Source organism: Oncorhynchus mykiss, chromosome 7 (genome assembly GCF_057628025.1).
Source record: "Oncorhynchus mykiss isolate SJ-2025 chromosome 7, ASM5762802v1, whole genome shotgun sequence".
Lineage (NCBI taxonomy): Eukaryota > Metazoa > Chordata > Actinopteri > Salmoniformes > Salmonidae > Oncorhynchus > Oncorhynchus mykiss.
In genome coordinates, this window is record NC_143028.1 from 454,437 (window position 1) to 700,229 (window position 245,793).

Genomic DNA, 245,793 nt, shown 5'->3' on the forward strand with positions numbered 1-245,793 from the left:
GACCCCCCAGCTACAGCAGACTGACCCCCCCCAGCCACAGCATACTGACCCCCCAGCCACAGCAGACTGACCCCCCAGCTACAGCAGACTGACCCCCCAGCTACAGCAGACTGACCCCCCAGCCACAGCAGCCTGACCCCCCAGCTACAGCAGACTGACCCTCCAGCCACAGCAGACTGACCCCCCAGCCACAGAAGACTGACCCCACAGCCACAGCAGACTGACCCCCCAGCCACAGAAGACTGACCCCCCAGCCACAGCAGACTGACCCCCCAGCCACAGCAGACTGACCCCCCAGCTACAGCAGACTGACCCCCCAGCCACAGCAGACTGACCCCCCAGCCACAGCAGACTGACCCCCCAGCCACAGCAGACGGACCACCCAGCAACAGGAGACTGACCCCCAGCCACAGCAGACTGACCCCCCAGACACAGCAGACTGACCCCCCAGCCACAGCAGACTGACCCCCCAGCCACAGAAGACTGACCCCACAGCCACAGCAGACTGACCCCCCAGCCACAGAAGACTGACCCCCCAGCCACAGCAGACTGACCCCCCAGCCACAGCAGACTGACCCCCCAGCTACAGCAGACTGACCCCCCAGCCACAGCAGACTGACCCCCCAGCCACAGCAGACTGACCCCCCAGCCACAGCAGACGGACCACCCAGCAACAGGAGACTGACCCCCAGCCACAGCAGACTGACCCCCCAGACACAGCAGACTGACCCCCCAGCCACAGCAGACTGACCCCCCAGCTACAGCAGACTGACCCCCCAGCTACAGCAGACTGACCCCCCAGCCACAGCAGACTGACCCCCCAGCTACAGCAGACTGACCCTCCAGCCACAGCAGACTGACCCCCCAGCCACAGAAGACTGACCCCACAGCCACAGCAGACTGACCCCCCAGCCACAGAAGACTGACCCCCCAGCCACAGCAGACTGACCCCCCAGCCACAGCAGACTGACCCCCCAGCTACAGCAGACTGACCCCCCAGCCACAGCAGACTGACCCCCCAGCCACAGCAGACTGACCCCCCAGCCACAGCAGACGGACCACCCAGCAACAGGAGACTTACCCCCAGCCACAGCAGACTGACCCCCCAGCCACAGCAGACTGACCCCCCAGCCACAGCAGACGGACCCCCCAGCCACAGCAGACTGACCCCCCAGCCACAGCAGACTGACCCTCCAGCCACAGCAGACTGACCCCCCAGCCACAGCAGACTGACCCTCCAGCTACAGCAGACTGACCCTCCAGCCACAGCAGACTGACCCCCCAGCTACAGCAGACTGACCCCCCAGCTACAGCAGACTGACCCCCCAGCTACAGCAGACTGACCCCCCAGCCACAGCAGACTGACCCTCCAGCCACAGCAGACTGACCCCCCAGCTACAGCAGACTGACCCCCCCAGCCACAGCAGACTGACCCTCCAGCTACAGCAGACTGACCCTCCAGCCACAGCAGACTGACTCCCCAGCTACAGCAGACTGACCCCCCAGCTACAGCAGACTGACCCCCCAGCTACAGCAGACTGACCCCCCAGCTACAGCAGACTGACCCCCCCAGCCACAGCAGACTGACCCTCCAGCCACAGCAGACTGACCCCCCAGCTACAGCAGACTGACCCCCCAGCCACAGCAGACTGACCCTCCAGCCACAGCAGACTGACCCCCCAGCCACAGCAGACTGACCCCCCAGCCACAGCAGACGGACCCCCCAGCCACAGCAGACTGACCCCCCAGCCACAGCAGACTGACCCTCCAGCCACAGCAGACTGACCCCCCAGCCACAGCAGACTGACCCTCCAGCTACAGCAGACTGACCCTCCAGCCACAGCAGACTGACCCCCCAGCTACAGCAGACTGACCCCCCAGCTACAGCAGACTGACCCCCCAGCTACAGCAGACTGACCCCCCAGCCACAGCAGACTGACCCTCCAGCCACAGCAGACTGACCCCCCAGCTACAGCAGACTGACCCCCCCAGCCACAGCAGACTGACCCTCCAGCTACAGCAGACTGACCCTCCAGCCACAGCAGACTGACCCCCCAGCTACAGCAGACTGACCCCCCAGCTACAGCAGACTGACCCCCCAGCTACAGCAGACTGACCCCCCAGCTACAGCAGACTGACCCCCCCAGCCACAGCAGACTGACCCTCCAGCCACAGCAGACTGACCCCCCAGCTACAGCAGACTGACCCCCCAGCCACAGCAGACTGACCCCCCAGCCACAGCAGACTGACCCTCCAGCCACAGCAGACTGACCCCCCAGCTACAGCAGACTGACCCCCCAGCTACAGCAGACTGACCCCCCAGCCACAGCAGACTGACCCTCCAGCCACAGCAGACTGACCCCCCAGCTACAGCAGACTGACCCCCCCAGCCACAGCAGACTGACCCCCCAGCTACAGCAGACTGACCCCCCAGCCACAGCAGACTGACCCCCCAGCCACAGCAGACTGACCTCCAGCCACAGCAGACTGACCCCCCAGCTACAGCAGACTGACCCCCCCAGCCACAGCAGACTGACCCCCCAGCCACAGCAGACTGACCCCCCAGCTACAGCAGACTGACCCCCCAGCTACAGCAGACTGACCCCCCAGCCACAGCAGACTGACCCCCCAGCTACAGCAGACTGACCCTCCAGCCACAGCAGACTGACCCCCCAGCCACAGAAGACTGACCCCAGCCACAGCAGACTGACCCCCCAGCCACAGAAGACTGACCCCACAGCCACAGCAGACTGACCCCCCAGCCACAGCAGACTGACCCCCCAGCTACAGCAGACTGACCCCCCAGCCACAGCAGACTGACCCCCCAGCCACAGCAGACTGACCCCACAGCAGACTGACCCCCCAGCCACAGCAGACTGACCCCCCAGCTACAGCAGACTGACCCCCCAGCTACAGCAGACTGACCCCCCAGCCACAGCAGACTGACCCCCCAGCCACAGCAGACTGACCCCACAGCAGACTGACCCCCCAGCCACAGCAGACTGACCCCCCAGCTACAGCAGACTGACCCCCCAGCCACAGCAGACTGACCCCACAGCAGACTGACTCCCCAAGCCACAGAAGACTGACCCCACAGCAGACTGACCCCCCAGCCACAGCAGACTGACCCTCCAGCCACAGCAGACGGACCCCCCAGCCACAGCAGACTGACCCCACAGCAGACTGACCCCCCAGCTACAGCAGACTGACCCTCCAGCTACAGCAGACTGACCCTCCAGCTACAGCAGACTGACCCTCCAGCTACAGCAGACTGACCCTCCAGCTACAGCAGAAAGACCCTCCAGCTACAGCAGACTGACCCCCCCAGCCACAGCAGACTGACCCTCCAGCCACAGCAGACGGACCCCCCAGCCACAGCAGACTGACCCCACAGCAGACTGACCCCTCAGCTACAGCAGACTGACCCCCCAGCCACAGCAGACTGACCCCACAGCAGACTGACTCCCCAAGCCACAGAAGACTGACCCCACAGCAGACTGACCCCCCAGCCACAGCAGACTGACCCCCAGCCACAGCAGACTGACCCCCCAGCCACAGCAGACTGACCCCACAGCCAGAGCAGACTGACTCCCCCAGCCACAGCAGACTGACCCACAGCAGACTGACCCCCCAGCCATAGCAGACTGACCACCCAGCCACAGCAGACTGACCCACAGCAGACTGACCCCCCAGCCACAGCAGACTGACCCCACAGCCAGAGCAAACTGACTCACCCAGCCACAGCAGACTGACCCACAGCAGACTGACCCACAGCAGACTGACCCCCCAGCCACAGCAGACTGACCCCCCAGCCATCGCAGACCGACCACCCAGCAATAGCAGACTGACCACCCAGCCATAGCAGACTGACCCCCCAGCCACAGAAGACTGACCTCCCAGCCACAGCAGACTGACCCCACAGCAGACTGACCCCCCAGCCACAGCAGACAGACCCCCCAGCAGACTGACTCCCCAAGCCACAGAAGACTGACCCCACAGCAGACTGACCCCCCAGCCACAGCAGACTGACCCTCCAGCCACAGCAGACGGACCCCCCAGCCACAGCAGACTGACCCCACAGCAGACTGACCCCCCAGCTACAGCAGACTGACCCTCCAGCTACAGCAGACTGACCCTCCAGCTACAGCAGACTGACCCTCCAGCTACAGCAGACTGACCCTCCAGCTACAGCAGACTGACCCTCCAGCTACAGCAGACTGACCCCCCCAGCCACAGCAGACTGACCCTCCAGCCACAGCAGACGGACCCACCAGCCACAGCAGACTGACCCCACAGCAGACTGACCCCCCAGCTACAGCAGACTGACCCCACAGCAGACTGACTCCCCAAGCCACAGAAGACTGACCCCACAGCAGACTGACCCCCCAGCCACAGCAGACTGACCCCCAGCCACAGCAGACTGACCCCCCAGCCACAGCAGACTGACCCCACAGCCAGAGCAGACTGACTCCCCCAGCCACAGCAGACTGACCCACAGCAGACTGACCCACAGCAGACTGACCCCCCAGCCATAGCAGACTGACCACCCAGCCACAGCAGACTGACCCACAGCAGACTGACCCCCCAGCCACAGCAGACTGACCCCCAGCCACAGCAGACTGACCCCCCAGCCACAGCAGACTGACCCCACAGCCAGAGCAGACTGACTCCCCCAGCCACAGCAGACTGACCCACAGCAGACTGACCCACAGCAGACTGACCCCCCAGCCACAGCAGACTGACTCCCCAGCCATCGCAGACCGACCACCTAGCAATAGCAGACTGACCACCCAGCCATAGCAGACTGACCCCCCAGCCACAGAAGACTGACCTCCCAGCCACAGCAGACTGACCCCACAGCAGACTGACCCCCCAGCCACAGCAGACAGACCCCCCAGCAGACTGACCCCCCAGCCACAGCAGACTGACCCCACAGCAGACTGACCACCCAGCAGACTGACCCCTCAGCAGACTGACCCCCCAGCCACAGCAGACTGACCCCACAGCACTACTGGGTCTAGACCACAGGTCTTGTTCTCTTGGTCACCAGGCAGTAGTACCCTGGGTTACTGGGTCTAGACCACAGGTCTAGTTCTCTAAGTCACCAGGCAGTAGTACCCTGGGTTACTGGGTCTAGACCACAGGTCTGTGGTGGGGAGTTGACCTCTTTGTTTAAATGGATCTCTATTTTTCTTACAATGTGAGTTAATCTTATGGCGGGATTAGACAGAGCCCCCACTGACCATTCATTCATAACAGAGTATCAAAAACATGACTCACATTTTACTAATTGTGAAGCCAATTTCCTGTTACACTCAACTACTGAAGCATCAGAAATAGAGCACTTGACAGAAATGAATGAAACAGACATTTTTGAAACAGAGCTACCCACCTCGTGCCCACTGTACAGTAACTCACTGGAAATGGGTCAGTGATGTGTTCGTCAGACGTGCCCAGTAGCTACCCCTCTGGATTCCTTTAGCAGGTCAAGAAGGGGGTTGTGTTAGCTTTAGTTTGGTGCAGGAGTAGGTTACCTGGTGACTGTTATAGTACAGTACAGGAGTGGGTTACCAGGTGACTGTTATAGTACAGTACAGGAGTGGGTTACCAGGTGACTGCTATTGTACGGTACAGGAGTGGGTTACCAGGTGACTGCTATAGGTTGGTACAGGAGTGGGTTACCAGGTGACTGCTATAGTATGGTACAGGAGTGGGTTACCAGGTGACTGCTATAGTACAGTACAGGAGTGGGTTACCTGGTGACTGTTATAGTACAGTACAGGAGTGGGTTACCAGGTGACTGTTATAGTACAGTACAGGAGTGGGTTACCAGGTGACTGCTATTGTACGGTACAGGAGTGGGTTACCAGGTGACTGCTATAGTACGGTACAGGAGTGGGTTACCAGGTGACTGCTATTGTACGGTACAGGAGTGGGTTACCAGGTGACTGCTATAGTACGGTACAGGAGTGGGTTACCAGGTGACTGTTATAGTATGGTACAGGAGTGAGTGGTTACCAGGTGACTGCTATAGTACGGTACAGGAGTGGGTTACCAGGTGACTGCTATAGTACGGTACAGGAGTGGGTTACCAGGTGACTGTTATAGTATGGTACAGGAGTGAGTGGGTTACCAGGTGACTGGTATAGTACGGTACAGGAGTGGGTTACCAGGTGACTGCTATAGTACGGTACAGGAGTGGGTTACCAGGTGACTGCTATAGTACGGTACAGGAGTGGGTTACCAGGTGACTGTTATAGTATGGTACAGGAGTGAGTGGGTTACCAGGTGACTGGTATAGTACGGTACAGGAGTGGGTTACCAGGTGACTGCTATAGTACGGTACAGGAGTGGGTTACCAGGTGACTGCTATAGTACGGTACAGGAGTGGGTTACCAGGTGACTGCTATAGTACGGTACAGGAGTGGGTTACCAGGTGACTGTTATAGTATAGTACAGGAGTGGGTTACCAGGTGACTGTTATAGTACAGTACAGGAGTGTGTTACCAGGTGACTGCTATAGTACAGTACAGGAGTGGGTTACCAGGTGACTGCTATAGTACAGTACAGGAGTGGGATACCAGGTGACTGCTATAGTACAGTACAGGAGTGGGTTACCAGGTGACTGTTATAGTACAGTACAGGAGTGGGTTACCAGGTGACTGTTATAGTATGGTGCAGGAGTGGGTTACCAGGTGACTGTTATAGTACAGTACAGGAGTGGGTTACCAGGTGACTGTTATAGTACAGTACAGGAGTGGGTTACCAGGTGACTGTTATAGTACAGTACAGGAGTGGGTTACCAGGTGACTGTTATAGTACAGTACAGGAGTGGGTTACCAGGTGACTGTTATAGTACAGTACAGGAGTGGGTTACCAGGTGACTGCTATAGTACGGTACAGGAGTGGGTTACCAGGTGACTGTTATAGTACAGTACAGGAGTGGGTTAGTGATCTAGCTGTCTAGTTACCTGGTCATGGAGGGGTTGTGTTTGACTAAACTTCATTTTATTTGACCTTTATTTGACCAGGCAGGTCCGTTAAGAACAATGTAGTGGGTTGTGGGTTACCAGGGCAACGTGTTAGTGTTTTAGAAGGTGAGACCACTGACCTTTCCCTGGTCAGATGGGGGAAGTGATCTGATGATCAGTGACCTAATTTGACTGGTGTCTCTGATCTGGTCCTATTACCATCAGGTAGCTGCATGGATTCACAGAGCATGGCATGGTCACTCACTTTCACAGAACATGGCATGGCCACCCCCCTTCACAGAGCATGGTGCCTACCTCCCTTTGTGCTCTGCAGCATTTGCAGCAGGTGTCCCCTACTACTGGGGAATGGTCAAAGACAGGAGCGTGTAGTCCGTAGGAAAAGGCAATGTTCAAATCCAACCTGGAGTCGAGGTTGCTGCGTGTAGAATACTATACTGTTATAAGCTGGTGAACCCCCCCCCAAAAGAGTCTTAGGTTTATTATCAAGGGAAGGACAGGGGTGTGATTATCATACAGGCCCGGCTCTAGGAATGAGCTACATAAGCGTTCACTTAGGGCCCCCAGCCGATAGGGGGCCCCCGACTCAGTCAGAGTCTCAACTTACTATTGAGAGTAAGAATAGTAGAATACACCAGGTCCAATTTCAAAATGTGTTTGTGCATCAGCAGTTTTTCTCTTGCTATGTCAGTCACTCAATTAGCTGACAATTAGCCATGTACATTTGTAGACTAGTAGTTAGTCTAGCCAGCTATCTAAACGTAATCATGGCCAAATACCGACCGGGCACACAGGTCACATGCGCAGGTGTCCTGACCTCCAGGGGGCCCCGTTGATTTTGTTAGTCATTCTCACTCAGATATCATATAAACATGGCATAAGTCAAGGTAAAAGGTTTAGAATTGTAGGAAATTATGTAAAAATACAAACAAAATGCGTTGAATTTCAGGAAATTGGGTGTAAAACTGGATATTTTCTCTCTCCGCCTCGTGGCAAAATGAGTAGAATTACATTAAATGTTTTATAAAATAGCTAAATGTTCTCTCCGCCTCGTGGCAAAATGTGTAGAATTGCAGCAAGTGAACTATAAAACGTACATTTGTCTCTCCGCAGACTAAAACGTTTTACAGCGAGGTGGGGGGGCCTCCCAACCAAATCTCGCTTAGGGCCCCCAAAACGCTAGAATCGGCACTGTTATCATGATAGGCTAGAAGACATCACAAAGTGGAGAAAGAGGCTGAGGAGTAGAGAGATGCACTTGGCACGCTCTACCAAACAGACAAATATAAATTATGTATATGCCCTTTGATTATTCTGATGATGCTGAGATGAAAGAGAATTGAAAGGGCAGATGATGCTGACCTATACTGTAAATAATCCTCAATATTGAGGAATTCCAGAGGCTTTAAACGAGCCGTCCTATGGGACCCTCTACACTGTAGAAAAGGTGATACTGTAAATATGATTCATTACAGCCAACCGTTTCTAGCATCAGTTTTCCATTCAACATTGTTCTGTTTGATGCCACATACTAAAGTATCTAGGCAACCTATCTAGGAATATCACTTTAAACATGGCACTTGAAAACTGAACAGGCTAGTTTACATATTATGTCTTCCTGCTGGAGGCAACACAGTAAAGGGAATATCTGATCATCTCCTGAAGCAGTGTTCAGGTTCATGGGCTGCACCAACCTTCTGGGCATACTGGAAAAATGCAGACTGTGTATTTGTGTTGATCTCCTTCAGCATAATATGCATTTATATAAAAGAAACACACAAAAAAACATGAACAGCAACAATTAAATGAACCTGTATAGAAAACAAATGCAGGTGTTAGAAACATAATGAAATAGTTTATTTTTGTGTGGCTCAGCTGGTGCAGGACGGAAGCAGTTCCTGGGCTGGTATGTCTGCAGACGACAGGGAGTCAGAAGGTGAGATGTATCCCCATACTGTGGGACTGGTGTTATTGATAAACTGGGGACTACACAAGATCACACCAATCTATTAGAACCAACACCCTCACCTTGCTGAATCATTTTTACTTCACACAGACAGAGAAGAAGAATTGAATGTGTGTCTGGGAGAGGTATGTGTTTGGGGTTAAAAGAGGAATTGAATGTGTGTCTGGGAGAGGTATGTGTTTGGGGTTAAAAGAGGAATTGAATGTGTGTCTGGGAGGGGTATGTGTTTGGGGTTAAAAGAGGAATTGAATGTGTGTCTGGGAGCGGTATGTGTTTGGGTTAAAAGAGGAATTGAATGTGTGTCTGGGAGCGGTATGTGTTTGGGGTTAAAAGAGGAATTGAATGTGTGTCTGGGAGGGGTATGTGTTTGGGGTTAAAAGAGGAATTGAATGTGTGTCTGGGAGGGGTATGTGTTTGGGGTTAAAAGAGGAATTGAATGTGTGTCTGGGAGAGGTATGTGTTTGGGGTTAAAAGAGGAATTGAATGTGTGTCTGGGAGCGGTATGTGTTTGGGGTTAAAAGAGGAATTGAATGTGTGTCTGGGAGCGGTATGTGTTTGGGTTAAAATAGAAGTAAAATAAATGTGAGGTCTTTCGCTCTGGAAGCTTTATACAACAAAGATAATTGAAAGGCTACATTTTGGTTTTCTCATTTACCGAGAAACCAAGAAGTGAACTTTGAGAATCTTCAACATAACCTCCTGCTTTGCAGTAAAATGACTGAGAAAACAGAGGCAGATGTTTCACCAATATTGCACTGCTTAGGCAACCCATTTTGGGGGGAAATCAGATTGGTTGAAAAATGTGTTCAACTGGAAGAATCATATTGATTGGCCCCCCAGTGCACCTTGGAGTCAGGAATTGGCTTCTGGCTCAATCAATAATCTGGACCACCTTCCAGGGGTCTGTCAATCAATACATGGTTTATCTTCCCCCAGCCCCTGATCAACGTGTGAACCCACTGGCCATTATTGATAAGGACCCCAGTCTGAGTGGCGTGCACCAAATCCAGCACACGTCCTGGAGAGAACCCATACCGTAGCAGCGCTCCAATCCACAACACACACACACACACACACACACACACACACACACACACACACACACACACACACACACACACACACACACACACACACTCACACGCAAACAAACACACACACACACACACATACACACACAAACACGCACACACACACACCGCTCCAATCAAACTCCAACTTCAATCTCTCTGGGGTGGAAGCCAGAGGAGATCAGTGTTGTGATGAAAACAGGTGACTGTCATGGCCATGATCTCCTCTCCTGCAGGCTGGAATGGGACAACAAACTAATCCTCAAATCCCACAGTCCAATATCCTCTCATGGACGGATAGTGGTGGACCAGGTTTGGACCTGATCAGGATACCTGATTTACCGTTCAGAAGATCCAATTCAATGAGGACTTTTAAGAAGGAAAGAAAGATTATCCAACCCTCTCAGACTTCAACTGCCCAAAGAAGATAAGAGTCAAACAATTATTTTCTACTTATTTCAACATAAATATTTCCTTTCTTATTTGAAACATATTCAGAAATGTATGAAGCTTATCTGTTTGTTTCATGTCTGCAGTCTGGTTCTATCAGAGCTCTGAGAGTTAGAGAGGAACCACCCTCAGAACAGACGCCTGCACCACACAAACAGTCTGGAGAGATGACACATGGGAGAGCTGGGCCACTGGCCTTCTCCTCCTCCTAATCCTACACCCCCCCCCCCCCTCATCTCTCCCTCATCCCCATCTCCTCCACCTGTCCTCCCCTGGAGCAGGGACCTCAGAGTGGCAGGCCAGATGTGAGTGGTGAATAGGTTCTGACAGGCTGCTTTGCGCTCCCTCACGGCAGGGCTGTAATGGTGACAAACTGGAGGGTGGCAACATAATGTGTTGTAGGGAAGACTGAAGGACACACATACAGTATGAGACACGGGACACTCATCCATTATTTTCATGTTAGCAGTTTGAAAGGTGATAAGGAGGAAGTAGAATGTGTACAGTAGAATCTGTGAATCTGTAGTTGACATCAGCAACAATAATCCTAATGAGAACATGAAGGCAACCTGTGACCTGAACTGCTGCAGCACATATAGGCTCTGCTGGGAAATCATTTCTCTAATAGCAGATTGTGACTCCTTTACAATACTATTGAATCACATAAGACACACATGAAAGCCCTCCATCAAAGAGAGCTACTCTGCCCTGCCTACACAGCAGAGCGAGACTACCTCTCTACGTTCTGCTCAGACTGGTGGGTTGGAGTACGAGAGAGAGAGAGAGAGAGAGAGAGAGAGAGAGGGAGAGAGAGAGAGCGAGCGGGAGAGGGAGGGAGGGAGAGAGGGAGAGCGAGAGAGAGAGAGAGAGAGAGAGAGCGGGAGAGGGAGGGAGGGAGAGAGGGAGAGAGAGAGAGAGAGAGAGAGAGAGGGAGAGAGAGAGAGAGAGAGAGAGAGAGAGAGAGAGAGAGAGAGAGAGGGAGAGAGAGAGAGAGAGAGAGAGAGAGAGAGAGAGAGAGAGAGAGAGAGAGAGAAAGAGGGAGAGAGGGAGAGAGAGAGAGCGAGCGGGAGAGGGAGGGAGGGAGAGAGGGAGAGAGAGAGAGAGAGGGAGAGAGAGACTTCTGCTCTTCTTCTGCTCAGGTTGGTTGTACTACAATACTGTAGGAGACAGAAGAAGATGGAGGTAGAGGACATGGTGGCTGTAGAGATATATAGATAGATGGTGGGCATTGTTGAAAGCTGATGGGCTCCAAGAAAGCAGAGCAAGAGAGAGAGCAGGGGGAGAAAGAGAGCAAGACAGAAAGAGAGAGAGAGAGAGAGCAGGGGGAGAAAGAGAGAGAGAGCGCAGGAGGAGAAAGACAGAGAGAGAGGGAGCAGGGGAAGAAAGAGAGAGAGAGAGAGCTAGGGGAGAAAAAGAGAGAGAAAGCAGGGAGAGAGAGAGAGAGAGAGAGAGTGAGAGAGAGAGAGAGAGAGAGATAGAGAGAGAGAGAGAGCAGGGGGAGAAAGGGAGAGAGCAGGGGGAGAAAGAGAGAATGAGAGAGAGAGCAGGGGGAGAAAGAGAGAGAGAGAGAGAGCTATCAGAGTGGAGCTAGATTGGCTGTGGCAGGATAGTGAGTTCCATCACAACAGAAAGCCCAACAGTCAGCAGTTGGACCTTTGGGGCCAAACGAAACAACAACAACAGCAGCCATATTGCTCTCAGGTGCACTGGGCTTCACTCACATCCCTGTGAGATGGCGTTCCTTTCAAACTGACATTATAAGAAAGTGGCTTTTGGAATTGACTTTGTAAACTAGTTTTACTGTATATTCAACTAGTTTTACTGTATATTCAACTAGTTTTACTGTATATTCAACTAGTTTTACTGTATATTCAACTAGTTTTACTGTATGGTTAACTAGTTTTACTGTATATTCAACTAGGTTTACTGTATATTCAACTAGTTTTACTGTATGTTCAACTAGTTTTACTGTATGTTCAACTAGTTTTACTGTATATTCAACTAGTTTTACTGTATATTCAACTAGTTTTACTGTATATTCAACTAGTTTTACTGTATGGTTAACTAGTTTTACTGTATGTTCAACTAGTTTTACTGTATATTCAACTAGTTTTACTGTATATTCAACTAGTTTTACTGTATATTCAACTAGGTTTACTGTATATTCAACTAGGTTTACTGTATATTCAACTAGTTTTACTGTATGTTCAACTAGTTTTACTGTATATTCAACTAGTTTTACTGTATATTCAACTTGTTTTACTGTATGGTTAACTAGTTTTACTGTATATTCAACTAGTTTTACTGTATATTCAACTAGTTTTACTGTATATTCAACTTGTTTTACTGTATGGTTAACTAGTTTTACTGTATATTCAACTAGGTTTACTGTATATTCAGCTAGTTTTACTGTATGTTGAAATAGTTTTCCTATATATTCAACTAGTTTTACTGTATATAAGAGTGATACAGACCAATATTATTATCATCAGTCTGTTTGGATTTTCTTGTAAACACTTGATCACGATCTGTTTTTGCAGATGTTAGATCTTCTGACATGAAAAATAGCTTTCTCATTTTAAATGTTCATTAGCTTCTTTCTTTTTACAGATATGCTGTGGACATTTTGGTGTGAACTGTCAAGAATACATTTTTCAAATTGCAGTAGAACTGTAGAGACTCATCCAATTAGCTACAGGCGTACTTGGTGACCTTGCCAAAGATAGACAGGACCTCTGTCCTACTGAGCCTGATCAGTGAGTCAGGGGACGTGGTGCCCTCCATAGCAGCACTGTTGAAACCCCTGCCTGCCATGGGTGCCAGCCAGCCTGCCTGCCTGCCAGCCAGCCTGCCATGGGTGCCTGCCTGCCTGCCAGCCAGCCTGCCATGGGTGCCGGCCGGCCTGCCTGCCTGCCTGCCTGCCAGCCTGCCATGGGTGCCTGCCTGCCTGGCTGGGAAACTCAAGGGACACCAGAGGTGCTGTAACTGTCCATGGACATAACTTCAAGTTAAATATCCCTCCAGTCCAAAACATCCTTGACATGACTGAAAGCTCTTTCTACGTCAGATCACATATTATATCTCAGAAACAGAATTCCAAATCTGGACCACAGAGCAGTATAATCGTGATATAAATCTTCAATGCTCGGAATGTGTTCTAAAGACACAAAAATGTAAAGTATGCCAAACCTAAACCCAAAAGAGAGTATCTCAAATTAAGAGAACTCATGTATGCCAACATACATACAGCCTTCTAATTAATGTAGTTAAAGGCAGAGGATGAACCAACAACCACCATGCTTCTAAACACAGACTAGCGCTCACAAGAAGAGAGGAGATCGTTCAGCATCATACCATGTGCACACGGTCTTCAAAGGGAACCAACAGTTCTCTGTAACACAGCATCCTACTTGACCTTTAACCTGGAAGCACTGCAGGCTCTGACCATGTATTCAATGTTTGCTCTGTTCATAACAGGAGATGTGTCTCCAGCACATGGTTTCATGGGTTCAGAGTACACTGGGGTAATGTGTAGAAATTGACCTGGAAGGGACAGTATATTAACTTGGTGTTGAGACAGGACTGGATCTAACAGGCTTAGCATTATGGTCTATTCAGTAGGTTAGATAGCTGACTACAGTACAAATAATTGTACTTTCTGCTCCCTCCCTCCCAGCCTCCCTCCCTCCTTCCTCCTTCCTTCCTTCCTCCCTCCCTTCCTCCCTCCCTTCCTCCCTCCCAGCCTCCCTCCTTCCTTCCCTCCTTCCCTTCCTCCCTCCCTCCCTTCCTCCCTCCCTTCCTCCCTCCCAGCCTCCCTCCTTCCTTCCCTCCTCCCTTCCTCCCTTCCTCCCTCCCTCCCAGCCTCCCTCCCTCCCTCCCTTCCTTCCTTCCCTCCCAGCCTCCCTCCCTCCCTCCTTCCTTCCTTCCTTCCTTCCTTCCTTCCCTCCCAGCCTCCCTCCCTCCCTCCTTCCCTCCATCCTTCAGAACCTGGTGCATAGAGTCCCATAGCTCGTTAATGAACTAAACTCTGTGATCTGTCTGCCCTGTGGCCAAACGTTGTCATCCCAATCAGAGTTGATGACAGTACAGTAACAGTTCAGTGAGAGAGCGTTGACGTGAGCTGACACTAACATTATGTTAATATGAGGCTGATGAGCGCTGAGTACTGAGCAGCGGCAGCCAGTAGGATACAGTCAGTGTATGTCTGATGAGGAGCACTAGGCTGATGGGGCACATATTCAGAATGACAGGGAGTCTACTAATAAGAGACAGCAGCTAAGTGGACTAACTTGGAGCTCCGCTGACGCTCTTCCTATAGGTCTCCTGTTAGTTTACTGTAAACCATCCAGCGTCTCCTATAGGTCTCCTGTTAGTTTACTGTAAACCATCCAGCGTCTCCTATAGGTCTCCTGTTAGTTTACTGTAAACCATCCAGCTCCTCCTATAGGTCTCCTGTTAGTTTACTGTAAACCATCCAGCTTCTCCTATAGGTCTCCTGTTAGTTTACTGTAAACCATCCAGCTTCTCCTATAGGTCTCCTGTTAGTTTACTGTAACCATCCAGCTTCTCCTATAGGTCTCCTGTTAGTTTACTGTAAACCATCCAGCTCCTCCTATAGGTCTCCTGTTAGTCTACTGTAAACCATCCAGCTCCTCCTATAGGTCTCCTGTTAATTTACTGTAAACCATCCAGCTCCTCCTATATGTCTCCTGTTAGTCTACTGTAAACCATCCAGCTCCTCCTATAGGTCTCCTGTTAGTTTACTGTAAACCATGCAGCGTCTCCTATAGGTCTCCTGTTAGTTTACTGTAAACCATCCAGCTTCTCCTATAGGTCTCCTGTTAGTTTACTGTAAACCATCCAGCTTCTCCTATAGGTCTCCTGTTAGTTTACTGTAAACCATCCAGCGTCTCCTATAGGTCTCCTGTTAGTTTACTGTAAACCATCCAGCTCCTCCTATAGGTCTCCTGTTAGTTTACTGTAAACCATCCAGCTTCTCCTATAGGTCTCCTGTTAGTTTACTGTAAACCATCCAGCTCCTCCTATAGGTCTCCTGTTAGTTTACTGTAAACCATCCAGCTCCTCCTATAGGTCTCCTGTTAGTCTACTGTAAACCATCCAGCTCCTCCTATAGGTCTCCTGTTAATTTACTGTAAACCATCCAGCTCCTCCTATAGGTCTCCTGTTAGTTTACTGTAAACCATCCAGCTCCTCCTATAGGTCTCCTGTTAGTTTACTATAAACCATGCAGCGTCTCCTATAGGTCTCCTGTTAGTTTACTGTAAACCATCCAGCTTCTCCTATAGGTCTCCTGTTGGTTTACTGTAAACCATCCAGCTCCTCCTATAGGTCTCCTGTTAATTTACTGTAAACCATCCAGCTCCTCCTATAGGTCTCCTGTTAGTTTACTGTAAACCATCCAGCTATGCTGTTACAGGCCTGAGGGGTTTCTTCATTCATCCTAATGATGATTATTACAGTTACCTGGAAACCTCATGTGATGTTACCATGGCTTGGTGTTGGGATGTGGGGTGCTGTGTGATGTTACCATGGCTTGGTGTTGGGATGTGGGGTGCTGTGTGATGTTACCATGGCTTGGTGTTGGGATGTGGGGTGCTGTGTGATGTTACCATGGCTTGGTGTTGGGATGTGGGGTGCTGTGTGATGTTACCATGGCTTGGTGTTGGGATGTGGGGTGCTGTGTGATGTTACCATGGCTTGGTGTGTTGGGATGTGGGGTGCTGTGTGATGTTACCATGGCTTGGTGTGTTGGGATGTGGGGTGCTGTGAGATGTTACCATGGCTTGGTGTTGGGATGTGGGGTGCTGTGTGATGTTACCATGGCTTGGTGTTGGGATGTGGGGTGCTGTGAGATGTTACCATGGCTTGGTGTTGGGATGTGGGGTGCTGTATGATGTTACCATGGCTTGGTGTTGGGATGTGGGGTGCTGTGTGATGTCACCATGGCTTGGTGTTGGGATTGTGGGGTGCTGTGCGATGTCACCTGGCTGTTTCAGACCTTCTTACCATTGTTCCACAGCCCCCTGTGGTCCGTGTAAGTCGCTTTCAAAGGATGCTGATCACCAGAGCATGATGCTACAACCAAAGAGACAGATTGCAGCACACATCAATATCTGTTGAGATCAGTGTATCAGTATAGCCTCTCATGTACAGTAGCAGTTGCTACCCTGATCCACTGTCCAGCATCATAAAGCTATTAGTTACACTATGTTATCTACACACTGTCAAAGCACGCTTTGATAAATGAATCCTATTAGTAATAATTGTATTACCTCACATGTATATTTGATCTAGTGTCTGTTGTGTGCGATCCATACAGGCCACACCGCTTGGTCTGTTCAGCTGTTCATGTTGGAATGATAGTGACAGATATTTTTTGAAAGTTTGGTGTGAAGACCAAAGACCCTTAGGCACGGGGTTTTAATAGCGTCCTCACACCCCCTCCCTCTCACTCCCTCGCCCCAATCACAACCTGTTACTGTTATGAGACCACCTCACCCCAATCACAACATTGCTGTTATGAGACCACCTCACCCCAATCACAACATTACAGCTATGAGACCATCTCACCCCAATCACAACATTTCTGTTATGAGACCACCTCACCCCAATCACAACATTACAGTTATGAGACCACCTCACCCCAATCACAACATTACAGTTATGAGACCACCTCACCCCAATCACAACATTACAGTTATGAGACCACCTCACCCCAATCACAACATGTCACAGTTATGAGACCACCTCACCCCAATCACAACATTACAGTTATGAGACCACCTCACCCCAATCACAACAATTACAGTTATGAGACCACCTCACCCCAATCACAACATTACAGTTATGAGACCACCTCACCCCAATCACAACATGTCACAGTTATGAGACCACCTCACCCCAATCACAACATTACAGTTATGAGACCACCTCACCCCAATCACACCATGTCACAGTTATGAGACCACCTCACCCCAATCACACCATTACAGTTACAAGACCACCTCACCCCAATCACACCATTACAGTTACAAGACCACCTTTTCACCTCTTGTACATGCACATGGCATTGCCACCCTCTCTCTCCTATGGCAGATATATGCCAAAGCCCATAAGCCTGTATAGTGTTTAATGTGACATGAGAGTACATGTTAGAGAGGCTATGTGAATCCTGACACCAGGGAAACCCTATCACACCCTCAGTGCATGCTGCAGTCATAACGATATTCTCCTCCGCCATTCAGCCCTGAGGAACATTACATCAGACTTTCACTCCTCTTACAGCTATCATGTGGCATTCTGCATTGTTAGCAGACAGGACGATAGGAGTGAAACTAATTTAGTTAATAATATGTTTTTATTTTCTTCATAAAAATAAAGGAAAAGGTGGTACATTAACAGTTGAACCTAGTTTATGGGAATTCGGCACTCAGTGAAGCATGTAGTTTATTTTAATATCGGTATGATTTAGGGTTGAGCGGTAACCACTTATAGCAGTGGCATAGCAGGCACCCCTGGTATTGAAAATCATACCATCGGTATTTCAAAGTATCCCGGTATAAACGGTATAAACGGTATATCGCCCAACCATAGTATTATTAATTGATGTTGTATTTATTTTATGTCCGCTGTGTTTGTCGTTTGCATGGCCTCTCCAGAAGCAGATATGTGATGTCCTCTCTAGCTGACCCTCTATCTACCCAGAAACCTCAGCTGTGACAATCTCTCTAGCTGACCCTCTATCTACCCAGAAACCTCAGCTGTGACAATCTCTCTAGCTGACCCTCTATCTACCCAGAAATCTCAGCTGTGTAAATCTCTCTAGCTGACCATCTATCTACCCAGAAATCTCATCTGTGACTATCTCTCCAGCTGACCCTCTATCTACCCAGAAACCTCAGCTGTGACAACCTAAGGCTGGTCAACACAAATATTTAACCCCATGACTCATCCACTTGGCCAGGCTCCCTTGGTGTCGATGTCAGGTGTGTGTTTGTGTGTGTGTGTGTGTGTAGCTGAATGTTTACTAGGAGATCCCAATCTCGTGGTTTGAGAGTTACCTGCATGTTGAAGCCAGTAACCATCAGTAAGCACATCCAGGATGTTATTCTCTCAAACACATTTCACAAGCATATTCTAGGTGAATTAGATGCAGGAGCTCTTACTGTTTTGACAGGATGACAAGTTGGCCCGCATCGGAAGGAAACCGCTCTCCTCCAGGTGACTATGCACCGAAGAGCTTTAGAAATCAAAGAAGTAGAACAAAGAGTTGGGAGATGTTCTGTAGCAGGCTGCTTACTGTATCTCAGGGCCATGGGCCAATCAGGAGCTAAGAGGACTAGGGGTTGCTGGGGAAACTGCTGAGCTGACATTGTGCACTCTGGCCCCTAGCTAGCTGGCTCACTACATTTATATATACTGACAGCAGTGTTTTGTTGAAAAGAAATCCCAAACTACAAATTCAGTATATACTGTACCTTACTACTAAGAGTTTATATTCACATATTTGGTTTATTCACAGGCCTACTAAGGACATGAAATACAGCTGGTTTATTGACAGGCCTACTAAGGATATGAGATACAGCTGGTTTATTCACAGGCCTACTAAGGACATGAAATACAGCTGGTTTATTGACAGGCCTACTAAGGATATGAGATACAGCTGGTTTATTCACAGGCCTACTAAGGACATGAGATACAGCTGGTTTATTGACAGGCCTACTAAGGACATGAAATACAGCTGGTTTATTGACAGGCCTACTAAGGACATGAGATACAGCTGGTTTATTGACAGGCCTACTAAGGACATGAAATACAGCTGGTTTATTCACAGGCCTACTAAGGACATGAAATACAGCTGGTTTATTCACAGGCCTACTAAGGACATGAAATACAGCTGGTTTATTGTTTTCTTCTTGATATTAGGCAGTGGGCAGAACAGAAGTCAGATAACCTCCATTGTGATGCATGTCCTATCCACACCTAAACACTACAACCACACCTAAACACTACAACCACACCTAAACACTACAACCACACCTAAACACTACAACCACACCTAAACACTACAACCACACCTAAACACTACAACCACACCTAAACACTACAACCACACCTAAACACTACAACCACACCTAAACACTACAACCACACCTAAACACTACAACCACACCTAAACACTACAACCACACCTAAACCCTACAGCCTAAAACCCTGAGTTGTAAACATTCCATCTGAAGCAGGCACATCCAGCTGAGAAAGCAAAGCTCAGGATTCAGAGATGGTAGTGGGCGAGTTAGGGGACAGATGGCAAGACATTACACATGGTTTGAGTCAGTCAGCTGTAGCTAGCTGCAACACGACACGAGAGAGAGAGAGAGAGAGAGAGAGAGAGAGAGAGAGAGAGAGAGAGAGAAGAGAGAGAGAGAGAGAGAGAGAGAGAGAGAGAGAGAGAGAGAGAGAGAGAGAGAGAGAGAGAGAGAGGAGAGAGAGAGAGAGAGAGAGAGAGAGAGAGAGAGAGAGAGGAGAGAAGGCTGTGTAAAGGGGTGGGTAAAAGCTCCTTCTCTGTGGTGCTGTGAAAAAGGTTGATCATCCTCCACGTTTCTGAGTGTTTCCAAAGACAGATGGAGTTTAGAACACAACACATTCTAGAGGTCTATGATGTTCTGCAGCGTTTCAACCATTATGGCCCTATTGAGTGTACCCATGACTGTACTGTCAAATGGATATGCCCGTTCTAATTCTATTTCTCAGCCCTGGAACTAAATCACTTTAGGTATTTGCCTGAAGCAGATAGAATGAACAGAATACAATGCCCCAGTGTAAGATGGAATGTTTAATGACAACACACAAGGAGGATGAAATGGGCAAAGAAAAGAGCTGATTCTTGGCACGGCCTATCAGACAGCTTGACAGCACAGCAATAAACCTTCGGCCTGACTCATAACTTTGTCTGCGTAGGATTCTGAAGGCCACCTCATTGCTAAGGCTACTGTGATAGCACTTTGTGCTGAAGTAAAAATGACTTTTGAAAATCATTAATAACAGAGAATCAAACCTTGATGTAATTTTCATGGAGTCACAGTGAATATGCGCAATTGCCTATACTGCATCATTTTTAGCCCTTCCCCCTGAAAACTTGTATATAAGTTCTTCAGTAGGTGTTCTGCATGTTTGTTGGTTAGAGAGCAGCCCTGTCCCTGTGGGACCCCCTCCAGACTCCAGAGTGCATGCCATGCCAATATAATGTAGTGTTTGGAGTGGTGCTGAGAGTGGTGCTGTACTAGTCTTTATGTATCCCAGGGAAACACTCTGACAGGCAGGCTGAGTCCTCCAGATGCCTCCCTGCATAACCATTCCACTGCATCTGCACATGAGAGAGAGAGAGAGAGAGAGAGAGAGAGAGAGAGAGAGAGAGAGAGAGAGAGAGAGAGAGAGAGAGAGAGAGAGAGAGAGAGAGAGAGAGAGAGAGAGAGAGAGAGAGAGAGAGAGAGAGAGAGAGAGAGAGAGAGAGAGAGAGAGAGAGAAGAGAGAGAGAGAGAGAGAGAGAGAGAGAGAGAGAGAGAGAGAGAGAGAGAGAAGAGAGAGAGAGAGAGAGAGAGAGAGAGAGAACTCACACACACATTGATAAGCACACACCAGTCACATGAACACACGCAGAGAAAAAGAGAGAAAGGGACAGGGACCGGGAGAGGGACAGGGACAGGGAGAGAGAGAAAGACAGGTGGAAGAGAAAGAGAGAGACCTCCTCCAGCACTAAAGCCCTGGAGCAACAGTCCCATAACTCCCCACTCCACTTCCTCTCAGCTCTGTGAAAGTGTCACTCAGTGTGTCAACCCTCCCGGCCACAGGGGACCTGACAGTGACAGGCTCTGTTAATACCCTCGTTGAATGTCCCCCCTTGTCCCAACTGACCTTAGCTCGCTCTCAGCTCTGTCGTGGTCATCAGATTCAGAACTCAGGGCTCAGTTGGTAAGAGTGTGGTGCTAGCAATGGCAAGGTTGTGGGTTCAATTCCCACATGGATCACATACACATTCTATAAATGTACAGTATGCACTCAGGGTACTTTGAGTCAGTTTAGATGAAAGAGTCTGCTCAGGGGAAAATACATTAACTCTTCACATCCAGCTTCTCTCTGTCTACTGGTGGTGGAAGGTCAGTCCACAATAGAGTAGGCTGTATGGTTATATCATTGGCAGCAAAGGTAAATACCCTCTGATTGTATGATAATGTATTATAAAGAGGGAGGCTGCAATAATACATCTCTATGGGAGGTCAAGCCTATAGCTCAGTGGGAGACGGATGGATGGTGAATGGAGTCACTGATTATAATTATTTCCAATACCCTAAAAGATATGCCTTAGTTGTCAAGTAGTATATTACTACAGAGGTCTAGTAATCAGTAGACTACTTTTTTTGTGATTATAGCTAACACAATTTCAACAAGGTTATTTTATTGAACAGCAGTCGACCTAGGTGGGCTTTTTTCCATTATACATTTTTTTAATGACTTTTCCTGATTCGTGTAGATATGCTGCCATCTGACGGACATCCTCTAATAACACATACAATCAAAAAGCTCGGTTTGTCCCTCGTCGTATACTGTTCTCAAGTCATGTGAACTCGCATACGTGCGGACGTGCTGCAGCGTACATAGTGGTCTGATTAGGTAAGAACGTTATGTTCCTTTACATAAACAGCACACATTCACTCGAATATTTCAGGAACTTAACGCATATCATCGTGTTGTAATGGTGTATGTTTACATTGAAATGTAACTTTGAAAACTATGAAATTGTCATCTCAAACTTACGTCTGTCGCGAACGAGAAGTGAGAGTGCAGCCGATCAAAACAAACAAGACTGGACTTGTATGTCAGCTCTTTTAGCTACCAAGCTAATTAGCATAGCTAGGTTGTCTGTCATTGCCAGTTGTCAACAACAACACTAGTTAGCTGTATCGAATACGTATGTATCATCTTGTTTTTTTGTCCCTTTTAACTTGCTAGATAGTCAAACGCATAGCAGTAAACAACAATATGACGCAATCGCTAAGGCAACACTCATAGTATATAACCGTGCAAGCTAACTTGCAATATCAAGTTTACGTTTGATCAATTCAATTATATTTCCCAACTGTCTGCTGTATTCTGTCTGTGCTGCATGGGTTATTAGCTGTCCTATTATGTAATGTCACACATGTAGTATTCATCTTCTTTCCACATCTTCAGGTGTAAAACTAGTGACAGAGGGCCACCGGGATGACTAGTGTAAGTACTAAACCTTTACATTACAACATATAATAGACGGTAATGTAATCGTATTGTGCTATAGTACTGTAGCTAGGGTGCTTGACGCTTTTCCTCTGATTGATTTGATTAATAACCGTGTAGGTGCTGTGTGGCCGAGCCCGGCTGGTGATGACCCAGTCGTCAGGGCGTCAGGCCCTAGCTGCGCTCAGGGTGGGCTGGATACGAACCTTCTCAGCTGCTGGTTCTGATGAGCCTTATTTTGTCGTGTCACGTGGGGACTCAGACTCAGGTAGGCTACTGCTATATGGACCACAACACTGGTTCATTTCTTATTTACGACTAACTGTGACCGTATTTTGGCCTGTGCGTTTTTGAGTTATGAATTGTAATTACAGTGAGTTCGGAAAGTATTCAGACCCCTTCCCATTTTCCACGTTTTGTTACGTTACAGACTTATTCTAAAATGTTTTATATATTTAAAAAATCCCTCATTACTCAACACACCACCCAATCATGACAAAGCGAAAACAGGTTACATTCTTTCGGTGCAAATTTATTTAAAAAATTCAAACAGAAATACCATATTTACGTAAGTTTTCCAACCCTTTTCTATTAGACATGAAATGGAGCTCAGGTGCATCCTGTTTCCACTGATCATCCTTGAGATGTTTCTACAACTTGACTGGAGTCCACCTGTGGTAAATTCAATTGGTTGGACATGATTTGGAAAGGCACACACCTGTCTATATAAGGTCCCACAGTTGACAGAGCATGTCAAAACAAAAACCAAGCCTTGAGGTCAAAAGACTTGTCCATAGAGCTCTGAGACAGGATTGTGTCGAGTTACAAATCTGGGGAAGGGTACCAAACAATGTCTGCAGCATTGAAGGTCCCCAAGAACACTGTGGCATCCATAATTCTTAAATGGAAGAAGTTTGGAACCACCAAGACTCTCCCTCGAGCTGTCCGCCCAGCCCAAACTGAGTAATGAGGGAGAAGGGCCTTGGTCAGGGAGGTGACCAAGAACCCGATGGTCACTCTGAGCTCCAGATTTCCATTGTGGAGATGGGAGAATCTTCCAGAAGGACAACCATCTCTGTAGCACTCCACCAATCAGGCCTTTATGGTAGAGTGGCCAGATGGCAGCCACTCTTGAGTAAAAGGTGCATGACAGCGTGTTTGGAGTTTGTCAAAGGGCACCTAAAGGACTCTCAGACCATGAGAAACAAGATTCCCCTTTCTGATGAAACCAAGATTGAACTATTTGTCCTGTGGGGATGTTTTTCAGTGGCAAGGACTGGGAAACTTTCGAGGGAAAGATGAACGGAGAAAAGTACAGAGAGATCCTTGATGAAAACTTTCTCGAGAGCATTCAGGACCTCAAACTGGGGTGAAGTTTCAACTTCAAACAGGACAACAACCCTTAGCACACAGGAAGACAATGCAGGAGTGGCTTCGGGACATGTCTCTGAATGTCCTTGAGTGGCCCAGCCAGAGCCCGGACATGAACCCGATCGAACATCTCTGGAGAGACCTGAAAATAGCTGTTCAGTGACGCTCCCCCATCTAACCCGATAGACCTTGAGAGGATCTGCAGAGAAAATGGGATAAACTCCCCAAATACAGGTGTGCCAAGCTTGTAGCGTCATAGCCAAGAAGACTCGAGGCTGTAATTGCTGCCAAAGGTGCTTCAGCAAAGTACTGAGTAAAGTGTCTGAATAGTTTTATAAATGTGATATTTCCGTTTTTTTATTTTTTTATATATTTGCAAAAAAATACAAAGGTTTTTGCTTTGTCATTATGGGGTATTGTGTGTAGATTGATGAGGGGGGAAAAAACTATTTAATCAATTTTAGAATAAGGCTGTAATGTAACAAGATGTTAGTTACCAGTTATGGGGTCTGAATACTTTCCGAATGCACTGTATGCATTAAAAATGAAATTGAGAAAATGATCTCAAACTTTACATAACTATAGCTACTGTTAGGCAGAACATGCATTGTCTAACATATTTAACATTATTGTATTATACTCCTCTTTCTCCCTACCAGGCCCTAGGACAGTATGGCCTGATGAGAACATGGGACCATTTGGCCCCCAGGACCAGCGGTTCCAGTTGCCAGGTAACTCAGGCTTTGACTTTCACCTGGAAGGCATGGCAGACCAGAGGATTAAAGGCCCAGTCCACAGGACGGTACCTGACGTTCTGACTGCTGCTACTAGCAACGAGAGACATGAGTTTGTAATGGCCCAGTTTGTCAGCGAGTTTCAGGTAAATACGTCATTCACAATAACTCCTTAACTAAAAGAAACGTGTCCTTATTCAATTGTTAATAAAAATGGATATTATTCTTAAAACATTTCAAAAATATATGTATATAATTAAAAACATTTCTATTATGTTTCATACTGGTAGAGTTATATGTTGAATACTTAGATGTTTTTTCTTTGTAGGGCAAATTTGGTCACATGTTATCGAGGAGCGTCCGCAAGGCAGAGCACTACTTTGATCAGCCCAATGTGGACTGTTCTATACAGACCTGTCCTGAGCTGCTGAAGAGAGGTAGCATGGTGTAGTCATACTTATCATACTTATATTATCATAACATTAACTATTCATGTCGTTTTTTTTTTTTTAACCCCTTTTTCTCCCCAATTTCGTGGTATCCGATTGTTTTAGTAGCTACTATCTTGTCCCATCGCTACAACTCCCGTACGGGCTCGGGAGAGACGAAGGTTGAAAGTCGTGCGTCCTCCGATACACAACCCAACCAAGCCGCACTGCTTCTTAACACAGCGCGCATCCAACCCGGAAGCCAGCCGCACCAATGTGTCGGAGGAAACATCGTGCACCTGGCAACCTTGATTAGCGCGCACTGCGCCCGGCCCGCCACAGGAGTCGTGATGAGACAAGGATATCCCTACCGGCCAAACCCTCCCTAACCCGGACGACGCTAGGCCAATTGTGCGTCGCCCCACGGACCTCCCGGTCGCAGCCGGTTACGACAGAGCCTGGGCGCGAACCCAGAGTCTCTGGTAGCACAGCTGGCGCTGCAGTACAGCGCCCTTAACCACTGCGCCACCCGGGAGGCCCCCATTCATGTCATGTTTTATCAACCGCAGCCCACACACGTCAGTTTATATTGCACACAGCCATGTCCACTAGGGGGAAGTAACTGCATTGCTAACATCACTAATGTTGTCCAAGTGGGTGATAGCTGACTTTTCTGTAGGCCTATTGGCTAGCTAGCAGTTGAATGTGTAACACGTCTCTTCATTTCCTCTGTTAGAGTTTGAATCCTATTTCCCCTCGGCCCCAGCCAGCTCCATCACTGTTGTCACGGTGAAACACACGAGATGTGAGGTGATCGACAAAGAAGTGATCGACAGAGAACAGCTACTTCACAAAGTGAGTTGGAATGTCCACTGGTTGTTTCCCATTGATATGGATTCAGTGATACTAATTTCAGTAAATTATTCTGCCATCACATTTTGGAGTTGTAGGCCTGCGTACTTATTGAAGGTCTTACTCTGTACCTCCCCTTTATTGGTGAACTGTTTTCTTGTCTGTTAACTGTCAGTTAGTTTGACTACTGACAGATACTAGATGTTTTCTGTTAGTTTGACTACTGACAGATACTAGATGTTTTCTGTTATTTCAGTTAGTTTGACTACTGACAGATACTAGATGTTTTCAGTTAGTTTGACTACTGACAGATACTAGATGTTTTCTGTTAGTTTGACTACTGACAGATACTAGATGTTTTCTGTTAGTTTGACTACTGACAGATACTAGATGTTTTCTGTTAGTTTGACTACTGACAGATACTAGATGTTTTCAGTTAGTTTGACTACTGACAGATACTAGATGTTTTCAGTTAGTTTGACTACTGACAGATACTAGATGTTTTCAGTTAGTTTGACTACTGACAGATACTAGATGTTTTCAGTTAGTTTGACTACTGACAGATACTAGATGTTTTCAGTTAGTTTGACTACTGACAGATACTAGATGTTTTCTGTTATTTCAGTTAGTTTGACTACTGACAGATACTAGATGTTTTCTGTTATTTCAGTTAGTTTGACTACTGACTGATACTAGATGTTTTCAGTTAGTTTGACTACTGACAGATACTAGATGTTTTCTGTTAGTTTGACTACTGACAGATACTAGATGTTTTCTGTTAGTTTGACTACTGACAGATACTAGATGTTTTCAGTTAGTTTGACTACTGACAGATACTAGATGTTTTTAGTTAGTTTGACTACTGACAGATACTAGATGTTTTCTGTTATTTCAGTTAGTTTGACTACTGACAGATACTAGATGTTTTCTGTTATTTCAGTTAGTTTGACTACTGACTGATACTAGATGTTTTCAGTTAGTTTGACTACTGACAGATACTAGATGTTTTCTGTTAGTTTGACTACTGACAGATACTAGATGTTTTCTGTTAGTTTGACTACTGACAGATACTAGATGTTTTCAGTTAGTTTGACTACTGACAGATACTAGATGTTTTTAGTTAGTTTGACTACTGACAGATACTAGATGTTTTCTGTTATTTCAGTTAGTTTGACTACTGACAGATACTAGATGTTTTCAGTTAGTTTGACTACTGACAGATACTAGATGTTTTCAGTTAGTTTGACTACTGACAGATACTAGATGTTTTCTGTTATTTCAGTTAGTTTGACTACTGACTGATACTAGATGTTTTCTGTTATTTCAGTTTGACTACTGACAGATACTAGATGTTTTCTGTTATTTCAGTTTGACTACTGACAGATACTAGATGTTTTCTGTTATTTCAGTTAGTTTGACTACTGACAGATACTAGATGTTTTCTGTTATTTCAGTTTGACTACTGACAGATACTAGATGTTTTCTGTTATTTCAGTTAGTTTGACTACTGACAGATACTAGATGTTTTCAGTTAGTTTGACTACTGACAGATACTAGATGTTTTCTGTTATTTCAGTTAGTTTGACTACTGACAGATACTAGATGTTTTCAGTTAGTTTGACTACTGACAGATACTAGATGTTTTCAGTTAGTTTGACTACTGACTGATACTAGATGTTTTCAGTTAGTTTGACTACTGACAGATACTAGATGTTTTCTGTTAGTTTGACTACTGACAGATACTAGATGTTTTCTGTTATTTCAGTTAGTTTGACTACTGACAGATACTAGATGTTTTCAGTTAGTTTGACTACTGACAGATACTAGATGTTTTTAGTTAGTTTGACTACTGACAGATACTAGATGTTTTCTGTTATTTCAGTTAGTTTGACTACTGACAGATACTAGATGTTTTCAGTTAGTTTGACTACTGACAGATACTAGATGTTTTCAGTTAGTTTGACTACTGACAGATACTAGATGTTTTCAGTTAGTTTGACTACTGACAGATACTAGATGTTTTCAGTTAGTTTGACTACCGACAGATACTAGATGTTTTCTGTTAGTTTGACTACTGACAGATACTAGATGTTTTCAGTTAGTTTGACTACTGACATACTAGATGTTTTCAGTTAGTTTGACTACTGACAGATACTAGATGTTTTCTGTTAGTTTGACTACCGACAGATACTATATGTTTTCTGTTAGTTTGACTACTGACAGATACTAGATGTTTTCTGTTAGTTTGACTACTGACAGATACTAGATGTTTTCTGTTATTTCAGTTAGTTTGACTACTGACAGATACTAGATGTTTTCTGTTAGTTTGACTACTGACAGATACTAGATGTTTTCAGTTAGTTTGACTACTGACAGATACTAGATGTTTTCAGTTAGTTTGACTACTGACAGATACCAGATGTTTTCAGTTAGTTTGACTACTGACAGCTACTAGATGTTTTTAGTTAGTTTGACTACTGACAGATACTAGATGTTTTCAGTTATTTCAGTTAGTTTGACTACTGACAGATACTAGATGTTTTCTGTTATTTCAGTTAGTTTGACTACTGACAGATTAAAATATGTTTTCTGTTATTTCCCAGTTTGTTAGTGGTGCTAAGGAAATCTGCTTTGCTCTGTGGACAGCTGGCTTCTGGGCTGACTTCATTGACCCCTCATCAGGATCAGCTGTGAGTTGTTCTCCTACCTGTTTTGTTTGTTTATTAATTGTTTATGTCAAAATATCTATATAATGTGTAATACATATGTAATATTCATGTACTGTTTACTGTACTTCATCAATCTGAGATATTTTCCAGGAGACAGTATGTAATCTTCAAGACAACCACATCATATCATTCCTTTGTCTTGTCCCACAGTTCTTTGGATCTCACTCCAACCACCCACTACTCAAAGAGGAGGAGTGGAGCCGTCTAGGTTTCCACATCGAGGCCTCTGGATCCTGCACAGTTATCCGTCACGTCCTGAGGGGAACACCTACGTTTGTTGGAACTGTTTTTACCACTGCACCTGCTAACAGTCACGTCATGGAAAGACTTCAAGGCCAGTCAAGTGCATTTGAAGACGGGGACTAGTTTTTATATTTTATTATCACCATGTGAGAATGATGTATCTCACTATCCAAAAGACTGTTTGTGCCCTGACCTCTGTTTGTTCACTCTGGATTGTTTTGGAGGAAAACCGTTGCCCATTATGCCGTTGTCTTCACCACACCAGCATGGAGAGGAAGTTCTACTGGGTCGTTGTCTTCAGACGCATGCCTAACTATGTTAACCTGGTCCCAGATCTGTTTGTGTTGTTCTGTTAGTGCTGCCAAAGTTGGTAAGAGGACACAAACAGATCTGGGACCAGGCTATATAACTATGTACTTGGAAGTAGACAGGTAGGTTGCGTACAGTAGTGCTGCGATCTGTCGTTGACTCTGATGATATCATAAAGACTTGACTGAGGAAGATCCCTTTGACAGCTGTGTTTAAACACCCAATAAACCACCTAGCTACCTTTGACTGAGGGCCCTTTTCCTGGCCTTGGTGCTGAAGACCCGTGAGATAGAACTCCGAAGGCAATGTTCCGCATTCACGGTAAACGCTGCATATCTCAGTTCAGTAACACTCAAATTCAGCACTACGGATTGAATCTAGTAGTCTAATATAGTAAACACTTTCAGACTAATCTAGTGTCTACAGAGTATTGCTACTGTACAGGGTTTTCCTTCACTTGCACAATGGGAATAGAAATATGGTGTCTTGGAGGAGTCTGTTGTACGTTTCTACCATAATGAATTAAAATGTCTATGTTGCTGGTATGGTACACACATCATTCAGTCCTTTAATTATTCAATCCTCTAATGTAAGTAAGAAAGTAGCGACTTGTGAGGCAACACACAACACTAAACAAAATAATGAATAGCTAATCCAAAAGAGATTTTCAGTTTGTCCTCTGTCCTCCTCGCATACGATTAGAAATGTAGACCATGCAATTAACTCTTTGCTAATTTCCTAGCGCTAATTAGGGAACACAAACACTAGAAGAAATTGAAATGGATATGCCTGAGGTAATGCGTTACTCTGCATCTCAGTGCTAGAGGTGTTCGAATCCAGGCTGTATCTCAACTGGCCGTGATTGGGAGTCCCATAAAAATATATGACTTCTGGGCCTTCTCTTTTAGTAAAGTGTTCCCAGGACAAAGAGTATGTTGTTTGGGTAAGAGAAACATCTCATTTCACACCTCTAAAAACTTTAGGTTAAACACTGATTTGAGAAGGACTGATGGGCTTGGTTTGGAACTGTGACCACCCAGTCTGTCGGCCAGAATCAGATAAAGGAAGTCCTTTAAAATGAACACCCCTGCAGTTTAACATAATCTCCTTCACAAGGCTTTTAAACTACACCTCCTGGACGCCGAGGCTCTGAGAAAGACCTTACCTTTTTACTTCCTGGAGAGGAAAGCAGAGAGGTGAGAAAAAGAGAGGGCTGTTAGAATGGTCCTTTTTTTTCTGCACCTCTAAGCTCCAAACCTTTCGTTGTATTTCTGCCTGATGTTACCTTCACTGTGAAACCTTACCTCAGTCTGACTCCACACGCCTCATGCGGGATCTAAAATATCTTGCATTCCACAAACTACACTATCTGGTTATGTGGATACTGTTTATACTGTAGAAACATGTTCAGGCAAACAATACATTTAATGGTGAACACAATGTGCACCAAACCTGGTATGATACATTTAATGGTGAACACAATGTGCACCAAACCTGGTATGATACATTTAATGGTGAACACAATGTTTACCAAACCTGGTATATGGGATCTGTACAGGATGTTTAGACCATCATCCTCAAGACGACATGCTAATCAATAAGTGGCAACCTTTCTATTGGACAGAACTGTGAGAAATACAGAAACATTACAACGTTGTAGTGTTATGGTTGACGTCATATCTTCCAGCGCCAGATAGCCAATGGGTTGAGAGGAAATGATCAGTCATCAGTCTCATGGGTATGGTGGGCACACAGCCTAAACCAACCAATCACACGACTCCAGGAACAAAAACACCACACTGCAACCTAGTTCACTTTTCATTCTACCTGAATCCAATGTTAACTACAGGTATTTAACAATTATTATACAAAATAAATACTATGTACATATATCACATACCGCACATAGAATCCAGTAAATATAACAGGAGAACTTCTTACGATGAGACAAAATCTAGAAGATTCCGTCAATACTGTCTCGGTTATAAAATAGGAAAAATTAAATAAATTAAACAACAGAAAAGCAACTTCTTAAAATTATAACACCAAATATCTGGTGATCAAACTTTACATCTACTTCCTCTACCATGCAGAAGGAGTGTTAGATGTCATAGACTGTTGGATAGCATGACGCTGATGACGGTAGGAGTGTTAGATGTCATAGACTGTTGGATAGCATGACGCTGATGACGGTAGGAGTGTTAGATGTCATAGACTGTTGGATAGCATGACGCTGATGACGGTAGGAGTGTTAGATGTCATAGACTTTTGGATAGCATGACGCTGATGACGGCAGGAGTGTTAGATGTCATAGACTGTTGGATAGCATGACACTGATGACGGTAGAGCTCAGACAGCCAGTGAGCAGCCAGTAGTGTGTGAGTAGACCGTTACTGCTGTGGAGGAGAGAGGTGGTGGAAAAGATGGCGTCTGTCTTGTTTCTTGGCAACTGCATGTTACAGATGTTTCCTTCACAGCAAGCAGTGCAGACCTGGAATCAGGAGTAGAGATAGAATCACCTTTATTCCCCTAGTACGTTAACACACACACAATTTGAATAGATGAAATGGTGCTCCCAGCAAAAATCTAAATATACAGACAGAACACATACAAACTACAGACAGAACACAGTCAAACTACAGACAGAACACATACAAACTACAGACAGAACACAGTCAAACTACAGACAGAACACAGTCAAACTACAGACAGAACACATACAAACTACAGACAGAACACAGTCAAACTACAGACAGAACACATACAAACTACAAACAGAACACATACAAACTACAGACAGAACACAGTCAAACTACAGACAGAACACAGTCAAACTACAGACAGAACACAGTCAAACTACAGACAGAACACATACAAACTACAGACAGAACACATACAAACTACAGACAGAACACAGTCAAACTACAGACAGAACACATACAAACTACAGACAGAACACAGTCAAACTACAGACAGAACACATACAAACTACAGACAGAACACAGTCAAACTACAGACAGAACACAGTCAAACTACAGACAGAACACAGTCAAACTACAGACAGAACACAGTCAAACTACAGACAGAACACAGTCAAACTACAGACAGAACACAGTCAAACTACAGACAGAACACATACAAACTACAGACAGAACACATACAAACTACAGACAGAACACAGTCAAACTACAGACAGAACACATACAAACTACAGACAGAACACAGTCAAACTACAGACAGAACACAGTCAAACTACAGACAGAACACATACAAACTACAGACAGAACACAGTCAAACTACAGACAGAACACATACAAACTACAGACAGAACACATACAAACTACAGACAGAACACAGTCAAACTACAGACAGAACACATACAAACTACAGACAGAACACAGTCAAACTACAGACAGAACACATACAAACTACAGACAGAACACAGTCAAACTACAGACAGAACACATACAAACTACAGACAGAACACAGTCAAACTACAGACAGAACACATACAAACTACAGACAGAACACATACAAACTACAGACAGAACACATACAAACTACAGACAGAACACAGTCAAACTACAGACAGAACACAGTCAAACTACAGACAGAACACAGACAAACTACAGACAGAACACAGTCAAACTACAGACAGAACAGTCAAACTACAGACAGAACACATACAAACTACAGACAGAACACATACAAACTACAGACAGAACACATACAAACTACAGACAGAACACAGTCAAACTACAGACAGAACACAGTCAAACTACAGACAGAACACAGACAAACTACAGACAGAACACAGACAAACTACAGACAGAACACAGACAAACTACAGACAGAACACATACAAACTACAGACAGAACACAGTCAAACTACAGACAGAACAGTCAAACTACAGACAGAACACAGTCAAACTACAGACAGAACACATACAAACTACAGACAGAACACATACAAACTACAGACAGAACACAGTCAAACTACAGACAGAACACATACAAACTACAGACAGAACACAGTCAAACTACAGACAGAACACAGTCAAACTACAGACAGAACACAGTCAAACTACAGACAGAACACAGTCAAACTACAGACAGAACACATACAAACTACAGACAGAACACATACAAACTACAGACAGAACACATACAAACTACAGACAGAACACAGTCAAACTACAGACAGAACACAGTCAAACTACAGACAGAACACAGTCAAACTACAGACAGAACACATACAAACTACAGACAGATTACAGTCAAACTACAGACAGAACACATACAAACTACAGACAGAACACAGTCAAACTACAGACAGAACACAGTCAAACTACAGACAGAACACAGTCAAACTACAGACAGAACACATACAAACTACAGACAGAACACAGTCAAACTACAGACAGAACACAGTCAAACTACAGACAGAACACAGTCAAACTACAGACAGAACACATACAAACTACAGACAGAACACATACAAACTACAGACAGAACACAGTCAAACTACAGACAGAACACAGTCAAACTACAGACAGAACACAGTCAAACTACAGACAGAACACAGTCAAACTACAGACAGAACACAGTCAAACTACAGACAGAACACATACAAACTACAGACAGAACACAGTCAAACTACAGACAGAACACAGTCAAACTACAGACAGAACACAGTCAAACTACAGACAGAACACATACAAACTACAGACAGAACACAGTCAAACTACAGACAGAACACATACAAACTACAGACAGAACACAGTCAAACTACAGACAGAACACAGTCAAACTACAGACAGAACACAGTCAAACTACAGACAGAACACATACAAACTACAGACAGAACACAGTCAAACTACAGACAGAACACATACAAACTACAGACAGAACACAGTCAAACTACAGACAGAACACAGTCAAACTACAGACAGACTACAGACAGTCCACAAACAGAACACAGTCAAACTACAGACAGACTACAGACAGTCCACAAACAGAACACATACAGAGGAATTTCCAGAAAGACATTCAAATAACAACTTCTGAGAAGGGAACAGATTCTTATCCAAGTGAGATCATTCTGAACCAGGGCCTGGGGATTACCATGACAGTGTGGTAGATCCCACCAGACACCACAGAGCAGAGAGCCACATTCTGAACCAGGGCCTGGGGATTACCATGACAGTGTGGTAGATCCCACCAGACACCACAGAGCAGAGAGCCACATTCTGAACCAGGGCCTGGGGATTACCATGACAGTGTGGTAGATCCCACCAGACACCACAGAGCAGGGAGCCACATTCTGAACCAGGGCCTGGGGATTACCATGACAGTGTGGTAGATCCCACCAGACACCACAGAGCAGAGAGCCACATTCTGAACCAGGGCCTGGGGATTACCATGACAGTGTGGTAGATCCCACCAGACACCACAGAGCAGGGAGCCACATTCTGAACCAGGGCCTGGGGATTACCATGACAGTGTGGTAGATCCCACCAGACACCACAGAGCAGAGAGCCACATTCTGAACCAGGGCCTGGGGATTACCATGACAGTGTGGTAGATCCCACCAGACACCACAGAGCAGAGAGCCACATTCTGAACCAGGGCCTGGGGATTACCATGACAGTGTGGTAGATCCCACCAGACACCACAGAGCAGGGAGCCACATTCTGAACCAGGGCCTGGGGATTACCATGACAGTGTGGTAGATCCCACCAGACACCACAGAGCAGAGAGCCACATTCTGAACCAGGGCCTGGGGATTACCATGACAGTGTGGTAGATCCCACCAGACACCACAGAGCAGAGAGCCACATTCTGAACCAGGGCCTGGGGATTACCATGACAGTGTGGTAGATCCCACCAGACACCACAGAGCAGGGAGCCACATTCTGAACCAGGGCCTGGGGATTACCATGACAGTGTGGTAGATCACACCAGACACCACAGAGCAGGGAGCCACATTCTGAACCAGGGCCTGGGGATTACCATGACAGTGTGGTAGATCACACCAGACACCACAGAGCAGAGAGCCACATTCTGAACCAGGGCCTGGGGATTACCATGACAGTGTGGTAGATCCCACCAGACACCACAGAGCAGGGAGCCACATTCTGAACCAGGGCCTGGGGATTACCATGACAGTGTGGTAGATCCCACCAGACACCACAGAGCAGGGAGCCACATTCTGAACCAGGGCCTGGGGATTACCATGACAGTGTGGTAGATCCCACCAGACACCACAGAGCAGGGAGCCACATTCTAAACCAGGGCCTGGGGATTACCATGACAGTGTGGTAGATCCCACCAGACACCACAGAGCAGAGAGCCACATTCTGAACCAGGGCCTGGGGATTACCATGACAGTGTGGTAGATCCCACCAGACACCACAGAGCAGAGAGCCACATTCTAAACCAGGGCCTGGGGATTACCATGACAGTGTGGTAGATCCCACCAGACACCACAGAGCAGGGAGCCACATTCTGAACCAGGGCCTGGGGATTACCATGACAGTGTGGTAGATCCCACCAGACACCACAGAGCAGAGAGCCACATTCTGAACCAGGGCCTGGGGATTACCATGACAGTGTGGTAGATCCCACCAGACACCACAGAGCAGAGAGCCACATTCTGAACCAGGGCCTGGGGATTACCATGACAGTGTGGTAGATCCCACCAGACACCACAGAGCAGAGAGCCACATTCTGAACTGCAAATATTATTAATAAAAGTTCAAACATCATCTTTCTTTCCATACATGCATGTATGTGTGTCCCCGTTGATAACTGCCCCTGGTTAGTCCCTCACCTGGTAAATGAAATGCACTTGTACATTTAGGAGTTGCTTCAGCAGCCGTGTCAGAAATGTAATGTTATGCAAAGGAAAGAGGCTTCTTGAATGACCTTGTATCCTTCATGGTTGTCCTGGGTGCAGCCTGTAGACAGACAGTGGGCCGGGGCCACGCAGCGTTTGGTCACAGACACAGTGTTCCCTTGGACGTCCAACACATGGAGGGTGTAGCAGTACCTGGTCTCTGTCAGACACACAGACACTGTCGTTAAAGGTGCAATCTGCAATATTTACAGCTGAGAGATTGATACACGTGATCTAACGTTCAGACGCTATGGAATCCTGAGAAATAACGGACCAATGAGCAATAAGTTGAACGATGATAAGAACACATCACTTTCACATTTATTGTATGTTAGTTAATGTAAACGCAAATGTAGGTTACTTTTCAACAGCAATGTCATTAATTTCCATGAATATCATGTGTTAACAATCTACTTCTTACTGAAGTGGACGGTAACACTGAAAGAGCCTGAGGTTCAGATGGATTCCAGTGATTTAAAACAATCCTCACATTTCATGTGACAAACTACTATTTATCATTTGTTAATAACCCATAGAATGTGCTTTTAAGATCAAATCTTTAAGGCAACAAATAAGTTCACAATGATTTCAGACATTTAGTAGACAACCATGTATCTATATAAAAGAAGAGAGCCTGTGGAAATATACAACCTGCCAATTCAATTTCTTATCTGAACATGTCCAGCTTAAGTGAAATACGCCATGTTTAAGATACAGAAACCAGCAAAGACAACATTGATAACCCTTCATTTTACAGCCTGGTATTTTCCTGTCATTTATATTTCTGCTCTGGACGGAGTCGAGAGGGTCTGAAAAACAGGGTTTGATGATAGATACAGAAACCAGCAAAGACAACATTGATAACCCTTCATTTTACAGCCTGGTATTTTCCTGTCATTTATATTTCTGCTCTGGACGGAGTCGAGAGGGTCTGAAAAACAGGGTTTGATGATAGATACAGAAACCAGCAAAGACAACATTGATAACCCTTCATTTTACAGCCTGGTATTTTCCTGTCATTTATATTTCTGCTCTGGACGGAGTCGAGAGGGTCTGAAAAACAGAGTTTGATGATAGATACAGAGCAGGCTGTAAATACCAGAAATACCTTACTGTAATTACCTCGTGGGCAGTATACGTCCGGAGCCCAGCGATTGCATTCGTAGTTGTCTGGTGCATCTTTACATGTGAAACACTTGAACCCTCCAGGATGAGGTGTGGCTGTGGAGACAAGAGGAGACGAGCACAAGTCTATTATTCACAATCTAGATTTAATAACATATTTTTGGTAGATTTAATAACATATTTTTGGTAGATTTAATAACATGTCCCAAAATGAAAAAACACTTCCTGAAGTGTCATTACTCAATGAGCTATAGAAGAAATGCAAATTGTACATTTGACTCCTAATTGTGAGTTGTTGTAGTCCTCAGCGCTACAGCGATATGTAGTCCTCAGAGCTACAGCGATATGTAGTCCTCAGAGCTACAGCGATATGTAGTCCTCAGAGCTACAGCGATCGATGTGTAGTCTTCAGAGCTACAGCGATATGTAGTCCTCAGAGCTACAGCGATATGTAGTCCTCAGAGCTACAGCGATGTGTAGTCCTCAGAGCTACAGCGATATGTAGTCCTCAGAGCTACAGCGATATGTAGTCCTTAGATCTACAGCGATGTGTAGTCCTCAGAGCTACAGCGATATGTAGTCCTCAGAGCTACAGCGATATGTAGTCCTCAGAGCTACATCGATATGTGGTCCTCAGAGCTACAGCGATATGTGGTCCTCAGAGCTACAGCGATATGTAGTCCTCAGAGCTACAGCGATATGTAGTCCTCAGAGCTACAGCGATATGTAGTCCTCAGAGCTACAGCGATATGTAGTCCTCATAGCTACAGCGATGTGTAGTCCTCAGAGCTACAGCGATATGTAGTCCTCAGAGCTACAGCGATATGTAGTCCTCAGAGCTACAGCGATATGTAGTCCTCAGAGCTACAGCGATGTGTAGTCCTCAGAGCTACAGCGATATGTAGTCCTCAGAGCTACAGCGATATGTAGTCCTCAGAGCTACAGCGATATGTAGTCCTCAGAGCTACAGCGATGTGTAGTCCTCAGAGCTACAGCGATATGTAGTCCTCAGAGCTACAGCGATGTGTAGTCCTCAGAGCTACAGCGATATGTAGTCCTCATAGCTACAGCGATATGTAGTCCTCAGAGCTACAGCGATATGTAGTCCTCAGAGCTACAGCGATATGTAGTCCTCATAGCTACGGCGATATGTAGTCCTCAGAGCTACGGCGATATGTAGTCCTCAGAGCTACAGCGATATGTAGTCCTCAGAGCTACAGCGATATGTAGTCCTCAGAGCTACAGCGATATGTAGTCCTCAGAGCTACAGCGATCGATGTGTAGTCTTCAGAGCTACAGCGGTATGTAGTCCTCAGAGCTACAGCGATATGTAGTCCTCAGAGCTACAGCAATATGTAGTCCTCAGAGCTACAGCGATCGATGTGTAGTCCTCAGAGCTACAGCAATGTGTAGTCCTCAGATCTACAGCGATGTGTAGTCCTCAGAGCTACAGCGATATGTAGTCCTCAGAGCTACAGCGATATGTAGTCCTCGGAGCTACAGCGATGTGTAGTCCTCAGAGCTACAGCGATGTGTAGTCCTCAGAGCTACAGCGATGTGTAGTCCTCAGAGCTACAGCGATGTGTAGTCCTCAGAGCTACAGCGATGTGTAGTCCTCAGAGCTACAGCGATGTGTAGTCCTCAGAGCTACAGCGATATGTAGTCCTCATAGCTACGGCGATATGTAGTCCTCAGAGCTACGGCGATATGTAGTCCTCAGAGCTACGGCGATATGTAGTCCTCAGAGCTACAGCGATATGTAGTCCTCAGAGCTACAGCGATATGTAGTCCTCAGAGCTACAGCGATCGATGTGTAGTCTTCAGAGCTACAGCGGTATGTAGTCCTCAGAGCTACAGCGATATGTAGTCCTCAGAGCTACAGCAATATGTAGTCCTCAGAGCTACAGCGATCGATGTGTAGTCCTCAGAGCTACAGCGATGTGTAGTCCTCAGAGCTACAGCGATGTGTAGTCCTCAGAGCTACAGCGATATGTAGTCCTCAGAGCTACAGCGATATGTAGTCCTCGGAGCTACAGCGATGTGTAGTCCTCAGAGCTACAGCGATGTGTAGTCCTCAGAGCTACAGCGATGTGTAGTCCTCAGAGCTACAGCGATGTGTAGTCCTCAGAGCTATAACAGCAAACAAAGGATTGATGTTGCTGCTACAAACAGAGAGCAACTTTCCTTTTAAAACATACATTTAACTACAGTACATACAGGACATTTAACTACAGTACATTTAACTACAGTACATAAAGGACATTTAACTACAGTACATACAGGACATTTAACTACAGTACATACAGTACATACAGGACATTTAATTACAGTACATACAGGACATTTAACTACAGTACACACAGGACATTTAACTGCAGTACATACAGGACATTTAACTACAGTACACACAGGACATTTAACTACAGTACATACAGGACATTTAACTACAGTACATACAGGATATTTAACTACAGTACATACAGGACATTTAACTACAGTACATACAGTACATAGAGGACATTTAACTACAGTACATAAAGGACATTTAACTACAGTACATACAGGACATTTAACTACACTCACTGTCTTTGTTAAGTGTTATATTATGAGAGGACGATACAGTTTGAATTGAATTAATGAACCATCAGTTCAACCGTCTAGATTCTAGAATAGAATGGTCACTAAACTTTGCATGGAGACCATCTGCCGTGATCAAACAGTAGGCTTGTCTGGTTTGTTCAATTGGCAACCATTATGTTAATACTAAGAACACTGGGAATCAGGCCTCCCATTGGATATAGTGCATCCCAAATGGCACCCTATTCCCTGTATAGTGCACTAATTTTGATCAAGGCCCATGGGGTAGTAGTGCACTATAAAGGGAATGACGTACCATTTAGGACACATCCTAAGACAGCTACAGGTCTTAGGGTCATCCAAACGTCACTCAGCGAACAAAAGTCTGCCTGCCTGCCAGTCTCTCACACACACACACACACACACACACACACACACACACACACACACACACACACACACACACACACACACACACACACACACACACACACACACACACACACACACACACACACACACACACACACTAACACATACTCCCTCTAATACACCCTCCATACCCCAAGCCCCCAGGGCTGGTCAAGGTCATCCTATCCCCTGTACATGCCGGGGCGTGGGTCCAAACAGACACACATTTCTTGGGGAATTCAGCTCAGATATCCCTATGAAACGAACAACCATAAACCTGATATAGGAGCTCTTGGCTTATCAGATGTTGAAGGCAGATTGTGCCAAGAGAGCTGAGGTAAAATACATTAGACGAGATTTCAGTGTTTGACTGCAGGGAGATGGAGGGTAGAGGAGGGGAAGGGGAACCATTAAGGGTCTGACCTCGTACGTGCCTGCCTCTTAGAGCTACTGTGCGTTTCCATACTTCTCACGCGGCGGTGAGCCCAGTTCTCACTGTGGACCAGTATACTGTACTGTAGTCTGAGGAACTGAAGGCTGAGGGACAGAATGCGTCTCAGTTTCACAGAGAGAAAGGGATGGGAAACAGGAAGTCACGTCTGGAAACTCGCACACATCTCACTGATACCCAACACCGCAGATGTAGTAAGCCAGAGACTGTGTCACACAGTGGTACATATTCTGAGTGGATGAGGAAGATGTCTCTACACTGGCATTGTGGATAAATATTGTTTTATTATAATCTCTTCATCTAGATATGGAAAGTACCTTCAAAGATGACGACAGGGTGGAGAGAGGCCTGACTGTGACCATTACCAACTGTGGCCATGTCACCTTTGTCTGGGGATCAGAGCAGGGGCAGCATGCACCTCAAAGATCTGAGGGGGCACAAAGTATGTGAGGATGGCTGGGGGGGGGGGGGGTGTTCGGCAAAGGGCCAAGCCCTTCAAGAATTTTGCCTTTTTCAAACACCTGAAACAGCTTTTTTTCTACAATCCCACCCTTCAGTCCCTCCGTTAAGCTCCACTCAACCCCTCCCATCTATCTCTGTTTGGATTTCTATTTGCTTATATATTGTTCAACTGTGCTGTTATGTTTCACAAAAGTTCTGAACCTTTCTATTCTCATAGTTTATACAGATCGTAAGTTAAAGATAAAGATTTTTGTTAAGAGTATTATTATATAGGGCTTCCGAGTGGCGCAGCGATCTAAGGCACTGCATCTCAGTGCAAGAGGTGTCACTACAGACCTTGGTTCAAATTCAGGCTGTATCACATCTGACCGTGATTGGGACCCCCATAGGGCCCAGCGTTGTCCAGGTTTGGCTGGGGTAGGCTGTCATTGTAAATAAGAATTTGTTCTTAACTGACTTGCCTAGTTAAATAAAGGTTCGATTTAAATATTATTTATCGATTGACTATGACTTTTAAAATCACCCAGCAGTGCTATTTGCAGAGTTAGCTCCAATTCTTCAGCCATTCCTGAACCTGCGACCAAAAACAAGCTACATATTGACAGTACCAAAACAAATGAGCTAATGATTCTGTCTAATCGCAAAAAATCTGCAGAGCTGGGGTGGTTGTATCCCACATATAGATAAAATGGTATTGGTTGCAAGAATTTTGTATCGCAATCTAAGTTTTGAATCCAGCATTGTTTTGTGTATCAGTTTATAAACCATGTGCCTTGGTATAGGTACATTGAAATCTCTCCCCAATGATTTTGTAATCTATATGGAGCAGCTGTCCATTTTAGGTCCTGAAATAAAACTGCTATACTTTTTTAAATTTATCACAATTGTCTTTAGCCAATGTTGTTCTTTAATGCAGGGCTGAGAGAACGTTCCTTACTTTCTCCCCCGCCCACTTGCCTCTTCCGTTTTTGCGGTAATGCTGCAATTAATTGGTTGTAATTTTGAGTAGAGCAGACATTTCCGTATGTTTTTGTTAGCTGCGTTTGTGACGTAACTCCACCAGTCCTATTTATGATATCATTTATACTATTTTGGTGGGGGGGGTTTATTTATTTCTCAATTTTTGATTTATTTTTATCAATTACAATATTTTGAGTTTAACCTTAATATTTGTTGTCATATTTGTTCTGTCTTTTCTGGGGGATTAAACTGAAATTGAAACCAACTTTCTACGGCTTGTTTTATAAACAGCAACTCTAATTTGATTGATAGCCTGAAATGGCTTCTTGGTGTCTAGTTATGAGGTTTGGAGATTGGAAACCTATCTGGGCGAGCTAAAGACAAATTCATAAAAGAAGAAAAAATAAATCATAATAATATAAAATTACAATAATATATATATTTTTTAAATCTGAGGGGGAACGTGCCCCTGTGTGCCCCCCCCCCATAATAACTCTGGATCAGAGGGTCATGGATGGATGCCCTTTCTCTTGGCTGTTATAATGGTCACATCTCAGTATTGATGACTCATTTCAAAGGTCACGGAGACATTGCCAGCAGACTCAACCAGGAGAAAAGAAAGGTGCGACTCCATCAGTTTGATACAGAAATACATTTCCAATGCGTGTGTATTCATACTTGATGGATGGAGGAGGATGATGTCCTTCACAGTGAAGTCCCGCGATTGAGCCGCTTCCAGCCAATCAGCGATTAGCGTTAAAAGTAGGACCCAGGCTGCTGGCCAGGCCTCCATCATTGGCTGAGACCTTCCACATGCAGCTGTCTGATTGGTCAACGTCCAGGACACTGTTGAGGAAAATCAATCAGTGAATAAAATATTGAAGGTAAACATCCTCAGAGTTGGAGAGAGACAGCGACAGAGAGAAAGAAAGAGATGGATTGAGAGAGATCGATCAGTACATCCGGAGTAGGTGATCAGTTGTCTGTATCTCACTCATGCTGTTGTGTGCGCTGTGCTTTGCTTCATTAGCTAAATGTCATCCAGACCCCGACTCAGATGGCATCCAGTAACTAACCCTATAGTGAATCCCATGAAGCTAGGATCACAGTACACATACAGTGAGTGAATTGATGAAGGCTTTTCTCAGGTTGCTTGAACGACGTAAAGGATTGCTTTGAGGACCGACATATTATATATATAACATGTTATTAAATCTGTATTATTAATCTGTTACTAAATCATCTATTATAGTCTATATATATATAACATGTTATTAAATCTGTATTATTAATCTGTTACTAAATCATCTATTATAGTCTATATCTATATAACATGTTATTAAATCTGTATTAATAATCTGTTACTAAATCATCTATTATAGTCTATATATATATAACATGTTATTAAATCTGTATTATTAATCTGTTACTAAATCATCTATTATAGTCTATATATATATATAACATGTTATTAAATCTGTATTAATAATCTGTTACTAAATCATCTATTATAGTCTATATCTATATAACATGTTATTAAATCTGTATTAATAATCTGTTACTAAATCATCTATTATAGTCTATATCTATATAACATGTTATTAAATCTGTATTATTAATCTGTTACTAAATCATCTATTATAGTCTATATCTATTAAATGTTATTAAATCTGTATTACTAATCTGTTACTAAATCATCTATTATAGTCTATATCTATATAACATGTTATTAAATCTGTATTATTAATCTGTTACTAAATCATCTATTATAGTCTATATCTATATAACATGTTATTAAATCTGTATTATTAATCTGTTACTAAATCATCTATTATAGTCTATATCTATTAAATGTTATTAAATCTGTATTACTAATCTGTTACTAAATCATCTATTATAGTCTATATCTATATAACATGTTATTAAATCTGTATTACTAATCTGTTACTAAATCATCTATTATAGTCTATATCTATATAACATGTTATTAAATCTGTATTATTAATCTGTTACTAAATCATCTATTGTAGTCTATATCTATATAACATGTTATTAAATCTGTATTACTAATATGTTACTAAATCATCTATTATAGTCTATATATATAACATGTTATTAAATCTGTATTATTAATCTGTTACTAAATCATCTATTATAGTCTATATCTATATAACATGTTATTAAATCTGTATTACTAATCTGTTACTAAATCATCTATTATAGTCTATATCTATATAACATGTTATTAAATCTGTATTACTGATCTGTTACTAAATCATCTATTATAGTCTATATCTATATAACATGTTATTAAATCTGTATTATTAATCTGTTACTAAATCATCTATTATAGTCTATATATATAACATGTTATTAAATCTGTATTAATAATCTGTTACTAAATCATCTATTATAGTCTATATCTATTAAATGTTATTAAATCTGTATTACTAATCTGTTACTAAATCATCTATTATAGTCTATATCTATTAAATGTTATTAAATCTGTATTATTAATCTGTTACTAAATCATCTATTATAGTCTATATCTATATAACATGTTATTAAATCTGTATTATTAATCTGTTACTAAATCATCTATTATAGTCTATATCTATATAACATGTTATTAAATCTGTATTATTAATCTGTTACTAAATCATCTATTATAGTCTATATATATAACATGTTATTAAATCTGTATTAATAATCTGTTACTAAATCATCTATTATAGTCTATATCTATTAAATGTTATTAAATCTGTATTACTAATCTGTTACTAAATCATCTATTATAGTCTATATCTATTAAATGTTATTAAATCTGTATTATTAATCTGTTACTAAATCATCTATTATAGTCTATATCTATATAACATGTTATTAAATCTGTATTATTAATCTGTTACTAAATCATCTATTATAGTCTATATCTATTAAATGTTATTAAATCTGTATTACTAATCTGTTACTAAATCATCTATTATAGTCTATATCTATATAACATGTTATTAAATCTGTATTATTAATCTGTTACTAAATCATCTATTATAGTCTATATCTATTAAATGTTATTAAATCTGTATTAATAATCTGTTACTAAATCATCTATTATAGTCTATATCTATATAACATGTTATTAAATCTGTATTATTAATCTGTTACTAAATCATCTATTATAGTCTATATCTATATAACATGTTATTAAATCTGTATTACTAATCTGTTACTAAATCATCTATTATAGTCTATATCTATATAACATGTTATTAAATCTGTATTACTAATCTGTTACTAAATCATCTATTATAGTCTATATCTATATAACATGTTATTAAATCTGTATTATTAATCTGTTACTAAATCATCTATTATAGTCTATATCTATATAACATGTTATTAAATCTGTATTATTAATCTGTTACTAAATCATCTATTATAGTCTATATCTATTAAATGTTATTAAATCTGTATTATTAATCTGTTACTAAATCATCTATTATAGTCTATATCTATATAACATGTTATTAAATCTGTATTATTAATCTGTTACTAAATCATCTATTATAGTCTATATATATATAACATGTTATTAAATCTGTATTATTAATCTGTTACTAAATCATCTATTATAGTCTATATATATATAACATGTTATTAAATCTGTATTATTAATCTGTTACTAAATCATCTATTATAGTCTATATCTATATAACATGTTATTAAATCTGTATTATTAATCTGTTACTAAATCATCTATTATAGTCTATATCTATTAAATGTTATTAAATCTGTATTAATAATCTGTTACTAAATCATCTATTATAGTCTATATCTATATAACATGTTATTAAATCTGTATTATTAATCTGTTACTAAATCATCTATTATAGTCTATATCTATATAACATGTTATTAAATCTGTATTATTAATCTGTTACTAAATCATCTATTATAGTCTATATCTATATTACATGTTATTAAATCTGTATTATTAATCTGTTACTAAATCATCTATTATAGTCTATATCTATATAACATGTTATTAAATCTGTATTATTAATCTGTTACTAAATCATCTATTATAGTCTATATATATAACATGTTATTAAATCTGTATTATTAATCTGTTACTAAATCATCTATTATAGTCTATATCTATTAAATGTTATTAAATCTGTATTATTAATCTGTTACTAAATCATCTATTATAGTCTATATCTATTAAATGTTATTAAATCTGTATTATTAATCTGTTACTAAATCATCTATTATAGTCTATATATATATAACATGTTATTAAATCTGTATTATTAATCTGTTACTAAATCATCTATTATAGTCTATATATATAACATGTTATTAAATCTGTATTATTAATCTGTTACTAAATCATCTATTATAGTCTATATCTATATAACATGTTATTAAATCTGTATTATTAATCTGTTACTAAATCATCTATTATAGTCTATATCTATAACATGTTATTAAATCTGTATTATTAATCTGTTACTAAATCATCTATTATAGTCTATATATATAACATGTTATTAAATCTGTATTATTAATCTGTTACTAAATCATCTATTATAGTCTATATCTATATAACATGTTATTAAATCTGTATTACTAATCTGTTACTAAATCATCTATTATAGTCTATATCTATATAACATGTTATTAAATCTGTATTACTAATCTGTTACTAAATCATCTATTATAGTCTATATCTATATAACATGTTATTAAATCTGTATTATTAATCTGTTACTAAATCATCTATTATAGTCTATATCTATATAACATGTTATTAAATCTGTATTACTAATCTGTTACTAAATCATCTATTATAGTCTATATCTATATAACATGTTATTAAATCTGTATTACTAATCTGTTACTAAATCATCTATTATAGTCTATATCTATATAACATGTTATTAAATCTGTATTAATAATCTGTTACTAAATCATCTATTATAGTCTATATCTATATAACATGTTATTAAATCTGTATTATTAATCTGTTACTAAATCATCTATTATAGTCTATATCTATATAACATGTTATTAAATCTGTATTACTAATCTGTTACTAAATCATCTATTATAGTCTATATCTATATAACATGTTATTAAATCTGTATTAATAATCTGTTACTAAATCATCTATTATAGTCTATATCTATATAACATGTTATTAAATCTGTATTATTAATCTGTTACTAAATCATCTATTATAGTCTATATCTATATAACATGTTATTAAATCTGTATTATTAATCTGTTACTAAATCATCTATTATAGTCTATATCTATATAACATGTTATTAAATCTGTATTATTAATCTGTTACTAAATCATCTATTATAGTCTATATCTATTAAATGTTATTAAATCTGTATTATTAATATGTTACTAAATCATCTATTATAGTCTATATCTATTAAATGTTATTAAATCTGTATTATTAATCTGTTACTAAATCATCTATTATAGTCTATATCTATATAACATGTTATTAAATCTGTATTACTGATCTGTTACTAAATCATCTATTATAGTCTATATCTATATAACATGTTATTAAATCTGTATTACTAATATGTTACTAAATCATCTATTATAGTCTATATATATAACATGTTATTAAATCTGTATTATTAATCTGTTACTAAATCATCTATTATAGTCTATATCTATATAACATGTTATTAAATCTGTATTACTAATCTGTTACTAAATCATCTATTATAGTCTATATCTATATAACATGTTATTAAATCTGTATTACTGATCTGTTACTAAATCATCTATTATAGTCTATATCTATATAACATGTTATTAAATCTGTATTATTAATCTGTTACTAAATCATCTATTATAGTCTATATATATAACATGTTATTAAATCTGTATTAATAATCTGTTACTAAATCATCTATTATAGTCTATATCTATTAAATGTTATTAAATCTGTATTACTAATCTGTTACTAAATCATCTATTATAGTCTATATCTATTAAATGTTATTAAATCTGTATTATTAATCTGTTACTAAATCATCTATTATAGTCTATATCTATATAACATGTTATTAAATCTGTATTATTAATCTGTTACTAAATCATCTATTATAGTCTATATCTATATAACATGTTATTAAATCTGTATTATTAATCTGTTACTAAATCATCTATTATAGTCTATATATATAACATGTTATTAAATCTGTATTAATAATCTGTTACTAAATCATCTATTATAGTCTATATCTATTAAATGTTATTAAATCTGTATTACTAATCTGTTACTAAATCATCTATTATAGTCTATATCTATTAAATGTTATTAAATCTGTATTATTAATCTGTTACTAAATCATCTATTATAGTCTATATCTATATAACATGTTATTAAATCTGTATTATTAATCTGTTACTAAATCATCTATTATAGTCTATATCTATTAAATGTTATTAAATCTGTATTACTAATCTGTTACTAAATCATCTATTATAGTCTATATCTATATAACATGTTATTAAATCTGTATTATTAATCTGTTACTAAATCATCTATTATAGTCTATATCTATTAAATGTTATTAAATCTGTATTAATAATCTGTTACTAAATCATCTATTATAGTCTATATCTATATAACATGTTATTAAATCTGTATTATTAATCTGTTACTAAATCATCTATTATAGTCTATATCTATATAACATGTTATTAAATCTGTATTACTAATCTGTTACTAAATCATCTATTATAGTCTATATCTATATAACATGTTATTAAATCTGTATTACTAATCTGTTACTAAATCATCTATTATAGTCTATATCTATATAACATGTTATTAAATCTGTATTATTAATCTGTTACTAAATCATCTATTATAGTCTATATCTATATAACATGTTATTAAATCTGTATTATTAATCTGTTACTAAATCATCTATTATAGTCTATATCTATTAAATGTTATTAAATCTGTATTATTAATCTGTTACTAAATCATCTATTATAGTCTATATCTATATAACATGTTATTAAATCTGTATTATTAATCTGTTACTAAATCATCTATTATAGTCTATATATATATAACATGTTATTAAATCTGTATTATTAATCTGTTACTAAATCATCTATTATAGTCTATATATATAACATGTTATTAAATCTGTATTATTAATCTGTTACTAAATCATCTATTATAGTCTATATCTATATAACATGTTATTAAATCTGTATTATTAATCTGTTACTAAATCATCTATTATAGTCTATATCTATTAAATGTTATTAAATCTGTATTAATAATCTGTTACTAAATCATCTATTATAGTCTATATCTATATAACATGTTATTAAATCTGTATTATTAATCTGTTACTAAATCATCTATTATAGTCTATATCTATATAACATGTTATTAAATCTGTATTATTAATCTGTTACTAAATCATCTATTATAGTCTATATCTATATTACATGTTATTAAATCTGTATTATTAATCTGTTACTAAATCATCTATTATAGTCTATATCTATATAACATGTTATTAAATCTGTATTATTAATCTGTTACTAAATCATCTATTATAGTCTATATATATAACATGTTATTAAATCTGTATTATTAATCTGTTACTAAATCATCTATTATAGTCTATATCTATTAAATGTTATTAAATCTGTATTATTAATCTGTTACTAAATCATCTATTATAGTCTATATCTATTAAATGTTATTAAATCTGTATTATTAATCTGTTACTAAATCATCTATTATAGTCTATATATATATAACATGTTATTAAATCTGTATTATTAATCTGTTACTAAATCATCTATTATAGTCTATATATATAACATGTTATTAAATCTGTATTATTAATCTGTTACTAAATCATCTATTATAGTCTATATCTATATAACATGTTATTAAATCTGTATTATTAATCTGTTACTAAATCATCTATTATAGTCTATATCTATAACATGTTATTAAATCTGTATTATTAATCTGTTACTAAATCATCTATTATAGTCTATATATATAACATGTTATTAAATCTGTATTATTAATCTGTTACTAAATCATCTATTATAGTCTATATCTATATAACATGTTATTAAATCTGTATTACTAATCTGTTACTAAATCATCTATTATAGTCTATATCTATATAATATGTTATTAAATCTGTATTACTAATCTGTTACTAAATCATCTATTATAGTCTATATCTATATAACATGTTATTAAATCTGTATTATTAATCTGTTACTAAATCATCTATTATAGTCTATATCTATATAACATGTTATTAAATCTGTATTACTAATCTGTTACTAAATCATCTATTATAGTCTATATCTATATAACATGTTATTAAATCTGTATTACTAATCTGTTACTAAATCATCTATTATAGTCTATATCTATATAACATGTTATTAAATCTGTATTAATAATCTGTTACTAAATCATCTATTATAGTCTATATCTATATAACATGTTATTAAATCTGTATTATTAATCTGTTACTAAATCATCTATTATAGTCTATATCTATATAACATGTTATTAAATCTGTATTACTAATCTGTTACTAAATCATCTATTATAGTCTATATCTATATAACATGTTATTAAATCTGTATTAATAATCTGTTACTAAATCATCTATTATAGTCTATATCTATATAACATGTTATTAAATCTGTATTATTAATCTGTTACTAAATCATCTATTATAGTCTATATCTATATAACATGTTATTAAATCTGTATTATTAATCTGTTACTAAATCATCTATTATAGTCTATATCTATATAACATGTTATTAAATCTGTATTATTAATCTGTTACTAAATCATCTATTATAGTCTATATCTATTAAATGTTATTAAATCTGTATTATTAATCTGTTACTAAATCATCTATTATAGTCTATATCTATATAACATGTTATTAAATCTGTATTACTGATCTGTTACTAAATCATCTATTATAGTCTATATCTATATAACATGTTATTAAATCTGTATTACTAATCTGTTACTAAATCATCTATTATAGTCTATATCTATATAACATGTTATTAAATCTGTATTACTGATCTGTTACTAAATCATCTATTATAGTCTATATCTATTACATGTTATTAAATCTGTATTACTGATCTGTTACTAAATCATCTATTATAGTCTATATATATATAACATGTTATTAAATCTGTATTAATAATCTGTTACTAAATCATCTATTATAGTCTATATCTATTAAATGTTATTAAATCTGTATTAATAATCTGTTACTAAATCATCTATTATAGTCTATATCTATTAAATGTTATTAAATCTGTATTACTGATCTGTTACTAAATCATATATTATAGTCTATATCTATTACATGTTATTAAATCTGTATTATTAATCTGTTACTAAATCATCTATTATAGTCTATATCTATTAAATGTTATTAAATCTGTATTATTAATCTGTTACTAAATCATCTATTATAGTCTATATCTATTAAATGTTATTAAATCTGTATTACTAATCTGTTACTAAATCATCTATTATAGTCTATATCTATATAACATGTTATTAAATCTGTATTATTAATCTGTTACTAAATCATCTATTATAGTCTATATCTATTAAATGTTATTAAGGCTGTATTACTAATCTGTTACTAAATCATCTATTATAGTCTATATCTATTAAATGTTATTAAATCTGTATTACTGATCTGTTACTAAATCATATATTATAGTCTATATCTATTACATGTTATTAAATCTGTATTACTGATCTATTACTAAATCATCTATTATAGTCTATATCTATTAAATGTTATTAAATCTGTATTACTGATCTGTTACTAAATCATCTATTATAGTCTATATCTATTAAATGTTATTAAATCTGTATTACTGATCTGTTACTAAATCATCTATTATAGTCTACAACTACTAACTATCCCTCTACCCCTCCCATTGAAAACACATTGTAACTGAACAAATGGTTATGGCAGTAAGAGAGCTCCAGCTCTAGGTTAGGCTCCTGGCCCTCACCGGTCACACAGCGACCCAGAGAGGATGGCTCAGTCATGGGGAAGTCATGTTAAGTAAGCCAAAGCTCTACAGCTAAATAACCAGTCAGATTATCGGATGTTCATGTTGTTAATCCCTGACTCTGTAAGACAATGAGAGGAGCTGGACAAAAAGGAAGACCAACTAGATTAGAGATGGAATGTCCGTTTTGTTGTCCTATGATATACAGCCTGACTAGCCCAGGCCAGAGAGGACAATGGTGGGTCTGCCTGGAGGGAGACTGGTGTCTGCCCCACTAAAGACCATATTTACTTCCATACCAGTGAGCCTGGTAAATGGGGACCAGTACCCGTGACAAAGCCCCCGATGCTGGACTCTCTATGGGTTCAGACCAGGGACAGATAATGAGCCTCCTCTCCTTCTCCATGACTCTGGATGCACAGACTCAACTTGGTTCCACAATGTATGGGCCAATGGCAGGGGTTCAATTACTCAATCCCAGGTAGAGAGAGCAATACTGATAAGGTTGGAGTTTTACACCTTGCGCAGAGATAAGATATTAATGGACTTTATTAATCCACTTTCTGCCGAAAACTGAAACTTTTTTTGCAGTATTACAAAGCCCTCCTTTACCTCCATTTAACGCCTGGTAATGTGAGCCATTTTTTTTTTGTATAATTAATTTATTCACACAATTTACTATGCTAAGTAGTCTTATCCCATATCAGAAAGATAATCAATACTCATTGATTGAACTTCAAACAAACTCTCCAATCTCTAATAAGAAGCCTTGGTGTGCATCATTATTCAATAAAGTAGCTTGAATAAAGCACACTAGCAAAAAGCTAGAGGATGACCAGGTCTAGCCAGCCTTGGCTTGAACATGAAGTCAGATTTATAAGATTGTATTTCTGCCTGCTGCACTTCATGACGACGGTACGGTTGTATTTCTGCCTGCTGCACTTCATGACGACGGTACGGTTGTATTTCTGCCTGCTGCACTTCATGACGACCGTACGGTTGTATTTCTGCCTGCTGCACTTCATGACGACGGTACGGTTGTATTTCTGCCTGCTGCACTTCATGACGACGGTATGGTTGTATTTCTGCCTGCTGCACTTCATGACGACGGTACGGTTGTATTTCTGCCTGCTGCACTTCATGACGACGGTACGGTTGTATTTCTGCCTGCTGCCCTTCATGACGACGGTACGGTTGTATTTCTGCCTGCTGCCCTTCATGACGACGGTACGGTTGTATTTCTGCCTGCTGTCCATCATGACGACAGTACGGTTGTATTTTTGCCTGCTGCCCTCCATGACGACAGTACGGTTGTATTTCTGCCTGCTGCCCTTCATGACGACGGTACGGTTGTATTTCTGCCTGCTGCACTTCATGACGACGGTACGGTTGTATTTCTGCCTGCTGCCCTTCATGACGACGGTACGGTTGTATTTCTGCCTGCTGCCCTCCATGACGACGGTACGGTTGTATTTCTGCCTGCTGCACTTCATGACGACGGTACGGTTGTATTTCTGCCTGCTGCACTTCATGACGACGGTACGGTTGTATTTCTGCCTGCTGCCCTTCATGACGACGGTACGGTTGTATTTCTGCCTGCTGCCCTTCATGACGACGGTACGGTTGTATTTCTGCCTGCTGTCCATCATGACGACAGTACGGTTGTATTTTTGCCTGCTGTCCATCATGACGACAGTACGGTTGTATTTTTGCCTGCTGCCCTCCATGACGACAGTACGGTTGTATTTCTGCCTGCTGCCCTTCATGACGACAGTACGGTTGTATTTTTGCCTGCTGCCCTCCATGACGACAGTACGGTTGTATTTCTGCCTGCTGTCCATCATGACGACAGTACGGTTGTATTTTTGCCTGCTGTCCTTCATGACGACCGTACGGTTGTATTTTTGCCTGCTGCCCTCCATGACGACAGTACGGTTGTATTTTTGCCTGCTGTCCATCATGACGACAGTACAGTTGTATTTTTGCCTGCTGTCCATCATGACGACAGTACAGTTGTATTTTTGCCTGCTGCCCTCCATGACGACAGTACGGTTGTATTTTTGCCTGCTGTCCATCATGACGACAGTACAGTTGTATTTCTGCCTGCTGTCCATCATGACGACAGTACGGTTGTAAATGTTTGTTTTCTTATAATTTCTCACAGTTTTTCTTATGAATGCTTTAATATAATATGTCTGTGGTCTATAGAGATACTGTTATAATTTGTACTTCAATAACGCTCTAATTATGTAGAAATGACCCCTCCTGTCTCAGCCTCCAGTATTTATGCTGCAGTAGTTTATGTGTCGGGGGGCTAGGGTCAGTTTGTTATATCTGGAGTACTTCTCCTGTCCTATTCGGTGTCCTGTGTGAATCTAAGTGTGCGTTCTCTAATTCTCTCCTTCTCTCTTTCTCTCTCTCGGAGGACCTGAGCCCTAGGACCATGCCCCAGGACTACCTGACATGATGACTCCTTGCTGTCCCCAGTCCACCTGGCTGTGCTGCTGCTCCAGTTTCAACTGTTCTGCCTTATTATTATTCGACCATGCTGGTCATTTATGAACATTTGAACATCTTGGCCATGTTCTGTTATAATCTCCACCCGGCACAGCCAGAAGAGGACTGGCCATCCCACATATGCTCTCTCTAATTCTCTCTTTCTTTCTCTCTCTCGGAGGACCTGAGCCCTAGGACCATGCCCCAAGACTACCTGACATGATGACTCCTTGCTGTCCCCAGTCCACCTGGCTGTGCTGCTGCTCCAGTTTCAACTGTTCTGCCTTATTATTATTCGACCATGCTGGTCATTTATGAACATTTGAACATCTTGGCCATGTTCTGTTATAATCTCCACCCGGCACAGCCAGAAGAGGACTGGCCATCCCACATATGCTCTCTCTAATTCTCTCTTTCTTTCTCTCTCTCGGAGGACCTGAGCTCTAGGACCATGCCCCAGGAATACCTGACATGATGACTCCTTGCTGTCCCCAGTCCACCTGACAGTACTGCTGCTCCAGTTTCAACTATTCTGCCTTATTATTATTCGACCATGCTGGTCATTTATGAACATTTGAACATCTTGACCATGTTTTGTTATAATCTCCACCCGGCACAGCCAGAAGAGGACTGGCCACCCCACATAGCCTGGTTCCTCTCTAGGTTTCTTCCTAGGTTTTGGCCTTTCTAGGGAGTTTTTCCTAGCCACCGTGCTTCTACACCTGCATTGCTTGCTGTTTGGGGTTTTAGGCTGGGTTTCTGTACAGCACTTTGAGATATCAGCTGATGTACGAAGGGCTATATAAATAAATTTGATTTGATTTGATTAAATATGTTTACGTGCAATCTTCATGAGATACACAGCAGACAATCTAATCCAAACTAAAAGATAAGTATTATATATTTATTCTATATTTATTCGTATCAAATTGATGCACATATAATTCTAAGCACGTTATGTAGTTTCCATTCAAGTCTTTCTTTTCAAAGCACGTCAACTAGAATACATTGAGACAGGAACCTCAACTCTCCTTCCTTCCTCTCAACCCTTCTGCCAGAGCTGGAGCAATAAACAGATCTGTCACCAACACTTTATTACCTGCATGCCAGTGGAGGCTGAGGGGAGGACGGCTCACAATAATGGCTGGAACGGAGTCAGTGGAACGGCATCAAACACGTGGAAACCATGGAAACGATGTGTTTGATGTATTTGATACCATTAAACTGATTCCGCTCCAGTCATTACCACGAGCCCATCTTCCCCAATTATGGTGCCACCAGCCTCCTGTGCTGCATGCATTCTTTTGGAAATGAAAGAGTGGTTGTTGCGGTAGCGTTTTAGCATATAAAGTAATATTGTATTTAATTTTGATTAGATTCAAGGGCAGATTTACAGTGGATTGATGGCAGGAAATGGCTTCAATTAAATCCTTCCTCTAAGATGAGACCTGCATAGAAACCACATGCATTCTCTCTCATCATTTTATCTCTCTCTATTTATTTCTCCCTCTACATCGCTCTCTTTCTCTGCATTCCACTGGCCACTGGCCAGTAATCACTTGCCCAGGTGGAAGGTCGGGCAGGAAATGAGAGAGAGAGAGAGACTGTAATGTTTACTTTTAATTTGTATTGTTTATTTCACTTTTGTTTATTATCTAGTTCACTTGCATTGGCAATGTTAACATATCTGATCCAGGACTCCTGTCCTCCTGTACTAGGGCCAGGTGGGAAAGGTGATCCTGAACCAGGACTCCTGTCCTCCTGTGCTAGGACCAGGTGGGAAAGGTGATCCTGAACCAGGACTCCTGTCCTCCTGTACTAGGGCCAGGTGGGAAAGGTGATCCTGATCCAGGACTCCTGTCCTCCTGTACTAGGGCCAGGTGGGAAAGGTGATCCTGATCCAGGACTCATGTCCTCCTGTACTAGGGCCAGGTGGGAAAGGTGATCCTGAACCAGGACTCCTGTCCTCCTGTACTATGGCCAGGTGGGAAAGGTGATCCTGAACCAGGCAACGTGATGTTACAGGTCAAACAGGGAACAACAATCCTCTGTCAATGACTGGGGTTCTTCCCTTCACTACAGTACAGAGGCACAGAGAGAGAGATGCCAATACCTTCTGTTGTGTTCAGAGATCCACAAGAACTAGTCAGACCAAATGTTGCTGTAGGAGTATGATTCTCTCTATGATGTCATTTATCTCTGTGGGATACCACAACACTGAGTAAGAAGCTAAGAGACTTCTGAACCACTGTAGTCAGCCAATAGAGGATTATACAGTATATATGGGCCTCTATGTATGAGAATCTGGTTAGTCCCAAGTAGCTCAGTTGGTAGAGCATGGTGCTTGGAAAGCCAGGGCTGTGGGTTTGATTCCCATGGGGGACCAGTATGAAAATCTGTGCACTCCCTACTGTAAGTCATTCTGGATAAGAGATGATGAAAATTACTAAAAGAGGCTAGGGTTAATTAAGATAAATTATAACTTAATCCTAAATGACAACAACAGCTAAACTATTGCAACTGAAGAGAGAGCACCTCAGTCTAAGTGTAGTGCTGATCTGGAAGATGGTAAAAACCTGGTCAAAAAGAATTTCCCTCAAGTCACACAGCATATGTCTCATGTAACAAAATCGTCGGTTTTGGATTCCAAAGAAAGACTGGTCGCAATTAAGCTTTAAATCAATATCCATTCCATTGAAATTCAAGATTGAATCGTGTGTAGAGCACAGATTGTTGAACCACTTTGAGGTGCTGTAAGTCAACTGTAAGGTCTCTTAACCCTCTGGTACCTCCATAGACAGGGCCATATTGTGGGAGTAGATATAATTAGTGGTTATACAGAGGGCAGCCTGGGTTAAGAACCTGCTGCTGTCCGGTTTATAGGAAGTCCTAAGGTAAATCTGTCACTCACTGATTTAGTGAAAAAAAAGGAGCTATCTAGAACCTTAAAGGGTTCCTCGGCTGTCCCCATAGGAGAACCCTTTGAAGAACCCCTTTTGGGTTCCAAATAGAACCCTTTTGGTTCCACGAGGAACCTGTAACCAAAAAGTGCTATCCTATGGGGACAGCCGAAGAACACTTTTGGAACCCTTTTTTCTAAGAGTGAACTCTATGTTTCAATGGACTGAAGCCCATACTGTACCTCTACATGCCTGGTCTCTGGGACTAACTGCTAGAGAAGTAGTAGGACTGGCACAGAGAAATGTATTGCGGAGGCGTTGTGCCCTTCAGTGTCACTGTGGAACGTCAAGAGGTTGTCTGGGAGGCTGCTGGTGATATGGCGCTAGTCCATGAGATATGGTCTACTCTCCAAGAGCTCCGGACATCCTGTCGGTTCTATTACTGTACCATCCTGCCCTTAATGAAGACGTAGAACATTCCTTTATGTAGACCTAGAACATTCCTTTATGTAGACCTAGAACATTCTGTCACACCCTGGTCAAAGTATTTTGTGTTTATCTTTATTTATTTGGTCAGGCCAGGGTGTGGCATGGGTTTTTGTATGTGGTGTGTATGTATGGGGATTGTAGCTAGTGGGGTGTTCTAGCTAAGTCTATGGCTGTCTGAAGTGGTTCTCAATCAGAGGCAGGTGTTTATCGTTGTCTCTGATTGGGAACCATATTTAGGCAGCCATATTCTTTGAGTTTGTCGTGGGTGATTGTCCTTAGTGTCCTGATGTCATTGTTCTGTGTTAGGATACACAAGTATAGGCTGTTTCGGGTTTTGTTAAGTTTATTGTTTTGGTAGTGTTTGTGTTTAGTGTGTTAATTCATTAAACATGGATTGCAATAGACACGCCGCATTTTGGTCCGACTCTCCTTCTCACGAAGAAAACCGTTACAGAATCACCCACCACAAAGGGACCAAGCAGCGTGTCAACAGGCAAGAACAGCCCAAAGTGGAGTACAGTATGGACTATACTTCTTGGGAGGAGATAGACAGGTGGGCGGTCGACCCAGGGAGAGTGCCGGAGCCCGCCTGGGATTCGATGGAGCAGTGCGCGGAAGGATATAGGAGAATGGAGTTTGCGAAGCAAGCAAGGCGGCGCGGACGGAGGCCCCATAGTCAGCCCCAAAAATGTCTTGGGGGGGGGCTCAGGGAGAGTGTGGCAGAGTCAGGAGCCAGACCTGAGCCAACTCTCCCTGTTTATCGTGAGGAGCCAAGGAGGAGACCAGAGCCGGTGTTGGAGGTGAGCGAAACAGAGACTGTGAAGGAGTTAATGGGGAAATTGGAGGAGAGAGAAATGAGGGAGTTGCTATGTTGGTGTTTTAAACATGGAATTCGCCCGACGGAGCGTGTCGGGGATTTGATGGCACCTGGGTCAGCGCTCCATACTCGTCCTGAGGTGCGTGTTAGTCGGCTGGTTAAGATGGTGCCAGTCTCACGTACCAGGCCTCCTGTGCACCTCCCTAGCCTTGCACGTCCTGTGCCAGCACCGCTCTCAAGATCTCCAGTACGCCTTCACGGTCTAACCCATCCTGTGCCACCTCCACACCCCAGCCCTCCGGTAGCAGCTCCCCGCACCAGGCTTCCTGTGCGTGTTCTCGGCCCAGTACCACCAGTGCCAGCACCACGCATCAGGCCTACAGTGCGCCTCGCCTGTCCAGCGCTGTCGGAGCCCTCCTCCTCTCCAGCGCTGTCGGAGTCTCCCGCCTGTTTAGCGCTGTTAGAGCCTTCCTTCTCTACAGCGCTGCCGGAGTCTCCCGCCTGTTCAGAACTGCCAGTTAGCATAGAGCTGCCAGTTAGCATAGAGCTGCCAGTTAGCATAGAGCTGCCAGTTAGCATAGAGCTGCCAGTTAGCATAGAGCTGCCAGTCTGCAAGGAGCTGCCAGTCTGCATAGAGCTGCCAGTCTGCAAGGAGCTGCCAGTCTGCAAGGAGCCGCCAGAGCTGCCTGTCTGCAGGATGCCGCCAAAGCTGCCAGTCTGCAAGGAGCCGCCAGAGCTGCCAGTCTGCAAGGAGCCGCCAGAGCTGCCAGTCTGCAAGGAGCCGCCAGAGCTGCCAGTCTGCAAGGAGCAGCCAGGGCCGCCAGTCAGCATGGAGCAGCCAGGGCCGCCAGTTAGCATGGAGCAGCCAGGGCCGCCAGTCAGTATGGAGCAGCCAGGGCCGCCAGTCAGCATGGAGCAGCCAGGGCCGCCAGTCAGCATGGAGCAGCCAGGGCCGCCAGTCAGCATGGAGCAGCCAGTCAGCATGGAGCAGCCAGTCAGCATGGAGCAGCCAGAGCAGCCAGTCAGCATGGAGCAGCCAGAGCTGCCAGTCAGCATGGAGCAGCCAGTCAGCATGGAGCAGCCAGAGCTGCCAGTCAGCATGGAGCAGCCAGTCAGCATGGAGCAGCCAGAGCTGCCAGTCAGCATGGAGCAGCCAGTTAGCATGGAGCAGCCAGAGCTGCCAGTCAGCATGGAGCAGCCAGTCAGCATGGAGCAGCCAGAGCTGCCAGTCAGCATGGAGCAGCCAGTCAGCATGGAGCAGCCAGAGCTGCCAGTCATCATGGAGCAGCCAGTCAGCATGGAGCAGCCAGAGCTGCCAGTTGACCAGACTCTCCCAGATCTGCCAGTCGACCAGACTCTTCCAGATCTGCCAGTCGACCAGACTCTTCCAGATCTGCCAGTCGACCAGACTCTTCCAGATCTGCCAGTCGACCAGACTCTTCCAGATCTGCCAGTCGACCAGACTCTTCCAGATCTGCCAGTCGACCAGACTCTTCCAGATCTGCCAGTCGACCAGACTCTTCCAGATCTGCCAGTCGACCAGACTCTTCCAGATCTGCCAGTCGACCAGACTCTTCCAGATCTGCCAGTCGACCAGACTCTTCCAGATCTGCCAGTCATCCAGGATCTGCCAGTCAGCCAGGATCTGCCGAAACCACCAGCCAGCCAGGATCTGGTAGATTCATCAACCTGCCTGAGCTTCCTCTCACTCCTGAGCTTCCTCTCACTCCTGAGCTTCCTCTCACTCCTGAGCTTCCCCTCAGTTCCGAGCTGCCTCAGTCCCGAGCTGCCCCTCAGTCCCGATCTGCTCCTCAGTCCAGTGGGGTTCTGGGTGAGGACTACTAGGCCATGGTCGGCGGCGAGGGTGGACTATCCAGGGACGCGAGGAGAATGGACTAAGACATTGATTGAGTGGGGTCCACGTCCCGCGCCGGAGCCGCCACCATGGACAGACGCCCACCCGGACCCTCCCTATTGTTTTGAGGTGCGTTCGGGAGTCCGCACCTTAGGGGGGGGGTTCTGTCACACCCTGGTCAAAGTATTTTGTGTTTATCTTTATTTATTTGGTCAGGCCAGGGTGTGGCATGGGTTTTTGTATGTGGTGTGTATGTATGGGGATTGTAGCTAGTGGGGTGTTCTAGCTAAGTCTATGGCTGTCTGAAGTGGTTCTCAATCAGAGGCAGGTGTTTATCGTTGTCTCTGATTGGGAACCATATTTAGGCAGCCATATTCTTTGAGTTTGTCGTGGGTGATTGTCCTTAGTGTCCTGATGTCATTGTTCTGTGTTAGGATACACAAGTATAGGCTGTTTCGGGTTTTGTTAAGTTTATTGTTTTGGTAGTGTTTGTGTTTAGTGTGTTAATTCATTAAACATGGATTGCAATAGACACGCCGCATTTTGGTCCGACTCTCCTTCTCATCAAGAAAACCGTTACACATTCCTTTATGTAGACCTATAACATTCCTTTATGATGACGTAGAACATTCCTTTATGATGACGTAGAACATTCCTTTATGATGATGTAGAACATTCCTTTATGATGACCTAGAACATTCCTTTATGATGACCTAAAACATTCCTTTATGATGACCTAGAACATTCCTTTATGATGACGTAGAACATTCCATTATGATGACCTAGAACATTCCTTTATGATGATGTAGAACATTCCTTTATGTTGACCTAGAACATTCTTTTATGATGCTTTATGATGACGTAGAACATTCCTTTAGGATGTTCTAGAACATTCCTTTATGATGCTTTATGATGACCTAGAACATTCCTTTATGATGACGTAGAACATTCCTTTATGTAGACCTATAACATTCCTTTATGATGACGTAGAACATTCCTTTATGATGACGTAGAACATTCCTTTATGATGATGTAGAACATTCCTTTATGATGACCTAGAACATTCCTTTATGATGACCTAAAACATTCCTTTATGATAACCTAGAACATTCCTTTATGATGACGTAGAACATTCCTGTATGTAGACCTAGAACATTCCTTTATGATGATGTAGAACATTCCTTTAAATTGACCTAGAACATTCCTTTATGATGATGTAGAACATTCCTTTATGATGATGTAGAACATTCCTTTATGATGATGTAGAACATTCCTGTATGTAGACCTAGAACATTCCTTTATGATGATGTAGAACATTCCTTTATGATGACGTAGAACATTCCTGTATGTAGACCTAGAACATTCCTTTATGATGATGTAGAACATTCCTTTAAATTGACCTAGAACATTCCTTTATGATGATGTAGAACATTCCTTTATGATGATGTAGAACATTCCTTTATGATGATGTAGAACATTCCTGTATGTAGACCTAGAACATTCCTTTATGATGATGTAGAACATTCCTTTATGATGATGTAGAACATTCCTTTATGATGACCTAGAACATTCCTTTATGATGACCTAGAACATTCCTTTATGATGACCTAGAACATTCCTTTATGATGACGTAGAAAATTCCTGTATGTAGACCTAGAACATTCCTTTATGATGATGTAGAACATTCCTGTATGTAGACCTAGAACATTCCTTTATGATGATGTAGAACATTCCTTTATGATGATGTAGAACATTCCTGTATGTAGACCTAGAACATTCATTTATGATGATGTAGAACATTCCTTTATGATTGTAACGGTTTTCTATATGAGAAGGAGAGTCGGACCAAAATGCGGCGTGTCTATTGCAATCCATGTTTAATGAATTAACACACTAAACACAAACACTATCAAAACAATAAACTTAACAAAACCCGAAACAGCCTATACTTGTGTATCCTAACACAGAACAATGACATCAGGACACTAAGGACAATCACCCACGACAAACTCAAAGAATATGGCTGCCTAAATATGGTTCCCAATCAGAGACAACGATAAACACCTGCCTCTGATTGAGAACCACTTCAGACAGCCATAGACTTAGCCAGAACACCCCACTAGCTACAATCCCCATACAAACACACCACATACAAAAACCCATGCCACACCCTGGCCTGACCAAATAAATAAAGATAAACACAAAATACTTTGACCAGGGTGTGACAGAACCCCCCCCCTAAGGTGCGGACTCCCGAACGCACCTCAAAACAATAGGGAGGGTCCGGGTGGGCGTCTGTCCATGGTGGCGGCTCCGGCGCGGGACGTGGACCCCACTCAATCAATATCTTAGTCCCTTCTCCTCGCGTCCCTGGATAGTCCACTCTCGCCGCCGACCATGGCCTAGTAGTCCTCACCCAGAACCCCACTGGACTGAGGAGCAGATCGGGACTGAGGGGCAGCTCGGGACTGAGGCAGCTCGGGACTGAGGGGAAGCTCAGGAGTGAGAGGAAGCTCAGGAGTGAGAGGAAGCTCAGGAGTGAGAGGAAGCTCAGGAGTGAGAGGAAGCTCAGGAGTGAGAGGAAGCTCAGGCAGGTTGACGAATCTACCAGATCCTGGCTGGCTGGCGGTTTCGGCAGATCCTGGCTGACTGGCAGATCCTGGCTGACTGGAAGAGTCTGGTCGACTGGCAGATCTGGAAGAGTCTGGTCGACTGGCAGATCTGGAAGAGTCTGGTCGACTGGCAGATCTGGAAGAGTCTGGTCGACTGGCAGATCTGGAAGAGTCTGGTCGACTGGCAGATCTGGAAGAGTCTGGTCGACTGGCAGATCTGGGAGAGTCTGGTCGACTGGCAGATCTGGGAGAGTCTGGTCGACTGGCAGATCTGGGAGAGTCTGGTCGACTGGCAGATCTGGGAGAGTCTGGTCGACTGGCAGATCTGGGAGAGTCTGGTCGACTGGCAGATCTGGGAGAGTCTGGTCGACTGGCAGATCTGGAAGAGTCTGGTCGACTGGCAGATCTGGAAGAGTCTGGTCGACTGGCAGATCTGGAAGAGACTGGTCGACACAGACTGGCTGCTCTGTGATGACTGGCAGCTCTGGCTGCTCCATGCTGACTGGCTGCTCCATGCTGACTACCTGCCTGGGCTTCCTCTCAGTGCTGAGCTTCTTCTCAGTGCTGAGCTTCCTCTCAGTGCTGAGCTACCCATCTGTCCCGAGTTACCTCTGTCCCGAGCTGTCCCTCTGTCCCATGTTATCATTGTGGTGGGTAACCTATTTAGGGACGTTTAGGAGGGGGATTAAAACTGTCATGGAGTGGGGTCCACGTCCAGCGCCAGAGCCGCCACCGCGGACAGATGCCCACCCAGACCCTCCCCTATAGGTTCAGGTTTTGCGGCCGGAGTCCGCACCTTGGGGGGGGGGTACTGTCACGCCCTGACCATAGTTTACTTTGTATTTTCTATGTTTTGATTGGTCAGGGTGTGATCTGAGTGGGCATTCTATGTTACATGTCTAGTTTGTCTAGTTCTATGTTCGGCCTGATATGGTTCTCAATCAGAGGCAGGTGTTCGTCATTGTCTCTGATTGGGAACCATATTTAGGTAGCCTGGGTTTCACTGTGTGTTTGTGGGTGATTGTTCCTGTCTATGTGTTTTTCACCAGATAGGCTGTTTTAGGTTTTCGTTACGTTCATCACGTTCTTTATTTTGTAGTGTTTGCATTGATTCGTGTTTTACGTTTGTTCATTAAAACATGGATCGCAATCTACACGCTGCATTTTGGTCCGACTCTCCTTCACATCAAGAATACCGTTACAATGATGATGTAGAACATTCCTTTATGATGGCGTAGAACATTCCTTTATGATGGCGTAGAACATTCCTTTATAATGACGTAGAACATTCCTGTATGTAGACCTAGAACATTCCTTTATGATGATGTAGAACATTCCTTTATGATGATGTAGAACATTCCTTTATGATGACCTAGAACATTCCTTTATGATGACCTAGAACATTCCTTTATGATGACCTAGAACATTCCTTTATGATGACGTAGAAAATTCCTGTATGTAGACCTAGAACATTCCTTTATGATGATGTAGAACATTCCTGTATGTAGACCTAGAACATTCCTTTATGATGATGTAGAACATTCCTTTATGATGACGTAGAACATTCCTTTATAATGACGTAGAACATTCCTGTATGTAGACCTAGAACATTCCTTTATGATGATGTAGAACATTCCTTTATGATGACGTAGAACATTCCTTTATAATGACGTAGAACATTCCTGTATGTAGACCTAAAACATTCCTTTATGATGATGTAGAACATTCCTTTATGATGACCTAGAACATTCCTTTATGATGCTTTATGATGACGTAGAACATTCCTTTAGGATGTTCTAGAACATTCCTTTATGATGACCTAGAACATTCCTTTATGATGACGTAGAACATTCCTTTATGATGACCTAGAACATTCCTTTATGATGACCTAGAACATTCCTTTACGATGACCTAGAACATTCCTTTATGATGATGTAGAACATTCCATTATGATGACCTAGAACATTCCTTTATGATGATGTAGAACATTCCTTTATGTTGACCTAGAACATTCTTTTATGATGCTTTATGATGACGTAGAACATTCCTTTAGGATGTTCTAGAACATTCCTTTATGATGCTTTATGATTACCTAGAACATTCCTTTATGATGACGTAGAACATTCCTTTATGATGACCTAGAACATTCCTTTATGATGACGTAGAACATTCCTTTATGATGACCTAGAACATTCCTTTATGATGACCTAGAACATTCCTTTATGATGACCTAGAACATTCCTTTATGATGACGTAGAACATTCCTGTATGTAGACCTAGAACATTCCTTTATGATGATGTAGAACATTCCTTTATGATGCTTTATGATGACGTAGAACATTCCTTTAGGATGTTCTAGAACATTCATTTATGATGCTTTATGATGACCTAGAACATTCCTTTATGATGACGTAGAACATTTCTTTATGATGACCTAGAACATTCCTTTATGATGACGTAGAACATTCATTTATGATGACCTAGAACATTCCTTTATGATGACGTAGAACATTCCTTTATGATGACCTAGAACATTCCTTTATGATGACCTAGAACATTCTTTAAGATGTTTTATGATGACCTAGAACATTCCTTTATGATGACATAGAATATTCCTTTATGATGACCTAGAACATTCTTTAAGATGCTTTACGATGACCTAGAACATTCCTTTATGATGACATAGAACATTCCTTTATGATGTCAAGTTGAGTTAGGGCTCTATTCAATCAGATCCGCTTTAGCCTACATCCACATAGTGGTTGTTTTGGCAGTGTCAGAGTTGGAACTGTGTTAGAGCTGTCAGATCCACAAGTGGTTCCTGTCATTATACATAAAGTGGGCATTGCCATTGGCTGCACGGAGTCGGATTATTAAGAGAAATCCCATGCAGCCTTGTTTGAACACTGGAATGTGAGATGTAATCTACATATTGATTAGGCTGTTAGAAATCCTCGTATTGATTAAGGATTTTACATTTGAGATACACTTTCTCATTCTGAACTTGTAACGTGAGTGGGACGGGTGTGTCTTCGTGACATTGATCAAGAGTAGCTGCTCACTGATTTGACACCTCTGACACCTCCGACACCAAAACATCAGCAATGCGGCTGTCGGTTATAACCGGTTAATGCTTGATCTGATGGAATTTAGGCCTTAATGCTGGGTGCTGAGATTGCTGTAGACAGGCAGACAGGTGGTTTTGAGGATATGGAGCAATGAATGGACCAGCGGACGGATTGACACACAGCAGGCTCTGGACCTCTGGACCTCTAGACCTCTGGCTGCCTGGAGTCACAGACTTGGATTCTCTACTTTCCCCCCATCTCTTCTTCCTGACCCTGTGGCTCTACTACTTCCATTTCTAATTAAGTGATTTGTAAGACAGAGGCCCACTTTGGACTACAGGGGCCAGAGGCTGTCCCTCCCCAGTTAGGGTGCTGTACAAATAGAATTTCTGTTGCATGGCTTTTACGTGAAAAGGGAGAGCGAGAGAGAGCAAGAGAGAGAAAGAGAGGGTGAGGAGAGACCACTGACTCCTGCATATTGAGGAAAAGAGGCTTCTAAAAAAAAATCTAAACTACAGGACTCACAACAGCCACACTCACACCCTGTTCCACACTCTCACACACAGACAGACTGCCTCTGTGATGACCAGGCCAGACCACAAATAGACATGTTTTTACTTGAGTGAGTTTAAAAGGAATTCCGGCAAACAGCTTGTTTAGAATGCTTCCCAGTACCTGTTTATTTAAAGTTATAGCATGACGCCATGATGCGTCTTTTTAAGTAGTTGGGAAAATACGGAGTGGAATTGAAGCTGAACTGAGAACAGATGTTTTTCTAGGAGAGGCCAGACAGACTTCCTGAGAAAATGACAAACACACTGCCTTCGGAAAGTATTCAGACCACTTGACTTTCTCCACATGTTATTACATTACAACCGTATTCCAAAATGGATGAAATCGTTTTTTCCACCCCCCCCATCATCAATCTGCACACAATACCCCATAGCCACAAAGCAAAAACAGGATTTAAAAAATGTTTTGCAACATAAAGAATCTGACAGTGGACTGCAGGAACATAGGTGTACAGTGATGTCAGTGTGAGGACTCTCTCTGCACACCTGGACAGTAGTAATTCTACAGTATGGTTGTAGTGAACCTGCTGATGGTAGAAGCCTCGGGGCAGCCTGTTTGAAGCCCTGTCATTCCTATAGCCATAATAACACCACTTAACACTGTAGTGTACCTCACTTGTTTAATGTAGTTCTACCACACAGCTGTGGAAGAGTGCTTCCCATACCGACCTTGCCCTTCCACATAGCTGACCGATTTCAGCACTAGCAAACCTCATTTAGCTACAATACAATAACATACAACAATATGGCCAACTGTTAAATCTGGAGAGAAGAATTCCTGCTCTCTCTGCTTTCTCAGTGTGTCGATTGTCTTTCATTGTGCTGAGGCAGCCATAAGTAAATTTACACTCAGTGGATTATTTATGGGCCAGGCACATATGGCAGCGCTGCACTGGCATTGCAGTTCCCAAACCTGTGCCATGCACCTGCTAACGTTACTACTTTAAGTATTCCCTAAATCAGTCTGACATCTCTGCCATCTCATCCCCCTTTGAATGGGGATCACTTAAAATAATGGTATGGTCACAATTCATAATCTGCTGAATTTGAGAAAACTCCGTTTCAAATAGTTTAAAACGAGATAGAGAGCTAATTGTATTTGATATAGTACAGGGACCACCGCAAGTAAAACGTGCGACGTTTCCAAACAACTCACATTTGACTACTTACCAACTGAAACGCGCACTGATTTGTCTGTTGGAAATACAGATGGGTAAGAAATATGCCGATAAAAATAGTTGTTTTTGTGGATCACAGCTGTTTTTATGTCTCATATCTCATTTCATTGTGCACAGTGTTCAACCTGAAGAATCATTAACAAAAAATACTGCACCGCAATCTCTGAAAACAACACTTACCACAAATAAAACGCCTCCCGAACTTCGTGGGTAAATCAACTGAAGAATATTCCACTTGTTAGTCTAGATAAACATTCGTGCTCAGAAGTGGATGTGTAGCCCGATGGAATCGACATACTAGTGAGAACGAACGCCGCTCTTGTCGTCCTCTTGCAGTTTCGGGAGTTTCTGTAGGCGTGTATTATACGTAACCATTGGAACGTCAGTGCAAGAGAGAAGTAGGGGGAATTGGGAAGATGGGGGGTCTTCACCTTATCCATCCCATATCCATTGTATTCATCTACACATATGGTACATGGACTATTGTCAAGACATGACAAATGTTTTTCAATATCAATATTTTTACTTTTAAGATCTAAAATGGTTTTTACAATTTTGACTAATATATGTGTTATTATTTAACTGTTACACACATTTTAAAATCACTCAAATGAAATGAAGAGGCTAGAATGGAAACATATTTTTTAAATGTATTTAACTGTTTTACACAAACCTAAATCAGTTCCACATAATCACTGTCCTCTAGTGGGGATAACTCTTTAGGAGCAACGCCAATAAATATACTATGAGCTGGCTCTTTGAAATCTGTTATAAAGGGTTCAGATTCCACTAGGGCCTGACAGACCACACATGGTTTCTCTAGATCTCTTTCCACTAGCAACATTTATCACAAAGTTGAATAGCTTTATGAACTTTAATTGCTGATTGTGTGTGACAAAATATTCCTTTCCCCAGTGGAAAAACTCTCAGTGACATGCATTCATTTACCAAATACATAGATCCTTCAAGAACAGACCTAGAGAGGAATGCCTACATAAAGTCTGAACATAAACCAGGTTGACGTAGAAATAGATTGGCAGGGCTGTAAGAGTTTCCTGTTCCTGGAAACTGAACACATATGAAGAATAGCAGATAGCCATGATGCTGTGTTATTGGCTGTGAAACCTGAAGGATTTATCAAGACAGTGTGTTGAGAGAGTGACTGACTCTGGCCCTGACTGTGCAGAGGTTCACCGTCGCAAACTGCCGCAGCTGTTAGCTGGTGTTGAAAATACACCCTTTCATTCGCGTTGCTTGTCAGTTCTGACTGTGTCCGTGTGCTCAACATTTCAACATTACGTAACACAAGCAAGGAGATTTCAGTGTCCTTACTTGAATGGTCTCTGGATTAATGGCAGTGATATTAGATGAATGTTTAGTCTGTGAATGTCCTTTCATCTGACTGTACACAGACTTACTGAATTCCTCTTAGCATACAGAAGTAAAACGGCAGATTTATGTTGCTCTGAAAACATTTCTATTCCATAAATTTTTATTGTATTTATATATTTTAAACAGCACATAAACATAGACAGGATCGTGTGAAAAGAGAAAGCGAGAGAGGAGAGAGAGGGAGAATTCCCGACCAAGAATTCGCAAAATGGGACAAACACCAAATTGAGAGACTGCATGCAAAATTCTGCAAAAATGCAGATTAATTATCAAAATCTGGAAAAATAGCTGTTAAATTCTACAACCACCTAAAAGGAAGTGATTCCCAAACCTTCCATAACAAAGCCATCACCTATAGAGAAATGAACCTGGAGAAGAGTCCCCTAAGGAAGCTGGTCCTGGGGCTCTGTTCACAAACACAAAGCCCCAGGACAGCAACACAATTAGCAACACAATTAGACCCAACCAAATCATGAGAAAACAAAAAGATAATTACTTGACACATTGGAAATAATTTATTTGGCCCTTAACAGAGAGTACACAGCAGCAGAATACCTGACCACTGTGACTGACCCAAAATTAAGGAAATCCTTGACTATGTACAGACTCAGTGAGTATAGCCTTGCTATTGAGAAAGGCAGACCTGGCTCTTAAGAGAAGACAGGCTATGTGCACACTGCCCACAAAATGAGGTGGAAACTGAACTGCACTTCCTAACTTCCTGCCAAATGTATGACAATATTAGAGACCCATATTTCCCTCAAATTACACAGACCCACAAAGAATTTGAAAACAAATCCAATTTAGATAAACTCCCATATCTACTGGGTGAGATACCACAGTGTGACATCACATCAGCAAGATTTGTAACCTGTTGCCACTAGAAAAGGGCAACCAGTGAAGAACAAACACCATTGTAAATACAACCCATATTTCTGTTTATTTATTTCCTCTTTTTTAACTATTTACACATCATTATAACACTGTATATAGACATAATATGACATTTGAAATGTCTTTGGAACTTTTGTGAGTGTAATATTTACTGTTCATTTTGTATTGTTTATTATCTTGCTTTGTCAATGTAAACATATGTTTCCCATGCCAATAAAGCCTCTTAAATTGAAAATTGAAAGAGAGAGGAGAGAGAGAGAGGTGAGAGAGAGAGAGGAAGAGAGAGAGCGAGAGAGAGAGAGAGAGGGAGCGAGAGAGCGAGAGAGAGCGAGAGAGAGAGAGAGGGAGAGGGAGAGGGAGAGGGAGAGGGAGAGGGAGAGAAAGAAAGAAAGAAAGAAAGGGGAGATAATAAAAGGATGACTTCTTCGTTGGTTCCTAGAGGGCATCATTACAATCAAACATTCCTGAGGATACCATGGTTAACTGGGTTGGATTCATTCCTGAGGATACCATGGTTAACTGGGTTGGATTCATTCCTGAGGATACCATGCTTAACTGGGTTGGATTCATTCCTGAGGATACCATGGTTAACTGGGTTGGATTCAAACAACATAGTGTGACTTACCATCCATTACAAAGCTGTTGTGAAGAATCCACAGGATACATAAACGTGATGGACACTACAACAAAAGACAGAATGACCCGTGCAATGTCAGCCAAGCCTAGTGAACCTTTTCAGTGAAGAATCCAGCCGAGTCTAGTGAACCTGTTCAGTGAAGAATCCAGCCAAGCCTAGTAAACCTTTTCAGTGTGGAATCCAGCCAAGCCTAGTGAACCTTTTCAGTGACGAATCCAGCCAAGCCTAGTGAACCTTTTCAGTGAAGAATCCAGCCGAGCCTAGTGAACCTTTTCAGTGAAGAATTCAGCCAAGCCTAGTGAACCATTTCAGTGAAGAATCCAGCCAAGCCTAGTGAACCATTTCAGTGAAGAATCCAGCCAAGCCTAGTGAACCTTTTCAGTGAGGAGTCCAGCCAAGCCTAGTGAACCTTGTCAGTGAGGAGTCCAGCCGAGCCTAGTGAACCTTTTCAGTGAGGTATCTTTTCAGAAGGACCAAACGTGAACAGGGACTCAATGGGGTATGAGTTATACATGGTATCAAGGGAAACCTCTGTCCTGCAGCACTGTCTGTCCTAAACATGTTATAAACCTCTGTCCTGCAGCACCGTCTGTCCTAAACATGTTATAAACCTCTGTCCTGAATCACGGTCTGTCCTAAACATGTTATAAACCTCTGTCCTGCAGCACTGTCTGTCCTAAACATGTTATAAACCTCTGTCCTGAATCACGGTCTGTCCTAAACATGTTATAAACCTCTGTCCTGAATCACGGTCTGTCCTAAACATGTTATAAACCTCTGTCCTGCAGCACCGTCTGTCCTAAACATGTTGTAAACCTCTGTCCTGCAGCACCGTCTGTCCTAAACATGTTGTAAACCTCTGTCCTGAATCACGGTCTGTCCTAAACATGTTATAAACCTCTGTCCTGAATCACGGTCTGTCCTAAACATGTTATAAACCTCTGTCCTGAATCACGGTCTGTCCTAAACATGTTATAAACCTCTGTCCTGAATCACGGTCTGTCCTAAACATGTTATAAACCTCTGTCCTGAATCACGGTCTGTCCTAAACATGTTATAAACCTCTGTCCTGCAGCACCGTCTGTCCTAAACATGTTATAAACTTCTGTCCTGCAGCACTGTTTGTCCTAAACATGTTATAAACCTCTGTCCTGCAGCACCGTCTGTCCTAAACATGTTATAAACCTCTGTCCTGAATCACGGTCTGTCCTAAACATGTTATAAACCTCTGTCCTGAATCACGGTCTGTCCTAAACATGTTGTAAACCTCTGTCCTGAATCACGGTCTGTCCTAAACATGTTATAAACCTCTGTCCTGCAGCACTGTCTGTCCTAAACATGTTATAAACCTCTGTCCTGCAGCACCGTCTGTCCTAAACATGTTATAAACCTCTGTCCTGAATCACGGTCTGTCCTAAACATGTTATAAACCTCTGTCCTGAATCACGGTCTGTCCTAAACAGGTTATAAACCTCTGTCCTGAATCACGGTCTGTCCTAAACATGTTATAAACCTCTGTCCTGAATCACGGTCTGTCCTAAACATGTTATAAACCTCTGTCCTGCAGCACCGTCTGTCCTAAACATGTTATAAACCTCTGTCCTGAATCACGGTCTGTCCTAAACATGTTATAAACCTCTGTCCTGAATCACGGTCTGTCCTAAACAGGTTATAAACCTCTGTCCTGAATCACGGTCTGTCCTAAACATGTTATAAACCTCTGTCCTGAATCACGGTCTGTCCTAAACATGTTATAAACCTCTGTCCTGCAGCACCGTCTGTCCTAAACATGTTATAAACCTCTGTCCTGCAGCACCGTCTGTCCTAAACATGTTGTAAACCTCTGTCCTGAATCACGGTCTGTCCTAAACATGTTATAAACCTCTGTCTTGAATCACGGTCTGTCCTAAACATGTTATAAACCTCTGTCCTGAATCACGGTCTGTCCTAAACATGTTGTAAACCTCTGTCCTGCAGCACCGTCTGTCCTAAACATGTTGTAAACCTCTGTCCTGCAGCACCGTCTGTCCTAAACATGTTATAAACCTCTGTCCTGAATCACGGTCTGTCCTAAACATGTTATAAACCTCTGTCCTGCAGCACCGTCTGTCCTAAACATGTTGTAAACCTCTGTCCTGAATCACGGTCTGTCCTAAACATGTTATAAACCTCTGTCCTGCAGCACCGTCTGTCCTAAACATGTTATAAACCTCTGTCCTGAATCACGGTCTGTCCTAAACATGTTATAAACCTCTGTCCTGAATCACGGTCTGTCCTAAACATGCTATAAACCTCTGTCCTGAATCACGGTCTGTCCTAAACATGTTATAAACCTCTGTCCTGCAGCACCGTCTGTCCTAAACATGTTATAAACCTCTGTCCTGCAGCACCGTCTGTCCTAAACATGTTATAAACCTCTGTCCTGCAGCACTGTTTGTCCTAAACATGTTATAAACCTCTGTCCTGCAGCACCGTCTGTCCTAAACATGTTATAAACCTCTGTCCTGCAGCACCGTCTGTCCTAAACATGTTATAAACCTCTGTCCTGCAGCACTGTCTGTCCTAAACATGTTGTAAACCTCTGTCCTGAATCACGGTCTGTCCTAAACATGTTATAAACCTCTGTCCTGCAGCACCGTCTGTCCTAAACATGTTGTAAACCTCTGTCCTGAATCACGGTCTGTCCTAAACATGTTATAAACCTCTGTCCTGCAGCACCGTCTGTCCTAAACATGTTATAAACCTCTGTCCTGAATCACGGTCTGTCCTAAACATGTTATAAACCTCTGTCCTGAATCACGGTCTGTCCTAAACATGTTATAAACCTCTGTCCTGAATCACGGTCTGTCCTAAACATGTTATAAACCTCTGTCCTGAATCACGGTCTGTCCTAAACATGTTATAAACCTCTGTCCTGCAGCACCGTCTGTCCTAAACATGTTGTAAACCTCTGTCCTGCAGCACCGTCTGTCCTAAACATGTTGTAAACCTCTGTCCTGAATCACGGTCTGTCCTAAACATGTTATAAACCTCTGTCCTGAATCACGGTCTGTCCTAAACATGTTGTAAACCTCTGTCCTGTAGCACCGTCTGTCCTAAACATGTTATAAACCTCTGTCCTGAATCACGGTCTGTCCTAAACATGTTATAAACCTCTGTCCTGCAGCACCGTCTGTCCTAAACATGTTGTAAACCTCTGTCCTGAATCACGGTCTGTCCTAAACATGTTATAAACCTCTGTCTTGAATCACGGTCTGTCCTAAACATGTTATAAACCTCTGTCCTGAATCACGGTCTGTCCTAAACATGTTATAAACCTCTGTCCTGCAGCACCGTCTGTCCTAAACATGTTGTAAACCTCTGTCCTGCAGCACCGTCTGTCCTAAACATGTTATAAACCTCTGTCCTGAATCACAGTCTGTCCTAAACATGTTGTAAACCTCTGTCCTGAATCACGGTCTGTCCTAAACATGTTATAAACCTCTGTCCTGAATCACGGTCTGTCCTAAACATGTTGTAAACCTCTGTCCTGTAGCACCGTCTGTCCTAAACATGTTATAAACCTCTGTCCTGAATCACGGTCTGTCCTAAACATGTTATAAACCTCTGTCCTGCAGCACCGTCTGTCCTAAACATGTTGTAAACCTCTGTCCTGAATCACGGTCTGTCCTAAACATGTTATAAACCTCTGTCTTGAATCACGGTCTGTCCTAAACATGTTATAAACCTCTGTCCTGAATCACGGTCTGTCCTAAACATGTTATAAACCTCTGTCCTGCAGCACCGTCTGTCCTAAACATGTTGTAAACCTCTGTCCTGCAGCACCGTCTGTCCTAAACATGTTATAAACCTCTGTCCTGAATCACAGTCTGTCCTAAACATGTTATAAACCTTTGTCCTGCAGCACCGTCTGTCCTAAACATGTTGTAAACCTCTGTCCTGAATCACGGTCTGTCCTAAACATGTTATAAACCTCTGTCCTGAATCACGGTCTGTCCTAAACATGTTGTAAACCTCTGTCCTGAATCACGGTCTGTCCTAAACATGTTATAAACCTCTGTCCTGCAGCACCGTCTGTCCTAAACATGTTATAAACCTCTGTCCTGTAGCACCGTCTGTCCTAAACATGTTATAAACCTTTGTCCTGAATCACGGTCTGTCCTAAACATGTTATAAACCTCTGTCCTGAATCACGGTCTGTCCTAAACATGCTATAAACCTTTGTCCTGAATCACGGTCTGTCCTAAACATGTTATAAACCTCTGTCCTGCAGCACCGTCTGTCCTAAACATGTTATAAACCTCTGTCCTGAATCACGGTCTGTCCTAAACATGTTATAAACCTCTGTCCTGAATCACGGTCTGTCCTAAACATGTTATAAACCTCTGTCCTGCAGCACCGTCTGTCCTAAACATGTTGTAAACCTCTGTCCTGAATCACGGTCTGTCCTAAACATGTTATAAACCTCTGTCCTGAATCACGGTCTGTCCTAAACATGTTATAAACCTCTGTCCTGAATCACGGTCTGTCCTAAACATGTTATAAACCTCTGTCCTGAATCACGGTCTGTCCTAAACATGTTATAAACCTCTGTCCTGAATCACGGTCTGTCCTAAACATGTTATAAACCTCTGTCCTGCAGCACCGTCTGTCCTAAACATGTTATAAACTTCTGTCCTGCAGCACTGTTTGTCCTAAACATGTTATAAACCTCTGTCCTGCAGCACCGTCTGTCCTAAACATGTTATAAACCTCTGTCCTGAATCACGGTCTGTCCTAAACATGTTATAAACCTCTGTCCTGAATCACGGTCTGTCCTAAACATGTTGTAAACCTCTGTCCTGAATCACGGTCTGTCCTAAACATGTTATAAACCTCTGTCCTGCAGCACTGTCTGTCCTAAACATGTTATAAACCTCTGTCCTGCAGCACCGTCTGTCCTAAACATGTTATAAACCTCTGTCCTGAATCACGGTCTGTCCTAAACATGTTATAAACCTCTGTCCTGAATCACGGTCTGTCCTAAACAGGTTATAAACCTCTGTCCTGAATCACGGTCTGTCCTAAACATGTTATAAACCTCTGTCCTGAATCACGGTCTGTCCTAAACATGTTATAAACCTCTGTCCTGCAGCACCGTCTGTCCTAAACATGTTATAAACCTCTGTCCTGAATCACGGTCTGTCCTAAACATGTTATAAACCTCTGTCCTGAATCACGGTCTGTCCTAAACAGGTTATAAACCTCTGTCCTGAATCACGGTCTGTCCTAAACATGTTATAAACCTCTGTCCTGAATCACGGTCTGTCCTAAACATGTTATAAACCTCTGTCCTGCAGCACCGTCTGTCCTAAACATGTTATAAACCTCTGTCCTGCAGCACCGTCTGTCCTAAACATGTTGTAAACCTCTGTCCTGAATCACGGTCTGTCCTAAACATGTTATAAACCTCTGTCTTGAATCACGGTCTGTCCTAAACATGTTATAAACCTCTGTCCTGAATCACGGTCTGTCCTAAACATGTTGTAAACCTCTGTCCTGCAGCACCGTCTGTCCTAAACATGTTGTAAACCTCTGTCCTGCAGCACCGTCTGTCCTAAACATGTTATAAACCTCTGTCCTGAATCACGGTCTGTCCTAAACATGTTATAAACCTCTGCCCTGCAGCACCGTCTGTCCTAAACATGTTGTAAACCTCTGTCCTGAATCACGGTCTGTCCTAAACATGTTATAAACCTCTGTCCTGCAGCACCGTCTGTCCTAAACATGTTATAAACCTCTGTCCTGAATCACGGTCTGTCCTAAACATGTTATAAACCTCTGTCCTGAATCACGGTCTGTCCTAAACATGCTATAAACCTCTGTCCTGAATCACGGTCTGTCCTAAACATGTTATAAACCTCTGTCCTGCAGCACCGTCTGTCCTAAACATGTTATAAACCTCTGTCCTGCAGCACCGTCTGTCCTAAACATGTTATAAACCTCTGTCCTGCAGCACTGTTTGTCCTAAACATGTTATAAACCTCTGTCCTGCAGCACCGTCTGTCCTAAACATGTTATAAACCTCTGTCCTGCAGCACCGTCTGTCCTAAACATGTTATAAACCTCTGTCCTGCAGCACTGTCTGTCCTAAACATGTTGTAAACCTCTGTCCTGAATCACGGTCTGTCCTAAACATGTTATAAACCTCTGTCCTGCAGCACCGTCTGTCCTAAACATGTTGTAAACCTCTGTCCTGAATCACGGTCTGTCCTAAACATGTTATAAACCTCTGTCCTGCAGCACCGTCTGTCCTAAACATGTTATAAACCTCTGTCCTGAATCACGGTCTGTCCTAAACATGTTATAAACCTCTGTCCTGAATCACGGTCTGTCCTAAACAGGTTATAAACCTCTGTCCTGAATCACGGTCTGTCCTAAACATGTTATAAACCTCTGTCCTGAATCACGGTCTGTCCTAAACATGTTATAAACCTCTGTCCTGCAGCACCGTCTGTCCTAAACATGTTATAAACCTCTGTCCTGAATCACGGTCTGTCCTAAACATGTTATAAACCTCTGTCCTGAATCACGGTCTGTCCTAAACATGTTATAAACCTCTGTCCTGAATCACGGTCTGTCCTAAACATGTTATAAACCTCTGTCCTGCAGCACCGTCTGTCCTAAACATGTTATAAACCTCTGTCCTGCAGCACCGTCTGTCCTAAACATGTTATAAACCTCTGTCCTGCAGCACCGTCTGTCCTAAACATGTTGTAAACCTCTGTCCTGAATCACGGTCTGTCCTAAACATGTTATAAACCTCTGTCCTGAATCACGGTCTGTCCTAAACATGTTATAAACCTCTGTCCTGAATCACGGTCTGTCCTAAACATGTTATAAACCTCTGTCCTGCAGCACCGTCTGTCCTAAACATGTTATAAACCTCTGTCCTGCAGCACCGTCTGTCCTAAACATGTTATAAACCTCTGTCCTGCAGCACCGTCTGTCCTAAACATGTTGTAAACCTCTGTCCTGAATCACGGTCTGTCCTAAACATGTTATAAACCTCTGTCCTGAATCACGGTCTGTCCTAAACATGTTATAAACCTCTGTCCTGAATCACGGTCTGTCCTAAACATGTTATAAACCTCTGTCCTGCAGCACCGTCTGTCCTAAACATGTTATAAACCTCTGTCCTGCAGCACCGTCTGTCCTAAACATGTTATAAACCTCTGTCCTGCAGCACCGTCTGTCCTAAACATGTTGTAAACCTCTGTCCTGAATCACGGTCTGTCCTAAACATGTTATAAACCTCTGTCCTGAATCACGGTCTGTCCTAAACATGTTATAAACCTCTGTCCTGAATCACGGTCTGTCCTAAACATGTTATAAACCTCTGTCCTGAATCACGGTCTGTCCTAAACATGTTATAAACCTCTGTCCTGAATCACGGTCTGTCCTAAACATGTTATAAACCTCTGTCCTGAATCACGGTCTGTCCTAAACATGTTATAAACCTCTGTCCTGAATCACGGTCTGTCCTAAACATGTTATAAACCTCTGTCCTGTAGCACCGTCTGTCCTAAACATGTTATAAACCTCTGTCCTGCAGCACTGTCTGTCCTAAACATGTTATAAACCTCTGTCCTGAATCACGGTCTGTCCTAAACATGTTATAAACCTCTGTCCTGAATCACAGTCTGTCCTAAACATGTTAGAAACAGTACAGTCTATCAATGTTTACATGAACTTGAGGAAATGATGTCATCTAATATGTAAACACTGTAAATTATCTTGATTAATTCTAATCGTATCAACCTGTTACAACTGGATTCAGTGATGTCATATGTAGAGACAGACTATCTAGTACTGTAGGTCGCCCCTTTATTAAAGCACACATCTTTACACCTGACAGCCGTGGACCCTGTGGCTGCTACTATAGCTTATCATAATACTATTTACCAGGCCTACTGTTCTAAATGATATAGCAGTGTTGTGATGTTCCATATTGGACATCAAAAGGAGGTCAGCTGCTCTGCATGGTTGAATATGTTGTCTTCTGCTGCCTACTCAAACACACTGTCTGTCTGTCTGTCTGTCTGTCTGTCTGTCTGTCTGTCTGTCTGTCTGTCTGTCTGTCTGTGTGTCTGTCTGTCTGTCTGTCTGTCTGTCTGTCTGTCTGTCTGTCTGTCTGTGTGTGTCAGCCTGGGTGGGCTCTGACCCTGTGATGACATTTTGTCTCATCTGTGACCTACTCTATGGTGTCTCAGAAGGCTATTCTTACTTCCTACCCTGGCCTGACATGCACCGATCCCTCAGATGCCTGTCATCAGCAGCAACACAGTGGCAGACAGAGTCAGTCATTCTACCATCCACTCGTGTTACTATTTCAAGTTTAACTTCCATGTGTAAGGAATATATTGGAAAACTTACTCATTCACTGACTGTACAGAGGGACTATACTTGAAGATAACTATCTGACACAATAATTAATCTCGGGTTACCCAGAAGTACTTCTGTGGAGAATGCCGTTAAAGGAGCAATATGCAGGAATCGCTCCACCATTTCCTGGTTTGTAAAGTTCTCATAGTTCTCCTGATATCAGTTTATGTGCCAAATCAAGCAGTAGTAGATCTTTAATCTAAATTATTGTATTTTCAGCTGTTTGAAGCTGGTGTACAAAACCGAAAGTAAAAGACGAGGAAATTAAACACGGGAAGCATAGAAATAGCGTACATCTACCTCTTCTTAGATTTGCTTTCAATGAGAATGACAGATCTATAACTCACAATTCTATGTGAATTTGGTCAGGTCTACCCAAAAAGTTACATATTGCAGCTTTAACAATTGTGCAAAGGAAGGAAGTCTCCTCTCTCGCAAACGGAAACTCCTCCCTTCCGCTAATTTCACCCGTGTTTATCACGGCCAAAAAGCACATGTTTGTTATCATATATTTTTATGATACCAACAATTATGACTTTGTGACTGTGGTATCTAGTGGAAAAATGGTATTATCTGCACATGGGGTTGAAAATCACAGCACCAGTTTATGCACCGCCACAATCGCCCAATCCTGATTCGTCCAAATAATCAACGACAAAAACCCCAAACCAGGAACTACTGCTGCTTGTAATCACATAACTCTATGCAAGCCTTGACAGATTATCGCCTTTTAATCTGTCCATGAGAATTTTTCCACAATAATTTGTATTTATTATTTAACCTTTCCTTAACTAGACAAATCAGTTAAGAATAAATTGTACCCCGGCCAAATCCGGACGACACTGGGCCAATTGTGCGTCGCCGTATGGGACTCCCAATCACGGCCTGATATGATACAGCCTGGATTCAAACCAGGGAATGTAGTGACGCGTCTTGCGCTGATATGCAGTGCCTTAGACCGCTGCGCCACTCGGGAGCCCAAATGACAAAATAATAAAATAATATGAAAGTCATGTCAATATGAAATATAACTTTCAGATTGAAAGTGAAGCTTGTTTTTCAACCTCTGCCCACATGATGTGTCAGTTACCTCCTCTTAAACTCTGCTGGTCTTGCTAGGGGGCACTTAGGGGTTAAGACTGCCTTTGAGGCGCCTGCTTAGCCTGCTTAACAGGGCTGATCGCTCCTGAGCCCCCAATGGCCCGCAAAACAGACAGAAGAAAGTGTTGGAATCCCTCTACGACATGAACAATTAGTGCACTGACCTCTGGCCTCTGGAGGAATGTTAATCCAGACAGATGTAGAGATAAACAGAATGCACATAACACAGAATAATACTATTTAGCACTGGGACAGCACATTCAGTAATAACACTACCAGGGCTGTTCAGCACTGGGACAGCACATTCAGTAATAACACTACCAGGGCTGTTCAGCACTGGGACAGCACATTCAGTAATAACACTACCAGGGCTGTTCAGCACTGGGACAACACATTCAGTAATAACACTACCAGGGCTGTTCAGCACTGGGACAGCACATTCAGTAATAACACTACGAGGGCTGTTCAGCACTGGGACAGCACATTCAGTAATAACACTACCAGGCCTGTTCAGCACTGGGACAGCACATTCAGTAATAACACTACGAGGGCTGTTCAGCACTGGGACAGCCCATTCAGTAATAACACTACCAGGGCTGTTCAGCACTGGGACAGCACATTCAGTAATAACACTACCAGGGCTGTTCAGCACTGGGACAACACATTCAGTAATAACACTACCAGGGCTGTTCATCACTGGGACAGCACATTCAGTAATAACACTACGAGGGCTGTTCAGCACTGGGACAGCACATTCAGTAATAACACTATGAGGGCTGTTCAGCACTGGGACAGTACATTCAGTAATAACACTACGAGGGCTGTTCATCACTGGGACAGTACATTCAGTAATAACACTACCAGGGCTGTTCATCACTGGGACAGCACATTCAGTAATAACACTACCAGGGCTGTTCAGCACTGGGACAGCACATTCAGTAATAACACTACCAGGGCTGTTCAGCACTGGGACAGCCCATTCAGTAATAACACTACGAGGGCTGTTCAGCACTGGGACAGCACATTCAGTAATAACACTACCAGGGCTGTTCAGCACTGGGACAGCACATTCAGTAATAACACTACGAGGGCTGTTCAGCACTGGGACAGTACATTCAGTAATAACACTACGAGGGCTGTTCAGCACTGGGACAGCACATTCAGTAATAACACTATGAGGGCTGTTCAGCACTGGGACAGTACATTCAGTAATAACACTACGAGGGCTGTTCATCACTGGGACAGTACATTCAGTAATAACACTACCAGGGCTGTTCATCACTGGGACAGCACATTCAGTAATAACACTACCAGGGCTGTTCAGCACTGGGACAGCACATTCAGTAATAACACTACCAGGGCTGTTCATCACTGGGACAGCACATTCAGTAATAACACTACCAGGGCTGTTCAGCACTGGGACAGCACATTCAGTAATAACACTACGAGGGCTGTTCAGCACTGGGACAGCCCATTCAGTAATAACACTACCAGGGCTGTTCAGCACTGGGACAGCACATTCAGTAATAACACTACCAGGGCTGTTCAGCACTGGGACAGTACATTCAGTAAGCAGAGAACATATTTATGAGCATGGAAGAGGATACCAGTTTCAAAAGAGCATGCTCTGATAGATGGCCCATTCATAGTCCTACAAGCATATCAGAAAACTTCACACTAGTATTATACTTCAGATGATACTTCTACTCAAAATCCCAGCACAAGATATATATCCAGTCATATAGACAGAGGACTGTTTATGTTTCCCAAGGAGGATCAATGATACAGTCATATAGATAGAGGACTGTATATGTTTCCCAAGGAGGATCAATGATACAGTCATATAGATAGAGGACTGTATATGTTTCCCAAGGAGGATCAATGACACGAGCCCTTTAGTCATCCCTGAAATATCTCTGATAATCTCTCTGACATGAGAAGCACAGGGGATGGGGTTGGTGACGGCTGTACTGACAGTCTCATGATGATGGCTGTACTGACAGTCCCATGATGACGGTGGTACTGACAGTCCCATGATGATGGCTGTACTGACAGTCCCATGATGACGGATGTACTGACAGTCTCATGATGACGGCTGTACTGACAGTCCCATGTTGACGGCTGTACTGACAGTCTCATGATGATGGCTGTACTGACAGTCCCATGATGACGGTGGTACTGACAGTCCCATGATGATGGCTGTACTGACAGTCCCATGATGACGGATGTACTGACAGTCTCATGATGACGGCTGTACTGACAGTCCCATGTTGACGGCTGTACTGACAGTCCCATGTTGACGGCTGTACTGACAGTCTCATGATGACGACTGTACTGACAGTCCCATGTTGACGGCTGTACTGACAGTCTCATGATGATGGCTGTACTGACAGTCTCATGATGACGGCTGTACTGACAGTCTCATGATGATGGCTGTACTGACAGTCCATGATGACAGCTGTACTGACAGTCTCATGATGATGGCTGTACTGACAGTCCATGATGATGGCTGTACTGACAATCTCATGATGACAGCTGTACTGACAGTCCCATGATGACAGCTGTACTGACAGTCCATGATGACGGATGTACTGACAGTCTCGTGATGATGGCTGTACTGACAGTCCCATGATGACGGATGTACTGACAGTCTCATGATGACGGCTGTGCTGACAGTCCCATGATGACAGCTGTACTGACAGTCCCATGATGACGGCTGTACTGACAGTCTCGTGATGATGGCTGTACTGACAGTCTCATGATGACGGCTGTACTGACAGTCTCGTGATGACGGCTGTACTGACAGTCTCGTGATGACGGCTGTACAGACAGTCTCGTGATGACGGCTGTACTGACAGTCCCTTGATGACGGCTGTACTGACAGTCTCATGATGACGGCTGTACTGACAGTCCCGTGATGACGGATGTACTGACAGTCTCGTGATGACGGATGTACTGACAGTCTCGTGATGACGGCTGTACTGACAGTCTCGTGATGACGGCTGTACTGACAGTCCCATGATGACGGATGTACTGACAGTCTCGTGATGACGGCTGTACTGACAGTCTCGTGATGACGGCTGTACTGACAGTCCCATGATGACAGCTGTACTGACAGTCCCATGATGACGGATGTACTGACAGTCTCGTGATGACGGCTGTACTGACAGTCTCGTGATGACGGCTGTACTGACAGTCCCATGATGACAGCTGTACTGACAGTCCCATGATGATGGCTGTACTGACAGTCCCATGATGACGGCTGTACTGACAGTCTCGTGATGACGGCTGTACTGACAGTCTCATGATGACGGCTGTACTGACAGTCTCACGATGACGGCTGTACTGACAGTCCATGATGACGGCTGTACTGACAGTCTCGTGATGACGGCTGTACTGACAGTCCCATGATGACGGCTGTACTGACAGTCTCATGATGACGGCTGTACTGACAGTCTCATGATGACGGCTGTACTGACAGTCCCATGATGACAGCTGTACTGACAGTCCCATGATGATGGCTGTACTGACAGTCCCATGATGATGGCTGTACTGACAGTCCATGATGACGGCTGTACTGACAGTCTCGTGATGACGGCTGTACTGACAGTCTCGTGATGACGGCTGTACTGACAGTCCCATGATGACGGCTGTACTGACAGTCTCGTGATGACGGCTGTACTGACAGTCTCTTGATGACGGCTGTACTGACAGTCCCATGATGACAGCTGTACTGACAGTCCCATGATGACGGCTGTACTGACAGTCCATGATGACGGCTGTACTGACAGTCCCATGATGACGGCTGTACTGACAGTCCCATGATGACGGCTGTACTGACAGTCCCATGATGACGGCTGTACTGACAGTCCCTTGACTAATGGAGGTATTTCAGTGGTAAATGTCCAGACAGACAGGAAGGAACCGTACCAACCTCGACAGATTGAGATTCCTCATGTAAAGCCTTTCAACAGCACCGTGCAGAACACACCCGTCAACAGCACCTTGCAGAACACACCCCTGTCAACAGCACCTTGCAGAACACACCCGTCAACAGAACCTTGCAGAACACACCCCTGTCAACAGCACCTTGCAGAACACACCCCTGTCAACAGAACCTTGCAGAACACACCCCTGTCAACAGCACCTTGCAGAACACACCCCTGGAATGAAGAAATGAAGCAACCACGACACGTCTCTTGGGACGCCGACAGTAGGCGACGATGTCTGTTTGTGTTCCAGCTGTCATGTCTCTGGTAAGCTCTGGACATTTGGTGCAGTAGTGACGGCCTAGTCCGTCTTCATTAATCCATGTCACAGCATGACACACACGTTCCCTGAAGGCACTGACATCCTTCTACGGCTACAGACTTCGTCTAAACTTTAAAGGGATGTGTCATCAATTAAAGTGGGTCTCTAAATAACCTAGGACAGAAACAAGGTCTGTCATATGTCACATGTGGAACAGAGAGGTAATGTGGAAGATTCTGGCTGCATCTAATCTGTATGTGTCTGGAACAACTCAACGCTTTGCAAGAAAGCACACAAGATGCCCAATGTTCCTTTGAATATATGATATGACTGCTCTTTAAAGCTAAGAAAATGTCCACACAGCTTCTAAGTCAATCAGCCTGAAGGACTCTAGAACTCAGTAGAGTAGCAAAAAGATTGCACAACGTTGTTTAGAAGTATTTAAAGTAGTGACACAGGCAATATTGACAGGAATGGTGAACAGTTGCCCAATGTGTTGTCTGACTTATACTCAGGTTACTGAAATGCTAGGACGGGGTGACACAGTGCATGGGAAAGTCAACTGAAAAACACAGTCAGAGAAATCCAAACACATCCCATTCATCTCTGGTTCAACAAACAGACCCTCTGAACCAACCCACTTAGTACACAACACATTGACAACACATTGACTGATGAATGGACTGAGTCGGTTCAAAACCAATTCATACAAGGTTTTTAGTAATACCCACACGGCAATCATAGACACTGATTAACATGAATCTTGCAATGATGAATAGACAATAAAACATGATGCATTGCTGTTGTCCACATTTTGAAAATATTGTGTTTATAAACGTGCAATCATTTAGTCTGTTATGAATAGATCGGTAAGTAGTGTGTTATGAACAGATCAGTCAGTTTGTTAAGAACAGATCAGTCAGTTTGTTAAGAACAGATCAGTCAGTTAGTAGTCTGTTATGAACAGATCAGTCAGTTAGTAATCTGTTATGAACAGATCAGTCAGTTAGTAATCTGTTATGAACAGATCAGTTAGTTAGTAATCTGTTATGAACAGATCAGTCAGTTAGTAGTGTGTTATGAACAGATCAGTCAGTTAGTAGTCTGTTATGAACAGATCAGTTAGTTAGTCATCTGTTATGAACAGATCAGTCAGTTAGTAATCTGTTATGAACAGATCAGTCAGTTAGTAGTCTGTTATGAACAGATCAGTTAGTAGTCTGTTATGAACAGATCAGTCAGTTAGTAGTCTGTTATGAACAGATCAGTTAGTAGTGTGTTATGAACAGATCAGTCAATTAGTCATCTGTTATGAACAGATCAGTTAGTTAGTAATCTGTTATGAACAGATCAGTCAGTTAGTAATCTGTTATGAACAGATCAGTCAGTTAGTAGTCTGTTATGAACAGATCAGTTAGTAGTCTGTTATGAACAGATCAGTCAGTTAGTAGTCTGTTATGAACAGATCAGTCAGTTTGTTATGAACAGATCAGTCAGTTAGTCTGTTATGATCAGATCAGTCAGTTTGTTATGAACAGATCAGTCAGTTTGTTATGAACAGATCAGTCAGTTAGTAATCTGTTATGAACAGATCAGTTAGTCATCTGTTATGAACAGATCAGTCAGTTAGTAGTCTGTTATGAACAGATCAGTCAGTTAGTAATCTGTTATGAACAGATCAGTTAGTAGTCTGTTATGAACAGATCAGTCAGTTAGTAATCTGTTATGAACAGATCAGTCAGTTTGTTATGAACAGATCAGTCAGTTAGTCTGTTATGAACAGATCAGTCAGTCAGTCTGTTATGAACAGATCAGTCAGTTAGTAGTCTGTTATGAACAGATCAGTCAGTTAGTAGTCTGTTATGAACAGATCAGTCATTCATATTCATCGGACAACACATTGGTCTATTCACACCACTGACTGTCTGTAGACCTGAACATGAAGATGGGAGAGGGATTTAAATCCAGAGCTATTAGTAAATGACTCATTAAGATACAAGTAACCTGTGCAGGTGTGTCGGGGTTAGATGTTCTCTATGGACCAATGGGCGGTACAATACAGAGCAGAGCCTGGATTTCATATGGCTACAACAGAATACAGTGTTTAATTCAGTTCTGGATTTCATATGGCTACAACAGAATACAGTGTTTAATTCAGTTCTGGATTTCATATGGCTACAACAGAATACAGTGTGTAATTCAGTTCTGGATTTCATATGGCTACAACAGAATACAGTGTTTAATTCAGTTCTGGATTTCATCACTGTTGAACTTTCAGAGCATGACATTTTTTACCTCCTCCAATGCTGAGTAGATTTGACTGAAGTTTTGTGGTGAACTGCTTGTGTGGACGTGCTGTGTGGACGTGCTGTGTGGACGTGCTGTGTGGACGTGCTGTGTGGACGTGCTGTGTGGACGTGCTGTGTGGACGTGCTGTGTGGACGTGCTGTGTGGACGTGCTGTGTGTGAGAAACCACGACGACACAGAGGAAACTGTGACTGTTATCAACCCTCTATGTTAGATAGCAGGTGTTCCACTCCTGGACACATCAGAGCTCGACATCATTCAGTCATGTTTCATCAACAAACTAAGAAGCTTGTGTAAAACTTGAGTAAAGTTTCAATAAAAACAAAACAGTTTATGTTAAATATCTTTATTTATTCGCTTCGATTTAAACATTTCAAATGAATTATACACCATGCAGTTAGAATTGTCATGAATCAATCATATTCCTGCTTTTATTTGGAGCCTCCATAAGATCACAGGCAGAGTTCAAAGCAACATCTCAAAGCTCATTTTCCATGTGGTGCTGTTCCTTCATTGAGGGAACGTCTTACAACCCCCCACAGCCATACTACGGGGAGCAGCTACAGGCCTGGCGGTGAGAACGGCAACAATGTAACCGTTTACAAATGGAACACACGTCTAGAACCTTGTGTACATATATCCAAATCATGCTCTGAGATCATCGAATTAAAAGCATAACAGAAATGATCAACACATACTTGGGGAATGGATCTCCATTCAGATTAAACATAATTCACTTCCCGATGACATTTATTTACATGACTTTTACTTAAAATGAGTTTATATTAGGCGAGTCAGTTACGAAGACATGTTTATTTACAATGACAGTTTTTGGCAAGTGGTGAGAGGCAAGTACGGTGATAAATAACTAAAACAATTGGAGCCACATTGTAAGTAGAAAGTTTACATAACTTTTTTTTTATACCAATTTCTCTTTCTGTTAGTGTTTTGGATATAGAGTGTATTGCACTGTTCCCCAGGATCACTGCATGAACATCTCTGATTGGCTGATCAGCATCACTGCATTAGCCTAGTATGGATACAGTGCAGTGCACTAAGCTGTCAAACACTGCCCTCTAATGGTGGATATTGAAATCTACCTCACAATTTGAGGCTCTTGGTAACATTGGGAATTTTTTTTTTGTCTCAACGCAGTGGTCATTACAATCAGTTGCATAATTGAAATTAAAAACTGGATGGTTCGAGCCCTGAATGCTGATTGGCTGACAGTCGTGGTATATCAGACCGTATACCACGGGTATGAAAAAACATTTATTTTTACTGCTCTAATTACGTTGGTAACCAGTTTATAATAGCAATAAGGCACCTCGGGGGTTTGTGGTATAGGGCCAATATAACATGGCTAAGGGCTGTATCCAGGCACTCCACGTTGCGTCGTGCCTTAGAACAGCCCTTTAGCCGTGGTATATTGGCCACATACCACACCCCCTCGGGCCTTATTGCTTAAATAGAGCACAGCTTGTTTTGTAAGTGAATTAAAACATTTACATTCTAACTTAGCTTATTTTAAGAATAAAGTGTCCCTAAAAGCATAGGTAAACCATGATCAATATGCTTATCAATACAACAGAGCATAAACAACGTGCTGATCCTAACTGAAGTAAAGGAATGTGGTGCAGAACACAGTGCAGGTGGGCGATCATTCCAGTCTGAACTTTGAACTTTGAACTATCATACATTCCTAATGCGGTCGGAAAAGCCAAGGATTCTTCAACAACAAGTAAAGATCATGTTTACACGACTGTGACTGTCATATGCTATACAACGTGGTTCTTAGTGATGGCATATCACTCTCTGTTATATACATGTAACCATCTATCAGCACACAGCTTCCCCTCCAAGACAACACTACAATGAAATATATATGTACATGAACAACGGAAAAGAGAGAGACATACAGTAGGTGAAAACTATGAAAGATGCCACAGAGTAGAGTGGAAGGGGGCAGAGGGGTCTTACTCCTAGACCCAGAGGAAGGACAGGAGGATGAGGACAGAGGGGTCTTACTCCTAGACCCAGAGGAAGGACAGGAGGATGAGGGCAGAGGGGTCTTACTCCTAGACCCAGAGGAAGGACAGGAGGATGAGGGCAGAGGGGTCTTACTCCTAGACCCAGAGGAAGGACAGGAGGATGAGGGCAGAGGGGTCTTACTCCTAGACCCAGAGGAAGGACAGGAGGATGAGGGCAGAGGGGTCTTACTCCTAGACCCAGAGGAAGGACAGGAGGATGAGGGCAGAGGGGTCTTACTCCTAGACCCAGAGGAAGGACAGGAGGATGAGGGCAGAGGGGTCTTACTCCTAGACCCAGAGGAAGGACAGGAGGATGAGGGCAGAGGGGTCTTACTCCTAGACCCAGAGGAAGGACAGGAGGATGAGGGCAGAGGGGTCTTACTCCTAGACCCAGAGGAAGGACAGGAGGATGAGGGCAGAGGGGTCTTACTCCTAGACCCAGAGGAAGCACAGGAGGATGAGGGCAGAGGGGTCTTACTCCTAGACCCAGAGGAAGGACAGGAGGATGAGGGCAGAGGGGTCTTACTCCTAGACCCAGAGGAAGGACAGGAGGATGAGGGCAGAGGGGTCTTACTCCTAGACCCAGAGGAAGCACAGGAGGATGAGGGCAGAGGGGTCTTACTCCTAGACCCAGAGGAAGGACAGGAGGATGAGGACAGAGGGGTCTTACTCCTAGACCCAGAAGAAGGACAGGAGGATGAGGACAGAGGGGTCTTACTCCTAGACCCAGGGGAAGGACAGGAGGATGAGGGCAGAGGGGTCTTACTCCTAGACCCAGAGGAAGGACAGGAGGATGAGGGCAGAGGGGTCTTACTCCTAGACCCAGAGGAAGGTCAGGAGGATGAGGGCAGAGGGGTCTTACTCCTAGACCCAGAGGAAGGACAGGACAGGAGGATGAGGACAGAGGGGTCTTACTCCTAGACCCAGAGGAAGGACAGGAGGATGAGGGCAGAGGGGTCTTACTGGGAATGGGACAGTCTGTACCACACATGCACTCGTGACTCAGGGTCTAGATTCTACATGGTTACTTGGTGCTGAGGTTGTAGCTGTGGCTGTAGAGGCCTCCTCCTCTGATGACTGTAGGGGAAGACAGGGGGTGTTGGCCTGGCCGGATGGGCTTAGCTGGAAGACAGAACATAGTCATCAATACAAACACACACTGCCACCCCCACACACTCCACCAACCCACCCTCCCTCCCTCCCTCCCTCCCTGCCTCCCATCCCTCCCTCCCTCCCTCCCTCCCTCCCCTCCTCCCTCCCCTCCCTCCCTCCTTACCGATCTGAGCAGAGTTTCCTCTCCTGGCCATGTTCTTGGCCCTGACGACCTCCTTGATGCGGTCCACCTCTAGCTGGTAGCGTTTCCTGTCCCTCATAGCGTTCTCCTTGGCATCCTTCAGGGCATTCTCCAGGGCCTTGACCCGCTCGGCCGTGGCCCGCAGACGCTTCTCCAGCTTGGGAAGCTCGCAGCGCAGGTCCGCGTTGTCACGCACCAACTGGGAGGGAGAGGGGGGACACAGAGAGGGAGGGACGGAGGGAGGAGGAGACAGGGAGGGAGAGGGGGGACACAGGGAGGGGGGGGAGACAGGAGGGAGGGAGGGAGGGAGGGAGGGAGGGAGGGAGGGAGGGAGGGAGGGAGGGAGGGAGGGAGGGAGGGAAAGGGGGGAGGGAGGGAAAGGGGGGAGGGAGGGAAAGGGGGAGACAGGGAGGGAGAGAAACAGAGATATGAGGGTCAGCTTACAAAGCTTGCAGCGCAGGTCCGCGTTATCACTGCCAGAAGGGGGCAGGAATGTTAATGAATCAATCAAATGTATTTATCATTTTGAACAAATCAAACAATCAGACAATACATTTTCTCCACCTGCAAAGATGTCCCAGTACAGTCCCTGCTTAATAATGTCCCAGTACAGTCCCTGCTTAATAATGTCCCAGTACAGTACCTGCTTAATAATGTCCCAGTACAGTACCTGCTTAATAATGTCCCAGTGCAGTACCTGCTTAATAATGTCCCAGTGCAGTCCCTGCTTAATAATGTCCAAGTGCAGTACCTGCTTAATAATGTCACAGTGCAGTACCTGCTTAATAATGTCCCAGTGCAGTACCTGCTTAATAATGTCACAGTGCAGTACCTGCTTAATAATGTCCCAGTGCAGTACCTGCTTAATAATGTCCCAGTACAGTACCTGCTTAATAATGTCCCAGTGCAGTACCTGCTTAATAATGTCCCAGTACCTGCTTAATAATGTCCCAGTACAGTACCTGCTTAATAATGTCCCAGTACAGTACCTGCTTAATAATGTCACAGTGCAGTACCTGCTTAATAATGTCCCAGTGCAGTACCTGCTTAATAATGTCCCAGTACAGTACCTGCTTAATAATGTCCCAGTGCAGTACCTGCTTAATAATGTCCCAGTACCTGCTTAATAATGTCCCAGTACAGTACCTGCTTAATAATGTCCCAGTACAGTACCTGCAAAGATGTCCCAGTACAGTACCTGCTTAGTAATGTCCCAGTGCAGTACCTGCTTAATAATGTCCCAGTACCTGCTTAATAATGTCCCAGTACAGTACCTGCTTAATAATGTCCCAGTACAGTACCTGCAAAGATGTCCCAGTACAGTACCTGCTTAATAATGTCCCAGTACAGTACCTGCTTAATAATGTCCCAGTACAGTACCTGCTTAATAATGTCCCAGTGCAGTACCTGCTTAATAATGTCCCAGTGCAGTACCTGCTTAATAATGTCCCAGTGCAGTACCTGCTTAATAATGTCCCAGTACAGTACCTGCTTAATAATGTCCCAGTGCAGTACCTGCGTAATAATGTCCCAGTGCAATACCTGCTTAATAATGTCCCAGTAAAGTACCTGCTTAATAATGTCCCAGTGAAGTACCTGCTAATGATGTCCCAGTGCAGTACCTGCTTAATAATGTCCCAGTGCAGTACCTGGTTAATAATGTCCCAGTACAGTACCTGCTTAATAATGTCCCAGTACAGTACCTGCTTAATAATGTCCCAGTAAAGTACCTGCTTAATAATGTCCCAGTGAAGTACCTGCTTAATAATGTCCCAGTGCAGTACCTGCTTAATAATGTCCCAGTGCAGTACCTGCTTAATAATGTCCCAGTACAGTACCTGCTTAATAATGTCCCAGTACAGTACCTGCTTAATAATGTCCCAGTACAGTACCTGCTTAATAATGTCCCAGTGCAGTACCTGCTTGTGGACTTTAGTGAGTTGCTCCAGGTTATTCTCCAGGAAGGAGATCTTCTGTTTCTGGGCGGCGCTGCCCACTCCATCCTCACAGTCCAGCTCTGCACTCTGAACACAACAGGAGAGAAGACAATCAATACAGTCTACAGTCTACTACCCACTCTGAACACAACAGGTGAGGAGACAATCAATACAGTCTGTCAACACATAGCACAGACTATAGACTACTGCCCTCTGAACACAACAGGAGAGAAACATCAGTCAGTCTGTCAACACAGAGCACAGACTATAGACTACTGCCAGCTCTGCACTCTGAACACAACAGGAGAGGAGACAATCAATACAGACTACTGCCAACTCTGCACTCTGGACAGAACAGGAGAGAAGACAGTCAATACAGACTACAGACTACTGCCAACTCTGCACTCTGGACAGAACAGGAGAGAAGACAGTCAATACAGACTACAGACTACTGCCAACTCTGCACTCTGGACAGAACAGGAGAGAAGACAGTCAATACAGACTACAGACTACTGCCAACTCTGCACTCTGGACAGAACAGGAGAGAAGACAGTCAATACAGACTACAGACTACTGCCAACTCTGCACTCTGGACAGAACAGGAGAGAAGACAGTCAATACAGACTACAGACTACTGCCAACTGTGCACTCTGGACAGAACAGGAGAGAAGACAGTCAATACAGACTACAGACTACTGCCAACTCTGCACTCTGGACAGAACAGGAGAGAAGACAGTCAATACAGACTACAGACTACTGCCAACTGTGCACTCTGAACACAACAGGAGAGGAGACAATCAATACAGTCTGTCAACACAGAGCACAGACTATAGACTACAGCACAGACTATAGACTACTGCCCACTCTGCACACAACAGGAGAGGAGACAATCAATACAGACTACAGACTACTGCCAACTCTGCACTCTGGACAGAACAGGAGAGAAGACAGTCAATACAGAGCACAGACTATAGACTACAGCACAGACTATAGACTACTGCCCACTCTGCACTCTGAACACAACAGGAGAGGAGACAATCAATACAGACTACTGCCAACTGTGCACTCTGAACACAACAGGAGAGGAGACAATCAATACAGTCTGTCAACACAGAGCACAGACTATAGACTACTGCCAGCTCTGCACTCTGAACACAACAGGAGAGGAGACAATCAATACAGTCTGTCAACACAGAGCACAGACTATAGACTACAGCACAGACTATAGACTACTGCCCACTCTGCACTCTGAACACAACAGGAGAGAAACATCAGTCAGTCTGTCAACACAGAGCACAGACTACAGAGCACAGACTACAGACTACAGAGCACAGACTATAGACTACAGAGCACAGACTATAGACTACAGAGCACAGACTACACACTACAGGGCACACACTACAGAGCACAGACTACAGACTACTGCCAACTCTGCACTCTGGACAGAACAGGAGAGAAGACAGTCAATACAGACTACAGACTACTGCCAACTCTGCACTCTGGACAGAACAGGAGAGAAGACAGTCAATACAGACTACAGACTACTGCCAACTCTGCACTCTGGACAGAACAGGAGAGAAGACAGTCAATACAGACTACAGACTACTGCCAACTCTGCACTCTGGACAGAACAGGAGAGAAGACAGTCAATACAGACTACAGACTACTGCCAACTCTGCACTCTGAACAGAACAGGAGAGAAGACAATCAATACAGACTACAGACTACTGCCAACTCTGCACTCTGGACAGAACAGGAGAGAAGACAGTCAATACAGACTACAAACAACTGCCCTCTGCACTCTGGACAGAACAGGAGAGAAGACAGACAGTCAATACAGACTACAGACTACTGCCCTCTGCACTCTGGACATAACAGGAGAGAAGACAACCAATACAGACTACAAACAACTGCCCTCTGCACTCTGGACAGAACAGGAGAGGAGACAGACAGTCCATACAGACTACAGACTACTGCCCACTCTGCACTCTGGACATAACAGGAGAGGAGACAGACAGTCAATACAGACTACAGACTACTGCCCTCTGCAATCTGGACAGAACAGGAGAGGAGACAGGCAGTCAATACAGACTACAGACTACTGCCCACTCTGAACACAACAGGAGAAGAGACAGACAGTCCATACAGACTACAGACTACTGCCCACTCTGCACTCTGGACATAACAGGAGAGGAGACAGACAGTCAATACAGACTACAGACTACTGCCCTCTGCACTCTGGACAGAACAGGAGAGGAGACAGGCAGTCAATACAGACTACAGACTACTGCCCATTCTGAACACAACAGGAGAAGAGACAGACAGTCAATACAGACTACAGACTACTGCCCACTCTGCACTCTGGACATAACAGGAGAGGAGACAGGCAGTCAATACAGACTACAGACTACTGCCCACTCTGAACACAACAGGAGAAGAGACAGACAGTCCATACAGACTACAGACTACTGCCCACTCTGCACTCTGGACATAACAGGAGAGGAGACAGACAGTCAATACAGACTACAGACTACTGCCCACTCTGCACTCTGGACAGAACAGGAGAGGAGACAGACAGTCAATACAGACTACAGACTACTGCCCACTCTGCACTCTGGACATAACAGGAGAGGAGACAGACAGTCAATACAGACTACAGACTACTGCCCACTCTGCACTCTGGACATAACAGGAGAGGAGACAGACAGTCAATACAGACTACAGACTACTGCCCACTCTGCACTCTGGACAGAACAGGAGAGAAGAGAAACATCAGTCAGTCTGTCAACACAAAGCACAGACTATAGACTACAGAGCACAGACTACACACTACAGAGTGCAGACTACAGACTACAGAGCTCAGACTACAGACTACAGAGCGCAGACTACAGACTACAGAGCGCAGACTACAGACTACAGAGCGCAGACTATAGACTACAGAGCGCAGACTATAGACTACAGAGCGCAGACTACACACTACAGAGCACAGACTACACACTACAGAGCGCAGACTACAGACTACAGAGCGCAGACTATAGACTACAGAGCGCAGACTATAGACTACAGAGCGCAGACTACACACTACAGAGCACAGACTACACACTACAGAGCACAGACTACAGAGCACAGACTACAGACTACAGGTCCTCACTGAAAGACAACAGACTACAGACGAGTATCTCTGACATTCTGCAGACAGGTTGGGGCATTCTGATACACAGCCTCTCTTACATGGGAGAATACCTCCTTACCTTCTTGACGCGTGTTGTGAGGTCTTGAACAAAGAGCCTGCGTAGGTTATGAAGAGTCTGCAGCTCTTTGGCCTGTCAAGACAAAACAGAGAGAAGACACACTTGTGCTCAGTGTGAAACGTTGAAATGGACATATATGATGTATTGGTTTGGTCTGCAAGACTTAGGAAGTGAAGAGCTATAGTCAGCCAGCCAGCCAGTCAGCCAGCCAGCCAGTCAGACAGACAGAGTCAGTCAGTCAGTCAGCCAGCCAGCGAGTCAGTCAGTGAGTCAGCCAGCCAGTCAGCCAGCCAGCCAGCCAGGCAGTCAGTCAGCCAGCCAGCCAGTCAGTCAGCCAGCCAGCCAGTGAGTCAGTCAGTCAGCCAGCCAGTGAGTCAGTCAGTGAGTCAGCCAGCCAGTCAGTCAGCCAGCCAGCCAGCCAGCCAGCCAGCCAGCCAGCCAGCCAGCCAGCCAGCCAGCCAGCCAGGCAGTCAGTCAGTCAGTCAGCCAGCCAGCCAGTCAGTCAGTCAGTCAGCCAGCCAGCCAGTCAGTCAGTGAGTCAGCCAGCCAGCCAGCCAGCCAGTGAGTGAGTGAGTGAGTCAGTCAGTCAGTCAGTCAGTCAGTCAGTCAGTCAGTCAGTCAGTCAGTGAGTCAGCCAGCCAGCCAGCGAGTCAGCCAGCCAGCCAGCCAGTCAGTCAGTCAGTCAGTCAATCACAGAGCCTTGACGTACCACAGTCTCCTCCAGTCCCTTGAGGTCCTGTCTGGCTTGCTCTCTCTGCTCGTTGAAGATGACCAGCTTCTGGAGCTTCATGTCCTTCTCCTGTTCCTCCACCTTCAGCTTCTCATGGTCAGACATCAGCCTCCTCTGCTCCAGCATCAGGCCCTGGTTCAGACTGGGAGAGACACAGAGGAGGAGAGGGGGAGAGCAGAGGTAGAGGAAAGGTAGGGGAGAGGTAGGGGATAGGTAGGGGATAGGTAGGGGAGAGGAAGAGGAGAGGTAGAGGAGAGGTAGAGGAGAGTTAGGGGAGAGGTAGAGGAGATGTAGGGGAGAGGTAGGAGAGAAGTAGGGGAGAGGTAGGGGAGAGGTAGGAGAGAGGTAGGAGAGAGGTAGGGGAGAGGTAGAGGAGAGGTAGGGGAGAGGTAGAGGAGAGGAAGAGGAGAGGTAGCGGAGAGGTAGCGGAGAGGAAGAGGAGAGGTAGGGGAGAGGAAGAGGTAGCAGAGAGGAAGAGGAGAGCGAAGAGGAGAGGTAGGGGAGAGGTAGAGGAAAGGTAGCGGAGAGGAAGAGGAGAGGTAGGGGAGAGGTAGAGGAGAGGTTGGGGAGAGGGTGAAAAGGAGGAGAGAAAATACTAAGTTATAGAGGCTTTATGGAGCTTTATAAAGCCTATATATATATGCTTCAGATGTAATGACCTTTCATTTAGTACTGCATTATGACAGCCTGTAAAGAATTTGTGAAGCCTTTATGAATGCCTTATCAAGCCTTTATAAATGCCCTATTAAGCCTTTATGAATGCCCTATGAAGCCTTTATGAATGCCATATTAAGCCTTTATGAATGCCCTATGAAGCCTTTATGAATGCCCTATGAAGCCTTTATGAATGCCCTATGAAGCCTGAAGCCTTTATGAATGCCCTATGAAGCCTTTATGAATGCCCTATGAAGCTTTTATGAATGCCGTATGAAGCCTTTATGAATGCCCTATAAAGCCTTTATAAATGCCCTATGAAGCCTTTATGAATGCCCTATGAAGCCTTTATAAATGCCCTATTAAGCCTTTATGAATGCCCTATGAAGCCTTTATGAATGCCCTATGAAGCCTCTATGAATGCCCTATGAAGCCTTTATGAGTTGCAGTTAGAAAAGTGTTGTCAAACACAGAGAGTCACCGGACGGTATATATAGCTTCTCACTCTGTGAGTTCATCCAGCGTCCTCTGTTTGACATCGATCTCGTCCCTGAGTCGGGCCAGCTGCTTCTGGTGGGCCTCTCTGTGAGCCTCCATCTGCTGTTCTAGAGTCTTCTACGGGATGGACAGGAGGGCGGATCAGAGGACACACACAGAAGACACACACACGGGGGTAAATCTAATCTGTTTCTCCAACAGAATAATCATCCTACTTCCAGATCCACCTTGTGGACGTCTTAAACCCAGGTTTAATCACCTTAACCTCCTCTTCACCCTCCAGTCTACTGACGTGCTCCTTCTCCGTGTCCACCACTGACACCTCGTGCATTTTCTCTGAGGAACAACAATGTGAACAACAATGTGAAGCATGTTATAAAGGAAGCAGTGGTGTGGATAGAGGGGATGTGTAGAGGGAGTCGTGCGTCTCACCCTGAGCGTGCATCTTGGCCAGCTCCTCAGTCAGAGCGTCCTGACTCTCCTCCAGCCGTCTCTTCTTCTGTTCCATGTTCTGCATGTAGTCTGTCAGGGACTTGATCTTGGCCTGGTGCTACAGCACAACACACCAACACCGGGTCAGCGCTTCAAAACCTACTGAACACAGCCCTGTTTGGCCGTTTTGGAGGACTTTGGCAGAGAGTGAAAAGATATTCAGAGACTCAACGTAGGACAATGAAAGTGCATTTCTGCATCGGCCTTTAGAACGCTTCACAATGAACCTGGTCCCTCTGTTACCTGGGAGATGAGCAGCTGACAGGAAGCCAGCTCCTTCTCGTTGGCGGCCATCTTGCGTGAGGTGTCACCCTGGGAGCTTTCCAGCTGCTTGGAGCGGTTCACCAGAGACTTGACCTCTGACCTCATCTTACTGATGTAGAGACGGGTCATGGTGAACTCTTCCTCAATCACTCCACCGTTACCGTTCCCCTCAGCCATCTAGACAGGAAACAGAAGACTGCATATAAAGCCCGGGGGATGAACAGTAGGATTAGAACAGTCCAGGAGGAAGATATACTGTTAGGAAACTAAAGAGCATCAACTCTGACTCATGTTGTGGAGAGGTGTGCTAGCTACACAGGTCAACGATGTTACAACCCGTTAAGTTAACAGGACTGTTGTGAATGGGTCTGTTTGTATTTGGTTCGGTGTGTGTGTGTGTCTATGTGTATCTGCTGTGTAGGTCCCCTCACCACCTTGATGTCGCTGGTGCCCATGGTGGCTCCTATCTCACTGAGGTCTCGGAGCAGCAGGTGGAGGATCTCTGCGGCTCTCTTCTTCTGGTGTCCACTGAGCTCCTGGAGCGTGGTCAGCTCCATCTGAACTGACAACAGGACCGTCTGGGGAACACACATCAGTCACACGGCAGTTGTCCTTCACCGCATCATTAAGGACCCTCTATAGTACGGTTCTAGTACCTCATCTATCCACAGGGGAAACTTGGGAAGACTCATTAGAACATAGGTATATGGATCACCCACACATCAGGGGGTACCTCAGAATAAAATGTCATTAAGGACCCTCTATACGGTTCTAGTACCTCATCTATCCACAGGGGAAACTTGGGAAGACTCATTAGAACATAGGTATATGGATCACCCACACATCAGGGGGTACCTCAGAATAAAATGTCATTAAGGACCCTCTATACGGTTCTAGTACCTCATCTATCCACAGGGGAAACTTGGGAAGACTCATTAGAACATAGGTATATGGCTCACCCACACATCAGGGGGTACCTCAGAATAAAATGTAATGAAGGGTGCAGTAAACCCTATAATAAGCTGAACTGCTCTAGGCCCCTCTATCCCTCCCATCATGCCCAGAGACCCACAGTCCTCTGCTGCAGCTCCTCCTGCAGCTGTTGGTTGGCCTGGCTCCTGTCCTCCACCTCCTGGCTCTTCTGGTCGTAGTTCACAGCCAGCTCCTCCAACGCCTGCAGCACCTCCTTCACCTAGAGCCATAAGAACATAATGATGAACATCTAGTCAAATGGCTACCCAAACTATTCACATCTCCCCCACCCCCTCTCCACACCACTGCCACTCTCTGTTGTCATCGATATCACATCGAGTCACTTTAATTAACTCTGTACATACTACCTCAACTAACCGGTGCCCCTGCACATTGACTCTGTACCGTAATACCCTGTATATAGCCTCCACATTAACTCTGTACCGTAATACCCTGTATATAGCCTCCACATTAACTTTGTACATACTACCTCAACTAACCGGTGCCCCTGCACATTGACTCTGTACCGGTACCCCCTGTATATAGCCTCCACATTAACTCTGTACCGTAATACCCTGTATATAGCCTCCACATTAACTCTGTACCGTAATACCCTGTATATAGCCTCCACATTAACTCTGTACATACTACCTCAACTAACCGGTGCCCCTGCACACTGACTCTGTACCGGTACCCCCTGTATATATTGTTATTTTTTTATTTTATTTTTTATTTATTTATTTATTTATTTAGTTTTTAAATTTTTTTTTTTTACTGCTCCTCTTTAATTACTTGTTACTTTTATCTCTTATTCTTATCCATATTTTTTGAAACTGCACTGTCGGTTAGGGGCTCGTAAGTAAACATTTCACGGTAAGATCTACACCTGCTGTATTCAGCATTTCACGGTAAGATCTACACCTGCTGTATTCAGCATTTCCCGGTAAGATCTACACCTGCTGTATTCGGCGCATGAGACAAATACAATTTGATTTGTTGGGCTCATTTAGAATTCTGGAATAACATGGATTCATCCAGAATATTCTCCTTCACCTCCTCCTTGGCAGCCTCGTTCTCCGTCTGCAGACGAGACAGATCCTCATGGATCTTCTCATAGTCCCTTCTCGTCGACGCCAGCAGCTGAGGAGAGACCCACACGGGGGCACACGGAGACACACACAGGGACACACATACACACATGGACAAACACAGGGACACACATACACAAAGGGACACACACAGGGAGACACACATACACAAAGGGACACAGACAGGGACACACACAGGGAGACACACAGGGAGACACACAGGGACACACACAGGGAGACACACAGGGACACACACAGGGACACACACAGGGACACACACAGGGACACACACACACAGGGAGACACACAGGGAGACACACAGGGACACACACAGGGACACACAGGGACACACACAGGGACACACACAGGGACACACACAGGGACACACACACACAGGGAGACACACAGGGAGACACACAGGGACACACACAGGGACACACACAGGGACACACACAGGGACACACACAGGGACACACACAGGGACACACACACACAGGGAGACACACAGGAGACACATACACACAGGGACACAGACAGGGACACACACAGGGACAGACAAGAAAAAGGGAACACACACAGGCAAATGCACACCATTTAACATGGTTGAATCCCCCTTAGATGTAGATCATCCATCTGAAAGCATCATCAAGACATTGGACTTTTAAGAAGAACAGTGTCTCCAGCCACATCATCATGACGAAGAAGCAAAATGCATCAGATGACTCAAAACGTCCAATATCTTGACAACTTGACTTTTTAACATTTTAAAATGGATTTATTTCACCTTTATTTAACCAGGTAGGCTAGTTGAGAACAAGTTCTCATTTACAACTGTGACCTGGCCAAGATAAAGCAAAGCAGTTCGACACATACAACGACACAGAGTTACACATGGAGTAAAACAAACATACAGTCAATAATACAGTATAAACAAGTCTATATACGATGTGAGCAAATGAGGTGAGAAGGGAGGTAAAGGCAAAAAAGGCCATGGTGGCAAAGTAAATACAATATAGCAAGTAAAACACTGGAATGGTAGATCTGCAGTGGAAGAATGTGCAAAGTAGAAATATAAATAATGGGGTGCAAAGGAGCAAAATAAATAAATAAACACAGTAGGGGGAGAGGTAGTTGTTTGGGCTAAATTATAGATGGGCTATGTACAGGTGCAGTAATCTGTGAGCTGCTCTGACAGCTGGTGCTTAAAGCTAGTGAGGGAGATAAGTGTTTCCAGTTTTAGAGATGTTTGTAGTTCGTTCCAGTCATTGGCAGCAGAGAACTGGAAGGAGAGGCGGCCAAAGGAAGAATTGGTTTTGGGGGTGACCAGAGAGATATACCTGCTGGAGCACGTGCTACAGGTGGGTGCTGCTATGGTGACCAGCGAGCTGAGATAAGGGGGGACTTTACCTAGAAGGGTCTTGTAGATGACCTGTAGCCAGTGGGTTTGGCGACGAGTATGAAGCGAGGGCCAGCCAACGAGAGCATACAGGTCGCAGTGGTGGGTATTATATGGGGCTTTGGTGACAAAACGGATGGCACTGTGATAGACTGCATCCAATTTATTGAGAAGGGTATTGGAGGCTATTTTGTAAATGACATCGCCGAAGTCGAGGATCGGTAGGATGGTCAGTTTTACAATGGTATGTTTGGCAGCATGAGTGAAGGATGCTTTGTTGCGAAATCGGAAGCCAATTCTAGATTTAACTTTGGATTGGAGATGTTTGATATGAGTCTGGAAGGAGAGTTTACAGTCTAACCAAACACCTAGGTATTTGTAGTTGTCCACATATTCTAAGTCAGAGCCGTCCAGAGTAGTGATGCTGGACGGGCGGGCGGGTGCAGGCAGCGATCGGTTGAAGAGCATGTATTTAGTTTTGCTTGTATTTAAGAGCAATTGGAGGCCACGGAAGGAGAGTTGTATGGCATTGACTGCTTACATGCAGAACATTTTGGACTGACAGACTGTATCAACAGTGGACTAATGAGAAACAATACCAAAATATAGTTGTTGAGTGACATTCTCCTTTAACATGAGAAAAGAGGGTTGTTCATGATTGGTCACCTCATCCTGGTCTAACATCTGTTCCTTGAGTTTCTCAGCCAGCTGGCTCTGCTGGTTGATCTCATCATCCTGGGTGACACAAACAAAACAAGCAGCGATTTACATTTCAGTTAGAATAGAATTGGAAACATTGATTTGTCTGTAAAAAATCCAACCCCTTCCTGTTCCTGCCCAATCTAGTCTACCGTTTAATGTTGATGTATTTTTGTCATTTACACTGTGTTTTAATGTCTGTTATTCTTTATGTACGTTGAGTTTGTACCCTTCAAAATGATTTGACTCAGTTCTCTAATCTAGTCTGGTGAGATTTCCCTTGTTGACCTTGTCGTCCAGTTGTTTGTACAGATTGCTGATGTCCTCCTCATACTTGCTCTTCTCCTCGGTGGAGACCAGAACCAGTCCGTTAGCTGGAGCCATGTTATCTATGATGGGAGTGTTGTCACACGGCTCCAGGTGCTTCTGCTCCTTAGCACTCAGCTGCTCCTCCTCAGGGACGTTCTCACCTGAGACGGGGACAAACAGATTCTCTACCTTGAACTGTGCACTCATTCACTCAATATCTACCATTGGAACACTAACTCATGTCCAACTCAGTGTGGCTCTGTCGATTTCATATGAAGGAGTTTCAATCATTTCTCTCTCTCTCTGCCCTCCCTCCCTCCCCACTCCCTCCCTCCTCAATCTCTCCCTCCCTACCCCTGCTCCCTCTCTCGCCCTCCTCCCTCTCCCTCCCTCTCTGTCTCACTCCCTCCCTCTCTCCCTCCCCCACTCTCCCCGCCATCTCCTCCTCTGCCCACCCCTCACTCCCCATCTCCCTCCCTCCCTCCCCATCTCCCTCACCATTCCTCCAGCGGTTAAGCTCCATCTCCCTCCCTCCTCCCCGCCATCTCCTCCTCTGCCCACCCCTCACTCCCCATCTCCCTCCCTCCCTCCCTCCCCATCTCCCTCACCATTCCTCCAGCGGTTAAGCTCCATCTCCCTCCCTCCCCATCTCCCTCACCATTCCTCCAGCGGTTGAGCTCCATCTCCCTCCCTCCTCCCTCACCATTCCTCCAGCGGTTGGGCTCCATCTCCCTCCCTCCTCCCTCACCATTCCTCCAGCGGTTAAGCTCCATCTCCCTCCCTCCTCCCTCACTGTTCCTCCAACGGTTGAGCTCCATCTCCCTCCCTCCTCCCCATCTCCCTCCCTCCTCCCTCACCGTTCCTCCAGTGGTTGGGCTCCATCTCCCTCCCTCCTCCCCATCTCCCTCCCTCCTCCCCATCTCCCTGACTCCTCTCTCCCTCCCTCCTCCCTCACTGTTCCTCCAGCAGTTGAGCTCCATCTCCCTCCTCCCTCACCATTCCTCCAGCGGTTAAGCTCCATCTCCCTCCCTCACCGTTCCTCCAGCGGTTGAGCTCCATCTCCCTCCCTCCTCCCTCACTGTTCCTCCAGCGGTTGAGCTCCATCTCCCTCCCTCCTCCCCATCTCCCTCCCTCCTCCCTCACCGTTCCTCCAGTGGTTGGGCTCCATCTCCCTCCCTCCTCCCCATCTCCCTCCCTCCTCCCCATCTCCCTGACTCCTCTCTCCCTCCCTCCTCCCTCACTGTTCCTCCAGCAGTTGAGCTCTATCTCCCTCCTCCCTCACCATTCCTCCAGCGGTTAAGCTCCATCTCCCTCCCTCACCGTTCCTCCAGCGGTTGAGCTCCATCTCCCTCCCTCCTCCCTCACTGTTCCTCCAGCGGTTGAGCTCCATCTCCCTCCCTCCTCCCCATCTCCCTCCCTCCTCCCTCACCGTTCCTCCAGTGGTTGGGCTCCATCTCCCTCCCTCCTCCCCATCTCCCTCCCTCCTCCCCATCTCCCTGACTCCTCTCTCCCTCCCTCCTCCCTCACTGTTCCTCCAGCAGTTGAGCTCCATCTCCCTCCTCCCTCACCATTCCTCCAGTGGTTAAGCTCCATCTCCCTCCCTCCTCCCTCACCGTTCCTCCAGCGGTTGAGCTCCATCTCCCTCCCTCCTCCCTCACTGTTCCTCCAGCAGTTGAGCTCCATCTCCTTCCCTCACCGTTCCTCCAGTGGTTGAGCTCCATCTCCCTCCCTCCTCCCTCACTGTTCCTCCAACGGTTGAGCTCCATCTCCCTCCCTCCTCCCTCACTGTTCCTCCAGCGGTTGAGCTCCATCTCCCTCCCTCACCGTTCCTCCAGTGGTTGAGCTCCATCTCCCTCCCTCCTCCCTCACTGTTCCTCCAACGGTTGAGCTCCATCTCCCTCCCCATCTCCCTCCCTCCTCCCCATCTCCCTCCCTCCTCCCTCACCGTTCCTCTAGTGGTTGGGCTCCATCTCCCTCCCTCCTCCCCATCTCCCTGACTCCTCTCTCCCTCCCTCCTCCCTCACTGTTCCTCCAGCAGTTGAGCTCCATCTCCCTCCTCCCTCACCGTTCCTCCAGCGGTTAAGCTCCATCTCCCTCCCTCACCGTTCCTCCAGCGGTTGAGCTCCATCTCCCTCCCTCCTCCCTCACTGTTCCTCCAGCGGTTGAGCTCCATCTCCCTCCCTCCCTCCTCTCTCACCGTTCCTCCAGTGGTTGAGCTCCATCTCCCTCCCTCCTCCCCATCTCCCTCCCTCACCATTCCTCCAGCGGTTGAGCTCCATCTCCCTCCCTCCTCCCTCACCCTTCCTCCAGCAGTTAAGCTCCATCTCCCTCCCCATCTCCCTCCCTCCTCCCTCACCATTCCTCCAGCGGTTGAGCTCCATCTCCCTCCTTCCTCCCTCACCGTTCCTCCAGCGGTTGAGCTCTATCTCCCTCCCTCCTCCCTCACCGTTCCTCCAGCGGTTGAGCTCCATCTCCCTCCCTCCTCATCTCCCTCCCTCCTCACCGTTCCTCCAGCGATTGAGCTCCCTCTCCCTCCCTCCCTCCTCATCTCCCACCCTCCTCCCTCACTGTTCCTCCAGCAGTTAAGCTCCATCTCTCTCCCTCCCTCCCTCCCCATCTCCCTCCCTCCTCATCTCCCTCCCTCCTCCCTCACCATTCCTCCAGCGGTTGAGCTCCATCTCCCTCCCTCCCTCCCCATCTCCCTCCCTCCCCATCTCCCTCCCTCCTCCCTCACCGTTCCTCCAGCGGTTGAGCTCCATCTCCCTCCCTACCTCCCCATCTCCCTCCCTCCTCATCTCCCTCCCCAACTCCCTCACCGTTCCTCCAGCGGTTGAGTTCCATCTCCCTCCCTCCCCATCTCCCTCCCTCCCTCCTCCCTCACCGTTCCTCCAGCGGTTGAGCTCCATCTCCCTCCCTCCCTCCCTCCCCATCTCCCTCCCTCCCTCCTCATCTCCCTCCCTCACCGTTCCTCCAGCGGTTGAGTTCCATCTCCAGCCTGTGGATAACGTTCTTCAGACTCTTGTTCTTGTCTTTCTCCTTGTTGTACTTGTTCTTCCACTCCTCAGCAGTCAGCTCCAGGTTCACAGACACGGTGTTCTTGATGGTCTTGGCTCTGTGTGGAGGGTGGGACAGACACTCAGATCCCTATATCTAATCACACCCTATTCCCTATACAGCAGTGCACTACTTTGACATGGCTAATGGGCTGTAATTCATCCACTAAAGGACATTGTGGCCTCATTTACTCATCACTTTTTTCTCCAAGGAATATTTTTCTGTCAGAACAGGAACAGATGGATAAACATTGAATCAACACAACTGGAGGAGGTGATCCAATAAGAAGCAGGGAGGCAGATAGCTCCATATTTTAACTGGTCTGAGATCTATTGCAGGAGGTTGTCCCCTGTGAAGATGACCGGGGACTAATTAGCCCTGCTGGGTACTTTAGACCGTACAATGATGTGTAAAGTCCAACTCCTCTCAGCCTCCTATCACAGACAGCAGTGGTGGTCACATGGGTGCAGACAGTGCAGTGGAGCGCACCACGCCACACCGCACCATGCCACACCACACCATGCCGCACCACACCATGCCGCACCACACCATGCCGCACCACGCCACACCGCACGATGCCACACCACACCATGCCGCACCACGCCACACCGCACCATGCCGCACCACACCATGCCGCACCACACCATGCCGCACCACACCACGCCACACCACGCCACACCACGCCACACCACGCCACGCCACACCACACCATGCCGCACCACACCACACCATGCCGCACCACACCGCACCATGCCGCACCACACCATGCCACACCACGCCACACCATGCCACACCACACCATGCCACACCACACCATGCCACACCGCACCACGCCACACCACAGCACATCGCTCTGTAGCCCTACTGTTCTACCTCTATCTAACTCCTCTCCTAAGCCTGGCAGGGCGGCAGAGACAGAATGTTCTGGATGTCCCCTGTGTCCTCTAGCAGGGCAGCACAGACAGAATGTTCTGGATGTCCCCTGTGTCCTCTGGCAGGGCAGCACAGACAGAATGTTCTGGATGTCCCCTGTGTCCTCTAGCAGGGCAGCAGAGACAGAATGTGCTGGAAGTCCCCTGTGTCCTCTAGCAGGGCAGCAGAGACAGAATGTGCTGGAAGTCCCCTGTGTCCTCTGGCAGGGCAGCAGAGATAGAATGTGCTGGAAGTTCATTGTGTCCTCTAACACAAAGAGCAGCCTAGGCTAACTCCCACTGTTGCTACTGTTGCTGTCCAGCCAGGAGGCAGGATAAAACCCTACAGATCAGGATTTAGGGGAGTGGATGGATGTAACACTTAGCTAAAGGTCAGAGAGATGAACAATGTCTTCATCATCTGGATAAAGATTTAGAGAAGAGGCTTGTTATGCAACCACTCAGTCAGCACTGAATAGGAGGGAAGATACTGGGAATCACCAGCTCTACTCATCATCAACAGTCACTATCCGTCTCCTGGTGGATTAAGGACGGCCCATCTGCCATGGGAAACCTTTCATTGTTCACATAAAATAGGGGAACTGGGTATGGTGCAGTGGATCTCTCAGCTCACCTCTGTCCCAACAGGGTAGACGTATGTTAACAGTCTGTCACTAGACCAGGTAAACTGTAGAGAGGTGCTGACCCACCTCTGTCCCAACAGGGTAGACGTATGTTAACAGTCTGCCACTAGACCAGGTAAACTGTAGAGAGGTGCTGACCCACCTCTGTCCCAACAGGGTAGACGTATGTTAACAGTCTGTCACTAGACCAGGTAAACTGTAGAGAGGTGCTGACCCACCTCTGTCCCAACAGGGTAGACGTATGTTAACAGTCTGCCACTAGACCAGGTAAACTGTAGAGAGGTGCTGACCCACCTCTGTCCCAACATGAGGGTAGACGTATGTTAACAGTCTGCCACTAGACCAGGTAAACTGTAGAGAGGTGCTGACCCACCTCTGTCCCAACAGGGTAGACTTATACTAACAGTCTGTCACTAGACCAGGTAAACTGTAGAGAGGTGCTGACCCACCTCTGTCCCAACAGGGTAGACGTATGTTAACAGTCTGCCACTAGACCAGGTAAACTGTAGAGAGGTGCTGACCCACCTCTGTCCCAACAGGGTAGACGTATGTTAACAGACTGTCACTAGACCAGGTAAACTGTAGAGAGGTGCTGACCCACCTCTGTCCCAACAGGGTAGACGTATGTTAACAGTCTGCCACTAGACCAGGTAAACTGTAGAGAGGTGCTGACCCACCTCTGTCCCAACATGAGGGTAGACGTATGTTAACAGTCTGCCACTAGACCAGGTAAACTGTAGAGAGGTGCTGACCCACCTCTGTCCCAACATGAGGGTAGACGTATGTTAACAGTCTGCCACTAGACCAGGTAAACTGTAGAGAGGTGCTGACCCACCTCTGTCCCAACAGGGTAGACTTATACTAACAGTCTGTCACTAGACCAGGTAAACTGTAGAGAGGTGCTGACCCACCTCTGTCCCAACAGGGTAGACTTATACTAACAGTCTGCCACTAGACCAGGTAAACTGTAGAGAGGTGCTGACCCACCTCTGTCCCAACAGGGTAGACTTATACTAACAGTCTGCCACTAGACCAGGTAAACTGTAGAGAGGTGCTGACCCACCTCTGTCCCAACAGGGTAGACTTTTACTAACAGTCTGCCACTAGACCAGGTAAACTGTAGAGAGGTGCTGACCCACCTCTGTCCGAACATGAGGGTAGACTTGGTCTCACACTCGTTGTAGATGGAGGGAGATGCACAGATGATGATGGTGGTCCTACAGTTCCCCCCTAGAGAGTCCTGCAGGATACGGGTCATCTTGCTGTCCCTGTACGGGACGTGGGTTTTCTGAAAACAAACAACACAGCCTCATAGATAACCAGTCAGCCATCAGGGCCTTTCAACAAACAGTCTCATAGATAACCAGTCAGTCTCATAGATAACCAGTCAGTCTCATAGATAACCAGTCAGTCTCATAGATAACCAGTCAGCCATCAGGGCCCTTCAGCAGACAGTCTCATAGATAACCAGTAAGTCTCATAGATAACCAGTCAGCCATCAGGGCCTTTCAACAGACAGCCACATAGATAACCAGTCAGCCATCAGGGCCTTTCAACAGACAGCCACATAGATAACCAGTCAGTCTCATAGATAACCAGTCAGCCATCAGGGCCTTTCAACAGACAGCCACATAGATAACCAGTCAGTCTCATAGATAACCAGTCAGCCATCAGGGCCTTTCAACAGACAGCCACATAGATAACCAGTCAGTCTCATAGATAACCAGTCAGCCATCAGGGCCTTTCAACAGACAGCCACATAGATAACCAGTCAGTCTCATAGATAACCAGTCAGCCATCAGGGCCTTTCAACAGACAGCCACATAGATAACCAGTCAGCCATCAGGGCCCTTCAGCAGACAGTCTCATAGATAACCAGTAAGTCTCATAGATAACCAGTCAGCCATCAGGGCCTTTCAACAGACAGCCACATAGATAACCAGTCAGCCATCAGGGCCTTTCAACAGACAGCCACATAGATAACCAGTCAGTCTCATAGATAACCAGTCAGCCATCAGGGCCTTTCAACAGACAGCCACATAGATAACCAGTCAGTCTCATAGATAACCAGTCAGCCATCAGGGCCTTTCAACAGACAGCCACATAGATAACCAGTCAGTCTCATAGATAACCAGTCAGCCATCAGGGCCTTTCAACAGACAGCCACATAGATAACCAGTCAGTCTCATAGATAACCAGTCAGCCATCAGGGCCTTTCAACAGACAGCCACATAGATAACCAGTCAGCCATCAGGGCCTTTCAACAGACAGCCACATAGATAACTAGTCATCCATCAGGGCCTTTCAACAGACAGCCACATAGATAACCAGTCAGTCTCATAGATAACCAGTCAGTCACATAGATAACCAGTCAGTCTCATAGATAACCAGTCAGCCATCAGGGCCTTTCAACAGACAGCCACATAGATAACCAGTCAGTCTCATAGATAACCAGTCAGTCACATAGATAACCAGTCAGTCTCATAGATAACCAGTCAGCCATCAGGGCCAGATCAGAGGAAAAACATGACCTCACTGCTGACACATAACTTTTTTCAGCAAAAGCACATTTTGGTTTATTTTTTATTTTTTTTAAGCAAAGTATTCAGTAATCCCTGCTGATGTCCCTATATTAAAGAGAGAAGGGTAAGATATATAGAGAGAACTCACTGTCCCCTCAGCCAGAGCAGAGATGACATTCCCCAGAGCAGAGAGGGACTTATTGATATTTTTAGCTTCGTCCAACACGGCTCCTTCAGCACCTGTCTTACTGACCTTAAAGAGACAAACAGAGAGAGAAACGACTGTCAGCAGGGGAGAGAGGCCACACAATGCAGCAGCATCTTCTAACTGACAGGTCTGGAGTTATAACACCTTATAAAACAGTTATAACAGTCATAACACAATTTGTTTGTTGGGAGTCTGTCTTCATGAGTCAGCAGGTGGGAGAGGACATAGGATGCTTCAGCATCTTACACCTGACTGACAAGCTGGGAGTTATAACACCTTATAACACAATAATAGCACAGTTATGCAGTTCTAACAAGTTATGGCGGTTCATTGGCCTCTTCATCAGACAAGCCTAGAGTTATAACACAGTTATGACAAGTTATAAACAGTTCTAACACAAGTTATGGTGGTTTGTTGGGGTCTGCCTTTACCATCATACTGATTTACCTTCTCACTCCCAGCCAGATCCACCAGGTATAACTTCCCTGACAGTTTCTTCTCTGTTTCCACATTCTCTTGTTTGATGTTGATCAGGAAGATGCTGTGGCTTCTGGAACTGTGCTCATTCATGTCTATGAACAGGACAAAATACATATTTATTATAGAAGAAGTATATATTATAGAAGAAGTATATATTATAGTAGAAGTATATATTATAGAAGAAGTATATCTTATAGAAGTATATCTTATCAAATAAGTATGTCTAATTGAAGTATATATTATAGAAAAAGTATATCTCATAGAAGAAGTATATATTTTAGAAGAAGTATATCTTATAGAAGAAGTATATCTAATTGAAGTATATATTATAGAAAAAGTAGATCTTATAGAATAAATATATATTATAGAAGAAGTATATCTTATAGAAGAAGTATATCTTACAGAAGAGGTATATATTATTGAAGAGGTATATATTATAGAAGTATATCTTATCAAATAAGTATGTCTAATTGAAGTATATATTATAGAAAAATAATATCTTACAGAAGAGGTACATATTATTGAAGAAGTATATATTATAGAAGAAGTATATCTTATAGAAGAAGTATATATTATAGAAGAAGTATATCTTACAGAAGAGGTACATATTATTGAAGAAGTATATATTATTGAAGAAGTATATATTATAGTAGAAGTATATATTATAGAAGTATATCTAATAGAAGAAGTATATCTAAGAAGAAGTATATCTTATTGAAGAAGTATATATTATAGTAGAAGTATATATTATAGAAGTATATCTAATAGAAGAAGTATATCTAAGAAGAAGTATATCTTATTGAAGAAGTATATATTATAGTAGAAGTATATATTATAGAAGTATATCTAATAGAATAAGTATATCTAAGAAGAAGTATATCTTATTGAAGAAGTGTATATTATAAAATAAGTATATATTATAGAAGAAGTATATATTTTAGAAGAAGTATATATTATAGAAGTATATCTAATAGAAGAAGTATATCTAAGAAGAAGTATATCTTATTGAAGAAGTGTATATTATAAAATAAGTATATATTATAGAAGAAGTATATATTTTAGAAGAAGTATATATTATAGAAGTATATCTTATCAAATAAGTATGTCTAATTGAAGTATATATTATAGAAAAAGTATATCTTATAGAATAAGTATATATTTTAGAAGAAGTATATCTTATAGAAGAAGTATATCTTACAGAAGAGGTATATATTATTGAAGAAGTATATATTATAGAAGTAGTATATATTATAGTAGCAATGATACACCCTTCTAGGGAAAGTTTCCTGGCCTCTGTGCATCTGCTTGCAGGCCGGGATACTGTTAAACACGTTGACAACTGTTGATCTAAGAAGGGCTTCATAAATAAATGTGATTGATTGATAGAAGAGACACAACATACTTGTCACAGCCACGTGCCGGTTGGCCTTTCCCTCATCGATGACATCCATGACTTCCTCTGGACTGGACACAAAGCGCTCTGTACAACCCTGGGACAGGATCACATCACAGCTTTAACAGGTTGGTGCCTTTTATGATTTCTATAACATTTTGTTATTTTAACAATTAACTAGGCAAGTCAGTTAAGAACAAATTATTATTTAAAATGACAGCCTAACCCGGCCAAACCCTTCCCTAACCCGGACGACGCTGGGCCAATTGTGCACCGCCCTATGGGACTCCCGACCACGGCCGGTTGTGTAACAGCCCGGGATCAAACCCGAGTCTGTAGTGACGCCTGTAGTGACGCCTCTAGCACTGCGATGCAGTACCTTAGACCGCTGCGCCACTCAGGGGGCAGCCTTATAATAAGACATTATATAGGCTGAAACATGCTTATGACAAGAAATAAAGCATTATACACCTGCAGAATGTGTTACCTAACCATCTGTTCTGCTCACCTTGACATAGGGAACTCTGTTCTTGTCCTCATGCACAGCCAGGTTGGTCTTCGACACTGGAAAAGAGGGAAACGAGTCATTAGGAAAGGAAAGGGGGACAGCTAGTCAGTTGTACAACTGAATGCATTCAACTGAAATGTGTCTGAATCAGAGAGGTGCGGGGGGGGGGGGGGGGGGGCTGCCTTAATCCACATCCATGTCATCGGCACCCGGAGAGCAGTTGCTGTCTTGTTCTGCCTTGTTCAAGAGTAGAACGCCAGATTTTTCCACCTTGCCGCCTCTGGGATTTGAACCAGTGACCTTTGGGTTACTGGCTCAACGCTCTTAATAACCACTAGGCTACCCCATTATGACCTGTCTAAAATGATCTCTGTTCATCTTCAAAAGACTTCTCTTTGAAGTCCATCCAACACGAGTTCTTCTTACCATCTAGTAAGTCTCGGATCTTGTCCAGGTAGATCTCAAAATACGAGACCTGCACAAGAAAACAGGAATCAATACAGGGTACATTTAGATGACCAGAGAAATGGTAGGAGGCCGTCTGCGCTCCTTAAAGGTCCAAAATTTGGTCCCAAAAAATAGGTATCAAAATGAGAATACTGGAAGGGATGGAGACTGACACACTGTTTAACCTCTGGATTTATTCACTTTAAAAAAAAAAACATTTTGATGACCAGAGAAATGGTAGGAGGCCGTCTGCGCTCCTTAAAGGTCCAAAATTTGGTCCCAAAAAATAGGTATCAAAATGAGAATACTGGAAGGGATGGAGACTGACACACTGTTTAACCTCTGGATTTATTCACTTAAAAAAAAAAACATTTTGATGACCAGAGAAATGGTAGGAGGCCGTCTGCGCTCCTTTAAGGTCCTTGATACAAAATAGTATCTGTTCCAGGTGTGTAGGTATCAAAATGAGAATACTGGAAGGGATGGAGACTGACACACTGTTTAACCTCTGGATTTATTCAATTAAAAAAAAAAACATTTTGATGACCAGACATCTTGTTGATATTGATTTGATACTTGTAGAATGACTTTGTCTTTCTTATTGGGCCCTGAGAGAATAAATAAAGTTGAATTTAACAATTGAATACCTTGATGTGGAACTCGAGGTTCTCGTCCATGGAGTAGATGTGATCGAAGATGTCGTGAGAGATGCGTGGGATGATGCCCATCAGCTGGGGGTCGTGGAGCTTGCCCTGCGATGGGGAACAATACATTACATCACACTCAATACTGATTATTATCACTAAATAGTCTGGGGTCCGGGGAACATCCCGTATAGCCAACCTGTTCTATATACACTGAATATCTACAGCGGTTCTATGTAATAGACATCTATACCCCCAAGAAGCAGCTGTTCTATACGCTGTTCTCTATCTACTGCTGGCTTTAGCTGATCCTTGCTGTTCAGGGATGAAGAAACAACGGCCACTTTAAAAAGCCATTAACTGCTCGAGGATAAACGCAACCTATAGCGTTGGTGGTCCAGTTCTGTAAATCACCCACACTACAGAACCATAATCTCACCCTAAATCAATTCAGTCTCAGAGAGTAATGAAATTACGCAATGTATGTCTGCCACCCTAACTGATCTGATGTGTTTTACTGCTGTTAGAAAGGCTGGACTGACTTCCAGTGAAACATCATGTCAGAAGGCTCTCTGCTGAACTGTCTGAGAATAATCCGTTCCGTCGTCTTGGTACCGTGTTCTCAGGGCGTACTGTACCTACAACATACAGGCTGCCTTTAGATCATATATTCCCTGTCTCTGTTCATTTAGGCAGGTGCCATTACTACAGAGAATCAGGCTGACCTCCATGGTGTGGGTCTTCCCCGAGGAGGTCTGTCCATAGGCAAAGATGGTTCCATTGTATCCTCCAAGGACGTCTGTGTGAATACAATACAATACAGTTCAACTTCATTTGTCCAGAAATGTGTATTTTTGCTGTCTGGTGTTTCTTTACCAACCCACCGGACACCACACATACACAAGGAATGTGGATCAGTCATATTAACACTTATTCTACAAGGGGAAGGACTCACCAGCTGGGGTTAGCATCCTTCAACAATCTGTCTGGGGTTAGCATCCTTCAACAATCTGTCTGGGGTTAGCCTACCTTCAACAATCTGTTTGGGGTTAACCTACCTTTAACAATCTGTTTGGCACAGGCATCGTAGACCTGCTCCTGGGCTGTATTGGGAGGCAGGACGCGGTCAAAGACATACGGTTTACCCTGTCCAGAACAGACAAAATGCACAGTGATTACAGAGCTCTATGGGAAAGAGGTAATGGGTAAATACCACCTCATACTTTATTCTCTCTAACACTATGTTAATGGTAATCAATAATCAATAGCGGAGTTTGTGAATGGTAATAAATATTCAATAGCAGAGCTTGTGAATGGTAATCAATCATCAATAGCAGAGCTTGTGAATGGTAATCAATCATCAATAGCAGAGCTTGTGAATGGTAATCAATCATCAATAGCAAAGCTTGTGAATGGTAATCAATCATCAATAGCAGAGCTTGTGAATGGTAATAAATATTCAATAGCAGAGCTTGTGAATGGTAATCAATCATCAAAACCAGAGTTTGTGAATGGTAATAAATATTCAATAGCAGAGCTTGTGAATGGTAATCAATCATCAAAACCAGAGCTTGTGAATGGTAATCAATCATCAATAGCAAAGCTTGTGAATGGTAATCAATCATCAATAGCAAAGCTTGTGAATGGTAATCAATCATCAATAGCAGAGCTTGTGAATGGTAATCAATCATCAATACCAGAGCTGGTGAATGATAATTAATAATCAATAGCAGAGCTTGTGAGACAATTACAATAGAGCTACAAGCAGCAGGTTTAATCAACACGATCCAGCCTGGTCTATGGGGACGGACACAACACAAGACAACCAGCCTGTCAACAGCTGAGCTGTCTGTCTGTAGACTACAGGAGAATGAGGAGATGTCTGTACCAGCTGAGCTGTCTGTCTGTAGACTACAGGAGAATGAGGAGACGTCTGTACCAACTGAGCTATCTGTCTGTAGACTACAGGAGAATGAGGAGATGTCTGTACCAGCTGAGCTGTCTGTCTGTAGACTACAGGAGAATGAGGAGACGTCTGTACCAACTGAGCTATCTGTCTGTAGACTACAGGAGAATGAGGAGATGTCTGTAACAGCTGAGCTGTCTGTCTGTAGACTACAGGAGAATGGGGAGATGTCTGTAACAGCTGAGCTATCTGTCTGTAGACTACAGGAGAATGAGGAGATGTCTGTACCAGCTGAGCTATCTGTCTGTAGACTACAGGAGAATGGGGAGATGTCTGTAACAGCTGAGCTGTCTGTCTGTAGACTACAGGAGAATGGGGAGATGTCTGTAACAGCTGAGCTATCTGTCTGTAGACTACAGGAGAATGAGGAGATGTCTGTACCAGCTGAGCTATCTGTCTGTAGACTACAGGAGAATGGGGAGATGTCTGTAACAGCTGAGCTGTCTGTCTGTAGACTACAGGAGAATGGGGAGATGTCTGTAACAGCTGAGCTATCTGCAGGCTGCAGGAGAATGGGGAGATGTCTGTAACAGCTGAGCTATCTGCAGGCTGCAGGAGAATGGGGAGATGTCTGTAACAGCTGAGCTATCTGCAGGCTGCAGGAGAATGAGGAGATGTCTGTACCAGCTGAGCTATCTGTCTGTAGACTACAGGATAATGGGGAGATGTCTGTAACAGCTGAGCTATCTGCAGGCTGCAGGAGAATGGGGAGATGTCTGTAACAGCTGAGCTATCTGTCTGTAGACTACAGGAGAATGGGGAGATGTCTGTAACAGCTGAGCTATCTGCAGGCTGCAGGAGAATGCATTGATGTCTGTACCAGCTGAGCTGTCTGCAGGCTGCAGGAGAATGCATTGATGTCTGTACCAGCTGAGCTGTCTGTCTGTAGACTACAGGAGAATGCATTGATGTCTGTAACAGCTGAGCTATCTGCAGGCTGCAGGAGAATGCATTGATGTCTGTAACAGCTGAGCTATCTGCAGGCTGCAGGAGAATGCATTGATGTCTGTAACAGCTGAGCTATCTGCAGGCTGCAGGAGAATGCATTGATGTCTGTAACAGCTAGCAGGGCTACTGCTTTAAACAGAGGCTTCTGTTCTTTCTCTGGAACTAAAGTGATTGATGTGAGATCTCATAGGCCTTCATAATACACAACTGCATTAGGCCTCAATTTCATATTATATTAGGTAAATATGTGGTATACAGTGTACTTCCTTAACACACACACACTGACACAATGTTTCATTATGATGGCAGGCAACCTTATGCATAATACATGAACACTGAACGGGTGTTGAGCAAGGGGAGGAGCTTAATGACGAGATACTGTTTACAGACAGACAAGCTATTGTGATGAGAACTCTGTAGGCCTTCTGTATAGAAAACATTTTAATAAGATGCTGCCCGTGAGCATGCAAAATAAGACCCTTTAGCTCTTATCTAGATGTTTTGCAAGAATCTGTCGACACTTGCTCGTTGAGCGTCTTATTCCAAATTTATGGGCATTAATATGGAATTGTTCCACCCTTTACTGCTGTAACAGCCTCTCCACTCTTCTGGGAAGGTTTTCCACTAGATGTTGGAACATTACTGCTGTAACAGCCTCTCCACTCTTCTGGGAAGGTTTTCCACTAGATGTTGGAACATTACTGCTGTAACAGCCTCTCCACTCTTCTGGGAAGGTTTTCCACTAGATGTTGGAACATTACTGCTGTAACAGCCTCTCCACTCTTCTGGGAAGGTTTTCCACTAGATGTTGGAACATTACTGCTGTAACAGCCTCTCCACTCTTCTGGGAAGGTTTTCCACTAGATGTTGGAACATTACTGCTGTAACAGCCTCTCCACTCTTCTGGGAAGGTTTTCCACTAGATGTTGGAACATTACTGCTGTAACAGCCTCTCCACTCTTCTGGGAAGGTTTTCCACTAGATGTTGGAACATTACTGCTGTAACAGCCTCTCCACTCTTCTGGGAAGGTTTTCCACTAGATGTTGGAACATTACTGCTGTAACAGCCTCTCCACTCTTCTGGGAAGGTTTTCCACTAGATGTTGGAACATTACTGCTGTAACAGCCTCTCCACTCCTCTGGGAAGGTTTTCCACTAGATGTTGGAACATTACTGCTGTAACAGCCTCTCCACTCTTCTGGGAAGGTTTTTCACTAGATGTTGGAACATTACTGCTGTAACAGCCTCTCCACTCTTCTGGGAAGGTTTTCCACTAGATGTTGGAACATTGCGGCGGGGATTTGCTTTTATTCAGCCACAAGAGCATTAGTGAGGTCGGGTACTGATGTTGGGTGAATAGGACTGGCTCGCAGTCAGCGTTTCAATTCATCCCAAAGGTGTTTGACGGGGTTGAGGTCAGGGCACTGTGCAAGCCAGTCAAGTTCTTCCACACCATCTCGACAAACCATTTCTCTATCGACCTTGCACGGTGGCATTGTCTTGCTGGCATTGTCTTGCTGTTCTGATAGCTTGTGTGGCCTACCACTTCGAGGCTGAGCTGCTGTTGCTCATAGATGTTTCCACTTCACAATAAAAGCACTTACAGTTGACCGGGGCAGCTCCACTAGGGAATAAATTTGACCAACTGACTTGTCGGAAAGGTGGCATCCTATGATGGTGCCACATTGAAAGTCACTGAGCTCTTCAGTAAGGCCATACTACTGCCAATTTTTGTCTATGGAGATTGCACGGCTGTGTGTTCGATTTTATACACCCGTCAGCAACAGGTGCAGCTGAAATAGCTGAATCCATTATTTGAAAGGGATGTCCACATACACTATATATACAAATGTATCTTGATTAGGCAGGTGATGGGCACACACAGCGTAAGGCTGGAGAAGTGTATATGACCCCCTTGTCACTAGCTGAAAACCTGAACTTGAAGAATCATTTAAGCCAAGCCAGTCATCCAACTACTGTACTGTAATCCATTGACATCAATTTAACAGGCTTGCCACTTTTAAAATGGTAACATTAAATAAATCCTATTAGATCCAATCAAAACGTTCAAAGGTATAGGCTGCGTGTGCTTTGTAGTTAGTAGAATGAGAGGAAATGCCTTATATGGTGTTTATCTCCCTATTATGAGTGCTTCCATTCACCACAGGTGACAGAGAAGGACAGTATGTTAGCCACCTGGAATCTGCCACCTCAGCAGAGTGAATACCGCATAACAGCAGTGTCAAAGCACAATCTGTCTCTTTGGCAACAGCCCCGGGTCCCTGTCTCTCTCTGGCAACAGCCTCGGGTCCCTGTCTCTCTCTGGCAATGGCCCAGGCCCTGTCTGACAACAATTCCCAATTCTCCATCTCTCAGGCCATCAGCTGCGGCTGGAGATAGCTACAGCGCAACACAATCAAAACATGTAGGCTACCAACAAATCCTCTGCAGGGGGTCACAAACATTTTTTGGAATGTTTGTGGAAGTTGCCACAAACATTTTTTTTTTAAACAAAAATCCATAGGCTACAATCCAATGTGCTGCGTGTAAAGATTGTCAATACATTGGGCGCTCTCTATTGAAAATGCTCACTGCATTGCACATTGCCTCTGCGCGTTTTGCTAGTGTTTGAGTCGTCTAGTTGTGGCAACAATAGACCTACACAAGCAACGTTATATTCAGCAGATAAATGAACTATTAGATACAGCACTTACAGTTATAATCACGGTGTCGTCTTCTTTGAATTTGGGGATGTATTTGTCTCCTCTTGTTATTTCGGATTCATTTAGTGGCCTGAATCGGCACATTACTTTCACGCCGTATTCGGCTGCAGCATCCGCCATGGTTGCGTTCTATCCAGGAAAGAAGATATCCAGATCAACTTTGATCCGCGGATGGTTTTTATCTGTTGAATGATTGTAAGTAAACCAACGCGTCCTTCACTCAAAGTGCCTCTATTTCTCTACGCCACGGGCATTTAGTTGAGACAGAGAAATCAACTGCAGTCGTCCATTCCGATCAGAACGCAAAATATTCGTCCGGAGACAGTCTTGGATGAAAAAAATTATAAAAATCCTACAAAAATATAATTTACAAAGGGATAGGTAAAGCCTATCCTTCAGAAGAGACGAGTGCCGCGGAGTTGAGAAACCCCCGCATCGTACTGCACGTTGCTCTGCGCTCTTCTCTTCCACACTGCATCAGCATCAGTACCACTCCCCTTCCTCCTCCCCCTCTCCCTCTGGGCTGGAGCCCAGCATCTCGCTGCTCGAAATAACAGCTAGAGGTCAGTGTTTAACTCTAAAGGAAATTAAACGTTTCAAATTTGAAATTCTATTGCCCATCAATGGAAAAAAACTAACTACCTGCAACTAATTGCAATATATTTAAATTCCTTTATGATAGAATGTGACGATTGGATGTGCATGAACGTTTAAAACGGCATCATGTGTATCAATACATAAAAGGTTCAATAAGAGTGCACTTAAAACGCCAGATAATTAAAGTAGGAGTGACCAGTTTTTAATATCTTAAAACATCTGTGCAACATTGTTCGAACGTTACATCACTGTATGACCCGTCATGTTTACAATATGTACAAAATAAAAAAACGGCTGCTGACATGAAATAATAGACAATGCCAAACAATGAGAAAATATGGAACTTCACACTATTTGTCCTAGCACCCACAATGCAACAAATGACATCAAGTGCACAACACACTTTACAAAGGAGTCTACTTTTTGTAAAGTACACACACACACACACACACACATTAGTGAGAACTTAGTTACATGTGGAAAAAACAACACTAACAACAGCAACATGTTAATAACACACAAATAAAGATTCAAAGAGCAAGCAAGGGTAAGAAAAACAGCACACACACACACACCTCCAAAAATAAAACACACACACACACGCGTGTGAATAAATTGTGCTGCACTGACCATTTGACCGACAACAGAAAGGTAAAAGTGAAAAGACGTTATACAACATGGGGTTTGAACATGAGACTGACTGGGTCTGTCGGTCGTTGCACAAGGGCAGAATGAACTTCACGTGTTCTCTCGACTGCTCTCAAGAGTATTTGTGAAAAGCTTCATTAAAAGCATGAATACTTTTCTAGAAGTAGAGTGAAATACTTTTCTGTCTGGAGTGAATTACAGTTGATCCATCTAGACATGGTTTGAATAACATGAACGGTTTCACAGATTATCATTTTTTATATTTTTTTAAAGGTTGACGTTCTGAAGTTGTTTTAATGATTTATGATGTAACTTATTTGTATTGCACACAACACGCTGTAGTGAATATAACAAGTCTGTTTTCAATGGGGCAATAAAACGCATCCAAATCTCATCAGCACAAAACGTAGTGAAGCTGTTCTATATGGGGACAGTCTCCGATTAACACACTTCTATTGGAATTGTACTCAGTAGTGATTTCTCCTCTAAACAACTCCACGACAGCACTGACAGGGCTCGGCCTGAGGGCCCAAACCGACAGGGCTCGGCCTGAAGGGCCAAACCGACAGGGCTCGGCCTGAAGGGCCAAACCGACAGGGCTCGGCCTGAGGGCCCAAACCGACAGGGCTCGGCCTGAGGGCCCAAACCGACAGGGCTCGGCCTGAGGGCCCAAACCGACAGGGCTCGGCCTGAAGGGCCAAACCGACAGGGCTCGGCCTGAAGGGCCAAACCGACAGGGCTCGGCCTGAAGGGCCAAACCGACAGGGCTCGGCCTGAAGGGCCAAACCGACAGGGCTCGGCCTGAAGGCCCAAACCGACAGGGCTCGGCCTGAAGGCCCAAACCGACAGGGCTCGGCCTGAAGGCCCAAACCGACAGGGCTCGGCCTGAAGGCCCAAACCGACAGGGCTCGGCCTGAAGGCCCAAACCGACAGGGCTCGGCCTGAAGGCCCAAACCATCACTTCTTTCTTTCCATACTAATATGACATACTGCCCATTATGCATTTTAAACGTTTCTTCTATCCTTTAAACTATTATTGTACTATCTGCACTGTTTTTAATGAATTATTTAGGTTGTTAAAAGTTGATTCTGAATTATATATATTTTTTTTAAAGATCGCATGCTGCCTAAATATATAGTGAAGCATTTTCAGACCTTATGCTTATAAATAAGCATGGTCCCCAGAGACTGGAGATACGCAACCTTAACTTTCTGGAAGGAGGCAGTCAATGACCTCTTCAGGACATGGTCTACTGTAACAAACACGACAGAAGAGATAGCTAGCAGAAGGGAAAAACACAGTAGGACACAACGTCACGGGATCCAAAAAGAACACATTTGAAATCAAACTGAAAAACAGTCAGGTTAATGGCTAAACTGAATACAGCATATTTCTGTGTCAAATAAACACGTAAGGCTTTGAGTTTATAACTCTCGGTTGTATTATTGCCATCTAGAATATTGTAAAGCTTAAAATAAATATGAAATACTGTACATAAATAATTTATAACAAATAAACTACACATAAGGCCCCTAAATTGTAGGATGAACTCTTTTCCACCATTTTACCTCAGGCAGTTAGTGTTATTTTCACAATCCACTCTTACGTCATATGCTTGTGGTTGGTTACGTGATCTAAAGCTATAGCTGTGTGATAAAATGATGACACTGTTTGAAAATGATATTAAGAAAAACAAAATCACATCAAAAAGAACATTTAAATGAGGCAAAAACAGCTGACTGGTATTGGACAACAGTCTGTTGGTTTTAGTAGGTTGAGATCCTGGAATTAGAAGGATGCTTCATCCCAATCATCCTTTTTCTATGGTAACCGTAGAAACAGAAAGCCTTTCAGCTGGTAAAGTTCACTCTGTTTTTAAAACGCATAAAATGAACAAACACTTAGTGGTGTTGAAGTGAAGCCCGTTTCTCCTGGGTCTGGATTCAGAAAGCGTCTCAGAGTTGGGGGTGCTGAACTAGGATCAGTCTCGCCCCTCTTAGATCCTAATTAAGATGATGTGGACAAAGGGGGGAGGGGGGGGGGGCCCTGATCCTACTGCTACTGCCAGTGATGATCTAGTAGCAGGCCCCCCTCTGTATATGTCATCTTATTCATTATAATATTAAAAGTGAAACTGATCCGTGATCAGCACTCCTACTCCCCGAATGCTTTCTGAATACAGACCCTGCTGGTCAATCCAATAAACAGCAGGTCTATAACATCACCATGTAAAAGCTTCCGGCTGTATCTCGTCTTTCCATGTCCCTTGCATACAGTCAGAACGTCTGCGTGTGCTGAATAAAAACCAGGACATCGGTGCACTTCTGCTGCTGCTGCTTTGTACAATACAAGTTCACATGTGCATTATTAAGTATGTTGTACATTACCAGTGTACAATATTTACATACGTTTTTTTAATATTCATGAAATCTTCCGTATTACCTATATACATATTGAAAATGTATCAGAAATATTTGGACTGTCTATTTTCTTTAAAATGTAATATTCTTCTATTTATCAGGTTTTTTTTAAATACGTTATTCTAGAAAAAATAGTTGTCATTCAGCTAGCTGTAGACAAATTACAACCGTTGTTTTTTACAGTTGAAATTCAAAACTGTCATATTTCTGTTTGTCTTTTCCAGGACTTTCAATGTCAGTCAGCTAGGGAGGTCGTGGGACGATAATGTACCACGACTATCCATATTGTAGCACCTGGTTGGAGTTCAAAGGTCGCGGCGGGGGCGGTCTGAACCGTTGTTCCAAGGCTGGGCACTGGCTAGATACTGGACTGTCATTAGCTGACCAAACACATTCAACGTTATCTGGAGATCTTTCTCCTCTTGGGCTTGGGCAGCTTCACCTGTCTGTCTCTGGAAGGGATCTGATGAACCTGAGGACAGAGAAGACATAATACATTAATGCATGACCAGGGCTCTAATTTAACTGGGTGGTTCCGGCCCTGAATGCTGATTGGCTGACAGTCGTGGTATAATCAGACTGTATACCCAGGTATGACATTTATTTTTTAACCCAAACCCTAACTTTTAACCTTAACATTTAACCCTAACCTAAGGACAGAGAAGACAATAGAAGATGTATTAATAGCAACCAAACAACCCAGTCTCTGTTGGCTTGTGCAGGTAGTAGAGTACATTCTACAGTGTTTAATAGCACCTGAGTTCAGACAGAACTCCACAGACATCCTAATCTGACTAAGATGTCCTCTTTTCCACTCAAAGTGTCTGGTTTCATATTTCGCCTGTCTGAATTCAGAGGAAAGGCAGCAAGATGCATTAACAGCACAGTGAATCCTTTTCAAATTGAAATGTGGTGCTGGTTGAGGGGTTGTTGCAGCTTGTTTATGTAATCCTCTGACTGGGGTGTGTGTGTGTGGTGTCTCCCGGCTGACACAGAGACAGCTCTTTGATCAACAGTGGCTGTAGTCTTAGTTCTGCTCAGCTTAGCCTGGGGGACAGTCTAGAGAGGGAGGGAGGGAGTAGAGGGAGACAGGAGGGGCAAAGGGAGAGAGGTAGAGGGGCAGAGGGAGAGAGGTAGAGGGACGGGGGTAGAGGGGCAGAGGGAAAGGGGCAGAGGGAGAGAGGGAGAGAGGAGGAGGGGCAGAGGGAGAGAGGAGGAGGGGCAGAGGGAGCGAGGAGGAGGGGCAGAGGGAGAGAGGAGGAGGGGCAGAGGGAGAGAGGAGGAGGGGCAGAGGGAGAGAGGAGGAGGGGCAGAGGGAGAGAGGAGGAGGGGCAGAGGGAGAGAGGAGGAGGGGCAGAGGGAGAGAGGAGGAGGGGCAGAGGGAGAGAGGAGGAGGGGCAGAGGGAGAGAGGAGGAGGGGCAGAGGGAGAGAGGAGGAGGGGCAGAGGGAGAGAGGAGGAGGGGCAGAGGGAGAGAGGAGGAGGGGCAGAGGGAGAGAGAAGGAGGGGCAGAGGGAGAGAGAAGGAGGGGCAGAGGGAGAGAGGAGGAGGGGCAGAGGGAGAGAGAAGGAGGGGCAGAGGGAGAGAGAAGGAGGGCAGAGGGAGAGAGAAGGAGGGCAGAGGGAGAGAGAAGGAGGGCAGAGGGAGACAGAGAGGAGAGGCCATCTGCGAGAGCATGGTGTTCTAATCTTTCTAGATGGTACTAGTATACTCACAGTCCCTGACATCTTGTCCAGCTCACTCATGGCCTCATGTATAGCAGCTTCTAAATGATTATTCAACTTCCCAGCTCTGTTGGGAACAATGAAAACAAAATCATGTCTCAGAAACATCAATAAGTCCATACCTAAACACTCAGCGTTTTCTTTTTCGCTTTGGACAAAAACATGAATAGATTTGTTCAACTCTGCCTCCTGCTACGCAGGGATAAAGTATGCAATTATAACATGAGCTGTAAGCAATGACACTGACTGTGGTCCAGGTACATTTTTACAGAACATTGAGGGAGAAGAGCTAAGGTAAGCACTGTGTGTGTGTGTGTGTGTGTGTGTGTGTGAGAGAGCGAGAGAGAACAGGTGCAGTGGAGGTTTTTCATCATCAGGGGGTAATGACGAGCCAGCCAGGGCAGCCTCAGGAGTAATGACTAGCCGGCCAGGGCATCCAGGGGGTAATAACTAGCCAGCCAGGGCATCCAGGGGGTCATGACTAGCAGGCCAGGGCAACACCAGGGCATCAACAGGGGGTAATGGCTAGCCAGCCAGGGCAGCCTCAGGAGTAATGACTAGCCGGCCAGGGCATCCAGGGGGTAATGACTAGCCAGCCAGGGCATCCAGGGGGTAATGACTAGCCAGCCAGGGCATCCAGGGGGTAATGACTAGCCAGCCAGGGCATACAGGGGGTAATGACTAGCCAGCCAAGGCATAAAGGGGGTCATGACTAGCCAGCCAGGGCATACAGGGGGTCATGACTAGCAGGCCAGGGCAACACCAGGGCATCAACAGGGGGTAATGGCTAGCCAGCCAGGGCAACGCCAGGGGGTAATGACTAGCCAGCCAGGGCATCAAAAGGGGGTAATGACTAGCCAGCCAGGGCATCAACAGGGGGTAATGACTAGCCAGCCAGGGCAACACCAAGGGGTAATGACTAGCCAGCCAGGGCAGCATCAGCAGGGGGTAATGACTGGCCAGCCAGGGCATCATCAGCAGGGGGTAATGACTAGCCAGCCAGGGCAACACCAGGGGGTAATGACTAGCCAGCCAGGGCATCATCAGGGGTAATGAATAGCCAGCCAGGGCATCATCAGGAGTAATGACTAGCCAGCCAGGGCAGCACCAGGGGGTAATGACTAGCCTGCCAGGGCAGTACCAGGGCATCATCAGGAGTAATGGCTATCCTACCAGAGCACTCTCAGAACATCATCAGCAGTTAATGACTATCCTGCCAGGGCAGCACCAGGGCATCATCAGGGGTAATGACTAGCCAGCCAGGGCATCATAAGGCGTAATGACTATCCTGCCAGGGCATCATCAGGGGGTAATGACAAGCCAGCCAGGGCATCATCAGGGGTAATGACTAGCCAGCCAGTGCATCATCAGGGGAATGACTAGCCAGCCAGGGCATCATCAGGGGTAATGACTAGCCAGCCAGGGCATCATCAGGGGTAATGACTAGCCAGCCAGGGTATCATCAGGGGTAATGACTAGCCAGCCAGGGTATCATCAGGGGCAATGACTAGCCAGCCAGGGCATCATCAGGGGTAATGACTAGCCAGCCAGGGCATCATCAGCGGTAATGACTAGCCAGCCAGGGCATCATCAGCGGGTAATGACTAGCAAGCCAGGGCATCATCAGGGGCAATGACTAGCCAGCCAGGGCATCATCAGGGGTAATGACTAGCCAGCCAGGGCATCATCAGGGGTAATGACTATCCAGCCAGGGCATCATCAGGGGTAATGACTAGCCAGCCAGGGCATCATCAGGGGTAATGACTAGCCAGCCAGGGCATCATCAGGGGTAATGACTAGCCAGCCAGGGCATCATCAGGGGTAATGACTAGCCAGCCAGGGCATCATCGGGGGGTAATGACTAGCCAGCCAGGGCATCATTGGGGGGTAATGACTAGCCAGCCAGGGCATCATTGGGGGGTAATGACTAGCCAGCCAGGGCATCATCGGGGGGTAATGACTAGCCAGCCAGGGCATCATCAGGGGGTAATGACTAGCCAGCCAGGGCATCATCAGGGGTAATGACTAGCCAGCCAGGGCATCATCAGGGAAGCAGCAGTCCCAAAAACACCCTATTCAGTGCATTACTTTGACCAGGGCTCAGAGTGGGACAGAGAGTACAGACAGGTGATTCAGTAGTCAGTGGTATTAACCTCTCCTCAACACAGAGCAGCCAGCCAGGATGGAACTAGCCAGCCAGGATGGAACTAGCCAGCAAGGATGGAACTAGCCAGCCAGGATGGAACTAGCCAGCCAGGATGGAACTAGCCAGCCAGGATGGAATTCCACTCTTAAAATAGAGCAAATAAAACACATCTGTTCATCTTTTTAAAACACAGGAGAAACTGGTTCCACATACACACTGATGTAAATAATCACATGTCCAGTACCATCCATCCTACAGCAATATAAAACTTACTTTCTGTTCCTCTTGGTCGCTCTGTCAAGGGCCTCTAGGTCATGTGACAGTGTTTTCAGCTTCTCAGTCTCCACCTGGGGTAATAACAGATGTCAGACAGTGTTGTCAGCTTCTCCGTCTCCACCTGGGGTAATAACAGATGTCAGACAGTGTTTTCAGCTTCTCCGTCTCCACCTGGGGTAATAACAGATGTCAGACAGTGTTTTCAGCTTCTCCGTCTCCACCTGGGGTAATAACAGATGTCAGACAGTGTTTTCAGCTTCTCCGTCTCCACCTGGGGTAATAACAGATGTCAGACAGTGTAGTCAGCTTCTCCATCTCCACCTGGGGTAATAACAGATGTCAGACAGTGTTGTCAGCTTCTCCGTCTCCACCTGGGGTAATAACAGATGTCAGACAGTGTTGTCAGCTTCTCCGTCGCCACCTGGGGTAATAACAGATGTCAGACAGTGTTGTCAGCTTCTCCGTCGCCACCTGGGGTAATAACAGATGTCAGACAGTGTTGTCAGCTTCCCCGTCTCCACCTGGGGTAATAACAGATGTCAGACAGTGTTGTCAGCTTCTCCGTCTCCACCTGGGGTAATAACAGATGTCAGACATCATGTTGGGTCTAAGAATAGGACCAAAAGCCTGACTAGGTCCCATCAACACGACCATCAGTAGCAGAAGTAGTGATCGCCGACAGTTACTCTCATCTAAAAAGGTACAAAAGTCAAGTCAATAGTGAAAGAATTGTAGATTTGAACTAGATTTGTGGGTGTGTATTTCTCTTTCACCTGTCTCTGAAGACATCTCACCTTGCTGTCCTCTCTGAGCTGCAGGCTGCCATGGTGATGGTTGTGCCCCGCCTCCTCCCCTGACAGTTTACCAGGCCAGGATGGGAACCCTTTAAAGCCCTGTCCCCAGACCAGATCCCCCATGTTAAACGTCCTGGGTCTATAGTGGAGCATCTCTGACGATGGGCTGTCCGGCTGCCTCAGGTCCTCCTCGCTGCTCAGGGACTTGGTGTCAGACGGGCTGGGGACACAGCCTCCGTTGAAGTGACCGTTGTAGTGGCCCACGTACTCTTTAACCAACGGACCCTCCAGGCTGGTGGAGGAGCTGGGAGACTGGTCGTCCCCGGTTAGGTCCCCCTGTCTGGGGGGGCCGAGGGGGTCAGACACACCGTACCCCCGTAGAGAGAACTGGACCTGGGGGGGTCCGACGCCACCTCCGTTCATATGGGCGCATCTCTCCACAGTCTGATCCAACCTCTCTTTGTAGTTAACGATGTTCACGGCCGTCCGGTTGCAGTTGTTGAAGCGGTTGAATCCATCCTCCAGGAAGGCCTTGTCTGAGGGGACGGGGAGAGAGTGGTGGTGACCTTCGTGGGGGGAGCTGTCGGCTGGACAGGGGGGTGCAGGAGCAAGACTCCCAGGTCTCTCCATACAGGGGCTGCTGCGGACATGAGTGGAGCACTCTAGGAACTCCTCACCGCCCCATGCCGTGTGACCTCTGTCCAGACTTCCGGAGTACCCAGTCTCGCCTTCCCACTGCCCCCTGGGGGTGCCATGGCCTGGGGATCTGAAGTAGTCCTGGTGGGAGGCCTCTGGAAGTGCTCCCTGACCCTCGGGGATGCTAACAGTACTCTTCCCCTGACCAGAGTGCTTCCGGGGCCGTCCTGCTCTGACCTGCCTGGGTCTGGGCTGTTGGCTCAGGGTCGGTGTCTGCTCCCCCTCCTGGTGCGCCACCAGGTGGCCACTATGGCTGACTGCAGCATGGCTGTGAGGGAGGTTGTGGTTGATGCTGACCGGCTCCCCTACGGAGTTAGTGAAGGCAGTCATGGTGCTGAGAGTGGGTACCGGGCTGGACTGGGTAGTGCCACTAACCGTGGTGGTGATGACTACATGCATTCCTTTACTGGCCGCATCCACCACAGCCCTGTAGATGGCATCTACAGACTCCACCCCTCCGCTGGGTAGCCTATCAGAGCCGTGCATCCCTGGGGGAAGCCCCTCTCCCTGAGTCTGTTGCATCTCCTGTTGGCTGACACCAAACTGGGTGTGTGACAGCATCCCCTGAGACTCAGGAAGTGATGTCATACCAGACTGAGAGATCATCTGTGAGTGAGGGACTGAAATGCTGTTGTCTGGCAAACACCCCTGAAACAACACAGACGTAAAGTTCATTGAGAGAAAACTGAAAACGTGTCATTATCACTCCTAGCATGTCAGAGCAGGAGGACGGAATGTATCATGTAGATCATCCACCCGTAGTGAAGAGTGAATCAGATAATCTTGTCATCTCTATTCATTCTATTTCTATCTGCAACGCTCAGAGCGTTTCACGTCACTGAACACACCCGTCAAACAGACAGACTAACCTGGAAGTTCTGGAACAGGCAGGCCATAGGGTGGGCGTTGGAGGAGTTGTTGTTTTCAGGGAAGCCAGGTTGCTGTGAGCCCTGGTAGCCAGGAGGGAGGCCCTGCATGGCCCGCTGAATGCCCTGATGAAGCTGCTGCTGCTGGGCATGACGCTGCTGGAACACCTGGGTACCACCGCTGGAGCTGTTGATGACGTGGGGCTGGAGGTTGGTCATGCTGCAGTTTACGAGGTTAGATGGGTCTCCTGTTGGGGTGGAAGAATAATACTGTTCATTGTTATTTTCAAATCAGGGAAATTCCACACCTTAACTGCCAGGAGAAGACAGGTCAGAGGGGTAACTCAATTCTGAGCCAAATGATGGAAGAAGAGTGGGATAATGGAAATTCTTGTATTGAACAAATAAACTGGAGAGCCTGATGGCTTAGGCTGTAGTACTGTTCTCCACTCCTCACAGGTCTATTTTCTCCTCCTCACTAGCTCCCGTCCTCTCACTAGTCTAGCTCCTCTCCTCCTCGCTCACTAGCTCTCCTCCTCGCTCACTAGCTCCCCTCCTCTCACTAGTCTAGCTCCTCTCCTCTCACTAGTCTAGCTCCTCTCCTCTCACTAGTCTAGCCCCTCTCCTCTCACTAGTCTAGCCCCTCTCCTCTCACTAGTCTAGCTCCTCTTCGCTCACTAGCTCCCGCCCTCTCACTAGTCTAGCTCCTCTCCTCTCACTAGTCTAGTTCCTCTCCTCTCACTAGTCTAGTTCCTCTCCTCTCACTAGTCTAGCGCCTCTCCTCTCACTAGTCTAGCTCCTCTCACTAGTCTAGTTCCTCTCCTCTCACTAGTCTAGTTCCTCTCCTCTCACTAGTCTAGTTCCTCTCCTCTCACTAGTCTAGCTCCTCTCCTCCTCACTCACTAGCTCCCCTCCTCTCACTAGTCTAGCTCCCCTACTCTCACTAGTCTAGCTCCTCTCCTCCTCGCTCACTAGCTCCCCTACTCTCACTAGTCTAGCTCCTCTCCTCCTCGCTCACTAGCTCTCCTCCTCTCACCAGTCTAGCTCCTCTCATCAGTCTAGCTCCTCTCACCAGTCTAGCTCCTCTCACCAGTCTAGCTCCTCTCACCAGTCTAGCTCCTCTCCTCCTCTCCCCAGTCTAGCTCCCCTCCTCCTCTCACCAGTCTAGCTCCTCTCCTCCTCTCACCAGTCTAGCTCCTCTCCTCCTCTCACCAGTCTAGCTCCTCTCCTCCTCTCACCAGTCTAGCTCCTCTCCTCCTCTCACCAGTCTAGCTCCTCTCCTCCTCTCACCAGTCTAGCTCCTCTCCTCCTCTCACCAGTCTAGCTCCTCTCCTCCTCTCACCAGCCTCTGCCTCAGCCTCGCCTCTCACCAGCCTCCCCTCCCAAGCTCCTCACCTCCCCTCACTAGACGCCACTCTCCTCCCCTCCACTCTCACTAGCCTCCCTCCCCAGCTCCCCCAATAGCCTCTGCCCTTCACTAGCCTCCCCTCCCACTAGCCTCCCCTCCCACTAGCCTCCCCTCCCACTAGCCTCCCCTCCCACAAGCCTCCCCTCCCACAAGCCTCCCCTCCCTTCCCACTAGCCTCCGCAGTGCTCAACCGGTGTGGCTGCACTGCTATGATATAGTGGTGATGGTTGCCGGGGAGGTTGCTATGGGAACGGTGTGATTGGTGGTGCTGTCTGAGCCGTGGCTTATTTCAGAGGTTGCAGCCTGGAAGAAGACTGGGGGTTGAGGAAGGGATGTGATTTAATGGCCTAGGCAGGGGGATGGGGTCAGAGGCAGGGCTGGATGCTTGGATGGTGGTGGCTGGGGAGGGGGAGCTGTCTGGGCATGAGGTAGGAGAAGAGAAGTGCTTGGTTGGAATGAACCCATCTAGGGAGATAGGCTAGCAGTCCACAAAGAGATGAAAGATAGCCACTATGCTTCCTGATAAACATATGCCATATCTTATAGTATTTAACATTATTTCCTGCTATCGTGTTCACACAACAGTAGGCCAAATACAGCCATGTGTAACACAGTGGGCCAAAGGAAAAAATGATCTATTCAGTTAGGCCTATATCAGAGCAGACACATAATAAGGCTAATGAAGGAACACAACCCTTCTCCAAAGGCTTCACCCAAGCCTCCATTCAGAAGCAAGCGTTACTATAGCTACCAGCCAGCTCACACCAGCTCTTCACTATATCTGGTCAAGAGCTCGTTTCTTAAAAAGGAGGGAGAAAAAAAGATCTGTTTTCATGTTATTCTGCCACTGAGCTGAGCACTGCAACTAGCATGCTAATAAAGAGAGAAGCCACAATGATTATACAAACATGAGGGACAGCCTCTCAACGTACACTCTCTACGAGAGACTAAAGACTGTCGTTCAACTCAAAGGCCATCTAGGTGGATTTATCAAACTCGCACACCATCACAGAGCAAAGCGCGATCATCGAACAAAGTGTGTGTTTCTCCCAGTAGCTCACCTGGCTCCGAGATGATTGGACCACAACTCCCATCATTGTTGCCGAGTGTCATTCCTGACATACTAGTCCTTCCCAGCGCAGCGTGAAGGTGACTGTGCTGCTGCTGATGCTGCGGATGTAGATGTTGACTTGGGTGGGACAGTGGTGGTGGGTTAGTGTTAGGATGGTGGCTCAGGGGCATGTTCCCTGGGCCAAGGCCCACTTGTCCACCGGGCCCCAGAGGGCCACAGTTCACCAACGAATTGGCCTGGATCTGGTTCATCAACCCTGGGAACCGAGGGCTGTGAGAATGAGGGCCTCCAGAGTCTATACTCCGGCAGTACATACCTTGACCCTCCCCTTGGCCTAGCATCCTCTGTTGGGCCAGTAGGCTCTGCTGCTGGGAGGCTCCAGGAGGCATGACCCCAGCCACATCGCTGTAGTGCATCTGACCAGGTCCTGGGGGGCCTACAGGGCCTTGGTGCTGGTTATGGTGGTTGTTGTGGTTGCTCATGGACTGAAGCAGCTGGGCCATGGAGGTGTTGGTCTGTAGGCCCCCAAGCCGGGCCACTTTCCTCAGCTGTTCTGCTGAGCTTGGTAGTGGTAGCCTGGGACCTGGACCTCCACCCATGTTAGGAGACTTGTTGAGCATGTTGAAGACCATGCTGTCGTGGTGGTTGAGGGAGTTGTTGGGCGGTGGTGGGCCTGGCGGCTGCTGCTTGCGCTTACGGAGCAGGGGGTCTCCTCTGTCTCTCTGCTGGGCCATGAGCTTGTCCCGGAGGGCAGCCCGACCGCTCTGGCCCCCTGCTGCTGCTGCTTCCGCAGTGGAGGGCATGGTGGGGTTAGGGAGAAGCATGGGGTTTAAAGTGCTGCTACTGGGCCTCTCTATGCCGCTGAGAGGGCCACTGGGATGCCCAACTCCACTACTACCACCATTACCATCAACCCTACCTGGGCCTCCACCTCTACTGCCAGTCTCACTGCTGTTGTCACCGTGTTTGTTTTGATTTGCTAGCTGTGCTTTGGCTGCTGCTGACAGTAGGCTGCTGGCGGGGAAGGACGCAGCATTCTGCTGGTTCACGATCTGGTTGAGGGGCATCCCTAACAGTCCTGGGTGGTTCTGTCCCTTCTGGTTCTGGGCCTGGTGAGGAGCAGCGATGGAGGGGCCAGAGGAGGTGGCAGAGGGGTACATGCCGGGGTTGTTGTGCTGGGTGTTGATAGCGTTCTGGTTACTCATCTCAACCAGCAGCTGACTGGGTAGGTCTTTGTACTGGTGGAGTGGGTGTGAGTCAGGCTTGGCAGGGGAGGGGCTGGAGGGCATGTTAATGGGCATGGCGGGCCGGGGGGAGCGAGGAGGAGCCTTCATCCCGCCACACGGACCCTGACTGGGGCCTGAGGGCATGGCAAAGCTCCCATGGTCCGAGGAGGTGGAGGAGGAGCGAGAGCGCTGGGGAGAGGCCTCCATCCTGCTGCCCAGGACAGGGCCTGACATGTGGACTGGGGAGGTGACGGGAGAGGGGGACATGGAGGTGGTTATGGAGGTCTGATGTTGAGTCCTCTGCATGTGACCTCCATGGCTGTGGCCCACTGGGCCGGGTTTGACAGTGGGGAGAGGGAGGTTGCTTGGCAAGGGGACAATGGCGGGAGGAGGGTGGTTGTTCATGTTTACATTCATCATTGGTACCTGAGAGGAGTGGACACTAGGGTGGAAGTTGGAGTTTGTTTTGGAGTTTGTCTGGCTGATACTGATGCTAGGCTTGCTGGGGATGGGGTCTAGGATGCCTAACGGGTCCTTTTCAGAGGTCATCTGCTTTTTCTGGAGGGTACAGGAGGGAGGTATGGCAGACGGGGGGCCAGGGTGTGGGGCGCTGGGCTGTGTATTGAGGTGAAACGGTGGTCGTATGGAAATATCCATACTGGGGGATCTGGGGAAGTTACACACAGGCTTCTTCATCATGACTGGGCTTTTGGCAGTGGCGGTAGGGGAGAGGGGTGTGCTAGTCCTTCCTGCCATAGCGCAGGACGTCTGGGTCCCAGTCGGAGAACCGTGGAGGAGCATCCCTGGTGGGGAGAGAGGCGTTCTGTTGGCCCCGTGGATGGGGCTGGAGCTGGTGGCTCCAGGGAAGCCACAGGGGTTGTTTCTAAACCCATCTGGGCTCCCCAGAGGATCAGACCTGAGGCTAGGGGAGAGTGGTGACCCGTCCCTGGGCCCATAGAGCTGGGAGCCGGGGCCCCCTGGACTCAGCATGCTACCATAGCCAGAGCAGTACAAAGACCTGGGCCCAGGCTCACTGCTCAGTCTCTGCTGTCTGTTGGGATAACCAGGGTAAAGCTCCAGCTGCTGGGCTGGACCTCCTAGCTCTTGGGGAAAGTGCCGGTGACCTGCTGCAGCCGCCATCATCATTTTGAAAGGGTTCTTGCAGTTGGGAACCACAGAGTTGGGTAGCGGTGACTGGTGAGATGTATTCCGTATTGCTCGGGGATTCGTGGAATGTGACGGGGCCATTGATGTTGAACCTGAGGGGGAAGATAAGTGAAATGAGTGTTCAAGCTGAAAGCTGCAATAGAGGAAACAGCACCACTGTTTGCCTGAGGACATCTGTTATTGTTGATGAAAGAGAAGAGGAGATGAAATAAAATGTCAGAGTGATTATAAACAGTGTTTGTTGTTTGAAGCATCGTCTCTGTTTTTGTAATACCGCAAAGAGACGCAGCAGTTTCACCATTACGGATTCCAGCTTTATAACATTGAAAGTGTTTAATGTCCTTGTGAAGCCAATTTCAAAATGTCCACTTTTTTTTCCTGACCTTGTTCTATATCACCCATGAAACAGTCTGAAATCTGTGAGAAATGTATCATTGGAAAACAACCAAAACAGTAGTGATACACAGTGACTAGGATACTTACTTGTACCTCCACCGGGACTGGTAAGGGTCAGAGCAGGGTGTGGTAGCGCCATAGTTTTGTGTAGAGTGGCCACAGCCAGCAGCTTTCTCTTATGGATACACAGCTTGGTGACGTCTTCATCTGCCCTCACGTCCTCTGCCGTCCTCTGTTTAACGGCAGCCCCCGGATCAAAATTAAACACCTGAGGAAAGGAGAGTCAGCTCTCTGTTACCTGGCCTGTCTTGGTGAAAGGAGCGGCGTTTATCCACAAGTACATAAAGTAAACATCAGTAAAAAATGGAACGTCCGCTACTTGTCAGGTCATATCCTCCTCCAAGCCTCCTGCTTCTCCAGAAGACCACATCACATTTGCATATGAATACATATTGGCCTTGCCTTGAATAGGAACGCAGTTCCCTTCCCGTCTCAGTTTCAATATAAACGCAACACACAAAAAAAGTATAAATTAAGACTGTATGCAGCAGAAAATATAGCCTACTATATGTTGTTTTAAATATAACCCTGCTATATGTTTTTTTAAATATAACCTGCTATATGTTTTTTAAATATAACCTGCTATATGTTTTTTTAAATATAACCTGCTATATGTTTTTTTAAATATAACCTACTATATGTTTTTTAAAATATAACCTGCTATATGTTTTTTTAAATATAACCTGCTATATGTTTTTTTAAATATAACCTACTATATGTTTTTTTAAATATAACCTGCTATATGTTTTTTTAAATATAACCTGCTATATGTTTTTTTAAATATAACCCTACTATATGTTTTTTTAAATATAACCTGCTATATGTTTTTTTAAATATAACCCTGCTATATGTTTTTTTAAATATAACCTGCTATATGTTTTTTTAAATATAACCCTGCTATATGTTTTTTAAATATAACCCTGCTATATGTTTTTAAATATAACCTGCTATATGTTTTTTTAAATATAACCCTGCTATATGTTTTTTTAAATATAACCTGCTATATGTTTTTTTTAAATATAACCTACTATATGTTTTTTAAATATAACCTGCTATATGTTTTTTTAAATATAACCCTGCTATATGTTTTTTAAATATAACCTGCTATATGTTTTTTTAAATATAACCTGCTATATGTTTTTTTTAAATATAACCTACTATATGTTTTTTTAAATATAACCCTGCTATATGTTTTTTTAAATATAACCTGCTATATGTTTTTTTAAATATAACCTGCTATATGTTGTTTTAAATATAACCTGCTATATGTTTTTTTAAATATAACCTGCTATATGTTTTTTTAAATATAACCTACTATATGTTTTTTTAAATATAACCCTGCTATATGTTTTTTTAAATATAACCTGCTATATGTTTTTTTAAATATAACCTGCTATATGTTTCTTTAAATATAACCTACTATATGTTTTTTTAAATATAACCTGCTATATGTTTTTTTAAATATAACCCTGCTATATGTTTTTTTAAATATAACCTACTATATGTTTTTTTAAATATAACCTACTATATGTTTTTTTAAATATAACCCTGCTATATGTTTTTTTAAATATAACCTACTATATGTTTTTTTAAATATAACCCTGCTATATGTTTTTTTTAAATATAACCTACTATATGTTTTTTTAAATATAACCTGCTATATGTTTTTTTAAATATAACCTGCTATATGTTTTTTTAAATATAACCCTGCTATATGTTTTTTTAAATATAACCTACTATATGTTTTTTTAAATATAACCCTACTATATGTTTTTTTAAATATAACCCTACTATATGTTTTTTTAAATATAACCTGCTATATGTTTTTTTAAATATAACCTACTATATGTTTTTTTAAATATAACCCTACTATATGTTTTTTTAAATATAACCTGCTATATGTTTTTTTAAATATAACCTGCTATATGTGGGAAAACAACCTCTGTTTAATTGAATATCTAGGTTTAACAAAACTGTTCATTGCATCACTTGGGAGTAAACCTTAATCTCCACCCTTAAAAGGGATACTTTGGGATATTGGAAATGAGGCCTGATACTTCCCCAGAGTCTGATAAACTTGTGGATACCAGTTTTATTTCTCTGCGTGCGGTTTGAATGAAGTTGCTTACTAGCGCAATTGCTAACTCTGCTAGCATGCTGATTCTGGGGAAGTAGATAAAAGGCCTCGTTGACAAAATCCCAAAGTATCCCTTCAAGCTTTGTGTGGTGTTTCTTTGGCAGCTACGCATTCAGAGAGTCAATTTAGATTAGCTAAAGACTGAGACAGACAGGACAACCAAGATGGTTAGTGAACGTACCTTTGGGAGGATGAGTGGGCACTCCAGGCCACACTTGCAGGTCCCGTCTGTGAGCAGGTAACTCTTCACCTGGTCTAGACAGGACAGCACCGAGCCACTGGGACTGGAGGTTACAAACCAAAACAAATGTTTAGAAGAAAAACATTTATCGTCCAATATACATGAGTGTCTCATAAGGAAATGTATCTGTTACTTTATCCCAACCTCTCTGAAAGAAACACACAGGTTGGATAGATGATACTAGCCCACCAAGACTGTAGGTTACAAACCAAATAGAAGTGCATTATTGTGGTATCATTACAAAACAAAAACAGAGCACTGCAATGGGTCTTACCTGATGTAGAGGACTCCATTAGTTGGATCCACCTTGCGATGCCAGCCAATAGGGACCTGGACAGGGGCTGTATGCCCCACCCCCTCTGAGACCCCTCCCTTACAGTCCTTTCCTCCATTCATTGTTCTAGTTGGTTTAGTACACAACACCTTAGAGCATATCACACATCAACCAGAGACTTCAGAGTACATGGCATCTTTGTCTTCCAATAAAGAGGACTTTGTAGTGCACTACAATTTCACTCTCAAAGTTGGATGAAGTATGGGCTGGGGTCTGTGTGATGTGAGGCAAGCTCACTGTGAATCCTAACCTTTCAGACCCTTCATAGTTTTACTACTGAACACCAACGAGAATTCCATATTTGTCTCGGTCATTCAGAGCCATAGACACTGAATCAGATTCAGAGAGGCTGGGGCAACAGATGGAACCAGGAGTGGCTCATGAAGACATGCTAGGGGTTCCTTCTGGGGCAGGTTATTTGAGGGATTCCCATGGTTCCTGATTGGGACAAATAAAGAAAAGTATTAGAAAACATTGTTGTATGACATCAACCAACATTTACACAAAACTACATGCAACAACAAACTGAAAGGTTTGTGTATGTGCAGTTGTTGTTGCCTACATTCATGTTATGTCCAATTCAGACCTACCCACCATTATCTGACGGTGCAGATTTAACATCAGTTTGATACACTGAATAATTCATTGCAGACAAGTTCTGTCAAATATATAGGAGTGGCACTCCAGGCATGTAAATGTATTTTCTAAAGACTAAGGATCTTACTATTGTTGTGTGGCCATGCGTTGGCCTTGACTGTCAGAAGGCTCAGTGCTGTACTGTCACAGGCTACTAATCCAAGCCCTTGTGTGCTGACTCATAACTGTCCCTGTGTAGGGATGGAGGGAGGGGGAGAGCTAAAGAGGCAACACAAGCATCAGGTTCTATCTGGAGTCAAGGTATGGGCGGACGGGTGGAGAGGCGCCCAGGGTCACAACAAGCAGATGGAAAGAGAGAAGGCTCTGTATTATATGATGTAGCTATGATAGGGACCCGATGCATCGCTGCTTGGCACTCAGCGTTAAGGAGATTGATTGAGGGTAAAGGCCCTGTTATAGACTAGCGTCTTGTCCAGAAGGTGTACTGTACATCAAGCTGCCTCACAATACAGAAACAGGAGATGAGCCGCTCCACTTGCACAAGCCAAGGCTACTTACTACTTATGATAGTTGATTATGTAAAACCTCTATTCACTGTCAAAGAACACCTAATCGTCTTTATGGAAATCATCATGCCAAAAACACTGAATATGAATACGGGGCTACAGGGCTAATACATCTATGACAAATCTCCTGTGTGAGGATTTGATTTGGTGAAAGACCTACTGGCTGAACCTCTGGAATGTCATGGGGCTGACACATCAGACTGGGCCCATTTTGGGTTGCAGAAAAGCCACGACCCATTTATGACAGCAGGCATAATGGCATTGCACAGCTCTCTGTGAGTCAGGTGCTGCATTTCCACAATATATTTTGAGAAATGACAGCAGGTAGCTCACTAACTCTTATTAAACTGACAACCACACGAAGATGAGGAAGAAAGACACACACCTGTACAGCTGAGAAACTAGGCTATTGTTAATAATTGGCACGATCTATAATGGCAAGCTATTACACCAAATAAATCTGAAATGCCAAATCAAATGGTTTGTGGAAATGGCTCGATCAATGCATCATATAGCATAACGTTACTGTACATAGAGCACTCCTTTTCGTCTGCAGAATCAAAAATGTCTAGCTACTATAAATTATTACAAGTTAGCTAGCTACCCAGATAACGTTAGCTAGCTTTGGGGGACATACAGAGTTTTTATCTAGCTAACGTTAGCTAGATAGTGACATAGTTGGCTACCTTGCCAACTGAACTACCTACATAGCTAGCTACTAAACTAGCATATCAGCTGATTTCCAACGTTACTTAACCTAGCTAGCTAACGTTAGCTACAAAGAATCAACATGTTTACTGGTAGGTGGGTGATATCTAGTCACCTGATATTAGCTCACTAACAGTTAGCTAACTCTTCGGTCTAACGTTACAAAGTCTATATAAGACGGTTGTTTTAACGAAGAAAAACAACCACTAGCGGGCCTTATTTAGCCCACCGATAATGACTAGCTATCTAACGTTAGCTAGTAGACAGCTAGCCAAACATGGTTTATCGATGGCAGGCTAGGTAACCAACTTAGCTAAGCTAGCTAACTAGCAGAATGCTAATGCTAGTAAGTAGCTAACGTTAACCGAAAAGCAATTGTAAATAAACATACCCGTGTAATCTAACACAAACTCCAAAACATTAACATGCCTTTAACGATATTCCACTGTACGAAAAAAGTATATCCCGAATTGAAAGTCGAAGTTTTTTAAAATCGTAAACTGGGGAGCGTTGAGCGTATTTTCCAATGTGAAACGTCTCCAGCTAGGGACGAGGCAGAGACAGGCCAGTGAAAGAATAGCTGAGCAGAGGGTTGCTTTGCAAAGACAGGAGCTTTTGAGATTCCAATCTTATTGCCTATAAAAACGTTTTTCCATCTTTCAGAGTATCAAATGATTCCTTGAAAGTCCATGGTGGCTGAAATAGTATATTTCAACTCCCTCCAATTTGCTTCTGGCCCTTTAAAAATAAAAATAAAAAGCCTACCCATCAAATGTCTCGGCTGGTTCTCCCTAGGCTTGGGATAAAGATGGAGTGCTTTACTGCTCCTGCGCCTCAGAGAGATGAGGAGAGAGCTGGAGAGCACAGAGTTAGCGCAATTCGGAATCCTTGGGACGTCCTTACCCTAAACTCTAAACCTTGCCTTTTTTCTTTGCCTTTTTTTGCCTCCTTTGCCTTTTTTGCCCTTTTTTGCCTCCTTTGCCTTTTTTGCCTCCTTTGCCTTTTTTTGCCCTTTTTTTTGCCTCCTTTGTCCTTTTTTGCCTCTTTTGCCTCCTTTGTCCTTTTTTGCCTCTTTTGCCTTTTTTTGCCTCTTTTGCCTTTTTTTGCCTCCTTTGCCTTTTTTGCCTCCTTTGCCTTTTTTGCCTCCTTTGCCTGTGCCTTTGTCTTTTTAAATTGCAACTCTAAAGGGGTGACGTCAGAATTGGGATGTCCCAGGGATTCCATTTAGTATTTTCCCGAGAGCACAGTGGGGTGAGATGTTTCTCTGACAGGACTAGAGCAAAGAGCAAAAACAAGAAACACATCGTGTTTACACAATTATGGAACCCAACAGAAAAGTGTCTGTCCAGATATTAATTCAAATTAAATTACAAATCTGTCACGTTTCACTTCTGCTGATTCAATAAAAGGCAGTGGTGTAAAGTACTTGAATAAAACAACTTTTGGGGTGTATCTGTACTATACTATTGATATTTTTGGCAACTTTTACTCCACTATATTCCTAAAGAAAATAATGTAATTTTAACATTTTCCCTTACACCCAAAAGTACTTGTTACATTTTGAATGCTTAACACGACAGGAAAATTGTCAAATTCACACTTATCAAGAGAACATCCCAGGTCATCCCAACTGCCACCAATCCGGCTGACTCACTAAACACAAATGCTTCGTTTGTAAATTATGTCTGAATGTTGTAGTATTCCCTTGGCTATCCGTAAATAATAAATAAAATACATTTGTGCCGTTTGGATTACCTAATAGAAGCAATTTGGAATTATTTCACTTTGGATACTTAAGTATATTTAAAACCAAATATTTTTAGACTTTTACTCAAGTCGTATTTTACTGGGTGACTTTCACTTTTACTTGAGTCATTTTCTATGAAGGTATCTTCATTTTTACTCTAGTATGACAATTGGGTACTTATTCCACCACTGATAAAAGGCTCAACACATATGTGTCTGACCTGACATTGAATAAATAAAGCTTACATAAGCAGACTACTACTTCTGTCTACCAAAAGGTCTGGACCATTCATTATGCATTCCCATCACAAGTACTAACTTGGTGGCGGTGGTAAGATAATCACTGTTGGAAGAGAACATCCCTTCCTTGATTAAGTACATTTGATATTAATTAGATGCAGGGAATCTTACATACTGGAATTATTCATTTAAATGTGTGTAGATTGTCTTGTGCAGTAATATAGCCTCCTATTGTAGGTCCAATAATTAGGTGACCCGGAAGTGGGTTGGAGTTGTGATTGTTAAGTGAGAAATGTCTTCGCAAATATTCTAATTTCGCGCTTAGACCACTGTCATCGGGAAAAAAGTAAATAGTTATTATTATTAACGCCACCAAACTTGTAAATATCACTTAGTCATATGTTTCATCTTACACTTGTATGTATAAGGCCAGTCAGCAGCTAACGTTAGTTCCTATAATAGATAAATATATCGCTTTGTTTGCGCTGCATGCCATGTTGCTAGCTAGCTGACGTTACTGTAGTTAGCTTCAGAGCTAGCTAGCTAACGTTACTGTAGTTAGCTTCAGAGCTAGCTAGCTAACGTTACTGTAGTTAGCTTCAGAGCTAGCTTGCTAACGTTACTGTAGTTAGCTTCAGCGCAAGTCTCTTGTGTTTTGTCCATTCTAGACTGTTGCCACCATGAGTAAACGAAAAGTGAAAGAAACACACATGCCAGTCGGCGAATGTATTTCTCAGGTTTGTATTCGTTTGTTTTATTGAATGTTTATTGAATGTGTACATTGAGCAGGCAACGTAAAGGATCAATACATGAGTTGGTTGTGGTGACCTTGCTAGATCGAATCCCCGAGCTGCCAAGGTAAAAAATCTGTCGTTCTTCCCCTGAACAAGGCAGTTAACCCACTGTTCCTAGGCCGTCATTGTAAATAAGAATTTGTACTTAACTGACTTGCCTAGTTAAACAAAGGTTAAAAAATAAAAACCTTACCCAGATAACACATTAAGGTATGATGTCCCATGGACAACATTATTCACAAATACTTAATAATGACTGTTTTTAGTATGGATATATTTTTCAGGTTCAGATGATATTGAGGGAGAGATTCTGTCATCAGAGACTTCCGGAAAAGCCAGTGGGAATGGAATCACAACACAAGTAGGTTCCTTGGTGGTGCTGACCTGCTAACTAAGGTTTTATTAATTGACAAACGTGACATTCACTGACTACTGTAGCAGATTGATTAATGTAAGGGTAATGGTATGAGTTGGGTCTGTTTGCCATAACACATGACAAGTGTGTTTTATGAGGGGTACTCCACAGTGTCATGGCAATGTGCATTTTGTTGGGGGCTGAAAGTCTCAGCATAATAAGCTTAACTGTTTAGATTTTCAATTTCACAAATACCCAGCTGTTGTTTATTATTTGTCTCCAGCCCCACCTACACCTGTCAAGCCTGTTTCTGTGTGGCGGCCATCGGCTGCGTTTAAAACAACTGGGAACTCTTGAGAAATACGAGGTCGGAGCTCTAGAAAGAGGCCTGAGTTCCCGAGTTGGATAACCGTTTAAATAGATTGTTCCCAGTCTAAGCTCGTTTTTTTCCCCCAAGTTTCCATTTGTTTTGAACGCGCTGAAGTCGGAGAGTTCCCAGTTGTTTTGAACGTGGCAATTGGCCAGGTTGTATACTGAGCATGGGGCATTGTGGGTAACGGTCCTTGTGTTGATGTTCCAGACACCTGCTGGAGCTGCTGAGGAGGACAGCTGTCCATGGAGAGAGTAATTCTGTACTCATCGTTGGACCCAGGGGATCTGGGAAAACAATGGTATGGAATACTACGAGGATAGCCTTGTCCCAGATCTGTTTGTGCTGTATAGCCAACTCCTATTGTCGTCGTCATGCATGTTGACTTTCTTCTGTTTTCTCCAGCTCCTTAACTGTGTCTTGAGAGAGTTGCTGGAGGTGAAGGATGTCAATAAGAATGTGTTACCTGTCCACCTGAATGGTTGGTAGTAGGATGTCTGTGATTGTTTCTGTGTCTGTTGATTCTCTGTCTGTTTCTGCACTCTGTTAATTCTCTCCCCAACTCTTCTTTACTGTCTCTCTAGGTCTTTTACAGACTGATGATAGAATAGCGCTCAAAGAAATCACACGCCAGCTCAATCTGGAGAATGTTGTTGGAGACAAAGTGTTTGTAAGTGTTTACAGAAGTTATGCTGTATGTTTTGTCCCTTTGTAATTTTTTGCTTGCTCTTAATTTTATTGTTATTTTCAGGGTAGTTTTGCAGAAAACCTGGCCTTCCTTCTTGAGGCGTTAAAGAAAGGTAATCATTTCTGCACATTGCCCTCACTATAATTTTGAAGAATCCTCCCTCTTTATGCTGACAGTATGTCTCTACAGTGTACTGTTCTCTCTTTGTCCCAGGTGATCGTAGCAGCAGTCGTCCTGTCCTCTTCATTCTGGATGAGTTTGACCTGTTTGCCCACCATAAGAACCAGACTCTGCTCTACAACCTCCTGGATGTCTCCCAGTCTGCCCAGGCTCCCGTCGCTGTGATCGGCCTCACCTGCAGACTGGTAGGGTCTCTTCTACCTCAGTTGTGTACTATCTAGCTTTTAGACCTCTCCAGTGATGAACTAGTTTTAGCTTCAAAAGGATAGGTTTCAATCTAATTATATTCTACTCTACTCACAGGTGGTACCTTAATTGGGGAGGACGGGCTCTAAGTAATGGCTGGAACAGAATAAATTGAATAGTATCGAACACATGGTTTGCATGCGTATAGATACCATTCTGTTTACTCCATTCCAGGCATTATGAGCCATCCTCCCCTCAGCAGTCTCCTGTGACTTTACTCTACCTTCTCCTCTAGTGATCACAACTGGTCTCATCTCTGCTTGCTGCAGGATGTCCTGGAGCTGCTAGAGAAGAGGGTCAAGTCCAGGTTCAGCCACAGACAGATCCACCTGCTCAGCTCCCTGAGCTTCATACAGTACCTGGACAACGTCCGCTCACAGCTCAGCCTGCCACAAGACTTCCCCGACACCAAGTTCTATGACGAGTGGAATGACAGCATCAAGGTGAGGCCAGTCCAGGACTGTAAACTTATTATTATATATATATATATATATATATATATATATATATATATATATTTTTTTTTTTTTTTAACAGTACTAGATTTGTGATGTGCTGTAGTTGGCTTTATCTGAAAGGCATTGTTCTTACCCACAATGCTCTCTGACTTTCTTTCAGACGCTATGTGAAGACCAACTAGTGGTGGACGTTTTACAAAGTCATTATAACTCCAGCAAAGACTTCCGTTCCCTGCAATTGTTACTGGTAAGAGTTTGTATCTGTAGTATAAAAGCAAAGAGTGGGGGAAAAAAAACCCTCTAAATATTGCGTTGTGTGTGTGTGGACCCCTCTCTGCAGATGCTGGCTCTGAGCCGAGTGAGCGCATCTAAACCTGCCATCAAGCCCACTGATCTCCTGGAGGCCAGTAGAGTCTATATGGTGGACTCTAAAGCAAACATACTTCATGGTAAAATTTAAAGCCTAAAGCCATTAGGGGTAGAGGTCATTATTAGAGGATTTCTTTGATGGACACATGACCATTTGATGAAACATTGATAATTTGACCTGCATGTTGCTTTGTTGGTCTTTCCAGGCCTGTCCATTCTTGAACTGTGCCTGATAATTGCCATGAAACACTTGAATGACATCTATGAAGGAGAGCCGTTTAACTTCCAGATGGTTCACAATGGTAAGGATCAACAGTTAGTAAGAGCTGGTGTGTAATAGTTGGGAATGACATACATTTGTGTTAATAGATATTTTATTTTTTTGTCAGAGTTCAAGAAATTCCTGCAGAGGAAATCCCATTCTATACATAACTTTGACAAGCCAGTCGTCATAAAGGTGGGTCTGCATGACATCATGGTCTCAGTAGAATGACATCAGACCCTTCCAATAGTATATTTCATAAAAATCCTATAACGTTTTTGTAGATCGTTCTCAAGGTAAGTTTATTTCACAATGAAGAAGGGTGGATATGTGCTGAATGTTGCTGTATACTGAACAAAAATATAAACGCAACATGTAAAGTGGGGTCATGTTTCATGAGCTGAAATAAAAGATCCCAGAAATGTTCCATAAGCACATAAAGCTTATTTTTGTGCACAAATTTGTTTACATCCCTGTTAGTGAGCATTTCTCCTTTGCCAAGATAATCCATCCACCTGACAGGTGTGGCATATCAAGAAGCTGATTAAACAGCTTGATCATTACACAGGTGCACCTTCTGCTGGGGACAATAAAAGGCCACTCTAAAATGTGCAGTTTTGTCACACAACACAATGCCGCAGATGTCTCACGTTTTGAGGGCGTATACAATTGGCATGCTGCCTGCACGAATGTCCACCAGGAATGTTTCCAGAGAATTGGATGTTAATTTCTCTACCATAAGCCACCTCCAACGGCATTTTTGAGAATTTTTGCAGTACGGCTTCACAACTGCAGACCACGTGTAAACCACACCAGCCCAGGACCTCCACATCCGGCTTCTTAACCTGCAGGATCGTATGAGACCAGCTACCCGGATAGCTGATGAAACAGGATTATTTTTGTCTCTAATAAAGCCCTTTTGTGGGGAAAAACTCATTTGGATTGGCTGGGCCTATGCCCACCCATTGATGTGCCCCTGCCCAGTCATGTGAAATCCATAGATTACGGCCTAATTCATTTATTTAAATTGCCTGATTTCCTTGAACTGTAACTTAGTAAAATTGTTGGATGATGCATTTTTATTCAGTATGTAATGCCGTTGTTTGTCCCTTCTCTGTAATACCCCTGACTAAAGTTTATTGTATACATACAGTCTTAGTCACATGTATGTCATTGTATTATTTGATACTCAAGATTTACTCAACCTAACACTCTGTTCCAGGCGTTTGAACACCTGCAGCAGTTGGAGCTGATTAAGTCTATGGACAGCTCCACAGCAAAGATCCAGAAGGAGTACCAGCTGATGAAACTTTTGTTGGACCACAGCCAGATCATGGAGGCCCTGCAGAAATACCCACAATGCCCCACAGATGTTAAACAGTGGGCCATGTCTGCTTTTGGTTAAAGGAACATATTCCTCTATATTGTGTCCAGTGGGGCAGTTATGAAAGATATGGGACTGTGGCCTGGACCCTGTCCTCGGGGATAGACAATGAATGACCTAACAAATGTTTCTGCCATGTGTTCATTCCTTGTGTGTAAATGTAAATATTTGTCTGTACTTATTGAATAAAGTCATGCAATTTTTTGGGGTCATCGGTGTACCAGTTCTTGAAACCTAAGAAGTATTCCATGCTAAATGCCACCATCTAGTGGTCTGTTTTGGAACTGACATTACAGGGGACAAATCCATTCACATTGAGCAATCATGCTTTATGTCAGGGTGAATAGCACACACAATTAATGCAAAGATAAACGCATAATCGTCAATGTCACTCAGAAAATAAGAAAATGTAACACTCCTGAACAGTAAGTATGTCGGTTTAATAAGATTTTGCATTAAATGTGTTTACCATGCTAGAGACGCAGCACTTTTACAGGTTCTGGGGTCTGGAAGACCTGCATTGATGCTGGTGTCCCCAGCAGCGTACTGCACAGCCTTCTGCACCTTTCCCTCTGTCAGGGAGCAGGACACTTCAGCTAACTGTAGAATCCACCCAGACATCACTACCACTGAGGGACTAGCTCAAAAGATAAGGTGTGTGTATTGGGCTGATGAAGGGCTGTCATTCAACAGTCAGTACCTGTTCTAATGAACATGACGTGGTAGTTTCTCCATCTACGGCTACCACTCAGTCAACCACAATACTCAAGAACATGGCTCCCCTCTGTGGAAACAGTGGATGCCCGGTCAGCGGAGGTACTGCCCCCTCCATGAGGCGTGAGGGGCTGGTCTCAGACATTTGAAAAGTTCTTGTTTAGGAGGTCCAGCCGCCGTACTGCGTTCGTAACAACAGCACGACCAGAGAGAATGAGACATTTGAACCGTGAGAGGTCAAATATAGAGCGAGTACTGTAGATGTTTAGTACATGACGGAGGAACTCTTGAAACTGTGAACTGTAGCTAGCCCACTGGAAGCTAGAAAGGTCAAACGTGACATGATGTTGGTCAGGGCCCATAGTGCAGGAAGATGTTTGGGGGTGGGTGTATCTTTACAAAAGTGTCCTAGTGAAACAGTGCCGTTGCATAGAGATTACGTATGATTATCGGAAATTATGCTGGAGTAATTAAACATTCCACCAATAAACCTTTGAGCTTGTTGGTGATTTACATACAGCTACAAACAGTTTTTTTTTCAAAACAACTTACCCGTAAATAAATGACTAAATAATTATCTAAAGAGGGTGAATTCTCACTGCAGAAACAATCAATAGTGGGGAGAGCGCGTCATTCTGGTCCATCCTAAAATGTGCAGTGCGTTTAAAATAACTGAATAATTTATCCAGGTAAAAATGCATTTGAACACGCATTTCACGATATGACGTAATGGTTGCCTACTTTTGTGATTTACATAGGACATTTGCACGTTTTCCTTGGTTCTAGATATATTTAAACATTTTGAACGGGGAGCCAAATGCGCCAGCTCTTTTACCTGAACGGAGCCAAATGAGCCGACTCTTTTACCTGAACGGAGCCAAATGAGCCGACTCTTTTACCTGAACGGAGCCAAATGAGCCGGCTCTGCTCACCGAAAAGACTCGGAATGCCCATCACTAGTGGCAAGTGCACTAAACTCATCTCAAAACAAACCTCCGAGGAATAAAAAATGACTAAATTCATAGACACAAAGATGTGGGCTTTGTGCAAGAAAGGAAAGGTATTTATATCATATTTTTGACTATCACTATAGTAAAACAAAAATATTGAGCTCGCAAATTAGCTTCCATGAAGCTGCACGTTTGCTAGCTACGCTGGCTACTGTAATTAGCTAACAAGAGCTAACCAGACACCAATACACATGACGATGAAGTTACTACTTATTCACAAGTAAATTCTCTCTTTGTAACAACCATCTCAGCAAACAAAGTTGAAGAGTCACTGTCAGCTAGACTTGTAGGTCGAGTAATGTTGGATTAGGTTACTATTTCGGTCTGGTAAGGAGCGAGTCCGTTATTTGTCGTGTGAAGAGAATTTACCTGAAAGTTCTGTCCGTCCTTGTCCTGACATTTACATTGTAATTTTCAGATTTGTCCACTAGATGCCAGACAGACCTGCAATAACTATTTCAGAGCTAGCAAAGATGGTCTGCTTCTAGTGATCTGTATGCATACAGGGACTCTTAAATGACAACCTAATATTACAGCTATGACTACTGCATACCACCTAATATTACAGCTATGACTACTGCATACCACCTAATATTACAGATATGCCTACTGCATACCACCTAATATTACAGATATGACTACTGCATACCACCTAATATTACAGATATGACTACTGCATACCACCTAATATTACAGATATGATAGTCTCAGGAAATCCCAGACCTCGGGCAACAGCACGAGGAGCATTGTTCACATTGTGAAGGCACCCTTTGTGCCGAGGGAGACTACAGATATGACTACTGCATACACATACACTACCGTTCAAAGGTTTGAGGTCACTTAGAAATGTCCTTGTTTTTGAAAGAAAAGCAAAACAATGTGTCCATTAAAATAATATAAAATTGACCAGAAATACAGTGTAGACATTGTTAATGTTGTAAGTAGCATTAGTAGCATGAGTATTGTAGCAGGAAACGGCAGATTTTTTAAATGGAATATCTACATAGGCGTACAGAGGCCCGTTATCAGCAACCATCACTCCTGTGTTCCAATGGCACGTTGTGTTAGCTAATCCAATTTTATAATTTTAAAAGGCTAACTGAACATTAGAAAACCATTTTGCAATTATGTTAGCACAGCTGAAAACGGTTGACTGATTAAAGAAGCAATAAAACTGGCCTTCTTTAAACTAGTTGAGTATCCTGAGCATTAGCATTTGTGGGTTCGATTACAGGCTCAAAATAGCTAGAAACAAAGGCCTTTCTTCTGAAAGTCGTCAGTCTATTCATGTTCTGAGAAATGAAGGCTATTCCATGCGAGAAATTGCCAAGAAACTGAAGATCTCGTACAACGCTGTGTACTACTCCCTTCACAGAACAGCAACAAACTGGCTCTAACCAGAAAATAAAGAGGGGTGGGAGGCCCCGGTGCACAACTGAGCAAGAGGACAAGTACATTAGAGTGTCTAGTTTGAGAAACAGATGCCTCACAAGTCCTCAACTGGCAGCATAATTAAATAGTACAAAACACCAGTCTCAACGTCAACAGTGAAGAGGCGGCTCAGGGATGCTGGCCTTAATTAACAATGTCTGCACTGTATTTCTGATCAATTTGATGTTATTTTAATGGACAAAAAATGTCATTTTCTTTCAAAAACAAGGACATTTCTAAGTACCACAAACTGTTGAACAGTAGTGTATTTGCCTGGCACATTGGCAAAAATAAGCCACACCTTGCAAAAATCAAGTAAAAGCTGTAACAAAACATTTATGCTCATGACTGGCTATTGATTTTCTGTTCTAGGTTGACAGCCGAGATGGCCTGGTCCAAATCAGAAAAAGAGACTTGGAGAGATTGACTACAGAGGTCATGCAGCTCCGAGAGTTCTTACCCAAAGTAGTGAATGGAGACCTGATTGAGATGCTGCAGAAAGCCCGTGCTGCAGAGACAAGTAAGCTGCCCTTGAAACGGCTCTACGTGGATGTTATCATACAAGTGGGCTGATAATGAATAACATGAATGTTTGTATTGGGAAATAGCCTAAACAGTGAAAGGGAAAATTGTGTGTGTGTGTGTGTAGTGAAGGAGCGCCTTGGTCAGGAGCAGGAGCAACTGAGACAGGAGTGTCTGCACCTCCGCTCTCGCCTGGACGCAGCGCAGAGCGAGTGTCAGAAAGAGAGAGAGGTGAGAGATGGAGGGATATTAAAGAGAGAGGTGAGAGATGGAGGGATTTTAGAGAGAGAGAGAGGTGAGAGATGGAGGGATATTAAAGAGAGAGAGGTGAGAGATGGAGAGATATTAAAGAGAGAGGGGTGAGAGATGGAGGGATATTAAAGAGAGAGAGGTGAGAGATAGAGAGATATTAAAGAGAGAGAGGTAACCTGTTCCCTAGGTAACATTGTGTGTGTCAGAGTATGTCTTAAGGCCTCACTTGTAGACCAAGAGAAGATGGTTCCTGGGACAAGTATGTGTGTGTGTGTGTGCGTGTAAGTGTGTGTGTATGCGTGTAAGTGTGTGTGTGTCTGAGTGGAAGTGTGTGTGTGTGTCTGAGTGTAAGTGTGTGTGTCTGAGTGGAAGTGTGTGTGTCTGAGTGGAAGTGTGTGTGTGTCTGAGTGGAAGTGTGTGTGTCTGAGTGGAAGTGTGTGTGTCTGAGTGGAAGTGTGTGTGTCTGAGTGTAAGTGTGTGTGTCTGAGTGGAAGTGTGTGTGTCTGAGTGGAAGTGTGTGTGTGTCTGAGTGGAAGTGTGTGTGTCTGAGTGGAAGTGTGTGTGTCTGAGTGGAAGTGTGTGTGTGTCTGAGTGGAAGTGTGTGTGTGTCTGAGTGTAAGTGTGGGTGTCATCATGTTAACCTGTCTGCTGCATGCCCCTGCAGGAGAAGCTGGTTCTGAGGGAGCAGCTGTGGGAGAGTCGGGAGCAGCTGCAGCAACAGGCTGAGTTCTGTACTGGGCTGGGGGCTGCCTCCTGCACCCTGCTGTGGAGCACCTCCAGTAAGGAGGAGGCAGTCAAAGACATCCTGGCTGATGTGAGAGGCATTCATCCACAGACCTTACAAAACCTTTCACCCAATTCCAAACCAACCCCTAGCCGCTTACACACCTGTGGAGATCTGAGAGGACTGGATAGCTATAACATGATGACAGTAGCTTTATCACACCTGTGGAGATCTGAGAGGACTGGATAGCTATAACATGATGACAGTAGCTTTATCACACCTGTGGAGATCTGAGAGGACTGGATAGCTATAACATGATGACAGTAGCTTCATCACACCTGTGGAGATCTGAGAGGACTGGATAGCTATAACATGATGACAGTAGCTTTATCACACCAGTGGAGATCTGAGAGGACTGGATAGCTATAACATGATGACAGTAGCTTTATCACACCTGTGGAGATCTGAGAGGACTGGATAGCTATAACATGATGACAGTAGCTTTATCACACCTGTGGAGATCTGAGAGGACTGGATAGCTATAACATGATGACAGTAGCTTCATCACACCTGTGGAGATCTGAGAGGACTGGATAGCTATAACATGATGACAGTAGCTTCATCACACTCTTTAATAGACTTGGTGGTGTTTTACTCTATAGCGCCGACACAGAAGTACCGATGGCCTAGGGGTCAATTTACATAGATTACATAGATTTTTTGATGTTTATTTAATTTGTGTTATTGACTGTACGTTTGTTTATGTGTAACTCTGTGTTGTTGTTTTTGTCGCACTGCTTTGCTTTATTTTGGCCAGGTCGCAGTTGTAAATGAGAACTTGCTCTAAACTGGCCTACCTGATTAAATAAAGATTTAGGGGTCAGCACTCATCTGATGCTTTCCACTCTAGTCCATGTCCTGGTTCTCTATAAACTCTAGTCCATGTCCTGGTTCTCTATAAACTCTAGTCCATGTCCTGGTTCTCTTTGATCTCTAGTCCATGTCCTGGTTCTCTATAAACTCTAGTCCATGTCCTGGTTCTCTATAAACTCTAGTCCATGTCCTGGTTCTCTATAAACTCTAGTCCATGTCCTGGTTCTCTATAAACTCTAGTCCATGTCCTGGTTCTCTATAAACTACAGTCCATGTCCTGGTTCTCTATAAACTCTAGTCCATGTCCTGGTTCTCTTTGATCTCTAGTCCATGTCCTGGTTCTCTATAAACTCTAGTCCATGTCCTGGTTCTCTATAAACTCTAGTCCATGTCCTGGTTCTCTATAAACTCTAGTCCATGTCCTGGTTCTCTATAAACTCTAGTCCATGTCCTGGTTCTCTATAAACTACAGTCCATGTCCTGGTTCTCTATAAACTCTAGTCCATGTCCTGGTTCTCTATAAACTACAGTCCATGTCCTGGTTCTCTATAAACTCTAGTCCATGTCCTGGTTCTCTATAAACTACAGTCCATGTCCTGGTTGTCTATAAACTCTAGTCCATGTCCTGGTTGTCTATAAACTCTAGTCCATGTCCTGGTTCTCTATAAACTCTAGTCCATGTCCTGGTTCTCTATAAACTCTAGTCCATGTCCTGGTTCTCTATAAACTCTAGTCCATGTTCTGGTTCTCTTTGATCTCTAGTCCATGTCCTGGTTCTCTATAAACTCTAGTCCATGTCCTGGTTCTCTATAAACTACAGTCCATGTCCTGGTTGTCTATAAACTCTAGTCCATGTCCTGGTTCTCTATAAACTCTAGTCCATGTCCTGGTTCTCTTTGATCTCTAGTCCATGTCCTGGTTCTCTATAAACTCTAGTCCATGTCCTGGTTCTCTATAAACTCTAGTCCATGTCCTGGTTGTCTATAAACTCTAGTCCATGTCCTGGTTCTCTATAAACTCTAGTCCATGTCCTGGTTCTCTATAAACTACAGTCCATGTCCTGGTTCTCTATAAACTCTAGTCCATGTCCTGGTTGTCTATAAACTCTAGTCCATGTCCTGGTTGTCTATAAACTCTAGTCCATGTCCTGGTTCTCTATAAACTCTAGTCCATGTCCTGGTTCTCTATAAACTCTAGTCCATGTTCTGGTTCTCTATAAACTACAGTCCATGTCCTGGTTCTCTATAAACTCTAGTCCATGTCCTGGTTCTCTTTGATCTCTAGTCCATGTCCTGGTTCTCTATAAACTACAGTCCATGTCCTGGTTCTCTATAAACTCTAGTCCATGTCCTGGTTCTCTATAAACTCTAGTCCATGTCCTGGTTCTCTATAAACTCTAGTCCATGTCCTGGTTCTCTATAAACTCTAGTCCATGTTCTGGTTCTCTATAAACTACAGTCCATGTCCTGGTTCTCTATAAACTCTAGTCCATGTCCTGGTTCTCTTTGATCTCTAGTCCATGTCCTGGTTCTCTATAAACTACAGTCCATGTCCTGGTTCTCTATAAACTCTAGTCCATGTCCTGGTTCTCTATAAACTCTAGTCCATGTCCTGGTTCTCTATAAACTCTAGTCCATGTCCTGGTTCTCTTTAAACTCTAGTCCATGTCCTGGTTCTCTATAAACTACAGTCCATGTCCTGGTTCTCTATAAACTCTAGTCCATGTTCTGGTTCTCTATAAACTCTAGTCCATGTCCTGGTTCTCTATAAACTCTAGTCCATGTTCTGGTTCTCTATAAACTCTAGTCCATGTCCTGGTTCTCTATAAACTACAGTCCATGTCCTGGTTCTCTATAAACTACAGTCCATGTCCTGGTTCTCTATAAACTACAGTCCATGTCCTGGTTCTCTATAAACTACAGTCCATGTCCTGGTTCTCTATAAACTACAGTCCATGTCCTGGTTCTCTATAAACTCTAGTCCATGTCCTGGTTCTCTATAAACTACAGTCCATGTCCTGGTTCTCTATAAACTACAGTCCATGTCCTGGTTCTCTATAAACTACAGTCCATGTCCTGGTTCTCTTTGCCTTTATCCTCTTCCATCATCCTCCTTGTTCCCCTCCTTAATTCCTCCCCTTTCCCTCTGGTCACCTCAGACCCTGCCTAATTACTCTAATTGTAGGGTAAGCTGCAGTCCTTCCTGAGCGTGGCGGGCCAGACCCTGGAGAGCTTTGTCAAGTCTCTGGATGGGGAGGCCAAGGCCGAGCAGCAAGACTCCAACTCCCATGAGCAGCAGTTTGTTCTGGCGCTGGCCGGAGTCGTCACCAGTGAGTGTGTAGCTATGTCACCATGCCATCCAAACTGTCTATTGAATGTATTTTGATAACCACAGTTTATAATTACACCATCTCACTGTGAGTTATTCCAGTCTATGCTGTGTTATATAACATGTTTTGCATCATATAATTAAGCAATAAAGCATGAGGGGGCGTGGTATATGGCTAATATACAGTGCCTTGCGAAAGTATTCGGCCCCCTTGAACTTTGCGACCTTTTGCCACATTTCAGGCTTCAAACATAAAGATATAAAACTGTATTTTTTTGTGAAGAATCAACAACAAGTGGGACACAATCATGAAGTGGAACGACATTTATTGGATATTTCAAACTTTTTTAACAAATCAAAAACTGAAAAATTGGGCGTGCAAAATTATTCAGCCCCTTTACTTTCAGTGCAGCAAACTCTCTCCAGAAGTTCAGTGAGGATCTCTGAATGATCCAATGTTGACCTAAATGACTAATGATGATAAATACAATCCACCTGTGTGTAATCAAGTCTCCGTATAAATGCACCTGCACTGTGATAGTCTCAGAGGTCCGTTAAAAGCGCAGAGAGCATCATGAAGAACAAGGAACACACCAGGCAGGTCCGAGATACTGTTGTGAAGATGTTTAAAGCCGGATTTGGATACAAAAATATTTCCCAAGCTTTAAACATCCCAAGGAGCACTGTGCAAGCGATAATATTGAAATGGAAGGAGTATCAGACCACTGCAAATCTACCAAGACCTGGCCGTCCCTCTAAACTTTCAGCTCATACAAGGAGAAGACTGATCAGAGATGCAGCCAAGAGGCCCATGATCACTCTGGATGAACTGCAGAGATCTACAGCTGAGGTGGGAGACTCTGTCCATAGGACAACAATCAGTCGTATATTGCACAAATCTGGCCTTTATGGAAGAGTGGCAAGAAGAAAGCCATTTCTTAAAGATATCCATAAAAAGTGTTGTTTAAAGTTTGCCACAAGCCACCTGGGAGACACACCAAACATGTGGAAGAAGGTGCTCTGGTCAGATGAAACCAAAATTGAACTTTTTGGCAACAATGCAAAATGTTATGTTTGGCGTAAAAGCAACACAGCTGAACACACCATCCCCACTGTCAAACATGGTGGTGGCAGCATCATGGTTTGGGCCTGCTTTTCTTCAGCAGGGACAGGGAAGATGGTTAAAATTGATGGGAAGATGGATGGAGCCAAATACAGGACCATTCTGGAAGAAAACCTGATGGAGTCTGCAAAAGACCTGAGACTGGGACGGAGATTTGTCTTCCAACAAGACAATGATCCAAAACATAAAGCAAAATCTACAATGGAATGGTTCAAAAATAAACATATCCAGGTGTTAGAATGGCCAAGTCAAAGTCCAGACCTGAATCCAATCGAGAATCTGTGGAAAGAACTGAAAACTGCTGTTCACAAATGCTCTCCATCCAACCTCACTGAGCTCGAGCTGTTTTGCAAGGAGGAATGGGAAAAAATGTCAGTCTCTCGATATGCAAAACTGATAGAGACATACCCCAAGCGACTTACAGCTGTAATCGCAGCAAAAGGTGGCGCTACAAAGTATTAACTTAAGGGGGCTGAATAATTTTGCACGGACAATTTTTCAGTTTTTGATTTGTTAAAAAAGTTTGAAATATCCAATAAATGTCGTTCCACTTCATGATTGTGTCCCGCTTGTTGTTGATTCTTCACAAAAAAATACAGTTTTATATCTTTATGTTTGAAGCCTGAAATGTGGCAAAAGGTCGCAAAGTTCAAGGGGGCCGAATACTTTCGCAAGGCACTGTACCACAGCTAAGGGCTGTTCTTACGAGTGCCTGGATACAGCCCTTAGCCGTGGTATATTGGCCATACACCACAAACCCCCGAGGTGCCTTATTGCTATTATAAACTGGTTACCAATGTAATTAGAGCAGTAAAAATAAACGTTTTGTCATACCTGTGAAATATGGTCTGATATACTGGCTGTCAGCCAATCAGCATTCAGGGTAACCCAGTTTATAATAAATGGCACACCCTGCTCAGCGTTATCATCTTTAGCTCTCCAATCGGTGACCTCTCTGCTGTTTGATTGTCCACTCAGACGTGGCGGCGGTGACGTGTGGGCGGGACTACCTGTCCAGCTCCGCCCACGTCCTCCTGGAGACTCTGATGCAGCTGCTGGAGCTCCTGAAGCCTGGGGTCTTCCCCAAACTCAAAGTGTAAGACTGGAGGACTTCTAAATCACTCACATTAATAATCATACACACACACACGGTCTCCTCAGCAGTTATGTTGGCCGACCCAACACACACTCAACATCAATACACACAGCCATCTGAATCCAGATCAAATGATACCTACAATAATAAATGAACTAGGCATTGTAGTTTCTCTGCAGGTGGAGGAATGATGATGGTTATTGTAGTTTTTCTGCAGGTGGATGTGGATGTCCATTGTAGCTTATCTGCAAGTGGATGAATGATGATGGTTATTGTAGTTTATCTGCAAGTGGATGAATGATGATGGTTATTGTAGTTTATCTGCAGGTGGATGAATGATGATGGTTATTGTAGTTTATCTGCAAGTGGATGCTGATGGTTGTTGTAGTTTATCTGCAAGTGGATGAATGATGATGGTTATTGTAGTTTATCTGCTGGTGGATGAATGATGATGGTTATTGTAGTTTATCTGCAAGTGGATGAATGATGATGGTTATTGTAGTTTATCTGCAAGTGGATGAATGATGATGGTTATTGTAGTTTATCTGCAGGTGGATGAATGATGATGGTTATTGTAGTTTATCTGCAAGTGGATGCTGATGGTTGTTGTAGTTTATCTGCAAGTGGATGAATGATGATGGTTATTGTAGTTTATCTGCTGGTGGATGAATGATGATGGTTATTGTAGTTTATCTGCAAGTGGATGAATGATGATGGTTATTGTAGTTTATCTGCAAGAGGATGAATGATGATGGTTATTGTAGTTTATCTGCAGGTGGATGAATGATGATGGTTATTGTAGTTTATCTGCAAGTGGATGAATGATGATGGTTATTGTAGTTTATCTGCAAGTGGATGCTGATGGTTGTTGTAGTTTATCTGCAAGTGGATGAATGATGATGGTTATTGTAGTTTATCTGCTGGTGGATGAATGATGATGGTTATTGTAGTTTATCTGCAAGTGGATGAATGATGATGGTTATTGTAGTTTATCTGCAAGAGGATGAATGATGATGGTTATTGTAGTTTATCTGCAGGTGGATGAATGATGATGGTTATTGTAGTTTATCTGCAAGAGGATGAATGATGATGGTTATTGTAGTTTATCTGCAAGTGGATGCTGATGGTTGTTGTAGTTTATCTGCAAGTGGATGAATGATGGTGGTTATTGTAGTTTCTCTGTGTTACAGGTTGATGCTGATGGCTCTGTATAATGTCAGTATCAGTGTAAAGGGACTGAAGTATATCAGGGAGTTTCCAGGACTTCTCTCTCTCATCTGGACCCTTTTGGAAGGTGAGAGGGGAGTGAGGGGTGGGCTTGTGTGCTTTGTATGTGGCGTTATAAAATGTGTGCATTCAAAAGCGTTAGTTTGTTAATTTGGATCTCTTATTGCCCACAATGGGGCTAATCGTCCAAGAGTCCGGTGTGTGTCCGAAAGACAGAGCCTGAATCAGAGGTCAGAGAGCTGGCATCAGTGTGTTTAACTCAGATCAGCGAAGAAGGACTCGTGTTGTGGTCAGTTAGGAGGATTAAGACCTCTTTCTCTCTCTCTTTTTCTCTCTCTCCTCTCTCTTTCGCTCTCTCTCTCTTTCTCTCTCACTCTCTCTCTCTCCTTCTGTCTCTTTCTCTCTCTCATTCTCTCTCTCCTTCTCTCTCTCTTTCTTTCTCTCTCCCTCTCTCTTTCTCTCTCTCTCTCTCTCTCTCTCTTTTCCCTTCCTCTCATGCTGTTTCTGTCTGATTCTGCCCATCCTCTCTTCCCTCACCCTTTCTGTTTCATTCTATCTCTCTCTTTTTCCTCTCTCTTGTCCTCCTCTCTCCCGACCCCTCTTCCCCTCCTGAGACGGGGACTCTGAGGTTTGCCTCCACGCCCTGCGGCTGCTCCAGTCAGTGCTGCTGGAGGAGGCCCTGGTGGGGCCTGGGCTGCTGCTGGACGACCCCCTTCTTCCACTGGAGCGCATACGCACGCTGGCCACCTCCAGCCGCCACCCAGCCCTGAGGCAGACGGCCCAGGAGACACTGGATGACCTGGGCTCCCTCCGCACCTCCTTCCTGGACCCCCACGGCACCTCCTCCTCTGACCAAGTACATGTATAAATACATCCAACCCAAAGTGAAACACACAGCACTAGCGACACATCCCACTCACGTGATGATGATGATGCTTTCCTACTGTAGAGTAAACTTTCTCTGATTAGAGAGAGCTCTACTGAGTAGAGCTCCCATGATGCACTGTGGAAGAGGTTGGTTCCATCGTGTCCCTTTCTCGTTTTCCCCCGGGTCCAGGGACTTAGTCAGGTTGGTTCCTATCCCACCACAGCAGATGTTCCGGGACCAGTAGAACCCCATAACTGTACATAAGGGCTCCATAACACATTCATAAGCCATACATAGAACATACATTAGAACTACAAAAATGGTGTATGTCAAATTAAAACGTGTTGACATGGTCCAAAGCAAGGATGACTTCTGCTTGCCATATGTTAAAGAGAAGCCGTCTGTTTGTTTAAAACATGTATCTACTGTTGTGAGGTGAGTTGGATCTGTTTCTACCTGTTAGCCTGTTGACCTAATACCAGCTAATACCATATCAGACTCATGGCCTTATTTCATTAGGTCAATTACCTTGAGGTCAAGTAACAATGGAGGATGTTTTATTTTTGTGTGTTGTGTTCTACCATTGTTACAGACAATAAAATGTTATTCAAAACTTTTCCAAATGAACATTCATTTATATATGATATGTCACCTATTTTTCCCAGGTTAGGGGCGGTTTGTGTGTATGAATCTGTCTGACTGTCCTGTTCTCCCACCACCACATCCTGGACCACCTCACACGTGACTCCCTAACTCCGGCTATGTTTACATGTCAGTCGTTTAGCAGACGCTCTTATCCACAGCCACTTACAGTACAGGCATATCGTTTCATACTGGTCCCCCGTGGGAATCGAACCCACAACCCTGGTGCTGCAAGCACTATGCTCTACCAACTGAGCCTCCGACTCCCAGATAAACAGATTATGACGTAGAGATTGGCCTGGTCATTAGGAGCCACCTAAAGTGGATAAGCCTTTCAGTGTTTGAGGGGGGTGACACTGAGTAAGCTGACTCGGCACGTGTCCACCAGGCTGTAGGGTAATTGAAGCAAGTAAGTCTCTGAACATATACAGTCAAGCCTCAGTCTGTTGAGTTTACAGTCCATTTCAAAGTTACAAAACATTTCCATATTCTGACCGACCTCCATTCCCAACATGGTTGGATCTCTGAAGTGTTACTGTACACTCAAGATGAGAGGGCTAAAAGACTGGGCTGGACTGAGTCCGCTTTAGGATCTCTGAAGTTACTGTACACTCAAGATGAGAGGGCTAATAGACTGGGCTGGACTGAGTCCGCTTTAGGATCTCTGAAGTGTTACTGTACACTCAAGATGAGAGGGCTAAAAGACTGGGCTGGACTGAGTCCGCTTTAGGATCTCTGCTAATAATAGTCATTTGCAAATCCTCTCAAGAAGCAACAGGAACTTGCTCACACTCAGAAGAGATGTGTTTCCAATACCTTGCTAACGTGTAGAAAATGTATGTGTCAGAGCATGTGAAGCTATAACGGTGTAACTTGGTTTTTGTAGTTAAAAAAATAAGGAAGAACCTTTTTGATGTCTTGTTTTGATCTTGTAGAACGTGGAAGTGCATCGTTTCAATGGCCTCCAAAGGACATGGCGACACCGACTCAGGACGGTTACCCCCAGCTTACTCCAAAGAGGTTCCGCCTGGTCACAATGCTGTGTACCCAGCGCCCACCGTGGTGCCACCACCCCCAAGCTACCTGATACCTTCAGCCCCACCGGTTCATATGATGATGTCTGCCTCTCTCGGACCACTCAATGCTGTCTACCCAGCTCCCACAAACCCTGGATTCCCACCCCCTGGATACGTGACCCCTTCCGCTCCTCCGATGATGCCTGCCCCTTTCGGACACCCTAATGCTGTCTACCCCGCGCCCACGAACCCCGGAATCCCGCCAGTACCCCCAGGCTACGTGCCCCCTCCGGTCCCTGCGATGATGCCTGCCCCTTTCGGACACCCTAATGCTGTCTACCCAGCGCCCACGAACCCCGGAATCCCGCCAGTACCCCCAGGCTACATGCCCCCTCTGGTCCCTGCGATGATGCCTGCCCCTTTCGGACACCCTAATGCTGTCCACCCCGCGCCCTCGAACCCCGGAATCCCGCCAGTACCCCCAGGCTACGTGCCCCCTCCGGTCCCTGCGATGATGCCTGCCCCTCCGCCTGATCTCCGACCCACCGGCTGCCCCCCAGGACTGGAATACCTGATTCATGTGGACCAGCTTCTCGTCCATCAGACTTTTCATCTGGCCGAACTGCTGGGTTGGGAGGTTAGAAATTCCTACAATGTGAAGAACAGCATCGGGCAACAAGTGTTTCTGGCGGAAGAGGAGAACAACTGCTGCACCCTACAGTGCTTTGGCCCCAGCCGACCTTTCACCTTTCACATCCAGGACAACCTGGGGCAGGAGGTGTTAACCCTGACGCGCCCTCTTGCGTGCAGCTACTGCTGCTTCCCCTGCTGCCTGCAAGACCTGGAGGTGCAGAGTCCCCCCGGTATTCCCATAGGGTATGTGGTGCAGGAGTGTCACCCGTTCCTGCCCAAACTCACTGTGCTGAACGAGAGGAGACAGCCTCAGCTGAGGATCAAAGGGCCGCTGTTTTTCTGTAGTTGTTGCAGAGACGTCACATTTGAGGTGAAGACTCTGGATGACTCAATGTTGATAGGGCACATCAGTAAGCAGTGGTCCGGCTTCCTGCGCGAAGTCTACACGGACGCGGATCATTTTGGGATCGTGTTCCCAATGGACCTGGATGTGAAGATGAAGGCTGTGCTGCTGGGAGCCTGCTTCCTGATCGATTTCCTGTATTTTGAGGAAAGGAAAGGAGACAAGAAACATTGAACTTTTACTCTGTGCCAACTACGGAACCCACGGCATCAAAATTACATTAGACCTACAATAAAGTTGCATGTCAAAATCAACAACTCCAAATCCCTCTCATTGTGTATATCTAACGGTCCTCTCCCCAGTGTTATTCTCCATCTTAAACAACTTCCTACTTCTCAGCATCAACAAAACAACTACAAGGCTACAAGGTCCCGGGGTTCAGCATCAACAAAACAACTACAAGGCTCTAAGGTCCCGGGGTTCAGTAACAACAAAACAACTACAAGGCTCTAAGGACCCGGGGTTCAGTAACAACAAAACAACTCCAAGGCTAAATATTTTGGGGTTCAGTAACAACAAAATGACTACAAACTACAAGGTCCCTGGGGTTCAACATCAACAAAACAACTACAAGGCTCTAAGGACCCGGGGTTCAGTAACAACAAAACGACTACAAACTACAAGGTCCCTGGCTTCAGTAACAACAAAACAACTACAAAGTTACAAGGTCCCGTGGGTTCCGTAACAACAGAAGCAGGGCAAGCTTCATCCTAACAGCCACCATCCTATTGAATAGTGGGACATAGGACACAGTTTACATTACATGGCCAGACAGTAGGCTATACATGTCACAGGGTACTGTGTGTTTACTTTGTATTGAATTCCATTATATTATAGTGTATTGAATTTGTGTATTTCCTTTCTGTCATGTATACAGTACAATTCCAATGCAAATGGACAATACAACGTATGTTGCATCATACAAGCTCAATGCAACATTGACATAGCAACTAAATGGTGGCTAGAATCCAACAAAATATCATGCTGCTGAGTGTCGCAAATTGAGTTGAACAATGTTAGCCTTGGCTCATGAGTCATCACCACATTGGTCATCATGACCCACTTAACGGTATGCCTGTTCGTTAAACTGCTTATAGGGAGGAGACTAGTGAGCCTCTAGTCTACTAGAAGCGTTGATGGTCTAATTCAATAAAGAGACGTTGCTGCTCAGTGTTATTGTTTGGCGTTACTGTACGCTGAGCGGCTGCTACAGCCTATTCATAGTGCAAACCTCGTGAAGACCACTTTGTCGTCACGGTGTCCAGCTCCAAGCTACCTTTCCCGCTCCACGAGAAGCGCGCGGGACAGTTGTTCGGCAACTCTGACGCAAGCTTGACGTTAATTAAGTGTGTTTTAGTTCGTTATGGCAGGAGAAGATTTCCAGCCGAGTTTGAGTTACAGAGGTTGTGTGGATTATTGCATACCAGATTTATCCCCCGTTAACAAAATATGAGGAACAAATCGTCTGTGCGCAGTTAGGGAAGTAGCCTGGATGCGCACACTGTTCTAGAACGGCGGAGGATTCCAACAACATAGGTGGATGTACTGAACTGGAGAGTTTCTGTGAAGGTAAATTACATGATTTTGTTTTGCAAATTAATAATAAGATATGGTCTGTTTTTATTTCAATACTTGTTGGCTAAAGAATATCTGTTTGTCTTACGCTGTTACGTAGGCTATAGTCTTTCCTCACATACATAGTTAAATGGAATTACACTTTTTGGAAGGTGGTGAGATTTATAGCCTAGGACTACTAGATTTAATATCACAATTGTATATTTTTTCTTTCCTACTATATGCAGCCTATATATTGACAAAATATGTTCTCTCAGTTGTGTTTACGGGAGTGGCCTAATAACGGTACTCTAATCCTGGGAAATGGACAATAGGTTTATCCAGTCACTGGGTGCCTCTGCACCATGGTGGTTTTATCCGATGGCTCTCCCCTGAGCCAGCCATGCCCCGGGGGACCGGTTCAGGTCGGTTTCTACGAGATCATCAGGACGCTGGGGAAGGGAAACTTCGCTGTAGTTAAACTGGCTTGTCACAAAGTCACAAAAACCCAGGTGCGTAATTACGCATGCATAATGCATATGAAACATTCATTCCCTACACCATTAATCTCCAATATTCAACTCCACCTCTTCCAGTCATTGTGTTAATGACTGAATTAGTTAGCATTGGCTCTCAAAATGACCTCTTACTTCATACTGGACACAGAGACGTACAAATGGAATCAACAAGTTCATCTGACTCTGGGGAAGTGGATAAAGGGCCTCTTTGACAAAATCCCAAAGTATCATATCCTACTAATTTGAGTGTCCCCGGATTTACATAGTCTAGTATATGTGACCGGGCTGGAATGGGACCTTGGCAGCGCCTGAATTGGCACATTATTCCCTGTATATTCACAGTGCACTACTTTTGAACAGGGTCCAGGGCTTTGGTCAAAAGTAGTGCACTGTATAGGGGTTAGGGTGCCATTTTGAAATTAACTATCTGCTTTCTGTACACACAGGTGGCCATTAAAATCATTGATAAAAAGAGACTGGAGCCCTCTGACCTGAAGAAGATCTACAGAGAGGTCGAGGTGATGAAGCTCCTCAACCATCCGCACATTATAAAGCTCTATCAGGTAACTCCTCAACCATCCTCATATTATCAAGCTCTATCAGGTAACTCCTCAACCATCCTCACATTATAAAGCTCTATCAAGTAGCTCCTCAACCATCCTCACATTATAAAGCTCTATCAAGTAGCTCCTCAACCATCCGCACATTATCAAGCTCTGTCAGGTAGAGGATAGAGTTGTGGAACTACTTTCTCTCTCTTTCTCTCTCTCTCTCTCTCTCTCTCTGCCCCCTCTCTCTCATTCTCTACATGGAAGATTTTGAAAGGTCAGGTTGTTTATCTTGTAATAGGGGTTAAGTGTATGTTTCCCAGCCCTCAGCCCAGCCACCCCCAGCTCTATGAGTCACATGGGGATTTTCAGAATGGAAAATGACGACCCCGTCAACCCACCCCTACTTCCAATATGGTCTCAAAGAAAATATTTCTTAAAACAGAGAATCTTTAACTTGTTTTTTGTAATGGTTTTTAAGCATTCTAATATGGTCCCTGCTGTCATATTCTCGCATTACGCTTTGGGCACACTCTTCCACAGGCTTACATGTAATAATGACATGGGAAATGTATATTTAAGTTGTATTTATCAGTGAGTGTGCCTCTCTTGTGTCTTGCAGGTCATGGAAACTAAGGACATGTTGTACATGGTGATGGAGTATGCCAGGAACGGAGAGATGTTTGGTAAGTGGAAGGGTGTCGCTTTAGAGGTGTCCATGATGCTTGGTGCAATCTCTTAGAACAGTGTGTTTGTGTGTGTGCACATGTGTACTTGATCACTCATTATTTACAATGATTCAATCAAACAATCTGAACCAACCAATCAATTACATTCCTCATTATTCACCCTCTATCCCCTCCTCTCCCATCCTCCCACCCTCTGTCCCCTCCTCTCCCTACATCCCATCCTCTATCCCCTCCTCTCCCTACATCTCATCCTCTATCCCCTCCTCTCCCATCCTTCCACCCTCTATCCCATCCTCTCCCTACATCCCACCCTCTATCTCCTCCTCTCCCATCCTTCCACCCTCTATCCCCTCCTCTCCCTACATCCCATCCTCTATCCCCTCCTCTCCCATCCTTCCACCCTCTATCCCCTCCTCTCCCATCCACCCACCCTCTATCCCTTCCTCTCCCTACATCCCATCCTCTATCCCCTCCTCTCCCATCCTCCCACCCTCTATCCCCTCCTCTCCCTACATCCCATCCTCTATCCCCTCCTCTCCCTACATCCCATCCTCTATCCCCTCCTCTTCCATCTTCCCATCCTCTATCCCCTCCTCTCCCATCCACCCACCCTCTATCCCCTCTCCCTATATCCCACCCTCTGTAGACTACTTGTTGTCATTGGGGCGGCTGAGTGAGAGTGAGGCTCGCAGGAAGTTCTGTCAGATCCTGTCAGCGGTGGACTACTGCCACAGCAACCACATCGTCCACAGAGACCTGAAGGCTGAGAACCTTCTGCTGGACTCCAACATGGACATCAAAGTAGCAGGTACAGGCAGAAAGGAGAGGCTCTGAAATCAATCAACCTTGAATCACAGAAAAATGGATATTTAAAAAACAGGCCAAATATAATTGCTTTAGTTAGTAATTAAGCTACAGTGCATTCGGAAAGTATTCAGACCCCTTGACTTTTTCCACATTTTGTTACATTATAGCCTTATTCTAAAATTGATATAATCGTTTTTACCCTCATCAATCCAAAATGTAAATAAGGTATATCTATTGTTTATTTGTAATACATTTGCAAACATTTCTAAAAACCTGTTTTCACTTTGTCATTATGCGGTATTGTGTGTAGATTGATGAGGGGGAAATGTATTTTATCAATTTTAGAATAAGGCTGTAACATAACAAAATGTGGAAAAAGTGAAGGGGTCTGAATCATTTCCGAATGCACTGTATATTATATAATATTTTATTAGATTCTATTAAAGGTGGTGGTTTAAAAAATGTAAACAATTGTCGTGTCTTTGGCTATGCTGGATTAAGTGATATGACATGCTATTCTATAAAATCCTTTCTCCGTAATTAATATTACCTGATTGAGCTAATCATGTAAATGTAATTAACTAGAGAGTCGGGGCACCACGAAATAATATTTATAGAGCTGTTATCTTCCGAATAAACTCTTAAAGACCTAGTAATATTTGACATCAATAGCAGTCAATATTAATCGTCACCTTAATTCAGTCTCATCTGAAAGTTGTAAATTCTTGGTTATCTTCACGAACCCTGACTAACAAGTTGAATCAGCAATACAAAATTGGGTTTAATTATTTATTTACTAAATACCTAATTAATCACACAGAATTACATATACACAGAATGAATCATACCGTGATTACAAATTATGTCATAAAGGAAAACGTCCCTAGCGGGCAGAACAGATATGACAGCTGGTTACACAAAAGAAAAGGGGCTGGGTTTGAGTGAAAGAGCGGGAAGACTGAGGGACAAAGGGAAGAAGCTGTGCTATCGTAAATACAGTATCTTATGCATTCTAAATTACCGCCCATTTGGAAAAGGAAAATGCAATAAATATTTACTCTGAGCTGCGCTTCGGTAGGTTGGTGGTAGATGGAAGGCTGGGTTGCCAAACCGAGTCCTTTGTCCTTTGAAGAATGTCTCTGGTGGTCAATTGGATAAGTTGTAGTAACGTCGTTGTGTGGTAGACGGGATACTCTGTCTGTTCTTTCCTAGCCCGCGTTTGCAGCTGCTGTGGCTAACTCAACGGCTAGGAGGTATCACTTCTGTAGTGAATAAGAGTTAAAATTTCATACCATTCGCAACCAAAGCTCACGCTGAGGTTGGCTTAGTTCTGTAGTTGACATGTTAGTCCTTTTAACGCAGAGGCTGCAGACTTCACGTACTTGGAACAGGAGGTTACATTTTCGTCAAGGCTTTATATAGTGGAGCGAGAAGGGTGTGTATGAAAAGTTTTATAACCCATGTCTCTTTCACAGGGGCGGGCCACTGATTGAGCAGAGCCCTAACCTTATGAAAACCCAAATATCTCATTTGGAAGCTAAAATTACATTTCATCTCTTCACCAATAATTGTATATTCAAACATTTAAATTGAGCAACAATTCCATGTGACTCTGATAACTACAATGTGCAGACTTTCCACTGTAGAGTTCATGTCATCTTATCATTGATGAGAATGTCTCAGATGACAACCGAACTGAAATCATATTCATTAAGTACCACCGCATATGTTCAATTGGTCGGATTACCAGAATTTAGTTAATTTCCCCCCACCTTCTGATGTTCCCAGAATCTCTATGTTAACCAAGGGTTTTCCAAATGTCACATCAGTAGGGTAGAGAGAGGAAAAAGGTGGGAAGAGGTATTTATGACTGTCATAAACCTACCCCCAGGCCAACATCATGACACAATTATTCACCTACAGTATGGTTGTTATGGTGTCCCTTGTCATGTGCATATGTGTCCTATGATATGAATGAGAATGTTCCAGAGGATTCACAAGGGCTTTTAGGCAGGGCTTTTCAATTCCAGTCCTAGTGGGCCAAAACATCTCTGTTTTTTGCTTCTACTTGGTAGTTAATTGCACTCACCTGGTATCCCAGGTCTGAATCAGTCCATGATTAGAAGGAGAGGATGAAAAACAGAAATATTTAGGCTTTCCAGGATTGAACAGCCCTGGCTTTAGGGATAGTATCCTCTGATATTAATGGACTTTTTCCTCTCCCTCCCTGTAGACTTTGGTTTTGGGAACTTCTTCAGTGAAGGACAATTTCTGTCCACCTGGTGTGGGTCCCCGCCCTACGCCGCTCCAGAGGTGTTTGAGGGGATTGAGTACGAGGGGCCTCCTCTAGACATCTGGGTAAGGGACCAGGAAGGGATGGTTTCTCTCCTATTCTCTTGCTTTGGGTTGATTATTTCTCTTTAACCCATTGGAATGTCATGGGAATGAAAGTGCAGATGAAGGTTCTATGTTTTCAGATCTCAGAATCCCTCTTGTACTGTAATAACCTTATAGGTGGTTATTGTGGTGCAGAGATGATTCATCATGAATTCTATATCTTTATCTGGTAGTGACAGTAGTACTAATAGTAGTAGGAAGTAGCAGGACTGTGGTGCTCATCTCGCTCCCCTCTTTTGGTGTTCAGAGTCTGGGCGTGGTGCTGTACGTGTTGGTGTGTGGCGTCCTGCCCTTTGATGGCCCCTCCCTCCCCGCGCTCAGACAGAGGGTCCGGGAGGGCCGCTTCAGAATCCCCTTCTACATGTCCCAAGGTAGTAGTGCAATACGTTAGTGCTGTGTATAGATTAGAGTAGTGATCGGGTCGAAAATCAATACAGTAACATATCGCAATATTACTTTGGAAGATATTATATCGATACTTTGACTCAAAGTATCAATAAAAAAAAGATATATATACAGTACAAATCAAAAGTTTGGACACATCCACTCATTCAAGGATTTTTCTTTATTTTTGACTATTTTCTACCCTGTAGAATGTAGTAACCAAAAAAGTGTTAACCAAATCAAAATATATTTTAGATTTTAGATTCTTAAAAGTAGCCACCCTTTGCCTTGATGACAGCTTTTCACACTCCTGACATTCTCTCAACCAGCTTCATGAGGTAGTTACCTGGAATGCATTTCAATTATCAGGTGTGCCTTGTTAATTTGTGGAATTTCTTTCCTTAATGCGTTTGAGCCAATCAGTTGTGTTGTGACAAGGTAGGGGTGGTAAACAGAAGATAGCCCTACTTGTTAAAATACCAAGTCCATGTGTTATTTCATAGTTTTGATGTCTTCACTATTATTTTACAATGTAGAAAATAAGAAAAATAAGGAAAAACCCTTGAATTAGTAGGTTTGTCCAACCTTTTGACTAGTACTGTATATATTTTGTTTGTTGTTGCTAGGTAGCGTTAGCTAGTGCTACTTCACTGTAGCTGTGCCAAAACTCTGGTATTTTTCCTCCTATAGCTTGTTCTCCATCTTCTTTTTAAATAGTGAGCCAACATGTTTTCAGCACTTTTATTTCCATGACTGATCAAATCTCATATTCTCACGTTCTCGCTTGTCTCTCTGCAGCAGACATATAGTGAGCAGTATGTTTGGTACATCAACTCTCAATACATATCGTATGGTGATAATATTGCATTGTAAGGTCCCTGGTAATTCCCAGCCCTTGATAATAGGGTGCCATTTCGGACCCATTCACAGACAACGTTAGATATGATAATAGTTATAGTTATAAATCCATGTTGTGTTACATCAACCAAGCACTGCTGTTGTCACCACCAACAAAACTTTTCCTTAGAGCATAGAACACAAAAACCAATCGAACTACAACAGTGACCTCAACTGGTTCTGAAACCCTCTTCATTTTGTCCCTTATCTCCCCCTCCATACCATCAGACTGTGAGAACCTGGTGCGGAGGATGTTAGTAATTGAACCGGCCAAACGGATCACGGTGGCCCGGATCAAGAAGCACCGCTGGATGAAGTCGGACCCCCCGGCCACGGCAGCCCCTCCAGAGACGCCCCAGCCGACCCCTGCCCCTGATGCAGAGCCCTGTCTGGTGGAGAATTACAGCGAGCCAGTACTTGGCCTCATGCAGACCCTGGGCATCGACCGGCAGAGGACCATTGAGGTGAGTGGGAGAAATACTAAGAAACCAGTCCAATGTGTAACTCCATATCTGTGTAGCTACATTTTCTACTGTAATTTCAATAGCTCTCTCTCTCTCTCTCTCCCTCTCTCCCCCCCCCCCCCTCTCTCTCTCTCTCTCTCTCTCTCTCTCTCTCTATCTCTCTCCCTCTCTCCATCTCTCTCGCTCTACCTCTCTCTCCCTCTCTCTCGCTGTCTCTCTCTTCCTCTCTCTCTCCCTCTCTCTCTCTCTCTCTCTCTCTCTCCCCTCTCTCTCTCTCTCTCTCTCTCTCCCTCTCTCTCTCCATCTCTCTCGCTCCCTCTCTCCATCTCTCTCGCTCTTCCTCTCTCTCGCTTTCTCTCTTCCTCTCCCACTCTCTCTCTCTCTCTCTCTCTATCTCTCTCTCTCTCTATAGTCTCTTCAGAGCAGCAGCTACAACCACTTCTCTGCTATCTACCGTCTCATGCTGGAGAAGGTGAAAGAGCTCCGCTCCCTCAGACTGCCCCAGGGCACCGAAAAGGTGACCCCCAACCCTGACCACGACACTCTGCTACCGACCTGCATTAGTGATCAGGATCACCATGGAAACCAGGGGGAGGAGCCACATGAAGGGGAGCTGCAAGAGGAGGGAGGGGCAGCAACCCTCTCCTTAGACCCCTCCCACAGACACACTCTGGCCGAGGTCTCTGCCAGCCTCCAGCAGTGCAGCCCATCTTGTGAGTACTGAGACACACACATGCACATGCACATGCACACGCTCAAATCTGAACTATCTTCATTTAGATACAAACATTTGCATGAGGTACACACACCACTATACACACACCACTAGACATACACCAATATACACACCACTAGACACACCACTACAGACACACCACTGTATACACCACTATACACACCACTATACACACAGCACTATACACACCACTATACACACCACTATACACACCACTATACACACACCACTATACACACCACTATATACATTCCACTATACACACCACTATACACACCACTATATACACACCACTATACACACCACTATACACACACCACTATACACACACCACTATACACACCACTATATACACACCACTATAGACACATCACTATACACGCACCACTATACACACATCACTATACACACCACTACACACACCACTATACACACCACTATACACATCACTATACACACAACACTATACACACCACTACACACACCACTATACACACCACTATACACATCACTTTAGACACACCACTATACACACCACTGTAGACACACCACTATACACACCACTAGACACACCACTATACACACCACTATAGACACACCACATAGAATCCAAGATGGCATAGCAGACCGGCGTCTTTTGTCTTCATCTTGTCATGTCCCGTGTATATATATATATATATTTTTTTTCTTCGCATATATATATATATATATATATATATATATATATATATATTTGAAATTCTTAACCCCAACTTTAATCATACTCTCCTGCAACCCGCCTCACCCAATGTGGTATGGATCTGCTATTTTCTTTACTTCAGAAGCGGAACCCCCAGCAGAAGCTAGCCAGCTAACTAGCTACTAGCTAGTAGCCAGCTAGCCACTGCTAGTGGTCATCAGCTAACCTTTAGCCCAGATAATTCCTGCCAGTCTGCACAACGCGATTCAACCCAGAGCTTATCGTATCGGACTTCTTATTCTCCATATCCCCGGATTCCTACCGCAAGCGCTGAACCTCTTCACCTGGGTCATCGCAGCTAGCCAGCTGCTATCCGATTGGCTTCTCCTGGCTAACGTCTCTGTCCCGAAGCAAGCACCAATTAGCCTGGAGCAAGTCAATGCTAGGCCCATCTCGCCGGCTAGCTGAAGAGGTCCACTCCTTGGGCTACAATACCTATTTTGCCAATTGGCCTGGACCATTTTTATTGCCGATACGGAGCCCCTCCTATCAATCACGACTGGACTACCAACGTAATCCGCCCGAGGGGGTTTTTCAACTTGCTCCCCCGTCGCGATGTCTCCTGAATGCCCATCTGCTAGCCGCGGCCCGCTAGCTGTCTAGAGCACAAAGGTGCTACAACTGACTTATTCCTTTGCGATGTCCCTCTAAGGCCCTTCTGCTAGCCTGCTAGCCCCGGCCCGCTAGCTGTCTGAATCGCCGTGTCTCCAGCCTGCCCAGCTACTCACTGGACTCAATGATCACTCGGCTACGCATGCCTCTCCCTAATGTCTATATGCCTTGTCCATTTCTGTTTTGGTTAGTGATTATTGTCTTATTTCACTGTAGAGCCTCCAGCCCTGCTCAATATGCCTCAGCTAACCCTCTCCCACACATGCGGTGACCTCACCTGGTTTAATTGATGTCTCTAGAGACAATATCTCTCTCATTGTCACTCTATGCCTAGGTTTATCTCCACTGTACTCACATCTTACCATACCTTTGTCTGTACATTATGCATTGCATCTATTCTACCACGCCCAGAAACCTGCTTCTTTTACTCTCTGTTCCGAACGTACTAGACGACCAGTTCTTATAGACTTAGCCGTACCCTTATCCTACTCCTCCTCCGCTCCTCTGGTGATGTAGAAGTTAATCCAGGCCCTGCAGTGCCTGGCTCCAGGAAGGCCACCAAAAATCTTGAAATTTCCATCCCTAACTATATAACATTATAACATTTTCCGACAAGATAGAACTGCCAAAGGGGGCAGAGTTGCAATCTACTGCAGAGATAGCCTGCAGAGTTCTGTTTTACTATCCAGGTCTGTGCCCAAACAATTTGAGATTCTACTTTTAAAAATTCACCTTTCCAGAGACAACTCTCACCGTTGCCGCTTGCTATAGACCACCTTCTGCCCCCACCCGTGCCCTGGACACCATATGTGAATTGATTGCCCCCCATCTATCTTCAGAGCTCGTGCTGTTAGGTGACCTAAACTGGGATATGCTTAACACCCCAGCAGTCCTACAATCTAAGCTTGATGCCCTCAATCTCACACAAATTATCAATGAACCTACCAGGTATAAACCCAAATCCGTAAACACAGGCCTGCTCTCGACCTGCTCTCCAAATACACCTCTGCTGTCTTCAACCAGGATCTCAGCGATCACTGCCTCATTGCTTGCATTCGTAATGGGTCTGCGGTCAAACGACCACCCCTCATCACTGTCAAACGCTCCCTAAAACACTTGAGCGAGCAGGCCTTTCTTATCGACCTGGCCCGGGTATCCTGGAAGGATATTGACCTCATTCCGTCAGCAGAAGATGCCTGGTTATTCTCTAAAAGTGCTTTCCTCACAATCTTAAATAAGCATGCCCCATTCTAAAAATGTAGAACCCGGAACAGATATAGCCCGTGGTTCACTCCAGAGCTGACTGCCCTTGACCAGCACAAAAACATCCTGTGGCGTACTGCATTAGAATCGAATAGCTCCCACGATATGCACCTTTTCAGGGAAGTTAGGAACCAATATACACAGGCAATTAGGAAAGCAAAGGCTAGCTTTTTCAAACAGAAATTTGCATCCTGCAACACAAACTCCAAAAAGTTCTGGGACACTGTCAAGTCCATGGAGAATAAGAGCACCTCCTCCCAGCTGCCCACTGCACTGAGGCTAGGAAACACGTCACCACTGATAAATCCACGATAATTGAGAATTTCAATAAGCATTTTTTTACGGCTGGCCATGCTTTCCATCTTAACACCCCTACCCTGGTCAACAGCCCTTTACCCCCCACAGCAACTTTCCCAAGCCTCCCCCATTTCTCCTTCACCCAAATCCAGATAGCTGATGTTCTGAAAGAGCTGCAAAATCTGGACCCCTACAAATCAGCAGGACTAGACAATCTGGACCCTCTCTTTCTAAAATTAGAGACCGAACTTATTGCAACCCCTATTAATAGCCTGTTCAACCTCTCTTTCGTATCGTCTGAGATCCCCAAAGATTGGATAGCTGCCACGGTCATCCCCCTTTTCAAAGGGGGAGACGCTGTAGACCCAAACTGCTACAGACCTATATCTATTCTACCCTCCATTTCTAAGGTCTTCGAAAGCCAAGTTAACAAACAGATTACTGACCATTTCGAATCCCACTGTACCTTCTCCGCTATGCAATCTGGTTTCCGAGCTGGTCATGGGTGCACCTCAGCCACGTTCACGGTCCTAAACGATATCATAACCTCTATCAATAAGAGACCATACTGTGCAGCTGTGTTCATCGACCTGGCCAATGCTTTCGACTCTGTCAATCACCACATTCTTATCGGCAGACTCAAATGACTGGATCGCCTGGTTCACCAACTACTTCTTAGACAGAATTCAGTGTGTCAAATCGGAGGGCCTGTTGTCTGGACCTCTGGCAGTCTATATGGGGGTGCCACAGGGTTCAATTCTTGGGCCGACTCTTTTCTCTGTATACATCAATGATGTCACTCTTGCTGCTGGTTATTCTCTGATCCACCTCTACGCAGACGATACCGTTCTGTATACTTCTGGCCCTTCTTTGGACACTGTGTTAACTAACCTCCAGATGAGCTTCAATGCCATTCAACTCTCCTTCCGTGGCCTCCAACGGCTTTTAAATGCAAGTAAAAGTAAATGCATGCTCTTCAACCGATCGCTACCAGCATCTGCCAGTCCATCACAGTGCCATCCGTTTTGTCACCAAAGCCCCATATACTACCCACCACTGCGACCTGTACACTCTGGTTGGCTGGCCCTCGCTTCATATTCGTTGTCAAACCCACTGGCTCCAGGTCATCTACAAGTCTTTGCTAGGTAAAGCCCCGCCTTATCTCAGCTCACTGGTCACCATAGCAGCACCCACCCGTAGCATGCGCTCCAGCAGGTATATTTCACTGGTCACTCCCGAAGCCAATTCCTACTTTGACCGCCTTTCCTTCCAGTTCTCTACTGCCAATGACTGGTACGAATTGCAAAAATCACTGAAGCTGGAGACTCATATCTCCCTCACTAACTTTAAGCACCAGCTGTCAGAGCAACTCACAGATCACTGCACCTGTACATAGCCCATCTGTAAACAGCCCATCCAACTACCTCATCCTTGCACATTTATCTTCTGCACATCTATCACAGTGTTTAATTGCTATATTGTAATTATTTTGCAACTATGGCTTATTTTATTGTCTTACCTCCCTTATCTTACCTCATTTGCACTCACTGTATATATACTTTTTTCCTATTGTGTTATTGACTGTATCTTTTGTTTATTACACTTGTGTAACTCTGTGTTGTTGTTTGTGTCGAACTGCTTTGCTTTATCTTGGCCAGGTCGCAGTTGTAAATGAGAACTTGTTCTCAACTAGCCTACCTGGTTAAAATAAGGTGAAATAAAATGTATAAAAAAATTCACACCACTATAGACATACCACTATAGGCACACCACTATAGACACACCACTATAGACACACCACTATAGACACACCACTAGAGACACACCACTAGAGACACACCACTATAGACACACCACTAGAGAGACACCACTATAGACACCACTATAGACACACCACTAGAGACACACCACTATAGACACACCACTAGAGAGACACCACTATAGACACATCACTATAGACACACCACTATAGACACATCACTATAGACACATCACTATAGACACACCACTATAGACACACCACTATACACACACCACTATAGACACACCACTATACACACACCACTATACACACACCACTATAGACACACCTATATGCACACCACTATACACACACCCCTATAGACACAACACTATAGATACACCACTATAGACACACCACTATAGACACACCACTAGACACACCACTATAGACACACCACTAGAAACACCACTATAGACACACCACTATAGACACACCACTATAGACACATCACTAGAAACACCACTATAGACACACCACTATACACACACCACTATACACACCACTATAGACACACCACTATAGACACACCACTATAGACACATCACTATAAACACCACTATACACACACCACTATACACACCACTATACACACACCACTATACACACACCACTATACACACACCACTATACACACCACTATAGACACACCACTATACACACACCACTATAGACACACCACTATACATAGCCCACTTTCACATTGTCACAAAGTTACAGGGCTAAATTTCCCTACTCTCTCCTCATCTACAGGTGCTGTGGTAAACTCATCCGACCAAGCTTCCTCAGATAGTTTCTCCTCTTCCTCCTCTTCCTTCTCTGCCAGTCCCAGCCTGTCCAGCCCAATTGAGGACCCCTATATGTTACTTGTCACTACTGTGGATGGCCCTGGGACCTATAGCCCCACAGAGTCCCCCCTGGCCCTGTCCTCTACCGTGCCCAGGACTGTTGACGGCCCCTATCAGTTACTGGTCACTACCGGTCATCTGGCCCTGTCGTCCACCCTGCAGCCCCCTCCCCAGGATAGCCTCCCCGTACCCAGCTTCCAGGAGGGCCGCCGAGCCTCCGACATGGACACCGGCGCTCTAACACAAGGTATGGACGACCACTTCAAAATTAAAGCACAGATCAAGTATGACAGATGGAAAGAAGAAAACCTTCTTATGTATACTGTAATAAGCTCCTGTGTTACACATTGGAGACATCTCTTGGGTTTTAATCATCTTTGATGTAGATCAGAAACGACAAAGGTCCTAGAATGGATCCTTGAGGAACTCCACAAGATATTAAGATACCTGTCAGTTTGCACATACAAACTGCTCTCTAAAATGAACATCATTCTGTAACCGTTATAAAAAAAAATGTTATAAATCTATTCTTGGTGGCTTTCATGAAGGTTTATGATGTTGTGATCTTTGACCTCTGTTCCAGGTCTGAGGGTGTTCCGCCAGAAGTTGAGGATGGAGGCTAGCGCCAAGGGCCTGCTGGGACTGAACAATATGAAGAGCCCCGGGGTCCGGCACGGGTGGTCCCCCCCAGCCTCTGGCTCTGCACCCTGCCCCCCTGCCTGGGGGGGGCGAGACCTGTCCCACTGTGTCCCCACCACACCACTGTCAGAGGAAGGCTTCCAGCAGCAGAAGTGAGGCAGACCCTTTTGTTTCTTATCATTGTGACTCAAATTATTATCAAGCCATTTTGATGTGGGTTAAATACATTTGTCAAAAGCTTTTAAACATTTGCTTGATTTGTCTTGGACGTTGCACCTGCAACCGGTTCCATTGCATTGGAGCAAACTAAATGAAGTGCACCCCAAGTATTTGAAAATATTAGACACCTGTTGTTCTACTGACTCTTCTCTGTGTCTTCCCCCAGAGTGATCCAGATTCCACTGTGCCAATTCCACCCCACCACACCTCTTCCTCCACGCCACCCCACGTCTTCCTCCCCGCCACCACACCTCTTCCTGTCTCCTCCCGTCCCTCCTAACGTTCCCGCTCCTCCTCGTCCTCCCATTGGTCTGTTCTCCACACACACACTGTCACATGACTTCCTCACACCCTCCCTTCAACAGAACCACTCACCACACCCACAACTACACCCACACCCACAACTACACTCACAGCTACACCCACAGCCACAACTACACTCACAACTACACCCACAGACACAACTACACCAACAACTACACTCACAACTACACCCACATTCACAACTACACCCACAACTACACCCACAGCCACAACTACACCCACAACTATACCCACAGCCACAACTACACCCACAGTCACAACTACACCCACAACTACAACCACACTCACAGCTACACTCACAACTACACCTACAGCCACAACTACAGCCACAACTACACCCACACTCACAGCTACACTCACAGCTACACCAAAAGACACATCCACAACCACAATCCTACCTATCTCTATGCTCAGAGCAACCGCTAGACTTATCCCCTTCCTCCTCCTCTTCCTCCTTCTCTTCTTCAGCCATGGTGGCGTCGGCTGGCCACCTCTTGGAGACCCACCTCCATATCAGCTCTCCTCGGGTTGAGAACCACACCCCACCCTTCTCTGACGCTCCTCACCTCCCTGTTCAGCCCCAATTCCCCCTCCCGAAACCCCAGTCTCAGCCTAAGCTACTGCACCCCCACCCAGAACCCCTGTCTCAACAACTACACCCCCACCCAGACCCCCGGTCTCAACTACTACACCCCCACATCCACCCCCACAACCACCCAGACCTCAAGACTCAGCTATTGCAGCCTCACCCCCACAACTACCCAGACCCCCAGTCTCAGCTACAGCAACCCCACTCCCACCCCCACAACCACCCAGACTCCCAGTCTCAGCTACAGCAACCCCACTCCCACCCCCACAACCACCCAGACCCCCAGTCTCAGCTACAGCAACCCCACCCCCACAACTACCCAGACCCCCAGTCTCAGCCTCAGATACTGTATTCCCACTCTGACCCCCAGCCTCAGCCAAGGCCTTGGGCCAACCACCACCTCTATACCCACTCCCAGACCTCCAGGCGGCCCCAGCTCCAGCGCCAGCCACGTCTGCCTCCATGCCCAGTAGGGAGAATGGATCCTGCGTACGGACCGTAGGAAACACCCAGGACTACAGGCCTAGCAGCTGTTGGACAGCAACGGTCTCAAGGCTAACATTAGGACTCAGAGAGAGAGACTGGAGAAGTGGAACTGGGCCTCAGACTGATGTCCCCAATGACTCAATGCCACGATGCTCTGGCAACAGTGGACGTTAATAAAGAAGGATGACATCAGTGGGACCTACTTAGGATGGACTGTGAGTCCATTGGTGGAATGAGCTTCCCCTAAAGCTAGGACAGCAGAGTCCCTGCCCATTTTCCGAAAACAACTGAAACTCTACCTCTTCAAACATTGTCTTAAATAAGACATTGCACTTCTCTTTTCCTACTAGCACTGGCTTAGCTGATAACTCCTCTATATTGTGGAAAAATGTACTTACTTCGACTGTGATATGTGATTGTCTCACTTAGCTATCTTAATATGAATGCACTTTGGATAAAAGTGTCTGCTAAATGACTCTACTTTCTTTTTTTAAATAATGTAATTCTGATCATGTGCAAACTGTCATGTCTGTTGTTATGGGAACTGAAAATACCAATAACTGAGGAGACAGCAGTCTTTTCCAGGAAGCACAACTCCCAGTATTCTCCTATTATCCTATTACAAACTCGGTTAAGCGGTAGTTGTTGTCTCCCTGTCGTCTTCCATAAACTGTCTTTGATTCAGTGCAGTTGGCATGAGGAAGACGACTTAAAATAAGTGTTTTCTCATACAGTTTGGATTCAGACCCGGCTTGTGCCTTTTGAACAAACAAGAAGACTATTGTATTGAGTGGACCAGACTCAACAAACCTCTCTGAAATACGTTTTTTGTATTTGTTGAACATTGTAAATTGAGATTTGTAGTTGAATACTTTTTCATACGTTGTTGGATCATTTTTTTAACAAAGGAATGAAAAAAGCTATTAGTGGTCTTTGCTGTTTATTGCTGTTGCTCTGTATGACTTGTCTGTTTTCAGCTGGCCCACCACCACCAGCCCACCTCCACCTGTCTGGCTCTGCTTTGGTTGTCTGTTTTCAGCTGGCCCACCACCACCAGCCCAGCCTCCACCTGTCTGGCTCTGCTTTGGTTGTCTGTTTTCAGCTGGCCCACCACCACCAGCCCACCTCCACCTGTCTGGCTCTGCTTTGGTTGTCTGTTTTCAGCTGGCCCACCACCACCAGCCCACCTCCACCTGTCTGGCTCTGTATGACTTGTCTGTTTTCAGCTGGCCCACCACCACCAGCCCAGCCTCCACCTGTCTGGCTCTGCTTTGGTTGTCTGTTTTCAGCTGGCCCACCACCACCAGCCCAGCCTCCACCTGTCTGGCTCTGCTTTGGTTGTCTGTTTTCAGCTGGCCCACCACCACCAGCCCAGCCTCCACCTGTCTGGCTCTGCTTTGGTTCCAGTCAGGGGGTTGGTATTGCTATACCTCCCTCACTGCCTGTAGTTTGTTGTTATTGGAATGATTGAGCCTTGCTCTGGCAGAGAGCTCCCCTGAAAAAGCAGAGCCTAACGCCTAGACCTAATGACCTAATGCAGGTAGCCTGGTGGGCAGGAGCGTTGGGCCAGTAACCGAAAGGTTGCTGGATCGAATCCCCGAGCTGACATGGTACGAATCTGTCATACTGCCTTGGTTGCTGGATCAAATCCCCGAGCTGACAAAGTGAAAATGAGTCATTCTGCCCCTGAGCAAGGCAATTAACCCACTGTTCTCCGGGCGCGATGACGTGGATGTTGATTAAGGCCCCCCCCTCGCACCTCTCTGATTCAGAGGGGTTGGGTCAAATGCGGAAGGGACAACACAAGTTTCATGCAATAATGATTCTATATAATATTGTACATTTTGTTGAGTTTGTTCTGGATTTGGGAACTGTGAAAAGACCCCTGGTGGCATGTCTGGTGGGATACGTGTGTGTGACAGAGCTGTGTGTAAATTGACGATGCAAACAATTTGGGATTTTCAACACAATGTTTCTTCTAAAAAGAAGAAGTGATGCAGTCAGTCTCTCCTCAAATCTTAGCCAAGAGAGACTGGCATGCATTTATATATTATATTTATATCTTTCCTCTGATTACAATGAAGAGTAAGACATGTCGCTCTGTTCTGGGCCAGATGCAGTTTAACTAGGTCTTTTCCTTGCAGCACTTGACCATATGACTGTACAATAATCAAGATAAGATTAAACTAGAGCCTGCAGAACTTGCTTTTTGGAGTGTGGTGTCAAAAAAGCAGAGCATCTCTTTATTACGGACAGACACCGCCCCATCTTTACAACCATTGAATCTACATGTTGACCATGACAGTTGACAATCTAAAGTAACGGCAAGTAATTTAATCTCCTCGACATGTTCAACAGCCCCACCATTCATTACCAGATTCAGCGGAGGTCTAGAATTTAGGGAATGATTTGTACCAAATTACAATGCTCTTAGTTTTAGAGATGTGCAGGACCAGTTTATTACTGGCCACCCATTCCAAAACAGACTGCAACTCTTTGTTAAGGGTTTCAGTGACTTCATTAGCTGTGGTTGCTGATGCATATATGGTTGAGTCATCAGCATACATGGACACACATGCTTTGTTTAATGCCAGTGGCAGGTCGTTGGTAAAAATAGAAAAAGTAGAGGGCCTAGAGAGCTGCCCTGCGGTACACCACACTTTACATGTTTGACATTAGAGAAGCTTCCATTAAAGAAAACCCTCTGACTTCTATTAGATAGATAGCTCTGAATCCACAATATGGCAGAGGTTGAAAACAGATTATGGTCAATAATATCAAAGGCTGCATTAACATTACAGCTCCCACAATCGTCTTATTATCAATTTACATGTTGAGTGCCCTTTTCTATAAGCATGCTGAAAGACTGTTAATTTGTTTACAGAGAAATAGCATTGTATTTGGTCAAACACAATTCTTTCCAACCGTTTGCTAATTGTTGGCAGCCAGCTGATAGGTCAGCTGTTAGAACCAGTAAAACTGGTGTGATTAATGAGGAGCATCCAGACGCTGCACTTGATGAATTTATGAAATGTCTTCTTCCAATTATTGATAAACATGAACCTGTTAAGAAACTGACTGTTAGAACTGTTAAGGCTCCATGGATTGAAGAGAAATTTAAAAACTGTATAGTTGAAAGAGATGGGGGCAAAAGGAGTGGCTAATAAGTCTGGCTGCACATCTGACTGGCTGACTTACTGCACATCTGACTGGCTGACTTACTGCACATCTGACTGGCTGACTTACTGCACATCTGACTGGCTGACTTACTGCACATCTGACTGGCTGAATTACTGCACATCTGACTGGCTGACTTACTGCACATCTGACTGGCTGACTTACTGCACATCTGACTGGCTGACTTACTGCACATCTGACTGGCTGAATTACTGCACATCTGACTGGCTGACTTACTGCACATCTGACTGGCTGACTTACTGCACATCTGACTGGCTGAATTACTGCACATCTGACTGGCTGACTTACTGCACATCTGACTGGCTGACTTACTGCACATCTGACTGGCTGACTTACTGCACATCTGACTGGCTGACTTACTGCACATCTGACTGGCTGAATTACTGCACATCTGACTGGCTGACTTACTGCACATCTGACTGGCTGACTTACTGCACATCTGACTGGCTGACTTACTGCACATCTGACTGGCTGAATTACTGCACATCTGACTGGCTGACTTACTGCACATCTGACTGGCTGACTTACTGCACATCTGACTGGCTGACTTACTGCACATCTGACTGGCTGACTTACTGCACATCTGACTGGCTGACTTACTGCACATCTGACTGGCTGACTTACTGCAAATTGAGAAATGATGTGAATAAACTCAACAAAAAGAAGAAGAAACTATTATGAAGCCAAGATCAATGATATAAAGAAGCTACTGAGGATAGTAGCTGACTCTAAACCACTCCTATCTGTCATATCGTTAATCTGAGCCTAGAGGAAAGTCTTTGTCCTCAGGCCCGGAGGGAAGCCAAAGTCATTCCGCTACCCAAGAGTGGTGAAGCAGTTTTACTGGTTCTAACAGCAGACCAATCAGCTGGCTGCCAACAATTAGCAAACGGTTGGAAAGAATTGTGTTTGACCAAATACAATGCTATTTCTCTGTAAACAAATTAACAGTCTTTCAGCATGCTTATAGAAAAGGGCACTCAACATGTAAATTGATAATAAGACGATTGTGGGAGCTGTAATGTTAGATGGCTTCGGCGATGTCATCTACAAAATGGCTTCCAACACTCTACTCAGCAAACTGGATGCAGTCTATCACAGTGCCATCCGTTTTGTCACTAAAGCACCTTATACCACCCACCACTGCGACTTGTATGCTCTAGTCGGCTGGCCCTCGCTACATATTCGTCGCCAGACCCACTGGCTCCAGGTCATCTACAAGTCCATGCTAGGTAAAGCTCCGCCTTATCTCAGCTCACTGGTCACGATGGCAACACCCATCCGTAGCACGCGCTCCAGCAGGTGTATCTCACTGATCATCCCTAAAGCCAACACCTCATTTGGCCGCCTTTCGTTCCTGTACTCTGCTGCCTGTGACTGGAACGAATTGCAAAAATCGCTGAAGTTGGAGACTTTTATCTCCCTCATCAACTTCAAACATCAGCTATCTGAGCAGCTAACCGATTGCTGCAGCTGTACATAGTCTATTGGTATATAGCCCACCCATTTTCACCTACCTCATCCCCATACTGTTTTTATTTATTTACTTTTCTGCTCTTTTGCACACCAATATCTCTACCTGTACATGACCATCTGATCATTTATCACTCCAGTGTTAATCTGCAAAATTGTAATTATTCGCCTACCTCATGCCTTTTGCACACATTGTATATAGACTCCCCCTTTGTTTTCTACTGTGTTATTGACTTGTTAATTGTTTACTCCATGTGTAACTCTGTGTTGTCTGCTCATACTGCTATGCTTTATCTTGGCCAGGTCGCAGTTGCAAATGAGAACTTGTTCTCAACTAGCCTACCTGGTTAAATAAAGGTGAAATAAAAATAAAAAATCAGATCAACAATTTTGTTTTTTTACATCATCCACATAAGAGTCACAGCAAAATCTTGTGTATGATCTCTTATACATTATTTTAGGCCCAGCTGTTCGGCTTTCCTGGATATAGCCACTATATTGTGATCACTGCATCCAATGGGCACATTTACAGCTTTAGAACAAAGTTTTACAGTATTAGTACAAATGTGATTGATACATGTGGATGATCTTGTTCCTGTAGTGTTTGTAAACACCCAGGTAGATTGATTAATAACCTGAACCAGATTACAGGCACTGGTTACATTGAGAAGCTTCCTCTTGACTGGACAGCTTGATGAAAACCAGTCAATATTCAGGTGCCCAAGAAAGTCTCCAGTCTCTCTCTGTCCCAGTCTCTCTCTCACATTCTCTCTCTGTCTCATTCTCTCTGTCCTGTCTCTCTTTTTCCCAGTCTCTCTCTCACATTCTCTCTCTGTCTCATTCTCTCTCTCTCTCTGTCTCATTCTCTCTCTCTGTCTCATTCTCTCTGTCCCAGTTTCTCTCTGTCCCAGTCTCTCTCTCTCATTCTCTCTCTGTCCCAGTCTCTCTCTTTCCCAGTCTCTCTCTCTCTCATTCTCTCTCTCTGTCTCATTCTCTCTGTCTCAGTCTCTCTGTCTCATTCTCTCTGTCTCAGTCTCTCTCTCTGTCTTACCCTTTTGCTCTTTTGCTCTTTTGCTCTCGTGCCACTTATTTCATACTTATTTAGGTGACTGATTAAGAAGAGGATAAGATTAATCACAGCTCTTAGAGAGTAAACACTCACCTCTATTACAATGAATATGTGGTCTAGTTTTGCTCAGTAGCTTTGCGGTTGACCTGCGCAACGGATACGTTCACATCCAATGAATACTTGATGAAACAGAGAACGTACAGACAAGGGGTTGCTTCTTGGTTAATATTACAGTTTTATTGTTTCTACTTCTCAGGTAGTGAGCAGATATCAGCTGAACAGGGCTAACGCTACAGGACAGGAAATACTCAAAGGACAAGAGAGAAAAAGTCGCGACATAGGAATGGAAAAAAGCCAGGTGGTGGTATAAGCCCAATGATGGAAGCCCTTTTCAGTACTACAGCAGTCCTATAGGACCAGACAATGGTACGCACTTAACCCTAACTCCCCCCTATCCTCCCTCCCTCTCTTTCTCTTAGAAAGAGTTGCTCAGTAAAGCCCTTCAGTACAGCCAGGAGAAAGACGGCAGCTTCCTCACTGGGTGAAATATTACCCACGGTACCCCTGGGGTGACCGATTTGTTGTTTGTTTACACAGGAAGTAGAAAGCCAGGGTTAAGTCATGTGACCCTCTCTTAAATCCTTTTGTTTTTGTTGTCCCCCCCAAGCCCCAACCATCCCTCTCTTTATCCATTCTCATGGGTCATGAGTCATAATCAGAGGCAGAATATTAATATTGCCATAATAGTCTAGCGTAGTCTAAAAAAGGAGAAGATATTAGACTAGAAATACACTGATATCTTCTAAGTGTGGAGTCAGGGAGAGAGGGATTGGGGTAGGGTGGTGAGGGGAGGGGCGAGGGGGTGGGGAGACTTTGGGGGTAAAGGAATGTGTTGTTCAGCCCCCCGCACCCTGCCCCAGCCACACGGCTGCTTTATTTGGAAGAGAAGCCCCCCCCCCTGCATGCCCCCTTCCGCCCTTTGACACCCCCCGCATCCCCAGTGCCACCCAGCCGGCAGCACGCCCGTCTTCTTAAGAGGAGGGGGCAGCGTTAGTCTTGTCGTCGCGGGTGACGGGGATGCTGCGGTCGCCACGGCCGAGGTCACCACCGCCACCGGTGACCTTTGGGCCACAAAGGGTCAGGAGGCCGTCGGTGGACAGTGTGCAGGAGATAGCCGATTGGTCCACGCTGGAGGGGAGGCGGTAACGGCGGTGGAACTCACGTGCGATGTAACCGTGGTCGTCCTGGAGACAAGAGAGAGACAAATGAGGATGAGAGTAACGATGTAGTGTCCACGTTCAACACTTTATGATGGACGTTTTTTATGGTGCTTTTTAAATCATTATCCCTTCACACTGTCAGACACAGGCCTAACCATAGGAATTCAGCACTCTGGGAAAAAAACATGTGCGGCTGCTGGGAATGACGCAGAAAGGACGTGAGAGAAAGCAAAACGTTCCTTAGTTACAACGGCTCCCCCACTCAGCCTGTCCCTGGAGGCCACTAACATCCAGAATGAAAATAAATGATGAGAGAGGAGAGAGAGAGAGAGAGAGAAGAAAGAGAGAGAAGAGAGAGAAAGAGAGAGATAAGTAGCATATTGTAATCTAATTTAATGACTCTTAACTCTTACAAAGGAAAACTCAAAACATTGTGGGTCACGTTCACCTCTATGACTAACATACATCACATTTGTTCTGTGTCACCGTGTGGCCCCAGAAAATGAAATGATCCCAAACAATGTGTCCCATTGTTTATGTAGGAATCCCTATCATTGGAGATGTTTTTCCCTGCAAAGTGTGTCAGTGTGTATAGTTTCATCTGAGGACACGTAACTGCTTGGTTGTTGGACTTCATCCTGGCTGAACATTGGCCTAGAAAAGGGTTGAATTGAATTCGTATGAGGGGCAATGCGCGTAAGCCGACCAATTCCCAGAGTTAACAAAACAAGGCTGTGGGTGTGCTCGACACACATTAATTAGGTTGAGAAATTCTCCTCTGACTCAAAATGTTGAATCTAATAACACATCTTGTTAGCATCTCTTTGAGGATGTGGCTGGTTAAAGCTGGTTGTTGTAGCAGTGGCTCTGTCTAGGTAGCTGGAAGGAGCAACCTGCCTAAGGATGAATGCACTGACCTGGAAAGCACAGTGATGACAGTATCTGGTGCGCTTATTGCTTCAACTACTGCCACAGGGTGTTTCCATGTGACAGGCGTGCAGGCACTCACACTATACATGTACAGTATAGACAGTATGTCACAGGAGGTTGGTAATTGTGGAGGATGGGTTCGTGGTAATGACAGGAGTGGAATCAGTGGAATGGTATCAAATACATCAAACACATGGTTTCCATGGTGTTGATTCCATTCTATTGGCTCAGTTCCAGACATTATTATGATCCGTCCTCCCGTCAGCAGCCCCCACTGATATATATGTGCACAAGTCAGAAACCAGGCGTTGGTGTTCCAAGCCATAGTAGAGGGATTGTGTTTGAACTCAGGAGTGGGTGTACTACCACAAGTCACAGTGGTAGTTTTGAACTAGCTCAGCCTGTCCGTCCAGAGAGATTAGGGTGTGTGCTGCTTAGATGGGATGGAATCTTAACCCATCCAACCAGGTGGTCACCCGATGGTGGGAGGTCTCACCTGTCTCTCTCCATGCTTTCCCTGGATCTCCACATAGTCATCAGTCACCTTTACGTTGAGTTCATCAGGAGAGAAGTGCTTCACATCCATGAAGACCGAGAACTTGTCCCTGTCGGACCTCACCTGGAGAGATAGAGGGAAAGGGGTTGAAGGTTAAAGGTCACGGGTGGCGGGAACCTGGTAACCACAGTGATGCTCATGTATTTTTTCCCCCATATCAGTTCAGTTCTATATGTTGTCATGGAGTCATATCTCAGAGAGATATGAAGAAGAAGATCCATTTCTGAAGTGAGTATAGGAGCTGCAAAACAAAATGTGTGTCACTAGTCACCAAAACACTACATGTTGTTTGGACATCGGAATTCTGATATCCTGGCATATTACCCACGTTGAAATGCAGTTTGAGCTAGTAACGGAATGAGTCCGTATATTATGGGCAGGACAGAGCATGGTTTAGACTTGGTTTAGACTTGGTTTAGACTTGGTTTAGACTTGGTTGATAACACTGCAGCAGTCTCTGAGCTCTTCCCTGCTGAGAATCAAGATTAGTGCATTCCATTTGCAGCTCATTTTCAACATACTTGCAATAGTCTTGCAAACTGCAAAATGCACTTCTGATCGTTGTTTACAGCTCCAGTAGTAGGAGTATTTGACCTCTGTTCTCTGTACTCTCTTATGACAATCAGCAACATCTACTACAGCGGTATAGGATAGCAGGATGTCGTAGCCATTCAATAACAGATATGGCTAGCGCTACTGCTGTCATAGCCATTCAATAACAGATATGGCTAGTGCTACTGCTGTCATAGCCATTCAATAAGAGATATGGCTAGTGCTACTGCTGTCATAGCCATTCAATAAGAGATATGGCTAGTGCTACTGCTGTCATAGCCATTCAATAAGAGATATGGCTAGTGCTACTGCTGTCATAGCCATTCAATAAGAGATATGGCTAGTGCTACTGCTGTCATAGCCATTCAATAAGAGATCTGGCTAGTGCTACTGCTGTCATAGCCATTCAATAACAGATCTGGCTAGTGCTACTGCTGTCATAGCCATTCAATAACAGATCTGGCTAGTGCTACTGCTGTCATAGCCATTCAATAAGAGATATGGCTAGTGCTACTGCTGTCATAGCCATTCAATAACAGATCTGGCTAGTGCTACTGCTGTCATAGCCATTCAATAACAGATCTGGCTAGCGCTACTGCTGTCATAGCCATTCAATAACAGATCTGGCTAGTGCTACTGGTTCTCTCTGATTTAGTATAGCGACTTCCCCAGGGTCATGTACTTGTCTCCCCCACTCAGCTTTCTCTTCTCTATAACTGTTACATCTCCCTGTATTAGTAATGAATTCAGTGAAGGCCTCCTAGATTAAATACATTGAGTTTCTCTGTGAAAGATATGTACACATAGACCACCTTAGGGCCCATTACAGTACGAGTCAAATCTGTCCAATCTCAGTCCATTTTGTGAATCCTATTTTTTATAGGAAAACAGCATACTGTTCAACCAATGAAACTGTAGAGGATGTAACCAATGCATCATGGCACTAATAACTCGGCTTCAATTGATTCATTTTACCCTTATTTTACCAGGTCTGTTGACTGAGACAACATTCTCATTTACAGCAACGACCTGGGGATGATTTGATTCCCCCAAGGACACACAAGCTCTCTCTGTTAGCCAGGACAACATCTTCTGTCTATGAAGTATTACATCTTTCCCCATCAAACACTGACAACCAAGTCTGCTTTCTATCCATAAAGATAGACAACAAGAAACATGCAAATCATACATTTGGGTAGTTTGAACTAAACTAAAGGGACTACAGATTTAGAGTGATGGTGAATGAATAGGTCTTAGTGGATCCTATTCTTCCCCAGAGGACGGAGCAGCTTAGCCTGGTAATCCAGACTGAACACTTCCAATGCTGAGCACAGTGATCAATCAGTCAGGTTGAACAGGTTAGTTGTTACCTCAGACATGCCAGAGTTGGTGGAGTCCAGGAAGTTGCGGAACAGCGACTGTCTGTAGTAGGGGCTGATGGTGGAGGCAGCGTAGGGGAACAGGTCATAGTCGAACATGCCCTCCCCGAAAAACTGGTCAAAGAGACGAGCGGGATACATGGAGCCCATGGCACGTCTGAACCAGGGATGCTGGATGGCAATATCCATACTAGCGTAGGTTAGGTTTTAGCTCGACGGGACAAACTCAATACAGACGGTTTCCTGCTGCTCTGCTTTAGCTCGACTCGCTAGTGCCTGTGTTCTGTTAGGAGTAGAGAGAGAGAGGCGTGAGGGAGGACTAGAGGTAGTAGTAGCAGTACTAGTAGAGAGGAGTAGGGGTCCCAAGTGGTGCGTGTCCTCTCCTTTGCAGCCGCCCCCTCTTTATATACCTGTGGGGCAGAAAAGAGGGGCTTTAGTGCGGATCTCTGTGGAATGGCATTATCTCATGGTGGGACGGGCTCAGTCAGCAGAATCGGTGGGTGGAGTGCCCGCTGGCCCATCCAGCTACAGCCTGGCCCTCGTAACGTGGCGGGACCTGTGCCAGCGCCAACCGGACGACAAGGCTCTGACAAAACAAGCCTGTGGAGAGGGTGAGGAAGAGGGTGAGGAAAAGGGGGAGACGGAGAGAGAATCAGGAGGTCAGGGGTGAAAAGAAATGGATTGGTGGCACCTTAATATGGGAGTACTGGCTCATAGTAATCGCTGGAAAGAATAAATAGAATGGTATTGAACAAATCAAAAACATGGTTTATCATGAGCCGTCCTGCCCTCAGCAGCCTCCTGTGGTTGGTGGGGTTTCTGACACTGGATACGGGGGATGGGAATTAAATCTGTCTGGGTGTGGAGCACCGACATGCTCATCCTCCCTCTCTGTCTTTCACACACACACACACACGCACGCACACACGCACACACACACACACACACACACACATACACACACACTATTGTTCTGGTACTTTGTTGGGATGAAGAGCAGACTTCAGTCACAATACAGTCTGGGGGTGGCTGTGTGAGGGCGTGGAGAGGTCAACATCACAACAACAGCGGTCAAACATTGTGAGGATGGTTATTTGTCTGATTGACCAATATGGAATGTAAAGTAGAGGGGAAACAGCAGGGAAACAGCATGGGAAACAGCAGAGAAAACAGCAGGGGAAACAGCAGCGAAACAGCTGGGGAAACAGCAGGGAAACAGCAAGGGAAACAGCAAAGAAAACAGCAGGGGAAACAGTAGGGAAACAGCAGGGAAACAACAGAGAAAACAGCAGGGAAACAGCAGGGGAACAGCAGGGAAACAGCAGAGGAAACAGCAGGGGAAACAGTAGGGAAACAGCAGGGAAACAGCAGGGAAACAACAGAGAAAACAGCAGGGAAACAGCAGGGGAACAGCAGGGAAACAGCAGAGGAAACAGCAGGGGAAACAGCAGTATCTGAAGTTTGCTAGAGAGCATTTGGATGATCCAGAAGAAGATTGGGAGAATGTCATATGGTCAGATGAAACCAAAATATAACTTTTTGGTAAAAATTCAACTTGTAGTGTTTGGAGGACAAAGAATGCTGAGTTGCATCCAAAGAACACCATACCTACTGTGAAGCATGGGGGTGGAAACATCATGCTTTGGGGCTGTTTTTCTGCAAAGGGACCAGGACGACTGATCCGTGTAAAGGAAAGAATGAATGGGGCCATGTATCGTGAGATTTTGAGTGAAAACCTCCTTCCATCAGCAAGGGCATTGAAGATGAAACGTGGCTGGGTCTTTCAGCATGACAATGATCCCAAACACACTGCCCGGGCAACGAAGGAGTGGCTTCGTAAGAAGCATTTCAAGGTCCTGGAGTGGCCTAGCCAGTCTCCAGATCTCAACCCCATAGAAAATCTTTGGAGGGAGTTGAAAGTCTGTGTTGCCCAGCAACAGCCCCAAAACATCACTGCTCTAGAGGAGATCTGCATGGAGGAATGGGCCAAAATACCAGCAACAGTGTGTGAAAACCTTGTGAAGATTTCCAGAAAACGTTTGACCTCTGTCATTGCCAACAAAGGGTATATAACAAAGTATTGAGATAAACTTTTGTTATTGACCAAATACTTATTTTCCACCATAATTTGCAAATAAATTCATTAAAAATCCTACAATGTGATTTTCTGGATTTTTTTCTCTCATTTTGTCTGTCATAGTTGAAGTGTACCTATGATGAAAATTATAGGTATCTTTTTAAGTGGGAGAACTTGCACAATTGGTGGCTGACTAAATACTTTTTTGCCCCACTGTATGTGTGTGTGTGTGTGTGTGTGTGTGTGTGTGTGTGTGTGTGTGTGTGTGTGTGTGTGTGTGTGTGTGTGTGTGTGTGTGTGTGTGTGTGTGTGTGTGTGTGTGTGTGTGTGTGTGTCTGTATCATTGTGTTTGTGTGAAGTAGCGTGCAAAATTGTTTCTAAAGCAACCGTGTGTGTGTGTCTGAACCAGTGTGTGTGTGTCTGAACCTGTGTGTGTGTGTCTGAACCTGTGTGTGTGTGTGTGTCTGAACCATTGTGTGTGTTTGTGTCTGAACAATTGTGTGTGTGTGTCTGAACCAGTGTGTGTGTATTAAAGCCTAAGAACTCAGAGAGAGGAGCTATGCACCCAAACAGACCCCTCCACGCCCACTGCACCCACCCCCAGTTCCCATGGCTCTGATCCCTCTCCCGGTGACTTCCCTCCGGGCCTCGCCCCCTGCTGTATTAACCTAATCCCGCTGGGCTTTCACCCGGTCCAGCACAGAGGCTTACACAAAGCACCGGTCAGGCCCTTTTTCCAGCCCACAGACGCACCCGCCAAGACCAACCGGCCTCGGCCAGGGCTGAGCGCCTAGGGGACGTTGTGGGGCTGGATGGAGGCCAGAGGGGGATGGGGGAGAGGATAGGGGTGCCGGACGTAGCGGGGGTTGGGCCTTGTTACAGCCCTGTCAGCAGGTTCAGGGGCAGAGAGGGTTTTATCAATGAGCCAGACAATAGAAGCCCTGGTCTGTGTATATCCTACAGTACGCTAGACAGGTCAGGCTATTCATCGTCAGCTCTGGTTGGAACAGCGGTGTGTAACCTAACCTGGGGCTAACCAGAGGCTAACCTGGGGCTAACCTGGGGCTAACCTGGGGCTAACCTGAGGCTAACCTGAGGCTAACCTGGGGCTAACCTGGGGCTAACCTGAGGCTAACCTGGGGCTAACCTGAGGCTAACCTGGGGCTAACCTGAGGCTAACCTGAGGGTGTTGGGGATATTGATTTGTGTACTGGAATGTTGAGGGAGCTAGCACAGAAGCATTTCACTGCACCTTTTATACATGCCGACTGTGTACGTTACCATTACAGTCTGATTTGTATTCCTTCCTTTAGGTGATCACAAAATAATAGTGAGTAGGGAAATAGGACAGCAAGGAAATGTGGTAGACAAGGTTTGAATCCAGGTCTCCTGTGCACAACAAGACTGTTTTAGCACACTGAGCTAAATTGGGGGGTTTTGGACCCCCTAGTTGTACAGTAGCTAGAATACTTCCGGAATTGACTAGTTTAGGCATTAATAAGTCACTGTTATTCAAAACTCAATGAGCGGTCTTTATTTCAATGGTTGAAATGATCAATGAGCTTATATGTTCCATTGCTATTTTAAGTGTGATTTGGATTGGTCATAATGTGTTAACATGTAATAACTAAACAGCTTGCTGTTTGCATGGTTGAAGGACATTTCTAGCCTACAAGACTGACAATTATGCGAGGACTCACTATGCCTGGTACGGCAACTGCTCCGCCCTCAACCGTAAGGCTCTCCAGAGGGTGGTGAGGTCTGCACAACGCATCACCGGGGTCAAACTACCTGCCCTCCAGGACACCTACACCACCCGATGTCACAGGAAGGCCATAAAGATCATCAAGGACATCAACCACCCGAGCCACTGCCTGTTCACCCCGCTATCATCCAGAAGGCGAGGTCAGTACAGGTGCATCAAAGCTGGGACCGAGAGACTGAAAAACAGCTTCTATCTCAAGGCCATCAGACTGTTAAACAGCCACCACTAACATTGAGTGGCTGCTGCCAACACACTGACACTGACTCAACTCCAGCCACTTTAATAATGGGAATTGATGGGAAATGATGTAAATATATCACTAGCCACTTTAAACAATGCTACCTTATATAATGTTACTTACCCTACATTATTCATCTCATATGCATACGTATATACTGTACTCTATATCATCGACTGTATCCTTATGTAATACATGTATCACTAGCCACTTTAAACTATGCCACTTTGTTTACATACTCATCTCATTTGTACATACTGTACTCGATACCATCTACTGTATCTTGCCTATGCTGCTCTGTACCATCACTCATTCATATATCCTTATGTACATATTCTTTATCCCCTTACACTGTGTACAAGACAGTAGTTTTGGAATTGTTAGTTAGATTACTTGTTGGTTATTACTGCATTGTCGGAACTAGAAGCACAAGCATTTCGCTACACTCGCATTAACATCTGCTAACCATGTGTATGTGACAAATAAAATTTGATTTGATTTGATCCATGTTATCAATATTATGGTTTTAACCATGTTTGGATGATACAGAGCCCTCAAACTCAACTCTGGACCACAAAGCCAGTTTCACTGCATTGTTTCATTGTTTCCCTCTAATGAGGGACTGATTTAGACCGGGGACACCAGGTGTGTGCAATTAATTCCCAGGTAGAACAGAAAACCTGCAGGCTCTGGACCTCGTAGGGTAAGAGTTGGATACCCCTGGTAGAGTGTCAGTTGAACTAAGCTCATGGGGCATTTATAAGTTGTATTCAAGAAATGTAATTAATTAAAAGTCCAAAAATGGATGTACCCTTTAAAACCCTAAACAGTACCTTAAATAATTAAATTGTTGCAAGCCCAAGCAGACTCGAGAGCAGTCATACATAGAATGTTAGACCAACCAAATCTATGCTCTTTCACTGCCGCCTAGTGGTAGGGTGGTGTAACTGCTGATACTGTTATTCATATGCACAGCTCGGCTACACATTTTATCACAGAAGGTTCAGTTGTTTAGCTATCGAGAAGAGATGTCCAGAGAATTCGGCCACGCAGCCACTTTGTACATTCTAAACAGGTAATGGCTTAGGGTCTGGGCGAACCCAGAGTCTCTGACTCTGTCTCTGATGGCACAGCTGGCGCTGCACTTTACACATTCTACACACAAACAAAATGATAGCATAGCAAATATAAATTCAGAGATGTTTTAACAACTTTATTTTTCATAAGATTATAATGTGATTTTATAGCACACAAATCCCGATAGGACTTTTTACTCTGATACATCCAAAGTGAAAAGCATAAACAACCGTACAAATACATTGTTGGCACACCAAATTAACTCTGACTTTGTATTATACTGGCATATCAATCATTCTATTTCATATGATCTTGTCAAAAAGGCTATTTTGGTACTTACTAGCTAGACATATTTTTTAAAAAATGATATTTTGGTAGTTACTAGATAGACATATTTGACCATTCCAGAACAAAACCTCAGATTTTTCATCGTTGAAGAGTACGGTACATTTAATATGTTCTACATCTGCATTGCTTGCTCTTTGAGTTTTCTGTATAAGGCCTTTGTGACATCTGCAGATATAAAAAGAGCTTTATAAATACATTAGATTGACTGAAAAAGTCTGCCCTCATTACGGTAAATCACTCTGGATAGGAGCGTCTGCTAAATAACTCATTACTGTAAATCACTCTGGATAGGAGCGTCTGCTAAATAACTTGAATGTAAATCGCGAACATTCTGATGCCCTTGTAGGGTAAGAGCTGTTTGAAAAGACCGCCTGAAATCACAGCCTGTTTTGGTGCGACAGCATATAAACACAGAAAAAAACACTCTGAAAATTCTGTTTTTCCTGTGTTTAATATCATACAGCTGATGAAACTGACACTGACAGTGTTATTTCCTGATAGTTGCTGGTTGAAAATGCAATCTACACAGGGCCTTCTAATCAGCAGGTTTGTATGGGCGGGAGGTTAGACTTTCCATTGTGACATCATGCGATACATTTTTTTTAATAGACCAACAGCAAAATGTTCCATACCTCTCTTCCCAATAACAGCTAGTTTTGAGTTTTCCCCTCCCCACTCAGACCACACCCAAACTGTCCTAGCTAAAGTCTTGCTTGAGAAATTGCTCTTTGCTAAGAAACTACTTGTTTTAATTGAATACAATAACAGTAAAATACTTATTTGTTACCCAGAAATGAGTGATATCCAGATAAAAACAGATGCATTGGACCTTTAAAAAACACATCAACATACAGGTCTGTTTCCCAAACCTGTTGTAATTGTGCAGTGTTGTGTCATTATGCATAGCGTTGAAATGCGTTGATTGATGTTTTCACAATTAAAACCATTTTTTTTCTTCAGTAAAGATTGGTTTCACAATTATTGGTTCAGTACATGGGATGGGGCACAGTCTGATCATTTAAATACCCATCACAAAGCAACATGGGAAATCCCTCTGTAGGCAGTGTCTACATTCTATGATCAAGATCGCAAAATATAGCAAAGATTTAAGACTTTCATATGAATGCATTGCGCTTGCAACGCTAGGGTTGTGGGTTGGATTCCCACGGGGGACCAGTATGAAAATGGGTTGTGGGTTGGATTCCCACGGGGGACCAGTATGAAAATGGGTTGTGGGTTGGATTCCCACAGGGGACCAGTTGGGGGGGATACAGTATGAAAATGGGTTGTGGGTTGGATTCCCACGGGGGACCAGTATGAAAATGGGTTGTGGGTTGGATTCCCACGGGGGACCAGTTGGGGGGGAACAGTATGAAAATGTATGTCCTCACTATCTGTAGGTCGCTCTGGATAAGAGCATCTGCTAAATGACTCACATGTCATATGAGAAAGCAGCAACAACAGTTTGTCCACCAATCAAGTTCATACGACCTCATATTATTTATATTGTCGTTAATATCACAGTGTGTTTGTGTATGGCTGTGGGGCTGTAGGTGTAATTAACGTGTTCCATGTGTGTGTGTGTGTACACAAGGTGTTTGTGCGCACATGACCCAGCCGTCACGGGGACACGGTCACAGGTCACTGCACTCAGAGAAGGACCTCTCCCTCTTCTCCCTGGCCGTGACAAAGTTGAGCAGGTCGATGGCCGTCACCACACCAAACACCATCTGCTTCAGGCTGGGGGAGCCGTCCGTCAAGTCTGAGAGTAGGAGAGAGGGAAGGATAGAGAGGGTGGCATTAGCTCCCTCTTACAGCCATCATTGGACGAGGGGAGGGTGAGGTTATGGTTGGTTGCAGGCCCAAATCAATGTTGGGAACAAACAACTGAGGACTTTGAGACTGGCACATACAGTGCATTTGTAAAGTACTCAGACCCCTTGACTTTTCCCACATTTTGTTACGTTACAGCCTTATTCTAAAATGTATTAAATAGTTTTATCCCGCCTCATCAATCTACACACAATACCCCCTAATGACAAAGCAAAAACAGTGTTTTTAGAAATGTTATTATTTTAAATCACATTTGCATAAATATTCAGACCCTTTACTCAGTACTTTGTTGAAGCACCTTTGGCAGTGATTACAGCCTTGAGTCTTCTTGGGTATGAGGCTACAAGCTTGGCACACCTGTATTTGGGGTGTTTCTCCCATTCTTCTCTACAGATCATCTCAAGCTCTGTCAGGTTGGATGGGGAGCATCGCTGCACAGCTATTTTCAGGTCTCTCCAGAGATGTTCAATCGGGTTCAAGTCCGGGCTCTGGCTGGGCCACTTGAGGACATTCAGAAACTTGTCCCGAAGCCACTCCTGCGTTGTCTTGGCTGTGTGCTTAGGGTCGTTGTCCTGTTGGAAGGTGAACCTTCGCCCCAGTCCGAGGTCCTGAATGCTCTGGAGCAGGTTTTCATCAAGGATCTCTGTACCTTTCCCTCGATCCCAGTCCCTGCGCTGAAAAACATCCCCATAGTATGATGCTGCCACCACCATGCTTCACCTTAGGGATGGTGCCAGGTTTCCTCCAGACGTGACACTTGGCATTCAGGCCAAAGAGTTCAACCTTGGTTTCATCAGACCAGAGAATCTTGTTTAGATGCCTTTTGGCAAACTCCAAGCGGGCTGTCACGTGCCTTTTACTGAAGAGTGGCTTCCTTCTGGCCACTCTACCATAAAGGCCTGATTGATGGAGGGCTGCAGAGATGGTTGTCCTCTCCCATCTCCACAGAGGAACTATGGAGCTCTGTCAGATTGACCATCGGGTTCTTGGTTATCTCCCTGGCAAGGCTCAATTTAGCTGTGCGGCCAGCTCTAGTTAGAGTCTTGGTGGTTCCAAACTTCTTCCATTTAAGAATGATGCAGACATTTTTTGGTCACCTTACCCAGACCTGTGCCTTGACACAATCCTGTCTCGGAGTTCTACGGACAATTCCTTCGACCTCATGGCTTGGTTTTTGCTCTGATGTGCACTGTCAATTCTGGCACCTTACGTAGAGACAGGTGTGTGTCATTCCAAATCATGTGGACTCCAATCAAGTTGTAGAACATCTCAAGGATGATCAATGGAAACAGCAAGGACCTGAGCTCAATTTCGAGTCTCATAGCAAAAATTCGGAATACCTACGTAAATAAGCTATTTTATTGTTTGTTATAAATGTGCTAAAATTTCTTGAAACCAGTTTTCAGTTTGTCATTAGTGTGTAGATTGATGAGACTTTTTATTTATTTAATCCATTTTAGAATAAGGTTGTAACGTAACAAAATGTGGAAAAACTCAAGAGGTCAGAATACTTTCCAAATGCGCTGTATACCAGTCACATGCACACAGCAGACATTAAACCAGACTGGTTTAAATGGGTTCAGACCAGCCACCTTAGCACCTTGTTACTGCCCTCAAAAAAAGGTCAACGAACCTTCACTCCTCTTATCGCAACATGTTCACCATTATAGCAGGCAGAAAGACTTACATTGGATCTGTTCGTGTACCACCAGGGCAAAGTGGTCCGTCTCCAAGATACGAGAGAGTTTCCCCAGGTTATCAGTCAGACGGATCTGAGAATAGGATGAGACGTGAGGTTATCAGTCAGACGGATCTGAGAATAGGATGAGACGTGAGGTTATCAGTCAGACGGATCTGAGAATAGGATGAGACGTGAGGTTATCAGTCAAACGGATCTGAGAATAGGATGAGACGTGAGGTTATCAGTCAGACGGATCTGAGAATAGGATGAGACGTGAGGTTATCAGTCAAACGGATCTGAGAATAGGATGAGACGTGAGGTTATCAGTCAAACGGATCTGAGAATAGGATGAGACGTGAGGTTATCAAACAGATCTGAGAATAGGATGAGACGTGAGATTATCAGTCAGACGGATCTGAGAATAGGATGAGACGTGAGGTTATCAGTCAAACGGATCTGAGAATAGGATGAGACGTGAGGTTATCAGTCAGACGGATCTGAGAATAGGATGAGACGTGAGGTTATCAGTCAAACGGATCTGAGAATAGGATGAGACGTGAGGTTATCAGTCAGACGGATCTGAGAATAGGATGAGACGTGAGGTTATCAGTCAAACGGATCTGAGAATAGGATGAGACGTGAGATTATCAGTCAGACGTAAGATAGGGAGGACCGTTTCATCATATAAACAAACATGGGTGATTTCAGTGTGTGTGAGACCTATTTGCACTACTTACAGAAAAAGTGTGCCTGCAAACACGTGTGTGTGTGTGTGTGTGTGTGTGTGTGTGTGTGTGTGTGACTGACCTGTTTGAACTGGGTGTAGATCACCTTGATGACTGGGTCTGAGGGTTTGATCTTCCCAGCCAGCACAGAGGCCAGCATGTTCCCCAAAGTAACCATTCCTAGGACCAGCCTACACACACACACACACACAGTTATTTTAGCAGCAGAACAACACTAACCCCATGGATAATGTCACCAGAACAGTTGAATGACCTGAATCAGATGGTCAATGTCCACAGGTGAAACATGGGTTAACAACATTTACAAATCAACAATACTCATGAATTTAATTCCAGGGTTATTTCAATGGAAGATATTTTCAGATTCTCTACAACCATTTAATTTCTTCACCGTGAACTAGTAAGCGACACAAAGATAATGGATATGTCCAAAATGGCACCCTATTCCCTACATGGTCAACATTAGTGCCCTATGAAGGGAATAGGGTGCCATTTGGGAAACGTCCTCTGGTTAATGAAAGAGGCAGGAGATGAGACAGTGGAGGAGGACACCCACCCAGCCTCGTCCACTACAGGGGCCTGGTCAAAGCCGTTCTCCTTCAGGATCTTGATGGTCTTCTGACAGCTGACCGTGGGCAGGACGGTCAGAGGGGCAGAGAGGTTCAACCCCTGCAGCTTCAGGTTCCACCACCTGGGGAGGGAGGGAGAGAGAGAGAGAAATAGAGGGAGGGAGAGAGAGAGAAATAGAGGGAGGGAGAGAGAGAGAGAAATAGAGGGAGGGAGAGAGAGAGAAATAGAGGGAGGGAGAGAGAAATAGAGGGAGGGAGAGAGAGAGAGAGAGAGAAATAGATGGAGGGAGAGAGAGAGAGACATAGACAACCAATTAAATAAATAAAAACAAAATACAACCTTTAAAAGGCATAATATACAGAAATCACCCCACAATTGCCTGGGTGCTAAAACTCTACAATTTACACCTGAGACTGACACAGACCCAGCAGGATTTATTCAGAGACACAGACCCACCAGGGTTTATTCAGAGACACAGACCCAGCGGGGTTTATTCAGAGACACAGACCCACCAGGGTTTATTCAGAGACACAGACCCAGCGGGGTTTATTCAGAGACACAGACCCAGCAGGGTTTATTCAGAGACACAGACCCAGCAGGGTTTGGTCAGAGACACAGACCCAGCGGGGTTTGTTCAGAGACACAGACCCAGCAGGGTTTATTCAGAGACACAGACCCAGCAGGGTTTATTCAGAGACACAGACCCAGCAGGGTTTATTCAGAGACACAGACCCAGCAGGGTTTATTCAGAGACACAGACCCAGCAGGGTTTGTTTAGAGACACAGACCCAGGGGGGTTTGTTTAGACCCACCAGGGTTTATTCAGAGACACAGACCCAGGGGGGTTTGTTTAGACCTACCAGGGTTTGTTCAGAGACACAGACCCAGGGGGGTTTGTTTAGACCTACCAGGGTTTGTTCAGAGACACAGACCCAGGGGGGTTTGTTTAGACCTACCAGGGTTTGTTTAGACCCACCAGGGTTTGTTCAGAGACACAGACCCAGCGGGGTTTGTTCAGACCTACCAGGGTTTGTTTACCATGATGTCTGACTCCTTCAGGAAGCCTTTCTGGAACATCCACTTGTCACTCAGGAACTTGGTCCTGAAAAAAAGAGAAGAGTCGTTGTTGGTTACTTCATCCACTAGGAACAGCTGTTAATGGTTCAGATTAAAGAGAAGGGTTGTTAGTTACTTCATCCACTAGGAACAGCTGTTAAAGGTTCAGATTAAAGAGAAGGGTTGTTAGTTACTTCATCCACTAGGAACAGCTGTTGATGGTTCAGATTAAAGAGAATGGGTTGTTAGTTACTTCATCCACTAGGAACAGCTGTTAATGGTTCAGATTAAAGAGAAGGGTTGTTAGTTACTTCATCCACTAGGAACAGCTGTTGATGGTTCAGATTAAAGAGAAGGGTTGTTAGTTACTTCATCCACTAGGAACAGCTGTTAATGGTTCAGATTAAAGAGAAGGGTTGTTAGTTACTTCATCCACTAGGAACAGCTGTTAAAGGTTCAGATTAAAGAGAAGGGTTGTTAGTTACTTCATCCACTAGGAACAGCTGTTAAAGGTTCAGATTAAAGAGAAGGGTTGTTAGTTACTTCATCCACTAGGAACAGCTGTTAAAGGTTCAGATTAAAGAGAATGGTTGTTAGTTACTTCATCCACTAGGAACAGCTGTTAAAGGTTCAGATTAAAGAGAAGGGTTGTTAGTTACTTCATCCACTAGGAACAGCTGTTAATGGTTCAGATTAAAGAGAAGGGTTGTTAGTTACTTCATCCACTAGGAACAGCTGTTAAAGGTTCAGATTAAAGAGAAGGGTTGTTAGTTACTTCATCCACTAGGAACAGCTGTTGATGGTTCAGATTAAAGAGAATGGGTTGTTAGTTACTTCATCCACTAGGAACAGCTGTTAATGGTTCAGATTAAAGAGAAGGGTTGTTAGTTACTTCATCCACTAGGAACAGCTGTTGATGGTTCAGATTAAAGAGAAGGGTTGTTAGTTACTTCATCCACTAGGAACAGCTGTTAATGGTTCAGATTAAAGAGAAGGGTTGTTAGTTACTTCATCCACTAGGAACAGCTGTTAATGGTTCAGATTAAAGAGAAGGGTCGTTAGTTACTTCATCCACTATGAACAGCTGTTAAAGGTTCAGATTAAAGAGAAGGGTTGTTAGTTACTTCATCCACTAGGAACAGCTGTTAAAGGTTCAGATTAAAGAGAAGGGTTGTTAGTTACTTCATCCACTAGGAACAGCTGTTAAAGGTTCAGATTAAAGAGAATGGTTGTTAGTTACTTCATCCACTAGGAACAGCTGTTAAAGGTTCAGATTAAAGAGAAGGGTTGTTAGTTACTTCATCCACTAGGAACAGCTGTTAATGGTTCAGATTAAAGAGAAGGGTTGTTAGTTACTTCATCCACTAGGAACAGCTGTTAAAGGTTCAGATTAAAGAGAAGGGTTGTTAGTTACTTCATCCACTAGGAACAGCTGTTAATGGTTCAGATTAAAGAGAAGGGTTGTTAGTTACTTCATCCACTAGGAACAGCTGTTAAAGGTTCAGATTAAAGAGAAGGGTTGTTAGTTACTTCATCCACTAGGAACAGCTGTTAATGGTTCAGATTAAAGAGAAGGGTTGTTAGTTACTTCATCCACTAGGAACAGCTGTTAATGGTTCAGATTAAAGAGAAGGGTTGTTAGTTACTTCATCCACTAGGAACAGCTGTTAATGGTTCAGATTAAAGAGAAGGGTTGTTAGTTACTTCATCCACTAGGAACAGCTGTTAAAGGTTCAGATTAAAGAGAAGGGTTGTTAGTTACTTCATCCACTAGGAACAGCTGTTAATGGTTCAGATTAAAGAGAAGGGTTGTTAGTTACTTCATCCACTAGGAACAGCTGTTAAAGGTTCAGATTAAAGAGAAGGGTTGTTAGTTACTTCATCCACTAGGAACAGCTGTTAATGGTTCAGATTAAAGAGAAGGGTTGTTAGTTACTTCATCCACTAGGAACAGCTGTTAAAGGTTCAGATTAAAGAGAAGGGTTGTTGGTTACTTCATCCACTAGGAACAGCTGTTAAAGGTTCAGATTAAAGAGAATGGTTGTTAGTTACTTCATCCACTAGGAACAGCTGTTAATGGTTCAGATTAAAGAGAAGGGTTGTTAGTTACTTCATCCACTAGGAACAGCTGTTAAAGGTTCAGATTAAAGAGAAGGGTTGTTAGTTACTTCATCCACTAGGAACAGCTGTTAATGGTTCAGATTAAAGAGAAGGGTTGTTAGTTACTTCATCCACTAGGAACAGCTGTTAAAGGTTCAGATTAAAGAGAAGGGTTGTTAGTTACTTCATCCACTAGGAACAGCTGTTAAAGGTTCAGATTAAAGAGAAGGGTTGTTAGTTACTTCATCCACTAGGAACAGCTGTTAAAGGTTCAGATTAAAGAGAATGGTTGTTAGTTACTTCATCCACTAGGAACAGCTGTTAAAGGTTCAGATTAAAGAGAAGGGTTGTTAGTTACTTCATCCACTAGGAACAGCTGTTAAAGGTTCAGATTAAAGAGAATGGTTGTTAGTTACTTCATCCACTAGGAACAGCTGTTAAAGGTTCAGATTAAAGAGAAGGGTTGTTAGTTACTTCATCCACTAGGAACAGCTGTTAAAGGTTCAGATTAAAGAGAATGGTTGTTAGTTACTTCATCCACTAGGAACAGCTGTTAATGGTTCAGATTAAAGAGAAGGGTTGTTAGTTACTTCATCCACTAGGAACAGCTGTTAAAGGTTCAGATTAAAGAGGGGATCATGAATCAGTGATTCCCACGAGGCAACAGCTGCAATATTCAGACATGGCCACAAGGGGCCAGGCTAAGCTAAACGCTGACAGATCATTAGATTCACTATAGGACTACAGTATATTATAGTCATAATATAACAGTATATTCTAGACCCCGGTTCCTCACATGTAGTTGCGGATGGAGTCTGGCAGGATGACCACACACCGCTGGCCCTCCTTCAGGTCCTTGGCCACCCTCACCGCCGCTGCCATGGCCGTGCCCGAGCTGCCACCTGGCACAGGGGACAAGAGACGGGCACACTGGTTGGCATGACGACCCGTGGCCAGGTCAACCCACAAATCAGAACATGACAGGTGGTCTTTATTGGAGTGGGAATGTGCAGATATCCCAGCCCCTGGAGAAGTACTGAATGTCTCAGGAACCACCTTCATTTGATGTGCAATACAGATGACCTGCAACACGGCCACAGAGTCACCACTGGTGACAGTGAGATGAAAGACAGAGAAACAGAACGGTGACAAACGTACCACACAGCAAGCCCTCGTCTCTGACCAGCATACGGGACATGTTGAAGGACTCCTCATCGTTGGACTTGTACCAGCTATCCACCACCTACAGGTAGACACACCCTGGTGAGGTAGTGTGTGTGTGTGTGTGTTTATGTGTGTGTGTGTTTGTGTGTGTGTGTGTATATGTGTGTGTGTGTGTGTGTTTGTGTATGTCCATCTGACTCACTGATCGGTCCAGTACAGTGGGGATGAAGTCGTATCCGATGCCCTCCACCTCGTACTGGGTCTTGTCTGTCTTGTTCAGCTCCTCTGGTTCAGCCAGGATGGAGCCTTCAGGGTCCACACCGATGATCTGACCACACACACAGACAGAACCATACCAGACAGAACCACATCAGACCAGACAGAACCACACCAGACAAGACAGAACCACACCAGACCAGACAGAACCACACCAGACAAGACAGAACCACACCAGACAGAACCACACCAGACAAGACAGAACCACATCAGACCAGACAGAACCACATCAGACCAGACAGAACCACACCAGACCAGAACCACACCGAATCACACAAGATCAGACAGAACCACACCGAATCACACAAGATCAGACAGAACCACACCACACAGAACCACACCAGACCAGACAGAAACACACCAGACAAGACCAGACAGAAACACACCAGACAAGACCAGACAGAACCACACCAGACAGAACCACACCAGACAAGACCAGACAAGACCAGACAGAACCACACCAGACAGAACCATACCACACAGAACCACAACAGACAGAACCACACCACGTCAGACACAAGTTAACACCCAGTAAGGACGGCCATAGCCTGTGATCAGAACCAGAACCGTTTCTATTCCGTCCTGTTGAAGTAGTGGATGTGAAGATCCAAGTTGAGACTGATTCTATTTGTATGGATCTTTCCATACTTGAATAGCAATTTCAATTGAACTGTCCACAACCCTAGTCAGAAGCCACCTGGGGATGGGAATTGATTCCAGGTGGACACCCAGAGTTCACTCACCTGGATGTTGGGGCACCTCTCCTTCAGTTTGCGGGCAATGCCAGTGATGGTGCCGCCTGTGCCAGCGCCTGCCACCAGCATGTCCACTTTCCCTGCCAGGTCACAGACGTGGAGGGTGTCAGGTTAGCTCATACAGATCATGAACAGTGTCTCTATGAGGGCTACAAGCCCACACAACTGCTCAGACAATGCTTTGCTGTTGACCAAAACCATGAGTTAAACCTTATTCAAACACACACGCTTGTATAACAGTGATTCTCAGCTAGTGGATGACGACGAGGTTTTGAATGGGTAGCGGGTGTCTGAGTAATAATAAAAAAATAAGTGTTTTTGTTATATATATTTTTTTATGACTTATTCTATGAAAAAAATACTCCAGTCTGAACCTAAACCAGGCAGAAAGTGTATAGAAATAATGAATTTGCATTTCTAAATAACAATCTCTGAACAAATCACAGTATTTTGAGAGAGAGAGAGAATGCCAGCAAGACAAGAGAGAAGGAAAGAGAGAACAAGAGAGGGAGGAATAGAGGGAGGGAGCCGAGAGGAAGTCTGTCTCACCATCACACTGTTCCAGTATCTCCTCTGCTGTGGTGTCATAGTGGGCCAGGGGGTTACTAGGGTTACGGTACTGGTCCAGGATGTGAGAGTTGGGGATCTCGTTCTTCAGACGCCAAGCCACGCCCACGTGAGACTCTGGTGAATCGAAACGAGCGCTGGTGGGAGTACGGACGATCTCTGCGCCCAGGGCTCTCAAAACATCCACCTGGGTGCATGCAGACACACAGACAGGCAGCGTTTTCATGATCATTTGTGCAGACTTAAATCAAATAGGTCCTGTCAAATTCCTGGAGGGGAGATTGATGAGGCAGGCGTACAGCAGTCCTACCTTCTCCATGCTCATCTTCTCAGGCATGACAATGATACAGCGGTAACCCTTCACAGCTGCAGCCAGAGCCAGACCGATACCTGTCACACACACACGGACACACACACGGACACACACACACACAGGGATACACACGGACACATACACACACACACACACACACACACACACACAGGGATGCACACGGACACACACACACACACGGACACATGGGATACACACGGACACACACAATTCAGTGAATCTACCACTAGTGAGACACATTCCTATTCATTTACTGAGACACACACAGTTACCTGTATTGCCTGAGGTGGGCTCTATGATGGTGTCTCCTGGTTTCAGATGTCCTGCCCTCTCTGCATCCTCCACCATACGCAGACTGATCCTATCCTTCACACTGCCGCCCGCGTTGAAGTACTCACACTTGGCCACTGCACAGAGACAAAACAGAACGGTACACACTGGATCACACACACAGATTCAAATGTTTTTAATTCTGAATGTCTGAAAACATCTGATAATGTAACCAGACCTGGGTCAAACATGTTCATCTCATTTAGTTTAGAGTTTGCACTTTTGTAGCTATTCCATTGGTTCCATTGTACCATAAAATGTATGGATCACAAGTGGGGTCATTTTCTGTGCAAAAGTCCTAAGCCAACAATATAATTAAACTGTTATATTCGATACAATATAACTGTCAATAAATCCCAAATGGGATTATGGAGTCAAGCATAAAGAAATCTACAAAGAAGTCAGCTGAACACAGACGCCCCAAAGTAAATCCAAATTCACACGACTTCTTAAGCCAACCAATGAAAAAGGTTTTGACTGCCTGTGTTCTATGTCTGCCTCAACAGAAAGAGACATGAAGGGAAGACAGCCTTGAATACTGTCTGAACAGTATTCTCAGGACTGTCTGCCTCAACAGAAAGAGACGTGGAGGGAAGACAGCCTTGAATACTGTCTGAACGGTATTCTCAGGACTATGTCTGCCTCAACAGAAAGAGACGTGGAGGGGGAAGACAGCCTTGAATACTGTCTGAACAGTATTCTCAGGACTATGTCTGCCTCAACAGAAAGAGACGTGGAGGGGGAAGACAGCCTTGAATACTGTCTGAACGGTATTCTCAGGACTATGTCTGCCTCAACAGAAAGAGACGTGGAGGGGGAAGACAGCCTTGAATACTGTCTGAACAGTATTCTCAGGACTGTCTGCCTCAACAGAAAGAGACATGAAGGGAAGACAGCCTTGAATACTGTCTGAACAGTATTCTCAGGACTGTCTGCCTCAACAGAAAGAGACATGAAGGGAAGACAGCCTTGAATACTGTCTGAACGGTATTCTCAGGACTATGTCTGCCTCAACAGAAAGAGACGTGGAGGGGGAAGACAGCCTTGAATACTGTCTGAACAGTATTCTCAGGACTATGTCTGACTGGCAGATAATGCAAGATTCAGGGATAGGTTTTATCATGGAGGCACAAATAAATTGGTAACTCTCCGTGAGAAAAGTGCACAAACAAGGCTGAAACATTGAGTGGGAAACATTTGCACCCATGTAGCAAGTTAAGGTTCATTCATCTCAAAAGGGTTCTGAGAAAAGACTCCCTGATAAACTCACAGACTTCACACTTGAGGCCGAAGGTCTTGGGGATCTTGTTCATGCGCACCAGCGGGGTGTCACCGATCCTCCGGAGGATGTTGGTGAGGATTTTAGGAGCTTTGGTCCTGGAAGAGGGGAATTTATGATGTCACTGACTAACTCGACGTTGATGAATGATCAACGCTCATTCCACATTGACATGAATCTGACTAAAAGATGGATAATGGAATAAAGTGGAAATGAGTAGAGGAGGAGACGGGTGGAAGGAATAACATAAAAGGTTACCAGTCTTACTGTTGAGGGTCACCAGTCTTACTGTTGAGGGTTAGTAGTTTTACTGTTGAGGGTTACCAGTCTTACTGTTGAGGGTTACCAGTCTTACTGTTGAGGGTTACCAGTCTTACTGTTGAGGGTTACGGTTAGGGTGACCAGTCTTACTGCTGAGGGTCACCAGTCTTACTGTTGACGGTTACCATTGTTCCGGTTGAGGGTTACGGTTAGGGTGACCAGTCTTACTGTTGAGGGTCACCAGTCTTACTGTTGAGGGTTAGTAGTTTTACTGTTGAGGGTTACCAGTCTTACTGTTGAGGGTTACCAGTCTTACTGTTGAGGGTTACCAGTCTTACTGTTGAGGGTTACCAGTCTTACTGTTGAGGGTCACCAGTCTTACTGTTGAGGGTTAGTAGTTTTACTGTTGAGGGTTACCAGTCTTACTGTTGAGGGTTACCAGTCTTACTGTTGAGGGTTACCAGTCTTACTGTTGAGGGTTACCAGTCTTACTGTTGAGGGTTACCATTGTTACGGTTGAGGGTTACCATTGTTACGGTTGAGGGTTACCATTGTTACTGTTGAGGGTTACGGTTAGGGTGACCAGTCTTACTGTTGAGGGTTATGGTTAGGGTGACCAGTCTTACTGTTGAGGGTTATGGTTAGGGTGACCAGTCTTACTGTTGAGGATGGGTGTGGGGGGAGTCGGCGTGGTTGCCCCCCAGTCTCCAGGTGCACCGGCTAGGAAGGTCGGGACGGATCCACTTCCTCTCCCCCACCGCCTGGATGGTTCCAGTCACGTCCTCCACCTCTAGCTTGTCTCTGACGCCCCCCTTGGTTGGGAGTTGTAACAGCCCTTCCTGGATCTTGGAGGATCCGTTGGCGTCCCCATTGCCGTTGGTGACGCGTAGCCTGGCAGCGTGCGGGCACACAGGGCCCAGGACGCTGCTGTCTTTAAGGGAGGGGACCGCAGGCATGTCTCACCTAGGAAGTTAAATGGCACATGGGCTAGTAAATGGCACGTAGCCTCTGTCCTGCTCGTAAGCACAGATCTAGGATCATATTCCCCTGACCCCAGTCCTAATTGTAACCGTTAGCTGGACAATAAGTGATCTGACCATGTATCAGTGGTTTGGGGCTATTTAAGAGTCCAACGTCCAGACAATGTTTCAACACCACCTAGCGGTCTGAGGGACAGGAGCAGCAGAAGGCCTCTTCAGAATATTTGAGGGAATCGAGGAGCTGCTGCTGTTGTCTGTCTCATACTATACACACTGCTGGACAGACTGACGACTTCAAACTAATTACAGCCAGGAAGCCAATAAGAACATTCCTGACAAAAATGACACAAAAAAAAAAAGTAAAACGTTTGACCCCAAGAGGCCCAGTGAGGTGCATATTAACCTGCACACCTGACACCACCATGCCATGCTGTACGTCCCTCTGAAGAGTGGTACTGGGAGTCCCACAGTTCAGTTACAAATTACTCAGGCAGACGCACTACCTCAACACGTTTGATGTTTAAGTCAGTGAACATCCTCAGGTCAATGAACAAAACAATCACTTAAAATATGTGAAAGGTCAAATGTGAGATTGGCTCCTATACCCGAGTTGCTAGGTGTGAGGCGCTACAATTTAAAGAAATGACCCCTGTTCAGAAGGGCTAATCATTAATGGAGGTAATTGTGTGTGTCCAGCTAATTTGTATTGCCTAAAGACCCAGGGTTATAGAAGACAATGACCTGTCCCTAACATATCAACAAGACAACATACTGTCCCTAATGTATTAACAAGACAACATACTGTCCCTAACGTATTAACAAGACAACATATTAACAAGACAACATACTGTCCCTAACATATTAACAAGACAACATACTGTCCCTAACATATTAACAAGACAACGTATTAACAAGACAACATACTGTCCCTAACATATTAACAAGACAACATACTGTCCCTAACGTATTAACAAGACAACATACTGTCCCTAACGTATTAACAAGACAACATACTGTCCCTAACATATTAACAGGACAACATACTGTCCCTAACATATCAACAAGACAACATACTGTCCCTAACATATCAACAAGACAACATATTAACAAGACAACATACTGTCCCTAACATATTAACAAGACAACATACTGTCCCTAACGTATTAACAAGACAACATACTGTCCCTAACGTATTAACAAGACAACATACTGTCCCTAACATATTAACAGGACAACATACTGTCCCTAACATATCAACAAGACAACATACTGTCCCTAACATATCAACAAGACAACATATTAACAAGACAACATACTGTCCCTAACATATCAACAAGACAACATACTGTCCCTAACATATCAACAAGACAACATATTAACAAGACAACATACTGTCCCTAACATATTAACAAGACAACATACTGTCCCTAACATGTTAACAAGACAACATACTGTCCCTAACATATAACCAAGACAACATACTGTCCCTAACATATTAACAAGACAACATACTGTCCCTAATGTATTAACAAGACAACATACTGTCCCTAACATATTAACAAGACAACATACTGTCCCTAACATATTAACAAGACAACATATTAACAAGACAACATACTGTCCCTAACATATTAACAAGACAACATACTGTCCCTAACGTATCAACAAGACAACATATTAACAAGACAACATACTGTCCCTAACATATCAACAAGACAACATACTGTCCCTAACATATCAACAAGACAACGTACTGTCCCTAACATATTAACAAGACAACATACTGTCCCTAACATATTAACAAGAGAACATACTGTCCCTAACATATTAACAAGACAACATCCTGTCCCTAACATATTAACAAGACAACATCCTGTCCCTAACATATTAACAAGACAACATACTGTCCCTAACGTATTAACAAGACAACATACTGTCCCTAACATATTAACAAGACAACATACTGTCCCTAACATATTAACAAGACAACATACTGTCCCTAACGTATTAACAAGACAACGTATTAACAAGACAACATACTGTCCCTAACATATTAACAAGACAACATACTGTCCCTAACATATCAACAAGACAACGTACTGTCCCTAACATATCAACAAGACAACGTACTGTCCCTAACGTATCAACAAGACAACGTTAACAAGACAACATACTGTCCCTAACATATTAACAAGACAACATACTGTCCCTAACATATTAACAAGACAACATACTGTCCCTAACATATCAACAAGACAACATACTGTCCCTAACATATTAACAAGACAACATACTGTCCCTAACGTATCAACAAGACAACATACTGTCCCTAACATATTAACAAGACAACATACTGTCCCTAACGTATCAACAAGACAACGTTAACAAGACAACATACTGTCCCTAACATATTAACAAGACAACATACTGTCCCTAACATATTAACAAGACAACATACTGTCCCTAACGTATTAACAAGACAACATATTAACAAGACAACATACTGTCCCTAACATATTAACAAGACAACATACTGTCCCTAACATATTAACAAGACAACATACTGTCCCTAACGTATTAACAAGACAACATATTAACAAGACAACATACTGTCCCTAACATATTAACAAGACAACATACTGTCCCTAACGTATTAACAAGACAACATATTAACAAGACAACATACTGTCCCTAACATATTAACAAGACAACATACTGTCCCTAACGCATTAACAAGACAACATACTGTCCCTAACGTATTAACAAGACAACATACTGTCCCTAACATATTAACAAGACAACATACTGTCCCTAACGTATTAACAAGACAACATATTAACAAGACAACATACTGTCCCTAACATATTAACAAGACAACATACTGTCCCTAACATATTAACAAGACAACATACTGTCCCTAACGTATTAACAAGACAACATACTGTCCCTAACGTATTAACAAGACAACATACTGTCCCTAACGTATTAACAAGACAACATACTGTCCCTAACGTATTAACAAGACAACGTATTAACAAGACAACATACTGTCCCTAACAAGACAACATACTGTCCCTAACAAGACAACATACTGTCCCTAACGTATTAAAATGGTACTAATTCTTTGGATTCCCAGACAGAGAGTTCAGTCTGTTGTGTTGCTCCTGTCTAATACTAATAGGCAGTGTACACTTCCAAGCAGCTGTTCAAATGGACCTCTTTCTGAACTGCACTGAAGACACAAACCTCGCCTGAGTGGCTTGACACCAAATGACCAGCACACAATAAACCCACCGGAGAGCATTGTGTCCTTAGGAAAACAACGTAGGGTTGGAGACAGAGAGAGACCAAAGGAAACGTTCCCTCCTGAGCCAGCGCATTTCTTAATGGAACTACTACTGCTGGTCATGCTACTGCTGTTACAGCGTCTGTCTAACTACTGCTATGACAGATATGGGAGCAGAGGTTTGAGTGTTCCTTGGGTGAGTTCATTTGCAATCTGATCCCCCTTGCAGACAGGTTCACTGAGTGGCAATGAGGCTGAGTTGAGGCTGAAATGTTCAGAGGGTTGTGTTACGTCACAGCTGGCCTTGCTTGTGTAACCAAACCAGTTGAGCTGACACCCTCCAGACCCAACCCACCAGTTGTAACAGTTACTACATGAGATAAACTTCCTTTGGAGCTTCTCTCAACGGATATTCTCAATACCTTCTACCACAAAGTATGTTATTTTTTAAATCTCTTTCAGAATTCCCAAAAGTGGAATTAAACGATAGTGTGCGATGATATATAGCCTGGCTAAAAACAAGGGTAAATAACAAAAAGGACAGGATTTACAACCATATAATAATACATATAACTGCCCTACCAAGACAGTGTCCAATTACGTCGGTCAAAACTATTCAGAGCCATGAAGGCCATAGCGGCAGGTAGCCTAGCGGTTAGAGCGTTGGCCTAGTAAACGTAAAGGTTGTAAAAATCGAATCCCCGAGCTGGTGAAAACCTGTCGTTCTGCCCCTGAACAAGGCAGTTAACCCACTGTTCCTAGGCCGCAATTGAAAATAAGAATTCGTTCTTATTAACTGATTTGCTTCGTTAAATAAAGGTAAAATAAAATAGCGGATTAAACACCATGGTGAAGGAAGTTTGACGACTCTGTGGAATCGAGCTCTGACTAGATGGGCTCTGCCTCTGAATAGTTATGACAGGCAATGTCTTTTTAGGGCCATACTAGAAACATATCTTTTGTTTAGTCATGGCACAAGAGTGCACTCAACTATGGCAAATTGTGATGGGCAAAATGAACTAATGGTGCAGCTCAAATTCATTACCTGCAGCCCTCAGTCACCAGAACAGAAAGAGACGAAGAAGTGTGATGGAGGATTCACAGGTATAAATTATATAACTAATTTCTCAACACAAAGTGATCTTGTATTCAGGTAACTGATGATAGACAGTAGGACCCAGAAATAGTCCCATATGGTGGGTCAAAGGCAGATGTTGTGTGCCTTTTTGCTAACCCAAACCCGTTTCCTAAATGTACCATCATTTTCCTTTTTATTTCACCTTTATTTAACCAGGTAAGCTAGTTGAGAACAAGTTCTCATTTACAACTGCGACCTGACCAAGATAAAGCAAAGCCGTGCGACACAAACAACAGAGTTACACATGGAATAAACAAGCGTAGTCAAAAACACAATAACTCCTAACCTACTGTACTACGAAAAGTCAAATCTGACGTTAATTTGACAAACGTTGGATCCCTTCTAGCCATGACCCCATATGGTCGGGGGTTTATGGACCCCGGAAATAAACCCATGTGCTTGTTTAAAACACGAACGGTCATTGTAGTACCCACCTCTTACTATTATTTTGATTGCCATGACTCAGTAGGTAGGTACAGCATAATTACACAACTTTACAAGGACACATAACCTTATTTCGATGAATGAAACATGGCATCATAAAATACATGTGCATTAAAAAACAGTTGCACTAACATCATCATGCAAGTGGTCGATCAGTTTCAACTTACCTATGTATCTGATGGTCTGGGAATCTGGAGAGGTAAAGAATCTTCCTCCGGTGATAGAAAGAGACTTAGGTAACAACAGTTGGATAATAAAGATGACCATCAGCGCGAGGAGGTTAGCCAATCGTTGGGGAAGAATGCATGTTTAGGGCGCACTTTGATTGGCTGCAGCGAGGGAGTCTATTTCTGCCCCTCCTCCAATAAGAGATGCAGATTTGGTGAAACAAGTAGTACATGGCGAAAACGTATGGAAGTTAACCAGGGATCTATTTATATTAATTTCCAAAAAGTAAAGAACCTTTTCAAATGTTAGTTTCAGAAACATCGGAGCCTATACGCAACTCGCGCATCCCAGTGTGCCATTCAATGCGTTAACGTGCCTTTCACGCATGGTTTATGGTCGTAAATGTTTTTTTTTTAGGTCACTATTCTTTGTGAGGACTGTATTTTTCCAACTGTTGATCTTGGTTGTCCAAGGTCATTTCCATGCGTAACCATTAGACATAATACGGATGGATACATTTGGGTACACGGTCATAACATTTGCTGAGTTCAAAACAACTGGGTACTCGGAAAAATAGGTTCAATCATGACGTCAGTGACCTTAGAAAGAGGCTGGAGTTCGAGTTGGGTGACCGTTCAAAAGATTTTTCCCAGTCGGAGTTCGTTTTTCCCCCCCGCCGAGTTCCCAGTTGTTTTGAACGGGGCAACTGTACAACTCACGACACACTTAACTATTGGTGCATTCAAGACAACTGATGGCTCATTCAAATAACTGGGAACTTGGAGGGGCGAGGGCAACCCCGGATCTCAGGACGTTTTCTAGAGCTCCAAATTACGTCATGATTTGACCTCATATTTTTCCAAGTTCAAATGCTCCATTCAAAATTGGGAACTCCGAAAAATAAGAAGTCAAATCATGACGTCAGTGAGCTTAAGGTTGGCTCTTAAATGCCCAGTGACAGTAGCTTTACTCTACCTGTCAAACTCATTCCAGAGGGCCAAGTGTCTGCGGGTTATCCCTCCTCTCTTGTACTTGATCAATTAAGTCACTAATTAGGAACACCCCTCACCTGGTTGTCTAGGTCTTAATTGAAAGGAAAACCCCAAAACCAACAGACACAAACTCTGTCCAGCTGTGTAGTGCTAGGATAAAAACCAAAACATGCACCCAGATGGGGCCCCAGGACCGAGTTTGGGGAAACCCTGTGTAACAGTATAGCTTCCGTCCCTCTCCTCGCCCCAACCTGGGCTCGAACCAGGGACCCTCTGCACACATCAACCACAGTCACTCACAAAGCATTGTTACCCATTGCAGAGCAAGGGGAACAACAAGTTTGTGAGAAACTGTGGTTGATGTGTGGAGAGGGTCCCTGGTTCGAGCCCAGGTTGGGGCGAGGAGAGGGACGGAAGCTATACATCTAGGTCTCAGAGCGAGTGACATCACCGACTGAAACACTATTAGCGCACACCACCGCTAACTAGCCAGCCATTTCACATCGGCCTCACTTGCATACATTACATTCAAACGTGTGATAAATGCAGAGGGATTTCTTAAGCTCATTGCCTATACCAGGGCTCTCTAACGCTGCTCCTGGAGCGCTACCATCCACTGGGTTGATAAGCTGTTAGTTATAACTGGGGTTGGAGCGAAAACCTACAGGAGGGTATCGCTCCAGGACCATGGTTGGAGAGCCCTGGCCCGTGCAGTAAACCCTTTCACCCAGTCTTATCCCTGCTAGATTGTAACTCCAACACCAACCAATGAAAGAGGACACAGCAGAGAATCACTACAAAGTCTTGTTTTATTGAGAAAGCAACGGAAGCTTGTATTTGTGTCTTTAAAAAAAGGGATAAAAGAAATGAAATTAACGAGGATTCCAACATGTTACACACATTTTTCATCACGGGAGAGAGAGGTAAGGAGGAGGGGGGACAAGGGGTTGGAAGAGGGGGATAATTAGGTCTTGGCTCATCTTAAAACCTTCCAGAACGTTCCCGGTCCCTGGACCTCCGTTTCTCGCGGTCTCGTCCACCACCTCTTCCACCATCGCCACCACGGCCACGGTCTCGGGAGCGAGAACGCCTTTCCCGGGATCGCGAGCGAGAGCGGTGTCCTCCTCCTCCTCCTCCTCCTTTGCTAGAAAGGGAGAAATAAAATGCTTGAACCACAGCACACAACTTAACCAGCCTAGAGAATACTCAAAAACCTCAACTAAAAATGAGGCTCTTACTTTAGTCAACTACACAAGTTCCAGTGGTGGGAAAAGTACCCAAATGTCATACTTGAGTTAAAGTACAATATACCTTAATAGAAAATGACTCAAGCAAAAGTGAAAGCCACACAGCAAAATCCTACTTGAGTAATAGTCTAAAAGTATTTGGTTTTAAATATAATTATCAAAAGTAAATTGCTAAAATATACATAAGTATCAAAAGTAAAAGTATAAATCATTTCAAATTCCTTATATTCAGCAAACCAGATGGCACAAATATATACAGTGCCTTGCGAAAGTATTCGGCCCCATTGAACTTTGCGACCTTTTGCCACATTTCAGGCTTCAAACATAAAGATATAAAACTGTATTTTTTTGTGAAGAATCAACAACAAGCGGGACACATTCATGAAGTGGAACGACATTTATTGGATATTTCAAACTTTTTTAACAAATCAAAAAATGAAAAATTGGGCGTGCAAAATTATTCAGCCCCTTTACTTTCAGTGCAGCAAACTCTCTCCAGAAGTTCAGTGAGGATCTCTGAATGATCCAATGTTGACCTAAATGACTAATGATGATAAATACAATCCACCTGTGTGTAATCAAGTCTCCGTATAAATGCACCTGCACTGTGATAGTCTCAGAGGTCCGTTAAAAGCGCAGAGAGCATCATGAAGAACAAGGAACATACCAGGCAGGTCCGAGATACTGTTGTGAAGAAGTTTAAATCCTGATTTGGATACAAAAAGATTTCCCAAGCTTTAAACATCCCAAGGAGCACTGTGCAAGCGATAATATTGAAATGGAAGGAGTATCAGACCACTGCAAATCGACCAAGACCTGGCCGTCCCTCTAAACTTTCAGCTCATACAAGGAGAAGACTGATCAGAGATGCAGCCAAGAGGCCCATGATCACTCTGGATGAACTGCAGAGATCTACAGCTGAGGTGGGAGACTCTGTCCATAGGACAACAATCAGTCGTATATTGCACAAATCTGGCCTTCATGGAAGAGTGGCAAGAAGAAAGCCATTTCTTAAAGATATCCATAAAAAGTGTTGTTTAAAGTTTGCCACAAGCCACCTGGGAGACACACCAAACATGTGGAAGAAGGTGCTCTGGTCAGATGAAACCAAAATGGACTTTTTTGGCAACAATGCAAAACGTTATGTTTGGCGTAAAAGCAACACAGCTCATCACCATGAACACACCATCCCCACTGTCAAACATGGTGGTGGCAGCATCATGGTATGGGCCTGCTTTTCTTCAGCAGGGACAGGGAAGATGGTTAAAATTGATGGGAAGATGGATGGAGCCAAATACAGGACCATTCTGGAAGAAAACCTGATGGAGTCTGCAAAAGACCTGAGACGGAGATTTGTCTTCCAACAAGACAATGATCCAAAACATAAAGCAAAATCTACAATGGAATGGTTCAAAAATAAACATATCCAGGTGTTAGAATGGCCAAGTCAAAGTCCAGACCTGAATCCAATCGAAAATATGTGGAAAGAACTGAAAACTGCTGTTCACAAATGCTCTCCATCCAACCTCACTGAGCTCGAGCTGTTTTGCAAGGAGGAATGGGAAAAAATGTCGGTCTCGATGTGCAAAACTGATAGAGACATACCCCAAGCGACTTACAGCTGTAATCGCAGCAAAAGGTGGCGCTACAAAGTATTAACTTAAGGGGGCTGAATAATTTTGCACGCCCAATTTTTCAGTTTTTGATTTGTTAAAAAAGTTTGAAATATCCAATAAATGTCGTTCCACTTCATGATTGTGTCCCACTTGTTGTTGATTCTTCACAAAAAATACAGTTTTATATCTTTATGTTTGAAGCCTGAAATGTGGCAAAAGGTTGCAAAGTTCAAGGGGGCCGAATACTTTCGCAAGGCACTGTATATATATTTTTTGCATTTACGAATAGACAGGGGCACACTCCAACACTCGGGCATCATTTACAAACAAAGCATTTGTGTTTAGTGAGTCCGCCAGATCAGACGCAGTAGGAATGACCAGGGATGTTCTCTTTGCGTGATTTAGACCATTTTCCCGTCCTGTTAAGCATTAAAAACGGAACGAGTACCTTTCGGTGTCAAGGAAAATATCACGAGGAAATAGTACATCATTTTCTTTAGGAATGTGGTAGAGTAAAAGTTAAAGCAATCAAATACACACATAGTAAAGTACAGGTACCCCACAAAAACTACTTAAGTAGTACTTTAGAGTATTTTTTACTGAAGTACTTTACACCACTGGCAAGTACAGTATTGGATGCTTCACCATTCAATCCCATGAAACAGTCAAAAGTTCTCCGTGACACAGAACAAGGTCTTCCTGGAATACAAACATTCCTTAGAATGCGTCCTACCCTTTTCTGCGGCGTCCATACAGGTCCCGACGAAGTTCCCTGGAGATGGGTTTCAGGTGCATGAAGTTGCAGAAGCCTCCTCTGGTGCACTCTCTGTGGATGGCAGGCAAGCAGGGGGTTAATACTGTTACCCGCGTGTGAGAAAAGCTTTTCCAATCTCCACCTGTATCCACTGACTATCACGTTTACCACCCTACACTCCAAAGCAGTGGCCTAGCTAGCTACATGTATCTCTCCTGCTGGAGTTAGCCAAACAGTTCAACTGTAGCCTTTAAGCAAACAATGGGTGTTCCAATGGAAAAACACTTGAGGCACCATCCCAAATGACACCCTATATAGTGCACTACTTTGACCAGGGCCCATAGGAAATAGGATGCCATTTCCCAACACAGCCTGAGTTAATATATATATGCTGCAGGGAAACAAGACTACATTCTTCCTGTCGGATAAGAGGTGGCAACTTAAGCCTCAAGCCAAGGGTGTATTCATTTGGAAGAAAACGGAACAAAACAGGGAGGATTCTGAATTTGTCCAATAGAAACTCTAGTTTTCGGGTGTAAAACTTTTTCCGTTTGGTGTAAATGGTTTACGTTGAAAATAGTTTTAGGACTACTGATTACATGGTGGAACTGTAAAAATATGGTGGAATGCAGTGGTGAAACAAGGCGTCTGGTTACTGTTGCAGGTACACCGACTGTCACACACAGCAGTGTATAGAAACATTAATCAGAAAGAGAGATGGACACTGACCCCATCTCATACTGCCGACAGCAGGCTTCCCTGAAGTCAGTGACGGGGGAGAGCTCTGAGTGGACAGGCTGACCGTTGAACCAGCGGTTGTTCAGGTCCATCACCGCTTTCTCCGCATCCTCTTCCCGACGGAACTATACACACAGAGAGAGAGAAGAGGCCATGTTTTAGACAGATTTATGCTCCGATGAAGGTCGATGAACCCAAAGACAAGCTACTATAAAAAACAGGACTTTTTCCTGTTTCTCCAGACAGATTAACGCAATCACACCGAAGATGGATGCAGGGAGAATTTAACATGGCTGACATGGGATCTCTGACCCTCACCTTCACATAGACGTTGCCGACCAGGTGGTCGCCAAGGTTGTCACACACGTTCATCTCCTCCACCTCTCCGTACTTCTCCTCCATCTCTGTGAAGACTTCCTGTAGGGGTTAGGGTCAGAAGATGGGGTTAGGGTCAGAAGATGGGGTTAGGGTCAGAAGATGGGGTTAGGGTCAGAAGATGGGGTTAGGGTCAGAAGATGGGGTTAGGGCCATGTGTGACAAAACAATCACTGATTGATAAGTAAAGCAGCACCATGGAGACCCACTTTAAAAGATCCACTAAGAACTACACTGAACAAAAATATAGAAATGCAACATGCAAACAATTTCAAAGATTTTACTGAGTTACAGTTCACATAAGGAAATCAGTCATTGAAATAAATTCATTAGGCCCTAATCTATGGATTTCACATGACTGGGAATACAGATATACATCTGTTGGTCACAGATACCTTAAAAAAAAAAAAAGGTAGGGGTGTGGATTAGAAAACCAGTCAGTATCTGGTGTGAACACCATTTGCCCCATGCAGCACGACACATCTCCTTCGCATAGAGTTGATCACGCTGTTGATTATGGCCTGAGGAATGTTGATCCACTCCTCGTCAACGGCTGTGCAAAGTTACTGGATATTGGCGGGAACTGGAACACGCTGTCGTACACATCGATCCAGAGCATCCCAAACATGCTGAACGGGTGACATGTCTGGTGAGTATGCAAACCATGGAAGAACTGGAACACTGTCAGCTTCCAGGAATTGTGTACAGCTTCTTGTGACATTGGGTAGTGCATTATGCTGAAACACGAGGTGATGGCGGTGGATGAATGGCACGACAATGGGCCTCAGGATCTTATCACGTATCGCTGTGTATTCAAATTGCCATGGATAAAATGCAATTGTGTTAGTAGTCCGTAGCTTATGTCTGCCCATACCATAGGGAACTCTTTTCACAACGCTGACATCAGCAAACCGCTCGCCCACACGACCTCATACACGTGGTCTGCGATTGGAAGTACTGCCAAATTCTCTAAAACGATATTAGTGGTGGCTAATGAGAGATATTAACATTCAATTCTATGGCAACAGCTCTGGTGGACATTTTCTGCAGTCAGCATGCCAACTGCACACTCCCTCAACTTGAGACATCTGTGGCATTGTGTTGAGTGACAAAACTGCACATTTTAGAGTGGCCTTTTGTCACCAGCACAAGGTGCTCCTGTGTAATGATTAAGCTGTTTAATCAGCTTGTTGATATGCCACACCAGTCAGGTGGATGGATTATCTTGGCAAAGGAGAAATGCTCACTAACGGGGATGTAAACGAAATTGTACACAAATGTGTACGTGTGGAACATTCCTGAGATTTTTTATTTCAGCTCATGAAACCAACACTTTATTTAGGAGATCCAATTTATAACTAGATCCTTTTATCATTAGACTTTATCTAGAGACCCACTAGTCTAGACTATTTTCTTTAAATGCGTTCTAAGCTGCAGCAGTAAACAACAGTCTGCTCTTGGAAACGACACCAACATGAGTCTATTAATACTCTAGGACAGGTCATCACCGCAGGTCAAACAAATGACATAACGCACTGACAGGCCCTGTTTGAGAGCATCAAAACCATGGTGTATTATGGGTAAATTGTGACCGAGTAATCTACAAATATTATTGAGTAGTTATTTATGATACAAGGCGATTTGTACGTCAGTTACGCCTCGACCTTCAAAGTCAGCTGCAATGTGGAACCCATGGTTTCTACAAGGCTGACAAGACTCACTGAGGGTCTTCTCCATTACCCAACTACATATCCTCTACTGTACAAATACTGCCCCTTTCACATCAGTGAACAGGGACAATATTGGCACAGCAGTATTGATCCTGTTGTGAAAAGTAAATGGGAGAGAGGAGGTTGATACGGTGCGCAACAGGCAGGTTTGGCAGAGATGAGGTGAAACACCACAAGTATCTCGTGCCGAGGTCACTCACCTCAAAGAACTCGTCATAGTGCTCTTGCATTTCCACATCGCTGACGGCACCTAAAACCATGAACAAATAACCAGTCAGAAAGCAGCTAGGCGGAGGAGGCAGAGTCACTAAGCATCTGCATCAGTGCAATTTCACATCCAACGACTTACGAGAATATATAGACAACATACCAAGCTGAACCATGAAACTTCACACATGTCCTATAGCCACCATTTTAACTCCCTTTTAATTCATCCCCCTTAGAAATCCCCAGATAAACATTACAATGGTGCAACAGCTTAGTAAATCAGGCCAGTGATCTATTAGATTTGTATCAATTAAGCCAAGTTCGTGTATACATTAAGATGACACCACTTTGGAACAACAACCTTAATGACAGTGTCTCAGCACCAGCCAGCTCCAATGACAGCGTTTGAGAACACTGGCAGTGGTGCTGAAAATGAGTCCCAACGAAGCTAGTATGAAGCTAGTATGACAGTGGAGCTGGCTGGTGCTGAAAATGAGTCCCAACGAAGCTAGTATGAGCAAGAAATGCATGCAAACTAGTCAATTTTAGAAGTTGAAAGTCTAGAAATATACAGAAACATTCACTGCATTTTAGGAGTATTTTACCCATAACGTTCAACCTGAAGGACAGGACAGACGGCTCCCCATTTCTCCCTTGCCTGTGGTCTTGGTATTAAACTGAATGACCCTCATGCAAGAAGCAATATAATGGCTAGGTAAATATGTAGCTGATATCTTGCCAGTCAGAGGGGGTCTGTGGGAATGGTATGCTTTTCAGAGCTATTGATCAAGTGACATGTCTGGCCTTCTCCATGACACAAACACTACTTCATCCTTTATATTTCGCATAAGCAACAGCATTATTGTGTGCCATGGGGAAAGCTATCTACACTGAGCCCATCACACCAGGCTCACATCAGTGATGCCTCCAGGGATGACAGTGTACATGTTTGGATTCAGCTAATAGGAATATAATAGCATCTGGGTGTTGTCTGGCCACATTGAATTCAGGTCCAGGCTACTAAAAACAAACTAAATGTTTCCCAGGAAAAAAATCTAAGGTATTGCTACTGTTTCCTGGCAAATGGGGGTGTTGTTTCAGTGTAGGTAGGTGTACACCAGATAACAGTATAATATAATGGAGGTGTTGTTGTAGTGTAGGTAGGTGTAGACCAGATAACAGTATAATATAGAGGTGTTGTTGTAGTGTAGGTAGGTAGGTGTACACCAGATAACAGTATAATATAATGGAGGTGTTGTTGTAGTGTAGGTAGGTGTACACCAGATAACAGTATAACATAATGGAGGTGTTGTTGTAGTGTAGGTAGGTGTAGACCAGATAACAGTATAATATAGAGGTGTTGTTGTAGTGTAGGTAGGTAGGTGTACACCAGATAACAGTATAACATAATGGAGGTGTTGTTGTAGTGTAGGTAGGTGTAGACCAGATAACAGTATAATATAGAGGTGTTGTTGTAGTGTAGGTAGGTAGGTGTACACCAGATAACAGTATAATATAATGGAGGTGTTGTTGCAGTGTAGGTAGGTAGGTGTACACCAGATAACAGTATAACATAATGGAGGTGTTGTTGTAGTGTAGGTAGGTGTAGACCAGATAACAGTATAATAGAGGTGTTGTTGTAGTGTAGGTAGGTAGGTGTACACCAGATAACAGTATAACATAATGGAGGTGTTGTTGTAGTGTAGGTAGGTGTAGACCAGATAACAGTATAATATAATGGAGGTGTTGTTGTAGTGTAGGTAGGTGTACACCAGATAACAGTATAACATAATGGAGGTGTTGTTGTAGTGTAGGTAGGTGTAGACCAGATAACAGTATAATATAGAGGTGTTGTTGTAGTGTAGGTAGGTAGGTGTACACCAGATAACAGTATAACATAATGGAGGTGTTGTTGTAGTGTAGGTAGGTGTAGACCAGATAACAGTATAATATAGAGGTGTTGTTGTAGTGTAGGTAGGTAGGTGTACACCAGATAACAGTATAACATAATGGAGGTGTTGTTGTAGTGTAGGTAGGTGTAGACCAGATAACAGTATAATATAGAGGTGTTGTTGTAGTGTAGGTAGGTAGGTGTACACCAGATAACAGTATAACATAATGGAGGTGTTGTTGTAGTGTAGGTAGGTGTAGACCAGATAACAGTATAATATAGAGGTGTTGTTGTAGTGTAGGTAGGTAGGTGTACACCAGATAACAGTATAATATAATGGAGGTGTTGTTTCAGTGTAGGTAGGTGTACACCAGATAACAGTATAATATAGAGGTGTTGTTGCAGTGTAGGTAGGTAGGTGTACACCAGATAACAGTATAATATAGAGGTGTTGTTGTAGTGTAGGTAGGTGTACACCAGATAACAGCATAATATAATGGAGGTGTTGCAGTGTAGGTAGGTGTACACCAGATAACAGTATAATATAGAGGTAGTGTAGGTAGGTGTAAACCAGATAACAGTATATAATAGAGGCGTTGTTGCAGTGTAGGTAGGTGTAGACCAGATAACTGTATATAATAGAGGCGTTGTAGCAGTGTAGGTAGGTAGATATTATAGTTATCTGGTGTACATAATGAGCAGTCCATGCCGCAGGGCCTTGCAAATGTAGGGGGAACTTACAGCGTATACCATCGGCAGACTGGGCAGTGTTTTGAGGGTTACGGTAAATGTTCAACAGGGCAATGGTCTGAAATACAAAACGTACATTTTTGTGATACATGTCAAGCAGAAATGGGGTTTTAGGGGAAGAAAGTTAAATTAAATAAAGTATCATGCTCCTTACAACAGGCCCTGAAGAGAACACACTGGGTCAGCTAATACTTCCTCAATGAACACATTTGAAGCCATAACTAACTTCATTAGTCCCCTCTATGGAACTCTGCTCTGAAACAGAGTGCATGGTGTGATCTGAAATGCTGAAAGAGAAGGTAACGGTGTGTTTCCAGACCACAGACGTCTCTGCCAGGGCTTCACAGGAGGCTGCAATCACAAGGAACTCAGAACGAATCAAAGTAATGCCAGTTAAAAAGAGACATTACTGACAAGTGTTACTAGAGAAGTAGCAAGGACTCTGGTATATTCATGTGTTGGTTGATCATTCAATCCAACACATTTTCCCAAAGGAAATAGCTGTTTGTGAATAGGCCACAGTACAAAAGTCATCTAAGTAAGCACATGTGAAGCCATCTCTGGGCTATGGAGGGAGGGAGGTGTTTGGCTAGTTCTGAGGTCCTTGTGTGGAAAGTCAGTCATCAGAAGAGAACAGAACCGTGGCCCAGACAGAGTCTCCTGTGAGAGTCCACAGCCATACCTACCTGTGTGAGAGGAGAGGCGTCAGCTCTGGTAAGACAGGGCTCAACACTGGGTACTGCTCACACAGTGGATGGTTGCAACTAGGTCTACCCATTTATAGTGCTCAAGGTAGTTTGGGACTTAAATTGGTCAACATAGCCTATAGCAGAACGGAATATGTTTTTGTTTTGAGTGGCTGAGAGATTGTGTATAAGAGGGCAAAGACTGAGGCAGAGGAAACAGAAATATTTGACTATACAAAGCAGAGATTGAGGAGCAGCCTGTTTATTTATCTGATAGTAATGGTTTGCCATTCGGGGTGGGGACTGGGAGGAGCAGTTACAGTAGCTGAAGTGTGAGAGAGGTACTGTAATGTTGGGTTCCCTGCTAACAGAGGTGAGGCAGTCCCTCACAGCTCGGCTGCTACGTGACCTACATATGGGGAGCAGGAGGGGGGAAAGGAGGGATTTCTGAACCCCTGAGGCTAACAGATCTTTGGACTTACAGCGAGAGGCGTCGGCCGTCTGTGCACTGTTTTGGGGGTTACGGTAGATGTTTTGAATCAAGATGGTCTGCCGGGATGACAAGAATACAAGAGATAAATAATTAAATTTGTGTAAATTCCAAATGAGTCTAGGTCCCTGATTACTGACGTAGATACGCTATTGTGTTTACTGACTTAGGAGTCGAATCTCTCCTTAGAATCTATGGGCTGTATTTCAGAGAAGTTGGGGTAGAGGACAGAATGTGAACGGAGCGAGCTCAATTTGACTGGAGAATGCAGCGAGTTTCCAAAGGCTGGAGCGTCAGCCTTCTTGCCCGATTCCAATAGCGCTCACTTCCCAAGCATGCCCAGCATGCATTTGTAGTCTACCTGTGTGCTGCTATAGCCCCTTGCTTTAGCTACTACCATCAAGTATGCTACTTATTTCCATTAAAAAAAAAGGTTTTTAAATAATAATCAAGGTGACTTACAAAGACCAAGAGAGACTGCGGTGATGTAGTGTCCACAACTAAAGAATCATTTTGGCGGCTTCCCAGGTCTAAGGCACTGCATCGCAGTGATGTGGAGTCACTACAGCCTGGGGTTCGATCTCAGGCTGTGTCACAATCGGCCGTATCTGGGAGTCCCATATGGTGGCGTAACAATTGGCCCAGCGTCATCTGGGTTAGGGGAGGGTTTGGCCGGGGGGGCTTTACTTGGCTCATCGTGCTCGTGACTTGTGGCAGGCCAGGCGCCTGCAGGCCGACTTCGGGCTTCAGTAGAACGGGGTTTCCTCCAACAAATTGGTGCGTCTGGCTTCCGTATTAAGCGAGCGGGTGTGAAAAAGCACGGCTTGGCGGGTCATGTTTCGGAGGACGCACGACACGACCTTCACCTCTCCTGAGCTCGTTGGGGAGTGGCAGTGACGAGACAAAATAGTGAACACGAAATCAGGGACAAAAAGGGGGTAAAAAAAATGACACCAAAAAATTATCATTTTGGAATCTGAAAGAAATCCCGAAAGCATGATGGGGAACTTACTACGTGTACATGCTAACAGAAAGGAACGAGGTGGGCAGCTAGCTAAGAGTGTTATTGTAGCAAAGTATTTATAAACTAAGTTTTGTAAATTTTGGTTCTATTATCTATACAATATGCCATAATTGATTTGGCTCAATAGGTCTGGCATATTACCTCTTTCAAGCTTTCAATTATTATAGGATTATTTGTTAAATTGTGATTTAAACGAATGGAGCGGCTGTTTTTTTTCCTTCTGTGTCTGCAGAGCGTTTTTTTAGCGGAGCAATTGGAAAGGACATGGATCGCCGCGCAAGCACCACTCCATGAGCGGGATTTCTGACCGGCTCAACTCCGCCCACATGCTCTGGTAGAGGAGGATCATCCAATCAGTCTACTGATAGAAAGCTTTGTTTTGTTTCTCATGGTTCGGCATAGGGCCAAGCACAACTATCCTGAGTTGGGAGACCTAGGGTTGGGTCAGATTGAGTCTTTCGATATGAAGTGGCTGAGCTGTTTAATGAAGCACAAGGACAGGGGAATTGAGCTGCCACCGTGTCTACCAAAGAGCCAGACAAGCCGTCTATATGAGGGGAGCAGGTTGGCCGCATGTCCATGTGAGCATAGTCAAAAGACCCAGGCTGGAGGAAAATATATACCATTCAGGATAACACTACTTCCTTTCATCAAGGTTGTGCCATCTGCCATTGCATCATGCATACCATAATCAGCAGTAGCCTACCAGTGGCTAGGGTGACCACATATCCCGGATTGTGCAGGACACTCCCACATTTAAATTCAATTAAAACATCACTAATTTACAAAAAAGTTAGATGTCTGTATTTAAGTCAGATTTCCTATTTGTTTGATGAGAATTGACATTCTTAACCGTCTCTTTTGTAGTCATGTTGCACTTTTGACAAGATATATTATAAGGCAGTGGTACTGGTAACGTTGAACACTTCTCCAATCGTTGAGGATCTCTGATATTCTGCACAGCGCAAGACGAGACTAAGGCCAATGTCATATTGTCAACCAAAATCACATGTCAAATCCTTTCGGGATTTGCTGCTGACAGTAAGTAAACTACTTACAAAAAGTGTGCTTCTGATGAATAGCTACAAGAGTAAATATTAGACTGACAGAAGGTAATTTTGTCACACTTGTAAGGCACTCCATACTCAGTTGCTCATTCAACGTAATTGCTGCTACTTCACTCAATCCCGTTTTAAGTCTTCCTTCCTAACTGTATTAAATTCTCTGACAAACCAGAAATGGTTCCTTGGCCAAATATTCCCTGATTTTCATAACAGCCACACATGTGGTCTCTTTTGCATCACCAAATTTTGTGCGAGCCCGGAAAAAGAGTAGGCTTCATGCGCTCCGATTACCCTGGTGCAGCTGCAAAAAAAAATGTATTCACGTTCGTGGGACAGTATAGCCTACGTCTCGCAAAATCATCCTGTTGTCCCGCATGTGGGTATATTAAAAATGTGGTCACCCTACCAACAGCAGTTGCTTCTCTTCTGATGATAAATATTGACTGAGAAGCAATGACATGCTGCCAAGCCTATCCTCATCAATCATAATGCAGGTTCTCTGAAAGGCAACAGAACACAATGTTATATACACACACACTTCTGTAGGTAAGCCAATCGTGGAATCTGAAATGCAAACGTGCACAGGGTTAGTGGAAACAGATCGGCAAACATTTAGGTCTACTTTACATCTGCTCAGCAACCTGTTCTTCCACATGATGCTATTGCAGTATGTACCTAGGCCCATTGGAACATGGAAGCAACATTGCACACGTGAATGGAATTAGGGCTAATTGACAACACTGCATGTTTCAGTACTTCATGAATGGTTATTTGATCCTACACAAGGTTAAGTCCAATCTCCACACAAACAAGTAAACAATCAAAATGTGAGTATAATCAGTAACGCGAGCTAGCTAACAAAGAAACCTAAGGAAGTCCTGATACATTCTAGTGGGCAATATCACAAGCATCGGGCAATTGCTTGCCATAAACCCCTAGCTAGCTAATCATATTCAAGACACAGAAGTACGCTTACCTGGCTGAAAGTTGGCTTGTTGTGCAACCTAGAGCAGCGGTCCCCATGTCTGCACGCTCCAATTTTAAAGTAGAATGAACAATTGACCCTTGAACATGGACAAGAAAGTAAAATTAGATGTTGATAAATGGCTAGGTTAGTGTTCGCTTTGTATAGGTTTGTTGCTGCATCTAGCTAGCTACAATGGAAAACAAAAACATGATTCGGTGTATACTTGTGCAGTAGCCAACCTAGCCACTGGAGTCGTCTCGAGACAATGCTAAAGAGTTAGCTAGCTACAGTAGCACGCTAGTTAGCTGCAGATTAGCTTAGCAAACCAAACTTTGAGGTTATACTAAATAGCAAACCATTTAGCTACTGACTCGTAAAACATTTGATACTAAATTGATCTAGAAAATAAAGACTGATTTAGCTTAGTCTGGCCGATTTGGAGGGATACTGACGCGACGCAGCACATGCCGCATTTTCAAACCAAGCCGCCGCCTCCTCCATTCAAGCAAGTTAACTAGCCTTCTACAGTATAGTCAGGAAGCTACGCTAGCTAGCCACACAGGTCTGAATGAAAAGCAACGGGTGCAGTAGCAGTCGTATTTGTAAGTAACCTGGTAGCTTTTTGGGTTAAAACGTGCACGTTCTACAGAATAGCCATTTTATTAGCATTATTATTTCAGCAGTTTCACAAAAAGACGAAATAACCTACTTGTCTTTCTCTGTTCCGAAAATGGAGGCCAGGTACTCCGCCATCTTCGGTTTGTCAACTAAATGGTGCTCTACGTCATGTATTCGACACTTGCCGCTTTTTTTTGACAGAGGCAAAAGCTGTGCTCTTCGTCATTGTCGTTTGCATACGCTCTTATCTTGTCTGTTTTTTCCCCGTAATACTCTCATGGGGGCGCAATTGCATCCATTTTGATTTCATGAATAGGGCCAAAGATTATGATAACTAAAGCCCTTTCATCTGTTTTAGGGCCCTGTAGAAAATCTCTGCCTGTATGCTACGCTGAATGAAGAAGAAGAAGAAGAAGGAAAGAAGTTTTACTTTAAGAAGATTACTTTATTGTATAACGTCCATTCATAATGTAAATTAGTAGTAAGGTGTTTCAGACTTCCTAGTATCATTCAATGAGAGGATAGTAGAGCTGACAAAACAACGACAGCATAGATCCTAAAGCCACCACACAATGTTGGCACATGACTCAATATTACCCTCCAACCACACAGAAAAGCCACAGCAGGGTTATATTAGAGACTATGTGTATGTTCACACAGAGAGATCTGACAGATATTGTATGAGATATTAAGCCTACTGTAATGTGTATCACTTTAGCCTACTGTAATGTGTATCACCTTAGTCTACTGTAATGTGTATCACTTTAGCCTACTCTAATGTGTATAACTTTAGCCTACTATAATGTGCTTAACTTTAGCTTACTGTAATGTGTATAATTTTAGCCTACTGTAATGTGCTTAACTTTAGCCTACTGTAATGTGTATAACTTTAGCCTACTCTAATGTGTATCACTTTAGCCTACTATAATGTGTATAACTTTAGCCTACTATAATGTGCTTAACTTTAGCTTACTGTAATGTGTATAACTTTAGCCTACTATAATGTGTATCACTTTAGCCTACTATAATGTGCTTAACTTTAGCCCACTATAATGTGTATAACTTTAGCCTACTATAATGTGTATAACTTTAGCCTACTGTAATGTACATTTGTTTCATTCACTGTATAACCAGTCACACATCCTGCATCTATCTGTTCATGATCATAGCGGATTTATAGTAACAGGGCCACCATGAAGGGGGTCAAAATATTTAAGTTCCTCTGTGTACACATCTCAGAGGAACTGAAATGGTCTAACCACACTGACACCTTGGTGAAGAAGGCACAACAGAGACTCTTCAACCCACATGGACACTCTGGTGAAGAAGACACAACAGAGACTCTTCAACCCACACTGACACCCTGGTGAAGAAGGCACAACAGAGACTCTTCAACCCACATGGACACTCTGGTGAAGAAGACACAACAGAGACTCTTCAACCCACACTGACACCCTGGTGATGAAGGCACAACAGAGACTCTTCAACCCACACTGACACCCTGGTGATGAAGGCACAACAGAGACTCTTCAACCCACACTGACACCCTGGTGATGAAGGCACAACAGAGACTCTTCAACCCACACTGACACCCTGGTGAAGAAGACACAACAGAGACTCTTCAACCCACACTGACACCCTGGTGAAGAAGACACAACAGAGACTCTTCAACCCACACTGACACCCTGGTGATGAAGGCACAACAGAGACTCTTCAACCCACACTGACACCCTGGTGATGAAGGCACAACAGAGACTCTTCAACCCACACGGACACCCTGGTGATGAAGGCACAACAGAGACTCTTCAACCCACATGGACACCCTGGTGAAGAAGGCACAACAGAGACTCTTCAACCCACACTGACACCCTGGTGATGAAGGCACAACAGAGACTCTTCAACCCACACAGACACCCTGGTGAAGAAGGCACGACAGAGACTCTTCAACCCACACTGACACCCTGGTGATGAAAGTACGACAGTGACTCTTCAACCCACACTGACACCCTGGTGACGAAGGCATAACAGAGACTCTTCAACCCACACTGACACCCTGGTGACGAAGGCATAACAGAGACTCTTCAACCCACACTGACACCCTGGTGATGAAAGTACGACAGTGACTCTTCAACCCACACTGACACCCTGGTGACGAAGGCATAACAGAGACTCTTCAACCCACACTGACACCCTGGTGACGAAGGCATAACAGAGACTCTTCAACCCACACTGACACCCTGGTGATGAAAGTACGACAGAGACTCTTCAACCCACACTGACACCCTGGTGATGAAAGTATGACAGTGACTCTTCAACCCACACTGACACCGTGGTGAAATCACAACAGCGACTCTTCAAACCACACTGACAGGAGGCTGAAGAAATCCTGCCTGTTCCCGAGGGCCCTCACAGTGTTCTACAGAAGCACCATCGAGAGCATACTGTCGGCTAGATCACAGCCTGCAAGGCTCTACAGAAGGTGGTACGCTCAGCCGAACACACCATTTGGTGTACGCTGCCTGCCCTCCAGGACACCTACAACACCAGGTGTCGTATGTGATAAGAAGACCTTACCCACCCGAGCCATGGCCTGTTCTCCCTGCTTCCATCACTCAGACATGGGCAGTATAGGTACATCATGGCAAAAACTGTCAGACTTCTACCACCAGACCATCAGGCTGATGAATAGCCACCACTAGTCAGCTACCTGCTACCCCTGTGTCCCCCCCAACGGACGTTTACCCTGCCCCCACCCCCCAATGGACATTTATAATTGTTACAGTTGTAAATATGTATATATTATTATTATTATTATTGTTTCATCCACTTCTCTTTGACCAGCACTGTTGGAGCTCAGAGCTGAAGAATGTCACTGTACCCTGCTATTACATCTGCAACCTTGTGCATGTGACTAATAAACCTAATCTAATCTATAGTGATCACCACAGCCAACTTTATGTAGATTAGAGAGGATGAAGCACATGGGGAGGGAGAGAAAGAGTGAAAGAGAGAGTAGGTAAAGGAAGTGAAACGGAAGAAATGTTACCACAAACACTTGTGCAGTGACGGCGACACTATGATGCTGGGGTGTGTTAAGACTGATGTGAGAGACATTTAAAATTGAGGAAGAGAGAGAGAGAGAGAGCGAGAGAGAGAACAGACAGTGTATTTCACTCACTCTTACACACACACAAACACACAGAGAGATGATCATCTACCAATGCTGTGGCTGTCTTCCTAAACCACCTCTGGTGTAACCTGTTGATTGTAGAAGGCCGGTGGTCTACAAGTCACCATGGGGCCCCGTGACTGCTGGTCCTGGACCAGCCTACCTCTCACCATCCTGGCTGTGCTTCTCTTCCACCGGGATGCCAATGGTAAGTTAGACCCAGGGGGAAAAAAACGTTTTGTATGTGATTAAACTACAGCGTATTGTGGTTGGTTCAGTTTCAACACACAGTCAGAGAAGTGTTGCTGGTAAATAAAAGAACAACTCTCTTCGAGTGAACATTTTTATAAATATCTGAAATGTCATCCTCACATTCAAGACTTCCAGTTTTTGTAAATATCTGAAATGTCATCCTCACATTCAAGACTTCCAGTTTTTGTCATCCTGGCAAAAAAAAACACTTTTTTTTGTATTTGTGTGTGAGAGCTCGATGACAGAAAATATATATCCTGTTGTAGAAAAAGATAAAGGGACTTAAAATAATAGATTAGCGGGGCAGGAACATTTGTTCAAAGTCATCTTAATTTCTTCCCGATCTTCCTCCCTAAAGATTAAAAATGTATGTTGTTCATGTTCTTCTCCCTGTTTTCCAGTTGTTGTTGTTGAAACAAATCGCTCTTCTGGCTTCCATTTTGTTTCCGCTGAATAGCAAATACTCCACATTTCACAAAATGGCATTTTGAATCCATCAACAACATCAATATTTTATAATTACACATTACAGAGATTTTGTTGCTTACTGATACCCAGCTGGAATTGTTTTTTTGGCACATCTCAGTTATACCAATACTAGTGTCATGTATTTTAATTTACGCTCTTATCCAGAGCTACTAACAGGAGCAATTAGGGATAGGTGCCTTGCTCAAGGACACATCGCCAAATTATTTTACCTAGTCTGCTCGGGGATTTGAACTAGCAACCTTTCAGTTACTGGCCCAACGCTCTTAGCTGCTAGACTGTAATATTCATATGTGTAAACATACTGAATTATAATTGAATGCATTTTACCGTCGTATCATACTGTGCTATGATTGGTTAAGACCACCTACAGTGCCTTGCGAAAGTATTCGGCCCCCTTGAACTTTGCGACCTTTTGCCACATTTCAGGCTTCAAACATAAAGATATAAAACTGTATTTTTTTGTGAAGAATCAACAACAAGTGGGAGACAATCATGAAGTGGAATGACATTTATTGGATATTTCAAACTTTTTTAACAAATTTTGCACGCCCAAAATTGGGCGTGCAAAATTATTCAGCCCCTTTACTTTCAGTGCAGCAAACTCTCTCCAAAAGTTCAGTGAGGATCTCTGAATGATCCAATGTTGACCTAAATGACTAATGATGATAAATACAATCCACCTGTGTGTAATAAGTCTCCGTATAAATGCACCTGCACTGTGATAGTCTCAGAGGTCCGTCAAAAGCGCAGAGAGCATCATGAAGAACAAGGAACACACCAGGCAGGTCCGAGATACTGTTGTGAAGAAGTTTAAAGCCGGATTTGGACACAAAAATATTTCCCAAGCTTTAAACATCCCAAGGAGCACTGTGCAAGCGATAATATTGAAATGGTAGGAGTATCAGACCACTGCAAATCTACCAAGACCTGGCCGTCCCTCTAAACTTTCAGCTCATACAAGGAGAAGACTGATCAGAGATGCAGCCAAGAGGCCCATGATCACTCTGGATGAACTGCAGAGATCTACAGCTGAGGTGGGAGACTCTGTCCATAGGACAACAATCAGTCGTATATTGCACAAATCTGGCCTTTATGGAAGAGTGGCAAGAAGAAAGCCATTTCTTAAAGATATCCATAAAAAGTGTTGTTTAAAGTTTGCCACAAGCCACCTGGGAGACACACCAAACATGTGGAAGAAGGTGCTCTGGTCAGATGAAACCAAAATTGAACTTTTTGGCAACAATGCAAAACGTTATGTTTGGCGTAAAAGCAACACAGCTGAACACACCATACCCACTGTCAAACATTGTGGTGGCAGCATCATTGTTTGGGCCTGCTTTTCTTCAGCAGGGACAGGGAAGATGGTTAAAATTGATGGGAAGATGGATGGAGCAAAATACAGGACCATTCTGGAAGAACCTGATGGAGTCTGCAAAAGACCTGAGACTGGGACGGAGATTTGTCTTCCAACAAGACAATGATCCAAAACATAAAGCAAAATCTACAATAGAATGGTTCAAAAATAAACATATCCAGGTGTTAGAATGGCCAAGTCAAAGTCCAGACCTGAATCCAATCGAGAATCTGTGGAAAGAACTGAAAACTGCTGTTCACAAATGTCTCCATCCAACCTCACTGAGCTCGAGCTGTTTTGCAAGGAGGAATGGGAAAAAATGTCAGTCTCTCGATGTGCAAAACTGATAGAGACATACCCCAAGCGACTTACAGCTGTAATCGCAGCAAAAGGTGGCGCTACAAAGTATTAACTTAAGGGGGCTGAATAATTTTGCACGCCCAATTTTTCAGTTTTTGATTTGTTAAAAAAGTTTGAAATATCCAATAAATGTCGTTCCACTTCATGATTGTGTCCCACTTGTTGTTGATTCTTCACAAAAAAATACAGTTTTATATCTTTATGTTTGAAGCCTGAAATGTGGCAAAAGGTCGCAAAGTTCAAGGGGGCCGAATACTTTCGCAAGGCACTGTAGTTGGTTAGGTGATGGTCAGTTGATCCTGGTTGGCGATACGTGAACATGCCAGTTGTAGCTAGCTAATAAAGAGCTACGTTAAGAAATATCCTGTAGTACTGCATTTTATTATTTTGTACAAAGCGTGCAAAACAAGACATAGACTACCTGCTGTCCACTGTTATATTAACTTATTATAACTTGATAATTATGAAAATACAGGCTCTATTTTTCCTCAGTAGCTTTTTATTAACCACAATGAGTCATACTATATCTGTCAGATCTCTCTGTGTGAACATACCTGTGGTCTCTTTTAAAGCTGTGATATGTCACTTTTTGGGCGACCCAACAAAATTCCCATAGAAATGTGAGTTATAGATCTGTCACTCTCATTGAAAGCAAGTCTAATAAGCGATAGATTTGTTCTCTGTGCGGTATTTCCATGCTCCCCATTTTTAAGTTTAGTTTTTTGAGTCTTGTACTTTCGGTTTTGTACACCAGCTTCAAACAGCTGAAAATACAATCTTTTTGGTTATGTAAAATACATTTCATAGTGGTTTAGATGGTACGATTATTCTCTACACTGTAACTTGCTTTTTTTTGTCACATAAACTGAAATTAGACAAACTATTCGATTTTTAGCAACCAGGAAATGGCGGAACGATTTCTGCATAGTGAATCTTTATTATAGCCCTACTGTGGTTTTCCTGTGTGGTTGGAAGGTATAATCGAGTTGTGTGCCATTGTGTGGTAGGCCTACAGTAAAGTTGTATATGATGCTATCGTGTTGTCACCTCTACTGTCCTCTCATTGATACTGGGAAGTCTGACACTCCATGCCACTAATTGACATTCAGAATGTCATTGATGGTCAGTTATACTGAGTTAAACTGAGATCATTTTGGATATACTCAGTTCCTTAGTGACGATTATGAAGTCTGAAAGTCTTTAAGTTCCCCCATGGTATGATGAGGTGGTCCTATTTAGTCTGAGACAGGATGCAGCACTGAATAAGTGCAGGTGGGGTTGAATCTCAGTTCCCTAGAACCTGTAGTCCCATTGTTTTATGCTAATTGAGTTCCAACTCTTCAGGATGTGAAATGTGTTTTGTCCTTTTTTTATTTCTCTGTGTGTATCTCCCTTCTATTAGTCATGAACATGTCACTGTCACTGATACCAAGGGGAAATTCTGATGAAGGGGAAAATCTCCTTCACCTGTCTGCAACCTTTAATCACCTCTCATCTTAGTAAAAAGCTTATTTTCAACCAACTAGGATCCAGCTAAAAAAAGATTGAGGCCTGTCCCTGCAGCCATTGTTGCAAGATTAGTATTTTTTGTGTGTGTGTATGTGTCACCCCCTGACCTTAGAGAGCCATTTTATTTCTCTATTTGGTTAGGTCAGGGTGTGATGTGGGGGTGGGCATTCTATGTTTTGTTTTCTATGTTCCTTTATTTCTATGTTTTGTCCGGGTATGGTTCTCAATCAGGGACAGCTGTCTATCGTTCTCTCTGATTGGGAATCATACTTAGGTAGCCCTTTTTCCCTCCTTCAGTGTTGGTAGTTAACTTTGTTTGTGGCACTTAGCCCTATAAGCTTCACGGTTGTTGCTTGGTTTGTTGGAGACGTTTAAAACATAAAATATACGCTCACCCCGCTGCACTTTGGTCTACTTCCAACGATACCTGTGACGGTATGATTTGATATAGAGGTGATGGGTGATCTTATGGGGACCTATTGGTCAGGCAGTGACTGACTTCAGTTTAATTCTTTGCAGGTCAAGATTCTGATTGTTTCCCAGAGATTAGAGTGGCACGGAACACAGAATGGAGAGCTTCAACTGGGAAAAAACTGAAGATGAACTGTTCTGTTGATTTCTGTTCTAACTCACCAACACCATCATGGTGTAAGTTTGATGAATCAAACATATGCCTAACTGTCAACACAACAACTCTCATTCAAACACAGTTGACAAATTTGACAAACACTACATGGATCTCATTTCTGACTTTCAAAAGCATATCCAGAGGTGATGCTGGTCTATACAGGTGTGAATTACACACGGCTGTGGGTCATTCTATCAATGTTATCGTCTCAGGTGAGCAATCTATTAATACATTTTCTCAGTTTGAAATGTTTAATCAGTCAAACATTTAGTTATTTTTCCCATTCATAGAAGCAAACCCCCTGTGATGGGTGTCAATTGTTATGTATTTCAGAGAGAATTGAAGACACCACAGATTTATATCAGAACAATGAAACAAGTAAGAGGAGATTTTGACTCTTCATAGCTTAGCATGCATTGCACACTGAACGGAAAGGTGCTGCAGTATGAATGTACTTCAAGGCACAACACAATGCTATGTCACACCTAGCTCTGAAACACTGTGGTAACCAGTAACACCCTAACAGCCAGTTAAAACTAGTAACCATGTTGAGTCAAACCTTCTATTCAGGATCGTCATTTTGATTTAAAACGTGTGTGTGTCTGCATGTGTGTAATTAGCCAGAATTATTTTGCTGTTAAACTCATTTCCTGTATTTGTATATTTTTTTGGCCTATAGCTTTTATGAATTAAAATGTGGGGTGGGGGGACATTTCCTCCCTGTTCATAGTGGAAATTAGGCCTCTTTCTCTTATAGACAGTACAGCGAGTCAGAGTGACAGCTTCCTGGAGTGGGTGTGGCCTTATGTTTACTCCTCGGCTGGGATTGTGGTGTTTGTCATCGTGGTGATAACCATATCCATGCTCTCATTGCGTGGTTGTAAAAGTAAGATGCTCACAATTACCATAGCACATTAATACAGACTAATGATGATCATAGCACATTAATACAGACTAATGATGACCATAGCACATTAATACAGACTAATGATGACCATAGCACATTAATACAGACTAATGATGACCATAGCACATTAATACAGACTAATGATGACCATTGTACATTAGTACAGACTAATGATGACCATAGTACATTAACACAGACTAATGATGGCCATAGTAGATTAATACAGACTAATGATGACCATAGCACATTAACACAGACTAATAATGACCATAGTACATTAATACAGACGAATGATGACCATAGCACATTAACACAGACTAATAATGACCATAGTACATTAATACAGACGAATGATGACCATAGTACATTAATACAGACTAATGAGGATCATAGTACATTAATACAGACATTTATTTCTGGGATATGACTTTTCATTTCAATGTTTCGTTCATGATTCCCTTGAAATTGCAGGTGCCTGTCCGGCCAGGAAGTCAAGGAAAGAGGACCAAACAGAGAACCAGGTCAAACAGATATACACTACACATCTAACTTTAATTTAGTCCTGTATTAGTACTATTAGTACAGATTCTGGATGGTCTTTAATGTGTTTACAGTATGTAACATGGTGGAGTCTTTTGGTGCACTCCTTGTCTGTCAGTCCCAGGTGTTGTGTCTCTGACTGATTCAATTATATGACAGGCTATTTTATCAAATCGATTACCTAACGTTTGATTACGTGATTGAATTAAACCATGCAACAATTAACTCGTTAATAACCTGGGGCACCACGGAAGAGTGTTTATAGAGTTGCTCTTTTCCGAATAAACTCTTAAAGATCTGAAGATCTTTTATAATCAATAGCAGTCAATTATTAATCATCACCTTATTTAGTCTCATCTGAACGTCGTAAAATTCTTGATTATCTGCACGAACCCTGGCTAACAAGTTGAATCAGCAATACAAAATTTGGCTTAATTATTTATTTACTAAATACCTAAATAATCACACAGAATTACATATACACAGGATAGATCATACATTGATTACTAATCATGTCATAAAAGCAAAAGTCCCTAGCGGATGAAACCGATATGACGGCTGGTTACCCAAAGAAAGGGGGTTGGGTTTGAATGAAAGAGCGGGATAACTGAGGGACAAAGGGGATTGGGTCTCTATCGGACCTTGAGAAGCCATGCTACCGTAAATATAGAATCTTATGCATTCTAATAATCATCCATTCGGAAATTGAAAATGCAAGATATATATTTACACTGAGCTGCGCTTCGATAGATGGTTTGAAGATGGAAGACTGGTTTGCCCAGCAGATATCTCCATTGTCCTTTGAAGAATCTTTCTGGTCGTAGTGTTGTAGAGCGGATACGTTGAAGTAGCCTGTCGTTCTCAGGAGATCGTCTGTCCTTTGAAGAATCTTTCTGGTTGTAGTGTTGTAGAGCGGATACGTTGAAGTAGCCTGTCGTTCTCAGGAGATCGTCTGTCCTTTGAAGAATCTTTCTGGTCGTAGTGTTGTAGAGCGGATACGTTGAAGTAGCCTGTCGTTCTCAGGAGATCGTCTGTCCTTTGAAGAATCTTTCTGGTTGTAGTGTTGTAGAGCGGATACTTTGAAGTAGCCTGTCGTTCTCAGGAGATCGTCTGTCCTTTCCTAGGCCACGTACGTTTACAGCTGCAGCTGATAAGTTGACGTACAGAATTTCTCACTTATTCTATAGTGAATAGGAGTTCAAAGTTCATACCAAGTTGCCATAATCAGCTCGTGCTGTATTCTGGCTGGTCTAGTCGAAATTTCTCCTTCCAGCGTGGTGATCGTCACCTCCACATGATCTCGTCTCATGTAAATTTCGTTATGTAGAGAGGAATATTCAGCCATTCGCAACCACAGCTCACACTGGGGTTTGCTTAGTCTGACATGAATTAGGTCACGGGGGCTTTATACTGGCGTGTTTCATCCCTCTCCAACCAATGTCTGTTCACTTGGGCGTGGCCACTGACTGAGAATAAAATTACTTGAAAACAATTCTCTCATTTAGAAGGCTAAAATTACATTTAATATTCTCACACACAGTTTCATATTTAAACGTTTAAATTGCACAACAATTCCATGTGAATCTAATGTCTAGACGAGAATGTGTAGACTTTCAAGATACAATTTATGTTGTCCTGTCATCAGTAATAATGTCCCAGACAACAACTGATCTGACATCATGTTTTTTAAGTACTTTCAACTGGTTGGATTACAGAAATATTGTTAAATTCCCCAACCTTTTGATGTTACCATACTCTCTCTACGTTAACAAAGGGCTTTCCAAGAGTCCATTCTGTAGAGGGGAGAGAAAAGGGGGAAAGGTATTTATGGGGGGGTCATAAACCTCACCCAACAGGGCAACGTCATGACACAGATGTGGCCCTCTATAATCAAGGGTGGGGGTTGCAAATACACAGAGTATTAAAGTAGCTTACTTGTTGTTACAGTATATGGCTATACCAATGACCCAGCAAGCATTCCCACGACCCAACCCACAATCCCACCACAGAGGAAGCATCCGATCCCACCAATCCCAGGACCGGCTCCAAGCCCAGCCCACCCCACCGCCGGACTGTATCTATGACAACGCACCTGCCAGGGGCCCACGTCGCACTCATCCGGCACCCGGCCAAGCTGCAGCCAATCAGGTAGCTGTCCCGGTGGACACGGACAATCCCTATAGCAACGGGAAGGAGAAAGAGGAAGAGAGTGATATCATGTACGCAGCGCTAAACCATCAGGTAAAGCCTCGGGCCGCTGCGCGCCCTGCACAGCCTCGGGTAGAGGGCTCAGAGTACGCAGCCATACGAGTGTCCTGAGCCCTGGAACCAGGAAGTAAAACTCCTCTTCCCAGAGGGCCACAGTCCGACTGGTCTTTGTTTCTCCCTGATTACGAGAAGGGGGTCGCTGCGTCCCAAAATGGCGACCGGAGTATGGGCGAGTGGGTGTGTCAAAAGGGAAGTAGTGGGTGTGTCAAATCGTCTGCTATAGGTTAGACGGTTTTGATTGAGCTGTATTTTTTTCTCTTCCGTTTCTTGCCACTCAACCAGACTGTGACACACAACTAGGTGCTATCATCAACCAAAAAGGGTTATTTGGCTGTCCTCATAAGAGAACCCTTTAAAGAACCCCCTTTGTTTCCAGGTAGAACCCTTCTGGGTTCCATGAAGAACCCTTTCCACAGAGGGGTCTGCATGGAATCCAAAAGAGTTCTACCTAGAACCAAAAAGGGTACTCCTATGGGGACAGCCGTAAAACCCTTTTGGAACCCTTTTTGTGTACCTCACATTGAGCTACCATACTGCGAGAGTTGGGACATCTGTTTTTAAGCCAGAGGATGAGTCTGAGTGTTAGAATTACATGAATAATTGTACATTTTCTGGTTTAAAACTGAAGATTGTTTATTGGGGCGGCAGCTAGCCTTGCGCTGGGTCAGTAACCGAAAGGTTGCTAGATCAAATCCCAGAGCTGACAAGGTCAAAATCTGTTGTTCTGCCCCTGAACAAGGCAGTTAACCCACTGTTCCTAGGCCGTCATTGTAAATAAGAATGCGTTCTTAACTGACTTGCCTAGTTAAATAAATATTAAATACATTTTTTTAAGTATTGATGATGAGTGTACTGTTGCTTTATGGGTTGTACGCATGTTCCTACTGTGACTGTCACCCTGATATATTACTGTGACTGTCACCCTGATATATTACTGTGACTGTCACCCTGATATATTACTGTGACTGTCACCCTGATATATTACTGTGACTGTCACCCTGATATATTACTGTGACTGCCACCCTGATATATTACTGTGACTGTCACCCTGATATATTACTGTGACTGCCACCCTGATTTATTACTGTGACTGTCACTCTGATATATTACTGTGACTGTCACCCTGATTTATTACTGTGACTGTCACCCTGATTTATTACTGTGACTGTCACACTGATATATTACTGTGACTGTCACTCTGATATATTACTGTGACTGTCACTCTGATATATTACTGTGACTGTCACTCTGATATATTACTGTGACTGTCACTCTGATATATTACTGTGACTGTCACTCTGATATATTACTGTGACTGTCACTCTGATATATTACTGTGACTGTCACTCTGATATATTACTGTGACTGTCACTCTGATATATTACTGTGACTGTCACCCTGATATATTACTGTGACTGTCACCCTGATTTATTACTGTGACTGTCACCCTGATATATTACTGTGACTGTCACCCTGATTTATTACTGTGACTGTCACTCTGATATATTACTGTGACTGTCACCCTGATATATTACTGTGACTGTCACCCTGATATATTACTGTGACTGTCACCCTGATATATTACTGTGACTGTCACCCTGATATATTACTGTGACTGTCACCCTGATATATTACTGTGACTGTCACCCTGATATATTAATGTGACTGTCACCCTGATATATTACTGTGACTGTCACCCTGATATATTACTGTGACTGTCACCCTGATTTATTACTGTGACTGTCACCCTGATTTATTACTGTGACTGTCACTCTGATATATTACTGTGACTGTCACCCTGATATATTACTGTGACTGTCACCCTGATATATTACTGTGACTGTCACCCTGATATATTACTGTGACTGTCACCCTGATATATTACTGTGACTGCCACCCTGATATATTACTGTGACTGTCACCCTGATATATTACTGTGACTGTCACTCTGATATTGGCTACTAGGTAGCTACTTCCCACACCATTGCTGGACAGTAGTGCCTGTCATACGAGAGCGAACGGTACTGGGTCCCGGTGTTCTTGTTTTTCATGCGTGTCCTCCCCATTGAGTAGTAGACTGTATGTACTGTATGTATCAAGGTGACATCTAGATGGTTATCAATATTAGTTACTTCTTGTGTAGGCTGCTGCCCTCTTTTAAATAAAATAATTTCAGAGAAAACATTGCCACGTTAGCTGCCGCCTGCAACATGACCACGATACCAGTGGCAATCGGTGCCATTTAAGATTCTTATTATTTTAACCTTTATTTTACATGGCAAGTCAGTTAAGAACAAATTCTTATTTACAATGATGGCCTGCACTGGCCAAAACCGGACGACACTGGGCCTATTGTGCACCTCCCTATGGGACTCCCAATCACCTCCAGTTGTGATACAGCCTGGAATTGAACCAGGGTGTCTGTGGTGACGTCTCAAGCACGGAGATGCAGTGCCTTAGACCGCTGCGCCACTCGGGAGGGATGAGCATGGCCTTATTTCTGTTACAGCTTATTGGATGACTGTCATTCATATTCCATTCACCCAGTTCAATGTAACATCGATAGGTTTAGGCTACTACATGATAGTCAAATTTTCCCTATACTCATGAGGTTTCCTCAACCTAGACTATGATTGAAAGCTACACCATGGTGCTGTTTAGGCTACTGTAGACCAACACTGCAAAACAGTGTGTTTTAATCAATTATTTGGTGACTTGAATACATTTAGTATAGTTTTATCTAAAAAAGCTAACTTCTTAAAAATATTTAGCTATTGACATTTTTATGAAATTCACTGAAGAAGATGTTCCTCCCCTTCCTCCTCTGAGGAGCCTCCACTGCATGGTACCCAGTAGGAAGGACTTCGGCAGGCATGTGGATACAACCCCGGTGCACTGGTCCGGCTTATCGACTCTTCTTGTAGCCCAATCAGCCACGTAAAACGGTATTCAGTAGAAACAAATCTGCCCAATTAGCTAATAATCCATACACCCACTGTCTCAGACTTCGGTCGCCATATTGGGCTGCAGATACCCATTCTTGGTATTACAGAAATCGATCAGCTGGCTGCATCGAACTTTGAACTTCCACCAATGATAATGTCAGTTTTAACTATGGCCTTTTGGGTACAACTTTCTTACAGAGGTTGATTCTTGAGGCCTACATGAAATATTCCACTGCACTGTAATTAGGTGGAAATCAGTTGACTGTGAATGTAACTGTGATTGATTGTTTTGTTTAATGCATTTTTCTGTGATTGCGTGTCTCCTATTTTAAACAAATAATCAGATTTGATTTACTATAATATAATTTTCACTGCAATATTACTCTTCTCCATTCCTTACTGTAATCAACCAGTTTCAGTGAAATCACTGTGAGTGATGACAATCCCCTGGCCTTGGGTTTAGTTGAGGTGTTACTGTCGTTGTGCAGGGTGTTTTGCAGTTTACCTCTTGTGCTGGGATGTGATTAGGAGGTTTCCTGTGCTACACAAACCAAAACCCCCACATGCTGCAGCACACGGTTACATATCCTGTGATGCAGTGAGAAGCTTTCTGTGTGTGTGTGTGTGTGTGTGTGTGTGTGTGTGTGTGTGTGTTCATGCCTGATCTTCTGTTCCTGTATGTGTGTGTGCATGTGTTATCCCAGCTAGCACATAATGTTCTGAGAACCATATATTTCTTAGACCTTGGTGAGAGCGTGGTTCTCCTATGGTTATTTTGCACACGACCTTCCCACAATGTTCTGGGAATGGTGCAGGATACCCAGCTAGCACATAATGTTCTAAGAACCATACTTCAGCATAATGTTTTCTGCAGGTTTCCTCATGTTTCTATTTAAAGGAAAAATCCACCCAAAACCACTCATTCCTATAATTTACAGTGTTGCATAACACTAATATGTGAGAACAATATTGTGAATTTTATTTTATTTTGTCATTGTAATAAGGTTGGTAGCAACGTGAAAATCATTGTGGAAATCTGTTGCAGCTCAAGACGACTAAAAAACCCACAATGCAATGCTCTCTCTATGGGCTTGCTGGCCAGTAGCTAGCTAGCAAACGTAGCTACACACAATACTACCAAAGTCAATATCAGCATGTGAAGAAGGTAGTTAGCTTTATAATTGCCTAAACAAAATGCAATATCAATTTAGGAGTCTACAATCTCACCATGTTTAACCTGCAGATTGATGTGCCTCACAGAGTGGAGTCTGACATTCACAACGACACCATGCAATGCACCCTGGACTGAAGAGGCAGACAAATAGGAGAAATGTGTTAGACCCTCTGTTCAATTACACATTTCTCGAGGTAGGAATATCGCGAAAATATGATGAATGGCTCATTTGAGAGAAGACTACCTTCCGTGTTATGACATCGGCCAGTATTAGAATCTGACATGCATGACAGACATTTTAACGATCTAAAAGTCATATTCCTATTAACTTCCAGAGACCCTTTAACACAATGCTACATCATACTGGTAGAAGTTCTGCCTGCTTGAACGGCAATAACTCAGATACACATGAAATGACGCAGGGAATCGATAGAGCATCACTCAGAGATACACAAAAACAACAGAACATTCAAAATGGGTGAATCTTTTACTTTAAAGTCATGTTCTCAGAACACAAAGAAAACTTTCCATAAAAAGCACAAGCAAACATTAGTTACATTCTAAGAATGTTATTTAAAAACATGTACATTCCATTCTCAACATCAACAAAACTCTCTCTGTACTCTCTCTTGTTAAGTGTGTTCAGGTGTGTTGACCGCAATGGGTGCTTGTTTCCTTTAAAATGGGGTCTGTTTGAAAAGATCAAAATGGACGGTTTTGTGAACGCTAGCTCCATCTTGGTGGCGCAGTGGATTAATTCCAAAACATTCAGGGAACCATAGTAAACGTTCTCAGAACCTCCCTGCAAACTAAAAATGAACATTCCCAGAAAGTGTTTTACTGGTCAGGAAATGTATGGCTACCTTCGCAGAAGGAATGGGAAACCAAAAACGTACGTTTCCCCGACTTCCAAGTAACCACATTTAGTAGATGTGAGGGTTTATATGCTTGCATGAGTGTGTGCTTTACTATATGTGATTGTGATCTCCTAACCATCACAAAGACACAGGGCCTTGAACAGGAAACACAGGGCTGACCACCGTGTCGTGAAGAACACCTGACATGGTGGGATTGAGACTGTGTTGTTTTACAGTACAGCTCAGGTGTCAAACTCATTCCACGGAGGGCCGAGTGTCTGCGGGTTTTGGTTCCTCCATTCTACTTCACTGTAAAAATAGAAAGCCTCAACACTGTGCATGATTGTGTAACGAAACCATGGAAAATAGTGCAGCTAAACTGAGATCTGGTGTTTGGAAGGTGTTTGAATGTAAACCCAATGAAAGTGTTTTAATACGCAGAATGTGTTTTAAAACAGAAAGGAAGTACTTTGAACGACCCAAAGTGGTTCATCAACATGACTTGGTGTTTTTTTTAAGAGATTGTTGTAAAAACACTTTTTGTGGTTTCAGTGCATGTAAAAGGCAGCATCAAAACACAAAAACTGTTTTTCTCATACAATTAATAGTTTATAAATGCAAATGGTTTATAATCTTAAATATGGATTGATGAAAAGGACCTATGGAGAATATTGTTTGTGGAGTTCTACCTATTTTTTCCAAAGCTTTATTTAGACAGATTAGAATCCGGAGGTGCAGTCAGATGGTACATTTTGTTGGAATTTTGCCCATTCACCCACACACCCACTCACCCACACACCCACTCACCCACAGCCACTCACCCACACACCCACTCACCCACACACCCACTCACCCACACAGCCACTCACCCACACACCCACTCACCCACTCACCCACACACCCACTCACCCACACAGCCACACTGTAAGAAATTATTCAGGGGTGAATTGAAATTGAATTTTATGACTATAACCAAAGAGAGAGAAAATTAGTGATTGAACTCATTAGAAGTCTGGTTT

At 44.1% G+C, this 245,793-nt stretch overlaps 12 protein-coding genes and 1 long non-coding RNA gene across 25 annotated transcripts; 7 read left to right on the plus strand and 6 right to left on the minus strand.

Moving 5' to 3' along the window:
* Positions 1 to 22,084: 22,084 nt before the first annotated feature.
* On the plus strand, positions 22,085 to 29,994 carry LOC110495388 (cobalamin trafficking protein CblD). Of its 3 annotated transcripts, none has more exons than XM_090242244.1 (8): positions 22,085 to 22,166; positions 22,728 to 22,766; positions 22,890 to 23,037; positions 24,800 to 25,020; positions 25,203 to 25,311; positions 26,039 to 26,157; positions 28,758 to 28,844; positions 29,034 to 29,994. In XM_090242244.1, the coding sequence occupies exons 2-8, from the start codon at positions 22,758 to 22,760 to the stop codon at positions 29,247 to 29,249; spliced, it is 909 nt and encodes a 302-aa protein (XP_090098370.1). In that variant the 5' UTR covers positions 22,085 to 22,166; positions 22,728 to 22,757; the 3' UTR covers positions 29,250 to 29,994. The 3 variants fall into 3 exon arrangements, with proteins under 3 accessions (XP_090098370.1, XP_090098369.1, XP_090098371.1); XM_090242243.1 differs by having other exon boundaries at positions 22,142 to 22,367; XM_090242245.1 differs by having other exon boundaries at positions 22,144 to 22,464.
* Positions 29,995 to 30,886: 892 nt separating this feature from the next.
* LOC110495392 (ly6/PLAUR domain-containing protein 6) lies at positions 30,887 to 68,802 on the minus strand. The gene is made up of 5 exons (XM_090242246.1): positions 68,591 to 68,802; positions 42,998 to 43,165; positions 37,456 to 37,554; positions 36,363 to 36,493; positions 30,887 to 31,926 (listed from the first exon to the last, which is right to left on the minus strand). The coding sequence occupies exons 2-5, from the start codon at positions 43,113 to 43,115 to the stop codon at positions 31,744 to 31,746; spliced, it is 531 nt and encodes a 176-aa protein (XP_090098372.1). The 5' UTR covers positions 43,116 to 43,165; positions 68,591 to 68,802; the 3' UTR covers positions 30,887 to 31,743.
* Positions 68,803 to 87,747: 18,945 nt separating this feature from the next.
* On the minus strand, positions 87,748 to 119,999 carry LOC110492730 (kinesin heavy chain). Its single transcript, XM_090242247.1, has 25 exons — positions 119,471 to 119,999; positions 114,901 to 114,988; positions 114,568 to 114,641; positions 113,846 to 113,950; positions 113,178 to 113,226; positions 112,752 to 112,807; positions 112,253 to 112,340; positions 110,818 to 110,942; positions 110,311 to 110,415; positions 108,780 to 108,928; positions 105,995 to 106,143; positions 103,011 to 103,192; positions 102,690 to 102,758; positions 100,593 to 100,679; positions 99,640 to 99,759; positions 98,999 to 99,145; positions 98,547 to 98,744; positions 98,244 to 98,361; positions 98,071 to 98,147; positions 97,819 to 97,928; positions 96,639 to 96,801; positions 95,930 to 96,001; positions 92,661 to 92,765; positions 90,724 to 90,940; positions 87,748 to 90,569 (listed from the first exon to the last, which is right to left on the minus strand). Exons 1-25 carry the CDS (start codon positions 119,597 to 119,599, stop codon positions 90,472 to 90,474), a joined length of 2,880 nt encoding a protein of 959 aa, XP_090098373.1. The 5' UTR covers positions 119,600 to 119,999; the 3' UTR covers positions 87,748 to 90,471.
* A 257-nt stretch (positions 120,000 to 120,256) lies between these two features.
* Positions 120,257 to 140,851, minus strand: LOC110512526 (methyl-CpG-binding domain protein 5). 4 transcript variants are annotated; one of them, XM_090242248.1, is made up of 10 exons: positions 139,950 to 140,851; positions 137,628 to 138,125; positions 137,294 to 137,396; positions 135,003 to 135,183; positions 132,116 to 134,611; positions 129,650 to 129,894; positions 128,085 to 129,428; positions 127,288 to 127,361; positions 124,860 to 124,935; positions 120,257 to 123,617 (listed from the first exon to the last, which is right to left on the minus strand). In XM_090242248.1, exons 2-10 carry the CDS (start codon positions 137,747 to 137,749, stop codon positions 123,546 to 123,548), a joined length of 4,713 nt encoding a protein of 1,570 aa, XP_090098374.1. In that variant the 5' UTR covers positions 137,750 to 138,125; positions 139,950 to 140,851; the 3' UTR covers positions 120,257 to 123,545. The 4 variants fall into 4 exon arrangements, with proteins under 4 accessions (XP_090098374.1, XP_090098375.1, XP_090098376.1 ...); XM_090242249.1 differs by having other exon boundaries at positions 140,324 to 140,436; XM_090242250.1 differs by lacking the exons at positions 120,257 to 123,617; positions 124,860 to 124,935; positions 127,288 to 127,361 and adding an exon at positions 127,391 to 127,561.
* A 937-nt stretch (positions 140,852 to 141,788) lies between these two features.
* Positions 141,789 to 146,862, plus strand: LOC110491192 (origin recognition complex subunit 4). Its single transcript, XM_036982344.2, has 14 exons — positions 141,789 to 141,890; positions 142,213 to 142,281; positions 142,623 to 142,699; positions 143,274 to 143,364; positions 143,469 to 143,544; positions 143,648 to 143,733; positions 143,815 to 143,863; positions 143,965 to 144,116; positions 144,447 to 144,620; positions 144,796 to 144,882; positions 144,976 to 145,084; positions 145,211 to 145,306; positions 145,394 to 145,461; positions 146,489 to 146,862. Exons 2-14 carry the CDS (start codon positions 142,225 to 142,227, stop codon positions 146,669 to 146,671), a joined length of 1,305 nt encoding a protein of 434 aa, XP_036838239.2. The 5' UTR covers positions 141,789 to 141,890; positions 142,213 to 142,224; the 3' UTR covers positions 146,672 to 146,862.
* Positions 146,863 to 148,260: 1,398 nt separating this feature from the next.
* LOC149982190 (uncharacterized) lies at positions 148,261 to 150,588 on the plus strand. Its single transcript, XR_016497506.1, has 3 exons — positions 148,261 to 148,424; positions 150,178 to 150,325; positions 150,455 to 150,588. It is a non-coding gene; the product is annotated as an uncharacterized LOC149982190 (long non-coding RNA).
* Positions 150,589 to 151,231: 643 nt separating this feature from the next.
* On the plus strand, positions 151,232 to 159,435 carry LOC149982191 (heat shock factor 2-binding protein-like). Its single transcript, XM_090242182.1, has 5 exons — positions 151,232 to 151,393; positions 154,361 to 154,505; positions 156,606 to 156,723; positions 157,914 to 158,017; positions 158,565 to 159,435. The coding sequence occupies exons 1-5, from the start codon at positions 151,232 to 151,234 to the stop codon at positions 158,816 to 158,818; spliced, it is 783 nt and encodes a 260-aa protein (XP_090098308.1). The 3' UTR covers positions 158,819 to 159,435.
* Positions 159,436 to 160,417: 982 nt separating this feature from the next.
* Positions 160,418 to 161,789, plus strand: LOC110496912 (phospholipid scramblase 2-like). The gene is made up of 2 exons (XM_090242252.1): positions 160,418 to 160,751; positions 160,962 to 161,789. The coding sequence occupies exons 1-2, from the start codon at positions 160,418 to 160,420 to the stop codon at positions 161,684 to 161,686; spliced, it is 1,059 nt and encodes a 352-aa protein (XP_090098378.1). The 3' UTR covers positions 161,687 to 161,789.
* Positions 161,790 to 162,551: 762 nt separating this feature from the next.
* LOC149982192 (serine/threonine-protein kinase SIK1-like) lies at positions 162,552 to 179,246 on the plus strand. The gene is made up of 12 exons (XM_090242251.1): positions 162,552 to 163,081; positions 163,402 to 163,578; positions 164,031 to 164,147; positions 164,755 to 164,818; positions 165,468 to 165,629; positions 167,862 to 167,986; positions 168,273 to 168,396; positions 169,535 to 169,770; positions 170,183 to 170,483; positions 175,972 to 176,313; positions 176,650 to 176,857; positions 177,091 to 179,246. The coding sequence occupies exons 2-12, from the start codon at positions 163,432 to 163,434 to the stop codon at positions 178,337 to 178,339; spliced, it is 3,075 nt and encodes a 1,024-aa protein (XP_090098377.1). The 5' UTR covers positions 162,552 to 163,081; positions 163,402 to 163,431; the 3' UTR covers positions 178,340 to 179,246.
* Positions 179,247 to 184,274: 5,028 nt separating this feature from the next.
* LOC110495501 (alpha-crystallin A chain) lies at positions 184,275 to 189,264 on the minus strand. The gene is made up of 3 exons (XM_021570795.3): positions 188,692 to 189,264; positions 186,710 to 186,832; positions 184,275 to 185,307 (listed from the first exon to the last, which is right to left on the minus strand). The coding sequence occupies exons 1-3, from the start codon at positions 188,887 to 188,889 to the stop codon at positions 185,095 to 185,097; spliced, it is 534 nt and encodes a 177-aa protein (XP_021426470.2). The 5' UTR covers positions 188,890 to 189,264; the 3' UTR covers positions 184,275 to 185,094.
* Positions 189,265 to 193,968: 4,704 nt separating this feature from the next.
* On the minus strand, positions 193,969 to 213,338 carry LOC149982193 (cystathionine beta-synthase-like). 3 transcript variants are annotated; one of them, XM_090239581.1, is made up of 15 exons: positions 213,173 to 213,338; positions 207,818 to 208,120; positions 206,888 to 206,994; positions 205,560 to 205,694; positions 205,264 to 205,343; positions 204,936 to 205,140; positions 204,375 to 204,466; positions 203,558 to 203,683; positions 203,350 to 203,434; positions 202,988 to 203,093; positions 200,060 to 200,137; positions 199,022 to 199,156; positions 198,527 to 198,635; positions 197,726 to 197,810; positions 193,969 to 195,967 (listed from the first exon to the last, which is right to left on the minus strand). In XM_090239581.1, exons 2-15 carry the CDS (start codon positions 208,111 to 208,113, stop codon positions 195,840 to 195,842), a joined length of 1,767 nt encoding a protein of 588 aa, XP_090095707.1. In that variant the 5' UTR covers positions 208,114 to 208,120; positions 213,173 to 213,338; the 3' UTR covers positions 193,969 to 195,839. The 3 variants fall into 3 exon arrangements, with proteins under 3 accessions (XP_090095707.1, XP_090095708.1, XP_090095709.1); XM_090239582.1 differs by lacking the exon at positions 213,173 to 213,338 and adding an exon at positions 211,432 to 211,654; XM_090239583.1 differs by lacking the exons at positions 193,969 to 195,967; positions 197,726 to 197,810 and adding an exon at positions 198,233 to 198,298 and having other exon boundaries at positions 213,173 to 213,316.
* A 1,618-nt stretch (positions 213,339 to 214,956) lies between these two features.
* On the minus strand, positions 214,957 to 228,577 carry LOC110527293 (splicing factor U2AF 35 kDa subunit). Of its 3 annotated transcripts, none has more exons than XM_090239584.1 (8): positions 228,414 to 228,577; positions 227,714 to 227,801; positions 223,465 to 223,531; positions 220,826 to 220,875; positions 218,839 to 218,937; positions 218,512 to 218,645; positions 217,762 to 217,854; positions 214,957 to 215,309 (listed from the first exon to the last, which is right to left on the minus strand). In XM_090239584.1, exons 1-8 carry the CDS (start codon positions 228,455 to 228,457, stop codon positions 215,147 to 215,149), a joined length of 738 nt encoding a protein of 245 aa, XP_090095710.1. In that variant the 5' UTR covers positions 228,458 to 228,577; the 3' UTR covers positions 214,957 to 215,146. The 3 variants fall into 3 exon arrangements, with proteins under 3 accessions (XP_090095710.1, XP_090095711.1, XP_090095712.1); XM_090239586.1 differs by lacking the exon at positions 223,465 to 223,531 and adding an exon at positions 224,642 to 224,708 and having other exon boundaries at positions 214,959 to 215,309; positions 228,414 to 228,562; XM_090239585.1 differs by lacking the exons at positions 227,714 to 227,801; positions 228,414 to 228,577 and adding an exon at positions 224,642 to 224,708.
* Positions 228,578 to 231,263: 2,686 nt separating this feature from the next.
* LOC110527296 (uncharacterized) lies at positions 231,264 to 240,640 on the plus strand. Of its 4 annotated transcripts, XM_090239595.1 has the most exons (7): positions 231,485 to 231,699; positions 235,975 to 236,103; positions 236,216 to 236,295; positions 236,417 to 236,461; positions 236,841 to 236,969; positions 237,462 to 237,511; positions 239,478 to 240,640. In XM_090239595.1, the coding sequence occupies exons 2-7, from the start codon at positions 236,099 to 236,101 to the stop codon at positions 239,847 to 239,849; spliced, it is 681 nt and encodes a 226-aa protein (XP_090095721.1). In that variant the 5' UTR covers positions 231,485 to 231,699; positions 235,975 to 236,098; the 3' UTR covers positions 239,850 to 240,640. The 4 variants fall into 4 exon arrangements, with proteins under 4 accessions (XP_090095719.1, XP_090095720.1, XP_090095721.1 ...); XM_090239593.1 differs by having other exon boundaries at positions 231,264 to 231,699; positions 235,975 to 236,295; XM_090239596.1 differs by lacking the exon at positions 236,417 to 236,461.
* Positions 240,641 to 245,793: the final 5,153 nt, after the last annotated feature.

Bases quoted from the DNA above. Each gene is read 5' to 3' on its own strand.
- LOC110491192 (XM_036982344.2), top strand. From the start codon at position 142,225: ATGAGTAAACGAAAAGTGAAAGAAACACACATGCCAGTCGGCGAATGT. The intron at 144,117-144,446 runs GTAGGGTCTCTT...TGCTTGCTGCAG, and splicing joins TCGGCCTCACCTGCAGACTG to GATGTCCTGGAGCTGCTAGA. The intron at 144,621-144,795 runs GTGAGGCCAGTC...ACTTTCTTTCAG, and splicing joins AGTGGAATGACAGCATCAAG to ACGCTATGTGAAGACCAACT.
- LOC110527296 (XM_090239593.1), top strand. From the start codon at position 231,618: ATGGGGCCCCGTGACTGCTGGTCCTGGACCAGCCTACCTCTCACCATC. The intron at 231,700-235,974 runs GTAAGTTAGACC...AATTCTTTGCAG, and splicing joins CTTCCACCGGGATGCCAATG to GTCAAGATTCTGATTGTTTC. The intron at 237,512-239,477 runs GTCAAACAGATA...TTGTTGTTACAG, and splicing joins AGGACCAAACAGAGAACCAG to TATATGGCTATACCAATGAC.
- LOC110496912 (XM_090242252.1), top strand. From the start codon at position 160,418: ATGGCCTCCAAAGGACATGGCGACACCGACTCAGGACGGTTACCCCCA. The intron at 160,752-160,961 runs GCTACGTGCCCC...CAGTACCCCCAG, and splicing joins AATCCCGCCAGTACCCCCAG to GCTACGTGCCCCCTCCGGTC.
- LOC110512526 (XM_090242248.1), bottom strand. From the start codon at position 137,749: ATGAATGGAGGAAAGGACTGTAAGGGAGGGGTCTCAGAGGGGGTGGGG. The intron at 135,184-137,293 runs GTACGTTCACTA...TCCTTTCCTCAG, and splicing joins GCCCACTCATCCTCCCAAAG to GTGTTTAATTTTGATCCGGG. The intron at 129,429-129,649 runs GTTAGTCTGTCT...GTGTTGTTTCAG, and splicing joins GCCTGTTCCAGAACTTCCAG to GGGTGTTTGCCAGACAACAG.
- LOC110495388 (XM_090242244.1), top strand. The intron at 23,038-24,799 runs GTAGGCTACTGC...TCTCCCTACCAG, and splicing joins ACGTGGGGACTCAGACTCAG to GCCCTAGGACAGTATGGCCT. The intron at 25,312-26,038 runs GTAGCATGGTGT...TTCCTCTGTTAG, and splicing joins TCCTGAGCTGCTGAAGAGAG to AGTTTGAATCCTATTTCCCC.
- LOC110527293 (XM_090239584.1), bottom strand. From the start codon at position 228,457: ATGGCGGAGTACCTGGCCTCCATTTTCGGAACAGAGAAAGACAA. The intron at 223,532-227,713 runs GTAAGCGTACTT...TTTGTATTTCAG, and splicing joins ACAAGCCAACTTTCAGCCAG to ACCATTGCCCTGTTGAACAT. The intron at 218,646-218,838 runs GTGAGGGTCAGA...CTGTGTGTATAG, and splicing joins TCGGCAACGTCTATGTGAAG to TTCCGTCGGGAAGAGGATGC.
- LOC149982193 (XM_090239581.1), bottom strand. From the start codon at position 208,113: ATGCCTGCGGTCCCCTCCCTTAAAGACAGCAGCGTCCTGGGCCCTGTG. The intron at 205,344-205,559 runs GTAACTGTGTGT...TGTGTGTGACAG, and splicing joins GCCCACCTCAGGCAATACAG to GTATCGGTCTGGCTCTGGCT. The intron at 198,636-199,021 runs GTGGGTGTCCTC...GTGTGTGTGTAG, and splicing joins CCTGTAGTGGACGAGGCTGG to GCTGGTCCTAGGAATGGTTA.
- LOC149982192 (XM_090242251.1), top strand. From the start codon at position 163,432: ATGGTGGTTTTATCCGATGGCTCTCCCCTGAGCCAGCCATGCCCCGGG. The intron at 163,579-164,030 runs GTGCGTAATTAC...CTGTACACACAG, and splicing joins ACAAAGTCACAAAAACCCAG to GTGGCCATTAAAATCATTGA. The intron at 168,397-169,534 runs GTAGTAGTGCAA...CCATACCATCAG, and splicing joins CCCCTTCTACATGTCCCAAG to ACTGTGAGAACCTGGTGCGG.
- LOC110495392 (XM_090242246.1), bottom strand. From the start codon at position 43,115: ATGATGGAGGCCTGGCCAGCAGCCTGGGTCCTACTTTTAACGCTAATC. The intron at 37,555-42,997 runs GTATGAATACAC...TTGTCTCCACAG, and splicing joins CATCCTCCTCCATCCATCAA to CCACACCTCATCCTGGAGGG. The intron at 31,927-36,362 runs GTCATTCAAGAA...TCCTGATTCCAG, and splicing joins ACAACCATGAAGGATACAAG to GTCTGCACTGCTTGCTGTGA.
- LOC149982191 (XM_090242182.1), top strand. From the start codon at position 151,232: ATGCCCCTGCAGGAGAAGCTGGTTCTGAGGGAGCAGCTGTGGGAGAGT. The intron at 154,506-156,605 runs GTGAGTGTGTAG...TTGTCCACTCAG, and splicing joins GCTGGCCGGAGTCGTCACCA to ACGTGGCGGCGGTGACGTGT. The intron at 158,018-158,564 runs GTGAGAGGGGAG...TCCCCTCCTGAG, and splicing joins CATCTGGACCCTTTTGGAAG to ACGGGGACTCTGAGGTTTGC.
- LOC110492730 (XM_090242247.1), bottom strand. From the start codon at position 119,599: ATGGCGGATGCTGCAGCCGAATACGGCGTGAAAGTAATGTGCCGATTC. The intron at 108,929-110,310 runs GTGAGTTCTCTC...GTTTGTTTTCAG, and splicing joins CTGCTCTGGCTGAGGGGACA to AAAACCCACGTCCCGTACAG. The intron at 98,362-98,546 runs GTAACAGAGGGA...GTTGTGCTGTAG, and splicing joins GTCAGCTGCTCATCTCCCAG to CACCAGGCCAAGATCAAGTC.
- LOC110495501 (XM_021570795.3), bottom strand. From the start codon at position 188,889: ATGGATATTGCCATCCAGCATCCCTGGTTCAGACGTGCCATGGGCTCC. The intron at 186,833-188,691 runs GTAACAACTAAC...CTATCTCTCCAG, and splicing joins CCAACTCTGGCATGTCTGAG to GTGAGGTCCGACAGGGACAA. The intron at 185,308-186,709 runs GTGAGACCTCCC...TCTTGTCTCCAG, and splicing joins GAAAGCATGGAGAGAGACAG to GACGACCACGGTTACATCGC.